The 243,793-nt window shown below is 52.2% G+C and overlaps 8 protein-coding genes and 1 non-coding gene across 13 annotated transcripts; 3 read left to right on the top strand and 6 right to left on the bottom strand.

Moving 5' to 3' along the window:
* Positions 1-28,124: 28,124 nt before the first annotated feature.
* C5AR1 (complement C5a receptor 1) lies at positions 28,125-42,563 on the top strand. Of its 2 annotated transcripts, XR_008200906.1 has the most exons (3): positions 28,125-28,156; positions 39,799-41,049; positions 42,134-42,563. XR_008200906.1 is itself a non-coding variant. In XM_052656376.1 (2 exons), exons 1-2 carry the CDS (start codon positions 28,154-28,156, stop codon positions 40,852-40,854), a joined length of 1,059 nt encoding a protein of 352 aa, XP_052512336.1. In that variant the 5' UTR covers positions 28,125-28,153; the 3' UTR covers positions 40,855-42,563. The 2 variants fall into 2 exon arrangements, 1 of the variants encoding a protein (XP_052512336.1); XM_052656376.1 differs by having other exon boundaries at positions 39,799-42,563.
* Positions 42,564-45,987: 3,424 nt separating this feature from the next.
* C5AR2 (complement C5a receptor 2) lies at positions 45,988-55,722 on the top strand. 3 transcript variants are annotated; one of them, XM_052656473.1, is made up of 2 exons: positions 45,988-46,016; positions 53,522-55,722. In XM_052656473.1, the coding sequence occupies exon 2, from the start codon at positions 53,537-53,539 to the stop codon at positions 54,548-54,550; it is 1,014 nt and encodes a 337-aa protein (XP_052512433.1). In that variant the 5' UTR covers positions 45,988-46,016; positions 53,522-53,536; the 3' UTR covers positions 54,551-55,722. The 3 variants fall into 3 exon arrangements, with proteins under 3 accessions (XP_052512433.1, XP_052512432.1, XP_052512434.1); XM_052656472.1 differs by lacking the exon at positions 45,988-46,016 and adding an exon at positions 49,601-49,709; XM_052656474.1 differs by lacking the exon at positions 45,988-46,016 and adding an exon at positions 50,698-50,765.
* Positions 55,723-58,078: 2,356 nt separating this feature from the next.
* Positions 58,079-89,103, top strand: DHX34 (DExH-box helicase 34). Of its 2 annotated transcripts, XR_008200895.1 has the most exons (19): positions 58,079-58,121; positions 61,057-62,046; positions 63,003-63,314; positions 64,987-65,241; positions 67,642-67,744; positions 69,217-69,434; positions 73,035-73,209; positions 74,527-74,720; positions 75,380-75,481; positions 77,873-78,115; positions 78,310-78,483; positions 78,823-78,940; positions 81,117-81,223; positions 82,040-82,327; positions 83,364-83,540; positions 83,753-83,891; positions 84,578-85,510; positions 88,562-88,690; positions 89,024-89,103. XR_008200895.1 is itself a non-coding variant. In XM_052656029.1 (17 exons), the coding sequence occupies exons 2-17, from the start codon at positions 61,342-61,344 to the stop codon at positions 84,709-84,711; spliced, it is 3,444 nt and encodes a 1,147-aa protein (XP_052511989.1). In that variant the 5' UTR covers positions 58,079-58,121; positions 61,057-61,341; the 3' UTR covers positions 84,712-86,096. The 2 variants fall into 2 exon arrangements, 1 of the variants encoding a protein (XP_052511989.1); XM_052656029.1 differs by lacking the exons at positions 88,562-88,690; positions 89,024-89,103 and having other exon boundaries at positions 84,578-86,096.
* On the bottom strand, positions 77,599-77,670 carry TRNAE-UUC (transfer RNA glutamic acid (anticodon UUC)). Its single transcript has one exon. It is a non-coding gene; the product is annotated as a tRNA-Glu (tRNA).
* Positions 89,104-100,165: 11,062 nt separating the features above from the next.
* Positions 100,166-110,663, bottom strand: MEIS3 (Meis homeobox 3). The gene is made up of 13 exons (XM_052655925.1): positions 110,652-110,663; positions 108,828-109,003; positions 108,459-108,618; positions 108,305-108,355; positions 107,046-107,096; positions 106,717-106,866; positions 103,776-103,887; positions 103,441-103,589; positions 102,426-102,502; positions 102,140-102,198; positions 101,958-102,041; positions 101,319-101,388; positions 100,166-100,260 (listed from the first exon to the last, which is right to left on the bottom strand). Exons 1-12 carry the CDS (start codon positions 110,661-110,663, stop codon positions 101,339-101,341), a joined length of 1,131 nt encoding a protein of 376 aa, XP_052511885.1. The 3' UTR covers positions 100,166-100,260; positions 101,319-101,338.
* Positions 110,664-126,871: 16,208 nt separating this feature from the next.
* On the bottom strand, positions 126,872-155,049 carry SLC8A2 (solute carrier family 8 member A2). The gene is made up of 9 exons (XM_052656136.1): positions 154,372-155,049; positions 149,256-149,920; positions 142,402-142,824; positions 136,261-136,364; positions 136,098-136,115; positions 134,566-134,690; positions 134,161-134,260; positions 129,508-129,786; positions 126,872-127,248 (listed from the first exon to the last, which is right to left on the bottom strand). Exons 1-9 carry the CDS (start codon positions 155,047-155,049, stop codon positions 126,872-126,874), a joined length of 2,769 nt encoding a protein of 922 aa, XP_052512096.1.
* Positions 155,050-162,597: 7,548 nt separating this feature from the next.
* KPTN (kaptin, actin binding protein) lies at positions 162,598-171,390 on the bottom strand. The gene is made up of 12 exons (XM_052656147.1): positions 171,113-171,390; positions 170,652-170,734; positions 170,463-170,547; positions 170,317-170,371; positions 168,513-168,588; positions 168,305-168,378; positions 167,975-168,084; positions 167,670-167,747; positions 166,437-166,512; positions 165,353-165,488; positions 164,790-164,972; positions 162,598-162,991 (listed from the first exon to the last, which is right to left on the bottom strand). The coding sequence occupies exons 1-12, from the start codon at positions 171,336-171,338 to the stop codon at positions 162,863-162,865; spliced, it is 1,311 nt and encodes a 436-aa protein (XP_052512107.1). The 5' UTR covers positions 171,339-171,390; the 3' UTR covers positions 162,598-162,862.
* A 3,755-nt stretch (positions 171,391-175,145) lies between these two features.
* Positions 175,146-201,387, bottom strand: NAPA (NSF attachment protein alpha). The gene is made up of 11 exons (XM_052655524.1): positions 201,160-201,387; positions 189,668-189,747; positions 185,985-186,101; positions 181,341-181,387; positions 180,101-180,178; positions 179,884-179,939; positions 179,709-179,793; positions 178,815-178,919; positions 177,392-177,460; positions 176,931-176,981; positions 175,146-175,906 (listed from the first exon to the last, which is right to left on the bottom strand). The coding sequence occupies exons 1-11, from the start codon at positions 201,255-201,257 to the stop codon at positions 175,805-175,807; spliced, it is 888 nt and encodes a 295-aa protein (XP_052511484.1). The 5' UTR covers positions 201,258-201,387; the 3' UTR covers positions 175,146-175,804.
* Positions 201,388-206,987: 5,600 nt separating this feature from the next.
* On the bottom strand, positions 206,988-222,453 carry ZNF541 (zinc finger protein 541). The gene is made up of 15 exons (XM_052656704.1): positions 222,147-222,453; positions 221,818-222,061; positions 218,223-220,038; positions 215,972-216,030; positions 215,565-215,724; positions 215,239-215,412; positions 214,197-214,521; positions 211,326-211,389; positions 210,575-210,717; positions 210,089-210,192; positions 209,869-209,944; positions 209,286-209,374; positions 207,657-207,797; positions 207,271-207,452; positions 206,988-207,153 (listed from the first exon to the last, which is right to left on the bottom strand). The coding sequence occupies exons 1-15, from the start codon at positions 222,451-222,453 to the stop codon at positions 206,988-206,990; spliced, it is 4,050 nt and encodes a 1,349-aa protein (XP_052512664.1).
* Positions 222,454-243,793: the final 21,340 nt, after the last annotated feature.

Below are 243,793 nucleotides of genomic sequence, written 5' to 3' on the forward strand. Positions count from 1 at the left end.
TAATTCAGCTTCCCTCACTCCCCTATCTCCTCCCCGCCCCCTCCCTGTTTGGTCTCTCTTCTCTCTTCCTGTTCCTCTCAGGCTCTGTTTTGGTCCCTATCTTTTAATCTTTCATTTAACAAATATTTATGCAGCATTTACCATGTGCCAGGCTCTATTTTAAGCATTGGGGAAACAGCAAACAAAACAGGGAGACATTTATACTCAGTGGAGCCAGTGTATCGGTGGGGAGACAGACAAGAAATAGAGATGAATAACTTATGTATGTGTTATGTCAGGTAATAATAAACACAAAGGAGAAAACTAATCAGGGGATAGGGAGTGATGAAGTTGCTGGTTACTGGCTAGAAGCCTCAGAGAAGTGAGGGCAGGACCTGCAGGTCTTGGGGGAATAGTGGTCTAGGGATCCCGAAGAGCAAGTGCAAAGGCCCTGAGGCTGGAAGTGCTCGGTTTGTCCAAGGAACGGCAACGATGTCAGTGTGGGCAGAGCAGAGTGAATGAGGGGGCTAGTGGGAGAAAAGAGAATGGAGATAGTTTGTACAGAACCCCATGGGCTGGGGTGAGGAGTTTGGCTTTTAGTGAGGTGGAGGCTTAACCTCTGTTAAGAGATCCTCTTAACGGGACCCTCTTACTGCCACGTGGGGAATGAAATGTAGGGGGTGGGGGTGCAAGCTGGGAGCCCAGAAAGGAGATCACTGCGGTGAGTGAGATGAGGGACGACGGTGGCTAGACAAGGGTGGTGATGGAGAGGAAAGGAGGAGTGGGTGGTCAAAATGTGTGCATGTGAAATACATACGGTATAAAAGTTACTATTTTCACCAGTCTGAACTGTACAATTCAGTATATGAAGTACAGTTACAATGTGTGCAACCGTGACCCATCAGTCTGACAGTTGTGAAAGGACAGAGGGAGGGGCTTCCCGGGTGGTCCAGTGGCTAAGACTCTGCACTCCCAAAGCAGGGTTCCTGGGTTCGATTCCTGGCGGGGAACTCGATCTCTTAGGAGACTGCATGCCGCAAGTAAAGATCCTGAAGATCCCACCTGCCGCAACTAAGGCCCGATGCAGCCAAATAAATAAATATTAAAAAAAAAAAAAAAAAAGGAGGGAATGGGTCAGGGGAGCCTCTGGCTGTACCTCTCTGGGTGCCATGGGGTTTATGTGTCTATGGAGCTGTCCTTGAGCAAGAATTGCCCATCAGAAGACTCCTGGATGGGGCTGCAATGGACTGGTGTAAGTACCCACTGTGTGATCCCAGGGAAGGCATGGTCATGGCACGAATGTGGTAGCGCTGTCAGACGGCAGTGCTGTCAGCAGCAGAATCTCTTAAAGGGAGAGCTGCTCAGCGCCATTCAATGGCCACCACAGGGATCTAAACTGTTCCCGGTTCTTTCTGGCCTCATCCCCAAGCGGCTTCACCTGGTGCCCACAGATCCAGGTACCTAAGAGCTCCTCATTACCGTCCTTCAGAGATAACGGAGGCCAGGTGCCTCCTAGGAGTCAAAGGGCTTTCCTTCAATCTGATTGGATCAGCTTGGGTCACATGACAACCCCAGAGCCGATGCTTGTGCCAACGACCTGTCCCTATCGGTTAAAATGTGGGTCCCTGAGCCACTCACTGTTAAGTGAAGGCGGGATTACGCTGAAGATTTAGACCAATCAGGACCTACCGCGGTATCTGGCCCAAGCCGGTAGACAGGCCAACTCCTCAGCCAAACTGCAAGGACTGGGGCTGCCAGGAAGGGGCGCTAAAGAGCCGCCGTCCCCCAGGCTCCTGGCGTCTTCCCTCACGTCCAAGTTGAAGTCGAAGATTCACGAGAGTATACATAAATGATGTGTGAAGGGCCTGCGGATAGAATCCGCTATTCCTTATTTGAAATTCCGAATTTCAAAAATCCCTAAAAACCAAAAAAAGTAAAAAAATTTTTTTCTTCTTCTGGGGGTTATTTTGGCCCAGACTCACATGGTGGCAAACCAGCTAATATGCATTCTTAACAGTCTTTATTTATCTCCGTTGGCGTGAATTTTCACACGTTTTGCTGCAAATATATTAACATGTTTGATGGAGAGGGGTCGGCTTCAAGCCCCTGGGAGTGTTACATAATATACGGCATTCGCTCAGAATTGCCCTTCTAAAATTAGAACATTTCTGAGTTCTGAAATGCGTCTGTCCCCAAGGACTTCAGCTAAGGGATTGTGGGCCTCTAATTGGGCGCGCTGCCAAACCTAGATTCATCTTAATTATTTGTTCAACATTTATTTAATGGCTTTGGGAAGAAACTCATTTTCCATTACAATCTTTTTTTAAAAATAGAGGATGATGTTCATTTACTTGGTCCCCTTTATTAACGATGCGATATTTTTAGTGTGTGTGTGTGCATGTGAAAGTGTGTCTGTGTGTATGACTATATGAGTGTGTCTGTGTGTGAAGCTGTGTCCTTTGTGTGTGTGATAGTATTTCTGTGTGTATATATGGGGGTCCGTGTGAGAGATTGTGTGTAAATGAGTACGTTTGATCTTGTCTGTGTGTCTGTGTGACTGTGAACATCTGCTTATGTCTCTGTGTAATTTTGTGTGCGTGAATGTGACTGTGGGTTTCTGAATGAATATGTGTGTGTGTGTTTGTGTGTGTGTGTGAATGTGCAGGATAGGAGGCATAGTTCAGAGTTTAAAATTAAAATGCTGAAATAAAGTCCTCATTTCATGAGACCATCTCTGCCTCCCTTTTAGAGTTTCAGCCAACTCTACAAATGACTCAGAAATTTTGCGTTGCCAAGCAATACCTTATACTTCCACCAGAGGGCGTGTCTACTTGCGCCAGAATAAACTTTAATTTCTAGGAGTTTGCAGATTCTTGCAAAGAAGTGCCAGGGGCAGCTAGCTCAGGCTCGCCTCAGTTGTACGTGGAACAGCAGTTCTCACACTTGTTGGTCTCAGGATTCATTTTACACCCTTAAAAATTCTTGAGGACCGAGGAGTTTTTTTTCTTTTTTGTATATGTGTTACATCTATCAATAATAAGTTAAGTATTAAGATTGAGAAGTTACAAAATTTAGTAATTCATTTAAAAATAACCAAGGTAAGTCCATTGGATTTCTGCATTGATTTTATTGTGGTAAGAGATACACAAAAACTTTGTTGTTGTTTAGTTGCTAAGTCCTGTCTGACTCTTGGGACCACACAGACTGTTGTTACTCACCAGGCTCCTCTGTCCATGGGATTCTCCAGGCAAAAATACTGGAGTGGGTTGCAATTTCTTTCTCCAGGGGATCTTCCCCACCCAGGGAGGGAACCCACGTCTCCCGCATTGCAGGTGGATTCTTTACTGCTGAGCCACCAGGAAAGGTGGTATAAATGGTTAAAATGGTACATTTTTATTTATTTATTTTTTTAAAACGGTACATTTTTAAAGTATATAAGTTCAGAGGCATCAAGTAAACTCACACTGTTGTGCAATCATCACTACTATTCATTTCCAGATCTTTTTATCTTCCCAAATTAAAATTCTGTACCCATCAAACAATAATTCCTCATCTTCCCAATCCCAGGTCACTTCTATTCTACTCCAGGTCTCTGAGAATTTGCCTATTCTACTATCTAATGTATAGGAAATCATGCAACATTTGTTCTTTCGTATCTGTCTCCTTTCACTTAGCATCATGTTTTCAAAGTTTCTTCATGTTGTAGGTGTCTCAGGCTTTCCTTCAAGATTGAGTTATATGTCATTGATGCCACATTCACAGATACCACATTTTATTCACCTATTTGTCTGTTGATAGACATTCAGAAACCGGATTTTGACATAACACTTTAAATGAGAAATGTTGTATTTTCTAAAATAAAAAAATTAATGAGAAGAGTGACATTGCTATACATTCCTGAGAGTGTGTAATGTCCGGCTCAAGAGAAAACAACTGGATTTTCAGAGTCGCTTCTGCATTTGATCTGTTGCAATATCACAAGTCATCCAGCCTCTGGAAAAATCTGGGTGAAGTCCAGTCAAGTCATGGGAAATCCTGAGCGTGGGCTTTTCCAGCCTGTTAACCCCTAACCACACGACCCTGAAACTTCTGTGGTTGCAAAACCGCCTTTAGCCTTCCTTGTCTTCCACATTTACCATCTGGTCTGGGTAATTAATTACGATTTTGCCAGTGCCATCTTGCTATGTGGTCCATGGATCATAAATAAAATAAAAATAATAAGGAGGTCATGAGGTCACACTGTAGCTATGTAATGATGATAAGTCTGTGGATATATAAGTCTGGTAACACATCAGATGGGCTTCTCCTCTGGCTCAGTGGTAAAGAATCTGCCTGCAAAGCAGGAGACTTGGGTTCAACCCCTGGGTCAGGAAGATCCCCTGGAGAACGAAATGGCTACCCGCTCCAGTATTCTTACTTGGGAAATCTCATGGACAGAGGAGCCTGGTAGGCTACAGTCTATGGGGTCACAAAGAGTCAGACACGACTTAGTGACTAAAACAACAACAGTATATCAAATATATTAAAAAAACTATTTAGTAGTAATTGAGTAATTAACTATAGTTGGATAACAACCAAAACCTGTGTATTGATGTACACACATTGCATGTAACTGAAAGTGAATGGGGTCTGGCTGCTTGCCATTCAGAAGCCAACAAAGAGGCAAGGTTGGTGGATAGGAACGTTTGCTTTATTTTGGATGCCAGCAACCCGGGGTGGGGAGGAGGGGAGACTGCTTGTCCCCCTCCACTGACATTCATAGACAGAGGGAGGGGGCTCCATACAGAAACAGCACACTCAGCTCTGACAGTCACCTTGAAATGGGTCATCGATGGCCTGCTTAGCGTCATCCTAAGTGCAGTTAGCCTTCAGGTCCAGTTCCCATTTCCTTAAGGTGAATTCTCAGAATTGTGGCAGCTTGTCTCAGGGCTACAGTTTGGTCATTGTGTAGTTAACTTCTTCCACCTGGTGGGGGTTTCAGTATCTACCAGACAGCTCACGGGACATGGCTCAGAATATTATCCATAGCCCTTGAGGAGAAAGGTCCTTGACAATGCTTAATGACCCAACTATTATTATTTAGTCTCATGGGGCTGTTTCCCTCTGCTTCTGCATTTTCTCACTTCTCTGATTAAACTGATTCTTTGGCTAAAGTTTTTCCACGGACAAAAGGCAGGTGGAGGACACGGCGGGGAAGGACCGTAGTGTCCTGATTCATTTCGATACGAACATGTATTGAGCTCACGCTGAGAGTCAGCTGATTGTGGCTGCAGGCTCTGCTGATCTTGGCTGGGCTCTCCCGTGCATCTGAGGTCATCTGGGGCTGGAGGTGACTGCCTGCCTTGCTGATCTTGACTGGGCTGCCCCAGGTATTTGTGGATGGGCTGATCTTGGCTGGCCTTTGCCGGTACACCAATGCTTGGCACTCGCGGTCTGTTTCAGGAATGTTCCTCTTACTGTGATGGCAGAAGTGTGAGCTTAGCTATACAGGTACACGTCAAGCCTCTGTGTTCTGTGTACCATCATGCTGTTGGCCAAACAAGTCACACGGCCAAGCCCAGTACAGAGTGGCAGAAGTACGTTCCTTCCGAGGTGATGAGGTGGATGGAGTGAAGGTTTCCAAAGAGGAACCTAATCTGCTGTGTGCTAAGTCGCGTCAGTTGAGTCCAGCTCTTTGCTCCCCATGGACTGTGGGCCCGACAGTCTCCTCTGTCCATGGGAATTCTCTAGGCAAGAATACTGGAGTGGGTCGCCTTGCCCTCCTCCAAGGGATCTTCCCCACCCAGGGACCGAACCCTCATCTCTTACGTCTCCTGCAGGTTCTTTACCAGGAGCACCACCTGGGGAGCCCCAATCTAATCTGCCACAGGTGGTCATGGCCCGGCCTAGGCCACATGGAGGACAGTAGGGGTCTGGAAAGGACCTGGATATTGTGCTGAAACTTGAAATTGAGAACCAAAGTGTGAGCATCCAGTAGGGATGATATGAACGGCATTCGCATCAATATTGTGCCTCAGAGGGGTTAAATAGCAATTTGCAGAGCAGTAAGTGTGTGTGTTGGGGTGGTGGGTGGGTGGGAGGATGAAAACCCAGGCCATCTGACTCTGAACGGTTTCATTTCACTGTTCATTTTGCTTCTTAGCCCAAACCATATGGAGAGCCCACATGCAGGCACTCTGGTTAAAAATCCCTGCTGTGCTCCCAGTTGACAGACAGAACTGACTGCCAGCTGGGTGAGCAAGCCCCCTGCGACCTCCAGTCAGTCGAACCTTCAGATGAGTGCTGTCCCAGCCAACATGTGACGGGCCAAAGGGAAATTCAAAAGATGGTCAGGCGTGTGCATGCCAACACACGCTCAGCATTGTTTGCCTCTTTGTGACCGCACAGACTGTAGCCCACCAGGCTCCTCTCTCCATGGGGTTCTTCAGGCAAGAATCCTGGAACTCTTCAGGGTTGCCATTTCCTCCTCCAGGAGATCTTCCCCACCCGGAGACTGAACCTGCATCCTCTGCGTTTCCTGCATCAGCAGGCAGATTCTTTATTCCTTCTTCTCACGTTTCATTGGGCAGGGAAAGCCACATGGCCCTGCGAAACCTCCAATAGGCAGAAGTGTGGAACCCTACACACGTCTAGAAGGCTTAGAAGGTGTGCCCTGGAGGGCTGGGATGTTTGAGATCATCTTTAATGACTGTTGCAATGGGTTGTTTCTTGCTCTGAAATACCAGTCACACCCTCTGCAGATCCTCCTGTGAAAGGCACACTTTTTGACTAGTAGTTGGGCTTGTTTTATCTTTATTGTTGTTCAGTTGCTTAGTCGTGTCCCACTTTTTGCGACCCCATGGACTGCAGCATGCCAGGCTTCATTTATATATTTTTGTAAAAGAATAGAATCATCATCGTCCGTTAGTGTCACAAGTAAAAAGTGGCCAAAAATCCCCTCACTTACGCCCTTTGCATTGTGAGTCTGCAGGCCCTCCTTTCAAGGGTAGGGTCAGTTTCCCCTCTCCTTGAACCTGAGCTGACCTTGACCAGTAGAATATGGCAGGCGTGATGCTTCGTCAGCTCTGAGTCTACGTCCTGAGAGTCTTCGTGCCTTCCGTTTGCTTCCCTGGAAAGTTGTCACTGCCATGGCAATAAGACTCGGCTAGGCCTGTCGCGCTATAGTCCATGGGGTCACAAAGAGCCGGACTCGACTGAACGACTTTCACTCACTCACAACCTGCTGCAGGAGGGCTTCCCATGTGGCGCTAGAGTTTGTAAGGAACCCACCTGCCAGTGCAGGGGCAATAAGAGATTCGGGCTCCATCCCTGGGTTGGGATGATCCCCTGGAGCAGGGTATGGCAACCCACTCCAGTATTCTTGCCTGGAGAATCCCATGGACAGAGGAGCCTGGCGGGCTACAGTCCGTGGGGTTGCAAAGAGTCAGACACAGCTGAAGTGACTGAGCATCCCCACAACCTACTGGAGGATGAGTGCCTGCACTGGATAGACCACAAGCACCCATTCAGCTACCAGAACAGAGCTGCCCACCCAGCCCTCAGTTGACTGCAGATGCAAGGATGAGCTCACTCAAGACAAAAAGCCATCCAGCTGACTCATGGACTTGTAAGCAACAAAAATGGTTATCAAGGCTTACCTGGTGGCTCCAGTGGTTAAGACTGTGATTCCACTGCAAGGGGCATGAGTTCAATTCCTGACTGGGGAACTAAGATCCCCCTTGCATGCAGAGCAGCCAAAAAAACCCCACCCCATAATAGTTATTGTTTTCAACCATTATTATTTGGGGATATTTGTTACACAGCTGTTCGGGTCTGTTTGGACTCCTGTAACAAATGATCATAGACTGGGTAGCTTAAACAACAAATATTTCTCATAGCTCCTAAGGCCGGCAAGTCTAGGATCAAGGTGCCAACAGATTCCGAGTCTGATGAGGGGTCACGTCCTGGTTTGTGGACACCTGTGTTCTCGCTGTGTCCTCATATGGCAGATAGAGACAGAGAGCTCTCTGGGATCTCCTTTATAAAGGCACCAGCCCCATTCATCAGGCTTTCCTGGCGGCTCAGTGGTAAAGAATCAGCCCGAAAGGCAGGAGACTTGGGAAGGAAATGGCAACCACCCCCGTATTCTTGCCTGGGAAATCCCACGGACAGAGGAGACTGGTGGGCTATAGTCAGTGGGGTCACAAAAGAGTCAAACACAACTGAGCGACTAAACAGCAATCCCATTCGTGAGGAATTCCTCGTGACTTAGTCACCCCAAAGGCCCTACCTCCTGGTTCTATCACGTGTGAGATTAGGTTTCCTCATATGAATTTTGAGGTGGGGGACACAAATATTCAGTCTGTAGCAATAGCCACAGTTAACTGATACGCTATGGGCTCTTCATTTCTTCTCTTGCTGCAACAATAAAGGTCTTGGAATGTTTTAATCCTCTGTCATCCTGTCCTCTTTCAGGACAGGAGAAGGAAAACGTGCAGACCATGAGAAATCTCTTCGTTGTCGGTCCCCACCGCCTAGGAACCCTGGGGCTTGGGGCTGTGGACGATTGAAGAGTCTGCTCACTGGCAGACGACGGGAGCATGAAGGGCAACATCTAGGGATGCTTGGCACTGAGTTTGATAGGGAGCCAGGGAAGAGTGTTTCTTGTTATCTACTCTCTGTTTTCTGATGTTCTAAAATCCCCACTTTGTTGTATTATTATGAAAAGAATCAAAGTAAGGGGCTTCCCTGGCAGTCCATTGGTGTGGACTCCACACTTCCAATGCAGGGGACGCGCGTTTGATCCTTAGTCTAAGATTCCACATGCTGCAGGACCAAATAAAGAAATGAATATTAAAAAAAAAAATCAGTGTGTGGTTTACATCAAGAGAGAAGAGGTGGCTGTAATTCTGGCCGTCAGATCAACAGAAAGAGCAGACGTTGTGAGGAAATGGAGAAGAGGGAGAGATAGAAAAAATGAAACATGGAAAGACCTGGGAGATGGGTTTGGGAAATGGAAATAGAGATGGAGACTGAGACCAAACCGAAATGAAGTCCCTGGCATTCTGAGAGGTATAAACTGAGACACGTCTAGACACGTGTGTTGGGGGTCCCCAAGACGACTGTCAGGTTCGGAGACTCACAGAAGTCTGAAAGGCTGTCATAATCACCTTTATGGTATATTGCCACGAAAAGCTAGAGATTAAAATCCGCAAAGGTGAAAGGTGCACGGGATAGAGTCCAGGAGAGAGCAGGCACAAGCTCCCCCAGGGGTCTCCCCCAGTGGAGTCGTAGGTCGGTGCTTCTTTCTTTCAGGCATATCATGTGATGACCTGTACAGAGTATTGCCAGCCAGAGATGCTCCCCTGAGCCCCTGGGTCCAGGATTTTCACTGGCGCTCAGTCACGTAGGCATGAAGAACCCAGGGACCATTATTCTGTCTACCACACTACCATGGAAAGCTAGAAAGAACAACGGTATAAACTCCTGGTACTTGCAATGACATGATGAACGCCCCCAGAGCATTATACTGAGTGATAGAAGCAGGTCAAAAGAAATCCATCCACATACTGTATGCTTCCACCAATATGAAATTCTAGAAGAGGCAAACTGATCTATAGTGACACCACTGAGGGACTGAGCTGAGCTGAACTGAATCTATAGTGACAGGAAGCAGATCGGTGGCTTCCTGAAAATGAGGGTGGAGGGAGTGAGGGATAGCTTACATAAGGCCACAGAGGAGCTTCTAGGTACCATGGAAATGTTCGTTAAATCGATCGTGGTGATGGTTTCCCATGCATATTTCATTGTAAATATATGCTGTTTATGGGACCTCAATTATACTGCAATAAAGCTGCAAAAAAAATAGTGTCTTGTAACTGCATTATTATACGCTTACTGTATTTACCAAGAGACTAATTAAATATCGTACTTCAGTTTCAAATCCTCAGCTTTTAGCCAATTGCCACGGTCACCCTACAGTCATTAAAACAACATGCTGCTGCTGCTGCTGCTAAGTCGCTTCAGTCGTGTCTGACTCTTAGCGACCCCATGGACTGTAGCCCACCAGGCTCCTCCATCCATGGGATTTTCCAGGCAAGAGTACTGGAGTGGGGTGCCATTGCCTTCTCCCATTTGACCATGACCTTCTGACAATAACTCTAGGCGGTAAATGTTCTTCCTCTCACTTTACGAATGAGGACTAGGGCTTACAGGGAGTCAGAAGCCTGTCTAGAGTCATATTCGTTGTTGTTTGGTCACTGAGTCGTGTCCGACTCTTTGTGACCCCGCCAGGCTCCTCTGTCCATGGGATTCTCCAGGCAAGAATACTGGAGTGGGTTGCCATTTCCTTCTCCAAGGGATCTTCCCAACCCAGGGATCAAACTGGCATCTCCTGCAAAGGCAGGCGATTCTTTACCACTGAGCTACCAGGGAAGCCCCCGTAGAATCATATATCAAAGTTTATTCATCTGACTCCAAAGACCTCTGTGAATTCTGAGTTCTTTAAAAATATTGATATATAAATGATATAACATTATATTAGTTTCAGGGGCACAGCATGAGTCAACATTTGTATATATTGTGAAATGATCGCCGCAATAAACCTAGCTGACATCTATCGCGATACATAGTTATGACCTGTTTTCCTGTGATGAGCACTTTCCAGATATGACCCTGTGAGCTCATATCTCGCTCTGGTTTTGCTTTGCATTTCCCTGATAATTAGTCAAGTTGAGCATATTCTCTTGGCCCTGTTGGCCATGTGTTACGTCTTCTCTGGGAAAACGTCTGCTCAGATTGTCTGCCCATTTAAAAATTAGACTGTTTGAATGAACTTACTTAACAAAACAGAAGCAGACTTTGAGAACGAGCTTACAGTTGCTGGTGGTGGGGAGGAGAAAGGATGGAGGAAGGGATAGGTAGAGAGTTTGGGATGGACATGCACTCACTGGTATACTTCTGTATTATTTTTTAAAATATGTACTCTTTGTGGCTGTGCTGGGTCTCCATTGCTGCGTGGGGTTTTCTCTAGTTGCGGCGAGCAGGGGCTGCTCTCTAGGTGCGGTTCATGGCCTTCTTGCCCTGGCTCCTCCTGTGGTGGAGCGCGGGCTCTAGGGTGTGTGGACTCAGTATGTTTCGGCTCTCGGGCTCTAGAGCACAGGCCTGATAGTTGCGGCGCACGGGCTTAGTTGCTCCGAGGCATGTGGCATCTTCCTGTTTCAGGGATCGAACCTGTGTCTCCTGCACTGGCTGAGGGATTCTTTACCACTGTGCCACCAGGGAAGCCCCCTCACTGGTGTATGTAAGAGGGATCACCAACAAGGACCTACTGCAGAGTACGTGGAACTCTGTGCAGCGTTATGTGGCAGCCTGGATGGGAGAGGAGTTTGGGGGAGAATGGATGCGGGTACATGCACGGCTGAGGCCCTTTGCTGTTCACCTGAAATTATCACAGCATTGTCTGTTAATCGGCTATACCCCAACACAAAATAAAAAAGTTAAAAAAAATCATTTGCTCTTTTGCTATTGAGTGGTGTGATTTCTTTATGTATTTTGGGTGCTAATCGCTTATCAGATATGAGGTTTGCAGATGTCTCCTCCCATTCGGGACGTTGCATTTTAACTTTGTCGATAGTTTCCTTTGTTGTGCAGAAGCTTTTTAGTTTGATGCAGTCCCATGTGTTTATTCTTCCTTTTGTCGTCTTTGCTTTTGTGTCCACACCAGGCTCTCTGATTGTTTTTTTACTCTCATGTTTCCACTGAGTATATCAGTTATATTCCTGCTACTGCTTTGAAAATTTTTTTAAAAATTCACTTTATTTTTAAAAAGTTCTTGGCTGCATTGTGTGGCATGTGATGTCAGGGATCAACCTCTCGCCCCCTGCAATGGAAGCTCAGAGTCTTAATGACTGGGCTGCCAGGGAAGTCTCTGAAAGTTTTAATATCATCCATTAGTGATTCCCCTTATTGAGAGGCAATACTGAATTCTTATTTTTTTCTTGTTAGTGTTTGAATCATCGGGCTTCCCTGGTAGCTCAGCTGGTAAAGAATCCTCCTGCAATGCAGGAGACCTGGGTTTGATCCCTGGGTTGGGAAGATCCCCTGGAGAAGGGAAAGGCTACCCACTCCAGTATTCTGGCCTGGAGAATTTTGCGGACTGTATAATGACATCAGTATCTATGTTCCCCCCCCAAACAAGACAAAATCTAAGCATCCTTTCATCTTCTCCTCCACACTGTCCACCTACATCATGCAACTTCCATTTGTATATCATCTTGAGTTTTACATGTAAATTTACATGGACAAGAATTTCTTTTTCTGAGCGTCTCGGATGGTAAAGAATCTGCCTGCAATGTGGGAAACTCGGGTTTGATCCCTGGGTCAGGAAGATCCCCTGCAGAAGGGAATGGCTGCCCACTCCAGTATTTTTGCCTGAAGAATCCCATGGACAGAGGAGCCTGGTGGGCTACAGTCCAGGGGGTCGCAAAGGGTTGGACACAACTGAGCAACTAACGCATTTTATATGGATAAACATTTATTTTTCTGATAATTACCTTTAAAAAAAATTCACCTTATGTCCAACAACTTGTCATTTCCTTCTGAATTAATTTCTGCTCTTGTTTGTTTTAAGTTTTTCAAAAAGTGTCTATGGGAGGCAAGCTTTCTGAATTATCAAATATGACCTTGCAGGTAAATGACCATTCATCTGGTTGTACCATTCTACACTGAGACAGCAGTTTAGCATTGCGTGGAGGATGTCACTTCTTTATCTCTTTGCATCTAGATTTGCTACGGGAAGTTAGATGCTCTTTTTGGTGTTCTGAGACTCACTCCCAGTGTGGAGGAGAGGTTTCCTACACTTCCAACAAACAGTTCTCAGAACATCAGCTGGGTGTCTGAGAATTCACCTCAATTCTGACACTACCTACAGGAAGATAGGGTTGAGAGCTGAGTCCTACAAGAATTCACTCCCACCTTCTCCCACTTCCCCCACTTCATTTATTTTATTTTATATTTTTTGGCTGCACCATGCCGCAGGATGTGGGATCTTATCTCAGTGAGTGACTCCCTGCACTGGAAGCACATTGGACTGCCGGGGAAGCTCTCCCACTTCAGTATCAGTTGCAAGCCTGTGTCTCTGATCCCCCCGCTGCAGATGGAGGTTCTTATGACCTTCTCCGTGGACTTCAGACACCAGTCACAAATCTAGGTTGTTACCTGAGCTTCTGATCAACTGGGCATAAACCAGAGGTTCCCAGGATCCTCTTCCTTGGGTTTAATTAATTTACTAGAGCAGCTCACAGAACTCAGAGAAACATTTTACTTACTAGATCAACAGTTTATGATAAAAGGATATAACTGAGGGACAGCCAGAAAGAAGAGATGCATGGGGCAAGGAACAGGCAAAGGGGGAGGGAAGGGAGTGGAGCTTCCATGACAGGGCACCCCACTATCCTGGCATCTCCTGTGTTCACCAACCCAGAAGCTTTCTGAACTCCCTCCTTTTTGATTTGGTATTTTATAGAAGCTTCATTGGGCTTCCCTGATGGCTCAGCAGCGAAGAATCTGCCTGCAGTGCAGGAGATACAAGAGGTGCAGGTTTGATCCCTGGGTTGGGAAGATCCCCTGGAGGGGGGCATGACAACCCACTCCAGTATTCTTGCCTGGAGAATCCCATGGACAGAGGAGCCTGGCAGGCTACGGTCCACGGGGTCGTGAGTCAGACACGACTGAAGCAACTTAGCACACACACACACAGAGGCTTCACTACATAGACATGATTGATTAACTCATCAACCATTGGTGATCGTTTCAACCTCTCTCCTCCCTGGAAATCAAGGGCCGGACTAAAGGTTTCAACCCCCAGTCATGGTTGGTTCCCCTGGCAACTAACCCCTATCCTTGGGTGCTTTGCAGAAATCACCTTCATTAACAGAATCTCAGTTGTGATGGAAAGCAGCTTGTTATGAATAATAAGACACCCATTTCACCTTTAAGGCTCTGAAGCATTTTCAGAAACCAAGGACAAGGGACTTCCCTGGTGGTCCCATGGCTAAGACAGAACACTCCCAATGCAGGGGGCCTGGGTTCGACCCCTGGTCAGGGAACTAGATTCCACACATACAACCAAAGATGTAGCATGCCGAATGCTGCAACTGAGTCGTTGTGACCAAACCAGTTAATTAAATAAACAATAAATATTTAAAAAAAGAAAGAAAATGAGGATAGGAGATCAAGTATTTAAACAAGATGCTCCTTGCTCTCAGTACTCAAGAAATTCCAAGGGTTTTGGGAACTGTGAGCTAGGAACTATGAGCAAAGACCAAATACATCTGAGAAATACATTTTAGTCATTTGAATGATTAAATAGATATATTTCTTATAAATCACAACATTGCAGGTGACAATCTGATTTTTATCCTTTAATAAAGAATCTCCCCCCACCCCCTTGCTCGAGACTTCTGTGATTTTTCTCTAGTTCTTTGGTATATTTTTTAGAAACTTGAGAAAAGTATTTATTTTGGGGTGTGTCAGGCCTTAGTTGTGACATATGAGCTCTTCTGTGGTGGCCCATGGCCTTAGTCACCCTGTGGTGTGTGGGATCTTAGTTCCCCAACCGAGGATGGAACCCACATCCTCTGCACTGGAAGGAGGATTTATAACCACTGGACCACCAGGGAAGTCCCTCTAGTTCTTTGGTATTGAAAAATTCCACAAATATTTTCTTATTCCCTTCCTCTTCTCCACCACACTTATCTGGCTCACTGTACAATAAACATTTCAGCATGAAGTATGGTGCCTTGAGTTCTTGGTTCAGATTCTTAGGTATTGTCTATAACAATAATATTAGCTGTAAAATTCTTACTATTTTGCTCTGTTTTTCTTTTTTTCTCTTTTTAGTTTATTTTTTTCACATAGTGTTACCCTATCTCCCTTTTGTCTTCCTCAGAGAGATTCTATATGCTAGAAGTGAGAGTTTTTAACATATATCTTCTGCACGTCTTGAGTTTTGTTTCTTCGAGGGTTTCTCTCTGTCCTTTACAGTTGCCTTTCGGGAGAGTATTTTCAGCTCACTCATTTATTCTGTAGTTGAATGTGTTCTGCCATTTAACACACCTATTGAGTTCTTTATTTCAGTTATTATATTGTTTATATCCCTTATTACCAGTTAGGTTCTACTTCATAAGGCTTCTTCAGATTTTCGATACCCTGCCGTATGTCTCTAAGGATATTTATTATACTTGTTTCACATGCCTTATTAGCTTCACTTCATTTGGCATGGTTTCTTTCAAGCCTGACTGAGCTCTTTGAGCCTCCTGGGCATGCTGATAATTTTACACTTCAGAAAAGGGAACAATTCAGTGCTCCTTAAAGCTGATCGTTTTACGTTATTTTTCTCTGAGCATTGATGGAGAGGTGAAGGAGAGAAACTGTTTTTTATTCATAAAAAGTTACGAGGAGACGGGAAATGGTCGCTTCTGGCCACAGAGGAGACCCACTCTTCTGATAAAAATAAATCGTCAAGGATCATTCGTGTGTCCTGGAACTGTGGGTGTCCCTCCCCATCCCCCTTTGACCCACTTGCAGCTGGAGCTGACAGTTTCCAGCACACGGACAGCTTGTCGCCTCAGCACCTGTGTCACTCAGCACCCCTGTCCTTCCGAGCGACTTTTTCTCTGGCACCACTCAGTTTTCTTGTTAAGTTCCAGAGGAAGAACTTAATGTCTCCTGGGGCGACCTGTACCCAAAGGCAATAAGAGTGACCGCATTAATGCCCCAGCCTCTCCATCCTTCAGTAGCAACATCCCGAGGCGCGTTCTGCCTGGTTCCTCAGAGTCCCAACAGGATTGAGCCCAGTTGCCTATGGCTGCACCCCACAGATTAGCTTACTCTTTTATTTTTATTTTTTGGCTATGCTGGGTCTTTCTTTCTGAGCCCGGATTTTCTTTGGTTGTGGCAAGCCGGGGCCACTCTTCCTTGCAGTACGCAGGCTTCTCGTTGTGGTGGCTTTTTCCTCTTTTTCACTGTTGTGGACACAGGCTCTAGACACATGGGCTTAGTTGCTCCGCAGCGTGTGGAATCTTCCAGACCAGGGACCGAACCCGCGTCCCCTGCAGTAGCGGGCAGATTCCCATCCACTGCTCCACCAGGGAAGTCCTAGCTCACCCTTGATTGGCTCTTCTCCCTTCTCTGCCTCAGTTCTCCACGTCTCCAGTCCTCCACTCCACTCCTTGGGCCCTCCACTCCCAAAGTTACCTCCTAAATAGTTCAGTTCAGTTCAGTCACACAGTCGTGTCTGACTCTTTGTGACTCCATGAATCGCAGCACGCCAGGCCTCCCTGTTCATCACCAACTCCCAGAGTTCACCCAAACTCATGCCCATCGAGTTGGTGATGCCATCCAGCCATCTCATCCTCTGTCGTCCCCTTCTCCTCCTGCCCCCAATCCTTCCCAGCATCAGGGTCTTTTCCAGTGAGTCAACTCTTCGCATGAGGTGGCCAAAGTACTGGAGTTTCAGCTTCAACATCAGTCCTTCCAATGAACACCCAGGACTGATCTCCTTCAGAATGGACTGGTTGGATCTCCTTGCAGTCCAAGGGACTCTCAAGAGTCTTCTCCAACACCACAGTTCAAAAGCATCAATTCTTCGGCACTCAGCTTTCTTCACAGTCCAACTCTCACATCCATACCTGACTACTGGAAAAACCATAGCCCTGACTAGATGGACCTTTGTTGGCAAAGTAATGTCTCTGCTTTTGAATATGCTATCTAGGTTGGTCATAACTTTCCTTCCAAGGAGTAAGTGTCTTTTAATTTCATGGCTGCAGTCACCATCTGCAGTGATTTTGGAGCCCCCCAAAATAAAGTCTGACACTGTTTCCACTGTTTCCCCATCTATTTCCCATGAAGTGATGGGACCAGATGCCATGATCTTAGTTTTCTGAACGTTGAGCTTTAAGCCAACTTTTTCACTCTCCTCTTTCACTTTCATCAAGAGGCTTTTGAGTCCTCTTCACTTTCTGCCATAAGGGTGGTGTCATCTGCATATCTGAGGTTATTGATATTTCTCCCGGCAGTCTTGATTCGAGCTTGTGCTTCATCCAGCCCAGTCTTTCTCATGATGTATTCTGCATATAAGTTAAATCAGCAAGTGACAATATACAGCCTTGACGTACACCTTTTCCTATTTGGAACCAATCTGTTGTTCCATGTCCAGTTCTAACTGTTGCTTCCTGACCTGCATACAGATTTCTCAAGAGGCAGGGCAGGTGGTCTGGTATTCCCATCTCTTTCAGCATTTTCCACAGTTTATAGTGATCCACACAGTCAAAGGCTTTGGCATAGTCAACAAAGCAGAAATAGATGTTTTCCTGGAACTCTCTTGTTTTTTTCCATGAGCCACGGGATGTTGGCAATTTGATCTCTGGTTCCTCTGCCTTTTCTAAAACCAGCTTGAACATCTGGAAGTTCACGGTTCACGTATTGCTGAAGCCTGACTTGGAGAATTTTGAGTATTACTTTACTAGCGTGTGAGATGAGTGCAATTGTGCGGTAGTTTGAGCATTCTTTGGCATTGCCTTTCCTTGGGATTGGAATGAAAACTGACCTTTTCCAGTCCTGTGGCCACTGCCGAGTTTTCCAAATTTGCTGGCATATTGAGTGCAGCACTTTCACAGCAAGCATCATCTTTCAGGATTTGAAATAGCTCAACTGGAATTCCATCATCTCCACTAGCTTTGTTCATAGTGATGCTTTCTAAGGCCCACTTGACTTCACATTCCAGGATGTCTGGCTCTAGGTGAGTGATCACACCATCATGATTATCTGGGTCCTGAAGATCTTTTTTGTATAGTTCTTCTGTGTATTCTTGCCACCTCTTCTTAATATCTTCTGTTTCTGTTAGGTCCAGACCATTTCTGTCCTTTATCGAGCCCATCTTTGCATGAAATGTTCCCTTGGTATCTCTAATTTTCTTGAAGAGATCTCTAGTCTTTCCCATTCTGTTGTTTTCCTCTATTTCTTTGCATTGATCGCTGAGGACGGCTTTCTTATCTCTTCTTGCTATTCTTTGGAACTCTGCATTCAGATGCTTATATCTTTCCTTTTCTCCTTTACTTTTTGCTTCTCTTCTTTTCTCAGCTATTAGTAAGCCCTCCCCAGACAGCCATTTTGCTTTTTTGCATTTCTTTTCCATGGGGATGGTTTTGATCCCTGTCTCCTGTACAATGTCATGAACCTCCATCCATAGTTCATCAGGCACTCTATCAGATCTAGTCCCTTAAATCTATTTCTCACTTCCACTATATAATCATAAGGGATTTGATTTAGGTCATACCTGAATGGTCTAGTGGTTTTCCCCACTTTCTTCAATTTAAGTCTGATTTGGCAATAAGGAGTTCATGATCTGAGCCGCAGTCAGCTCCGAGTCTTGTTTTTGTTGACTGTATAGAGCTTCTCCATCTTTGGCTGCAAAGAATTTAATCAATCTGATTTTGGTGTTGATCATCTGGTGATGTCCATGTATAGAGTCTTCTCTTGTGTTGTTGGAAGAGGATGTTTGCTATGACCAATGCATTCTCTTGGCAAAACTCTATTAGCCTTTGCCCAGCTTCATTCTGTACTCCAAGGCCAAATTTGCCTGTTACTCCAGGTGTTTCCTGACTTCCTACTTTTGCATTCCAGTCTCCTATAATGAAAAGGATGTGTTTTTTTGGGTGTTAGTTCTAAAAGGTCTTGTCTCCCAAGTCATATTCTTGGAGTCTACTCTTGGGGAAACTCAAGTGAAACTCCACTTCTCTCTAGATCTTGTCTATCTTCATTCTTCTTATGTGTGTATCTGTGTGTGTGCTTTCAGACTTTGTCTTCTTCTTGGCAGAGCATATTAAACAGTTAAAAATTAGAGAGCAATATATATACTATTCATTTCCAAGAACACATCTCTGCCTTCATTTCAGATTTCCAGCAGATTGCAAACATATGTACCCACAGCCCAATACAGATAGACTCTGAAAAGGAGAGGGCTTTCTCGGTGGTGCAGCTGGTAAAGAACCTGCCTGCCATTGCAGAAGACGAAAGAGACATGGGTTCAAGCCCCGGGTCAGGAAGATCCCCTGGAGTAGGAAATGGCACCCCACTCCAGTATTCTTGCCTGGAATATTCCACGGACAGAGGAACCTGCTGGACTGCAGTTCACTGGGTCGCAAAGAATCAGACACGACTGAGCAGGAACACACACTCAGGATGAAAGGGAGAAGCCTGAGAGCAGCTCCACAGGAGGGCAGCATCTGCACAGTGAGGGCTGGACGGCACACTTGATCAGTTTCTCCCAGGCATGCTCTGGGCCAGCACCTCTTAGCCCTTAAGATGCCCAGGAACCACCTGGATCTCTTGTTAAAATGCAGGTTGTCATTTAATAGCACCGGGGCGGGGTCTGAGATTCACATTTCTTACAAAACCAGGAGATGCTGATGCTGGGGTTTGTGGTTGCCCCTTGATCAGTGAGGGGCTTAAAGACGAACTTAAAGATGGATAACCTAAGGAGGTACCATGTCACCCCACCTGACCTATTTTATCTGGTTTCCCCTGAACCCAGCTCTTTTTTAAAAGTGAAATCTTTGAAAAGGGATTGAACCCGACCCCCTTGCACTGGAAGCATGGAGTCTTAGCCACTGGACTGTCAGGGAATTCCCTCATATGGTCAATTTCTTATGAAATTAAACATGCACTCACCATATGACCCAGAAATCCCACTCCTAGAGACCTACCCTGAAGCTTCTCTGAGCCTCCATTAGCCTGTCTGCAAAACGGGAATCTCAGGTGGCTCAGTGGTAAAGAATCCACCTGCCAGTGCAGCAGGTGCAAGAGATGTGGATTTGACCCCTGGGTCGGGAAGGTCCCTGGGTTGGGAAGGTCCCTGGAGAAGGAAATGGAAACCGACTCCAGTTTTCTTGACTGGAAAATCCCATGGAGAGAGGAGCCTGGTGGGGTATAGTCCATGGGGTCACAAAGAGTCGGACACAACTTAGAGACCAAAACCAAAAACAACACAGGATCACAGAACACCCTGTGGAGAATATTTGCAGCAGCTTTTAAAGTAATTGTTCCAAACGGGAAACAACTCATCCTTCCATTGATAAATGGATACACAAACTGTGAAACACCCAGATGATGAAAAACTCCTCAGCTATTAAAAGGAACTTGTGGTCCATGCCACAACATGCATGAATTTTAAACATCTTATGCTACAGGAAAGAGCTGACATTCAGAAGCCTGCATACTGTTTGGTTCCATTTATAGGACATTCTGGAAACGACAGAACTTTGGTGATGGAGAATAGATCGGTGGTTGCCAGGGGTTACAGGTGGCAGTGGTGTTGACAGAGAGGAAGCCCCAAGGGGATTTTGGAAGGCAGTGTGTCTTGTTTGTGGTAAAGGCTACATGACTCAATGCCTTTGTTAAGACTCACAGACTGGGGACTTCCTGGCGGTCCAGTGCTTAGGATTCTGTGCTTTCACTGATGAGGGCTCAGGTTCAATCCCTGGTCTCCAAATTGAGATCCCACAAGTTATGTAACTGTAGCAGGAAAAAAAAAAAAAAAGATCCATAGACCTGCTCCCTCAAATGAGAGGAAATCATTTGTCTGTAAGTTAAAAATAAATTAATAGAAATTTAAAAAATGACAGAATCTTTCAGTTCAGTCAGTTCAGTCGCTCAGTCATGTCCGACTCTTTGCGACCCCATGAACCGCAGCATGCCAGGCCTTCCTGTCCATCACCAGCTCCTGGAGTCCACCCAAACCCATGTCCATTGAGTCAGTGATGCCATCCAACCATTTTATCCTCTGTTGTCCCCTTCTCCTCTTGCCCTCAATCTTTCCCAGCATCAGGGTCTTTTCAAATGAGTCAGCTCTTCGCATCAGGTGGCCAAAGTATTGGAGTTTCAACTTCAACATCAGTCCTTTCAATGAACACTCAGGACTGATGTCCTTTAGGATGGACTGGTTGGATCTCCTTGCAGTCCAAGGGACTCTCAAGAGTCTTTTCCAACACCACAGTTTAACAGCATCAATTCTTCAGCACTCAGCTTTCTTTATAGTCCACCTCTCGCATCCATACATGACTACCAGAAAAACCATAACCTTGACTAGACAGACCTTTATTGACAAAATAATGTCTCTGCTTTTTAATATGCTGTCTGCTGCTGCTAAGTCACTTCAGTCATGTCCAACTCTGTGCGACCCCAGAGACGGCAGCCCACCAGGCTCCCTCTGTCCCTGGGATTCTCCAGGCAAGAACACTGGAGTGGGTTGCCATTTCCTTCTCCAATGCATGAAAGTGAAAAGTGAAAGTGAAGTCGCTCAGTCGTGTCTGACTCTTAGCGACCCCATGGAGCCTACCAGGCTCCTCCGTCCATGGGATTTTTCCAGGCAAGAGTACTGGAGTGGGGTGCCATCGCCTTCTCCGAATATGCTGTCTAGGTTGATCATAACTTTCCTTCCAAGGATTAAGCGTCTTTTAATTTCATGGCTGCAATCACCATCTGCAGTGATTTTGGAGCTCAGAATAACAGAATCTTAGAACTGACATTTTATGGGAATTCCCTGGCAGTCTAGCGGTTAAGACTCGGCACTCTCACTGCTGTGGGCCTGGGTTCAATTCCTGGTCAGGGAACTGAGATTCAAAAAAAAAAAAGAAAAGAACTGGTAAGTTTTAAAGTCAGAGATGCTTTTGCTCTTCATACACTTAAACAATTTTAGAAATAGAAACTTCTAGAATTTTCAGAGTAGTAATAATAATAGCTCCCATTCTGAATTCCATCAGGGTTAGCACTCCTTATCTTTTTTGTCATTTTATAAATTGTATTTGTTTATTTTGGCCATCCCATGCAGCAGGTGGGATTAACTCCCCTGACCAGGAATTGAACCCATGCCCCTGCAGTGGAACTGTGGAGTCTTAACCACTGGGCCATAGGGAAGTCTCAGCACTTCTTCACTGTTTCTGTTATTGTGAGATGCTAGGAACAGCATGGTCACCAGGCAGTGGCTTAGGGAGCTTTGGCTATTATTATTCTTGCTGGTGGTGGTGTTTTCCGCCAGCCTTTGAGAGGCCCTCTCTTTGAGGCACCCTCCTCCCAGCCCTGCCCCTGGGGTTTATTGCCACCTCCTGGGTCTCAGTTTGCACAGTGTTGAAAGTTCTGGTGAACCAGTCTGGCCAGGGTCAGAGACTGTATGGACCCAAGCATTGCTGCCTATAGTGAAGGAAGAAACAGACAGAGCTGGACTCCATCTTAGGCCAGGCTGCAAACATCAGGCTACACGCATGGTCAGCCTCCCAGTGGACTCTGAACTTTGTGCCTGGTGTCTATAGAAATGGCATACCAATGGGAAACCAGACCTCCCGGCTGAAAGAGCCTCAGGACTCTCCGTAGCCTAAAAGAACATGCTGCTGCTGCTGCTAAGTCACTTCAGTCGTGTCCGACTCATGCGCTAATTATCTCTAAACAAATTCCATTATGTTTATCGGGGCATGACCACAGGCCTATTGATAAATATCCACTGTTTAACTACCTAGGCTTATGACACATGAATCACGGGTTAACTTTGATCAGATCTCTCATTTACCTTGCCCAGACTAGTTTCAAGGAATTTGGGAAAGTGGGTTTGAGCATGTGCACTTAGGGTTTTCACAAAAACTGGTCAGGGTCCTTGGCTAAGAGGAGACTCTGCCTTGGGCCCGCCAGTGTAATCAGCTGCACTCCCTTATCTGCATTGTCCTTCTGAGTGAGTTTGTTTCCCGGAAAGCGTGGCTGCAAACAATAGGTCCACCACATCCTGCCTTGGAAGCCACGGTGCCCACAGTTGAGAGCCTCTGCGTAGATTGCTGACATCTGACCAGCTCTGGGCTTCCTGCGGCCCCTGGCAGGCTGGTGGCTGGCCACGGCTGCCCTTGGGGTGTGGTGGCTTCGGCCATCTGCTCAGCCCTGCCCCTTCAGATGGGATCAGCTCTGCACGGCCCTAGAGACTTGGGGTCACAAAACCCTATGAGTCTGTATGCCACTTGGTCATAACCTTTTTTCTGCTCTTGTCTCTCCATTGTGTAGATTTTAATCCTCTCAACGCACAATGTGAGAGTTGCGAGTTAAATTTTATTTGAGGGCAAAATGAGTGCTTCCCAGGTGGCGCTAGTGGTAAAGAATCTGCCTGGCAATGCAGGAGACATTAGAGATGTGAGTTTGATCCCTGGGTCATGAAGATCTCCTGGAGGAGGGCATGGCAACCCACTCCAGTATTCTTGCCTGGAGAATCCCATGGACAGAGGAGCCTGGTGGGCTAAACTCCATGGGGTCAAAGAGTCAGACATGACTGAAGTGACTTAGCACGCATGCATGAGGGCTGCAGCCTGGGAGATAGCACCTCAGATAGCTCTGAGAGACTGCTCCAAAGAGGCAGTGGGGAAAGGTCAATATATAAGATTTTGGTGAAGGGAGAGTTCAGTGCAATCAAGCACTTACTCTACAAGAGGTTTTCTGCAAGTCACAAGGAGCTGATGTCATGATGAAGGGATTTAGTGCTTTTCTAGAGATGAGGAGTTGCAGGGGTTGGGATCATGAAATCAGTTCCTGAAAATATCTAACTATCTAAGGACCTGTTCCACCAGTTTCGCTGGAGGGCAGAGTGCCTCACTCTCCACCCTGAGTTCCCCTCAGGGCGTGTGGAGGGTCAACAGCTCAGCAGCACAGGGTTCAGTCTCCGCAGAGGCAGTGTAGTTGAGACGGTAAAGGCTCCGCCTGCAATGCAGGAGACCTGGGTTTGATCCTGGGTTGGGAAGATCTCCTGGAGGAAGGCCTGGCAATCCACTCCAGTATTCTTGCCTGGAGAATCCCCACGGCCAGAGGAGCCTGGCGGGCTGCAGTCCCTGGGGTCACAAAGAGTCGGAGATGACTGAACAACTAAGCACACAGCACCTACTTAAAAATTTTTTTTTACTGAAATAGTTTCTTTTCAATATAGTACCTATATTTTCATTTTACAGATTTGTAAATTAAGTGTGGGGAAAAGTTTGTGCTCAATTAGAGATCGCAATCTATGGAATCCAAAGAACTAAGGTTTGAGTCCTGATTCTATCCAAACTGTTTCTGCTTCCTGCCCTTGAGTGAGTCATTCATCGATTCCTTCGTTTCTGAGGCAGAGGGAGCAGTACTAGGATTTTCAGTCAGGCCAGGGCCCCATCACCCCTGCTTTGTTCAGGCATCAGCTGTAATTAACAATACACTTTGCAGGACTTCCCTGGTGGTAGGGAAGTAAGACTCTGTACTCCCAAGGCAGCGGGGGGCCTGGGTTCGATTCCGGGTTGGGGAACTAGATCCCGTATGCTGCAACAAAAGATCACACGTGCTGCAACTAAGACCTGGAGCAGCCAAAGAAATAAATAAAGAATAGTGCATTTCGCTTAACACGATTTTTCCAATTTTTCCATGATTATTATTTGAACATATAATACAATAAAAAATTGTTGAGGTGTTCTACAATCTTTTTTTTTTTTTTCAATAAGTCTTGGTGTGTTTTATACTCAGAGCACATCTCAATTTGGACTCACCACGTTTCTATAACTCAGTAGTTGAATATGGCTGGTGGCTGCTGTGTTGAACAGCCTGGGTCTGGGGCTTGAGGAGCAGAATGAGGGGACACCAGCATCAAGGTTGCACGGGCTGAGAGCGAAGCATGCCCTCTCTGCCCTGCGATTCCATTTTTAGAGAGTTGTCTGCAATAAATCCTCCTACACAGGCACCAGGATGCATGTGCTAGGGTGCTCCCTGTGATATGGACAAAAATATTGGAAATCACCTGAAGTTCCACCAACAGGGAAGCTTCAAACTAACAATGGACTTACGGCACTATTAAAACAACATGAGGTGCTTCAGCACATTTACAAAAACATCGTTCTGAAAAAAAGTGATCAAAGCACGTTATCGGAACAGTTGATGAAATGGGAACGAGGACGGCGGCTTACATCAGGTGACCTATTACACATTTCCTTATTGCTTTTATACTATCCTGGCCACTTCTTGTTACATTTGAATTCGCACCACCATAAAGTGGCTCAGACGGTAAAGAATCTGCCTGCAGTACACCTGGGTTCTATCCCTGGGTTGGGAAGAGCCGCTGGAGAAGGGAATGGCAACCCACTCCAGTCTTCTTGCTTGGAGAATTCCATGGACAGAGGAGCCTGGCTGTTTACAGTCCATGGGGTCACAAAGAGTCTGACATGACTGAGTGACTGACACTTTCACTTTTAAAAAGTTGTGAGAATTATTCTGAGAAGCAGTTAATAACTTCTCCAAGGGTCCAGGACATAGAAAATGTTAAGAACCTGTGATTTTAAGGCAATGCCCAGTGCAGTTCAGTTCCTCAGTTGTGTCAGATTCTTTGCGACCCTATGGATTGCAGCATGCCAGGCTTCCCTGTCTATCACCAACTCCCAGAGCTTGCTCAGACTCATGTCCGTGGAGTCAGTGATGCCATCCAACCATCTCATCCTCTGTCGTCCCCTTCTCCTCCTGCCTTCAATCTTTCCCAGCATCAAGGTCTTTTCCAATGAGTCAGTTCTTCGCATCAGGTGGCCAAAGTACTGGAACTTCAGCTTCAGCATCAGTCCTTCCAATGAATATTCTATATTCAGAACTGATTTTCTTTAGCAATGCCCAACTGTGGTCCAAAAATCTTAATATATCAAGAGGGTATGGCCTAGCCTTCTGACTCTCCTCCAGCTCATGCGCCCTCTTAAGGTCAGAGTTGGTATAACAACCATGCATTCCTATCAGCAAAGAATCCCCTCTGCAAAGACCTTAAAATCCTTGCTGAGTCAAGTCCACAACACATGGCTTCATCTAGTGGAACCAAACTTTGCCAAACATCGTGCACTCACACGTCCATTCCCAAACACAAGCATCACATTTGTAAAAGTCTAGGAGAGTACATTCCAAATTGCTAAAGGAGTTTCAGAAGGGTGAAGGTGAGGGGATTTTTCAACGCTTTATTGTGGGGAGGGGGGAAGGGGGGGAGTACATTTCTGGATTGTTCAAATGTTTACATGGATCATCTCTGCTGTGAAAAGAAAGCTAGATCTGCACAAATTGAAGTTTGCTGCAGAAGAATACTATTTGGGGAGGAAGGATGTGGGTGATCTATTGGAGCATTGCAGATGAGCGTGGGAAAAATGAACCTGTTTCTACACTCACGCTCCAGTCATGCTCCACTGCTATAGACCGAAAAATCGTTCCCAGGGATGTTCGCCTCCTAATGACTGAAACCTGCAGGGTGACTTCATGTGGGAAAAGGGATGTGGCAGATAAACTAATGATCTTGACATGGAAGGTTATCCTGGATTATTTAGGGGGTTCTTTTTGGGGGGCTGCACTGGGTCTTTGCAGGTGGCTCAGTGGTAAAGAATCCACCTGCCAGTGCAGGAGGTGATGCAGGAGACTCAAGTTTGATCCCTGGGTCGGGAAGATCCTCTGGAGGAGGAAATGGCAACACTCCAGTATTCTTGCTTGGTGAACCTCGTGGACAGAGGAGCCTGGCGGGCTACAGTCCGTGGAGTCGTAAAGAGTGGGACACGGCTGAGTGACTGAGCTGCACACACGGGTCTCCGTTGCTTTGTGTGGGCTTTCTCTAGTTGCAGTAAGGGGAGGCTACTCTTCGTTGTGGGTCTCAGGTTTCTCATTGTGGCGGCTTCTCTTGTTGCGGAGCACAGGCTGTAGGCGCCTGGACTTCAGTCATTGCACCATGCAGGTTCAGGAGTTGCGGCTCTCAGACCTAGTCACTCCACAGCGTGTGGAGTCTTCCCCGGCCGGGGATCAAACCCGTGCCCCCTGCATTGGCAGGCAGATTCTTATCCACTGCACCTCCAAGGAAGTCCCCTAGAGGGTTCTTAAATGTAATCACAAGGGTGCTTATACCAGGGAGGCGGAGGGAGACTTGTGACGCGCGGTTGGAGGGAAGGCGATGTCTCTGTCCTTAGAGGCAGGTATTGGAACGATGTGGCCACAAGTCAAGGAGTGCTGCCAGTCAGTGGAAACGGAAGAGGCAGGAACACACTCTCCTCTGGAACCTACAGAGGGAATATAGCCCTGTTGACTTCTGGCCTCTAGAACTGTAAGAGGATACATTTCTATTGTTTTAAGTCACTCAGTTTATGGCCATTTATTCCAGCAGCAATAAGAAACTAATAACATAGTTTCTTCCCCACCCCAGACTCCAGCATGTTTCAGCAAGAACCCAGAAAGGGACTGGAAAAGATGGTGATGGCTCTTGCCTGGAAAATCCCATGGATGGAGGAGCCTGGTGGGCTGCAGTCCCTGGGGTCGCTGAGAGTTGGACACGACTCAGTGACTTCACTTTCACTTTTCACTTTCATGCATTGGAGAAGGAAATGGCAACCCACTCCAATGTTCTTGCCTGGAGAATCCCAGGGACAGCGGAGCCTGGTGGGCTGCCATCTATGGAGTCACACAGAGTCGGACACGACTGAAGCGACTTAGCAGCAGCAGCAGCAGACGGGAAGACTGAATAGTCCTCAAGTACTGGGCCATCTTCACAGACTTGCTTTTCCTCTCTGGGTCTCAGTGGAACCCAGTTGGGAGGCTGGGGCTCACAATCAATTCCCAGTTCCCAGGTTGAAGCCAACTGAACCCCTGAGCTTTTTCAGGGCTACCTGGGGCCATAGAAGGAAAGAGTGAGTGTGTGTGTGTGAAGTCGCTCAGTCGTGTCCGACTCTTTGCAACCCCATGGACAGCAGCCCACCACGCTCCTCTGTCCATGGGATTCTCCAAGCAATAGTAATGGAGTGGATTGCCATTTCCTTCTCCAGAAGGAAAGAGACAGCCTCTCAAATGGGGAACTCAAGGCAGGGAGAGGGGTCAGGTCTCGACAAGGTGGGAGTCTCTAACGTCTGGCTTCCTTCCTCCTGGGACCTGGAACTTCCTCCTGGCCCCTTCCATGGAGCGGCTGGAGGAGGTGTTCAGGGTTCACTGGGTGTGTGCCTTGCGGAAGAAACCCCAAGCCCCAGACCAATGAGAACCCCAGAGGGGTAAGACGGGTCATTTCCTCTCTGGTTATCTAAACCCTCCCTTGGGGCTTGCAAGCTACAGCCCTTGGGAGCCTTTGATCAGAGGAGAATCTGGGAGAGACCTGAAGATGGTGAGTCTAGAGGGGAACGGGGGGCAGACACCCCCTATGTGTGTGCTCTCCCTTCTTGGCGCCATCTGCTCCCTTTTTCCTTCCTCCTCCTCCCCGTCCTTGACCTCTCCCCTTCTCTCCTCACCTTCCTCTCCTCCTCCAGGGCTGGGAAGCAGCTAAGGAGTAAGACTGTCAAGGGGTTATAGGGCCCGTGATTAGCTTTGACTTTTCCTCTCTGTTAAATAATCCCAAATAGTTTGAAAATTTTGTTTCTACACATTTTATTATTCACTCATGATTTTTTAAAATTGAAATGTTTTAATTCCTTTCTCTGCTCAGTTGATGCTGAGATCCATATTTAGTTTTATAAGCTAATCCCTGCATTTTTTTTGCTCATGAGATTTTTTTTTTTTTGCCATGGAAATGTAGGAGTGGAATATTAATACATTTCACTTTAGTTCTGTAATGTCAGAAATTTTTTTTAAATTAAAAGATGGACTAGAGCTTTTTCTTTCTGAATACTAATAATTAAAAAAAAAAAAAAGTCCCAAATCCTTAAAGGGTATTCAGTGAAAGGACCGTCCCTGACCAGAGACTCAGATTCCTCATAGCTCTGGTTTCTTGTAACCAGAAACGTGGGGGGGTGGGGGGTGGAATCAGGGCAACAGTTTGTGGCTAACACTTCTGGAAACAGTCCATGACAGTGTAGGGAGTAAGGAGTATTTTGACATGGAGATCATACGGAAACTAGGTTCAAATCCTGCCTATCTTGTGTAGGAGCTGAAGAGACTCGTCTGTCTGAGCCTCCTTCTCCTTGTCACTAAAATGGGGATAGTCACCCTACAAAGCGCAATCTGTATCACAGGGTCATGGAGAGAGTTCATTGAGATAATACATGGGAAGCGCTTTCAGCAGTGGCTGGCATACAGCTGGCACTCAATGCCTGTGATGTGTCTATCCTTTCTACCCTACAAAGAGAAGTCTTTTTCACACAATATCCTACATCTCGCTTTTTTTCTTACGTGAATAACTTATAATATTATTGACAACCTTCACCTGCATGCCAGGCATTGTGCTAGGCACTTGACGTTTACAAACTTCAGCTTAATCTGTGAGAAACATACTGGTATATCCTGGTGTGTTTCAGGGAAATTCCCTTTATCTTTTCATCAGCTGTGTGATATGCAAGTCAGAGTTTCCATTGCTTATCAGTGGAAATTTAGCTGTTTGTAATTAGAAAATTCCCTGGTGGTCCAGTGATTAAGATTCAGCACTGTCACTGTCAGGGGTCTGGGTCCGATCGTTGGTCAGGGAGATAAGATCCCACAGGCTGGGCAGCCAAAAAAAAAACAAAAACAAAAACGCAAACCCTGAAACACCAGAATTATATCTTTGGCTTCATGTCTGGGTTTTCAGAACTGCAAATGCTGAATATAAGACACAGACAATTTTTATTTTAACAGATATTGCCAAAACCTGTACCAATTTATATTCCTCATCTTCAGAGCAGGAAAGTATTTACTTGTCTAGACACCCATCTGCATGTTCAGATGGGACTATTTTTGCTTTTTGCCAGCCTGAAAGGTAGTTCATCGCATCCTGAAAGGATCCGGAGGTTTGTCTTTTTCACATCGTTTTTAAAATGCAAATGCCTGTGTTTCTTCGTGCTCAGGGATGTTGAGTCTCAAAGACTGTGCAGATTCAAGAGGATGAGTCGAGATGCTCACCCCCACCCTTGTATCCCAGTTTCCGAGGATGCCTTAGTGGTTTTATGTGGTTCTGTGGGTGGACTGTTTAAAGACATTGTGTCCATATAGAAATGGGGAGAGGGATGTTCCGGAAAAAAAAGCAGCCCGTGCCTTCTGTGTATTTCCTAGGCCTGACAGCATCTCTGAGTCTATTATTTCCGCCATAAAGAAGGGGACAGTTGGCAGGACGTTCCCTGCCCTGAAGATGGCAAGACGGAAGCCCTGCGAGGGAGGGAAGGGGCGTGTGGCCCCTCTTAACGCTCCTAATTTTCTTCCTCCTCTGGGGATCACTCCCATCTTTGCTGGCCTGAGTCCCGGCCCCAGCCTCCTCTCTGGTCCTCTTGCCTCTAATCTCACCTCCCCACAGCAGCCAGAGGAACCTTTCTGAACAAGAACTCTCATCTAGTCCCTCTGTGACTCAAAGACCATCTGTGGCTCCCCATGACCCCAGGATAAAACACATCTCCTTTAACATGACATCTGTGGCTCCTCCAACCTCATCCCAGCTACCTGCCAGCCTCGCTGGTGTTCTTTCACCTTCTGGTGTGTGACATTCTCCCTGTTACCGTGTGACCCTTTGCCTTGAAGGCATGGGGTCCCCTCACTCCCACCACGCCTGAGGCCTGGTAACCTCTCAGAGAAGGTTCTAGGGCTGGACTCTCTGAAGGTCTCTCCTACCTCTGTCACTTGCCAACAGTGAGGACCTGGAAAGGTCTCTTAAGCTGTCTGTAGCCTCAGTTTTCTCATCTGCAAAGTGGGTGTTGCAATGGCAAAAAAAGAAGAGCTGATACATGAAAAGGACTTAGAACTTGGTGATTCTGATTGCTTTTCTCCTAAGCATCTTCTCCTTAGCCCTCGCCTCCTCTGATCCATTCATGAGTCCTCACACTCACCACCCCAGTGCAAACCACCATCATCCCTCACCACAGCTGGACAATTCCAATCACCTCTCCTTCTCAGCTTCTGATCTGGCCCTTTCTCCACACAGTAGGCAAGGGCTCTTAAAAATGAGCTGTGATCTTAGGAAAAAAAGAGTACCCGCCTTTGGGCTTGTTGTACCGTAAGCACTGTGGTTAGAGAATTAACAAACTAACACCTAGGAAGCACTTAGGAATCGCTTAGGAGCCCCAGACCGCTGGAGTCTGAGATGCAGCCACCAGCCACATGGGGCTGGTGAAACTTAATTAAAATGACAGCAAAGTACAAGTTCAGTTCCCAGACACGCCTGCCGCATGTCACAAACTCCACGGCCACAGGTGACTGGTGGCTACCATCCTGGATGGCACACCTCTGGGACATTCCCATCAGTGCAGAAATTTCATTTGGACCATGTTGCAGTGTTTTGTTTTGTTTTGTTTTTCATTTCTGCTTAGTTCTTTGTTGTTGCTTAGTGGCTAAGTCATGTCTGACTTTTTTTGCGACCCCATGGACTGTAGCCCTCCAGGCTCCTCAGTCCATAGGATTTCCCAGGCAAGGATACTGGAGTGGATCGCGCGGGGTTGTGGCTTGATTTTTCCAACACCCTTCTCCTGATCCCCCAGCAGGCTGGATTCTCTGTAGAACACACTCTGTTCCCATCCCTGGTGATTAATTTCCCTCTCGCGGGAGACCATAACCTCTCCAAGGACAGGTGCCAGGTATGTCAGGAGCTGATCTCTAGTCTGGTAACATTTATGAGATGAAGAAATATGCTTAGACTCTTTCCTAGACTCCTAGAACGGCACTTGCGTGTGCTCGGGTGCCAAGTCGTGTCCCACTCTTTGAGACCCTGTGGACTGTAGCCCCACAGGCTCCTCTAGTCCGTGGGATTCCCCAGGCAAGAATACTGGAGTGGGTTGCCATTTCCTTCTCCAGGGGATCTTTCTGACCCTTGGAGCAAATGTGCAACTCCAGCTTGGCAGGTGGATTCTTTACTGCTGAGCCACCTGGGAAGCCCCTTCTAGAATGGTAGAACCACAAATTCTTTAGTAGAGGCTGTATAATATCCATTTCTGGGGAGAGGGGAATGGGTGGTATATTCACTGATGTGGCTTACATACCGGAAGAAAAGCATATATGGTGAGGGGCTTCCCTGGCAGTCCAGTGGTTAAGATTCTGGGCTTCCAAAGCAGCGGATGCAGGTTCGATGCCTGGTCGGGGAACTAGGATCCCACAGGGCTCTTAGCAGGGACCAACCCCACCCCCTCTCCCCCCAGAAAGTATACCAACCTCCTACTTCCCTTCCCCTGGGGCAACCACTCTTCCAGATTTCCTCTGCCTGCTTCTGGAGCTAGCCTGTGCAGACACTTGGGAGAGAGAAATCGACAGAGGGGAAGTGGTGAGGAGGGGAGAGGGGGTTGGGAGGAGAGAGGGAAACAGGGAGGAAGAATGACTCTCTTTGGCAGGTAGTGTTGCTTCACACACTGTTCTTACTTGTCCTGTTTCACCCTAGATCTTGGAGTTCTTTCCACACCCACCCTTAGGTAAACTTCCTCATTCTTTTGCTGGTTGCATAGAATTGTTTTGCCTGAAAGTGTCATCATTATTGAGCCAGTCGCCTCTTGCCTGGACGCTTCAGCTGTTTCCCTTCTTTATAGAGATACAGCTGTGACTAAACTTTACAAGCCATTTACATCAGGAGGATCCTAAAAACCGCAGAGCGTTAGAATCAGCATCTTTTTCCTGCCCTTGTGAAGTCAGTGAGAGGGAAGGGCTGCGTGAGCTCATCCCAGGCGAGGATCTTTGTCAGCTGATGTGAGGGGTAACAGCGAGCGTGGGAGCAGGGGGTGGGGAGGCGTCCCCCTTCTGGGGCCTGGATTATTCTGCAGCATAGTCCAGAGCTTGTGAAACGAGCAGAGATTGAAGTTAGCTGCATGTTATCATGTCCGAGGTGGACACTTAAACCATTTAACCGCCTGCTACAGTGCAGGGTCCCCCTGGGCAGGATCTGGGGCCTCTTGCCATGCCCAGCTTTGACCCTTTAGTGATCTGAGCTTGGGGGTCCCAGAGTAGAAAAAGGGAGGTCAGGGTGCTGGGGGTGACTCAGGGCAGAGTCTCTTTATCAGTGGAAATAAAGCAACCATTTTAACTTTTTGGAAACGTCTTCACACTTACAGAAAAAAATTACAAGAATAATACAGGGAACTTCCATACTCTCTTGACACAGATTCTCCAGGTTTGCTCTATCTATCCGTCCCTTCTATTGATTAATCTATCATCTACCACCTTTTCTTTTTTTTCTGAACCAGTTGAGAGGAAGTTGCAGGCATCTTTTGCTCCTATATATCTCAGGGTCTCCTCCTCAAACACAAAGACGTTCATTTACACGAGTACAGTGATCACCATCAGGGAAGTTAGCATTTGATGTGATACTGTGATCTAGTCCATAGATCAGGTTAAAAGTTGCCCCGTGGTCCGAATAATGGCCTTCAGAGAGAATTTGTCTTTCCTGCTCCAGGCTGCGGTCCAGGATGTCACACCACATTTGGGTGTCCTGGTCTTTTAGTCCCGACTCATCTGGAACAGTCCTTTGGCCCTTCCCTATCTTTAGGACACTGGCATTTTAATTTTAATCGACCAAAATGCCACAAAATTTATACTTCCCCATTTTGAAGCGCACCATTCAGCGGCACTAAGTACGTTCCGTGTTGCCCCATCACCGCGTGCGTGCTAAGTTGCTTCAGTCGTGTCCAACTCTTTGTGACCCTATGGAGAATAGCCCACCAGGCTCCTCTGAGCATAGCATTCTCCAGGCAGGAATACGGGAGTGGGTTGCTATGCTCTCCTCTAGGGGATCTTCCTGACCCAGGGGTTGAACTCAAGTCTCCTGCCTTGCAGGAAGATTCTTTACCACGGAGCCACCGGGAAAGCTCTGTCTCCAACACTTCATCTATTTCCAGAAACTATTCATCACCCTCAAAAGGAACCCTGTACCCACTAAGCAGTCCCTCCCTGCTCCTGCTCCCCTAGCTCCAGGCTGTTACAAGCACATCTCCCATCTCTATGGATTTGCCTGTTTTAGACATTTTATATAAATGGAATCATATAGTATGATCTGACTTCTTTCACTCAGCATAATGTTTACAGGCTTCATCCACATTGTAGCTTATGTCAATATTTCATCCCTTTTTATGGCTGAATAATGTTCCGCTACATGGATATACCATGCCCAGTTCATCCACTCTTCGGATGAACTGGCCTTTCCCCTTTGGATAGTTTGATCTCCGCTATGGCCATACCAGCACGTATGCTGGACCATCAGCCTGGCTGACCTGGTTGACCTTAAGGAAACATAAAGGAACTAGAAATTAAAAAGTGGTTCAGAGAAAGATCTGAGCTCTCCAATAATTGTAAGATCAATGGGAAATAAGAGGATTGCCATTTCTTATCTCCCTACTGTGTACCGGGCACTTTGCCAGGTTCTTGAACATTTTTCATCTTTTTTAATCTATGAGCTGGGTGTTTAATGGGTCAAAACCTCAGCCTGCAGATTCAAGTACCCTAAAAATCCAGCTCTGAATATTTCTGTAACAATGATCTGTGTTTTTCTCTGCCTCCTTTCCCTGGGCTGGTGACAAAATCACCTTCAGGGATGGGCTCCAGGGGCCACAGAGTTTGCCCCTTGGGTGTCCTTGGAGGCCCCCTTCCAACCTCTGGAACTGCCCAACGGCAGCCTCTCTGGGTTTGCATACCAATCTAAAGAAAGTGGAATTCCCATCTCCATGACTGGAACAGGCTACTTCATCTTCCGGTGCCTCTGTCTCCTTGTCAATAAAATGGGCATATTCATAGGACCTACTTGTAGGGTTGTGGCCAGGACTGAAAGAGCTAATGCTGTACTTAAACATAGTAGATGCTCGATAAACACTGGCTGCCTTAGCGCCGTCACTCCCCGTCCTGCATGGGGATTTTTCTTCTGCCTGTGTCTAGTGCTTCCGGGTTATTGTTTTGTGTCCAAGGCTGTTTCTCATTCACCTGCTGCTCCTTCTCTCTTTGGAGGGGGATAGGACACTTCCTGGCAAGAAAGTTCTTTATTTTATTATGGAGAATATCAAACACATGAAAGCAGAGAGAATGAAGTTGTGAATGTCCAGTGTACTCATGACCCAGCTCCCACAGTTATCAGCCCTTTATCATTCTTAGTCATCCTTGGTCCTCCCTCCTTCCCTCCTCTTCCTTTTCTTTTTTTTTTTCTGGAATTTTAAAAGCAAACCCAAAACATCCTATTTCACCTGCTATGTGAAATCTCTATCAGAAACTGTCTTCTACCACTTTTTGAAAACATAAAACAATATCCCATCACCCTCAATAGAATAAGCAATGGTTCCTTACTATTGTTGGATATCCAGTCTATTTTAAAATCTCCCAGATGTCTCCAAAATATCTTCTTTTCCATACGACTATTCCAATCAGGATCCAGCCTTGGTCTCCGTATTATCTTTGGTATATCTATGTCCTAAATCTCTCTCTCCTTTTAACATTTTTCCTACAGTGTAGTGGGCTTCCCAGGTGGCCCAGTGGTAAAGAATCCACAGGCCAAAGCAGGAGACACAAGAGATGTGGGTTCGATTGCTGGGTCGGGAAGATCCCTAGAAGGAGAAAATGGCAACCCACTCCAGTATTCTTTTTTTTTCTGTATGTGATTAACAGGTCTTTTACTGGTAGTAAACTAGAGCAAACAATCAGAACAGAACACGTGCAGTATTCAGTACACACAATAAAAGCTGCTGCTGCTGCTGCTAAGTCGCTTCAGTCGTGTCCAACTCTGCGCGACCCCATAGACGGCAGCCCACCAGGCTCCCCCATCCCTGGGATTCTCCAGGCAAGAACACTGGAGTGGGTTGCCATTTCCTTCTCCAATGCAAGAAAGTGAAAAGTGAAAGTGAAGTCAATCAGTCGTGTCCAACTCTTCGCGACCCCATGGACTGCAGCCCACCAGGCTCCTCCATCCATGGGATTTTCCAGGCCAGAGTACTGGAGTGTGGTGCCATTGCCTTCTCTGACTAAAGTTAAAGGAATTCAAAACCTATATAAAACAAGACACTGGAGGAAAAAAAAATTGTACAGCTTAAGAGAGACAGTGGGAAATGTCCTCTCCATCTTGTGATTGCAACTTGTACTCTGTACCCAACAGACCAAAATAATACAGACTTTTTAGTACTGATTGTATTTAAGAGGATTAAACACATTTTCTAAGAATCTTGCAATGACAAATAAGGGACCCTTTCTCTAGTAAAGCAAACCTTTAAGGGCGGAAAGTGGGGATTATGGAACTGACCACTATTTTGTAACCGTTTAAAATAATTTCTCATTTTCCAAACACTGCTTTCACAACAGAAGTGTTTTACACTTGCACAATATTAATTACTTTGTTATATATGGAAGCCTGTGGTAGGCTGATTACACAATAAGGCTGCAAACAACCAGCGGTACTTTTCTGATGTCACAAGAGTACATAAAACTGAAACATCACCAAGAGTACATAAAAAAACTCATCAACATAAACAGCGAAGGACATTAAAAATATAATCAGGAAAAAAATACAATTGCTAAAAAGTGTTTTAGGGCAGAGCCACTGTCTACCCAGTGGCTTCAAATGGCGTTCAAAGCAAGTCTGGATGACTTTACAGGACCCTTCTGCAATACTGACTAATGCACCCTTTTAACGTGCATTACACAGGCTGCAACTTCACAAAGAGACGCTGATGTCGTGACTAAATGAAACACTCTTAACCCTCACATCGGCTTTGTCCCCAGCTGGAATTATCACCTTACCACTCCAGTAATCTTGCCTGAAGAACTCCAGGGACGGAGGAACCTGGCGGGCTACAGTCCATGGGGTTGCAAAGGAGCCCAATACGACTTAGCAACCAAACAACAATAAATAGCTGATTTACAATGCTGTGTTAGTTTCTGCTGTATGGCAAAGTATATCAGTTATATGCTCATATATTTCACTCCTGTTTAGATTCTTTTCCCAAATAGGTCATTACAGAATATTGAGAAGCGTTCCCTGTGCTCTACAGTAGGTCCTTATTAGTTATCTATAAATCTCTTCTAATCCACGACACTTTCAATTCCATTGTTTTTCCTCTTCCTATTTTAAAAATGCCATTTACTTGTGAGAGAAACAATACCATTTGTCCTGCAGAGTTTCCTGAGCTCTGATTGGGCTGGTTTTCTCCCTGTGGTGTTATTTATCATATTCCTCTCTCAACTGCTTTTCCTGTAAACTGGTAGTTTTAGATCTAAGACCTTGATTAGAGTCCCATTGTTTTTTTTTTTTTTTGCAAAAATTACTCCATGGATGGTGGTGGTTTAGTTGCTAAGTCGTGTCTGACTCTTGCGACACCATGGGCTGTAGCCCACCAGGCTCCTCTGTCCATGGGATTCTCCAGGCAAGAATACTGGAGTGCATTGCCATTTCCTTCTCCATGGGATCTTCCTGACCCAGGGATCGAACCCGAGTCTGCCATATAGCAGGCAGATTCTTTACTGAATGAACTGTGAGGGAAGCCCTGGTGCTGTATCGTCATTTTTCCGCGGCACATCCGAACAGATATCCACTCGTCTCTCTTCTCCGAGTGCTGAGGTTGATAGGAGGGCCTGCGGTGCCAGCACCAATTCATTGCAAGGTTCCTGCCTGTTTTTTACATGATGGTTTTATTAGATGTTTTTGTTCATCATCCAGATCCATATTTCCTTCAGTCTATCATTCCTTCTGCAGGAATTATTTTTAGAGTCTTCTCTAAAGAAGGACCTCCCACAATGACTCTCTATTTCTCTGTAATAATACTCTGTACAGAAATGGCAGGATAAGTGCTTGATTCATGCCCTTTTCAGAATAAAAATGTGACCACTGACTTACTTGATTTTATTATCATTATGAACTCATAGATCTTTATTATTGATATATATTTTATTCCATCAGTTATTATCATTATTATTAAATACTCAAATTGTCCTGTCTTCTGGCTAGTGTGGCTTTGAGTGGCTCTGACGGGCAAGCTCCTTGCTACCTCATAGCTCAGTTGGTAAAGAATCCGCCTGCAATGCGGGAGACCAGGGTTCGATCCCTGGATTGGGAAGATCCCCTGGAGAAGGGAAAGGCTACCCACTCCAGTATTCTGGCCTGGAAAATTCCATGGACTATATAGAGTCGGACATGACTGAGTGACTTTCACTTTCACTTTCTGGCTAGTGTGGGCTCTTTCAGGTTCTCTCTTTTTTTTTTTTTTTGCCACACCATGTGACATGTGGGATCTTAATTCCCTGAACAGGGATCAGCCCTGCACCAACTGCATTGGAAGGTCGAATCTCAACCACTGGACCATTGGGGAAGTCCTTCTGATATGTCCCTATTGTTACTTAAACTTTTTCTTACTTTCTAGTGTGAGATGTTCTGGCCTCATCTTGGATATTTTCTGTCCCAGGACAGGAACCAACTTTTCTCCAAGGTGCCCCAGTTCTTCTGACTTGTTGTTGTTCAGTTGCTAAGTCCTGTCTGACCCCATGGACTGGAGCATGCCAGGCTTCCCTCTCCTTCACTATCTCCTTGAGTTGCTCAAACTCATGTCCATTGAGTCGGTGATGCCATCCAACCATCTCATCCTCTGTTGCCCCCTTCTCCTTCTGCCCTCAATCCTTCCCAGCATCAGGGTCTTTTCCAATGAGCCAGCTCTTCACATCAGGTGGCCAAAGTATAGAGCTTCAGCTTCAGCATCGGTTCTTCCAGTGAACATTCAGGGTTGATTTCCTTTAGGCTTGACTGGTTGGATCTCCTTGCTGTCCAAGGACTCTCAAGTCTTCTCCAGCACCATAGTTTGAAAGCATCAGTTCTTCGGCATTCAGCCTTTCCTATGGTCCAATTCTTGACTATACTTAAAATCCTGCATTGCCTGATATGTTTGCATGACAGTGTCAACCTGCAAACCACCCCCAGCTGGGAATGAAAATGGTGGGCTCATCTGAAGATCCCTCTTGCGTAACAAGGCAGGGTCATAAACCAAACAAACGACTGCAGCAGATTGCCTTTATTTTTTTCCACCGTGGAATTTTTTTGGAGAGGCATTAATTTTGATTCTTTAAAATATTGCCTTAAGATATTATGTATCTTCACTGCTGTACACCTGAAATTAACACATGGTAAATCAACTATAAAGTGAAAGTGAAGTCACTCAGTCGTGTCTGACTCTTTGTGATCCCATGGACTGTAGCCTAGCAGGCTCCTCCCTCCATGGGATTCTCCAGGCAAGAGTACTGGAGTGTGTTGCCATTTCTTTCTCCAGGGGATCTTCCTGACCCAGGGATTGAACCCGGGTCTCCTGCATTCCAGGCAGATGCTTTAACCTTTGAGCCAGTAAAAATTAAAAAAAAAAAAAAATTTAAGTAATAGTTCAAGATTTGGGCTATCAATTTTGGAACTACCTGCATGTGACTATTAGTTCATTCTCCTCGAAGTATTTTTTAAATTACTTATTTATTTTTGGCGGCGCTGGGTCTTCACTGCTGCCTATGGTTTTTCTCTAATTGGGGCGAGCAGGGGCTACTCTCTTAATTGCGGTGGGCGGGCTTCTCACTGCCGTGGCTTCTCTTACTGCGGGGCGGGGGCTCTAGAGCACACAAGCTTCAGTAGCTGTGGCTCTCGGGCTAAGCTGCTCCATGGCACGTGAGATCTTCCTGGACCAGGGATCGAACCCACGTCCTCTGCATTGGCAGGCGAATTCTTAACCACGGGACCACCAGGGAAGTCCGATGGTCAACATTTGAATCAGGGGTGTGACACACCCCAGCTGGCTGTCAGCCCTCAGCATCCCTGTTTCCCCGGGAGAAACCTGAGGCTTAAAGAAATGGCGTGATGGGCTTTGAGTGGCTCTGATGGGCAAGCTCCTTGCTACCTGCCACTCACACTCTCCCCGCCTCTCTGATTCCACCCAGGACTCCATGGCTCTCAGCACTCCTGATTACTCTGATTATGACAAATGGACCTCGAACCCCGACGACCGGGTGGATGACTCTTCCTACACCCACAGACTGCGAGCCCCAGATGTGATTGCCCTGGTGATCTTCGCAGCCGTCTTCCTGATCGGGGTGCCTGGCAATGCCATGGTGGTCTGGGTGACAGGGTCCGAGGTCAAGCGGACCGTCAACGCCATCTGGTTTCTCAACCTAGCGGTGGCCGACTTCCTCTCCTGCCTGGCGCTGCCCATCTTGTTTACATCCATTATCCAGCAGAACCACTGGTCCTTTGGTGACGCTGCCTGTCGAATCCTGCCCTCTCTCATCCTTCTCAACATGTACGCCAGCATCTTACTCCTGGCCACCATCAGCGCCGACCGCTTCCTGCTGGTGTTCAATCCCGTCTGGTGCCAGAACTACCGAGGGGCCCGTGTGGCCTGGCTGGCCTGCACCGTGGCCTGGAGCTTGGCTCTGCTGCTGACCATACCTTCCTTTGTGTTCCGTCAGGTCTACGTAGAGCACTACCCGCCCAAGACGATGTGTGTCGTCGCATACGGTAGGGGCCATGAATATGCGGAGAAAGCCGTGGCCATCGTCCGGCTGGCTGTGGGCTTCCTGGGGCCGCTGGTCACGCTTGCAATCTGTTACACCTTCCTCCTGCTTCGGGCATGGAGCCGCACTGCCACGCGCTCCGCCAAGACGCTCAAGGTGGTGGTGGCCGTGGTGACCAGCTTCTTTGTCTTCTGGCTGCCCTACCAGGTGACGGGGATGATGCTGGCCTTTTTCGAGCCGCAATGGGACAGCTTCAAACTCGTGTCCAGTCTAGATGCCCTGTGCGTCTCCCTAGCTTATATCAACTGCTGCATTAACCCCATCATTTATGTGTTCGCTGCCCAGGGCTTTCACGCCCGGTTCCTGAAGACCCTCCCCGCCAGGGTCCGAGGCGTGTTGACTGAAGAGTCGGTACGCAGGGAGAGCAAGTCCCAGACGCTCTCCACGGTGGACACCCCGGCCCTGAAGAGCCAGGCGGTGTAAGGGGAGGCCTCTCTGAGCGCCAGCTTTCCAGTGCTCCGCCAAACTTCTGGTCCATTCACTTTGCTTTTTGAAACTCAGCCCGGGACAAGGTGGGCGGTGTTGGTTGAACGAATTCGCCACCTTTTCCTTCCATCTTTCCTGGACTAGTCCTGCTTCTTCTAGGCGAACCCATCTTACCGTTCTTCATTTTCCAAGGTTGGTAAGTTCTTCCAGGACCCCTCCCCGCCCCAACCTTTCCATTCAAGGACTTTGGAAAACAAACAACAACCAACATACCTGGAACCCTCCCATAGAATAAGACGTTCCTGTGCAGAGCATGTGAAGATATCAGAGAGCAAAACAAACAGAAACACTCCAACTTTGAACAACAACGAAAAAAGAGTTCTGTATTTATTTTATGGAGAGTTGACCAAAAAAAAAAAAAATCTAGGTATATAAAACTGGAATCTCAAAAGTTGTTCTTGTTTAGGACAAAGCAAAAATCCATGGACTGGGCCTCACTGGTGGCTCAGTGGTAAAGAATCTGCCTGCCAGTGCAGGGGACAGGAGTTTGATTCCTGGTTGGGGGCGGGGCGGCGGGCAGATCCCACGAGCCTTGGGACATCTAAACCCACGTGCCACAACTATTGAGCCGGAGAGCCCATGCTCCACAGCAAGAGAAGCCTCCACACCATAAATAGAGAGTAGCCCCTGCTCGCCGCACCTGGAGAAAGTCCACGCAGCAGGGAAGACCCAGCACAGCCATACATAACAAAATAAATAAATAAATAAAATTTTTTTAAATTCATGGACCAATCTCAGCTTTGGAGAGTGAGTTGGTTTAAAGAGAAACAGTAAGGGCCTTCCCTGATGGTCTTGTGGTTAAGACTCCATGTTTTCACTGCAGGGGGTGTGGGTTCCATCGGGGTCAGGGAACTAACATCCCACATGCTGTGTGATGTGGCAAAAAAAAAAAAGAGAGAAGCAGTAAGTTAGTACATTACTTCACTAGGTTAAAAAAAAAAGAGAGAGCGAGTATTAAGTAAAAAGATGTGATGTGGTTATGGAGAAAAGCAACCAGTGCGGAAGGTACCTAGGGTTGGGAAACACTGATTGGGTCCCTCCAGGGGGTGGAGTCCCAGGGGAATTTGCTCTTTGGGGCTGTCAATTGATGTTTTGTCTGCCCTGAAAAAGAAAACTAACCGTTTCATTTTGACCTCGTTTAGCGTCTCATGAGGTTGGGTTGTAAGTGATAATATGAAAGTGATTCTGCTTGTCTTTGACCTGTTTCCTGTAACAGGAACATCTTTCAAAATGGCACTGAAGTATCACAACCGAGATGTTGACATGGACATGGCCAAGGTGCCGGATGTTTTTGTAGCGGCCAAATCCCTTGTGACATCCTTTCCTAGCCACTTCCACTGCCCTCTACCCTCCCCAGCTTTGTCCCCAGGCCCTGGCAACCACGAATCTGCTCTCCATCTCTGTCATTTGATACTTTCGAGAATATTGTATCGATGGACTCATATAGCATGTAACCTGTGGACTTTTAGATCGCTGGTATGCACCAGTTGAAAAATGAAAATAAAGAATAAGTGTAGAAATGTGTTGTTTATAATTGGCCTGGAAATATTCCTGCTTAGTGGTTTTGTGTGTGTGTGTGTCTTGCATTGGCTAGGAATAGTGTACAGACAGCAGACAGCACTGTCCAGCAGAAATGCGACATGAGCCACCGAAGTGTAGAATGTTCCAGTAGATGCATGGAAACGTTTAAAAATAATAAAATAAATAAAAATAAAAGACAATAGCAATATATTTAATGTTGTTGTTCAGTAGCTAAGTCGTGTCTGACTCTTTGCAACCACATGAACTGCAGCACGCCAGGCCTCCCTGTCTGTCCATCACCAACTCCCGGAGGTTACTCAAACTCACGTCCGTTGAGTCGATGATGCCATCCAACCATCTCATCCTCTGTCACCCCCTTCTCCTCCTGGGTCTATTCTGATGAGTTGGCTCTTTGCGTCAGGTGGCCAAAGTATTGGAGCTTCAACTTCAGCATCAGTCCTTCCAATGACTATTCCGAGTTGATTTCCTTTAGGATTGACTGGCTTGATCTCCTTGCTCTCCAATGATGTAATGCAATTATGTTATACTAACAACAAGGATATGAATGCTATATTAATTATATTATAATAATTTATTACATATCACATGATATATGAATATAAACATACTGTGTAAATGTATTATATAATCATGTTTACAACTACATGATATATAATTATATAACATAAACCATATAATACTATATTAATGTATATATGTATCAATATATCATAGTAACAATAATAAATATATAGTAATAATAATTTATGTTGCTATAGAAAAATATATATAATATAAATAATAATTATAATATAGTTAAAATATATTTTGTTTAACTCAGTATTTTTATTTCAGCATGTAATCAGTGTGAAAAATTATTACTAAGATCTTTTACATTTTACATTCTTTTTTACACTGAAGTATAGCTAATTTACAATGTTATGTTAGCTTAAAGTGAACAGCAAAGTGATTCAGTTATACATATATATATATACACACACATATTCTTTTTCAGGTTCATTCCATTATAGGTTATTACACGGTGATGAGTGTCATTTCCTGTGTTATACAGTAGGCCCTCGATGTTTACCTAGTTTATGTGTAGTAGGGACGGGGGGGAGCCTGGCAGGCTGCCGTCTATGGGGTCGCACAGAATCGGACACGACTGAAGTGACTTAGCAGCAGCAGCAGTGTGCATATTGGAGAAGGCAATGGCTCATATGTTAAGAGCTTCCCACGTGGCGCAGTGGTAAAGAATCTACCTGCCAATTCAGGAGACACAGATGTGGGTTTGATCCCTGGGTTGGGAAGATCCCTTGGAGTAGGAAAATGGCAAGCTGCTTCAGTATTCCTGCCCGGAAAACTCCATGGACGGAAGAGCCTGGTGAGCTATAGTCCGTGGGGGTGGCAAAGAGTTGGACACGACTACGCATGCACTCATGCGTATGTGTTAATCCCAGACTCCTAATTTATCTCTCTCCTCTGCACCCTGCTATCCTTTCTGGTAACCATAAATCTGTTTTCTATGCCTGCAAGTCTACTTTTGCTTTGTAAATAAGCTCATTCGTGTGACTTTTGTTGGTTCCACCCGTGAGTGCAGTCATATGATACTTGTATTTCTCTCCCTGATTTACTTCACTTAGTAGGGTCATCTCTAGACTCATCCATGTTGCTGCAGATGGCTTCATTTCATTTTAGTTTATGATTGAGTAATATCCCAGTGTATGTATTTATATACCACATATTCTTCATCCATTCATCTGTCAGTGGACCTTTAGGTAGCTTCCATGTCTTGCTTTTGTGAACACTTCTGTTATGAACATTAGGGTGCGTGTGTCTTTTCAAATTAGAGATTTCTCCAGACATATGCCTGGAAGCAGGATTGCTGGGTCATATGGCAATTCTAATTTCAGGTTTCTTTCTTTCTTTTTTTTTAAAGAAACTCCATACTGTTCTTCATAGTGGCTGTACCAATTTACTTTTTTTGGGGGGGGTAGGGTGGGTACTAAGTCTTCAAAATCCTGGGTGTGAGTTACACTCACAGTACATCTCCATTCAGACTGGCATATTTCAAGTGCCCAGGGAGCCACACAGAGGTGGTGGCCCCTGAATACGACAGTCACGTAGATATCAGCTCCTTCTTTCTATTTGCAAGAGCTGGCTGAGTCTAGGGAGCAGCCTCAGCATGGGGCACTGGGCGTGGATGTTATCTGATTCTGATGGGAACTGCCGCTGAATCCTGCTATTACCATGTTGTCGTGTCTGCCCTGGGGACGATTTTATTAGAAGATGCTGTGTGAGCACCTAGAGTGCTGGGTGCTCGGCAGGACTTCCAGAAAAGGTTGTGCGTGCATTTTGATAGTAAATGTTGGTACCCATACAGACCCTCTGGCAGCAAGGTCATTGGGGGAAGAAATGAGCCCCAGCGACCTTCTGCTCTGGTACCCCCATGAAGATGCTTGTGACCTTAGAGGTCCCTTCTACCTGGACAACCCACTTGCCTCCTTCCGCCTTCCTCCCAGCCACTTGGGCCCCTCCCTGGCTTGTTCCAGGTGGGCTGGTTAACCTCTCACTTTCAGCATGATCTTTCTCCGCTTCTTCTACAGACTTTCTTCTGCCCTTAAATGTTGGCTTTCTAGAGTTCTCTTGAACACGTGTCTCACTTTTGTGATGTCATCCAGTACCTTCCCAGCTCTCTCGCTCTCTTTAGGGTCTGGCCTCTACACCTACCTCACTCAAAATGATCTCAGTGTCTTCTCCCAAACTTCCCCTTCCCTTCTCATACCCTACTCAAGGGCTTGCCCCCACAGTCCATATAGCCACCCAAGCCTCAGTTGGGACCCACTCTGGAAGCCACCCTCTTCCCATTCCACATCTTTTCTGGTTCAAGCCCTCCATCCTCTCCCACTTGGGTCCTTGCCTTTTCTCCTGCCTGGTTTCTCGCTGCCTGGTCTGTTTTTAAAAGACCACCCCTGTTGCTGTTCTACCTTCCTTCAGGGTGCAGCCTCCTCCAGGAAGCCCTCCCTGACTTCTTCCTCCCATCTCCCCATCCCTGTACTCCATCCCTGTTCCTGGCCACCCTCAAGCTTTCCTAGGTTGGGGGAATAAGCTGTAGGCAGTGGGGTCTTTTCCTTCACCCTGATTTGGAAAGGAGTTGCTTCCCAGAACCTGGGCCTCACAGTGGTCTTCTAGAAACACTTGGATACCAACATGTGGGATCCAAGTGGCTTTTCTAAGGCCTGGTGTTGATCAGCGCTGCCCAGAAGGGAAGTGGATTGATGGGCTAGGCGATTGCGAAATCGGGAGCTCAAGGAATCTGCTGGGTCAACAAGTACCAAAGAGGAAGTGGTGGGGAAAGGAAGTGGATGATGGGTTTGGCCGAGCTGGGAGGGCAGAGCTCCCAAATCCTCTGCATCTGGGCCATATGACCTTCTCAATTACCCCATCTCCAACCTCCAGGATGGTATTACTTCAGATTCGTGTTGTCTGAAAGGAATATGATGTGAACCACACACATAATTTTAGATTTTTTTCAGCAGCCAAGCAAGAGACAAGCAAAGAGAAGCAAAACAAATCAGGTAAAATAATTGAATGTTATATTTTACTGAACCGAATATATTTCAAGTACTGTCATTTCAAAATATGATTAGTACAAAAAGTTATTGAGAGAGTTCACATTCTTGATTTTTCTTCACACCAAGTCTTTGAAATCTGGTATGTAGCTTTCACTCACAGCAGCTCTCATTTCAGATCCACCTCATTTAAAATGCTCAGCAGTCTCATGCAGCCAGTGGCTACCATATCGGACAGCTCAGGGCTATATAATTCCTTGATTAATGTTCAGATCATCTACAAAAATTTAACATCTAACTGCTGGAGTTTGTACTTCTAACATGCGAAGATTCTGGTGTGGCATTCTAGAATCCTGTGATTCAAATAGTGTGTGGCTAACATTGTAGGATCCCTTGGGTCAAGTAGCCTGTGATTCCAATGTTCTGAGAGTCTGTGATTTCAACAATTTAGGCTTCAGATTATTTGACCTAGCTCAGCCATCAGCAAACTCCAGCCTGTGGACCAAATCCTGCCCGTTGCTTGTTTTTGTGAATAAAGTTTTATTGGAACACAGCCATGCCATTCAGTCTGTGGCCACCTTCATTCTGCCAGAGAGTATGAATGGCCTCTTGACCAGCAAAAGCTAACATACTTACTCTCAGTTCCCTCACCAAAAATTTACTCTTGAGCTAGAAATTCAGATTCTAAGCTGGATGGTGATTTTTACAGCTGCTTGTTTTGTGGTACTTTTCACTTCACACGTTACAGACACTCTTTTTCATGCATCAGATATCTTGTAATAATATATATTATTCAAAAGAGACTGGTTTCCCTGTCTGGGCCACTCACCCTCTTGGGCTTCTGGAATTCTATTAGCCCCTGGTGTGGTGGTTTAGTCGCCAAGTTATGTCTGATTCTTGTGACTCTATGGACTGTAGCCCACCGGGCTCCTCTGTCCCTGGGATTCTCCAGGCAAGAATACTGCAGTGGGTTTCCATTTCCTTCTCCAGGGGATCTAACGGGCCTGGGGATTGAACCCTGGCCTCTGCATTTTACATATGGATTCTTTACCGACTGAACCACTAGAGAAGTCCCATTAGGCTGAACTTTATGAAATTACCAGACTTCATCCTGTTTTGGGGTGAGGGGGTATAACAGCTTATTATTTTTAAAAAATTGTATGATATGCATAATGTAAAACTCACCATTAGTAACATTTAGTACATCCACAATGTTGTGCAACTCTGACGACTATTTCTAACTAGTACTATTTATAACAGACTATTATATGTAACTAGTTCCAGAACACTTTCTTTAAAAAAAAAACACATTTTATTTTTAAAATTTAATATTTTATATATATATATATATATATATATATATATATGCCATACTGTGCAACATGTGGGATCTTGTTCCCTGACCAGGGATTGAACTAGCGACCCCTGCATGGGGAGCATGGAGTCTAAATCCCTGGACCACCAGGGAAGTCCGTCTAGAACATTTTCATCACCCCCAAAGGAAGAACCTATTAAGCAGTAACTTTCCATTCACATCCCCCACTTCCCCTCAGGTTCTGGCCATCACTAATCTGCTTTCCGTTGCCACAGATTTGCCAGACTTCAACCTATTATGACTCACAAAAAATGACAAATTTCATATGGGTGAATTGAGCAAACTTCTCGAGGGCTTCCCAGGTGGTGCTAATGGTAAAGAATCTGCCGTACAACGCAGGAGACTTAAGAGATGAGGGTTCCAACCCTGGGTCAGGAAGATCCCCTTGGAGGAGGGCATGGCAACCCACTGCAGTATTCGCGCCTGGAAAATTCCATGGGCAGATGAGCCTGGCAAGCTACAGTCCATGGGGCCCCAAATAATCGGACTTCTAAGATGTTCTCTTTGTATCCAGTGTTGAGGGGCCGATACTCAGCATCTCATAGGGCGTCTATAAAAGGAACCCCACTCCCTAAATGACCCCCCAACTTTTCATAACATCTGTGTCCCTGTCTCCATTCACAGCATCCCCCCGCTCCCCAGATAAGAACCTCCAGCTCCAGAGACAGTGGCAAACCTTAGCTTCCTAGAATCCGAGAAACAGTTGCCTGGGACTCGGTGATCAAGCAGTTTAAGTGATCTGACAAATACATTCTGTAACCTCAAGATCAGAGGAGGTTTGAGCTCATAAAGGACAGTGTCCTCTCCCATACCTGCCCCCACCCTCTGGGACTTCTCCCATGTTACTTTTCCCACGGGGAGCTTAGGGCTGGTGGGATGTGGGGGACGAAGGTGGTGAGAGGGAGTGGTCTAGGTCAGGCTTAGCCAAGACTAGGTCGCCCAGAGACACCCCCGCTCACACTGAGAGTTACTGTCTCTTGACCCCAAACAACTTCAGCTACCAACGAGAGTTTCTTCTCCAAACAACAACAAAAGAAATGTATAAATATATCCCTTCAACCTCTGAAGCACGCACACAGTGGCACAAACACCAAAACCACTGAATAAAGGATTCTGAGTCTGGAATAAGGGTCACTTCCTCTTGCTAAGCCTTTGTCCCTAAAATGTAGCATTTAAGAATTGATAACATATGCTTTTTATTGTTCCTAATTTAACAAATGTGTACACAGCATCTCCTGTGTGCCGGGTGCTATTGTGCATGTATATTTTAAATCTCTTCATCCATTTAATGTTCATAGCTAAAATGTCCATTTCACAGATGAGGAAGTTGAGGCTCAGAAGGGTTGAGGCCCAAGCAGCTTGTCAATGGGGAACCTAGAATATGTATCCTATTGCTCTGGCTCTCAAATCCATGTTCTCAGACTCTACGCTAGGCTGGGAGAGAGGTTAGGAACCACTATGCTCAAAATCTTCCCATTTTATTTATTATTATTTTTTGTTAAGCTTTTGGCCAAGTTGTGCAGCTTGCAGGATCTTAGACTCCTGACCCAGGATCGAACCTCGAGCCTCGGAAGCGAAAGCGCAGTATTCTAACCATTGAACCACCAGGGACGTCCCCCAAATCTTCCCATTTTAAAGAGGGAAAACCGAGGCCCACAGAGCAGATAGGACTTGTTTGTGTTTTGTCTGCCTCTGACACCTCGGGCCCTGTGCTGGGCACCCTTGGCCTTTTACTGGAGGCTGTGACCTTGAGCTGTCTCCCTCAGAACGTGGGAGGCGGGAGGTATACTGGTCTTTAAGGCTCTGCAAAGGGCAGAGGGGAGGGGAGGGGCTGGGTTGGAGTCCGAGAGTGGGTGGGGGTAGTGGGCTGTGGGGACTTGGTGGGGAAGACCTCAGAGGGCCCTGCTGGGACAGCGAGTCTAGGCCAAGACCCCCAGACCCCAAAGGTCAAGCCACATGTAGATCTGGCTTCCAGGAAGCTGGTGATATGGAGATTGGTGCTGGGGACACAGGGTCAGCTCCCACCCACTTTTGCCCGCTGCCCGGTAATTTTGGGATGTGTGAGTCATGGGGAGAATCCGGGACAGACGCTAGCGGCAGTAGGAAAAGGCCGATCCTAGTTTTCCCTGCTTAAGAGCGTCGGCTGGGACCTGTGAGGTGACAGTGCCTGGCGGAGTCCCCTAGGAGCTCCGGGAACCAGCTTGCAGAAATTCACTAGCTGCCAGACGCGGGGGGGAGAGACTTCAGAAGGTCTTGGCTGTCAGCCTGGATCTTGCCCCCTGCCGTGGCATCTGGCCCAACTGGGGACCGTTCCTCAAGAGACGGTAAGGATGGAGGGAAGAAGGGAGGGGGGCATTTCCCCAGTCCTGGTTATATAGACTCATTATTTTCAGCATCTGGGAATCAGAACTAGAATTTCAGGAGTGGAGTCTTAATGCCATCGCAGTGGAATCCGCATCAGAATCCCAGACTCTTGGAATTTGCTCGAGCAGGTCCACAGAAAGCTTCTGTTGAGGGATCCCCATATATTAATATTATCACACTCAGGTGAGCTTCCTGAGCTCAGGAACATTGTCATACTCAGGTAGCTCATTTGGTAAAAAAAAATCCTCCTGCAATGCAGGAGACCGCAGTTCGATTTCTGGGCTGGGAGGATCCCCTGGAGAAGAGTTAGGCTACCCACTCCAGTGTTCTTGGGCTTCCCTGCTGGCTCAGTGGGTAAAGAATCTGCCTGCCATGCAGGAGACCTGGGTTCAATCCCTCAATTGGGAAGATCTCTTGGAGGAGGGCTTGGCAACCCACTCTAGTATTCTTGTCTGGAGAATCGCCATGGACAGAGGAGCCTGGCAGCTGCGGTCCATGGGGTCGCACAGAAATGCACGTGACTGCGTGACTAAGCACACAAGCACACGCATAGGTATAAGTATAGAAATATAATTTTTTTGGTGTATAAAATCACAAGATAATAATACCATCCACGATGCTCCTTAAATGTCCTTTAGTCTGTGGCTGGTTAATAAGCATGACACGCCCAGACTGGGGATTGATTTTGACCTTATTATGAAGAAGTGAGTTGATTTGTGTCCAGATAGGGAAAGTAAATCTGAGACACATTAAACAGAAAAAATTAAGCAATGGCACAGGGAGTGTTTGGATTTCTGTTTAATGTGTTAAAAGGGAAATAGCATTGACTGAGTTGCTTACATAGGCAAAACTCAGATTTGAACCAGGAAGACCTGGGAAGGGTGGAGTCTCAGGGTGTCGGGAGAGGGTACACGTGGATCTGGGGCTAAGCGGCCAACACACGTCTAACGCTCATGGTGGAAGCGCTCAGCTCTTCATGCCTATTAAGTTGATGAACTCTCCTAACACCCTCTAAGGTGAGTCTATTGTTCTCATTTTTGAAGACTGCAACAAAGAGAGGTTTGGTGGTTTGCCCAAAGCCACACAGCTGGTGAGGGCTTGAATTTTCATTCTGTCGAAATGCAGATTCCGATTTGGTAGGTCTGGGGATGGGCCTGAGATTCTACACTTCTTCTTTTTTTGGGCCACGCTGTATACCATGTGTGGGATCTTAGTTCCCCAACCAGGGATTGAACTCTTGCCCCCTGCTGAAGAAGTGTGGAGTCTTAACCACTGGACCACACAGGGAAGTCCTGAGGGTTTGAATTTTTAAAGCCTGCACATAGCTTCATGATAGAGATGAAAATAATATGAAAGCGAGGTGCTAAACTTCACACACACACACACACACAATGGCTTGCCCTTTTAGTAGCTACTTGGCATGGAAGAGGGGGAAGGGAGGGGGAAGGGGAGTGCCCCAACTTCCCTTCTGCCCTTTCTGTTGTGTCAACTCCAGCTGATGCCCTGCGGAGGGCCAGTCAGCCCAAAAGAGTCAGCAGAGAGCCGCAGGGTCAGGTTATTATGACATCATGCGGACGAGTCTATTTTCTACCTGAGCCCTCGATCCGTGCCACAAGCTTTACACATATTGACTCTTCAAAGCCTCCCCAAACTGGTGAGGTAGGCTCATCTCCGTGACTAGCTTCTCAGATGAGGAAACCCAGAGAGAGAGCCGGCTGAAACTGTGCACTCAGAGTCACAGAGGCCGGGTCTGCTCAGGGTCACTGGCTGTCCGGCCTTCCAACTCTCCTGAACCTAAGACTTTTGGATGATGATGTTCTAGGGCCTGGAGTTTCAGAGTGGGACTAACTAACACAGTTTGAAATTCAGCTCTGTTACTTGCTTAGCTGTGCCGCCTTCGGTAAGTTCCTTCTCTATGGCCTCAGTTTTCTTGTCTGCAGAATGGGTCTAACAATGATGTGAAAACCGGAGGGTTGTTGTAAGGACTAAATGATATAATATGTAAAGGGGCTTGGAGCAATGCCTGGCACAGAACACAAAGTACTCACTAGATGGTGCTTAATAATGATAATAATGAAAGGGGATTTCCTGATGGCTCAGATGGTAAAGAGTCTGCCTGCAACACGGGAGACCTGGGTTGTAGTAGTAGTTATGATTCGCATTCTATGGTAGACAATGTCATTTCTCTGCTCAGCACCTTCCCATGGCTCCCGTCCCATGCAGAATAAAAGATGAAGAGCTTACAGTACCTACATAGGCACTGATACCTCTGTTTCTACTTCCCATCTATTCCACAGGAGATGGAGTTCTAATGTGTACCATCCTGTCCCCGCCTTAGGGCACCTGCACTGGCTCTTTCCTCTGCCTGGGATTCACTTCTCCCAGATCACGGCACAGCTCCCTCCCCACCTCCTTTCTTGTTGTCCAGTTCCTGTTTGACTCTTTTCGACCCCACGGACTGCAGCCCACCAGGCTTTCTTGTCCTTCATTATCTCCCAGAGTCTGTTCAAACTCATGTCCATTGAGTCGATGATGTCATCCAACCATTTCATCCTCTGTTCCCCCACCCCCTACCTTCTCCTCCTGCCCTCCATCCCCTCCTTTCTGGTTTTGCTCAAATGTCACCTTTTCAGAGAGGCCTTCCTTGACCCCTCATTTAAAGTTCCACTATAAGGAATTAAAAATTCCTTGTAATGCAGGAGACCTGGGTTCGATCCCTGGGTTGAGAAGATCCCCTGGAGAAGGGAAGGGCAGCCCATTCCAGTATTCTTGCCTGGAGAATTCCATGGACAGAGGAGCCTGGCGGGCTACATGCCATCCATGGGGTCACACTGAGTCGGACACGACTGAATGATTAACACTTTCACATTCGTCTTGATGAATATTCAAGTTCCAATAGTTTAGATTCTAGAGTTCCAGTTTGCTAACTGGCTAGTGGTCAATGCTCTGGAGCTTCATTAGAGCCACCAGTCACGTGTAGCTATTTAAATCAATGAAAATGAAATAAGATAAAAAGGTTAGTTTCTCAGTCACCCTGGCTCCCATTTCAAACACTCGGTAGCCACATGTGGCTGGCAGTTACTGTACTGGACCACAGATATGGACTATTTCCATCAACACTGAAAATTCGATTGGACGGGGCTGGTCTAGAATGCCAAGCAATAAATGGCTAGCTAGCTACTAAATTCTAAGAACTTAGTATTTTGGAATTCTAAGATTTTTAGCATGTTAGAATTCTAACATGGCAATATTCTAGAATTCCAAGACATTAATAAGCTGGGGCTCTTACACTGTAACATTTTAGAATTCCAAGATTCTAATGTGCCGGAGTTCTTTTTTTCTTATAGCTTTATTTATTTATTTTGACTGTGTTCAGTCTTTGTTGCTATGCAGGTTTTTCTCTAGTTGCTGTGAGCGGGGACTACTTTTCCGTTCCGGAGCCCCAGCTTCTCATTGCAGTGGCTTCTCTTGTTGCAGATCACAGGCTCAGTTAATTGTGGCTTCTGGGCTTTAGAGCACAGACAGGCTCAGTAGTTGTGGAGCACGGGATTAGTGGCATGTGAGACCTTCCCGGACCAGGGATCGAACCCGTGTCTCCTGCATTGGCAGGTGGATTCGTTACCACTGGACCACCAGGGAGGCCCTGCACTGGAGTTCTAACGTCCTGTCCTGGTTTCCGAGATGCTAATGGGCTGAGGTTCCTATCCACTAGGATTCCGAGGGCCTGACAGTTTTCGTCTCTGAGTTTTCACACCATTGCTCGCCTTCCCAGGTGTCTGCAGCCTGGATGGAGAACACTTCTCTTGGCAACGAGTATGGGGACTACGGCGACCTTCCGGATCTCCCGGTGGACTGCGCTGACGGCTCCTGCATCTCCATTGACCTCCTCCACGCGACCCCACTCCTGCTGTATGCCGCCGTCTTCCTGGTGGGGGTGCCGGGCAATGCCATGATGGCCTGGGTGACCTGGAAAGAGGCCCGCCAGAGGGTCAGTGCCATCTGGTTCCTCCAACTGGCCGTAGCAGACCTGCTCTGCTGTTTGTCTCTCCCCATCCTGGCGGTGTCGGTCGCCCACAAGGGCCATTGGCTGTACGGGGCAGTGGGCTGCCGGACTCTGCCCTCTCTCATCCTGCTCTCCATGTATGCCAGCGTCCTCCTCCTGGCCACTCTCAGCATGGACCTTTGCCTGCTGGCCCTCAGGCCCATCTGGTGGGGGGCAGCCGGGCGGGCGTGCAGGGTGCGGGCAGTCTGTGGGACATGCTGGGGGCTGGCCCTGCTGCTCACTGTGCCCTCAGCCATCTACCGCCGGCTGCATCAGGAGCATTTCCCACACCGGCTGGAGTGTGTGGTGGACTACGGTGGCTCGACCGTGGCTGAAAACTCAGTGACGGCCACCCGGTTTATTTTTGGCTTTCTGGCGCCGCTGGTGGTCGTGGTCGTCTGCCACGGTGCCCTCCTGTGTCATGCTACCCGACGCCGCTGGCCACTGGGCCTGGCCGTCGTGGTGGGGTTTTTTGTCTGCTGGGCCCCCTACCACGCGCTGGGATTGATACTCACCTTGGCGGCCCCACACTCCACCCTCCTGGCCAAGGCCCTGCGGGCTGAACCCTTGGTGGTGGGCCTGGCCCTTGCTCACAGCTGCCTCAATCCCATGCTTTTCCTCTATTTTGGGCAGGCTCAACTGCGCCAGTCTCTGCCAGCTGCATGTCGCTGGGCCCTGAAGGAGCCACAGAGCGAGGATGAAAGTATGGTCAGCAAGAAATCGACTAGCCACGACCTGGTCTCAGAGATGGAAGTGTAGGCTAGGGGGAAATCGGTTTCTATCCTCCTATCCCATTTTGCAAGATAGGCTTCAGGCATAGCTGGATCGAGGAGCTTAATGATAATGTCATTTGTTTTTATTCATTCAACAAACATTTGTTATGCCCCTGCCATGTGCCGTGCAGATATAAAACATTTCCATCATTGCAGGAAGTTCTACTGGACAAGGTTGCTCTAGAATATCACTTGTTCAGATCTTTGAAATCACATAGTAGTGATACCTTCTTAACTCCAGGACAGCACTTTACACACAGTTTCTCCTTTAAGGTAATTCTTACAACAACCCAGAGGTCATTTGCCCAAGATCACACACACAAGGAAATTATAGAGCTGAGATTGGATCCCATGTTTACCTGACTCTAGTATCCATGCTCTTGATCACTGAAAATTTCCTTCAATGCCTTCTTCAAATAGTACTCCCTCCAGGGAGGTCTCCCTGATTCAGTCCCCTCCCTGGGGAACAGAACATTCCGTTCTCCAAGTTTCTGGAACAAACGTTCCCAGCTAACCTGTAAAATTTCCAAGGACAACATCTGGGCTAGTTTAACTTCTGTCTCGCCTCCACCCTTCCCAAACTTTAAAAAGAGCCAAACTACGTTTGTGTACAGAGTTTTCTTCCAACTAGATTGTGAGCTACCCCAATGATGGAGATCTTTTTCTTGCTTAAAAAAAAAAAATCTGATACAGGGACACGTCTTAGGTCAACAACACATATTTTATTTTTTGATATTTTATTCAGCATTCTCATGGAGAAGGGAATGGCAACCCACTCCAGTATTCTTACCTGGGAAATCCCATGGACAGAGGACAGAGGAGCCTGGTAGGCTACAGTTCATGGGGTCACAAGAGTTGGACATAATTTAAGAGACTAAACCACCAGAATTCTCATGCATGATCCAAAATTGCCTTATCAAGTGAATCCTGTCCTGGGACAAAAAGTTGGAAGAAATCTTGCTGTTAATCCATTGGGGCCAGGTGCCATTTAGGAGAGTTCTTTGTACATTTGTAAATAGTCTTTTGTATTTTTTGAGATTTGTTTTCCTTTCTTAGTGCATCAGTGTTACTTCTTGTTAAAAAGAATCAATTTCATGAAACCTTTTAGAGTCTTTCTGAGCAACTGTCCATAGAAGTCCTTTGATCATGAAAAATAGCCTTGCTTTTGGTTTGTTGTAACTTCCTCCTTTTGCTCTCAAGTTTGTTCTTTGGTTTTTGTTTATTTTTAGCATGAATGTATCAAGTTCTTTAGGGTTCCAATTAGAAGGTTTCCCAAGAACTAGTTTCACGTTTTCTACTCAATCCTTAGCATTGGTAGTTGGTTATTTTCTTCCTAACTTCATATTTGTTGTTTGTTTTCTCCCATTTTCATTAAAAAAAAAATTGTAGTTCTCTTTTGTACATTTTAAGCAGATGTTAGTTAATTTCTTCCCCTTCTTCTTTTGATAATGACACAAGAATTGGCCCCTCAATGTTCTAATTGCTTCCTAAGGATTCAATAGTTACATACATCTTACCCCTTGGCATCCCAACTCATTGTAGAATAAATAACTTAATATGCTCAAAAGAGAAGTATGGATTTTCTCTTTCAGCCATCCTCCTGCATCTTTTCTGTCCCAGTTGATGGCAACTCTATTTCCAGGCACTCAGGCCAAGAACCTTGGGCCACCTCCATTTCTCTCATATTCACAGTCCATGACCAATTTATCAGCCAATCCTTACAGATTCTATCTTAAAGCATCAATCTTCTCCACCATCATCCTGGTCCAGCCATCTATTGTGGCAGCCTCTCCCTTGGGCCCCTCTTCTTATCTTGAATCCCTGTAGGCTGTTCCCCACATGGGAGCCAGAGGACTCTGTTAAAATCTAAGTCACATGGAACTCTGCCCATGGATTCCACCTCATTCAGATCGGAAGCCAAAGTCCACACTTCTATCCTCCTCCTCTCTCCCACCTCATTCCCTACCGTTTTCCAACCTTCATCCAACTACACAAGCCTGCTTGCTGACCCTTGAACCCTCCAAGTTATGTGGTCATCTCAGTCTTTGTCTCTGTTTCTTCCTCTGCCTTGAATGCTCTGGCCAAGGGATCCCCATGGCTTGCAACACTATTTTTAGCTCTTTGCCTAAATGTTACTTTCTGGGAGATGTCTTCTCTTGACTATCACTGGACCAAATAGCAGCACTCCTTGTCCCTTCCCTGCTTTGTTTTACTCCATAGAAAATGCAGTTCTGCTTGACATTCTATATATTTATTTTAATCTATGTGTCTGTCTTCCTCACCAAGATATAAACTCCTTTGTTTTGTTCATTTCTGTACCCTCAGTACCTAGAACTGATTCTAGAAATGAAAGCTGCACCTTCTTAACCAAGACGCTATCCAAAGGAAAAAGGAGAATGATGGGAAGGATATAAAAAATGAAAGATTTGGTTGGGAAGATCCCCTGGAGAAGGAAATGGCAACCCACTCCAGTATTCTTGCCTGGAGAATCCCATGGAGGGAGGAGCCTGGTAGGCTACAATTCACCTGTCGCAAAGAGTTGGACACGACTGAGCTACTTAACTAACATTTATCAAGTGCCTATTATGTATAATAGTGAAAAAAGTTTAGCTACCTTATGTATGTATACTTTTGCATTTGTTTTTCTCAACAGTCTTGAAAAGTAGGCATTATCTTTGTTTTACAAATAGGGAAACTGAGGCTCAGTGCTGCAATGACTGACCCATCTAGAACTAAAGAGGAGTCACTTTTCTCCTTCAAGTTGTCATTCATTCAACATTCACCGACTATCTAATCCCTGTGTTTGTCTCTGGAGAACCTAGGACCTTCAAAACAGAAAGCTTGGAAGTTGAATTGTATTATTCATTAATGAGTTATAGGGTGAATTATACATGAATAGATTACATTAATGATTGTGAATTGTAATACATAATGTAAAGACCCTGATGCTGGGAAAGATTGAAGGCAGAAGGGAACGACAGAGGACGAGATGGTTGGCTGGCATCACTGACTCGATGGACATGAGTTTGAGCAAGCTCCGGGAGTTGGTGATGGACAGGGAAGACTGGCGTGCTGCAGTCCATGGGTCGCAAAGAGTAGGACACGACTGAGCGACTGAACGGAACTGAACACATCAATGTATTAATAATTAATACATTAATAATATGAATTATAATAACTAAAGCACGGGGGGGTGTTTTGATAGCGTCTGGGCTCAGGCCAGCGTCCTATTTTGGCTAAATCTCGGCGTCCGGGCGACCCACGGATACAATTAGCTGTTCAGAGACAGGATAGACCAATTCTCCACCGTCAAGCCTCCACTGGCCCCCAGAGGGCGCAGCGTCTCCCGAAGCTCCGCCCAAAGCGAGGCGGGGCCTGCTCATTCTGCACGCAGGCGCATAGTGAGCCTTGGGCTCTCGCAGCTGCTCATTGGTTCCTCTGTCCGCCGTGGGGGCGGGGCGGGGCCGTGAGAATGGCGTGCGCAGGCGCAGAACAGGCTTCGGGCGCGTGAGCGGTCCTGGGGACCGGAAGTTGAGGTGATCGCGGCGGTTAGCGAGGTGAGGGGGGTGGGGCGGCTGCGTGGGGCGGTGGTGGCGGCGACTGGAGTCCGATCGGGATCCGGGACAGCTTGGGAGCGGGCTGACGGGAACGGGGAGACCCCGAGATGAGGCAAGGTGTTGGAGGAAGCCGAGCAGCCGGGAGAAGCAGATGGAGATGGAGCTTGAGCGTTGCTAAGAGAACTGAGGGTCAGAGAGGTTGAAAGAAATGGAGGCACAAAAAGGAGTTTCGAGAAACTGAGGGACTGAGAGACGGGGAGGTTGAGAGAGGAGAGAAGGTGAAAACTGGAGAGATCGAGGGCGAGAGACTAATGGATCCGATGGAGAGAGGCTCGCAGGGTCCATGTGAGAAGTGTGATCGCACCGTGAACTTGGGAGATGTAAAGAAAGTAGAACGATGAGAGTGGAAACTAGGGTTTTGAGAAAAGTGTACATATGTGTGTGTACGGTGTATACGTATGCATATAAATATATATGAGTGATGTAGAGTAGTGCCTGATATGTGTCAGCCCTAGGTAAATGTTGGCTATTATTAGAGCTTCAAACTAGGAGACAAATTTTAGATGGAGAAATGAAGAGTCAGTGATGGAGAGAGAAGAAAACGGAGAGTCACCAAAAAAAAATTCAAACAAAATGAGAGATGAAAAACTGAAGAGGAGGAGTGGAATCAAATGGAGAAAGACAGTTGGAGAGAAAATCAGAGTGAAAAAAGAATCAGGGTGGGAGAGTATCAGAGCAATGAAAACAGTTGGGACCAGTCAAGGAGAGGGAAGAGAGGTAAGGGTGGCGAGCAAGATGGACCAGAAAGAAAGACAAGAGACCTGAAGATGGAGAGCCAGAGAGGAGAGAGAGGGAAGTAGAGAAAAATCTCTAAAAGCCTTGAGCCTAGGAAATACAGGCCAAGAGATGGTCAGAGGCACAGTAAGAGAGAAACTAGTCAAGCCAGGAAATCCAAAAGATAGCCTACGACTAGACTCCTTGAGAGCCTTAAGGATGCCCCCATTCTGGCCCACATACATACGTAAGGCAGTTAGCAGCCTGGGAGGAATGCTCCCCTCCATTTCATTGTCCCTGTCTTTTTCTGAGACTCACCGGCCCAGCATGGCAACAGACTTTCAAGGCCTTTTCCTTTTTGTTCCCTCCTAGACAGGAATTCCCTCTGAAGGTGCTATGGCATCGCCCAGCCCAGGTGTTTACCAGGAAGTGGTAGGCACTCCCCACAAGACTACTCTTTTATGGGTACAGCTCTGCCAGTCCACAGGTTCTTCAACTGGCTCTTACCTGGCTCTGATAATGCCCAGGGTTGGTCTGGGTCCCTCCGAGACTGCAGAGATAGAACCTCTGAACTCTGTTCTGTGGTGCCCCTTAGAGACTGACAGCTGGGTAGAAGAAAGCATTGCTAATAAACCAAGGCGAACTGTGGCCTTTTGAGTGTAAAATTCTTTCCAGGTTGTATGCCTGCGGTTCCTCTCACTGTTTTCTCTGTCAGTCATCGTGGAGAGAAAGCACTGGGCTTGTATGTCAGTTGCTGCTTAGCTTCTCAGTGTCGGGCTAGGTAATAAACATTGCAGTGTTTTGAGATGGGGATTGTTCCCATTTTACAGATGAAGAAACCCTCAAAGGAGTTAACTTGCACGTGGACACATATCTGGTAAATGATAAAGCTGAGGCTGAAATTCAGATCTACCTGACTGTGAAGTCTTTTACCATGGAAGGCTCAGGACCCTTTTGTCAATTTTTTTTTCACTAAAATTTTTTTTCTGTTTTGGCCATGCTACATGGCATGTGGGATTTTTAGTTCCCGGGTCAGGAATCTAACCTGTGCTCCCTGCATTGGAAGCGTGGAGGCTCAACCACTTGACTGCCAGGAAAGTCCCTTAGGACCCTTTGAAGATCATAAACTCCTTTAAGAATCTGAATGGTGGGCTTCGCTCCAGAAAATAGCATATACAAGGGGATGTGCTTCATTAGTTAGGAGTTACGCAGCTAAGAGAAACCAGGCCTTAAGCAAAAAGACATTTTCTTTTGTAGCAGTGAAATGGCCTTTTGGAAGGAACTCAAGCACTGAATGGTGTTGCCAAGCTTCTCCCCTGTCCCTCTTCCACTTCCCTCCTTGTGGCTGCTTGGTGACCATCCTTGTGTGTGCCTCCTTGTGCCCACATGCAGTCTTTTTAGGAAAGATTTCTAGGAAAAGACTAAGACCTGCTACAAACAGCTCCCTGCTTATATCATCCTTGCTTTGCCAACAGTAGATAAGCTTTTCTGTCTTAGCAGCCTAGTGTAAATTCCCGGGAAAGGCCCTGACTGTCTCTCCTTGGGTCGTGTGTCTACTCCTCAGACCAGTCACTGGTTAAAGGGGGAGTAGGGTACCATGATTGGCCAGGCCTTTGTCACTTGCCCAACCAATAGAAGCTCTCAGACTTATAGGCAGTGGAAACCATGTGGATTTCCAAGAAGGGCTACTCTCCCAAGGAAGGTGCATTTGTTTTTCAAAAAGAAAAAAAGCGGGTAGTGCCAGGCAGGCAAGAACAAACCATGCAACACTTGCAAAATCAAGCACTGAATTCCAAAGGGTTTCCGGGGATCCTGAAACTCAGCAGACCACACCTCTCTCGTGTTATGGTGTCTCATGACCAAGTTCTGCTGTTGACTGGCCATGTGACCTACATTTCTTCAGGTCCAAAATCCCCTTCCTGGGGATCCTTCCCTGACTCCCAAGCATGGTCAAGGAAGGCTCCTGCAGCCCCAGGCTTCCTTTCTTGCTGCCCCCATCTCTGGGTTGTCAGAGTCTGGTGGCAGGACCCCCTGTGGGCACTCAGTGTGGTCTTACCCATTGCTGTCCCTTCCCCTAGTCCAGTGCTTGCAGAACAGCAGGCTGTCAGTCAATGTGTCTAATAAATGACTGTCTTCTGGTTTTTTCCCCGCAAACATCCAGCGCCTGCAGCCCCAGGATGAACTTGTGTCCATCCCAGAGGTCACCGCAGGAGTCGTGAGGTGCCCTGTGCGTCACCAGCCTGACCCATGCCGCAGGCCATTTGCTCTGCCAACACCTGTGTCGACCCTGTAGCACCACTGAAGAGGAGATTAGCTCTTATAGAAGAAAGTGCTGCCTTGCAGGCACGGGCCTCTCACTGCAGGAAGTGGGGAATGTCCGAGAATATTTGGTCCAGGGGCTCAGAACTGAGGCCAGTTTTGTGACAGCCCTGGGATTGGCCACGGCATGCCGCCTCCCAGAACAAGGGAGGGCAGGGGTCCCCGGGACCGACCCCGGGCTCCCAGTCCTGAAGCGGCCCCGGAGACATGGGACTGGAACCGTCCCGAGACACGGTGCCTCTTCGAGGATGCCTTCTTCGGCGATGAGGATTATATCCAGCAGGGTTCCGAGGAGTGTCAGAAGTTTTGGACGTTCTTTGAACGCTTGCAGAGGTTCCAGAATCTCAAGACCACCAGGAAGGAGGAGAAGAATGCCAGGCAACCCAAGCACAGCCACCCAGCACTGGCTGACCTGCCTCGCACCTACGACCCTCGAGACCGCATCAACCTCTCCGTCCTCCGCCCGGCCCCTCGGGACTCTCGGGGGCTGGGCAGGCGCCTGCCCCCGGAGAGAGTGTCCGAGTTCCGCCGAGCCCTGTCGCACTACCTGGACTTCTGCCAGAAGCAGGCGTTTGGGCGACTGGCCAAACTGCAGCGGGAGCGGGCGGCGCTGCCCATTGCCCAGTACGGGCACCGCATCCTGCAGATGCTGAAGGAGCACCAGGTGGTGGTGGTGGCGGGGGACACAGGCTGCGGCAAGTCCACCCAGGTGCCCCAGTACCTGCTTGCCGCCGGCTGCAGCCACGTGGCCTGCACCCAGCCCCGGCGAATCGCCTGCATCTCGCTGGCCAAGCGCGTTGGCTTCGAGAGCCTCAGTCAGTACGGCTCGCAGGTAAGTGGGGCGGAACAGGCTTCCAGGTTTTCTTGCGTAACCTTGTGGGATAAGTTAGTATCGATAAGTTACGAAAACACTACCCTTTTACCTAGCAATACTTCTCCTAGAAATGTCTTTATAGATTGGCCTGGATATGGTCCAGATGACAAAGGCGCTAGCAATAGCCACTTTAGTACTGTAGAAAAATTGGAAATGCCTAAATGTTTATCAGTAAAGTCTTTCTCTAGGCAGTCAGAAAAAAGAGAATGGGGATGTTTCTTACTAATGATGTCTAGGGTTCTAATCCTGGCTCAACCACTTAAAAATTTTTATTGAGACTTCCCTGGCAGTCCAGTGGTTCAGAATCCACATTCCAACACAGGGAACTTGGGTTCTATCCCTGTTTGGGGAACTAAGATCCCACATGCTATGGTGCAACTAAGCCTAAGTGCCCTGACGAGAGAAACACATCTGAAATCGATGTGTGTACGATATAAGGTAGGGGTTAAGATATGTTTCCTCTCAATAACATTTTTTAGCCTGTTTACTTTGGATGACTGGCTGTGAGATGAGGGTAATAATAGTGCTTACGTTGTGTAGTAGTTGTGAGGATGAAATGAGTTGATATACATAAAGATTTAAAGTAGTTCCTGGTCCATAGAAGGGACTCGGAGAAAGGTTAATCATTACTGTTGTAATTAATTAGTATCATACATCAGGCTCCGTGCCAAGTACTTTATGTGCATTAGCACATGCAATTCTCAGGCCATCTAGAAGGAAAAAATATGTCTCCGGGATGGAATTGTCCAAAGTCGGCAGCACTAAGTGGCAGAGGTGACATTCGAACCCAAGCATGTTGGTCTCCAGGCTCTAACGTGGGACACTTACTCAGGTTTTCGATATGGGGAGGGTCAGGGGCTACGGGACAGGCCCAGGGTCCTCTCTGACCACCCCCTCCCACCCCCCACCCCCAGGTTGGCTACCAGATCCGTTTCGAGAGCACGCGCTCGGCGGCCACGAAGATCGTGTTCCTGACGGTGGGGCTGCTCCTCCGGCAGATGCAGCGGGAGCCCAGCCTGCCCCAGTACCAGGTGCTGATCGTGGACGAGGTGCACGAGCGGCACCTCCACAACGACTTCCTCCTGGGGGTCCTCCGGCGCCTGCTGCCCCAGCGGCCCGACCTCAAGGTCGTCCTCATGTCGGCCACCATCAACATCTCGCTCTTCTCCAGCTACTTCGGCAACGCCCCCGTGGTGCAGGTGCCGGGCCGGCTCTTCCCCATCACGGTCAGTGCAGCCCACGCCTCCCGCCGCCCCCCACCCCACCCCCCAACCCCCAGACTCCCCACCCGGTCCCTGGCCAACCTGGACTTGTTGCTTCTCTTCTCTCCTCTGTTCCCCATCCCTTTAATGACCTTCTCTGTCTCTCTTTGAAGTTTGTCTGTACTTATTGTTTGGCTGCTGCACTGTTGCAGGATTGCATGAGCTTCTCATTGCGGGGCTTCTCTTGTTGCAGAGCACAGGCTCTGCAGCTCGGACTCAGTAGCTCGGCGCATGGACTTAGTGGCTCCGTGGCACGCGGGATCATCCCAGACCAGGGACTGAACCCACGTCCCCTGCATTGGCAGGCAGGTTTTATCCACTGTGCCACCAGGGAAGTCCTCTCTCTCTCTTTTTTAAAGCTGCTGTTTTCTGGGCATTTGCAGTGTCCTGGGGAGAGTGCTAAGTTCTTATTAGAGGAGAGCCCCAAATTTAAAGGCACAAGTAACACAGACATTTTTCTTATCTAACAGAATAGAACCAGCTAGTCCAGGCTGGTCCAGGTTGATGGGCAATTCTGTTGCACGTGGTCATTCAGGGACCCAAGCTCCTCCTTTCTCATCGCTTTACCGTCTCACGGGGCAGGGTTTCTCGGACTCAGCACAGTTGATATTTTGGGCTGGATAATTCTTGGTTGTGCCCTACAGGGTGTTTATCAGCATCCCTCAGAACTGGCAGGGCCAGGACTTAAATCCTGCTCACAGATAGACATGGCACCGAGCCGGGTAGCTTCTGTTTGCCCTTCCAGATCTCCTGTGCCGTTCCCTACCTTCCTGTCTGCCCCGGCAGGCACTAACGGACCCCGCTTCCCGCGGCTTCTCCTTGGCCAGTGGGAAAGGAGAGGCCGCCCCCTCCCTCGAGGTCTGCAGTGGTCTGGGCCTCACACCCCCTTCCAGGACGCCTCTCCGCGCAGCCCTCTCCTTTATGGTTTCATAACCGCTCCCTCCTCTTGTTCTTTGGGGCCAAGGCTTGCTAACAGCTCTGAGGCTCCTAGCGGCAGGAAATGCAGTGTTCCTTGTGGTTTCTGGATCTCAGTGCCCATCAATCTTCTAAGTAGTCATTAAAAACAGCGAGGGCGCTTTCAGAGAAGTGATTGTGAGGGTTTTAATTCTGACTCCACCCCTTAAAATTTTGTTATTGTTGGAGTTATACTCGAACTACAAAAGATTTATGTGTATCACAAGTGTACAGCTCAATTAATTTTCACAAATTAAATATCTCAGCGGGGACGTTCCTGGCGGCCCAGTGGCTAAGACTCCGAGCTCCCAATGCTGGGGAGGCGTGTTTGATCCCTGATCAGGGAACTAGATCTCACATGCTGCAACTAAGACCTGGCACAGGCCAAATAAATTTAAAAAAAGTTTAGTTTTTAATCACAAGAAAAAAATTTTTTAAGTACTTGAATGGAGTCAGTATCTAGGTTAAAAGGCATGAAACATTACCAGCACCCCAGAAACCTCCTAGTTACCTTGATACTTTGTCCTTTTCTCACATCCTCTTCAAGCTGAATATTTGAGACAGTCTGTCCTCTTTCTGCTGCCTGGCTGGTCTGCGTCCTCTCCATCAGCCTGTAGCCCTCCCGCCCCCTTGTCACCTGGAGTGACCAGGTCTGCTCCTGCCTGGGGCCGTCTCCTTGCAGGTCGTGTACCAGCCGCAGGAGGCCGAGCCGACCACGTCCAAGTCCGAGAAGCTGGACCCGAGACCCTTCCTCAGGGTGCTGGAGGCCATCGACAATAAGTACCCACCCGAGGAGCGGGGCGACCTCCTGGTGTTCCTCAGCGGCATGGCGGAGATCAGCGCTGTGCTCGAGCCCGCCCAGACCTATGCCAGCCACACCCAGCGCTGGGTGGTGCTGCCGCTGCACAGCGCCCTCTCTGTGGCCGACCAGGACAAGGTGTGGAGTGCAGCCGGGCGGAGTTGGGCAGGGGGCGTCTCGCTGTGTAGCCCAGGAGGAGGGGCTGGGGCAGCTGACAGGACTGAGGCCACCCTGCGATCCCAGGCTGTGGGCTGCAGAGAGGGGCCGCTCACATCGTTTAGCTGGGGGAGGATGCGTCAGGGCGAGCTTCCTGATGAGGTGGGGGGCACTGGAGCTGGGCTTTGGCAGACAGGAGAATTTTGAGTAGAAGAGGAAGGAACGCAATCCAGGTTGGGGGAATTAGCTTGAGCAAAGGCCTGGATGGGGGAATCTGGGAGTTAGGTGCGGGGAAAGGTGAAGAGACTGCCTGCTTGGAATGGAAGGGTGCTGGGGGACAGGCCTCTGGGTCACTCTCGGTCTAACAAAGTACCCCAAGACCTGGCAGCATGGTCCCTGTTGCATTCACTGCCTCACATGGTTTCTGTCGCTCAGGAATCTGGGAGGAGCTTAGCTGGATGGTTCTGGCTCAGGGTCTCTCAGGAGGTCGTGGTCAGGTGTCAGCTGGGGCTGCTGTCATCTGAAGGCTTGACTGGGGCTGGAGGATTCTCTTCTGAGATGGAGCACTCACTCACATGGCTGGCTGTTGGTTGGGGGGCCTTTCTAGGGGGCTACTTGGGAGTTCTCACAGTGTGGTGGCCAGCTCTTCCCAAGAGACCAAAGTAGAAGCCACAGCATCTTTTATGACGTAGCTGTGGAAATCACAAACCATCACCTCTGCCCTGTTCAGAGGAACAGTACCAGGTGAGGCTGTGAATCCCATGAGGTGAGACTGCCCTGGCCATCCTGGAGGCTGACTGCCATAATCACCTCCAGGAGAGTCCCTTCAGGTCACATGTCATTTAGTGATTAAAGAAATAACCTTTGAGGGACCTCCCTGGTGGTCAGGTCCTGTGGTTAAGGCTCCATGCTTCCACTGCAGGGGACCCAGGTTCCACCCCTGGCTGGGGAACTAAGAGCTCACATGCTATGGGGTGCAGCCATAAAGTTAAAAAACAAAACAAAACACAGCCAAAAAGTAAAAAAAAAAAAAAGAAAGAAAAGGAAGAAACGACGTTTGAGCACCTCCTAGTGCTTCTCTTGCACCAGGGGGCCCCTTTGGGACACAGTGGGGGCTTCCCCTCAAGCTGCTGGTCTGCTGGGGGCTGGATGGGCATGTAATCAACGATTCTACAAGTAGTAGAGGAAAGCCTCGGATACTCTGACAGCAGAGTCTTGGTGGATTCAGGAAAGGCTTCCTGGGGGAAGGGACTTTGCAGATGGAGACCTGAGAAAGCCCCATTCTGGGACGGGGGCCAGGGAAACTCATGTTCCAACTACAGTGTGCAGAGCACTTGTTTTGTGCTGGGTGGTGTCTGAGCCACCCTGTCTGCCGGGTCCTGTGTCCCCATTCGACAGCTGCAGAAACTGAGGCGTAGGCACTCAGACAGTCACATGATTGGCAGGGCCAGGCTGTAGAACTCGGTAATCTGGTATCAGAGCCCACGCTCTGAACCAGCTGTTGGCAGACTTTCTGTGGAGAGGGCGGAACCTTCAGGTTTTATGGGCATATGGTCTTTGTCGCAGCTACCCTGCTGTTACAGCTAGAAAGCAGCCGTAGACTCCCCAGGTGAGGCTGTGCTCCATTAAATCTGATCCACAGAAACAGGTCACAGGGTGGATTTGGCGCACAGGCTGTAGTTGCTGACTGCCACTCAACCGCTGTGTCTGACTGTCTCTTGGGTCCATGAGAAGGGCTTGTGCAAAGGGCCTGGGGTGAGAGAAAGACAGGGCAGCTGGGAAACTACGCGCAGAGTGGCTGGGTCCAGATTGTGAGGGGGGAGGCCTGGGACCAGGGAGGTGGACAGGGTAGACCACCAGGGGCTTAGAAGACCCATGTAGGCCTGGACTTTGTCCTGAGGGCACGGGGGGATCTTGGGAGGGTTCTGAGCAAGGTGGCGGGCAGTTCTGTTTGCTTTAGCAGATCCCTCGGTTGGATGTGAAGGGTGGACGGCAGGGGTAAGAGCAGAGACCAGGGAGGAAGCTGGAGCAGGATCTGGCTGGGAAAGGATAGGCATGGACCAGGGCAGGGGCTGTGGGTTTGGGGATATTCAAGGGGATCGGCTGTGGCTGGATGGGTGAGGAGAGATGAACACCCAAGACGGCCCAGGTTCTGACCCCAGTGATGCAGTGCATGAGATGGGGGCCCAGGGAGGAAAGGGTTTGGTAGAAGGTGCTTAGGCTGTTTGAGATGTACGACTGTGAGGTCCCATGGGAGGTCCAGGAGGCATCCAGGAGGCCCCTGGACACGGGGGTCAGTGAGTGCCATGTTAGTTGTGCAAAGAGCCTGGGTGGGGTAGGACAAAGACAAGGCCCCAAGGCCACTTCTTGGCCGTCCCCCAGGTATTCGACATGGCCCCCCCTGGAGTCCGGAAATGCATCCTCTCCACCAACATCGCTGAGACCTCGGTCACCATTGATGGGATCCGCTTTGTGGTGGATTCTGGTAAGGGCGCCCCCTGGCTTCCCCCAGGACCTGGCGCGGTGTGGGCTTGGAGATGTGCACGTGTGGTGAGGGAGCTCCACTCAGAGGCAGGGGGTGGTAGCGTTTAGGGCTGTGGAGAGTGGTGGCGTCTCAGTCTCGTCCAGGCCGGCCAAGCTTGCCCCTGCCTCAGGGCCTTTGCACTTACTGTTGTCTCTGCTGAGAGCTGTCTTTCCCCCAGATATCCACACGGCTCACTCCCTCACCTCGTTTCAGGACGTGTGCAAATGTCTCCCCAGTAGAGAAGCCCCCCTTGTCCACGTTATCCCAGTGATCTCCTTTCACTGCCACCTCCCTCATGAGGCTTTATTTTTCTTCATAGTGTGGGACATTATATTTTATATCCCAGCTAGACTCTTTTCTGAAAAGTCAGCATAGCTTAGTGGTGAGGAGACACTGGAACCAGCCTGGCCAGGTACCTTGCTGGCTGTGTGACCAAGGTCTGACACTCTCAGTGGGTCATTTTGTTCATTTGTAAATAATAATAATAAATAATAAAGTAAGAACACCTCCTTCAGGTTGTGAGGATTAGAAGAGTTAATGTATTTGGGGGCTGAGGCCAGCACCTGGCACAGGGTGAACAAATGCTCAGTAAATGTTAGCAGTTACCTTACTGTTTGAATCTGGTACCATCGATGAGAAAAGACAAGGAAATGGCAAACCACTCTAGTATCCTTGCCTGGAAAAGGCCACAGACAGAGGACCCTGGTGGGCTTCAGTCCATGGCGTTGCGAAGAACTGGGCTTGAGTGAGCGACTAACGCAGACATCATTTTATGTACTGTTAGAAAATGCTGTCTGTTAATCAGTGACATGTCACTAATTTTAAGGTGCCTTCCATTTTGAGAGACAAAAAGTGTGAAAAAAGCGTGGTCTTCAGTTGATGAAATCTGGTGTTCTGTTCAGCCCGTGAGTGAAGGGACTTTGTTTTGCCCACAGCCGTGTCCCTAGTTCACGGTACAGTGCCCGGCACCTGTGCATGTGTGCTTAGTACCTCAGTCGTGTCCGACCCTTTGCGACCCCGTGGACCGTAGCCCGCCAGGCTCCTCTGTCCGTGGGGATTCTCCAGGCAAGAATACTGGAGTGGGTTGCCATGCCCTCCTCCAGCGGATCTTCCCAGCCCAGGTCTCCTGCATTGCAGGTGGATTCTTTACCATCTGAGCCATCAGGGAAGCCTGGCACCTAGTAGGTGTTCATAAACTTTGTTGGATGACTGAATCTCTGAATAAAGAAGGGCTTGAAGAAGTACATGAAAAGATGCAAGAATGAAGAAACTGAAGAATACATTAACAGGATGGGAGAGGGGGGCCCAAACTAAGCTTGGGATAGTGTTACTGGAACAGTTCTAAGTGAGGTGGAGGGCCAGGCACGTGGAGGGCCCACGTGGGTCCTGCACACACCTTCCCTTCCCTTCCTGCTCCCCTGCTGCCCGCCCAGGGAAGGTGAAGGAGATGAGCTACGACCCACAGGCCAAACTGCAGCGGCTGCAGGAGTTCTGGATCAGTCAGGCCAGTGCTGAGCAGCGTAAGGGCCGGGCGGGCCGCACGGGCCCCGGCGTCTGCTTCCGCCTCTATGCTGAATCGGACTATGATGCCTTCGCCCCCTACCCTGTCCCGGAGATTCGGAGGGTCGCCTTGGATGCATTGGTGCTTCAGGTAAGGCAGGGGGTGCGGAGAGGAGACTGGATCCTGAGCGCTGGTGCCAGAGAGGGATCCAGGAGATATTCAGACAGGGCTTCAGGGCCAGGAAGGGGAGGGTGGGCCCGGCCACAGAGGAGAACTCACTCCTTCCAAATGTCAGATCCCGCATTGGGGTGGGAACTGTTCCCCCTAGTCCACAGGGTCATGGGAAGAAACTGGTGACTCAAGCAGAGTGTTTTCAGCTGAAACAGAAAACCCATCAGGAAGTGGCTTTTTCCTTTTTTTTAGGAAGTGGCTTTTAAAACGGGGGTTTCTCAATGTGCTTTATGTCATGGCTTGTATCTCAGTACTTAGTTTTGCTTAGACTAGGCTGCTGTGATGAACAGACCCACTTACATAACCGCCAACACAGCAGAATGCTAGTCCTTGGATTGGTGGGTAGTTTCCTTTATTCAGGTGTTTAGTCACTAAGTCATGTCTGACTCTTCTGCTGCCCTATGGACTGTAGCCCGCCCGGCCTCTCTGTCCATGGGATTCTTGAGGCAAGAATACTGGAGAGGGCTCCCATTTCCTTCTCCAGGGGATCTTCCCAACCCAGGGATTGAACCCGCGTCTCCTGCATTGGCAGGTGGATGCTTTACAGCTGAGCCGCCGGGGAAACCCTTATTCAGAAACCCAGGCCTTTTCCCTCTCGTGGCTCCATCATCTCCCCAGGGCCTTCGTCATTTGTGTCAGCCCGTGAGGGGGACAGAGCGTGGGACTTGGGTTTGGGAGGGGGAGGGTGGATGCACAAGTGATGTGCCTCCCTTCCACTCACCCCGGTGAGAGCTTACGGCCATGTCTCGCTGCAGGGGAGGCTGGGAAGTGTAGTCCCGTGCTCAGGAAGAAGCAGAGAAGGACAGTGGGCGGCACGTGCCACGGGCTCACACGTGCCCAGGCTGGGGAGTGACTTGAACCAGCCCCCTTCCTGCACACCGATAGTCTGTATTTGTTTGATTTCCTTTGGAAAAAGTGCCAGTTCTGACCCCCTTCTTGGAGTTCCTGACTCATATAACCTGCTGTTTGGAAAATATTGGCTTGAACAAAATTTCACATAATGAGAAGCCTTAAGATAAGGAGGTTACAGCCTTGGTTGTTTAAATAGATTGGTGATGTCATACAGGACCATTTTTTTTAAATTTATGTATTTATTCATAATTTTTATTTTAGGGCTGTGCCTCATGGCATGTGGAATCTTAGCTCCCCGACCAGGGAGTGGACTTGTACCCCTTGCAGTGGAGGCTTCCCTGGTGGCTCAGCTGGTAAAGAACCCACTTGCAACGGAGGAGACCCTGGTTCGATTCCTGGGCCAGGAAGATCCCCTGGAGAAGGGATACTCACTCCAGTATTTTTGGGCTTCCCTGGTGGTTGAGACAGTAAAGAATCCACCTGCAATGTGGGACACCTGAGTTTGATCCCTGGGTTGGGAAGATCCCCTGGAGGAGGGCATGGCAACCCACTCCAGTATTCTTGCCTGGAGAATCCCCACAGACAGAGGAGCCTGGCGGGCTACAGTCCATGGGTTCACAGAAAGTTGGACATGGCTGAGCAACCAAACACAGCACAGCCCCTGCAGTGGAAGCTCAGAGTCTTAACCACTGAACCGCCAGGGTTTTTTCTAGCTTTCCAACCTCAGCTTAGCAGCAGCTCTCCTAATAACAGTAATGATGATGATGACGATGATAGAAAATAATTTTACCTAGTATTTCTCACGTGCTGGGCTCTGTTCTAAGTTACATATATAACTGTTTTGATCCTCACACAACCTCTGTGCAGTAAGTGAGCTCCTTCCAGTTTGTGGATGAGAGAAAAGATGCACAGAGAGGTAAAATACCTTGATCCATGTGGCACTGCTGGCCAGGGGCAGAGCCTGGACTCATTGGAGGCTCTCAGGCTCCAGAGCCTGCCTCGTGGATGCCCCTTCACTTCGGTAGCCACAGGCAGCACCTCCTCCTCCTCTACCTGTTTGGCAGCAGAAGCGATGAACTGCCCTTCTTTGTGGGTCTCATTTTTTTAAAGTAGTTTTATTTCTAGTTTTGGCTGCGCTGGGTCTTTGTTGCAGCATGGGGCTTGTCTCTCGTTGTGGCGCTGGGGCTTCTTGCGGTGGCCTCTCTTGTTGCAGAGCAAGGGCTGCAGGGCTCTCGGCGTCAGTAGCTGTGGCTCCCCGGCTCTACAGCGCAGGCTCAGTAGTCGTGGCTTAGTTGCTCTGGGGCAGGTGGGATCTTCCCGCACCAGGGATCGAGCCAGTGTCTCCTGCATTGGCAGGCAGGTTCTTTACCTCTGAGCCACCAGGGAGGCCCCTGTGGGTCTTGTTTTTTTAAGGCCATGGGAACTTTTCCAGACGCCCTGGCCAGTCTCCCATCCTGCCTTACTGGTGGAACTGGGTCACGTGTCTACCCTGTGACCTGTAATTGACCTGTAATTGTCCAGGAGGAAGGGAGGGCATTGCCTGACTGGATCAGAGCAATGATTCGAGTCCCAGTTGCATGTTGGAATCATTGGAGTGCCTAAAAAGTCAAAATCATCCATGCTTTATCCTCCCACCCAGAATTCCTAATTTGAAGGTCGTTTAACAAGTGTTAGCGGTCTGCCAGACAGCACCAGGGCTTGGTAACCAGGGAGGATGGTGGGATGGCTTGAGGGCTGGATGGCCTAGAACTTCTGGTGGCCTCCAGATCAGGGCCAGGGGAGAAGTCACTTCACCCAGAGACCTTGGCTGAGCCCCCGGCTCTGAGCTTTGTCCTTTCTCAGAGTCACGTGAGCCGCCACGCCAGCCTTACCTTCATCCCCTCTCCAGAGGGGTGCTGTTTCCCCTGAGCCGTGCCAGGTCTGGTGATGCGTACAGACTTCACCTCTTCCTCCCCACGAGTCCCTCTGTGCCACTGAACTAATCAGGATGCTCTTGTTGAAAGCAAAAGAAACCTGACTCAAGCTGTTGTATTCAGAAAAGGGGATTTTATGGATTTGTGAGTCCATGTTGGGAGAGGTCAGGCTTAGGAAAAATAAAGGATTTCTCCATCGGCTGTGGATTGGCTGATACCCAGGCAGTGGGAAAAATAACCTTAGCTGCTCGAGGCTTCCACCCTGGCCCCTCAGAACCAGAGTGGGTGCAGGAGCTCCTCTCTCTCTCAGCTCCAGGTTGCAAAGTCCCAGGGAAGGATTCTGATTGGCCCAGCTCAGGTCACATGCTCATCCCTTTGTCAGTTGCTGTGACCAGGGGCTGAGAAACCTCAGATGGTCCAGCTTAGATCGTGTGCTTGCCCTGTGGCCAGGGTCTGGGAGAAGAGCTGCTTGGTGGACAGACAGATAATGGCCCGCCTTGTCCATTTCTGTACAGTGAGCCTTGGCATTGGATGTATTTTAAAAATTTATTTATTTGTTTTTAATTGGAGGATAATTGCTTCAAAATATTGTGTTGGTTTCTGCCATATGCCAACATGAATCAGTCATAGGTACACACATGTTCCCTCCCTCTGGGCATTTTGAAGTGTCACAGGTTTGTGATCCCTGAGTCCCCCAGTATCCCCAGTGGCTCCTGTGTTGCCCATTCCTGAGGGGGTGTGACTGTCATTCCAGATGAAGAGCATGAGTGTGGGGGACCCCCGAACCTTCCCGTTCATCGAGCCCCCACCACCAACCAGCTTGGAGACGGCCATCCTCTACCTCCGGGACCAGGGGGCGCTGGACAGCTCAGAGGCCCTCACCCCCATCGGGTCCCTGCTGGCGCAGCTGCCAGTGGACGTCGTGATTGGTAAGGACCACTGCCCCCCGGGGGTGATCACTGAGGGTCCTGAAAATGGGTGTGGGACGACGCTCACTCTCTGACCTGGAGGCAGGGTGTCCTGTCTCTGGGCCCCGTCCATTTATTCACAAGTCCTCTGTGCCACACACAGTTCTAGCACCAGGGTTACAGCAGTAAACAAAACAGATGCTTCTTTCCTGTGCCCAGCCCAGCCCCAGCGTCACCCTGGTACCCGCTTTCCTGTGGTTATAAGGATGTCAAAACTGCCAGCCTCTTCCTCTTACTCATCCCTGAGTCATCCCAGCCCCTCCCAAGGAGCTTGCTAACTGAGGCATATTCATCTTCATCTTGCCCAATTTTCCTGACTCAGGACATTCTGCACCTACCAGTTAACTATCCACGGCCCAGAGAATAGTCCCAGCTGAGCTTTGCCACCTGGGGCATCATTTCCCAAGTGTGGTGCTCAAGGGAGCTTGCTGCCTTTGTCAGCGTTAAAGTCCCCATCCTTGTGACACGCTAGACCAGCAATATGGGCGTCAGGCTGGGTACCACCCACCCCGAGGGCCACCCACAGCCATGCAAGTGGTTATTTCTGTTTGTGTTAGAAGAGGACAGGGCTAGTGCGAGAGTCGGATCTGAGAGGAAAGAGAATGTTCTGTGAGCCTTTGCTGTATGCCAGTGTGGGAGACTCCGTGGCCCGTATTTCATCTTCATCTGGTGAGGGTAGGCCCTCCAGGCGTCCCTGTTGTACAGATGAGGAAAACAAGGCTCAGAGAAAGTGCATCACTAGCTCGCCAGGGAGGCACGCCCCAGCCAGGCTGGCACCGTCGGTCCCCGGGCTCTGCTGGAAGGGAGGCACAGATGACGCGATGCTGGGCCCAGGTGGCTCATCACCAGTCTTCCTCCGTGCCAGTAAGCTCCCAGTGCTTCACAGGTGAAACAGTTCATGCTCACAGCACGTAGACCCTGCTGTTAGCCCGTTTCACAGATGGAGACACAGGCACCGAGAGGTGGAGGGACTTGCCCGAGGTGACAGAGCTAAGCTGGACAGCCTTGTTTTTCTGCCCATCTTTATCTTACGAGGCTAGCTGTGTAACAGGAACTTTTTGGAAAGGTGGGCAGGGGAACAGTGAGGATGAGTCAGGTTACTGACCTCTGGGCAGGTGGAAGCAGTCTTTCATCACACTGGGAGCTGATTCTGGGTGTGATTCTGTCCCCCTGGCTCCTGAGGCCCTCTGGGGGTGAGCTGGAGGGTGGGTCAGGGGTCCCCGAGGAGTGAGGAATGCCGTCGGGCGCCCAGGAAGCTCAGCGCTGGTCCACCCCCAGGAAAGATGCTGATCCTGGGCTCCATGTTCCACCTGGCTGAGCCCGTGCTCACCATCGCCGCCGCCCTCAGTGTCCAGACGCCCTTCACCCGCAGTGCCCAGAGCAACCCCGAGTGTGCGGCGGCGCGGCGGCCCCTGGAGAGTGACCAGGGCGACCCCTTCACGCTCTTCAACGTCTTCAACACCTGGGTGCAGGTGAGCGTGGCAGCACCCTTCCTCCGGCCCAGCCGCCTGGCTGTCATTCTCACGGAGTCAGGGCTTTGTGCCCCACCTTCACCCCAGGGAGGACCCCTGAGGCCCCTGCAGACCGGGCTTGCCTGGGGAGAACCCCAAATCCACTTTTCATGGGACGAGCACGTGCTGAGGGGAGCCTGGAGTCTCTAAGCACTGACTAAAGCCAGTGCTGTCTGGCTTTTCAGATGCCTTAGGGGGTGTCTGTGTGTTGAACACATGTTCCCTGACCAGGCCTGGTCCTGTCCTGAGCTGTGCTAGGGACCCGGTGGTGACTAAACTTACTTGGCCCTGCCCTCTTGCAATTCCCAGTCCAGCACAGAGAGGCAGACCGTCCCTGGACAGTGACCATCCAGAATGGGCTGCAGTGGGGAGTCCAGGGGGCTCAGAGAGCCCCAGAGGGCTGTCTGACCCTGTGTAGTCTGGGAGGACTTCCTGTAGGAGGAGGCATTGGGGCTGAGACCTGGAAGAAGGAGGGCAGGTGTTGCTGAGGGAGGGCTCCCGCCAGCCTCACATCTTCCCAGCGGCTGGTATTGTGGCTCCTCTGGGTGCTGGGTCAGCACCCGCACCCCTTTGCTCAGCTGGTCAGGCGCTGACCTCCTGGGGTCTGGACCTCCACTCAGGTGAAATCTGAACGGGGCAGAAACTCACGCAAGTGGTGCCGCCACCGGGGCATCGAGGAGCACCGGCTGTACGAGATGGCCAACCTGCGGCGCCAGTTCAAGGTGAGGCCTGGGAGGAGGGGTGGGGGCCGGCCCCCCTGCGGAAGGCAGCCAGGAGCAAACTTGGGGCATGGGTGTGGGGAGGAGAGGGAGAGTATGCGTGAACACCCTCCATAGCGTGGCATCGCTTCTTTGACAGCATCATCAGAGCCCCTCCCCACACCCACCTCCCCCACCATCACATGGCTAGGTGTGGGGTGGGGTCAGGGCACAGGGGTGAAAATCCAGGAGGGCTTCCTGGAGGGGTGGACAAGGTCTGCCGTCACGAGTCACATCCTCGCGAAGAGCCTCGTTCTCGAGCTGGGGTGCTGAGGTGGCCGCGCAGGCCACGTGCTGGGAGGTGTGGAGCACGGGCTCTAGGGCGGGTGGGCTTCCGTAGTGGTGGTTGGAGGCACCATCAGGAGCGGGACACCTCAGCCGTGAGTCTGAGCTCCGCTGCTTGCTGGCAGTTCAACCACGGGCAAGTTACTGGGCCTCTCAGGGCCTCAGCTTCTCCCTCAGCAAATGGGGAAGCAAAAAATAGCCCTGCCTCCAGCATTCCCGTGAGGACTGAATGAGTTATACATTGCAGTTTTTTTTATATCTGCTTTATTCGTTCGTTTGGGCTGTGCTAGGGCTTCACTGCTGAGTGCAGTCTTTCTCTAGCTGCTGCGAGCGGGGCCACTCTCTGGTTGCAGTGCCCAGGCCTCTCACTGCCGCGGCTTCCCTTGTTGTGGAGCGCAGGCGCTAGGGCGGGTGGGCCTCAGGAGTTGTGGCTCTGGGCCTAGTTACTCTGCAGCATGTGGGATCTTCCCGGACCAGGGAGCGAACTGACGTCCCCTGCATCGCATGGTGGATTTGTAACCACTGGACCACCAGGGAAGCCCTGCAATTTTTATTGTTATTATTAAGATGTGGTTCTACAGGTCGTTTGTGTCCTTAATATTCCACAGGCATCTTTCCCTTCGAGCACAAAAAAGCTCTGGTGCTGGGGAATTCTAGCCCCGGGTTGTGTGGCATGCCATGGAATGAAAGTAAAACAGCCTCTGAGGTAGCCATTCCCCTTGGCTGCAGACCTCGGAGTGTGCGTTACCACCAAGGCCTCCCATGCGTTAGTGGGTCCCCACGTTCAGACATCCCCGTTGTGCTTGACATCATCTCTCAACATCTCTGACTTTCTAAAGAGTGGTGGTTCAGCCTTCGTTGGGCCCAGATGCTGAGAAACAGAAGGAAAGTGGGGGTGCTTTTCCTTCTCTCACTCTCTGTGTCCCATCAGATAACCTGCCTATTCTCACTGGTTGGGGCTCGATGAGAAACAGGGCCAATCCAGTAGGGTCCCTGGGACGCCCTTTCTGGAGGCGTGGGCAGGAGGCCTCTCAGGGGTGTTGGAATCACGGGGAGGGTCCATGATGTCTAGATCCCACACCCCACTGCCCGCCCCCCGGCCCTGGAGGTTCTGATTCAGCCGTTCTGGGTGGGGCGCAGGTCTTGGCGTTTGTTCATTTATTTGCTTTTGACTGTGCAGGGTCTTCGCTGCTGCGTGGGCTTTGCTCTGGTTGCAGCGAGCGGGGGCTGCTCTCGGGTTGCGGCGCGCAGCCTTCTCGTTGCAGTGGCCTCTCGCTGCAGAGCACGGGCTCTAGGGTGTGTGGGCTCAGTGACTGCGGCTCCCGGGCTCTAGAGCGCAGGCTCAGCAGTTGTGGAGCAGAGGCTTAGTTGCTCCGAGGCATGTGGGACCTTCCCGGACCGGGGATCGAACCTGAGTCTCCTGCACTGGCAGGCGGGTTCTTTACCACTGAGCCACCAGGGAGGCCCCGGTATTTGTGACAACTTTCCGGATGATCCCAGATGCTGCTGCCGCGACTGGCCAAAGCGCCACGCTCCGAGAAGCATTTTAGTGTAGGAACCTCATGGGGCTGGTGCAGGCCTGGAGGGGCAGGTGGGCATGTAACCAGAGCCCGGGGACAGCTGGGTGGAGAGGGCGTGTGACCTGAGCCCCCAGAGAGGACCCTGAATGGTAACGATCGCCCAGCCTCCTCCCTCCTGTCCCCCGGCCTGGGTGTTCCGTTGGCCAGCGATGAAGACAGTTCTCTTTTCTAGAACAGTCACATGCCCAGCAACATGTAAAGAGTTGTTGTCTTTAGTTCCCTGACCAGGGATGGAACTTGGGCCCTGGCAGTGAAAGTGCCAAGTCCTAACCACTGGACCACCAGGGAATTCCCAGAGAGTGGTTCTCATATAGCCCCTTTCAGTCCCAGCTGGGAGTTCCCAGGAGGGTCCCCGTTTGTCATTTGAGCACAAGGGTGGTTCTAAGGGTGAGGTCACGTGCCAGCCAGCTGCAGGCCCCCAACTGGAAAGTGCATCTGGGCCCAGAGTGCACCTGACTGTGTCCCTCACTCGGGCTCCATCCTCCCCCAGGAGCTGTTGGAGGACCACGGGCTGCTGGCCGGGGCCCGGGCCCCGCAGCCGGGGGACAGCTATAGTCGGCTGCAGCAGCGGCGGGAGCGCCAGGCGCTCTACCAGCTGAAGCGCCGGCACGAGGAGGGTGCGGGGCGCAAGCGAAAAGTGCTGCGAGTCCAGGACAACCAGGACGGCTGGTCCAGCGACGAGGACCGGGGTGACTCAGCCTCCCAGGGGGCCAGCGACAGCGTGGACATCCAGGTGGGGCACCATGGGGTGGTCTGGGGCCTGGGGCGGTGGGGATGGCATTTATCAGAGCGGGGACTCCTCATCTCAGGAGGTAGGTTTCCGTGGACAGGTGTCTACCAGACCCCTGGGATCCCCAGACTCCAGTAGCAACCCCTTGGGCGGTGGGGAGGGCCTCAGGAACCCACCTTCCCCTGTGTTCCACCCAGGATGTGAAGTTTAAGCTCCGGCACAATCTGGAGCAGCTGCAGGCGGCCGCTAGCTCGGCCCAGGCCCTGACTCGGGACCAGATGGCCCTGCTCAAGCTAGTGCTCGGCCGGGGCCTCTACCCGCAGCTCGCCGTCCCTGACCCGTTCAACAGCGGCCGCAAGGACTCAGACCAGGTGTGTCTCCTTCCCATCTGTGTCTTGTCATCTGTCATCCCTTCCCAGTGCCTGCTCTGTGCTGGGGTTACAGCAGTGACCGAGGCAGCCCTGGCCCTGTCCTTGTGGGGTGCAGTCTAATGATGGGGGCAGGGGAGAGACTCATGCCCAGACAGTGACCCAGAGTGGGATGGGGACCCAGGGGCTGAGAGAACAGGGGGACCTGATCAGCATGGGAGGGAATCAGGGAGAGCTTCCTGGAGGAGGGAGTTTTGAGTTGAGATGAGGAGGCGGGAACCTGGCAACGGAAAGAGCAGGTCTGAGCCTCGGTCCCCTGGCATCCGCCTTCCACTCCTCTAGATCTTCCACACCCAGACCAAGCAGGGCGTCATGCTGCACCCCACCTGCGTCTTCGCCAACAGCCCCGAGGTGCTGCACACGCAGGAGCAAGCCGCCAAGGGCAGCGATGGGAGCCGAGGTACTGGGAGCCCCGGCGGGGGTGGGGGAAGCCTTCTGTTGGGGGTGTGAGGGGGCACAGTGATCTTGGGGTGCCGCTCGCCGTCGGGGGTTAGCCCTCCATCAGGGGTGTGGGGGCACAGTGATCTTGGGGTGCCGCTTGCCGTCGGGGGTTACCCCCTCACACCTCCCACACTCCGCCTTCCCTGGGGCTGCTGACCTGGGACTTGCAGGTCCCTGGAGCCACACCTGGCTGGGTGGCCTTGGGGGGTCCACCCCTCTCTCTGCCGAGCCTCGCCCTCCCCATGCAGTGCTGGCTGCCCGGCGCCTGTCCCAAGGCCTGAGGTTTGCGCCGTTAGAGCAGCGCCTGAGGAGCTCAAGGGAGCTCCGTGAACCTCAGGGCTTGGTCCTTCTCAGGGCGAGTGGTCCCCCAGCCTGCGTTCAGGCAGTTGCGTTCTGTCTACCTTCTAGTGGGATCCAGGCCAAGAGGTGGCCTCTGCTGAGGCTGCACTCAGGCCAGGCCGGTCTGCAGGGGGCGCCCTTGCCCAGGTGCAGGCCCTGCAGTCAGGTGAGGGTTTCACGCCTTCCGTGTTGTGTGCTTTGTCTGAGCACTGAAACACAACTCATCCTTCTCTTGTTTGTAAAGGGAGTAACACACTGCGTTAAAATGGCAAATACTAACCCCACAAGATGAAGTTCATGATTTTAAACACCAAAGATAGAATTTGAAATTTTCTCGCTCATCTTTTTCTTTGTAAAAAAATTTATTTATTCGTTATGAAGGAGAATTGCTTTACAGTGTCGTGTTAGTTTCTGCCATACATCAACACGACATTTTTTTTTAATGTTTATTTATTTGTTTGACTGCACTGGGTTTTAGTTGAGGCATTTGAACTCTTAGTTGGGCCGTGTGGGATCCATTTCCCTGACCAGGGATTGAACCCGGGCCCCCTGCATTGGGAGCTCAGACTTTTAGCCACTGGACCACCAGGGAAGTCCCTCTAATCTTTAAGTTGCATAAATTCCTAGTCAATTTATCCTCTTCCTATTACAGTAAGTCCCCTGCATAGGAACAAGTTCCGTTCCAAGAACATGTTCATAAGTCCTATTTGTTTACAGGTCTTAACACAGCTAGGACCCATCTAACAGTCAGTTATGCAATACTGTAATAGGTTTATAATATGTTCGCATCTTTGAAAGTTTGCAGCCTGGAGGTTTGTATGTAGAGGGCTTACTGTACATTGTTTTTCTCCTTTTTAAAAACTGGTTTTATTTGCTTATTTTATTTTGGCTGTGCTGGGTCTTTGTTGCTGCACAGGCTTTTCTCTAGTGGTGCGCAGGCTTCTCGTTGCGGCTCCCAGCCTCCAGAGCACAGGCTCAGTAGTTGTGGTGCATGGGCTTAGCAGCTCTGCAGACATGTGGGGTCTTAGTGGATCAGAGATCAAACCCATGTCTCCTGCCTTGGCAGGTGGATTGTTTACCCCTGAGCCACCAGAAAATCCCGTTTTTCTCCTTTTTGAAAACATTTGGAGAGTTCCGGGCATCTCTTAAGTAGAGAGACTGTGATGAACCCTCTGTGACCTTACCCAGCTGCAGCTGTCAGCATTTTCCATCCTTGTTTATTCTGTCCCCTTGATTTTTTTCCCCTGTCTTTGCTGGAGCGTGTTAAAGCAGGTCCCAGACATCTTCCCAGTTAGTAATAATAAAAATCCTATTCATAAGGACTGTTATTTTGTATCACCACAGTGCTGTCATCCATCAGCCCTAACAAAATTAGCAACAATTCTTAATATCACTGAATAGCCGAAATCACATTCAGCTTGGCAGAGTGTTTAAGAACATGCCACAGACATTTTATCCTTATGCATGTTCTTTGTGTGGGTGTTTGAATGGGGCTTCCCTGGTGGCTCAGACGGTAAAGAATCTGCCTGCAGTGCAGGAGACCTGGGTTTGATCCCTGGGTCGGGAAGATCCCCTGGAGAAGGGCATGGCTACCCACTCCAGTATTCTTGCCTGGGAAATCCCACAGACAGAGGAGCCTGGCGGGCAACAGTCCATGGGGTCGCAAAGAGTCAGACAGAACTGTAGTGACTAACACTTCACTTGAATAGCGGGGGCGGGACAGACCGCCCCTGGGGGGAATGACGGGTGTGTGTAGGGGGGGAGAGGATGCTGAGCTGTCCCCTTGACCCTCTCAGATGACAGGGACAAGATGAGCAGCAAGCACCAGCTTGTCACCTTCGTCTCCCTCCTGGAGACCAACAAACCGTACCTGGTGAACTGTGTCCGCGTCCCCGCTCTACAGGTGGGTCCCGTGCCAGCCGCCCCGCCTCCCTCCCAACTGCTGGCTGCCATGGCTACGTTCCTCTGGGCAAGAGCCCTGGGGGCGTTGGGGGGGGGCCTGGAGGAGCACCTTCCCTCAGGCTGGCTGCCGGCTCCTCCTCCTGGTATCCATTCATTATTGGCCGAGCGCCTGCCCGGTGCCAGCGCTTGGGGAAGACACACGAGGCGAGGCGGGACCCAGTCCCTGCCCCCCGGAGCTCACATCTAGCCGGGAAGGGTGGGCAGGAGCAATAGACACAGTGCAGCTCTGACTGAAGGAGCAGAGCGCGGAAAGGACCGGGCCAAGGGACTGGGGTGGGGAGGGGAGGGGAGAGGCCCTAGTATGGAATGAGGCCATCTGGGTGGGCCTCACTGAGAAGGTGCAGTCAGCAAAGGCCTGAAGGTGGGAGGGCTGTAGGGATCTCTGGGGGAAGAGCGACCTAGGCAGAGGGAAGAGCAAGTGCAAAGGCCCTGGGGCACCACATGCAGGGTGTGAACAGGGAACAGCTGGAGCAGAGCCAGGGTGGGGGAGAGTGGCTGAGGTGAGGTCAGGGAGGCAGATGAGACCAGATCTCCTCCTCCCCACCACCAGAGGGTTCTGAGCAGAGCTGGATCAGGGACTGACACGGGGCAGAGTCCGCAAGCCCAGTGAGGAGGCGACTGCAATCACAGGACAGGAGGGGATGGTGGCGGGGACCGAGGATGGGGCTGAATGGGGGGCGGGCAGGAGCCCAGTCAGGCGGGCGCCCCTCTAAGATGCCTATCCGCTGCTTCCTGTCTGCTGCCCCCTCTCTTCCAGTCTCTCCTGCTGTTCAGCCGATCCCTGGACACCAATGGTGACTGCTCCCGCCTGGTGGCTGATGGCTGGCTGGAGCTCCAGCTCGCAGACACTGAGAGTGCTGTCCGGCTCCTGGCGGCTTCCCTGCGGCTCCGGGCCCATTGGGAAAGTGCCCTGGACCGGCAGCTGGCCCACCAGGCCCGGCGGCGGCTGGAGGACGAAGGGGAGGAGGAAGAGGAGGAAGCCCCTGTCAACCACAAGGAGGTGGTGGCCCTGAGCAGGGAGCTGCTGCAGTTCATGGCATCCAAGGTACCTGCCTCCTGGGCACCTGCGCCCTTGGCTGGAGGGGCCGTCAGCCACAGGGATGAAGGCTCCGGAGGGCCCTGGCTTCCAGCTCATCAAGACGCCCACATTTGGGGGTTTTCAAACCAGAGAGGTTGATGACAGGCTCAGGGTTACACAGCTCGTAAGGGTGAACCCAAGATTTACTCCAGGAGCCACCCCCTTAACCCCTGCAGCCCTCATTCAACAGATGTGTATTAATACCTGCTGCATCTGGGGTGCTGCTGCTGCTGCTAAGTCACTTCAGTTGTGTCCGACTCTGTGCAACCCCAGATGGAAGCCCGTCAGGCTCCCCTGTCCCTGGGATTCTCTAGGCAAGAACACTGGAGTGGGTTGCCATTTCCTTCTCCAATGCATGAAAGTGAAAAGTGAAAGTGAAGTCGCTCAGTCGTGTCCGACTCTTTGCGACCCCATGGACTGCAGCCTAGCAGGCTCCTCTGTCCATGGGATTTCCCAGGCAAGAGTACTGGAGTGGGGTGCCATTGCTTTCTCTGCATCTGGGGTACAGGTTACCCCTTAGTAGCAGTTAAGGGTGTGTGAGATATGATAGAGAAGCTGTGAGGTGCATGGAAGACAGATGGGAAGAATTGGACAGAGCATGCTTGAAACCGAACCCCCACTTCTTTATGTGGTACGCGGGTTGAGAATTGCTTCTGATTCTACTACGCGTGGATGCACTGGGACCCGGAGGACTGGAGAAGGGGGAATGGGCTGACATGCCAGAGAAGGGGCAAGGTGGCCACACTTGAGGTCTGAATGTGTTCCCACAAGGGATGAGGAGGGAAGGGGCCTGGGGAGAGCAGGTAAGGGAGCGTTCTAGACAAGCCTTTGGTCATGAGTGTCTGAAACCAGGCTCTGAGTGGCTTAAGCAATTGGCCCCTTAACTGAGAAGTCCAGGGGTGGACTTCAGGCACAGCTGGATCCAGGCCCTCCCACTGTGTCTGCCTATCTCCTGTCTGCTGATAGAGTCTGTCTGCTCTGTCTCCCGTCTCTCTTTGCTCAGGTTTCCTACAGCCTCCGGCGGCTCACAGGGCTGGAAGCCCAGAACCTCTACGTGGGACCCCAGACCATCACGGCTGCCCCCAGTCTCCCTGGCCTCTTTGGCAACTCTGCCCTGTCCCCCCACCCCACCAAAGGGGGCTACGCAGTCACTGACTTCCTTACCTACAACTGCCTCACGGTGAGCACGGATGCGCACCTTGGCCCCTCATCCTCCTGCCCCTGAGAGTGGGATTTTAGAGATTCCCCCCAGCACCCCCAAACACATTCCAGCTTAGTCCAGGGATGCAGTTTCAGAAAGGGCCTGCAGCCCCGAGGACTTCTGGGAAGGTCCCAGGCTGGCGGTGGGGAGCGGGGCAGGGAGCCAAGCCCTGACACAGCCTGCTGTCACAGAGCGACGCGGACCTGTACAGCGACTGTCTCCGCACTTTCTGGACCTGCCCGCACTGCAGCCTGCACATGCCCCTGACGCCCCTGGAGCGCATCGCCCATGAGAACACCTGCCCCGAGGCCCCACAGGACGGCCCCCCAGGTGAGGCTGGGGCGGGGCCCAGACGCCTGTGTCCGCCCCGCTGTCCGTCCAGCCTGGGGTTCTTTCCGTGCACCTGGGGGTTCATGCCACACTCCGGGGATCCACAACCTCAACCCTCTGCCTGGCTGGTGCCACGATGGGCTTTGTCCCTGAGACCCAGAGCCTGGGACATGGGGGCCTGGAGCCACCTCATTCCCGCGCCTCTGCCTGTCTCTCTCTGGAATCCGCCGCCATCTCTCTGATCTCTGCCTCTGCTCTTCTGCTCTCTTTTTCTCTGTTGTCTGCGAGGCGTCTCTGCCGCGGCCACACCCATCCTCTTGTCACCCGGAGGACGCCGCAGTGGGCAGACCTGGGCAGAGTCTGCTGTGGTGCGTCCCACGCCACACTGGCGCTCACGGGGAGATGGCTGCGAGGCCATGTGGTCCCACCCCAGGGTGCTCTCTGTCTCTTTCAGTGTCTGTGTCTCCACTTGTGTTTTTTCTCTGTCTCTCTCACCCCATGGGGACACAGAGTAAAGACTTGCCTCTGTGTGTGTGTATTAATCAAGGAAGGCTTCCTGGAGGAGGCAGAGCTGGAGTTCCCCAGAGGCCAGGAGAGAGCCTGAGCCACAGAGGTTCCTGGTATTTGGGTGGGGGTGAGAGCACGCGGTGGAGCACCCCCCTCAACCCCCTTCTCCTCTCCCCTAGGGGCTGAGGAAGCTGCCCCCGAACCCCCCCAGAAGGCATCTGCCCTGCAGAAGCCCTACCACTGCGAGGCCTGCCAGAAGGACTTCCTGTTCACGCCCACGGAAATCCTGCGGCACCGGAGGCAGCACGTGTGAACCCAGCCCATCCCGGGCCAGGGCCAAGGCCAGACTGCTGCCCTCGCTCCCAGCCTAGGCTCGGAACTGTGGTCTGAGCCCAGCCCCGAGGTGGAGGGAGCATAAATACGTGAATAAACTCTCACAGATGGACTCGGGTCTGTAAGCCTGCCCATCCATAAAGTGCGCTTCCCAGGTGGCGCAGTGGTAAAGAACCCGCCTGCCAATGCAAGAGACGCAGGAGAAGCAGGTTGGATCCCTGGGTCAGGAAGATCCCCTGGAGAAGGAAATGGCAACCCTCTCCAGTATATTTGCTGGAGAATCCCCATGGACAGAGGAGGCTGCCAGGCTGTGGTCCGTGGGGTCGCATAGACGTGACTGAGCACGTGTGTACACACATCCAGAAATCACAACCGTCTCTGCTGGTCCTCCCCGTGGCCTGACTCTTATCCCTCCTGTTGCAGCAGCCGCCTGATGTGTCCTGGGGTAGATCCCGGGAGTTGAGGCTGAACAGGGACCTCAGACTCCAGGTCCAGGGTCTGAGGCGACTGCTCTCTCTGAGTCTGTCTCACGGCCTCTGCTTTCCCTCGAACTCAGAGACCCCGGCCTGGCCCATTCACGTGTGTGGCTTTAGGAGCTGGGTGGGGTGGGGTCAGTGCTCTGCGGCCCATGGGCTGCCTGGTCACGGGGTCCATTCTGCTGTGCTGTCCGTGGGCAGGTCTCAGCCATCCCCTCGGGACTCCTCGACCATGTCTCCCCGACGGATGTGAAAGGAGAGGGAATGCTGTAAACAACGATGGAAGTAAATTCTGCAACTCAGGTTTGAAATCTGGGTGAGGCAGGATGGATGTGGTCAAGACAGAGACCATCGTGGGGTAGAGGAAAGAACGAGACCCAGCAAGAAGGAAACAGAGACACAAACTACCTGAGCCCAAGAAGAAATAGATAAACGGCACAATGCTGTGTATCTGTTGGGTTGGCAAAGAAATTCATTTGGGTTTTTCATAGCAGCCTACGGAAAAACTCGAATGAACTTTTTGGCCAACTTAATACTAAGGCAATTTAATTCGTAGTTAGAGACGCAGAGGACAGGCTTGGATGGGTTTACTGGTGACCTCCAGCAGACGGGGACTGAAGGCATGACACTCAACAGCGGCTCATTCACAGTGTGGAAGAGGACGCCTCTGGGCCAGCACTGCCCTGATGCCAGAACCAGACCCAGAACCCCTTCCTCGAGGTTACAATTCACAGTCAGCCACAGATAAAGAACAGTAGTACATCGTGGCCAGGTGGCATTTACTCTAGTGAAACAAAGTCGATTCAACATTTGAAAGTCAATTAATGTGATTCACCCTATTAAAAACAGAAAAGGCATTTGACAGATTTCAATACCTTGTGGCCTTGGATAAAGCCCCTTAACTTCTCTGCTCTAGCGTTTTTTTTCTCTGACAAGTGAATGCAGCTGAACTATTTTTCTCAGAAGGTTCATTTTGATACAGAAGTCCTGGACTTAAGTTTAATAATTAAATAAATATAAAAATAAAATTAATAAACAATTAGAATCAATAATAAAACAAAAGTACAAGTAATAAAATGATAATTAAATTAAACCAAATTAGAAAACTGCCCTACAAAAGATACTAAGAAAAATAACAAAAAATGCAAAGGCAAGTGTAGACTTGGAGAAAAAATATATATGGCAAATATGTCATATAATTAACTGTACCTATTACATAAATACAGAAACTATGTTATACAAAAAATTCAAATCAATAAGGTTTGAATTTGCTTTATAAGTGGCAAATACTGAATATAAACCCCCAAAATAGAAAAACATGGTTAATAAGCCCATGAAAAAATACTTGTCATCATTACCTGTCAGGGAAATGCTATTAAAACTGCAATAAATATCACAATAACGCTCATTAGAACGGCTAGCATAAAAAACCCAATGCTAAGTCAGTATGTGGCGCAAGCAGAGTTCCCATACGTTGCTGGTGGGAGTGTTAATTGATAAAATGACTGGGGAAATAATTCAAGAATCTCCTAAAAATTGAGCCTGGGCGCGTCCTCTATGACCTGGCAGTTCCACTTGTAAACGCACACTCTGCAGAAATGCACAAGTGTGTTGTGTGTTGGCAATAACATTATTTGTAACTAGAACCCCACCAAATGCCTATCGACAAAAGAATAGTTAAGTAAATCGTGATCAATTCTTACAACAGAAGGGCCTAAACCACAGCTCCATGCAACCTAGTGGGGGTCGCGGCAGCACCAACCAGGTTGCTGGAGGGGGCGCTCACGGTTTGTTTCTTATCTGGATGCTGGTGGCGCAGGTAGGTTTCATTTTCTGGGAAAATTCAGCAAGCCAAAGATGCATGCACTTTTCTGTATATCATGCTTCAAGAGCAAATTTTTAAAGGTTGGTGAATGAATGCCTATCAACTTTGCATTTTGAGAGATCCTGCTACACTGAAGTGGTACAAATTCCCCTCAAAGAAGATGAAAGCACCCATTTCCCCAAGAGCCTCACCAGCACTTAATCCGGGTCAGTCTGGGCCACCTATCAGAATAGACATGTTTCTTTGGGGAACTAATGGATAGTAAGAGCTTCTGGAACTGTTAAGGAAGGCCATAGAAATCACCGTTAAGGAGCTGGGACCCGATTCTGATAGATGCTCTTCCGGCCATCTCTGGGCATTTAGAGTTTTCTCCCTTCTTTCACATATTTTAAAATCTTGTAAAATTTATTTTATCTTAATTTTTGGTTGAACCGGGTCTTCCTTGCTGTGTGCAGTCTCTAGTAGGAGCGGGGGCTACTCTTCATCACAATGCGCCTGCTTCTCATTGCCACGGCTTCTCTTATTGCAGAGAACGGACTCTAGAGCTCAGGCTCAGTGGTTGTGACCCACAGGTTTAGTTTCTCCACGGCAGGTGGAATCTTCCCAGATCAGGGATCAACACATGTCTCCTGCATTGGCAGGCAGATTCTTACCTGCTGCGGCACCAGGGAAATCCCTATTTCTCTAGTTTCAGTACCTTGAGTTGGGAAGTCATTTTCAGGGGCCATAACAGAAAAGGGATAGAGACAATAAAAGAAATGTTTTGAGGGAGTAAAGTCATCATAAACAAAGCCAAAAGACAAGCAGCAGACTGGGAGAGGTGTTTGTAACATCTATGATGAAGCTTAAGGTCTAGAATATATAAAGAGCTGCTACAAACCAATGAGAAAATGACAAAGAGCCTAGGAAGGACAGAGTCAAAAGATCTGAGTCCACACAGAAGAGGAAATAGAAATGGCCCAGAACAGTGTACAAAGATGCTAAGATTCACTTGCAATTAGGGGAAATAAGAATGATTAATTCAGTACAGCCTGTTTGGTAGGACATTCGAGAGAATCTATCAAATGACCTGGTAAAAATGCCCCTTCCCTTGGACTAGTGATTCCACCTCCAGGAAGTTATCCTATAGATACACATATGTCTGAAAATGACATATGGTCAAGGATATTCATGCCGGCTTGCTTTGTAGGAGCAAAAGATGGGAAACAGCTTAAATGTCTCTCCATATGAAACTGCTTAAATATTAATAAACCCCACCCAATATAAGGGACCACTATGCAGACATGCCAAACAAAAGCAGGCTTTGTACTGACACAAAAAATATCTCCAGATTATACTAAGTGAAAGGGAGCAAGTTACAGAACCATGTGTCAGATGATCCCATTTTTTTTAAAATGGAAACATTTTGTGTGCGTGCGTGCGTGCTTAGTCATGTCCAACTGTTTGTGACCCCATGGCCTGCCAGGCTCTGCTGTTCATGGGATTCTCCAAACAAGAATACTGGAGCAGGTTGTCATTTCTTCCTCCAGGGGATCTTCTCAACCCAGGCATCGGACCCACATTTATTTTGTCTCCTACCCTGGAAGGCGGATTCTTTACCCCGAGCCACCCACCTGGGACGCCCTCTGCGTATGCGGATGCCCTTTGCATATACTCAGGTACCTGAATAGCGTTACACACCAGCTGAAACAGATTCACCGCAAACTTAACTAATGGTCGTCTCTGCAAAGGGGAGGGAGGGAGAGGAGGGGAGGGGAGGCAGGAAAGAGAGATTTTCTTTTTAACTGTATTGAGGTCCAGTTTACATACAATAAAACGTCCGTGCATTTTGGCAAACACAGCTGTGTAACCACCATTCCAATCAAGACAGAACATTTTCTAAACTCCAGAAAGTTCCATGGTTCCTGCCTCTCATGGTCAGTGTCTCACGGCAGCCTCAGCCCCAGGCTGATCTTTTCTCTGTCACCATTTATTAGATTTCTCTTTTCTAGCTGCTGCTGCTGCTGCTAACTCACTTCAGTCGTGTCCGACTCTGTGTGACCCCATAGATGGCAGCCCACCAGGCTCCCCCATCCCTGGGATTTTCCAGGCAAGAACACTGGAGTGGGTTGCCATTTCCTTCTCCAGTGCATGAAAGTGAAAAGTGAAAGGGAAGTCGCTCAGTCGTGTCCGACTCTTCGAGACCCCATGCACCGCAGCCCACCAGGCTCCTCCGTCCATGGGATTTTCCAGGCAAGAACACTGGAGTGGGGTGCCATCGCCTTCTCCGTCTCTTTTCTAGAATTTCACATAAATGGAGTCATACAGCATGTTCTTTTTGTGGTATTCCATTGTCTGAATATGCCACAGCCTCTTCATTCTCTAAATGTTTGGGTTATTTCCAGTGGGGAGGTACTATCTATGAAATAAAGTTGCTATGAATGTTCATATGTAAGGTTTCATGTGGACCTGTTTTCATTTCTCTTGGGTAAACACTTAATGAGCGGAATCGCTGCCTTAGGTAATTGCTACACTTCAGGTGAGTGTATGTTTATGTTTAAAAGAAACTGCTAAACAGTTTTCAAAGTGGTTCATCCATTTACCTTCCCTCTCACGGTACAAGTGTTCCAGTAGATCCACTTTGTGGTTTTTAATTTGCGTTTCTCTGTTCCCTGATGACAAATGATGACGTGGGGCATCTCTTCATGTGCTTATTGGATATTTGGACCGTCTCTTTTGTGCAGCACCCATTTATGTGTTAGATCTATTTTCTGTTGGGTTGTCTTTTTTCCCCACTCGTTTGCAGAGGTTCTTTAGATAGTCTGGATACAAATACGTGTTGAATGCCTGTACTACCAGTGTCTTTTTATTTGTGGTTTGCCTTTCTATTTTAACGATGTCTGTTGAAGAGCAGAAGTTATTAGTCTTAATATACTTCAGTTTGTCCAATCTTCCTGTACAGTTAGTTTTTCTGTGTCCTGTTAAATATATCCCACAACTATTTATTGAGCATGTATTATATCCCAGGCTGGAGAAGGAAATGGCAACCCGCTCCAGTATTCTTGCCTGGAGAACCCCGTGGACAGGGGAGCCTGGTGGGCTGCTGTCCATGGGGTAGCACAGAGTCGGACAGGACTGAAGTGACTTAGCATGCATGCATGTATTGGAGAGGGAAATGGCAACCCACTCCTGTGTGTTCTTGCCTGGAGAATCCCAGGGACGGAGGAGCCTGGTTGGCTGCCATCTATGGGGTCGCACAGCGTTGGACACGACTGAAGCTACTTAGCAGCAGCAGCAGCAACTGCTCTAGGAATCTGGATGGGAAGTCTAAACTTGGCTTTTAGGAAGCTTTCCACCTCAAACACTTGCACACATGTGCAGACCGTGTGACGTGCTTCTGTGCTTCTACTTGCTTCGGCTGTTTCTCTAGAGGGGAATTTACTGTGATGCTGGTGCCATCGAGGCCTCAGGACCCTTAGTTGTTCGGACCTTTTTGAAGATCCTGCACCTTATGCTTTGGTAGTTCTATATTTTTCCAAAATAGGGCACCCCAAATCGTATGAACCTCAGGCCCCATAAAACCTGAATCTACCTCATTATAACAGAAAATTCGAAGCCACAAAGACTCTCATCAGTTGAGTAATGGCTGAGTAAATTTGGCCCTGGAGCTCTCCTTGGTTGTAGAAAAAGCAAAGTCTCCACTCAGGGTAGAATCATGGACTCAGCATGGACTAGGGGACTCACCTAGTGAGTCCAGTAAGACTCAGAGCTCCCAATGCAGGGGCCATGGGTTCGATCCCTGGTCAGGGAACTAGGTCCCACATGCCACAAACAACTATGAGTTTGCATACCACAACTAAAGATCCCACGTGCCACAACTAATACTTGGTGCAGCCAAAGTAAAAAATAAAAATAAATATTAAAAAAAGAAAATGGACTCAGGAGCCAGACGATCTAGATTCAAATCCTAACCTTGCTACCTACTTGCTGTGCAACCTTGGACAGGTTACCCAAACTCTCTGGGCATCACCTGCTCCATCTGCAAAATGGAGGGTAATGAGAATATCTTTCTTGCTGGATTGTTTCAAAGATTAAGTTCATCCGAAAAGATTAAGTGAATCCATATATGTTATATAAAATGCTTAGAACAGGGCCTGACACATAGTAAGCATTATTTGGGTGTTTGCAATTACACCAAAGTGCGTGCAACTTCACTTGGAAATTGGAGAGAAGTAGAGATGGTTCAAAGAGCTTCCCAGGTGTCACCAGTGGTAAAGAACCCACCTGCCAGTGCAGGAGATGTAAGAGACACTGACTTGATCCCTGGGTTGGGAAGATTTCTGGAGGAGGGCATGGCCACCCACTCCAGCGTTCTTGCCTGGAGAATCCCATGGACAGAGGAGCCTGGAGGGCTACAGTCCATGGGGTCACAAAGATTTGGACATGACTGAAACAACTTAGCATGCATGCTTGGGCACAGATGGTTCAAAGGAGAGGAAATTCTGCAATCGGTGCTCAAGACTTCTGACAAATGCTCTTAACTTTTGACCCACTGCTTGTACAAGATCTTGGGAATGTATCCTAAGGAAATGGCCAGGAGTTTGGGGAAAAGTATAAGGAAGAGACAAGTGTAAGGCAGGTCCATCAGAGCGCTGTATAGGACAGAAGGAATCATCGTCATGGTTGTGGGGGAGGGAGGCCTCTGTCTGCTAACCCAGGGGTCAGATGCTCCTGTAATAACAGGAGTGTGTCTATGTTTGGATGCTTTGTGCAGAAAGCATATGGGCTCTGCCTTCATTCACAATGGGATTCATTGAACTAACCTCATGCTCAAAGCCTCTTGGGTGTGGCATTCCAGAGGACTTTTTTCCCCCTTATTACTTTTTCCAGCTTTTCTAAATTGTATATAATGGAGAAAACTTTAAAAAAAAAGAATTTCCACAAAAAAAGAATATGCAACGGTGTTTGCTATTATGCTATTGGAAGAAAAAAAGACCAGAAACAGCCCAGAAGTGGAATAGGAAGTAGGTTTTTTACAATCATTAGAATGGCACACCAAACAAAGCGATATTGCACAGCTTCCGGCAAATTTAATTTAGAAAGAATTTAGAATGACCTGGAGAAATACTCATGATTAGCTACAGAGAAGAATTAAATGAAGAGGACACACGATGACACCCAGTAAAACCCTTGGGCTCATATAGAAGACTCACGACATGTCCTCTTCTCCCAGGGTTCCCCCTACACACACACACACGCGCACACGCACACACACACACACTCACAACTGCTTTGGTCAAGGTCAGTGGTGGCCTCAGTGATTAGTCTTTGGTGTCCATCTTGGTCGTCCTCATCTTAATAATAATCAGCAGCCAACGGCTCACTCCATTTTTCCCAGGACTAACCTCCTTTTTGGAGAAGGCAGTGGCACCCCACTCCAGTACTCTTGCCTGGAAAATCCCATGGACGGAGGAGCCTGGTAGGCTCCAGTCCATGGGGTCGCGAACAGTCAGACGCGACGGAGCGACTTCCCTTTCACTTTTCATTTTCATGCACTAGAGAAGGAAATGGCAACCCACTCCAGTGTTCTTGCCTGGAGAATCCCAGGGATGGGGGAGCCTGGTGGGCTGCCCTCTATGGGGTCGCACAGAGTCAGACACGACTGAACCGACTTAGCAGCAGCAGTAGCAGCAACTTCCTTTTCCCACTCCCAATGCCAAAGTAACCATCTTCTTTGGGAGCAAGTGCGTTCTGCCATTTCCCCACCTGCCACGAGCCAAGGGTTCAGCACTTTATCTTCAGGTGCCATGTAGAAATTGGGTGGCGCTCTCACTTCTAAAAAGTCTGGCTCTGGGACTTCCCTGGTGGTGCAGTGGTGAACACGCCACACTCCCAGCACAGGGGGCCTGGGCTCAGTCCCTGATTGGGGAGCTGGATCGCACACGCTGCAACTAGAGCTGGCTGTGCACCGCAAAGACAGACTGGCCCTATTTCCCCACGTCCCTGCCCTGGCCTGCTGCTGCTGCTGCTGCTGAGTCGCTTCAGTCATGTCCGACTCTGTGCGACCCCATAGACGGCAGCCCACCAGGCTCCCCTGTCCTGAAACCCACAGGAGAAGCATTCCCTGTCTCGCCCAGCTTCTGGTGATTTGCTGGCGATCTTTGGCATTCCTTGGCTTGTATCTACACTACTCCAGTCCTCCATCTTCATGTGACTGTCTTTTCCTTCTGGAGTGTCTGTCTGTGTCCAAATGTTCCCTTTTAATAAGCAACATTTTTATAAGGAACATATTAAGTCATGCTGGATTAAGGCCCACCCCCCCATGACCTCCTCTGAACTTGACCATCTGCTAAGACTCTCTTTCTAAACGAGGTCACGTTCACAGGTGAGGATTTCAGTATATCTCTTTGGGGGACAGAATTCCACTCATAACACCCCCCAGTCCACTTTTCCACGTGGCAGCCTGAGGGGCAAAGTGCAAACCCAACTCTGTCCTTTCTCTGCTCTACATTCTTCCAAGACAATGGAATATTATCAGCCACGAGCCGGACCTTGAAAATACTATGCTGAGTGAAAGAAGGCAGACACAAAAGACTTCATGTAGAATGATTTCATGTATAATCAGAAGATTCACATTTATTATATTTTGCTTAATAAGAAATGTCCAGAACAGGCAAATCCATAGAGTCAGAGAAGGGATGGGTGGTTGACTGGGACTGGGCCTTGGGATGGGGAATCCAAAGCGAGTGCTAAGGGGTTGAGAGTTTATTTAGGGAGTGATGAAAATGTTCTAGAATCGACTGTGGTGAGGGAAAGCACAACTCTGTGAACACACCGAAGACACTGAACTATACACTTTCAATCGGTGAATTTTATAGTATGTGAATTATATCCCAATAAAGCCACCCAGGTGGCGCTAGTGGTAACGAACACGCCTGCCAATGCAGGAGACATAAGAAACGTGGGTTCGAGCCCTGGGTCGTAGATATCCCCTGGAAAAGGGCATGGAAATCCACTCTGGTATTCTTGCCTGGAGAATCCCATGGACAGAGGAGCCTGGTGGGCTACAGTCCATAGGGTCGCAAAGAGTCGGACACGATTGAAGCGACCTAGCAGGCACAAGCCTGCTATCTTTCTGGCGCCCCAGCGCCCTCTGGAGGAAGCCCGAGCTCATTGCCTGGTCCTACGTTCTAGCGCGTCCGCTCACGACGACCCCACACTGCTGTGGACACGAAACTCACAAGAGGCTACAAAGCCACGCACACAGAGAGACTGCTGTGTACAAGGAGGTCCCCAGTTATAAAGACTCTCTTGGCCACAGGATCCCACCCAGACACATCCCCAGACACAGCTATGGGCCATACCAGGTAGCCCCGTGGCCTCGTCCACCATCCCAGTCAGACACCAAGGTGGGCATTCTGCCAGCTGTTGAGAATGTGTACCTCAATTGTGCATTCCAGAATCGGGCAAGTTATCACACGATGGATTCGGGGATGCCCTGGGCCATGGTGAGACGCGTCTGAGCAGAATAAAAACTAATCACCTGAAATCCACGAGGTCCCTCTGACTGATGGCCACGGTGACATTTGAGGTCTTCAGAAATCAGCGTTAGCTCAGATACCAGTGTCTGGAAGTCCCTGAAAGTCTGATTATTTCTTTTCCCCCAGTGCACAGTGACCCTGGTCAAAGGCTCTAAGTCCCTTTGGGGAAGACTGGTAAAACGATGAACAGTGTGAATATGGGTCAGAGTACTGGGGGCCTTAATTGAGGGGTCCTGGTCTCCCCTCATTCGAGGAGTCCTGGATCTGTGACCTGGGGATGATGGAGGAGCCGTGATTATCCGGTTTTAGGATTCGGGTTTGACTTTTCACTAGACCCGGAACTCTCCCTTGCATTCAGACCAAGTAAGAACTTAGTGAACAGGGTATCTATTTTCCCCTTAGGAGTGTCAAAATCAACTACCAGGGCCTCTTCTGATCGCCGTTTACCGGGCTGTCCCTCGTGGTGGCCACGCCCACACGCGGTGGTCACGCCCATCGAGTGGTGGTCACGCCCACCCGGCCTTTGGCTACTCGGTGCCACGTCTTGGTCCCAGCCGCCCGGATCCGATGATTCTCCACTGCGTTTAAGTTGCCCAGTTCAGGGGCGGCCACCATGAGGTCTGGTCTGCAGAGAAGAGCTGCGGTGGGGACACAGCCAAGGCTATGGACACACGCAAGGTGGTCCCCAGTTACAAAGACCCACCGTGCCCCACAGTCCCACCCAGAGGCTCGTAGTCATGGACACACGCTCACACGGAGGCATACAACCTATATCGAGGGACAGCGTGACAGCCACAGCCACCATGCAGCCCTTCGCCAATGACATACATCCCTTTCAGGAACAGGCTCAGCGGCGGACGCAGTCCTGGTGGCGGCCACTACACCAGCAGCCACACACACACACACACACACACACCCTCCCCCCCCCACGCACACCACCCGGACCCACTACCACCCAGCATGCAGGCCACGCCGCAGACCCGTTAGAGTCCCCACCTCCCTGGGCCCGCCCCACTCAGCAACACCCACCCGCTGCACAGGCTGCCCCAGAAAGCAGGGTTCAGCTGTTTCCTCACCTCAGGAAGTGGGGGAGGTATTTTTAGTTACAATTAACCTTCCGTCCAATTTCTCTTCTCCCCCATGGCACATTCAATTGGTTTAATTAGAAAGGATTAAATGAAAGGTATTTCCTTTCGGCGCTGGAGAAGGTGGGGGAGGGGGAGAGAGGAGCTTCCCCTCCCCCACTTGCCAACCTCCCAAGCTGCCCCCTCGCCAGCCAGGCCAGGTCACACTAATGTGAGAGCTTCCTCTCGGAGTGGCTCTCAGGTCTTGGCCCAGCCCTGTCCCCTCCCTCTAATCCTCCCCTGTGTGTGTGTGTGTGTTCAGACACGACTTCTCAGACTCTTGGTCATCCTATGGGCCAGGCTCCTCTGTCCATGAGATTCTTCAGGCAATACTACTGGAGTGTGTAGCCATTCCCTTCTCCAGGGGATCTTCCCGACCCAGAGATCAAACCCAAGTCTCCTGCATTGCAGGCAGAGTCTTTACTATCTGATCCACCAGGGAAGCCACTGGAAGTCCTTGCTGTCTAGTTCTCATCCATCCCATTTCAGTCCCGGAAAGTTTGGGGAGAGACAAACTCTAATCACAGTCACTAGAACGATATCTGACTCAGAAAGCAGTTTGTGGTAGGATTCTTAGAATTAGTATTATTTTTTTAATGAGAGGCTGTGAAGCAAGTGGTTAGTGCACAGGCTTCTGAGCTGCCAGACTACGCAGGTTAGAACTGCAACCTCCACTCTCCAGCTCTGTGACCCTGAGTGAAAGATTTCACCTCTCTGAGCCTCAGTTTCCTCATCTGGGAAACTGGGTCAGTGATCACACCTCCTCCTGGGGTTTAGTATAAGAGTTTACTGGGTTGGTAGACATAAAGCTTCTAGAACAGTCTTTGGTTGTTTTAGTCGCTCAGTCATGTCCAATTCTTCGTGACCTCATGAACTGTAGCCCATCAGGTCCACTATCCATGGGATTTCCCAGGCAAGAATACTGGAGTGGGTTGCCATTTCCTTCTCCAAGGGGTCTTCCCAACCCAGGGATCAAACCCGCATCTCCTGCTTTGCAAGCAGTTTCAGGTAAATAAATGTATGAAAGAAGCGTTGGCACTCCACATCCCTACCCTGCTCTGCTTCTTAAGACACCATCAACTTCTAACAGACTAAATGACGTGTTCATCATGGTCTTCCCCACTAGGATGTCGATCCCCGCCCCAGGGTAGGGTCGGTCTCTGTCTTGTTCACTGATGAGCAGAGGGTGAGTGCCCAGGATATGCCTGCAGCCAAGAAGGAATGAATGATGAGGAAAAGCAGCTGAGTCTCAGAATTGCTTTCTCTGCTCTCCACCTGTTTCCCAGGCACCTGCTGGGTGTAAGGTGCTGTCTGATGCCCCTGGTCACTGCAGTGACAGAGAAAAACAAGTTCCTGCCTTCCGGAAGGGCTGAGATTCCAGCCAATAAATGTTAGTCACGCAGTTGTGTCCGACTCTTTGCGACACCATAGACTGTAGCTGGCCAGGTTCTTCTGTCCATGGGATTCTCCAGGCAAGAATACTGGGGTGGGTTGCCATTCCCTTCTCCAGGGGATCTTCCTGACCCAGGGATTGAACCCAGGTCTCCTGCATTGCAAGCAGATTCTTTACCACCTGCGCCACCAGGGAAGCCCCCAAGGAGATGGGCAAATAGGTGATGGAGAGTTCCAGGGAGGGGCTGACAGCGGGCAGGGAAGGAGGTGGTGAGAGAGCGGTGAATGGAAGGGGGTCCTTTGCTTTGGCTGTTCCTGTGTCTTCACAGAGGTGACCTGTGAGCCAGGAGGCTGTCCCAGGCACAGGGAAGAGCTAGGACAGATGCCCCGAAGGGGGACAGAGTTGGTCATTTACCACAAACAAGGTCCAGACCTAAGCATCTTAGAATCTACACTGGTGTCTTGGGAACAAACGCAGGACCATCAGACCCCAGAGTCAATAGCAACTGATCGTCAGATGAGGGGGGCTCCCAGGTGGCGCTAGCGGAAGAACCCGCCTGCCAATCCAGGAGGTATAAGAGATGCAGGTTTGATCCCTGGGTCAGGAAGATCCCCTGGAGCAGGGCATGGTAACCCATTCCAGTATTCTTGCCTGGAGAATCCCATGGACAAAGAGCCTGGAGGGCTACAGTCTATAGCATCGCAAAAGAGTCAGACACGACTGAAGCAGGTTTGGATGAGGCACATGTGACCCATGACCACCTCATCCGGGGCCGAGTGGCTCTCCCTGGAGCTGGGCAGCGAGTGGGCAGCAGACATCTGCTGAGCAAATGAATGAATGAATGAACAAAATCTCCTTTTACAGTCTTAGGATTTGGGTCTCCTGAGTCATGAAACCAGGCCCGGGAACTCTGCCAGGCCCCTTCACACCAGTCATCTCAGGCCTAATGCAGCCTTGAACAGAGAAGACCTGAGGCCCCAAGCCTCAGTTTCCTTGTTGCACGGTGCAGCTTGTTAGATGTGTGTGTGTGTGTGGGGGGGGGGGGTGGTGCTTGAAGGAGGCTGTGAGGGTCTCCATATGTCTCCAAGCATGTCTGAGACCTCCGAGTGTGTTTTGCATGGCTGGTAAGTATCCGAGTGGGGATTTGAACCCAGAAATGGTGGGCTGGAGTCTGGATTCGTGACCTCCCTGCTGTCTGGCTGTTTCCGAGGAGAGTTCTGGGCAACTCTGTTTCTGGAACTTTGCCTGGGTCACCAGCAAAGCCACCTGCTTGACTGTGTGTGTGTCAGCCTCTGCCACAGTCCTGTGGGCACCCTTCACACGGGTGTGACATGCTGGGAGTCTGGGAGAGTGCGAACACTGGTGTGTGTGAGCACAAGTGTGAATGAACTTGCGTGTGTGTGAGTGGGAGTGTTGTGGTGTGACTGTGTGTGTAAAAACCCATATGTAGGTGGCTGATCTGTGGCTGTTCCTCGAGTTCCCCAGCACACGTGTGTGTGTGTTTCCACATCTCTCTGCACGTTTCCGAATGGACTCGACCCCCCAGGGGGTGGGTGAGCAGGCAGATGCCCCTCCTCCTAGGGAGACAGGTCATCGAAACCCAGAAAGAAAGGAGGCGGAGAGTTCAGAGCAGGGGCTTGAGGTGGGGAGACAGAAACTGAAAAAGGTGGAAAGAGAGTGAAACAGTGGGAGGAACAGAGCTAGCGTGGCGCCCGCCTCATCTGTCTTCTCTGGGGAGGCAGCTCTGGTAAGCCGAGAGCCCCAGCTGGCTCAGTCTGCCCATCAGCAGGCAGACTGAGTCTCTTCAGTGACAAATAACAGCTTCTGCCTTTGGTGAGCATAGATGACCTGCCAGGTGCCCTTCTGAGCACTTCCCTCGGGAAACCTCCATGAACCAGCACAGCCATCCTATCAGGTAGATCACTGCACACCCACTCTCCGGATATGGACACTGAGACCCAGCAAGGTGAAGCCACTTGTTCAATGCACCAGAGCCGTTATGTCGCAGAGGCGGGATCTGAACCCACACTGGTCAGCACTGCTCTCAATGGGCAAGGCTCCTCACCTCCCAGGCTGTTCGTCTCCCAAGGGGCAGGTGGAGAAAGCCATCTGTGAGCCACCATGTGGGAGGTGGAGGCAATAGTCCTTTGTCCCTCCCTCTATCCACATCTCTTTCGATTTGAGCTTGCAGCTCCCCACACACCCCCCGTAAAGGGCGGACTGTATTTTTCTTCCTTTGAATCTGGGCTGGCTCTTCATATTTCTGGGGGTCAAGAGAAGATAGTGGAGATGGACCAGATCTGAGCCAGGGCCTCAGGAGGCCACGGGCCCCTCTGTTCTCTCTTAGGGTCCAACCAAGCCTGTATTCTAACTGAACAAACCAAACAGCCTGCTGGTCTGTCACCATGCAGCCCAGTCACTCCTGTTGTCCCCACTGCCTACCAGCAGAGCTTCCTTGCTGACCCGTGACTGGGCACATATACACAAGAGAGCCCTGTTGAAGCCACCAGAACTGCCCAGCGGAGCCTAGGACACTAACCCATAGAAAAATGAGCTAAAAGTTAATTGGCCTTTTGAATCATGAAGCTTTGGTGTGGTCTGTTACACGGTGAGAGCTGACTGATACACGCGGAGGGCCTGGGGAGACAGCAGGGGACAGACTATCAATTATTGCTATAATTAGCAACTCATGAGCTTCACACTATGAGCATTTGAATCCTGGAAGAGACCCACGAACTCAGATTGGTGGCTTTTTAAGACTTTATCATTAAAAAAAAGAGAAGACAACAGAAGAGGGAGGTAGGGGGAGAGGGGAAAGAGGGTGGCGGGCTGGGAGGATGAAGGGAACCTCCCCAAATGTCAGATCCAGGTGACCTTCCTTCCCTGATGGCCCCAGCCCACCCCCAATCCCTTCTCTGTCCTGGGGGTCCCCAGCCAGCATCTTCTGAAGACCCAGGCCTGAGATCTCAGCTTGGGTTTTGAGCAGAGGTGACGGCACAGTGGGGTGCAGGGCTGGGAGGCCTTGTCTTTGTCCGTGAGAGACCCTCGAGTGGGCACTCAGGCCCCTCATGTCACAGCAGGGTCCCAGGGAGGTAGGCGTTGAGTTGGGGGTGGGGGGGCGTAGGAGGTGGGCCAGGTGGTAACCGGAAGCAGGTAAGAGCCGGAAGCGGTCACAGTCCAGAGGGTGGGGTCTGTGAGGAGGAGAGGAGAAGCCAAGTCAGGAGGCAGCGAGGGGTGTGGACCTCGATCAGGCCTTCTGTGCCATCAGCCCTAGAGGGAGAGGGACACAGAGAGAGACAGAGGCAGAGAATCGGGGCAGACATGGGAGAGGGAGAGAGACAGAGAGGAAAAATGAAAAGACAGGGAGGCAGTCAAGATAAAGCGATAGAGACAGGCGAGAGGGACAGACAGAGCAGGACAGAGAAGAGACACAGAGATAATCAGAGCTGCAGATGTGGAAAGAGAAAGAGTGAGAGAAACAGAAAGACAAAGGAAAAGGCAAGGTTTGGGGAGAGAGAGAAAAGAGTGGAGAGAGAGGAGAAAAGGCAGCTTCCTGGGGCAGCAGGAGGAGATGCTCCCTCCACCACTGCTGTCCCAGAGGTCCCCTGGGACCAGGGCCTGCCTGTCCATGGTTGGTCAGGGCAGAGCTGTGATGCCCATGGACCCGCCAGGCCCTGAACAAACCTGTCCATCTCTCTTTCCAGGCTCAAGCTTCCAGAGTCCTCCATATGTCAGCCCTCGCGGGTCTCCACTCTCATCTCCCAGCCTTTCTACGGGCCCTGAGTTTATTACTTACCCATTTGACTTACCAACCTCAGGCCGGCCTGAGGGGTTGTGGGGGGAAGAGGGGTGTGGCCCAAAGGACTGTCTCATAGCCTTTGCATATACTGTTCCTTCCTTTCCTGTTTCACTCCTCTTATTCTCCTGGTCTCAGCTCCAAAGTCCCCTCCTCCAGGAAGCCCTCCCTGAACTTCCCAGCCTGGGTCCAGTGCCCATTCTGGGCTCTTCCAGTTCCCGGGTTCCCTCCTTCCAGCCCTGCTTACTGTAGGTCATTACCGTCTAGGGGCAGGCCTGTCTGGACTGTGAGTTGCACATGGGCAGAGCTGAGATGGCATAGTCACTGCTGTGTCCCCAGCACAGGGCTGGGCACCCTGCTATGGGTGGGCTCACTACGGGAGTCTGAAGGTCTTACAAAGGGTTGGGAGTAGCATAACCCCCAACCCAATGTCCCTAGACCTAGGACACTCACATTTCTCCTGACTTCAGCCTCTATAGATAATGCCACTCTCCTTCTAAGTTCAAACTCATCCCCATTGATCCTGGAAGACAAAAGTAGGATATTAGTGGGTGTTTACCAGACACCTCCATATGCCCCTCCCACTTCTTTCCTGAAGAGAATCCTCTATCAGGACAAGCTGAGTCATCATTTGAGAGGCTGGTGGTGGTTTAGTTGCTAAGTTGTATCTGACTCTTGCGACCCCGTGAACTGTAGCCTGCCAAGCTTCTCTGTCTGTGGGATTTCCCAGGCAAGAATACTGGAGTGGGTTGCCATTTCCTTCTCCAGGGGATCTTCCCGACACAGCGATCGAACCCGTGTCTCCTGCTTTGGCAGGTGGATTCTTTACTGCTGAGCCACCAGGAAAGCGTGTTTAAGAGGGTGCTGGTCCTTTAAGCGAATATGGAGCTTTCCGCTGGATGGGTGAAGTCTGGAAGAAGCAAACTCTGGGAGGAAAACACGGAGCAGGAAACCTGTGTTTGCATCTCCAACTCCCCTCTTATGCAAATGAAGCATTTCAACACCGTAATCCCAGAAGGAGGGGCATCATCTTGTTCAGGGGCGGGGCGTGGTGCCCTGGGGTGCGGCTTAGTTAAGGGGGCGGGGCCTTACCTGGAGGCCTGCTGGTCACGTGTGACTGAGTTTCGGTGTAGCCCGCCATGGGCTGGCCCTCTGGGCTGAAGGCCGCACCCTGCCCTGTTGAGGGATGCAGGCTGAGCCCCAGGATGCCTGGTCCAGGCTTCGGCACTCCCCTAGAAACACGAGGCCCCCCTGTCCCCACCTTCTCTCTGTACCTGTGCGGTTGGATTGATCGATCATCGGTTGCACGATGCGACGCCGGGCGTTAATGAACCTGCGGGGGGGTCATGGAAACGGAGGAGGGTGCAAAGAGTGAGTAGAAGAGGCCGAAATGAACACTGAGAGGCAGAGAGCGAGTGGGCTAGAGAGGACACATAACAGGGGCCGCCGGAAGAAGAGAGGCTCTGAGGGGCTGCGGGGCCTCCTTCAGCACCGCGGACAGCGCCCGGCCTCCCACCCCGGGCAGGCCCACGGACCGCCCAAGCCTCCTGTGTCACTCACCAGTTGTTGACTTGCAGGATGGTGAGCCCCGTGTCCTGCGCCAGCTGTTTCTTCTGCTCCTCTGAGGGGTACGGGTGCTGTAGCCACCAGCGAGAGTTACCCGGCTTGCCAGGCTGCCCTTTGATCCCCAAGGCCTGGCCTGCCCAGATTCCCCAGAGGGATTGGCGAGCCCAGGTGGGGGCAGGGCTGGGAGAGCCTTCATGTCTAAGCTTCTATGCTCCCCGGAGCCCAACGGAGGGAGGCAGAGCCAAGCTTTGGGCAATTACCCTTGCATCACCTCCCCCCACCCCACCCCACAACCTCTTCCAGCAATTAGAGGCTAATTGGCCAACTCTCATTAGGGAGGTGGAGCTGGGGTTGGGTGGGACTCCACCACCCCCGGGAAGGGAGGCAAAGCCCAGCACCAGCCCTTGCTGAGTCCATTAGGTCCTTGTGTATGTCTCTCCCTGTCCCAGTCTCTATCCTTCCTTGTGTCTGGCTGGCTGGCTGGCTCTCCCCCTCTGTGACTCAATCTCCCCTTGTGTCTCTCTTGCTCTGATTCAGTGCTCCCTAAATCTCCCCATCCCCATCTTCTTTTCAGCCTCCCCTTGTCTATCTTCCTGTCTGTATTTTACCATCCCTGTCCCAGAGGCAGAGGGGTACAGCGATTAAGGCCGAACTGCTGGCATTTGAACCCACTTCGGGCGTGAGACCACGATCTCCTCATCTGCAAAATGCAGCTAATAACATCCCTGCCCTCAGAAGGATATGTTTGGCTGGATGGTGGATGATTGACAGGTGGGTGAATGGGTGGGTGGGTTGGAGGGGAGGACTGAACGAGTCAGGAGTCCTTGGTGGCACCCGGCACACAGCTGGCATCCACGGATGTTTGCTCTTGTCAGTTCCCATCTGCTTGAGAGTTTCTCTCAATTTCCCCCTGCCTCAGCCTCCCATCTCCAGATCACAGTCTCTAGGCAGTCATCCTGCCCCATCTCTCTCTCTGCCCATCGCGTGCCCAGGGCCCCAGCACTCTCACCGAGAGGTGCTGGAACAACCAGGCTCTCATGATGTTGGTGGCCACCTTGGGGAAGATCCCTCTCTTCTTGTTCCGCCGCCGCTCCTGGTCCAGCTCCTCATCCTCTCCCCCAGAGCTGGGAGAGGCCACACTGGTGTCCAGTCCGTCTCCTGAGTGGGGAGAGGGATGCTGTGCTTGTGGACAGGGAAGTAGGGGGCCAGAAGGACCCAGAACCCTCCTCTGAGGCGCCACACCACACCCCAGTGACACTTGCCCCTCTGGAAGTCCTACCTGCTGCCTAACTGCAATCCGCAGCCTGACCCCTGCCTTTCCCCTCTGCTTCTCAAGTTTCTTACCTTGGTCACTGGAGTTGTCCCCACTCTGAGAGGCCAGGCCCCCGCTGGATGGACCTGGGGTCCCCAAATGCACAGACCCGCTGTCTTCATGGTCTCTAATCCATGTAGTATTCTGGAAAGTAGGGGTTGGAAGTCAGTGTCAAAGCTTGGGATGCAATATACAACAGTGACTAAGACCACAGGCTCTGGAGCTAGGACTCTTGAGTGTGAAGCCTATCTCTGTCTCTTTGCTGGCTGTGTGACCTTGGGCAAGTCACTGCACCTCTCTGTGCCTCAACTGGAAAAATGGAAAACAATAACCGTCCAACCTACCCCCTCCCAGAGTGGTATTCAATGAGTTAATTTACATAAAGGCACATAGCAACTGTTCAGTAAAGATGAGCTTGTACAGATCTCCCGAACCTTATCTGAAATCCTTGGAAACCAGCACTGTTGCAAAATTCTAAACTTTCCACATCTTTCAGCAGTAAAACCAGTGCCCATGCCCATGCCGTGTATTTCCTAACACCCACAGCAGGGAATGGGGCATAACCTCGTCATCAAACTCATTAACATTTCTGCAGCAAAATGGATGAATACTTAACTAAGTGGAATAAATAAAGGCTATAAATAGCCTCTCATTAGTTCAGGTCAGATTTTGCTGCCAAATGAGTTTGCACTAAACTTAAACGGGGAAAAAAAAACCCCACCAACTTTCAGTTTTCAGAGATTTGGGGGGCTCCAAATTACAAATCAGAGAGTCCAGAGCTATATTTTCTTTATCCAAACTCCTACAGGTTTTGAGGAATTTGACGATGCATTGAATTCACCTCTGTCCCAGCTTTGTGTCCCAGGAGGCCTACCGACCCGGATAGATACATCAAAATCATCAAGACTATCGTTCAACTGTTGGGAGGCAGCTTGGGCGAAAATGGGGGTGGAAACAGCCACAGGCAGTTGTTGAGCCCCAGGGTGAGCCCTTCCCCTGCTGAATGTCTTAGACCCTGCTCACTGCGTTGTAATCAGTCCCCCAGCCCTGCAAATAACCCAGAGTGGATGTATCATCTGCCAGGGCTCAGCCTGAAACACTTGGTGGCTTAGAGAAGTTTCCTCTGCGCTCAGAACATCTGTGTGGAATTTAGAGTGTGTGAGCCTTGGGGATGGGCTGTGTGCAGACGGTAGGATCATCAGGTCGGAAGGCTTTTGAGCATCGTTCGAACTGTCACCCGCCCCTTCTGGCTCTGGATCCATTCGGATGCTGTGGGTGCATGCGTGTAAAGTCGCTTCAGTCATGTCCGACTCTTTGTGACTCTATGGACTGCAGTCCACCAGGCTCGTCTGTCCGTGGGATTCTCCAGGCAAGAACACTGGTGTGGGTTGCCATGCCCGACCCAGGAATCAAACCCGTGTCTCTTATATCTCCTGCATGGGCAGGCGGGTTCTTTACCACCAGCACATCAGTGTGCCCGATGCTGTCCCGAGTCTGCCGTGAGGCACGTAAGTGTAAACGTGCTTACGTCCCTGCCCATCATGGCAAGGGCGACCCTGGAGAGGAGGCATCTGTGACATGGTCGTCACCTGGGCAGAGCTGAGACACGCAGCGGTGTTTGAGCATGGTTGTGTCACTCTCGGAACTGGCCAAGTGGCTGTATCTGATGAGGGCAAGGCTACGTTTAGTTTTCTAAGCTGGTGGCTTTAGTTAGAAGGGCCGGGAGTGTGTGTGGTTATCCTGATTCCTGCATGAGCTGCCCGGCGACTCCATGATTCTGTGTGTCTGGAGGGAGGTGTCATGGCCACGGGAGTGTGCTGGTGGCTGAGTGAAGATATGGAATGTGACTGTGCCTCCGAGGGAGCTGCAACGGGTCAGCACACGCACAGGGTGTGCCACTGAGAGGGTGCGTATTATGGGTTGTTGAGCTTCCCTCGTGGCTCAGCTGGTAAAGACTCCAGCAGCAATGCAGGAGACATACAAGAGATGTGGGCTTGATCCCTGGGTCGAGAATAGCCCCTGCAGAAGGGAAAGGCTACACACTCCAGTATTCTTGCCTGGAGAATCCCATGGACAGAGGAGCCTGGTGGGCTACAGTCCACAGGGTCGCAAAGAGTCGGACACGACTGAGCGACTTAGAACACGCACTCGTGGGCAGAGGCTCACCTGTGACTTCTGTCTGCGCATGCTCAAGTCTACGCAGTTGTGGTGAGGCTATCCGCCTGTATCTGGGGGCGGGTGTCGTGTTGTAGAATTGTGGAGTGTGTTGATAGCGTGACTGCCTTGTGGGCGTGGGCCTCCTTGGGATCTGCATGGCTGTTGTGTGACTATTACCTGGGTGCTCAAGTCTATGAAACCGCTGTCTGATGGCATCCGAGACTGAATGGATCTGGAGCCACGTGGTCACTGACTGGCAAGGTGTGTGCCCACGCCAGCTGAAGTCCGACTGTTAGGGGACTGGGGTGACATGTGTGTGCCTGTGGGCAGGCACCGTGGTTGCTCTGGGTCTAAGTGTGACTGCAGCTGAGTTTGTATGGCAGGAGCTAGGGCCGTGTGGGTGGCTATTTTGTGCCTGGGGTCTGTGCACCGTGCGCACGCACACACACACACTCTAGAACGGCAGTGTCTCGGGCAGGCTGTGAGATCTATGGCCCTGTTATGCCGCTGGGCTGTGTGTGTTTAAGAGTGCATGCATGTTATCAACTGGCTGTGAGATGTGGCTGTGTGTGAACCTGTGTGGGTGTAGCCCAGTTCACAGGGGGTACCTGCAGCTGTTTGGGTGTACACGTGAGTGGTCCCATCCAGCTGTACCGCAGTCTGCACAGCTGTGGCCCCGTCGGCGCCTATCCCATGGTCAGGCTGTGCCTGGCTGTGCCTGCCTGAGGCTGTGTCACGGTGAGCATGACCCACCCCCGGCTCTCTGGGCATGCCTTTGGTGGCAGGGCAGTGCCTGCTGCCCCATGCCGAGCCCACCTGGTCTGGGAGGCTGGGGCAGGAGGCTGGGCAGTCGTCGAGGTCCTCTCTGCAGCTGCTGTCCCGATCCTCGATGACCAGGTCGATGGGCATCTTCCCCTTGAGGCAGGTGATGTAGCGGTGACAGAAGTTGTCGCACAGGTCGTGGACCTGAGGGGGCACCGGGGTTCTGGGGGGGCCACCCGGGGGCCAGGGCTGGGGTGCGCGGGGTGGGGGTGGCCGCCTGCTCCAACTCTGGTAGGGAGAGAGCCTGAAGGAGGGGCGGAGGGGGCAAGGAGGGGAGGGATGGGGGGCAGGGGAGGCTGTGCGGGGAAGTGAGAAGCACTTACCTTCTCCAGCTCCAGCAGGTGGAAGCGGAGCACTTGAATGGCCTGTATCATCTGAAAACAGACAGAGGAGGGGGGAGAGGGAGGGAAGAAGGGAGGGAGACAGACAGGAGGAGGAAGAGGCGGAGGTGAAAGAAAGAAGGCGAGGAGGAGGAGGAGGAACAGAGACAGAGAGACAGAAAAAGTGCATTGGATGACAGAGAGAGAGTACAAAGAGCAAAAACCAGTCGACAGAGGCAGAGAGAAATTGACCACAGAGACGGAGGCCCAGGAGTAAGGAAAAGGCAGTGTGAGGTTGAGATCAGAAATAAAGAAATGAAGCAAGAGGTGCCAGAGGCAGAAGAGGACTCATCACAAGAGGCGTGAGCTAAGGTCAGCTCTAATAAAAACACCCCATCCTTTGCCTGCGTGGCCTCTGATCTAGGTCCCACCCTTCACCTGAAAACTACATTTCCCAGAGTCCTTTGCCAAAGGGTTCAGCCAATAGGAAGCCCTGGTGGGAGCTGGACCAGGAAAGGAAGGTACAAGCTGGGGTATTTATCCCTCTCTGCTTCTCCTCTCCTCTCTTCTCTTTCTCTCCGTTCTCTCTCCTCTCCTCTCTCCTTTGCAGCCAAGTGGTTTCATTTATTTAGGTGTGGACTTTGTTCTGCTGACTGATAGAACTAGCTAACTTAATGAGTCCCCAATCTGTGCCAGGCATTGACTCAGTATATACCCAGAATGGGGCTTCCCAGGTGGCGCTAGTGGTAAAGAACCCTCCTGCCAATGCAGGAGATGAAAAGAGAGGTGGGTTCGATCTCTGGGTCAGGAAGATCCCCTGGAGGAGGAAATCCTACCCACTTCAGTATTCTTGCCTGGAGAATCCCATGGACAGAGAGGAGCCTGGCAGACTCCAGTCCATAGGGTCGCAAAGAGTTGGACATGACTGAAGCGACTTAGCACACACATACTCACAATAGCCTTACACGATAGAAATTATTACTAGCTACACTTTACAGATGAGGAAAAAGGGCCCAAGGAGGTTGACCTGCTTGCCCTGGATCTTAGAACTAGTAAGTGTAGTTGAGATTTGAACTGAGGCCATCGAATCCCTGTTCACAAACTCTAAGCTACACTGCACTGCACATGGCAAAAATTATCACTATTTGAGGATGTGGGTCAGGTGGTCTCCTCTCTGCTCCCACAATCAACCCCAGGGCTACGGAGGGTGGAACAGGAGACCCTCTTGGAGGAGGGGGTGTTGGGGAGGGCCCAGGTCTCACCAGATTGTCCAGCTCTGGGTTGGAGGAGAAGAGGGGCCTCTCGGAGCGGACCTGGGAGAAAGAGAGAGGCAGGGGAGGGCACATCCCATCTCCTGCCCACGCCCCCCGCCACTTCACTGGCTCTCCTGGGACACCACGGATGGTGCGTGCCCACCTGCTTGGCAAAGGCTGCAATGTCTTCGTTGAAGGAATCGGAGGAGCAGACGTCACCGCCCGGGGGTGTGCCCAGCCCAGTCCCAGCCCCATCACGGGGAGAACACGTGGCCAATTCACATTTCTCAAAGACCAGGGCTAGCAGCGGGAAGAGCGGGTGGCTGGGGGAAACAGGAGGAGAGAGGGTTCATGAGGGGTGGGCGGGGGTGGGGGTGGGGCTGGGAGGTATGGTGCAACCGGGAGGTGGACAGGAGACCCAGAGGAAAGAGGTGGAGAGACAGACGCAGAAGGAGAGAAACACATCCAGAGAGACAAAGAAACGGGGTGGCGGGGGGTGCATCCCGAGAGCCCTCAGCCTTGTCCCACTCACCCATAGATCTCATCTTTCTCCCTTCTCAGGCCGTCACTGTCCAAGCCCGGGGGCTGGGGAGGCCGATGGGGGCCATAGGGCCCGGGGGCTCTCGGTGCCGAGGACACTGCCTCCGAGAAGCCAGCCAGGGCTGCGGTGCTGTCCACGATGCCGGGGTAGTGGGGCAGCTCATCGTACTGGGGGGGAGGTGAGAGGGGAAGCCCCAGGGAGGTGTCGACACAACAAGAAACCTCCCTACCCTCTCACCCAGGAGATGCCCCCGCCCTGCCCAGCCACCTGCCCTCCTGTCTGCATAGAGCTGTCCGGGTGGGACTGAAGGCTCCATCCTCAAGCTTTCACTCGGACCCAAGGACTGTGAAAAATGTCCCATCAGAGATTCCCGATGTATGGGCAGGAGGGTCCAAGGGAGAGAGACTGACCCAGGTCTCAGATCTGAGGGTCGGGGCATCAGGGATTGGCTAGTTGGTAACTGTCAGCTTCTCCCAGAGTGAGGAGGGGAGAGATATTCAGAGAGAAGGGGAGAGAAGAGAGAGACTGGGAGGGAAATGAGAGAGAGAGAGAAAGCTTAGAGGGAGGGAGACAGAGAGAGAAATGTTGGGAGAGGGTAAAAAAATTAGGCAAAGAGAGAAAGAGGCAAGAGATAAGGAGAGATGCAGAGACAGAGGGAGGAGTAGAGAGGGAGAGGGACACAGAGAGAAGATACAGGAGGAACAGGCAGAGGGAGATGGAGACCGAGAGGCAGAGGAGGGGAGAGAGGGGAGCAGGAGGGAGAGATTGATTTTTGCTCATGGACACTGCCTATCAAAGCAGTGCACTGTTTGTACACAAATGTACGCATACCATCTCCCCGACTTCAATTTCATTTCACAGACCAGTATGCACATCTGAGTGCATCTTAACAACTTGTCACACTCCACTCCCCATGTGAACCCACACACACACACACACACACACACACACACAGAGCCAAAAGCCAGGCTCAGGAATGAATGAAGGAAGGAAGGAAGGCATCAGACATTTAGCACCGTGCCTGGCACACATTCAATACACACTTGTTGAAACCAAGTATAACCCAGCACAACCACACAAACCCACTTGTGCGGACCACCCCAAAGAGAAGCCAAGCTTGAGATTTCTCTCTCCTATCATCACAGAAGCAAACGCACCGGGGAAGCCAGGGAAATCTGAAGGCACCCGGGTCCCACCCTTTCCTTTGAGGGAGAAACTGAGGTTCGAAGAGGCAGAGAGACTGAACAGGGGGGAGTTTCAGCGTTCCTGCCATCGCGGAGGGCTCTGAGTGTGTCTCTGCCCTCTTCTCCTAACTTCTCCTGAGTCCTGAAGTTGAATCCAACCGCCCCCCACCGCTCATCGCGGCACATCTTAGGACGGCCTGGAATCCTGTGGTGTTCCTGTCCCCTCCACCCCCCACCTCCACTTCCAAAGATGCATGCTCACCTCTTCGCTGACCTCTCATCCCCCAGGACCAGGAGAGAGAGAATCCCTTGGCTCTGCCTGGCCAGATCCACCTCCCCAGCCCTGTCCCCACCCCTAACCCTCCGAGAGGACTTGGAACAAAAGTAGACGTGGGAGAAGGATGGGGGAGGGCAGGAAGAGAAAGGGGGTGGGATAAAGGGCCTGGGATGGAGGGGGAGACCGGGGCAGAGAAGGGGAGACTGAGGGGCAGGGAGAGGGGACGAGAGAAAGGGAGCGAGCGCGCGGGGCTGAAGGGGGCCACAGCTCCCCAGGGAGGCGACGGAAGGATGCGAAGGGGGGTGGGGGTGCGACGACCGACCGGGGCGCAAGATCGCCCGCCCTCACACCTACCCTCCGGGCCATGGGCTGATGCCGGCGGCAGCTCCCGGGTCCCTCCAGGGCCTGGCCGGCGGGGAGGGCGCAGCCGGGGGCAGCGGCCCCAGATGGCCCGCGGTGCCGACGCCAGGGGGTGGGGCAGGAGGCTGGGTGCCCGGCCCCCCCACCCCCACCGCTGTCAGCGGCAGGCGCCCGGCAGTGCGGAGGCTCCGAGCATGGACCCCCAGCCTCCTGCCCCCGCGGGGGTCACGGCGAGGGAAGGGGCGAGCAGGCGAGGGAGGGCCGCCCGAGGCCCCCTCCCCGGGGCCCCCAGCCCCTCCCCCGGGTCCTGGGAGGAGGGAACCAGCCCGAGACCCGGGGACCGCGAGGCGGGGGACAGAGGCGCGCGGGGGGCCCGGGCCCGGGCGGCGGGGGGCGGCGGGGGGCGCGCGGCGGCTCCCAGCGCGGTGCGGGGTCCCGGCGTTGGCGGGCCGGAGGGATGCTGGCGGCTCCGTCTCGCTCTCTCCCCCTCTCCCGGTCTCTCCCTCTCTCTGTGGTCACATCCGGAAGTTCCACAGCGGAGATGCTTAACCCGCTGTCCGCCGGCGGCTCGGCCGCGGGCCGGGCGGGGCGGGGCGGCGGCGTCCGGGGCCCTGCCCCGCTCCCCCTCGGCGCCCCCCGGGGCTGCGGCCGCTTTCGGGGCGCCTTTTTGTACCGGAGCCTCCGCGCGTCTGGTCCGCCCGGGTCCCCACCCCTCCGGCCTCCCTCTCTCCGCGGCGCCCCCTCTCCCCCCACCGCGCTCGGGTCTCCGCCGTCTCCCCCTCCCGGCCGCCCCGGGTCCTTGTCTGTCTGTCTCTCTCCCCCTTTTCCACCCTTCCCGGTCTCTCTCTCCATCTCCCTGCTTCACTGTTTTCCTCTAGATCTTCAAGTCTGTCTTCCTGTCTCTCTCTTTGTGTCTCTGTCTCTCGCTGTGTCTCTCCTTTTCTCTCTCTCATCTCTGCCCCCTCGCCATATATCTATGCCTCTCTCCAGACCCCCCAGACTCCCCACAGCCCCCTTCCCGCCTCACCTTTTCCTTGCTCTCTCTTTCTCCCTGTCTGTCTGTCTCTGACTGTGAGACAGATCAGAGGAGAACCAGAGGCTGGACGTCACCAAACCCCTTTTCCTACTTTCTCTTGTTGCTCCAGACCACCCCTCCCCACCCTGCAACTTCCCACCTCTGGGAGACAGGGACACTTATGTGCTTCCCTGAAGCCATCTGTGTGTGTGTGTGTGTGTGTGTCTATGGCTGTGTCTGTGTGCCCGATGGTTGGTTCATGCCTGTTACGGGTGTGTTGTTTCTGTGTATGAATATGGTGAGTTTGGGGTGTTGAAGTGTGTGCCTAGATACCTCACTCTGTCCCTCTGCCCACTTTTGACCTCTGCCTTTTGCAAGTTTCTTAGCCTGTATCCCCCTCAGCGGTTCTCAGGAGTTTGTGGTGGAATCTCCGAAACTGAAGGTTAAGATGTGGCTGGTTACACATCTGCTGGAGATCAAAGGATTCCCGGAGGAGCCTGGGGCCCAGGCAGCCTTTGAAACTGGTGTTCTAGTGAAATAAAGAAGGTATCTGCAACAGAAGTTTATTGAGCACCTACTGTGTGCTGGGTGATGTTCTGGAGATGTCACAGGGAGCGAAGAACAACCTTTCCTGGCCTCCTGGCCCTCACATGCTCCTGGGGATGGTGTGGGGGAGAGAGGAGAGTCAGGTAAATAAATGCGTAAGTATAAAATCACATTTGGAGGTGATAAGTGCTCTGAGATGAAGCAGAATAAAGACAGGGAGATGACAAAAGCTGGACAGGCAAGCCCTCAGGGGAGGTGTCATCTGAGGGGAAACCTGGAGAAGGGGATGGAGGGAGCTCTGCAGGTGTCTGCCTATCATGCCAGGCAGAGGGATGGCAGGTGCAAAGGGCCTGGGGCAGGAATGTTTTCCAGGCCAGCAAGGGCAGGAGGGGGCATGGGGAGGGAGAGCAAGACTTGGGATTCATTCTCTCACTGGCTTTTTCTACAGTAGGGTCTTTGAGGAAAAAAAAAAACACGGCATGTATTTTAAAAATTTATTTATTTTTGCCTGTGCTGGGTCTTCATTGCAGTGTGCAGGCTTCTCTTGTGGAATGCGGGCCCAGTACTTACAGCACGCCGGCTCAGTGGCTTAGGTGCTCTGCAACACGTGGAGTCTTCCTGGACCAGGGACTGAACTGCGCTGGGAGGCAGATTCTTTGCCACTAGGCCACCGGGGAAGTCCTTACATGTGTTTCTTCTTAATTTTTTTTTTCATTTTATTTCTGGCTGTGCTGCATCTTCACTGCTGCATGCAGGCTTTCTCTAGTTGCGGCGAGCAGGGCTGAGTCTCCAGTTGGGGGTCAAGGGCTTCTGGCTGCAGTGACCTCTCTGGTTGCGGAGTACGGGCTCTAGAGCACAGGCCCACGAGCTGTGGTGCATGGACTTAGCCGCTCCTTGCCATGTGGGATCTTCCCGGACCAGGGATCAAACCAGCATCCCCTACATTGCAAGGCGGATTCTTAACCCCTGGACCACTAGGGAAGCCCTTCAGGAGGGTCTTTATCCTCTGGTGACCTCAGATTCTCAAGGGGATGTGTAAGTGGGCATCAGGAGGCCTGTGAACTCCCTCAAGTCTTCCTGGCAAAGTATGGACCTGGTGCCTATGTGATTTTACAGGGAGATGGCCCATAGTTTTCATCCTATGACCAAAAAGGATGTTTGACCCCAACAGCTAGAAACCATCACCCCAGAGGAAGAACTCTAAAAAAGAAATGAGGCAGAGATCCAGAGAGAAGGGGACAGAAGTTGGAGGAGACGAAGACCCAGGGAAAGGAGGGGCAGAGGTGGGCAGATGGAGTCTGAGAGAGAGAAGGGGGCTGAGAGGGCTGGCTGGAGACCATACCCCCACCCCTGCTGGGCTCTCTAAGGATATTTTTATGACCCTCATAAACAGCTCCATCTCTGCCACACCCTGCTGCTCCCTCCTCCTCCTGTCTTGTGGAAATTAAAGGAAACCACCCAGGCCCCGGGGAAGAGGGTGAGACCGTTGGAGTTACAGCAAGAAGGACTGAGGTCAGGACAGCAGCAGCACTTCCCGGAGCGGGAGGGCGAGGGTGATGGCCTGGCCCCCCAGCCTCCCAGGAAGGCCCCTCTCATCCACCCAGGGCTCAGCTTCACATCCACACGACCCACCCCCTTGCCTCTGTCTCATCCAGGAGGACTGTCCCTGTCTTTCTCTGTGTCCCTGACTCTTGTCCTCTGACACCGCCCCCCCGCCTCGGCACACCATCAGCCTTCCTCCCTGGCCATCTCCAAGGATCTGGGGTCCACACCCACCTCAGATCAGCTCTTTCTTTTCTAAGCCTCAATTTCCCTGTCAGCTGAATGAGACAGGGGCCCGAGGGAGTGAGTGATGGCTAAATGGTTAAACTGGAAGGTGCCGGGACACCCAGACTCCAGCCTCCTTGACTGAGTCTGGGGTCCTCATCCCAATGGATGCTCCCCTTGAAACTCTCCCAGGCCTTGTTCCTCGGTGACACTGGCCCTTTAAGGAAGGCAGAGGGGTCGAGAAGAGCCTTTAATCACTGCCACACGCACCCCGCCCCCCAGATAGGGGTTTTGGAGCAGAAAATTAATTTAAATCACTTTTTAATTAAAGATGCAAAGCTCTTCTGGGTGCGCCCCCCTCTCCCCTCCCCCTACAGCCCTCAGTCGAGGCTTAGGGTGGGGGAGTCTGGGATCTAGGCCCCCAGCTTTGCTTTGGATCTGGAGGGGCGTGCTGAGGTCCCCAGGCCCAAGCTGGTCCTGAAGACAAGAAGGATGGCCCATCTGATTGTGATGGGGGTCGGGGTTGGGGGGAGTGGATGGAAGGAAGGAAGCAGTTGTGTCTTAACTGGGTGGGGGTCTGGGTGAGGCCAATTTGAGGGGCTGAGTGGCTCGAGGAGAGGTGAAAACAGAGCAGCGGAAAGAGAGAAAGAAGGAAAGGGGGTCAGCCCGAGTCCCAGAGCGATGCGGAGACAGGAGAGAGGAGGGGGAGAGACGGGGGAGAGACCGAGGAGAGAGAGGAAGGGAGGGACGCACAGAGAGACAGAGACCAGAGTTATTCCTCTCGTTGCTCTGAGCTCAGCCCCTAAACAAGGAGGAGGGGCTCGGACTCTGGAGCATAAATCTTTTTAATTAAAGAGAAGAGCAGGGGAAATAGGAATGTCTGGGAGAGAAACTGATGGGAAAGGCCAAAGGCTGGAGAGGGGACGAGAAGGGAGGCTGGCTCTCTCACTCCCTCTGCCCCAGTCTGTCTCACCCGGACACACACACACACACACACACACACACACACACACACACACCAGCCCAACTCTCTGCAGAGCTGTCTCCCTTCAATGGTTCTTGGCTGGACCCTTGGGCCCTTAGTCCCAGGCAGGGGAGGGTGCCAGTGTCTGCTGGCTGTCTGCATCTGTGAGGTGCTGTGTGGGCCCCGGTGTGCAGGTATCTGGAAGCCTCTTACCTGCTCTCATGCCTTTCTCTCTGGATGTGCGTTTGGGCTTCCCTCGTGGCCCAAATGGTAAAAGAATCTGCCTGCAATAAGGGAGACCTGGGTTCAGTTCCTGGGTGGGGAAGAACCCTTGGAGGAGGGCATGGCAACCCGCTCTAGTATTCTTGCCTGAAGAACCCCCATGGACACAGGAGGCTGGTGGGCTACAGTCCACGGGGCCGCAAAGAGTCGGACACGACTAAGCGAGTAACACACTCTCTGGAGGTGTGTCTGGATGTGTCTCTTCATCTGTATGTGTGTGCGTGTGAGTGCATCTCAGCAGAGGCACAGACTCCCACGTGAACACCAGCCTTAGGAGGGGTCTCAACCCCTAACCTCATCCCAGGCCTCAGACCCCCCCTGTTGATCCGGGGGACCTCCCAGGTCTCCCCAACCCCGGTTCCTCCAGCGTGGCATCCAAGCTGTCGGTGGTGGGGAGGAACCCTGCCAGGAGCCGCTCAGCACTCCCGCATCTTCTCTCTTGAGCCTGCCCGCTCCCTGCCTCAGTTTCCCCCTTTTGTCATCAGCTATGTCCCCCTTGCCCCTCTCCCCCACTCCTGGTCTCTCTCCAAGGGTCTGTATCTCAGAGGTAGGGGAAGACAGGGTCCTGAGTCAGGGGCCCCCTGTGGCTGTGTGTCTGTCTTGGGTGTCTGTCTTTCCAGCCGCCTGCCTCACGTGTCTCTCGCTCTACTTTTCTATCTCTGTCTCTCTTTCTCTGGACAATCTCTCCGTGTCTCCATCTCTCTCTCCTGCTCCCAATCTCTCCCCTTGTCTCTTTCTCTCCCGCCGCCGCCCCAACTCCGTCATCTCTGGGGACCCGTGTCTCTGGCCTTTGTCTCTGCACCTCTCTGTGCCCCCACCCCGGTCCCCGAGTTTCTGCCTTCCTGCACCTCGCTGCCCAGGCCTCTCGTAGACTCCTCGCCAGTTCCTCCCCCTGTGCCTGGCCCGGCTCCAGGAGAAGGAAACATTTATCTTGATGGGCGCCCCCCGCCCCAGCCCACGCCCGCCCCTCCTGCCCGCCGCCAGGCCATCCATCACCAGAGCTGGTGACTCCGGCGGCTCATTTGTCACCCGCTGCCTGCCGCCCCGCCAAGCAATCATACCATTAGCCATGGCTCGGCAGAGGCCACGGGGCGGACCGGGCCTGACCCGGGCGGGGGAGGGGCACAGGCCGCGACTCCCCCCGCCCCAGCCCCCTTCCCATCTCTCCGGCCTTTTTCTCTGAATCTGCCTCCTGTCTCCTTTCTGAGTCTCCCGCTTCACTCCTTTATCCTCGTCCCCCTCCTCTTCCCTTCCTCTTTCACTGTGTGCTTGGCTGTGTGTCTGTCTGTCCGTCTGCCCATCTGTCTCTGCATCTTTTTCTCTGTGTGCGTGTCTCTATCTCCGTTTCTCTCACACATTCTCTCTTTCACTTTCCATCTCTTTTTCTGTCTCCCCACCCCCACCCCCAGCTCCGTCTCTGTCTCTGGGGACCTCTGTCTCTCCATCTCGTTCTCTCTCCCTGTCTCCACCTCTATGCCCCAACCCTGGGTCCCTGGGGACTGTTTGTCTGTCTCTGCCCCTGGGTCTCTCTGTAACTCTCTGCCTCCGTTTCTCTCTATCTCCCTCTGTCTGTATCTCTCCATTTCTCCCTTTCCCCGCCTTGCCCTGCTCAGGTCCGGTCTCTCCATCTCTCAGTCTCTGGTTTTCTTCTGTGCATCTCCAAGTGGTGGCCTCTCTTTGGCTTTGTGTGCTGGGTAAGAGGCCGGAGGATTACATTCAACCTGGGGCCATCTCTGCCGGAATCTCTCAGCCTCTCCCGTCGTCCTCAGCGCTGCGTGTTAGGGCTCTGGTTTCCCTCTCCTCGTCCTCGTTCTCTGTCTCCTCGTCTTTCTCTGTTACCCTCCCCACGCCCGATGATGTTTTGTTCTGAGCCCTCTCCCTTCCCTGCTCCCTCCCCCCTGCCTCTTGTGTGTTCCCCTTCCCCTCCACCCTTCGGTCCCTCCTCTCCTGACCCCAGCTGCCCCCTTTCAATCCATCATCCTTGACATTTCCTTCCCTCCACCTTAGGGAGAGAAAATTGCAGGGAGAAGGCAAGCGGGGAGGAGCTAGTTGGCAGGCGCCCTGGGAGCCCCTGGAGGCCTTCTCCCCCTGCCCCGCTCCGGCCCCCTAGTCTTGAGTTGTCTGGAAGTCCTCCTGAGAGTCTGACTTCAGTCCTCAGGGGGATGGGAGGACACAGAGGAGATGCTGGGAGCAAGCCCATCCCTGTTGCTGGGATTGCAGAAGCTGAGTGCTGAGGAGGGAGCTGGGGTGTGGGGCCAGGGGAGGGAGGAGACCTGGGCACAATTGTGCCCCCCTCATTCCTTGGTGCCTAAGGAACTTCCATGGTGGCTCAGATGGTAAAATATCTGCCTGCAGCGCGGGAGACACAGGTTCGATCCCTGGGTTGGGAAGATCCCCTGGAGAAGGGAATGGCAACCCACTCCAGTTTTCCTGCCTGGAGACTCCCTTGGATAGAGGAACCTGGCCGGCAACAGTCCATAGGATCACAGAGTGGGACACAACTGAGCAACTAACATGCATTTTCCTGGGGGAAGAGGGAAGCCCCATTCACACCCCTCTGACCCAACAGCAGCCCCCAACGCTGGCACCTGTGACTCCCCACTGAATGAAACAGCCCTCCCTTTCATCAGCCGGAAGTTAATAAAGACCCCAACTTCTTTGCTCCAGGTTGGGCTCCCAAAGAGGGTTCTAGAATCCCCAGTGGACCTCACTGCCCATAGGAAGTGGGTGACCCGTTCATCAACACACCCTTTAATGCCTTCCTTCCCTGTCTCTCCTCCAGTATTTCCTGGGATCACCTTACAAACAAGCCTGGGACAGTGGCCAGCCAGGGACATGGTGGATGAGCAGAAAGGGGGTAAAAGGAGAAGGGAATCCCCACCCTCGGCTGTGATGGTTAACTGTATACGTTCATTCGACTAAGCTATCGTGCCCAGAGTTAAGGATATTACCCTCCATAATGTGGATGGGCCTCACCCAATCCGTTGAATGCCTTAAAGAAAACCAGACTGAGGTTCCCCAAGCAAAGGGGAATTCTGCTTCCAGACTGTCTTCAGATTTGAGCTGCAACCTCGGTGCTTCCCCGAGTTCCACTGATTTTGGACTTTTCAGCCTTTACAATCACATAAGCCAATGATTTAAAATAAATCTTTTATTACCTATTTACCCATGCATCCTGTCAGTTCAGTTTCTCATGCTACTACGTGGATGGACCTCGAAAACGTTACTCATGCTGAGTGAAAGAAGTCAGTCGCAAAAGACCACGTATTGGACTTCCCTGGTGGTTCAGTGGCTGAGAGTCCGCCTGCTAATGCAGGGGCCGCAGGTTCGATCCCCGGTGCGGGAAGATCCCACGAGCCGTGGAGCAAGTAAGCCCAGGTGCCACAACTACTGCAGCCTGTGCCCTGCAACAGGAGAAGTCACCGCCGTGAAAAGACTGTGCACCCCAGCTAGAGGGTAGCCACCACTTGCAGCAACGAAGACCCAGCACAGGCAAAGATGCATACACGAAGAAAATTCAAACATTGAAACAAAACCCCACATATCGCAGGATGCCATTTACATGGAATATCCAGAATAGGCAAATCCATAGAGACAGGAGGAAGATTAGTGGCTGCCTGGGGCAGGGGTGGAGGGGCGAATCGGGAGTGGCTGGGTCTGGGGGTTTGCTCGAGGGTGGGGTGTGATGAGAAAGATCTGGAACTAGACAGTGATAGCGGCTCCACAACGTGCCCTTGAAAACGGCTAGAACAGTACATTTTATGTGAAGTGTTCTTGTCATTTAGTCACTGAGTCGTGTTCCAGCTGTTTGTAAACCCATGGATGAGAGCCCACCAGGCTCCTCTGTCTGTGGGATTCTCCAGGCAAGAATACTGGAGTGGGTTGCCATTTCCTCCTCCAGGGGATCTTCCCAACCCAGGTCTCCTGCATTGCTGGCAGATTCTTTACCACCTGAGCTACCCAGGGAAGCCTCAATTATAAGCGTGTGAAGTGTATTTCATCATAATTTTTTTAAAAAGAGTTCAAGATATAGAGATCTATAGAAACTCACAGACAAGTGGCAGTGGTGAATTAACTCCAGACACGGCGTAGTTGCTGCTGTAACAAACCAGCCCAACGTCAATGGCTTAGAACAGCACAGCTTTATTCTCTCACAGTTCCAGAACCTGAAAGTCCAAAATCAGTCCCCATGGGCCAAAGTCAAGCAGGGCTACAACCCCTCTGGAGGTTCCAGGGGACAACCAGTTCCTTGCCTCTTCCAGCTTCTGGGGGCTGCAGCATTCCCTGGCTTGTGGCCACATTGCTCCAATCTTCAAGGCCAGCATCTTCAAATCTCTGCCCCATCTCCACACGGCCTCCTCCTCTGTGCGTGGCACTGTCTCCTGTCTGTCTCCCCCTTCTGAGGATCCACACTGATCCAGGCTGATCCCGGATCATCTTCCCATCTCAAGATCCTTAACGTAATCACACCTGCAAAATCCTGTTTTGTCACATGAGTGAACACATTCACAGTCTCCAGAAATCAGGACGTGGATATCTTCTTGCAGGGTTGGGGGGGGGGGGGGGCGTCTATCATTCAGCCTACCACGGATGGTCTCCAACAACTCCTCCCCTTCTTCCAGGCACCCTCTCCACCCACTGAGAGGTGGTGTCTATTACCCCGCCCCTTGAATCCTGTGACTTGCTTTGACCCAGGGGATATGGCAGACATGGGCTTACAGCTTACAAAGCAGCTCTCTTGGAATCCAGACACCATGCCCTGAAGAGTTCACTTAGCCAAGGGGGCTCCAGGGAGAGCTGAAGTGGCCCAGCCCACGCACAGTACCCACTGCCAGCCACAGATGAAGGCACCTTGCACGTTCGAACCCCAGCCAAGCTCCAAGATGAACGCAGCCACACGGTGACCTCAGCCACCACCAGCAGCAACACACAGAATTGTGAGGATCATTGTTTTAAGCCACCAAGTTTCAGGATGGTTTGCTGCTCAGTCATAGATAACTGTTACACACAGAAAGACACAGACACGGGGGAGGTGGGAGGGAGGGGGGAGACTGACACTTGGAAAGAGAGAGAGAAAGAGGGAAGGCATGAAGACACAATCGAGAAAGCAAAGCAGAGACACACAGAGGGGAAATTAAGGAGATGGAGGAGACAGCATCAAAGAGAGACAGAGACCTCTGGAAAGAGACAGACAGGGTGGTGCGGAGGGAGACAGCAGTGCACAGACAAGATACAAAAGAAAGGGAAACAGAAATTGTCAAGAAAGACACGGGCTCCGGTCAACAGCCCCAGCTCAGCTTTCAGCTGACAGTCAGCATCAACTGTCAGCCACGCGAGGAAGTTATCTTAGGAGTTAGTGGGTTGCCTTCATAACTGTAGTCTCATCTGACAGCTGATCACAATTGTGAGACCCCAAGTCCACCCAGAGAGGCTAAGTGAACTGGGGCCAACCACAAGACCACAAGAGATAATAACTTGTCATTTTTAAGTCGCTAAGTTTGGGGTGGTTGTTAGGTAACAACACGTACCCAGGATGAGATGCTTGGAGTGTCACAGAAAGGTGGGTGAGGAAATTGAGGGATTAAGGGGAGGTTTTAGGCTGAAGATTTATTTGGATGAAATAGATTAAGGACTCGGGGAACTGTTAAGACAGATGAAGCAGAGGAAATGCGCATTTCAGAGTCTGGGAACGTTAGAGGATCAGGACTGGATCCAGATGAAGACCTTAATCTCAGAACAGGTGATGCACAGACTTAGACAACAAGCTGATGGGTGCCAGAGTGGGGGAAGGATCGGGGAAAGGATAGTTAAGAGAGTTTGGGATGGACATGTACACATGGCTATATTTACAATGCATAACCAACAAGGACCTACTGTATAGCATGTGGAACTCAGCTCAGTGTTGTGTGGCAGCCTGGATGGGAGGGGAGTTTGGGGGAGAATGGATACACGTATATGTATGGCTGAGTTCCTTCGCTGTTCACCTGAAACTATCACAACATTGTTAATCGGCCATACCCCAATACAAAATGAGAAGGTTTAAAGAGCGGGCGATACAAAGAATCTGGGGCTCTTTGGCATTAACTTCAGTGGTGATTTCATACCTAGAATCTGATTGCTTTTCAGAGCATCAGCTCTATGAGTTTCTGCAAAGCTTTCTGCAGAAGAGACTGTCCCTTGCTCCTCAACATCCAATCTCTCGTCTTTCTTTAAAAATCCTCTATGACTTTTAGCAAGATGACTCAGAACTAAAACGATATTTTCCCTAGCTCCTCTTCCAGCTCAGTGAAGCCAGATGGTTGAGACCTGGACACTAAGATGTCGAAGCAAGCGATACGTGGAACTCCCGGGTCAAAGCCTTGCAGAGGATGGTGGATCCGGGACCTCGCCTCCCCTCTCCCTCCTTCTGGCGGCACGATGACGTCACGGAGGTGCGCCATCTTGGACCACATAGCTGAGGGTCATAGACCAGCTCTGTCAGAGTGACTAGTAGAGCAGCTGCTTTGCTGCTTCCCTGGCAGCTCAGACAGGAAGGACTCCGCCTGCAGTGCAGGAGACCTGGGTTCGATCCCTGGGTCAGGAAGATCCCCTGAAAAAGGGAATGGCAACCCACTCCAGTATTCTTGCCTGGGAAATCCCATGGACAGAGGAGCTACAGTCCCTGGGGCTGCAAAGAGTCGGACAGGACTGAGAGACCAACACGCTCAGTTTCCTGAAATAGAGCTGCAGACCCAGCTGTAACTGTCACACGAGAGAGAAGTAAATTCTAATTTTATTTAAACCGCTACTATTTTGGAGCCCTGCTAGTCACATCTAAACTCATACCTAATTGCTATTAATAAAAATAGGAATAAGGAGCTCTTACGGGGCTCCCCTGGTGGCTCAAAGGGTAAAGAATCTGCCTGCAAATGCGGGAGACCTAGGTTTGATCCCTGGGTTGGGAAGATCCCCTGGAGAAGGAAATGGGAACCCATTCCAGTATTCTTGCCTGGAGGATTCCATGGATAGAGGAACATGGTGGGCTACAGTCCATGGGGTCGCAGAGTTGGACACGACTGAGTGACTAACATTTTACGCTTAAGAGGGCTTACATAGAGCACCTCTCCAGATTCCAGAAACCAGCCCGGCAGGATAGGAGTGGGAACATCTTAGCTTCTAACCCCAGACTGCCCACCATCCCTTGTCTGTTTCCCTATACTGTGCACAGCCTTGTTAATATCTCCTTTTTTAACCCTTGCCTAAATCACCCAGTTCGGTGACATGGGCGTCCTGCGGTGTCTTACTACAGAGTCCTTGCCCTCTTGTGGCACCCTGGCAAGTCCCTCTGGCACCCTGTTGGGCATCTGTTCCCTCCACCACACTGTCAGCCTGGGAAGAACAGGGTCCAGCGACATTTTGGTCACTGCAGTGTCCCATGCACAGTGCCAGACACAGGCAGGCACCCACTGGACAAGAGGATGAAAGAATCCCAGGGTCTGCAGGGAGAGGAAGGCATACTCCCCCTGTCTATTTCCTGTCCCCTGGGCTCGATGATTGAACAACTGGGACTCAGGTGACAAAGCAGGTCATGGGAAGTCTTGCATTTCTCTGTCCTTTTGAGGCTAGTTGTTCCTGGATGGGGTGTATGTGTGTAAATGAGCAAATAAACTGGAAAGTATAACCATTCCCACCTCCTAAGCTCTTGCTTTGCTGTTCACTCACCAAGTCGTATCCGAGTCTCTGGGACCCCATGAACTGCAGCACACCAGGCTTCCCTGTCCTTTACTATCTCCCAGAGTTTGCTCAAACTTAATGTCCATTGAGCCAGTGATGCCATCCAACCATCTCATCTTCTGTAGCCCCTTTACCCTCTTGCCTAAGCTCTTACTGTTGTTAGGTATTAGTCTAAAAATGTATGTATGTATATTTAATACAATAATCATACAATTAAATACAATACAATAATCCTGTGAAACAGGGACGTCTTCTTATTAGTTCTTCTTATTATTAGGCACTATTAGTTCCTATCATTATTGAAAGTGAAACTGTTAAAGTCGCTCAGTCGTCTCCAACTCTGTGACCCCGTGGACTATAGCCCGCCAGGCTCCTCTGTCCATGGGATTTCCCAGGCGAGAATACCAGAGTGGGTAGCCATTCCCTTCTTCAGGAGATCTTCCTGACCCAGGGACTGAATCCAAGTCTCCCCCACTGCATGTAGATTCTTTACCATCTGAGCCACCAGGGAAGCCCCATCTTATTATTCTATTATCCCCATTTTCCAGATGAAGGAACTGAGACAGTAAAGCATTATGCTCTGTCATTTCCTATGACAAAGAATTCAAACTGCTCCCAAGCTGCCCCTGGGAACCCCTTGTATCCAGGCAAGGAACATGGCGTTGCTGGTGGGGTGAACTGGCATCTGTGATGCTTTGTGTCCACATCCCAAGCCCCGGAAACGCCCCTGTTTGAAGCAGAGACCTCACTCCTTTTCCTGTCCCCAGGCTCACACCTTTCCCTGCCTCTGTCCCCACTGTCCTGGTTCACATCTGGTAGAATTAGAGGTGTCCTGCTCCCGCTCTGCACCCTGGACGTCATCTCTGCCCTTCCTCGCTGTGGGGCTGTGGGCAAGTTGCTTCCTCTCTCTGAGCCTCAGTTGCCTCAGTAGAAGGAATTGACTCAGGACTGATGGCAGACCACGTAAGGCGGAGCCCAGCACAGTGCCAGCATCATGGCCCTCCTTAGTGCCCGCCACTGTTGGCACTGTTCTCACCAGCTTCAGACCCCTTGCCTTCAGGGCCCTCTTGCCCCACTCCTCTCCCCACCTTGCAGGAAAAGCCCTCTCAGGCCCATAACTCCCTCTAGAAACTCTCTCTCAAGATTCTCCCAACTCTGATCTACTTGCTCTGAGTCAGCTTCCCCACCGTCTACCCACTCCTCACTCTACTTCAGTCTGACTTCTGCTCCCACATTCTCCCCTCAACTGCTTACATCAAGATCTAAACCCAAGGGGAGCCTCTAAGCTCTCATCTTCCTCCACTTCTTCACAGCCTTGGGTCCTGCTGACCATGCCCTCATTCTAGAAACTTCTCTTGGCATCACCCAAGCGCTTCCCTGGCCACGGCCCCATGCCACCCAGGAACTTGGTTTCCCATCAACTTCTCTGGCTTCTTCTCCTCGACAGGTCTCCCACCTTCCATGTGGCCCTTAGATGTTAGGGGTCCTCAAGGCCACTGCTTTCTTCTCCTGCTACCCAGGCCCCAGGGCAGCCCCACCCCCTCCGGTGGCTTGGTGACACCTCCTTGCCAACAAATCCTGAATCTCTCTCAAGTGCAGCTCCCTGGGCTGAGCTCAAGGTGTCCCCCGCCCCCCCCCCCATGTCTCTTCACACTCTAGATGTCTCACAGGCATCTCACGTTCGGCATGAACTCACCTGAATCCTCTAAGCCTGTCCTTTGTACTTATCCCCACTTGGCTCTCCAAGCCCTCACTCTCTGGGCTGGAAATTCTTCACACTGTCCAGTCCCTCCCTCCCAGATCCACTCCCCACGTGTCGACACTCCATTCTTGCCTGTAGGATCCAACCACTTGCAAGACAACCAGTCATTAACTCACAAGGCTGGACACTTTTAAACAGGCCGTGCCCTTAATCAGGACACACACACACACACACACACACACACACACACACACGCACACACACGCACACACACAAATTCTCTGAGAAAGTTACCTGATTTCTTTAGGAAACCCATCAACCCCAGCTCTCTTCCTCAGGCAACGCAGGATCCTCTTTTGTGTTCCCAGGATACCCGATGACATAGAAGTTTGTGGCGGAGGGAATGGGGGCATGGCTACGGAAAGTATCTGGGTGGCGTGGGGCCGTGGCCAGGGAAGCGCTTGGGTGATGGGTGGGGGCGTGGCCAGGGAAGCTCCTGTGTGGAGGGGGCGTGGCCAGGGAAGCTCTTGGGTGACGGATGGGGGCGTGGCTAGTGAAGCTCCCGGGTAATAAGTGGGGGCGTGGCGAAGGGAAGCTCTGGGCGGACCTTCAGAGTGGCTGGTGCAAGCGGGCGTGTCCTGCAGAGGATGCTGGGAACATGGAAAAACCCAGGTTACTTCGTGTATTTTCCAGTTGCCCAAATCTTAAAGACTTCATTAGCTCTCTCGTCGTGAATTCCAACCTCCCACGGGGAGGCCGTTTTTCCAGGCAAAATTTCAGTTTTATGGCAACTTTTACAGAAATCACAGAGACAGCGACTAGTGCTGATGAGCTGGGTGTAGAGAAGGGAGTTGGCAACAGGTCTGGAATGTTGGGGGTGATGCACAACAGGAGGATAGGACGCTAAAAACCGGTGGGAAGCAGGGTGTTACGGGGGTTGCAGGGTCATCCTCAGGGTCCCAAGAAGTAGACAGCACTCCTCACACCCCAAGTATGTCCTTTGGGCAGGAAGCATCAACAGTAAGAAAATGTACATGGCCAGCCAACAGATAGGTGGCCTCCAAAGTTAAAAACGCCCACCCAGACCCCCCCGACCCCCGTCCCTCCCTCCCACCCACCCCTGCTCCGCATCAGGCAGAGATGTGGCAGCATTTGCTGGCTAGTAGCATTGGTCCTCTGGGACCCTCGGTCTCCTCTTCGAGGGTCCTGCCCGAATTGGCTGGCACTGAGGGCAAATTGAGCCTTCTAGATTGTCGGGGGAGATTGGCTATACTCCCGTGGATCCCCGGCCTCCTCCCCAAAGCCGCTTCTCACGGCTGGGGGTGTCTGCTGCCCTCTCAAAAGAAAAGTCTGTCATCCCCCCCTTTCCCCAAGTCATGCACCCTCCCGCATCCCCCCTCCCCCAAACACACTATATACACACACAGGCCCCCTCCCCTCCAAGGCATGGCTGGGCTCTCAGAGGTAGTGGAGACAAGTGGGGACTCTGGAATGTGAGAAGTGACAGGTCCAAAGTGTGCCTCCTCCAGCGCTGAAACCCCAAACGTCTCCCCTTCCCTCCCTTCTCCAAGCCTCGAGAATTAGAGAATTAGCGTCCTCCCAAGGGCCTGAGTGGAGAAATCGGAGGTGGGGGAGGAGGGAGGTGTGTCCCCTCCCCCATGCACGCACCCACCTGTCCCCCTACCACCCAGGCCAACGAAGCTCCCTGAGGGTTGGGGGAAGGCCTGAGATCCGTGACATCCTAGGATGGATAGGCCTCCGTCAAGGGCCCCTCAGGGAGGGCTAAGTTCTGAGGTCCTGGGGCACAGGTTCCTGGAAGGAGGTGGGGGTGTTCCTCTTGAGGCCCGGGGACTTATGGGATAGAGCAAGGCTGGCAGTCTCAAGCGAGAGATGGAGAGGGTCACAGATGGGGGAGGGTTCTCGGGGGAGGGGCCTCCAGGAACATAGCCAGTAACTAACAGGGATGGGCAGGAGCTGCAGGTAACTGGAGGAGCTGTTCTTTGCAGGAGGACCTGGGGAGGCTCCGCAGGGGAAGAGTGAAGGCTGTTAGTGGGGACGGAGGACGGGGTGCGGGCGGTGGCGGGCGGGGGGCGGCGATCGCGTCCCTGGGGGACGGCGGGGCCGAGTCCCCGGAGAGGAGGTTGCGTCTCCGGAGGACCAGGGAGATGCAGCCCAGCACGGATGCAGCGGTCTCGAGGCTGGAGGCCGAGTCCCTGCGGAGGCCCCTAGAAGCCCCGGATGTGGCAGTAAGCCTCGAGGCTGGCGAAGAGGATGTAGAGGAACCAGAGGCCCAGGAAGAGCGCGGTGGTGGCGAGCTTGGGGCCCCGCGGGCCGCCCAGCTCGCCGCCGATGTGCGGCCGGCGGCGGTAGAGCAGCACGGCGATGCCCACGAAGGCGAAGACGGTGAAGAGCGTGACGGAGAAGGCCAGCGTGCCAGTGCGCACCTCGAAGGGGCGGCCCTGCACCGCCCAGTACACGGCGGCCACCGACCAGGCCACGCCCAGGCCCAGGAACACGTTCACGGCGTTGGAGCCCGTCACGTTGCCGATGGACGCGTCGGCGCACTGGTCCTGCAGCGCCGCCACCTTGCTGGCGAACGTGTCTGCGGGGCGGGGACACCGAGGGTCAGAGGGGGCTCAGCGGGGGACACCCTCCCCCCATCGCAAGCATCGGTCAGTCACCTGGTTCCCAGATAGGCCCACCAGCACCCTGCTGACCCCGAGGATCCAGCGTGGTCAGAGCTCCAGCAGAGCGCCCCATGGATTCAATGTGTATGAATCCTTGCCCCCAGAGCCACCAATGGGATGTCCCATAGAACTAACGCGGTGGGGAAATGGTAGAAACCAGACGATTTCCCCTTCTGGAGGTCTGGGCCCTTGATCCCACCCAGGGGGCAAAGCGAAAGTGTTAGTCACTCAGTCGTGTGGGACTGCCTCTTTGCAACCCCCATGGACTGTAGCCCGCCAGGCTCCTCTTGCCCGTGGGATTCTCCAGGTAAGAAAACTGGAGTAGATTGCCATTTCCTTCTCCAGGGGATCTTCTCCACCCAGGGATTGAACGTGGGTCTCCCGCACTGAGGGCAGATTGTTTACCATCTGAGCCACCAGGGAAAGCCAAGGTCAGTCGCTAGACCTGTGCCTGCTGGCCACAGGCCCGGCTGCCTGCTTTGTTATGGAAGGTGTCTACATCCGGTGGGATACACTACCTGCTCTCTGGGACTCAGCGCCTGTCTCTAGGGGCTCCCCTGTCTACTTTCTATTATTCCCCGCCGCAGTCTCCATTGCTATGGGCTCTGCTGCTCTCTCTATATGGGGCTTGCTGCCTGCCTTCTGTGGGATTTGTTGCCTGCCTTCTGTGGGATTTGCTGCCTGCCTTCTGTGGGATTTGTTGCCTGCCTTCTGTGGGATTTGCTGCCTGCCTTCTGTGGGATTTGCTGCCTGCCTTCTGTGGGATTTGCTGCCTGCTTTCTGTGGGATTTGCTGCCTGCCTTCTGTAGAACTCAGTCTACTTCGAGTGGGACACACTTCTATGTTGTTGTGGAAACCACTCTATTCTATGGGGCCCGCTGCCTACCTTCTCTGGGACTCGCTGCCTGCTTTCGATGGGAATCACTACCTGTTTCCCAGGAACCTCCTCCTGCCTGTTTCCCCAGGCCCGGTCACCCCATTGCCCCCTGCCTGGACAAATGTCAGGCCCCACCCACATGGCACCTCTTGCCCATCAGTTCCCTGCTTGGCTTCTGTCGAGCCTACAGCTTCGCTGCTCTGGCCTCCATCCATTTCTAGGTATCTTGCTAAGTTCGCAGGTCTCTAGAGTGGAGGGCAGGCCTCAGAACTGTTCACCTTGGTGGCTTTCTGCAGGCCCCATCACCTGCTTTCTGGGCCTACAGCGCCACCACCTGGCTGGTGAATGCCTTTGATGAGGAGGAAAAGAAAGGTGTCAGGCTCCAAGCTTAGTCTTCTCTCTCCTGTAGGAATTTCTGTCTGCGCCGCCTGGTTTCTCAGGGACCCTGCCTCAGACTTGGGGAAAAGAAGAGATTCCTGGCCATGGTGATTCAGTAGAATATATGCTGCCATCTCTGAGTCTTCTTTCTATGGCATTTCCTCCAATATCTGGTTTCTGCTCTGCCCCTTATCTTAGTTGAAGCTTTGATGGCTTTAACTGGTGGGGTTAAAGCCGGTGGCCTGGTTCAGATCATGCCCAGGAACAGAGGTCCATGGACTCTCCCATCTGGTTCCTTGGCAGGGGGAGGGGAGGTGAATATTAATATCTTGTTTCTTTGGAACTCACTGCATGGTTTCTACAAAGTCCCCACCTTCTTTCTATGCCCCTCCCCTTCCAACACCGTCTCTTCAGTGTTCTGCCACTTTCTTCTGATAAAATCCATCATCTGGTTTCTACCATTTCCTATCACCTTACTTCTATGGGACATTCCACCTGGTTGCTTTCAGGGAGAATTCATGTCACATGGCTCAGGGGTTAAAAAAAAAAAAAATCCACCTGCCAGTGCATGAGATGTGGATTCAATGGGCCAGGAAGATCCCTTGGAGAAGGTGATGGCAACCCACTCCAGTATTCTTGCCTGGGAAATCCCATAGACAGAGGAGCCTGGCAGGCTACAGTCCATGGGTTCACAAAAAGTGAGACTCAACTTAGTGCCTAAATAACAACAACAAATTGAATCCATGGGCTCCCCCTGCCTAGATTCCATTATACCCAGCTTCCTATTTCTAAGGGACCCACCGGACTTGGTTCTGTGTGATTTTACCACCTTATTTCTGCAGGGCCTTTCTCCAAGGCTCCTCCACCTGCCCAGCTTCTCTGAGACCCTCCCCCAACAAGTGGTCTCCCAAGAGGTTACCGGGGATGGAGGTGCCCAGGGCCACGAAGACAACAGCGTTGACAGAGTCCTTGAGGCCAACGGTGCAGCCGAAGTGGGAAGCGAGGTCCCCGATGAGGGCGGTGAGCAGCCCGATGACCAGGATGCAGACACCGAAGCAGGCCCAGCCATGGCAGTACTCGGTGGGGGGCACGCAGGCAAACAGAACCTTCCAGAACACCGTCAGGAAGTGCATGACGTAGTCAAAGCACGACGGCAGCCGCTCCTCCCGGGACCCGTCCTCCTCCTCCTCCTCGTCCCCTGTGGGCACACAACCCAGCTGGGGCACACGCCCGTGCCTCCTTCCTCGCCTACATAGCCCCCCTTCTGTTCAACTTCCAGACAGTCTCACTCCCAGACGAATTACTTTCCCAGAATCCCTTTCAGCTAGGAGACTGTCTGGGCCCAGGTAAAAATATTCACTTTCCCAGAATCATCTGAAGCTAGAGGAGGCCGCACGTCCAGCTAAAAATATCCAGTTTCCCAGGATCCCTTCTGCTAGGGGTGGCCAGATCCCTAGCTAAAGATATGGCTTTTCCCAGAAGCTTTTATGGTCACTGGCAGTCATGTCTGCACCTGGAAATATTCACTTCCTCTGATTCATCGCAGCTGATGGTAGCCACATGCTCAGTTAAACATGTTCACTTTCCCAGAATCCTCTGCACCTAGAGAGAACCCCTTACCCAGCTAACATTAGTCACTGCCCCAGAATCCCTTGAGGCTATCAACAGTGCTGTCCTCGGCTATAAATATTCACGTTCCCAGAATTCCATGCAGCCAGCAGCAATCATGTCCTCAGCTAAACACTTGCTTCCCAGAATCCCTTGCAGCAGGGGCCATGTGACCCAGTCTGGCCAAGAGACATAAACAGAGGGTTTTGGAAAGCTCTAGCTTTCCCGATACGGGTACTGTTATCATGGGTGTGTTTTCTGAGTTTTGTAAAGGATGCCTCATCCTTAGAGTTGTTTGTGTCACCTATGGTGACCCGAATTTAACCCACTTTTGACCTGCAGTGATTTGTGTAATGGGAAAGTGCAAATGAAATGTTTTCCTACCCTCACCCGAAACAGATAAGCAGAAAGCAATGAATGAGAAGCAATGAACACACTTGAGTGTGCCAAGAATTACATCTGGAGGGGTACTGATAAGAAACACTGTAACCCCTGACCAGCAGCTCAGAGCAAGGGAATAAAAGACCAGCCACCAAATGATGAAGCCACTTTCCATGGTCTCACTCACTGGCTCCTTGGACTGTCAAGGAGCAGAGGACAGCTGGTGGCCATGGAGACAGAGAGAGACTGGTAGATTTGCCTCACACATCCCTTTCCTACTTTTCCAGCTCACATAGCCACTTGGCTTAAATAAAATAAGTAAAATGGAATTGGGAATTAAAACTGCAAACGCAAATGCAACAGGCACTCTGCTCCTTTCTGTTTCCTTGCCCTTTTTTTTTTTTTTCTTTCCCTGTCTGGAATATGGACTTGTGACCTGGAGGTACAGCAGCCATCTTGCAAGCATGAGGGCAACAGCTGAGAATGGGAAAGAGAAATAAAGAAGGAGCCTGGGCCTTGAATGAACATTGCTAGGCTGCTGCTAACTTTTTATTGCCTCCTACAGATTTTTTTTTGTTCCATGTGAGAGATAAACTAGTGTGCTTAAGCCACTTATGGTCAACTTTTCTGTTGCCTGTCACTGAATGAATCCCTAACTGACCACATGGCTCAGGCTGGAGCAGGAAGGACACACTCTTAGGAAGGAGGGGGCTGCTATCATTGCATCTCTTGGGGCTTCCCTCTTCCCTGTTCCAAATCCTGCCTTAGCTCTCCATTGCTCTCAGACCCAGGCCCACAGTCCCACACCTCCAGTACCCACAGGCTCTGGCCTCTGCTTACTTCTCCAGCACCCCTCATCTAGAGGGAGCTTTATGAGTATGCTGTGGTTCTGGATCTGACGTTTTGGTATCAAATGCTGGATCTGCTGTGTGATCTTGAATCAGTGTCTTAACCTCCCTGAGCCTCCAAATAGCTATTCGAGAAATGGAAGCAATAATTGGACCTGCCTCGAGAAGGCTGTGATGATTGCATGAGTCAGGCCCTGTGATGCGGTCTCCCTGGGACCTGGCACACCTCCACTGCGATTGCTATTGTTCTGGCCATTGCTGTTGAAGGCCTTGTCCAGTGCCTGGGGGGATTCAGAGATGCTCAAAACCAAGTCCAGCCTGCAAAGAACATTCCACCGAGAATGGGAGGTAAAGGAAATACAAAAGCTCCTCTACGCGCAAGGTGGGACACAATTCATCCCCTAAGGAAGCGAGAACCAGAAGGCTTTGTGTTCACATGGGGAACCAAAAGCCATTTGCAGAACAAAGTACAAAAGGCTCAATCCCCAACCCGGATACTCTGAGGACACTCATTAAATGAGTTCCTACAGGAAATGGACTTCAAAGCTGCCTGACACTCAACCCATCTTCATCATTATCATCATCATAGTGATTATTGTTACTGTTATTATTATCACTATTTCCTCTAATCACCTGCTTTCTATAGACCTGTGGCCTCTATGACCACCATCTCATGTCCACAGTTTCAGTTTTATGAACCTTCTTAGGTTCACTACGTCCCTACAGACATTGTTCTGGCTTCCCACTGTTCTTGAAGCTCAAATTGCTTGCCACATCCTCTGAAACCTTGCCTGACCCACCTCCTGCCAGTTTTTTATTTCCTTATTTATTTGATCGTGCTGCATATGGGATCTTAGTTCCCCAACCAGGGATGGAACCCGTGCCCCCTGCATTGGGAGCCCGGAGTCTTAACCACTGGACCGCCAGGGAAGTCTCTCCTGCCAGTTTTGACAGCCTCAGCTCATAACCCCTCCCACCCTCTCCCACTTCCTTCTATAGGCTCTCTCTCTCCAGAAGCTTCCCTCATTTAAAACATTCCATGGCTCCCCACTGCATCTAAGATGACACCCCAGCCCCCTCCTGTGGCCTCTAAGGCCTTTGGGGTCTGGACCCTGCTACCTCCAACCTCATCCCAGTTCTCTTCTTCATGCCTGAAACCAATCACCGTCCCCAAATGTGCCATAATCTCCGACATTTCCATACGCATCACTTCCCTCCACCTGGCACTCTTTTCCTGGCCAACTCCTATTCCTATCTGAAAACTCAGATCAGACGCCTCCTCCTCCAGGAAGCCCTCCTTGACCTTCAAGCTGGGTCAGACACCTGGTCTGGGCTCCCCCAACCCAGGCCTGCACACTCTGGCTCATCATTCTCTTGTGACAGGTCTGTGTCCCCCACTGGACAGTGAGCTCTGTGAGAACAGGGCCCAAGCTGTCATGAGCATTTCTTTGTCTCCAGCAATGTCCCTACATCAGACTGGGGTCAGAGAATCCCTTCACAGGTGGTGCTAGTAAAAAGCCTGCCTGCCGATGCAGGAGACCTAAGAGACATGGGTTCAGTCCCTGAGTCGGGAAGATCCCCTGGAGAAGGAAATGGCAACCCACTCCAGTATTCTTGCCTGGAAAACCCAATGGATAGAGGAGCCTGGCGGGCTACAGTCCATGGGGTTGCAAAGAGCCGGACATGACTTAGCAACTGAACAGCAACGACAAAAACACGTGTACTATTTAGGTACTCAAAGCTGATTGATTCTAATGCAAATAAATGTACAATAAAATAAACGCATGGATGATACATATATATAAAAGAAGTAGATGTTGAAAGAAGAATGTGGCTCCAGAGGGGATGCCCCTTCCCTTCTATTAGGTTTCCAATCTGGTGTCTCTGGGCCCACTACCTGGTCCTTTTCCATCCCTGATACCTGGCTTCCTCTGATCCCATCAACCAGTTTCTTTCTAACCACAGTTCCTTGTGTGTGTTTATTTTCCACCAGGGTTGGCCTCCCTGAAGAAAACCTGATGCTTGCAAGGGACAGAAGTACTGAGTTCCACCCTGGCCCTTTCTCGATTCCCTGTGGGACTTCAGGCCAGTCCCTCCTATGTCTCTGGGCCTCAGTTTCCCCAATCTCTATCAAAAAGGGTCTCCAAGATAGCCTGTGAATCCATGTCATCATACATCTGGCCACAGGGGGGCAGTGTGGGCCTTCTGAGGCCTAAGGGGTGAGAACCACTGGGGTGGGAGAGTTGGGTGCCCTGGTGACTGTCTCCATGGTAACAGAGGAGCCCAGGCCCAGCAGGGGAGGCCGCATCATTTCACCTGTTTCCACCCTCCAATTGCCTGAATGCCAGGAGAAAGCCCAGGCTGGGACCCCTCCTTCCCACAGCGCTCCACCTCTGATCCTGTGTCCACCAACTTTCTGCCTCTCTCTGGCCTTCTGCCTCCTCATTCTCTACATCTTTCATGTATCTGAAAGATGTCTCTGCATCTCTGTCCTTCCTCGGGATTCTGTGTGCTTTTCCGTGTGTCTGTCTGTCCTATTTGTCTGTCTCTCCTATTTGCATTCGTTCCCTGTCTTCTCCTTTGTCTCTCTGTGTCTTGGTCTTTCTCTTTGCATTTCCCTGTGTCTCTCGTCTTCTCTCTGATCTTTTCTCCTTGTCCCTCTTCCCTTCTCCTTTTTATGTCTCTCTCTGTCTCTTCATCCCTCTCTTCTTCCTCTCTCCTCCCTCCCCACTTACCTGCGCTCACCGTAATTGCCTCTAAAAACTGCTCTCTCCACGAATGAGTCCCAATCACCAAAGCCAAGTTCGTTTTCTTGATGAGTTTATCCACCGTATTCTGGGGATGAGAGGGTAGGGAGAGACCATGGTCCATGACCACCTTTGGGCAGCTCCATGAGGGGTCCTGGGGATGGAGGCTCACACCCCATGCTCAGGGGTCCCCAACTTTCCATAGCTGGGTTCTACTAGCAAGAAGGGACAAGGGAGGTGTGTGCTGTCCATGGTGCTAACAGAGGGCCGTGGATGGTGCCCTCAGACCTTGGGTGCCCCTCCCTGTGACCCTCATAGTTGATCCCCTCTTGGACTATCCCCAAAGAAATGATCCAGGTAAGACTCCAGAAAAGTGGGCCCCCAGAAAATCACCTTAAAATCATATGACTCCTCAATGATGACTTCCAGTCGACAGTTTTCCCCGAGAACCGGCTTGCCCATTTCTGCTATCCTCCGAGCCTCTTCCTCCTCAGCCGTCAGTTTCCTGTCCCCGTCCCCTGCAGCATGAGGGGCGGGAGTTAGACTCCAGGGCACCTGCGATGCCTTCACTACCTCTTCCCGTCCATAAAGAAAACACCGCTCTTCTCTGGGATGCCTCTTTGGTAAGGCTTCCTCAGCCTGTCCCTACCTCCCATCTTGACCACCACTTTCCCAAACCAGAGGCCCAGCTCCCACACGCTGGTCCATGAAGTTCGGTTGGTGGACTCTGAGGTTCATATAGTAGAGGGGCTGTGTGACCATGGGCAGTGCCTTAGTCTCACTGTGCCTCAGTGTTCATACTACAAAATGGGTACAATAACTACCGATCTGATAAGGTGGTTATGAGAGTTAAAGAAGTTAATTCATGTGAAGGGCTTAGAACAATGCCTGGCACACAATAATTTAAAAACGTTAGTTTATTATGATCACTGCCATCACCATTACCACCCTGTGGAAGAGGTTTTATATAATTATATATAATAGAAAATATATTATCTATCTATATAAATTTATATTGATATATAAAATAGATTTATATTGATTACATAGATTAAATAGCTTATATATATATATAAATAGATTATACTGATCCTTTGTTCCAAGCCCAGCACTGACCCAATCCTAGGTCTCAAAAGAAAGCCACCCACCAACCAAGAACATTCTCAAAACTATGCTTGAGTGAGAAGTGACTTTGATTGTGTTAAGCTATTGGGATTTGTGGGCTTACTTCTTACAGCAGCTTGTATTACTCACCCTAAATAATACAATCTTCAGCCTATCCCTAATCTTAACCCCCAACCTCAATTCTGATCTCAACTCCAAAACTACTCGGTCACTATCTCCAAGCCCCTGACCCTAGTCCCAACTCTCACCTCAAATTTCTGACCTTGGCCTCAGCTCTACCTTCAAATCCTTCAAACTCACCTCAAATTCCATACTTAGCTTTGACCTCAGTCTGGCCCCAGTTCTAATCAGATCCCATCACAAACTCAGAAGCCAATATCCGTTTTAATTTTAGCTTTGCTGCTGCTGCTAAGTCGCTTCAGTCTTGTCCGACTCTGTGCGACTCCATAGATGGCAGCCCACCAGGCTCCCCCGTCCCTGGGATTTGACCCGCTCCTAATACTGATCCCAGATCCCAACCCCAACCCAGTTCTATTCGATCCCAAACCTGATTCCCTCTGATGCCACCACAAACCCACATCAGATTCTATGACGGACTTTCTTCCCCATCTTAACTACAAACAAAACATGATCTTGGCCTTTAAGCCTCTGTCACTCCAATTTCACACTGGTCCCACCAAATTGATCGCACCTGCAATCTGCCTCAAACCTGATCTGGAGGGGAGCTTGAGGCCTGACCCACCCCCAAGACCCTCCCTCCAGTGACCCCCCTCCCAAAGCCCAGAAGTAAGTCCACTCACCTTGGTTGAGTAGCAGAGCTGGGGAGAGACAGAGACAGGGAGAAGGTGAGATCTTCTCTGGGAAGCTCAGATCCATGAACTTGAAGGGGCCACAACTGAATCTCCAAAGGTCCCCCAACCCTGGACCCCTTACCTCTCCCACAGCCCACCCATCACCCCTCACCTGAAATCCCTCGTTTAAGCCACTGTGGCTGGCCCAGCTCGATGAAGAAATTATCCTTTTTCTCATATTCCTCGTCATCAACTATCTTCACCTGAAGAGTTTTCCTGAAGGGAGAGGCAGAATCCCCAGCATAAGGCCCCCTCCCCATGACTCACCAATAACTCTCCCATTAGCCAATTGGTTTCTCGGGCACTCGCTCCATCTCAGGCTCTGTAATCTCATTTCATCCTCACAGCCACCCTGGGGGGAAGGTTCTCTGCTTATCCCTATTTGACAGAGACAAGCTCAGAAACATCTGAAGAAGCTGCTATTATTGTCCAGTTGCTCAGTTGAGTCCGACTCTGTGACCCATGGACTGCAGCATGCCAGCTTCCCTGTCCTTCACCATCTCCCAGAGTTTGCTCAAACTCATGTCCATCGAGTCAATGATGCCATCCAATCATCTCATCCTCTGTCGCCCCCTTCTCTTGTCCTCAATCTTTCCAGCAAAAGGGTCTTTTCCAATGAGTCGTATCTTTGCCGAGTTTGTATTGGATATTGATCTGAGGACCTCCCTCATGGTCCAGTGGTTGAGATTCTGCACTTCCAATGCAGGGGCATGGGTTCAATCCCTGGTTGGGAACTAAGATCCCACATGTGGTGTGGTGTGGCCAAAACAAAAAGAGCAAATTAAAAAACTCAAAATAAGTATCAACCTGAGGGATCCTGATAAAACCAAAGTTAGACTGGGTGCTTCCTCTGCTCAAAACATTCACACAGACTTCCCTGGTGGTCCAATGGTTAAGAGTCTGCCTGCCAATGCAGGGAACATGGGCTTGGCCCCTGACCTGAGAGGATTCCACATGCCACGGGGAACTGAGCCTTTGTGCAACAACGATGACCCAGCACCACCAAAACAAACAAACAAAAAAAACCAACAGCAAGAAAACCCCCCTAAAAGAAAACAACATTCGCATGGTCCCCATCTCACAGAGAATAAAAGCTGAAGTCCCGAGAATGGCTCACAAGGCCCCCTGAAATCTGGCCCTCATTCCCTTCCTGGCCTCTCATCCCTCTCCCCTCACACACTTATCCCAGTAACATTGGCCTCCTCAGTGTTCTGAGAACGTAATAACAAGCCTGCTCATGCCTCAGGGTCTTTGCACTGGCTGTTCCTTCCACTGAGAACACTGTTCCCCCATGCTCATTCCCTCAATTCCTCCAGTTCCCTGTTCAAACTTTACCTTCTTTCTCAATGAGACCCACTCCCTCCACCTTCTTTAATACTGAAATTCATGCCTGGACCTACCCCAGCACCCCTGGCCCCGTTCCCATGCTCCATGTCTTTGTTGTTTCAAATCATCCTCTATCGCACCACCAGATGGGTTTATCTTGTTTGATGTTTGCCATTTGCCTCTTCAGATTAAGACGCACATTCCTCCAAGGCAGCAATCTTTGTTCATTTATGTTCTTTGCTGTATCCCCAATGCCCAGAATAGTGCCAGGCATATAGTGTGACCTCTATAGACAGCTGTTAACTCAAATTCTTCAGCCTGGAAGACCCTCAGCTTCCTGCCCCTTGTCTTCATTTGCAGGGGTAACTGAGCACTAACTGATTTTCTCAGCATCCTGGCTGCCATAGTAACCAGGGAATGGGAGGGGAGAAACAGCCAGAAGTTATCCATCCCCTTCAGGTACACCAAGGCCCCCCCTCAAGTATGAAGACCCACAACCCCACAATAACCCACAGCTCTGCCACTAGCAGCTATCTCAGCTGTAGGAACCACAAGGCTTGGCCCCAGAACCCAGAAACACAAACACCCAGCCCACACAGTCACCTACCAGAGGAAGCACAGCCAATCACACCGCCCACACCCACACACCATCATACCCGCAGCCATTCCCCATGCAGCGGCAAAATCACACGGAACCAGATGCCAATTAGCACAACACCCCCACCACAGCCTGGGCAACAATGCCAACCTGTAAGACCCCTGCTGTGATTCCACGTAGAGTCTCCTTGCTTATACCTCACTCTTTATGCCTCCTGGCGTCTCTGTTTATTCAGTCTCTCCCCAGCTCTCTGCCTTTCTCTCCGTGTTCTCCCCTCCCCATCTCCATCTCTCAGTGTCGGAGAGACTGAATGGAACAGCCAAACTTGACACAATCTAAGCAAAAGGGTCTCAACCATGCAGACATATCTAAACACATGAACGCCCAGGACACAGTGACACCCAAAGATGGACACACAAGACAGTCACGAGGGGGCATACGCGCACCTCCACCTTCACCCACTCTCGGTTTCAAGACATTTAAAAGTTTCTGTTGGTTGAAAGAATGGCAGGCCCCCGCGCCCAACTTAGGAGTGGGTTGGGAGCTGTCCATGGTACTGAAACACTGCAGCCAGGTGGAGTCGTCTCCTGACACATGCTCCTCACAGACTCTGACACACGTAGACAGCTGCTGACACACTGACACACTGACAAGGTGATACACACACCTCTGACACTCATTTGCTTACAGACATGCCGTGGTCCCCTGACACCCAGTGACAATGCGCACCAGTTGGCACTCTGACAAGTGTGTCCTCACGGGACCCAAAAGGAGGAGAAACCCAATTGGCAGGAGACAGCAAGGGGAACTGGAGCTAGATGAGGGTGGGGCTTCCTGAGGTCAAAGGAAGCAGCTTTAGGAGTATGGAATTAACAGATACACACCATTATATAGAAAATAGACAAGCAACAAGGATTTACTGTATGGCACAGGGAACTATATTCAATATCTCATAATAACCTATAATGGAAAAGAACCTGGAAAAGAATATATATATGCTGCTGCTGCTGCTAAGTCGCTTCAGTCGTGTCCGACTCTGTGCAACCCCATAGACGGCAGCCCAGCAGGCTCCCCCGTCCCTGGGATTCTCTAGGGAAGAACACTGGAGTAGGTTGCCATTTCCTTCTCCAATGTATGAAAGTGAAAAGTGAAAGTGAAGTCGCTCAGTCGTGTCTGACTCTTCACGACCCCATGGACTGCAGCCTAGCAGGCTCCTCCGTCCATGGGATTTTCCAGGCAAGAGTACTGGAGTGGGTTGCCATTGCCTCCTCCGATACATATATATATATATATGGCTGAACCACTTAGCTCTACATCTGAAATGATCACAATATTGTAAATCAACTATAGTTCAGTTAAAATTGATCATTTTTTAAAAAGGAAACAGCCTTCCTCCCCAGCCTGACATTCTGCCATCCTCACGGCCTCCTTGTTCACTGGAAACTCCACTTTCCCACCCCTCACAGGCTCTGATTTCACACCCAGTCTCTTTCTCATCCTATCTCCCATTCTCTCGTGCTGACCTGAACTCCTCTCTCTGTAGCATCAGCAGGACTTTTCCTCCCCTGAATCCGCCTGGGTTCCTCTCAGAGAGAAGAATGTCTCTCTTTACCTCCCCGCACTTCTATTCCTTTCAGTCTTCTTCCATCTCAGTCTCCAATCCCTATTTCCCTCTTTGTTCTGGCCTCACCAGGTGACAGGAGGGATCTTAGTTCCCCCACCAGTGATTGAACCTGTGGCCCCTGCATTGGGAGGGCAGAGTTTTAGCCACTGGACCACCGGGGAAATCCCTCTTTCCCCCTCTCAGCTTACATCTCTCGTGGCACCTGTCTCTAGGTCTGCGTCTTTCTGTCTCGCTCCTGCCCTCTCTCTTTCTCACTCTCCACGACGCTGGCTCTCTTTCACTGGGTCTCTCCCGTCTCCCTGTCTTTCACCCATCTGGTTGCCTCTCTCTCTCTCTTGCATCTCTCCCTTCTACCCCATATCTCTGGGCGTCTCTCTTCCATCTCCGTGTTGATCCTGCCTGGGGTCAGCCCTCCAGCCTGGCTGTTTCTCGAAGCATCTCTAATTAGCGCTTGCCCATCAGAGAAAGGATGTGTTTCCCTGAACGCTAATTAGCCTCCTGCTCTCTGTCTCCTGAAACCACAGCTGGAAGCCTGGGCGGGGGCGGAGGGCAGAGGGTGTCCCAGCCTGGGGAAGCCGTGGGGGCGGGGGGGAGGAGAAGCCCTGTGGAAGCCCGCGGCCGCAGGCGAAAAGTTGATCAGACTACAAGCAGGACTGGGGCGAGCAGAAAGACAACTCCCTCCACGCCCTCTGCCTCCTGGGTGTGAGAGATGGGGCCTGGAATGGTGCTCTGGGCCCTCAACCCAAGTCAGAACAGAGAGAGATGGAAAGGTGTGGAGAGTCTGTGAGTAAATCCTGGGGACAGAAATCCAGAGATGGACGCAAACTCTCCCGAGAGCGAGAGACGCAGAGACGCACAGCGAGAAGAGGCAGGGTGAGCACTGAGCAGCTGCGCTGGGAGGCCGAGCCACAGAGGCTGGGATGGGGAGAGGGAGGGGGCGCGGTGGGGACTCTGCTCGGTGGGGTGAGCGTGGGCGGCGGGAGGAGGGAGACAGACGGGCTTGCGGGGGCGGCAGGGAGCGGGCGGGAGCCGGGATGTGAGGCTGCCGGCACACGCACCGGGGGACTCGGGCATCTGCGCAAGGGGGTGGCCGGGTGTCTGGGCTTGAGAACAGTCCTGACTCTGTGTCCGTGACTTTGCGTGTCTGCATGTGCCCGGTGCGCCTGTTGGTTCTGTCTGCCTGTCTACATACGCACTTAGCCAGCTCCTCTCCGGAGACTCGGTCTCCCACATCCCAGCCCTCCTTTCCCGTGTCTCTTCCTAGGCCCCCATATTCCTACTCCGGCTTTCCCCAAAGCCTCGCCCACATTCCCCCTACCCAAGAGCTCCACTCCTTCCCCCTGCCCACCTCCTTTAGCGCACTCCCTCTTCCGTTGTCCTCAGCCTTTGTCTTGCGTCCTAGCCATGAAATTAAAAGACGATTGCTACTCAGAAGAAAAGCTATGACAAAGCTAGACAGCATATTAAAAATCAGAGACATTACTTTGGCTGACAAATGTCTGTATAGTCAAAGCTATGGTTTTTCCAATAGTCATGTACACGATGTGAGATTTGGACCATAAAGAAGGCTGAGCGCTGAAGAACTGATGCTTTTGAACTGTGGCGTTGGAGAAGACTCTTGAGACTCTCCTGCACTGCAAAGAGATCCAACCAGTCAATCCTAAAGGAAATCAGTCCTGAATATTCATTGGAAGGACTGATGCTGAAGCTCCAATATGCTGGCCACCTGATGCGAAGAGTCAACTTATTGGAAAAGATCCTGATGCTGGGAAAGATTGAGGGCAGGAGGAGAAGAGGGTGACAGAGGATGAGATGGCTGGATGGCATCATCGACTCAATGGACACGACTTCGACCAAACTCCGGGAGACAGTGAAGGACAGGAAGCCTGGCAAGCTGCAGTCCATGGGGTCGCAGAGTCAGACACGACTGAGCGACTGAACAACCACCACTCAGACCCCACCTAGGTCCTTGGGCCCTGCCCCTTGTCTGTTCCACAGAATCGAAAGGGACCTCAGGGCACACTCCTCCATCCTACCGGTTAAGCTCGCCATATCCCTCTGCGCAGGCCCCTCCCTAATTCCTCTCCTCTCTCCTCATTTGGCCATTCTTCCCGGTGTCACACTCTCTTCTCCCCAAACCAGCACAGTTCGCGCAGGACCCGCCCACATCTCGTCCCAACATCTTGACCCCACTCCTCACTCCAGTCACCTCCCTTCTCTCCTTCGTCCCATCCCTTTTCTGGACTCTACCGCCTCCCCAGGCCTCCCCATTTCCAGGGCTCCATCAAATCTCCACCCTGTTCCAAGACTGAGTGTGTGTTAGTCGCTCAGTCGTGTCCGACTCTTCGCGACCATGAACTCCAGCCCTCCAGGCTCCTCTCGCCATGGGATTCTCCAGGCAAGAATACTGGAGTGGGTTGCCATTCCCTTCTCCAGGGCATCTTCCCGACTCAGAGATCGAACCCCGGTATCCCGCATCGCGGGCAGATTCTTTACCGTCTGAGCCACCAGGGAAGCCCTTTCCAAAACTACGCCTCTCCGAGAGCCTCCCACTCGGAGGCCTCCCCCGCGTTCGGGCCACGCCAACTCTCGACCGCGCCCACTTCCACGCCCCGCCCCCGTTCGGACCGCGTCCCGGCCTGGCCCCGCCCCGCTCGCGGGCGCCTTGTCTCCCCCGCGAGGGGCCGGCGGGCTCGCGCGCTCACATGGTCTCGTCGTCGCCGAACTCGAGCTCGCCGCACGCGTCCTCGTAGTGCACGCCGCCGCCGCGCGCCGTGCCGTCCACCGTGCGGTAGGGGAGGCGCACCGTGCCGCGCGCGCCCGAGCTGCGCACGACGCGCACGTCCACGGTGCCCATGCACTCGCTCACGTGCAGCAGGCGGTCCTGGAAGGAGAAGATGCCCGCGTGGTCGTCGTCCAGGATGGTGACGGTGGCCAGCAGCGGCGACACCAGCCGCCCCTTGGGCCGCCCGCCGCCGTCGGGCTCGAACATGCCCTGCGCGTCGCCCACGCGCAGGTTCAGCAGCCGCACGAAGAAGTGCTCGTCCTCCTCGAAGATGTCGTCGTCGATGATGCCGATCCGCAGCTCCTTCTGCGTCTCGCCGGGCTTGAACACCAGCGTGCCCTCGCTGCGGTGGAGGAGCGGGGAGAGAAAGGGGTGAAGTCGCTCTCAGGGCTGTGGGCCGGGGAGGTGGTGGGGGGAGGGTTCAGGGTGGGCTTCCTGGAGGAGGGGGCCGCACCACCCGAAGAACTTACAAGTATAATGGTGGACAGACATGAAACAGTACCGAGGGTGAATAAAGGCGGGCTTTTCCCGAGCAGGAGATGCAGAGGGAGAACAAGAATCATGGAGGGGTTCCCTCCCACCATGGAACTCATCAGGAGTAGTGGCAGGGGAGGGGCATTAAACAGGTGATGAAGGTGAGATCAAGGCAGGCTTCATGGGAGAAGATTTAGTGGGCAGACCTCCCGGCAGAGGGGACAGTACATGCAATATCTTAGGGTGGAGAGGGAGGTTGGAGTGTTTCACAGCCATGCTTCTTGACTCTCAGTGTCCACAGAAATTCCCTGGGACATCTTGTGAAAATGCAGACTCTGGTTCAGTAGCTCCGGGGCTTCAAGGCTGTGTATTTCTACTTAGCGCCCAAAGGACCCTAATGATTCTGCAACATGGACCATACTTGGAGTAACAGGGACATAGGGCCCACAACTGACATTGTCATACTTCCCATAAAAACCATTCTGTGCTCCCAGATATCCCCAGGAGAAAATCCATGGTCTTTAACTTGACATCATTCAGTCATTCGACACATGCTTTCAGTGTGGGAACATGGGAACAGCGGTGCTGGGAACAATGGAAGAGCCCCATGGCACAGCCACATCACAGTGGCACTTATACATCTCAGGGCTTAATTACAGTCCATTCACTCAAGAGACAGGTAGTGAGCATCTGCTGTGTGCCAGGCACTGTTTGTAGTGTTGGGGAAACAGCAGCAAAACCAGATCAGGGAAGAATCTCTGCCCTGGTGGAGCTTCTGTTCCAGGGCGGGAGACGAGTAATAAAACATATAAAGTCAGATGGTGATGACGCTATGTGGAGAAAATAAAGGAACAAGGGTAGAGAGTGCAGAGAAGGAGCTGTGTGAAAGTGGTCAGGGAAAGCTTGTCTGGGGGCGGGGGTGCCATCTGAGCAGAGGCCTGAGGCAGGTAGCCACGTGGAGGAGATCTGGGGAAGACTGTTCCTGTAAAGGGAATAGCCAGTGCAAATGTCCTGAGGCAGCAGTGGGCAGGAGTGCTTGAGAAAGATCAGGGATGCCAGTGTGGCCGCATCCAAGGGAGCAGAGAGGGAGAGGGTGGGAGATGGGGTAACTGAGGGACGAGGGGGAGATGTCATGGGGTCTTGGTGAGCCACGGTGAAGACTTTGGCTTTTACTCCAGTGAGAGGAGAGCCATGGAGGCCTCCGAGGAGAGGAAGGGCATCAACTGGCTTAGGTTTAAAAGAGTGTTGGCTTTGTAAGCTGCTAAAGCACAAGCGAGATGCTCTATAATGGGCCGGAGGGGGAATGAGGCCAAGACATTCATCAGGGTGAAACTTGGGCGGGACAGTAATGACTCTGGGGTGTTAGCGAATGTCAAAAATCTGTCATTTACCCCTCCCTTCCTCTGTGGGGGAGGTAGAGAGACCCCAGGGTTCTGGCAGGGGTAGAACTGTATGACAAGACCTGGATGGAGGCAATAAGAGCTTCCTGTGGCTGCAGCCCTCAGCTCAGAGGGCGCCGTCCATGGTGGCTAAGGCAGGCCAACCTCCTCCGAGCTGCCTGAGCCAGCTGTGTGGTCTTGGGCAGTTAGGACTCAGCAGCCCTCGGAGCCTCGGTTTCCTCATCTGTAAAATGGAGTTAGTAACCCTGTCTTCCTCGTGGTAGTGTTATAAGGATTGAGTTAGTACAGGGGAACTGGACATTGTCCGTAAAGGGGCACACGGGCATCATGTGCCTTCTGGCTTGATGCCCTGAGGACATTTGGATTCCTGCCAACGTGCATCACCTGAATCTAATCATGAGGAAATATCAGACAAAGCCACACTGAAGATCGTTCGAGTAAGTGGCCTATTGTTTGCCAAAGTATCAGAGTGGGACTTCCCTGGCGGTCCAATAGTTAAGACTCGATGCTTCCAGTGCAGGGGGCGTGGGTTCGATCCCTGGTTGGGGAACTAAGATCCCACATGCCATGTGGCACAGCCAAAAGAAAAATTCAGACCAAAGTGCTGGCGTCACCAAAGTCACGGAAAGACCGAGGGAGTGATCCAGATTGAAGAAGGCGAGAGAGACATGACAACCAAATATGCCAAGTGGTTTCCGGATCAGATGGGAAGAGAGGGAGGGAGTGAAAACACAGCTATAAAGGGTTAGACAAGGGCAACTGGGGACGTGCAAGCGTGGACTGTAGACTGGGTCATGATACAGACTCAGTCTTAAACGTCCTGTGTGTGATCACTGTGTTGGGATGACGTGGGAGTATGTCATTATTCTTAGGAGATGCATGCTTCTGTTGATGGGTGAATGGTCATGCTGTCTGCACCTTACCCTAATAAAGTGCCACCATTTTTTTTTTCAAAAACAAATTTATGCTTACCAAAGGAGAAAGGTGGGGGGTGGGTGGAGGGATAAATTAGGAATTTGGGATCAATGTAGACACACTACTATATATAAAAGAGATAATCAACAAGGACCTACTGTATAGCCCAGGGAACTCAATATTCTGTAATCACTTACATGGGAAAAGAATCTGAAAGAGAATGGATATATGCATATGTATAACTGAATCACTTTGCTGTACAGCCACAACTAACACAACACTGTAAATCAACTATACTCAAAAAAATTTAAAAAGTAAAGTAGCACCTCAAAAAATCTATTATTATATATTGAAAAGCGTGAATGCCCACAGGACAAAATAGGCACAATTGGTGAATATCTGTGTGGCGGTCATATAAGGGTTCTCCAGGCTATATATTTGCAGCCCTTCTGCTGGTGTGAAATTTTTCAAAATACAAAGCTGGGGAGAAAAAGAACATGGGGATTTTAGAAACCAGGTATCAGAATCATAGAAGGCTAGGTTCCCAGGACTTATTTTGTGGATGCACAAAATCTGAGAAGATGAAAAATCTTAGAACCATCAGATCAGAGATGGGCTGGGGTACAGATTAGAATACTAAAACCTTGGAATCCTGGAATCTTAAAACCTTTGACCCTTAGTGTGTTAGGATTATAGAGGCTTAAATCTCAGAATCTTGGAAGAGCTGTGCCATTTGGGGGTCATAGAGGTCATTATTAATTTGGAGAAACTAAAACCCCACAGAACCACCCTAGCCTAGTGATCCCTGCGGGCAAGTTAGAAAAAGGTATCCCTTCTTCAAGACACTCTTTCCATGAATCTGGAACTGTCGCCATAGACACAGAACTCTACAGTGTCCACTATGTGAATAGCACTTCCTTAGACATGTTGCTCTTTTGCAGTGCACAACCTCAACAACTGTACGTGACAGCCTTACCTGCCCAGACTGAGGCAGGAACTTACCCCAGGAACAGGGGGCAGGGCTAAGCTGGGGCTGGAACTTACGTGTCTTCCCTCCCAGCTCTAGACCTAAGCTGCCTTGATAAGTGATGCCAGGCCTGTGACTATCAGCTGGGTTTGGGAGAGCAGAGACATAGGGAAAGGTGTCAACTCTTCCTAGCTCTGGCTCCGCCACTGAGCAGCATTTACTCCTTCACTTCAAACATCTCCTTCCCGAGGTCATTTGCAGGTGAGAAGGCAGCCTCTGATCCCAGCAAGTGATACCTGTACTCACTTCCTTTTGCAAAGGCTTGGGGTTTTGACGAGGGCAGTGCGGACCAGAGGTGTGGGTTGGAGTGGAAGGATGAAGAGGCGGACTGACGGCAGGCCCTCACATGGTGAACGCCTTCTCTTCAGTCGAAGGAGGCTAGAGATGTGGGATGAGGGGAAAGGATGGAGGGAGGAGGTCATGGGTGGCCAAAGGGGTCCCATGCTAGGGGATGACAGAACAAAGATGTGAACAGTTCAGTTTCAACTTAGTAAGTGAAACTTATGAAAAGATCAGCCATCAGCGCTCTCTCCTGTATCCTGCTGTATTTTTCTTTACTCTTCACACCACTGATATTTTAATACACTGAAGGTGCACTTTCTAATGACCTGTCTTTCCTAAGAGAGTGTCAGCTGTGTTAGAACAGGCAGGGATTTCTACGTCTTTCATTTATTGCTGGTCTCCATTGCCCAGGTTCGTTGCTGGCACAGAAAAGACACATGGTACATGTTATTATTATAGGAAACCACAAGAGCTGGGCTGGATGAAGCACAAGCTGGAATCAAGATTGCTGGGAGAAATATCAATAACCTCAGATATGCAGATGACACCACCCTTATGGCAGAAAGTGAAGAACTAAAGAGCCTATTGATGAAAGTGGAAGAGGAGAGTGAAAAAGTTGGCTTCAAACTCAACATTCAGAAAACGAAGATCATGGCATCTGGTCCCATCACTTCATGGCAAACAGATGGGGAAACAATGGAAACAGTGAGAAACTTTATTTTGGGGGGCTCCAAAATCACTGCAGATGGTGACTGCAGCCATGAAATTAAAAGATGCTTGCTCCCTGGAAGAAAAGTTATGGCCAACCTAGACAGCATATTAAAAAGCAGAGAAATTACTTGGCCAACAAAGGTCTGTCTAGTCAAATGTATTGTTTTTCCAGTAGTCATGTGTGGATGTGAGAGAGTTGGACTATAAAGAAATCTGAGCACCAAAGAACTGATGCTTTTGAACTGTGGTGTTGGAGAAGACTCTTGAGAATCCCTTGACTGCAAGGAGATCAAACCAGTCAGTCCTAAAGGAAATCAACCCTGAATATTCATTGGAAGGACTGATGCTGAAGCTGAAGCTCTAATACTTTGGCCACCTGATGGGAAGAACTGACTTATTTGAAAAGGCCCTGATGCTGGGGAAGATTGAGGGCAGAAGGAGAAGGGGACAACAGAGGATGAGATGGTTGGATGGCATCACTGACTCAATGGACATGAGTTTGAGTAAACTCCGGGGGTTGGTGATGGACAGGGAGGCCTGGAGTGCTATAGTCCATGGAGTCTCAAAGAGTTGGACGTGACTGAGTGACTGAACTGAACTGAACTGCATGGGAGACCTGCACATCAGTTAACAAAACATACTGTAAACCTATAATTCTTGAAAGAGTGTGGTATAGACAGATCTATTGCACAAATACATAAAGAATTTTGTGGTCCCATGAGGACACAGAAGTTATTACCTTGTTTACTTGTCTATGTTGAACCCTTAAGAAAAATCTGAATGGCTGAATAAAAAACAAGGTCCTACTGTATAGCATAGGGAACTATATTCAATGTCCTGTGATAACCATAATGGAAAGCATATGAAAAAAGAATATATATATGGATAACTGAGTCACTTTGCTATACAGTGGAAATGAACACAATATTGTAAGTCTACATTTCAACCAAAAATTTTAAAAAACCTCTGGCACCTAGTAGGTGCACAGTAGGAATAGCTGGCTAAGGTCACAGTTCTGCTCAAAGAGGGGTGAGGAGAGGGACTGGCAGGGAGACACAGGAGGGCTCAGAAGGCGGGTGGGTTTATGGTGGAACCAAAGACCCAGAGGCAGTGTGGACACCGTCTCTCCTCTTGACCCCACTTCGTTTTCCCCCACAGCACTTGCCATCACCTGATGGCTTTGTATGTTTCATAGTTTATAACTTTATTGCAACTTGAAGGTAGGGACCTTAGCCATCTTGTTCACAGAGGTATACCCCTGGCACATGTAGTAGGTGATTGATAAACTTTTTTAGGACTTCCCTGGTGGCGCAGTGGGTAAGAATGCACCTGCCAAGGCCGGGGACATGAGTTTCATCCCTCCAAGAAGATTCCACACGCCCCAGAGCAACCAAGCCTATGTGCCACAACCACTGAGCCTTCGAGCTGCAGCTACTGAACCCTGAGCGCCTAGAGCCTGTGCTCCACAAGAAGAGAAGCCACCGCAAGGAGAAGCCCGTACACCGCATCCAGGAGTAGCTCCTGCAAGCCGCAACTAGAGAAAGTGCCTGCAAAAGCAACAAAGGCCAAGCGCAGCCAAAAAAAAAAACCTCATTAAAAAAAAATATTTTTTTTACTGTAATAGTGGCGTGGTATGGAGCTATAATAAGGAAAGCAGAGCAGCGTCAAGCACAGGACGGCACAGATGTATCATGGACCTGGGAGCAGCAGCCCACGGTGGTCAGTGGACAGCCACGCTGTCCGTCTTGTTCAGCAGCCTGTGCCAAATGTCTAGAATAGTACCTGGTTCAAAGTAGACTCTCAGCAATGAATGAATGAATGGATCCAACAAGTCGGCCCATCGCAAAGTAAGGATGGGCGCCAGACGCAGCCAGGAGACGGAGGAGCCTGGAGGCTGCAGGACGGCGGAGCCTGTGACCCGCGGACCGCCAGCCCTCCCTGCCCACCCGCCCCCAGGCGACCCACCTGTACTCATAGTCCGAGCCGGCCTTGGCGGAGCCGTCCTCCGTGCGGTAGTCCACGTAGAAGGTGCTGTTGCCCTCGCCGCCCTGGCAGGTGACCGACAGCAGCACGGAGCCGCAGTTCTCCAGGCAGTGGTAGAGGCTGGGCTCGAAGAAGATGCGGCTGGCGCCGTCGTCCTCGTCCTCGCCGGGGCCGTCGGCCGGCGTGGCCCTGCGCGAGGCGTCCACCGCGTGTCGCCGCAGCACGTTGCCCGCGCCGGTCATCAGCCGCGTGGCCTGGATGCGGTAGAAGGCGCGGCTCTTCTGCTGGTGCAGCAGCGCGTAGTAGTTGGCGATGCCCACCAGCTGCTCCAGCTCCTTGTCCGGGTGCTTCTGCTTCAAGTCCTTGAGGATCTGGATGACCTCGCGGCGGCTGGCGTCCAGCTCGCGGGCCTCGGCGGGGCCCGGGCCCAGGCCGCCCACCTCGCCCGGCGCCTCGGCGCCCACGAACGTGCCGTCCAGCTCGATGCTCTTGGGGGGGTCGCCCTCGGCGCCGATGATGATGCCGCTGCGCGGGTCGGTGCGGTAGCGCTTGTACACGTACTTGTAGAAGAGCAGCCGCTTGTCGGCCATCCAGGCGAACACCACGCACACCGGGAAGAAGACGAGGGTCAGCAGCGCCTCCCACACCTGCGGGCGGCCGCGCGGGTCAGGATCGCCGCGCCGGCAGGGGGCGCGCTCGCGGCCCGCCCGCCGCCAACCTCCCCAGCGCCGGGTCCCTGCCCTCACCCGAGCTCCTCTTCGGAATCTCTCCCCATCCGGCCTTCTTGCTGTCTCTGCCTCCTCCCTCTGTCTCGCTCCTGTCTCTCTTCATCTCAGCCTCTCCGCGTTTCTCTGTGTCTCTGTCTCTCCCTCCATCTGTGTCTCTCCCTCTCTCTGGCTCTCGTCTCTGCTTCTCCCTGCCTTTCCCCATCTTTCTGGCTAGGTTGGTCCTTATCTTTTTTTCTCTCGCCTCCAGTCTCATTCTCTAGGTCAGCTGGCTTGTTGTTTGTTTGTTTGTTTGTTTAAGCTGTAAAGGTATTTATTTATTTATAACTAATGTTTATTTCTTTATTTGGCTGCACCGGGTCTTAGTCAGCATGCGGGATCTAGTTCCCTGACAGGGGTCAAACCCACGCCACCGGCACCGCAGCGCTCCGCGTCTTAGCCATTGGACCGCCGGAGAAGTCCTTATGTCAGTTGGTTGTCTATCTTTCCTCCTCTGTTTCTTCCTTTCTGGTGGCCCCTGTCTCCTTGTCTCCGTTGTCTTTTAAATCTTTTTTAGATACCTACCTCTCTCTCCTATGAGATTCTTCCCTGTACCCCCGGCTTCTCTCTTTATGTCTTTATGTCTCTCCTGCCCTCACCCTTTTTGTCTCTCCCTTGATTCCATCCATCCATCCATCCACCGTGTGTCACGCTGCTCAAGTGCAAAGAACACAGACATCCTCAGCCACCACCAAGTCAGGGACACGCCCCACCCTGTGGTCCCAGCCCCTGTCCAGGGGCAGTGCTGGTCTCTCTCTCCATCTTTTTCTCCCACCTCATTGCCCGTCCGCCCCTCCTCACCCGAGATGCCTCCACTTCTCCAAATTCCACCCATCACCCAGGGTCTGCCCTCTTCCTTTCCTCCAACTCCTCCCCCCTCCCCCAGTGAATACAGCCTTTGCCAGATTCTCCTTCCTTAGGATTTGTTTGGCCCTTAGGGATTGGACTCTGACTCTAAAAGAGGCACAAGTTTGGCTCATCGTCTGACAGCCTCATAAAGCAAGTTCTCATGTTTACATGCTACCTCCCCAGAGAGACAGGGCAAGGCTGAGTTTAGACCCGGGTTCTAGAAGAGGGATGCCTGGCCCAGGCTCTTATGTGTAAAATGAGGACGTTCCAAGACTGAATGAGCTCACTCACTCCTAGCACTCAGCCTTGTCAGTTACTGATACGTGGAAGATAGACAAAATGTGAAATTAATGTGATCGGTATTACTAGTGGGCTTCCCGGGTGACTCGGTGGTAAAGAATCCGCCTGCCAATGCAGGAGACCTGGGTTCGATCCCTAGCTCAGGAAGATCCCCTGGAGGAGGCCATGGCAACCCACCCCAGTATTCTTGCCTGGAGAGTCCCATGGACAGAGGAGCCTGGCCGGCTACAAGCCATAGGGCCACGAAGACTCAGACACGGCTAAGCCCACATGCACTATCTCCACTTTTATAGAACCGTCACTATATTACTATTATCTTGAGCTCTTTGCACTCTGCGGCTCAGGCTGTCCATGGTCTGGCAGAAGGTACTCACAGGAAACATCCACCAATACCTGACAGTTCTCCTTGAAATATTCATGTAAAGATGCATATGTCACCTTTCTCATTAAAGATAAGGAAGAGAAGATTAGAGAGCATTTACAAATCGGATGGCCCCAGAGGTATCTTTAAAATGATCCTGGTAGGGAAAATATCTTTAAGCTCTCATTGCACAGGCCCTTGTTGCTGTGTTTACTGGTTCAGAAAAAAATTGGACTTGGAAATAGTACAACCACACAAAGCCACCGGCAGGTTTGTGAAAAGAAACTGAATTTTCCACGCAAGCTGTAAAATGAGCTCTTGCCTTGCGCTAATTGAACTGGCCAGTGTCTACGCTGTGGGTGATTCTCTCTTAATCAGAAGCGAGATCTCCAACACCTGAGATCTGCTTTCTTCCCTGCAGGTAAACAAAAGGTGATTCTAATAGATTCATATCTGCCTGTGAGGGCACCCACTGGTGGTCCAGGGGCTAAGACTGCACTCCCAATGCAGAGGGGTCTGGGTTCAATTCCAGTTCAAGGAACTAGAGCCCATATACCACAACTAAGAGTTCGCATGCTGCGACTAAAGATCCCGAGTGCTGCAGTCAAATTAATGGATTGAAAAAAAAAAGAGAGCCTCGCTAAAATCAGAAATGAAAAAAGAGGACCTCATGTAAAGAAGAAGGGCTTCCCTGATGCCTCTGTGGTAAAGAATCTGCCTGCCAATGCAGGAGACATGGGTTCGATCCCTGGTCCGGGAAGACCCCACACGCCTCGCAGCGACTAGGCCCATGCACCACAGCTGTTGAAGCTGTGCTCTGCAGGTTGTGCTTTGCAACAAGAGGGGCCGCTGCATTGAGAAGCCCAACTAGAGAGGAGCCCCCATTTCTGTGCAGTTAAAGAAAAGCCCTCGCAGCAAAGAAGGCCCAGTGCAGCCAACACATAAAACTGTTTAAAAGAAGAAGAACCAATGGTCTAGTCCAACCCCTTCTATGGTTCAGAAGTGTAAACCGAGGCCCAGAGGGTATGGGCTTTGCCTGAGGTCACACAGCACTTCCGGAGAAAACCCTAAGCCAGACCCATCTCCTCCCTGCCCCCGTTCAAAGCATCTAGGAGGGACTGGCATCATCTTGATCTCATGCCCATTCTTTCGGTTATTTCGTGAAAGCATTCCAGAAGTCTGGTCTCCGTGTTACTCCAGAAGGGATCCTCCAGAACCACTTCTGCACCCAGACCTGCGGCATTTCACACTGTCTTCCCTGTGATGGAGCCAGCTCCTTCTCAGGAGAAACCTCCTCCCTCCCGATCCCACCTCCTCCCCACAGTGTCTAAAATCCATTTCACAGTTTTGGTGTAAATCCTTGTCACGGATCACTTGGGACAACCCGAGTCAGGATAGCATCCTTTTTAAAATAGTGCCTGAGACCGTGGGAAGCATCGTCTGTACTTTTCACCTTGGCAGCCAGGAAACTCAGCACCACAGTCAGGAGTCAGTCACAGTAACCGTCTCCCTTCCTCCCTCATCCCTGTCTTCTGGTGCTCCACCTCCCTCTTTTCCTCACTGTGGTTTCTTCCTTCCTCCTGCCTAGATAACATCTGCAAAGAATATTTATACCTCTAACTTTAGATCTTTCCTGGAAAGAAACTATAGCTGGCAAAACTTGACAGATACGTCTGAGTAGATTATACACTTGGATAAAGGAATCCTGGGTAGCCTCAAATAAATTATGCATGTGTGTGAGAGAATTAAGCCAGGCCCATGAATAAATTAGGCAAATGTAGGTGGCAATCGTGGGGCTGTGGGAAATAAATTAGGCGAACGTTTTAAAGGAGACTAAGCAATAGGCCCGTTAAGACACTGGATAAATGAGAGGCAAGTGATTATGTGAATGCGGGTGTGAATTATGCAGCTGTGGTTCTAAATTTTTTCCCACTATTGGAATAAATTATGCAAAGTGGTCTTTTCAGTGGGCTGGGTTTATGCCTAGGTTGGACTCGATATGGGTATGAATTACAGTGAAGTGGTATAAATTATCTCAACGTCAGCAATCAATTATTAATAATGAATGAACTATGCAAACCACGACTGCATATCTGGCAAACACAAAGCTAGATTATGCAGATACAAAGTCCATGGGCAAACTATGCAAATTGCACCAAGTTACTCAAATCAATTAGCACTGTCAGAAAACACAGGGCTGGATTTTGCAACTGTAAAATGAATTATGCAAATGTGGGATGTCTAATTGCAAAAGTGGAAATAAATTATGCAAAAGGCAGGGAGTATAGGAAAACACGTGACCATACCTGGCAAATACCTGACTAGACTGTCACATGCCTTACACGGATCACTAGGGCTCTGTTAGCACACATGGCACCCTTGTGAGAGTTCAAAGATGCCATTTCCAGATGGGCATATTACAAAATGGCATCTGGTTCTGCATGGATGAGCTCTTTCCAGAGTTTGCAATGCCATCCAGACCTGGCTTAGGGAATACCCACCAGACTCCAGCCCCAATTTGCCCTCTCTGGCCCAATGCCTTTGTGCAATGCACGACCTGGACAACCGTACCCGGTGGCCCTCTCAGATGTGAGCATATGCTATGCTAAGTCACTTCAGTCGTGTCCGACTCTGTGCAACCCCACAGACAGAAGCCCACCAGGCTCCCCCATCCCTGGGATTCTCCAGGCAAGAACACTGGAGTGGGTGATGTGAGCATGCGTTTCTGCAAACAGAGGCATTGACTCTCCAAGCCCAGGAGGCCACCCCTCTGGACTGTGCAGACACACATGCACCCAGGAGATGTCCGTGCATCCTTGCTCACCTGGACCACACCCGGGGAGAAGACGGCCAGGATGAGATAAAGCCAGACGTAGGCGAAGATGCTCCAAGAGGCGGTGACAAAGAAGACCCTCAGGTGCTTGATCTTGCGGCTCTCGCCGGCCGGGATGACATAGATGCACACGGCGATGACCACAAACATGTTGAAGGCAGCGCTGCCCACGATGGTGCCCGGGCCCAGCTCGCCCGCCTGGAAGTTGTGGCCGCAGACCTCAATGACGGACAGCAGGATCTCTGGGGCTGAGGAGCCGAGGGCCATGAGGGTGAGGTTGGACACTGTCTCGTTCCAGATGCGGACGGTGCCCACGCTGGTCTCGCCGTTGGCCTTGGTGATGGTGATCTCCTTCTCCTTGGACGTGATGACCTCGATGGAGGCCATGAAGCGGTCGGCGATGATGGACACACCCAGGAACATGTAGACCATGGCCACAAAGTAGACCACGGCCCGGGCTGCCTTGTCCCCCAGCGACGGGTCATCGGGCTCCCAGACGGGCAGCAGGACCCCTGGCTGGCAGCGGTTGGAGCCCTGGCAGCCCCCTGTACTGCTGGCATCGCTGTCATTGGCCGGGGGAGGTGGCAGGGAGGGGGTCGGGGTGGCCGCCCCTGAGCATGGCGGAGTCCCCAGGAGGAGTGCAAACCCCACCAAGGCCAGGGGAGCCATGGAGGGGGGCAGGGTCCTGTGGGGGAGGAGGAGGAAGTCTGGGTGAGGGGAGCAAACCCCTCCTCCCTCTTGCTCAGGAGTCAGGGCTTGTTGCAGGCGGAGAATGGGGGAGAAGCTGGGGACTAACAGAGGGAGGAGAGAGACCAGGAGAGACAGAGAGACAGAGATTCAGAGGCAGGGACACAAAGAGACACTCTCTCTGTGCTAGGCAGAGGCCAAGAAAGACATAGAAAGATAAAGGCACCACGCGCTGCTGATGGACATGTAGCCTCTATGAGAAACTACAGTTGACATCACGTATCCCAGGACTCAGCAATTCCACTCCCAGGAATGTACCCAGGGAAATAAGTCAAGGGTTCAACGAAAGACCCAAACACAAGTGTTTACAGCAGCTTCATTGATAATAAAGCTTGAAACAAGCTGGATGCCTATTGGTAAGAACACAGAGAGGTACAGGGCAGAAGAGGCACACGGTGGAATGTTATACAGCACCGAAAAGGGGGTGCACAACTGATACAGCCAACATCGCAGATGCATCTCACAGACATATCACGGAAGGGGGAAGCTAGGCACAGAAGGACGCAGAATGAATAAGTCTGTGGGTGAGGCAAGGCGCTGCGGGGGGCCCTCAACTCATTCGGTGATTCCTGTGCTTCCCAATTTGGTGCTCGGAGGGCTCCTGCTTGGGATTTGGGCTGTATAGGTGCTTCTTTGTTCTTCCTGTCTCAGGTAGGGCTGGGGAGGGGCTGCTGGCGGGCCTCTCACTCACATTCTGCCCCGCAATGCTAGCACGTGTCCCTCTCCAGTATACCTGGGCCTCTGGGAAGTGAGAGATTCCTTAGAAGCCGTGACATTGTGACCCCCAGGTTGGTTTTTTGCCCCATTTGTGGGTGTGGGGTCAGTCCTTATCTTCCTGCCTCTGGTCCTGGGCTTGAGTGGCTATGTCTGTGTGTCTAGGTGTCCTTTAAAAATGCAAATCATTTCACATCTTTCTATCCGATCAGAACCACGACCGCCACACGCCCCCCATGGCTCCGGTCTCTCTCCAAACACTGAAGTCCAAGGTCTCGCACAATCTGGTCCCCTCATTCTCTTTCCGGTCTCATTTCTCTCCCTCTCTCCCTCCCTCACTTGGCCTCAGCCACACTGCCTCTTCCCTACTCTTTGGACAAGTTCTTGCCTCAGGGCCTTTGCACCTGCTGTTCCTCCTTCCTGGGACACGCTTCCCAGCATATCCTCTCCCTCTCCTCCTTCAGCTCTCCACTAAGAGGTCACCTTCCCTGACCACACTGTTTGGAATGACACCTCCCAACTTTGGGGAGTCCCCAGCCATCTCACAGATGAGCCGACCAAGGCTCAGCTAGGCTTAGTAACTTGTCCAGTGACCCCCAGCAGCCATTCTGTGGCTCCCAGTGTCTCTCTCCAAGAGTGGTCCTGACTTCCAACTCCCCCGCCCCAAACTTGTGTTGCTGTGGTAACCCAGTAGCCTATAAAACAGGCCTCAGAAAGGAAGGGAGGGGTCCTCAGGGCCGCCTGCTCCCTGACCCCTCTCCTGGCCACCAGCCTCATTTCTCCCATAACATCCATTTCTGTCTGAGAAAGTTCTTCTCAGAGTCTAGCCCACAGCCTGCCCCCAACGCACACTGGTGTCCTCACGACTGAGAGCCGGGGGAGGGAGGCAGAATGTTGGCAGAACTTCCCTGAGAAGGAGTGAGTGTGTGTGTGTGTGTGTGTGTGTGTGTGTGTGTGTGTGTGTGTAGGCGGGGTAGAGGGGTGATTCTTAAAGGGCCACCGCACAATTACCCCCTCAGCAAGGCCCCTAATGATACGTCTAATTAGCAGCCCCTTAATTAGCAACGACTTAGGCATAATTACAGACCCACCAGGATCCAAAGCAAAGACTCACTCTCTCTCCTCCCTCCCTCCTCATCAGCCCCTAGCTTTCAGGAGAACCCAGGGCCACCTGGGAGTCAAGAATTCATCCATAGCCTCTCACCCCCTCACTCAGGGAAGGGCCTCGGCCTGGGAAGTTCTGCCTCGCATCCAACCACCTGTCCTTTCCGCCTCGGTCCTCAGGGGAAACCAGGGTCAGCCAGTGGGTGTTCTGACACCCGCCCTCCTTGCCCTGAAGCTGGGCAAAGCAGCCTGGTTCAATGGCTTTTTCTCCTGTAACACCTGGTTTCCTCTCCCTGCAGCCTTAGGAGAAGAGCAGTCAGGGAGAGAAAGCACTGGATAAACACTTGTGTGATGAGCCACCAAGAGGTCGGAGCCCTGTCACTGGGGACAGCTGGGCTGTTTCTGCTTGAGACTCCTGCCTCTGCCTTTCTCGTTTCCCCAGCTGCCCTGAAACCTAAGCTGGGTATCCAGGGGCAAAAGGATCAGGTGGAGGCCAGGGTGGGACTCCGGAGGGCAGATGGCGGGCATCATCTGTCCCTGGGGCTGTCTCTCCCCACCCTCCTGGGCCGGTAGCCAGCTGGGTCAGTGGGGAGTGCCCTAGTTCTGCCTCGCCCCCATCTGGGGGCCTCAGACACCTCATCTGTAGGATGGGGACTGCAAGCTTGAGCAGGGTGGGGAGGTCAGGCTGGCAGGCCAGGTAGGACCCCCTCTTGTCGGTAAGCAGCGGGTGGTGGTCCTGAACTGCGCTCAGGGCAGGGGCAGGCGGTGCCTGCTGCCTGCCCCTCGGTGGGGACACAGCCTTCTAAACACGCCCGCTTCCTGCCCCTGAGCGAGCCAGGTCCCCCCGCCCCCCTAGCCCTGCACATGGTGTCCCGGCCGGGGATCCCACACAGACACACGCAGTCTTGGTGTTCAGGCTGTGATACATCCATCGGTAAACTGACACCGGGAGGGGCAAAGGGCTTGGTCAAGTCGAGAAGCTTCAAGTCATGGGCAGGACAGAGGCCCGGGGCTCCTAACCTGTGCTCGATTTAACCCACCCAGAGCCCCTCATGGGCACTCACTCGAGGGCCTCACCCCATCAGTGTGGGCTACAGGCTCAGCCCCACACCTCTCATCTCGCCCACCTCCTCTGGGGCCCACCTTCCCAACAGGAAAGAGGGACCTCAAGACTCAGAAGGGCCCTTCCCAGAGCCCCCAAGGGGCAGCGGAGAAGCTTCTGAGCTCCACTCCCTCTGGAAGACAGGTCTGGGGCTGGCACACTAGGAGAGGGATGGAGGCAAGACTGCAGGAAGGACTGGCCTGGCCCGACCCAGGACCTATTATTGCTCTGCCTGGAGCAGTGAAAGGGGCTCAGTAATTGTCCAAAGAATGAATGAGTCACGAAGAGGTACAGGAGTGAGACGGCAAGAGGGATGGGGTCCAGTCAATAGGAAGAGGAATGGGAGGGCAGACTGAAGACAGGACCAGTTCGGTCTCCACTACAGAGGGCACGGTTAGGCTGCGAGAATGCCTCGGGATGCCAGAAACCAGGCAGGGGCGAGCAGAGGAGCTCTGAGCTCAGGGGAGGGATGGGCGGGTGCCAACTGGGAGGATGGGGTGGGGGAGCTCGGCGGAGGAAGGGAGCGGAGTTTGGGGGACTCCGTGCCTCCCGGGCGAGCCCACTCTGAGGCGGTGGTGGGGGGGGGGAGGTGGGGGATCTTCTTCCTCCAGGTCTCCCCTGGCCAGGGGCGGAGACAAAGGTGTGTAGGAGGCAGAGTTAACCAGGGAGAGGAAGAGGGGAGGAAAGAGAGAGGAACAGGGAGCAGGTGCCTGGAGACAGAGATGGAGATGAGAGAGGAAGGGGAGCGACAGGAAGACCCATGCGGAGATGGAGAGAGACAGAGAGGGAGGCTGAGAGCGTAGAGACCAGAGACCCAGGGAAACACGCAGAGATGGCGAAAGAGGAAGGCAGGGAGAGAGACCCAGGACTGACACAGAAAGCTGGACCAGACCCAGGCATGGAGAGTGAGACGGAGGGAGTCAGGGACTCAGAGAGACAGGCAGACTCGGCAGGACCGAGAACCCTGAGAGGCGTGGAGGCACAGACAGGCGAGACCCAGACACAGGAGGGCGGGGGCGGAGGCGGAGAACGCGAGGAGGGGGGCTGCCCCAGACGGGGCGGGGGTGTTCGCACCCCCTCAGTGCCCAGGAGGCACCCCTCCCCGGCCCGCCACGCTCCCCGAAGCGCAGGAGGGGCTGAGGATGTTGGCTGCTGGTGGTGGCCCCCGACTCCGCGTTCGGGCCCTGGTGCCCGCCATCCAGGATATGCAGCCCCCTACTCTCCATAACGGAGCCCAGGGAAAAGCGGCTCCTCGAACGCCCCCCTCCACCCACCTGGGGTAGCTCATCCTTCCCCCCAGCCCTCCCTCCTTTCACTGGGGGTCTCTTACCTGCGGCTACAGCCTAGAGCAGGTTCCCCCAGCACTGGGTTGGCAGCGGTGGGCGACTCCGCCCGATAGAGAGAGACAGAGGGAGAGAGAGTGAAAGCAAGAGGGAGAGGAGCTGGAGACTGAGAGGGAGAGCCAGGGAGGCGGGGAGGGAGCGGGGATAGAAGGAGGAGGGGCGAGGAGGAGGGGGAGTCGGCTGGAGAGGAGGCGGGGGCCGGGGGAGAGCCGGGAGGGCGGAGGCGGAGCCGGGGAGAGAGGGGAGGAGGAGGAGGCGGGGAGAGGGAGGCCGGCGCGGGAGGCAGGGGAGGGGCCTACAGAGAGGAGGGGTGGGGAAGGGGGGGTGAGGCCGCCCAAGCCTCCCACCCACCCTCTGCGTTCAGCACCACAGGCAATGGACAGCGGCGGAGGGCGTGTGTGTGTGTGTGTGTGTGTGCGTGTGTGTGTGTGCGTGTGTGTGTGTGTGCGTGTGTGTGTGTGCGTGTGTGTGTGCGTCTGTGTGTCTGGGGGGGCGGGGTTCTGGGGGTCATTCAGCAGCATCGTCCACGATGCCCCCGCCCCCCACCAACACAGTCTCTGATCCATACAAGGACCAAAGAGGCGAAAGAGCTACAAATAGTTCCAGGCTCCCAGAACTGGAGGGGGAGGGCAAAAATGTTTTTAGCCAGAGTCAAGATCCAAATTCACATGCCGGGCCCGCAGACAGGGCCTCACAGAGCCAGCCAGAAACAACCACAAAGGCAGCCATTAATAATAATAACAGTGCAGTCCTTATCGCGTGCCAGACATTGTTACAACATGTTTAGTAAGTGCTTGACACGTGTTGACATAACGGACCCGCCTGAAGACCCTGTGAAAGAAATGCTACTCGTCCCATTCTACAGATAGGGAAACTGAGGCACAAAATGGTAAAGTGCTCCTTCAGTTTCTACCCTTCACTGCTACACCACACGTGGTCCCAGACTCAGGGGCTGGCAAGAAGTCAGGAAGTGAGTTGCAAAGGATCGGGAACACAGTTGCAGCACCGGGAACCCAAACTCACAAATCCTGAAATGGAGAACAGACACACACACATGCACACGTGCACACCCATGCACAGGCTTCACGAACCCACAACATCACTAGTTAAAAGCCCCCAATCCCACCTTAGGGTCCACTCCTACCCAGGACAGGAGGTGATAGAGGATTTCTCCTCTGCAGACAGGCACCAGGAGGAAGACCCTGCTCTGGCCAGTGGCCCATGCCCACCGCCACCCGTCCTGGCTGGACACCCTCAGGCTCGCTGCCAGGAGGGAGAGAGACGACCCAGCTCCAGCTGCGTGCGATTTCCCACGCTTGGGCTTGGGCTCCAGGAGGTGAGGAGGTCTGGGGTAGCCAAGAATTGGTGGGCTCCAGCCTCCTGAAGACCCACTGCGGGGCACTGGTAGACAGCCTGGTCTTCACTGGCGGTGCAGATGGTCAGACTGACGTGTGGACTTCCACGGCAGGAGGTGGACAGATGGCCAGAATGACCGTAGTGCCTGCCCCTCCCCACCAGGAAGCAAGAGTCTCCCCTCCCCTCCCCAACTGCCAGGGAGGAAGCAGCGCCCCATCCCCAACCAACCTGGATTCCCCTCTCCCCTCCCCTGCTCGGGAATGGGTCCCCAACCCTCTGGACAGGGTTCTATTCCTGGCAATATTTCTCCTGTCACCCCTGCCCTCCTCTGGTCCCTGTGATGGAGGCCTGGATTCCTTCTCTGGTGCCATGGAAGTGGCCACAGAAAGGACAATTCCTACAGCCACGGGGTCCCGTAATCCCCTGGGCTTTTCTTTGTTATATGTTTTTGGCTATGCTGAGTCTTCATTGCGGTGCACAAACTCTCGTTGCCAAGCATGGGCTCGAGTACATAAGCTCAGTAGTTGTGGCATCTTAGTCCCTGGACCAGGGATCGAACCCATGTCCCCTGGCAGGCAGATTCTTAACCACTGGGCCACCAGGCGAGGTGCCCCCTCCTATTCTCGGGCTTTTCAATTAGGACTACCGTTAGTCCTTTCCAGCACAGTATAGCCTGGGTCCTGTCTTCCTGGGGCTCGTCTCAGCACTCCCCTGTGGGGAGCTAAATTCAATCACTTTCTGTAGGGTGTTAACTTTGACCCCTGGTGTAAGGTACGAAAGTAGTGAAAGTGTTAGTTACTCAGTCGTGTCTAACTCTCGTGACCCTATGGACTGTAACTCACCAGGCTTCTCTGCCCATGGGATTCTCCAGGCAAGAATACTGGAGTGGGCAACCATTCCCTTCTCCAGGGGAATCTTCCTGACCCAGGGATCGAACCTGTATCTCCTGCATTGCAGGCAGATTCCTACTGTCTGAGCCACCAGGGAAGGTGTGAGGTCTAACCACAGTAAATTGCTAGTGTCCAACTCCAGCATTATTCACAGGGCGTCTGACCGCAGGCCCTCTGTTACAACTTGTGGCTTCCCCATGAGTCTTTTCTTTTTTAAAATATTTATTTATTCATTTGGCTGAGCTGTCTTAGTTGCAGCATACGAGATCTTTTTAGTTACAGAATGCCAGATCTAGTTCCCTGACCAGGGATTGAACATGGGTTCCCCGGTGGCTCAGACAGTAAAACGTCTGCCTACAATGCGGGAGACCCAGTTTCAATCCCTGGGTGGGGAAGATCCCCTGGAGAAGGAACTGGCACCCCACTCCAGTATTCTTGCCTGGGAAATCCCATGGACGGAGGAGCCTGGTAGGCTACAGTCCACGGGGTCGCAAAGAGTCGGACACGACTGAGCGACTTCACTCTCACTTTCCCCCCTGCATCAGAAGCATGGAGTCTTAGCCACTGGACCACCAGGGAAGTCTCCCACGACAGTCCTTTCCAGCCACCTCCTTTCCTCTGAGGCTCAATTTCCTTATCATCCCACTGAGCCCTCACCCAAGATCCAGAGTTTCCCACTGGGGTCTAACCTGAGCTTACGTGCAAACATCTAACCCCGAAGTCTTCCCTTGGAGGATGAACTTCAGTCTTCCTTGGAGGGCCTAACTTCCTTTCTTTTCTCTGAAATCTACACTGCGATTCCACTTCAGTCCCACTCCTGGGTCTGACTTTGGATCCCCAGTCCCCAGAGTCCCCTCCCTCAGTTCTTCCGGGGAAATCCGGCTCCCGACATTCAGCCTGGCACATCGTGAGCCCTTGTCAAACGCTTGCCAAACAAAACGATGGAGACGAGTGTGAGTTTGGTTCCTTTGGATATAGAAATCATCGCCACTGACCAATTCTCATGGAGGGTGAGATCATCCCATTTTCAGATGGGAACACTGAGGCACAGAGAGGGGAGTGCGGGTCACGGGCACGCGGGGGCAGGGTCAGAGCAGGACCCACGGCTCCATCACCCCGAGGGTGGGTCTCGGGGGACCAGCCCCTCCTTCAGGATGTTTCCCCCACCATGAAGGCGAGTGCCCCAAGGCACTACCGCAGACCTGGGGTGGGCAGCGAGTGGGTACTCAGGAAGCCAGGGTCTCAGCAGGCCCGGAACCCACCCTGTCCCCCAGCTTCTGTAGCTGACGTCTCCTCTGCTCCACTTGACGCCGAAGCCGGGTCAGCACTAGCTCCGAGGCCTGGATCAGGCTGTGCTGTGGGGAACGAGAGGAGGAGGAAGGAGGCGGGCAGAGCTGGGATGGAGCTGGAGGGGTGAGGGTTACACCGCCCCCCTCAAAGCTGGAAGCTTAGCCACGACCGGAGGTTGGAGAGAGGACCACCACACGGGCGGAGGGAACGGGTCTCTGTGATGCGGTGAAGCTCAGACTCAGGGCCATGGCCTTCTGTGAATTTCTAGCGGGAGGAACAAAGCCCAGCCCCAGATGTGCGGGTTTGAGGTTAGAACTTGGGACGGAGGGGAAGGGGAAGAATCAAGATGAAGGGGAGCTCGAGGTACACGGGAGCAAGGACTGACCACTGAACAGAGGCTGAGGTTAGACCACGGCAGACGCGGACAAAGGTGAGACCCTGGCAGCAAAGGTTAGGCCCACAGGCCCGAGAAGGAGCAAACCACAGTGGACAAGAGAGGAATATGTCACCACACAAGGGACGGAGCCAGACCCGGGCTGGAGGGTCAGAGTGGGGAGGTCACTGCGCAACAGCTTGACAGAGCACGGCAAGAGATGCTAGTGCGTGAGAGCGAGGTGGAGGGGAAGCCCCTCCCACTCTGGCCCAGCCTCAGACCCCTCCTCATCCTGGTCTACCCGGGGGCCCACCCTTCATCCCATGCACCGTGATTCAACCTCACGCCTTTTCCCTGGGGCCCAGCCTTTATCTCTATGTGGTCTAATCTGGACCATTCCCCTGATGGCTAGGCTGAAGGAAGAGGCCCCAGGAGAACCTTCAGAGGAGGCAGTTCAAGCGCTCAGGTGAGACCACGTGGGGAAGGAGCCTGGAGTCAGGCCAGAGGCAGGGGGAAGGCAAACAGCAGATAAGGAGACAGAGATACCTCATAGCTGAAGGGTGGGTATCAGGCCACAGGGAGCAGGTCAGAGGTTATACTACAGTGTGCTTAGTAGCTCAGTTGTGTCCAACTCTTTGCAACCCCCTGGACTGTAGCCTGCTAGGCTATTCTGTCGATAGGATTTTTAGGCAAGGATACTGGAGTGGGTAGCCATTTCCTCCTCCAGGGGATCTTCCCAGGCCAGGGATCAAGCCTGGGTCTCCTGAGCTGCAGACGAATTCTTTACCTGCTGAGCCACTGGGGAAATCTCGTCTATGTTCATTGGAGGTTAAGTAGAAAGGGATGGTTGTAGGCTGGACCTTGGACCTCGGGAATGGGTTGGATGTTAAACCATAAGGGCAGTGAAGCTGATGTGGGAGGGTGAGAGGTCAAAGTTCAGGAGAAGGCTGGCCATTTGACAGCAGGTCAAGGGCATGACCGCAGTGGAAAGTTCAGAGGTTAGACCAGAGTGGAAGGGCTTGAGGTTAGACTGTGGCAGAAAGCTGGAGACAGGCTGGAAGTGAGATCCCCGGGCAGGGTGAAGCGGGTCACACATGAGGAGGAGGGGGTGGCTGCAGGGGGAGGGCCGAGGTCAGTCAGGGGGCAGTGGGAGGGTGCAAATAGCTCACAGACGGATCCAGGCTGGGGAAGGGGCAGAGTCAGACAGAGCGGGGGGACGGAAGGACAGAAGCGCGGGGGGCTGAGGGAGGCCCGGGGGACGGGGGTGACGGATGGCGCAGCCAAGCCCCCTTCGCCCCTCGCTATGAGGCCGCAGCCCCTTCTCCTGGGCCAACAGGAGTCACACCCCGCCCTCCACACCCAGGAGGAGGCCTGCAGCCAAGACTGCCCCCCTTGCCTGAAGGTGGGCTCAGGCCCCAGAGCTCCCTCTCCCCTGAGGACACGCCCTCACTAAGGTGGATGAGAAGTCCCGCCTCAGGGCCCCTGGCTACCTGCAGGATGTGCACGCCCTTCAGGGAGACCACGGCCAGCTCGCGCAGCCCGTCCCCGGTCAGGTCCACATGCGCCATGGCCAGCAGGGGGCTGGAGAAGCCCCGCCGCCACAGCAAGCGGAAGCCACACTGGGCCCCGGGGAGCCCACGCCCGGGGCCGCAGTACTTGTAACAGAGCAGCTCCTGCAGGGGTGGGGGGTCAGGGTCACACGGTGGGCGTGGGGTCATGGGGGTGGGAACCAGGGTCACACAGGGGGACTGGAGTCACATGGGGGGATCGGAGTCACACGGGGGATCAGAGTCACAAGGGGGATCAGAGTCACACGGGGTTGAGGTCACATGGGGTGGTGAGGGTCACACCGTGGGCATTGGGGTCACTAGGGGATCAGGGTCACACAGGGGGATGGGGTCACATGGGGGTCAAGGTCACACAGGGGGGTCAGGGTCACATAGGGCTCAAGGTCACATGGAGGGGTTGGGGTCACATGGCGGGGTTGGGGTCCCACGGGGGAAGGCAAGCGGCACAGGGCATGGGCTGTGACAGTCCCACCCCTTGGCCCCACCTGTCCATAGGTGGCCACCAGTACTTCTGGCCGCCCATCCAGATCGATGTCGGTGACCAGGCCACAGAGGACACTGTCAAACTGGTCACTGCCCGGCAGGAGAAGCTGGTCTTCGAGCCCCCGGCTCAGCAGGTCGCTGGGGGTCAGAACACAGCGGGAAGACTGGGGTCAAGTGCAGTGCCCGCCACCCCGAGCACCAGATCCTCACGTGTCAGGTCTGGAGGCTCTGTTCCTGCTGAAGCCTGGACACCCTCGTCTCCAAGCTGGCCATCCTCCTATCCACCCAGAGGTGCTCAAGGCATCTCTGATCCGGACACTCACACGGTCCCCTGAAAGTGGGATCATCTCAGTCCCATGTGGAAACCCACACCATTCCTTCTGGGGACCCTGTCGCCTCCAGTCTGGACACATGCGTAGTCCTCTGGAGCCTGGACCCAATACTGGACACATTCACGGCCCACCAGGTGTGCACAGCTGGCTTGCACTGGCTCACAGGAGCTGACTAGGACATTTTCAGAAACCCTGAGAGCGTGCTGGCATTGTGTCAGTGACTCGAAATCCCACCGTGGTGAGAGCACTGACGTGGGCAGACGTTACAAACCAGGGCTTTCTCCCACACAGAGCCGGTGGTTAACTACCTGCAACATGTTCTGCACCCCAAGGAGCTTTCCAGGTGGTGGCAGAGGCAAAAGAACCCACCTGCCAATGCAGGTTCGACCCCTGGGGTGGTAAGATCCCCTGAAAGAGGGCATGGCAACCCATTCCAATTCTGTTGCCTGGAGAATCCCATGGACAGAGGAGCCTGGCAGGCTGCGGTCCATGGGGATCGCAAAGAGTCGGACCAAATAACCTAGCACACACCCATCCCAGCGGGGCTGGACATCTCAGTTCCCACCCCGAGGTCTCAGCACATCTCCTACAAGTTCTAGATTAAAACACTCGGTGCTTCTCTCCCTGGGACATGGACACCTTTACCCACCCAGCCCTGAACCACCACACCCAAAACTTTACTTTCTGTGGAGAATGAACAGGTTAGGCCGTGGTGCAAAGGCACAGGGCCCGCCCGCCTCCACGTGCCCCTCACCGGTACACCACCGCCGGCTCCAACATGCTGGCCACCAGCACACTGTACTCCTCCTGCTGTGGCCTGTCCTCCATCTCTGGAGAAGGAACACAGGTGGGGGAGGTATGAGCGGACAGGTCCCAGGTCCCTCCTCCCCACCCCTCCATACCTGAGAGGAACACAGGTTAGACTCCTAGAGTCGGACACGACTGAAGCGACTTAGCAGCAGCAGCAGAAAGGCTTGACGATGGGTTGGTTACAGGTGGAGGGTTAGAGGTTAGACCACGAGAGGAGGATGGAGGTCAGAGGTCAGGAGGAGGAATAGGTGTTGGATAACAGTTTAAAAAGCCCAAGGTTAGGGGACTTCCCTGGTGGCCCAGGAATTAAGACTGTGCTTCCAGTGCAGCGGATGCAGGTTTGATCCCTGGTTGGGGAACTAAGAACTAAGATCCCACATGCCATGAGGTGCAAAGTCAAGACAAAATTCAAGGTTAGACCACCAGGTTAGATGAGAACATGGTTAGATGAGAATATGAAAGTCCTCAGATCACTGTAGGGGTATCAGGGGTAAACCACAGGAGGAGGGATGGAAGACAGACCACAGAGGTCAGACCAAGAGAAACACCAAGGACTTCTCTGGTGGCCCTGTGGTTAAGGATCTGACTTGCAATAAAAGAGACGCAAGTTGGGGAACTGAGATCCCACACGCCACAGAGCAGTCAAGTCCGAGCGCCGCAACTAGAGGGGTTTGTGCGTAGCAAGGAAAGATCCCGCATGCCACAACTAAGACCCAACGCAGCCAAATAAAGAAAGAAAAAGAAAAACACGAGAGAAGGACAGACCAGAATAAGAGGAACAGATCAACACGTTGGGGGAAAGGAGAGACCACGAGTCCGGGGCCAGTGCTGAGTCCATGAGAAGAATTTGGGTCTGAATGGCAGCAAGACACAGAATGACAAGTCCTGAGGCCGAGACGGGGGTCAGGGGAAGTGGCACAGTGAGGGGTGAAGGTTAGAGACACCAAGGGGAAGGCGGAAGTTCAACTCCAGGGTAAAAGGTAAAGGTTAGACCACCAACCGGGCCAAGTAGCTGGGAGTGAAATTCAGGAGCGTGGGGGGAGAGATGGGGCAGGGTAAGTCCTGGGCCGGAGTGGAGCACCCAGGAGGACGGGAGGAAGGAACGATGGGAGCAGGACGTTTAGGGAGAGGGGTACAAACGTGGGTGGGGGGAGCCGAGCCCACGCCCGGAACTCACCCTCGGGGGCCGAAAGGCTGAACACGATCACTCGGGAAATGGGGCCGTCCTGAAGGATGGTCCACGTCTGCAGGACCTCTGTGTGGAGGGCGAGGACTCAGGGCCCAGCCTTCAGCACTGAGTGCGAGCCCCCGTCCCGGGACCCACCCCCAGCCCTGAGCGCCCCGGGCCCCGCCCAAGCCTCGCCCAAGCCCCGCCCAAACCCGCCCCCAGCCTGCACTGCCAGCCCCGCCCCAAGCCCGGAGCGCCCGCCCCGCCCCCAAGGCCCCGCCCCTAACCATGTCCGAGCCCCGCCCCGTGATCACCTCGACTCTGCTGGTCCACGTGGGCGACGCGAACGTAACCGCTCTGACAGCCCAGAGCTGAGAGTCGCCGGGATGTGCCGGGCAGGTTGTGCACGTCAAGCCACAAGACGCTGGGGGTGGACAGGTGGACAGAGGGGCCCTCGGGCCGTCACCAGGTCCCAGCCCCCACCCTCTATCTCCGCCTCCCTACAAGCATCCACCCCACCCCTCCCCCTAGAAGAGCCTTGGGCCTCCGCTGGGCTTGATTTCCCTAGGGCTCAATTCCCACCACCCAGATTTCTCGGAGCCCGCCTGCCCCGGTCCCTGCTGGCCTGTCGGGGGCTCGCCTACCTACTGGTCAGGTTTGTGAGCTCTGGGAAGAGGTTTTCCACAGGCTGTTCTTCAAACTGATGCAGTCCCTCGTTCTGGGGGAACCGAGACCCGCCACCCGCTTGGAGTCAGCGGCTGGTCTCACACACCGCCCTCCACCCCCGACCCCCCGACCCCAGTCCACGGTGGCCCCAGCAGGGCTCTGCTCACCACGCCTCCTCCACCTCACCTCCTTGTACAGATGAATGGCTGGGTCATTCCCACTCAGGAGAAACACGGTCTCCAGTTGATCCCCGACCTGGACCCTGAAAGCAAAAAACTCTAGAACACCAGTATGGTGGACCTTGAGTGTGGTAGAGTTCGTCAGTTTTAAAACTCTCCTCTTGAAAAAACTCTTGCTTGCGAGAACCCTGTCATTCTAGGCTTCAGACACTGGATCCACAGTGAAGATGCAGAACTGTAGAAACTGACCCTTGAAGAATCACAGGATTGTACAGCTTTCCAATCTCAGAAACTCAGCATGTTAGAACCTTCTGTTTCTAGAGCCCTCACCTGCTAGAATCTTCATTCTGGATGTGGGTTCAGGAATGAACATGGAGCTCTGAGAATGGGCTGCAGAACCTCAGAACACTAGTACCTCTTTACCCTAGAACCCCAGTGTTCTAGAAGTTCTGTTTTCTGTCTCCTTCAAGACACTAGAACTTTTGGAAATTGCCATCATGGTATTCAGACTCAGAATTGGTAGACTATCCAGATCATAGAACCCAGAATATTAGTGGGTTAGAAACTTCAGTTTCTCAAACTCTCATCTGATAGACCTGAGGTTGGCCAATTATGACCTGCAGGCTAAATCTCACTTACTGTTTTGTTTGGCCATGCCACATGCACGGTCTTAGCTCCCTGACCAGGGATCGAACCCATGCCCCCGGCTGTGGGAGTGCAATCTTAACCAAGGGACCACCAGGGGAGTCTCTCCCCTGTTTTTGTAAATAAAGTTTTATTGGAACACAGCCACACATATTCATTCATACAGTGTCCATGACTGCCTTCTTGTTACAGTGGCCAACCTGAGCGGCTGTGAGACAGACTAAATAGAAAATGTTTGGCAACTCCTGTGCTAGAACACGGGTGTTCCAGAATGGAATTCTTATACTTTGGGATCCTAGCACATCAATACTCTTCATGGTCTGTATTCTGTCTCCTTGAGATATGATAATATTCAGTTCAGTTCAGTTCAGTCGCTCAGTCGTGTCCGACTCTTTGCGACCCCATGAATCACAGCACGCCAGGCCTCCCTGTCCATCACCGTCTCCCGGAGTTCACTCAGACTCACGTCCGTCGAGTCCGTGATGCCATCCAGCCATCTCAACCTCTGTTGTCCCCTTCTCCTCCTGCCCCCAATCCAGGACCTTAATATTACAGTATCTCAGAATCATCAAACTGTAGATCTTTCAGATCGTGGAATCTCAGAGCTAATGACTCAAGGAAAAAAAAAGCATTTCTGGATCTTGGAATGCCCTAATCTAGAATATCAAAACTTGAGAGTTCTACAGGTCTGGAAATGAAGCACTCAATTAACTCTCAAATTATCTATTTCAGGGGGTTCCCTGGTGGCTCAGACAGTAAAGAATCTGCTTGCAATGCAGGAGATGCAGGTTCGATCCCTGAGTCAGGAAGGTCCCCTGGAGAAGAGAATGGCTACCTACTCCAGTATTCTTGTCTGGAGAATTCCATGAACAGAGGAGCCCGGAGGGCTACAGTCCATGGGGTCGCAAAGAGTTGGACACGACTTAGTGACTAACACCATCTAGTTCAGGGATTGCAAAATGGTAGCCCATTAGCTGAGTATGGCCCATGGCTACCTTAAATGCATTATGCTCTAAAAAACAAACGAGTCTGATTGTTTATAGGTGGGTTTGTGGTCTTCAGTATGCTACAGCCTCTGATCTCTCAACATACACACACACACACACACACACACACACACGTGCACACATATACTCCCTAATGTATCAAGCCTGTGATTTACTTACTCTGCGTGGCATAGTTGGAAAGGAGTGAACTGGAGCTCCAGGTTCAGGCAGCTCTCTGCAGGGGGAGCGGAGGCAGTTAGGTACCGGGGATGGGACTGCATCCCCCACCCTTTCCTCATCCCTCTTTCCCTCCAGGCCACACTTACGAGCAATGGAGTCGAGGTTGTACTCAGAGCCAGGCTCGTAGTCACAGTAAATGTTAAGGAAGGGGCTGCCCTTGTCCCCAGAATCCTGGGAGAGGAGACTGGCCTCAGGGGAAGGCAGAAGCAGCAAGAGGGATTTGGGGAAGACTCAGTAAGGAGGAGAAAATGGATAGATGGATGGGCTCTGGGTACCTTAATGAACGTGATCCCCACAACCAGACCCCGCTTTGGGGGTGACTTGTTGAAGGTGTCAATGGAGACAATCTCTGCATCCACTGGGAGAGGAGAGTTCAAAGTTCACATTTCAGGCAGGCCCGTGACCCCAATATTTCCAACCACGGTGACCCTTGACCTCTACAGCTCAGTCATCTCTCACCACCACAAATTATGACTGTTGGGTCCCAGTGGGTCCTGTTCACCATCACCAGGGTAGGAGTAATCCTGGTTTCTGAGTCATCCTGAACCCGAACTACTTCAGGCCCCTATTCATCCCTGTCTTCTGACCCCAGTGCCTCCAGATTACCAGCTTTGACCCCCTTCAATCACCATCACCCTGATCCCGTTCGCCCATCATGGTGACCTGGCCCAAGACAGAGCCTCGGAAACCTTCTCAACACTCCGATCCGAGCCCCCAGCCCGACGGCGCCACGCACCGGGAATGTAATTGAACTGCAGCTCCTTGGCCACGGGCCGGATTTTCTGTCGGAGGTCTTGGTACCGGAAGCCTAGCACCTTGCCTTTAAGGGTGGCGGCCAGCAGCTCCCCGCGCCCGCCCGCGCCGCCTGCTAGCCCATACACATTGCTCTGCGACGAGAAGCGTGTGAAGCTGTCCTCGCGCAGCGGGCAAGGCCCTGCGGCCATGGCCGCCTCCCCCATCATGTCCCTCAACCACTCATTCCCAGAGCCCCCACAGCGGCCCGCTCTACCCGTGGATCGCCGGGCGTCCGCGGGGCGCGCAGACCGATTACGTGAAGAAGCTGCGGTCGCTGCCCTTTACAAAGATGGCCGCCAGCCGGGCTGCCCTCCAGACTTTGCTTCAACGCGCTTGCGCGCTCCTGCTTGGTCCTTTTCAGGGCCGAGGCGACTGCGATTTGCAAATTAAGCGGTCCATGGGGTCGCGAAGAGTCGGACACGACTGAGCGACTTCCCTTTCACTTTTCACTTTCATGCATTGGAGAAGGAAATGGCAACCCACTCCAGTGTTCTTGCCTGGAGAATCCCAGGGACGGGGGAGCCTGGTGGGCTGCTGTCTATGAGGTCACACAGAGTCGGACACGACTGAAGTGACTTAGCAGCAACAGCAGCAGACAGAGGTACATAGTATGTTTGACCAATCAAGAAAATGAGGCACAAAGTAATTTGTCTAAGATCAGTTAGAAGCCGCAGTGTTGGAACCCAAACAAGATAGCGCCATAGTTTATTATTTTAATCACATCACTTAATACTTTTTTTTTTTTTTTTGCCTCGTAGTGCTGCTCATGGGATCTTAGTTCCCCCATCAGGCATTGAACCAGACCCTAGGCAGTGAAAGTGCTAGTCCTAACCACTGGACCACCAGGGGATTCTCTCCCATCACCTTTAAAGTGGTGAAATGCATTCTGCTTACCCCAAGAAAACAGTTCTAGCTATCTGTCCTGGCAAATAACCTTCACCTTATCTAGGCTTCACCTAAAAAGGCTTGGTGGCTCAGATGGTAAAGAATTTGTCTACAATGCCAGAGACCCGGGTTTGACCTCTTGGTCAAGAAGATCCCCTGGAGAAAGGAATGGCTACCCACTCCAGTATTCTTGCCTGGAGAATTCCATGGACAGAGGAACCTGGCGGGCTACAGTCCATTGGGTCCCAGAGAATCAGACAGGACTGAGTGACTAACATTTCACTTTTTCTTTCTTTACTGAAAGCTGACTTTATGCCAGTCATGTTGGCTGATGATCTCATTGAATACTCACAGCTACCCTATTCTTGTTTCCCTGCCTTCATTTATTCAACATGTATTGAGCACTTACTCTGTGCCAAGATATTCTTTATGAATTTATCTCAATAAACTCTTGCAACAACCCTGGAAAGAAGTTTATTACCCCAATTTATAGAAAACGAAACGGAGGCTGGGGGAGAATAAATTCCTTGACTGATGTGATAGTAAGTGCTGGAGAAAGGATGATGTCTTCTGGGATTCATGTATATACATGTTTGTCCTTAGAAGAGCATCAAGGGTGTGGGGACTCTGTGTATGTTATTTCCAGAAGACATGAATTGGCCAGCTGTCCTGGCCACCTTGAATAATATTCTGTCACCTGCTTCCAGGCAGAAAGAGGACATACACACATGCACGTGCAGACTGCAAAACTCATGAAGGCAGTGACTGGATCTCCTTTGTTCACAGTCAAATTGCCAATACCTGCACCACAAGGTTTTTCATGAAGTGAGCATTTAGTAAATATGTTAAGATCCCCAAGCTATGCACCAGACCCTTTGCCAAGCACCTGGGACACTGTTGCCTAAGAAGCATGAGAAGAGTTCTCCAAGGCAGATTCGATCTGGAAGGTGATGAAAAGAAAGGAGTTTGTGTGAAACACAGGTCTAGCTATGTTGGTTAATGCTGTAACCCCAGGGACTGCACCAGGGCATGGCACACAGTAGGTGCTTAACAGATACCTGGGGATTAGATGGAAGGAGGGGTGTCTTCTTCCACTTCTAAAGAATGTGTTCTTCAGGCTTTAAAAAATTAATTTATTTGGCTGTGCCAGGTCTTAATTGCAGCATGTGGGATCTAGTTCCCCCACCAGGGTTCTAAGCTGTGTCTCCTGCTTTGGAAGGCAGAGTGTTAACCACTGCACCAAGGAAGTCCCTTGAGCACTTATAATATGATTTTAAAGCACACCCAGGGTTGAAAATCACTACACTACTTAGCCTTCTGCAAGTGCCATGGCAGACATTGGTAATCAATCTGAGGTCTCAGGAGTCTTAACTGAGCTCGAGGCAGCCATCATCAATGGATTAGAGCTGTGGGAGAAGCCGAAGCAGGCAATGGCACCCCACTCCAGTACTCTTGCCTGGAAAATCCCATGGACGGAGGAGCCTGGTAGGCTGCAGTCCATGGGGTTGCTAACAGTTGGACACAACTGGGCGACTTCACTTTCACATTTCCCTTTCATGCATTGGAGAAGGAAATGGCAACACACTCCAGTGTTCTCGCCTGGAGAATCCCAGGGATGGGGGAGCCTGGTGTGCTGCCATCTATGGGGTCGAAAAGAGTCAGACACGACTGAAGCGACTTAGCAGCAGCAGCAGTGGGAGAAGCGGAGGGGGACAGAGGAGCAGGGCAGAGTGTCACACAGAGGCCACTCTCGACACAGGGTGAGCCTGAACCTCTCCCGAGCTCCTTCTAGGCTCGTAGCTGGAGCAGCTCTCCAGGGAGCCTGCCCTGGTTTTCCAGGCAGCCCTGGTTCACATTCTGATGTCATGCCAGTGACACTGAGTCCGCCTTCTGGCACTGGCCCTCCTCCGGCTGTCCTCCCACCCCCAGTGGGGACCGGCCTGGCCCAGGGCCGGCTGGAAGCACACGTACACCAGACCGCCCACTGACAGAGGTCCACGTGCTGGATCAGGAGGAGGAGGTGGCTGGGCCCTGCCCTCCTTTCCTGGGCAAAGGGTTCCTGCTGTTTGCGCTCCCCCTCCCCACACCCACCTGTCCTTGTGCTCCACCTGCCAAGGCCGCTCCCTCCCCTGCCTCTGACAGATGGAACAGTGCCTCTGGGGCTTCTGGCCTTCCCTCGAGGGAAGCGTGGACGTGGGCCGTGAGGCTGGGAGACTTGGTGTGCCTCCTCCACCATTTATTTTTTGGCCTTGGCTTCCCTGGTGGCTCAGGTGGTAAAGAATCTGTCTGCAATACGGGAGACTAGGGTTCGATCCCTGGGTTGGGAAGATCCCCTGGAGAAGGAAATGGCAGCCCACTCCAGTATTTTTGCCTGGGAAATCCCATGGACAGAGGAGCCTGGGGGCTACAGCCCATGGGGTCGCAGAGAGGCCCCGGTAGCGACTGAGTGACTCACATACACACCTACATACCTCATAGACTACAGGATCTTAGTTCCCCAACCAGGGACTGAATCCATGTTCTCTGCAATGAAAGCATGAATTCTTAACCAACGGACCACCTGGGAAGACCCCTCCACTTCTTGTTTCTAAAGAACACATGGCTGCATCAGGTCTTAGTCATGCCACGCGTGATCTTTATTACAGCTCCTGGGCTTAGCTGCCCCATAGCCTGTGTGATCTCTTCGCCGATCAGGGATTGAACCGGTGGCCCCTGCATTGAAAAGTGGATTCTAACCACTGGACCACGATGGGCAGAAGTCCCTCCACCCCTCTCTATGTTGCACACATCCTCCTGCCAGCTCTGGGTTGGAGGGGGGCACTGCCACCCATCACCCCAGCTGAAGAAGCCAGGGTCCATAGGGCCCGGGGCTCAAGACCACAAGCCCGTGGCCCCTCCCCAGACGCACCATGCTGGGCCTCCCCTCTGGGAGGCTCTGACCCAGCGCATCCTGCCAGGCAAGCCTGCCCTCTTGTTGCCTGCAAAGGGTGCCCAGAGCCCAAGAGGGCTGACGAGGGGGTGGTCAGGAGGGCCAGAAAGACGGGACACAGGACTGAGGGCGAGGGGAAGAAAGGTGAGGAGAAGGAAACTCGAGCACAAGTGTTGTCTTTTATTTCCTTCCTCGGGCAGCTGTGGCTTCCCACCAACACCTGGAAGCGCGGGGAGGAGACAGAGGGGTGGGCATGGGGACGACCCTTGCAGCTCCAGGGCTGGGTCCATCCTGAGAGGCCAGGACTGCAGGAGGCAGGGGGCTCCTGGTGTGGGGCGGGGGAAAGGAGCCACCAGCCACCCCCTCCTCAGCGGTGAGAGCGAATCACGGTGGCTAAGTGGGCCCAGAGCTCAGCCAGGGAAGAAGGTGGAGACGAGACATGACACTGACTCCACCATTCAGCTGGCTGGGAGAGGGGGGGGCCGGATGCCGACTCCAACCCCCGGCAGCACCCACAGCGAACAGGCCTGCGCCAGAGAGCCTGTGTGTCGGGTGGAGAAGGGCAGCTCTGGGGGCTTAAATAAAGGGCAGGGGGCGAGGGATGCAGCGAGAACAGAGGGTGACCGTCTGGCCAGCGGGCCCCCGAAGCAGTGCTGAGCCCGCGGGGATGCTGCAGAGTCCTCGGTGGGAGGAGGGAAGGTCTCGCAGCCAGGGTCTCAGGACCCCCCCGGCTCTGGGCTCACACGGCGATCCTCGCTGGAGGGCCTGGCCGGGGGAGAGCGGGCAGGGCGGGGAGACGGGCGCCGGGGCCCGCGGGGCTTAGCGCAGGTCCTCCTCGTCACCCTGGATGGTCTTCTTGATGCGCAGCAGCATGGTGGTGAGCCACTGGTCCAGCCGGGAGATGGAGTCGTACTCTTTCACCTGCGCGCCGGGCGACGGGCTGGGGGTGAGCGGCCGCCCTGAGCCCCGCCTCGCCTCCCACCCTGTCCCCGCTCCCAGCCCAACGGGCTCTGCTCAGGATCCTCTAGATGGCCCTGTCAGCACCCCCTCCCTGAACAGGGGCGAGGAGATGCGTAGCCCTGACCCTGGCCAGAGCCTCTCCCTCCGATCTTTACTGGCTCACACATGAGGGCTCCCGCGGGGGGAAAAAAGATTTTACAGGTGGAAATACAGAAGGTCCAGCTTTCTTGTTTTAAGGATGGGAAACTGAGGCCTGGAAACGTGGCACAGGCCTGTTCTGAGCGCTGCGGGCAGGTGGGAGGGGGGTGGGCAGAGAGAACCCCCGCCTGGCGGGCTCCCCCCTCTCCCATCTTCTGTGCTCTGCTGCGGAGCTTCCTGCCATCCGCCCCCAGGCAGCTGTCTGGGGAGAGATGGACCGGCCGAGCTTGGTCCCTGGCATCATTCAGGGGCCCATGATTCGTGAGGGGCGCCCAGGGAGAGTCACACTGGACAGATCCAGATCCACCCGGGCTGCGTTACCAATTCCAGAATGCCTCGCAACAAGGTAAGGACAGGGAGAGCATCTCTGTGGGGAGACTGTTATCAGAGAAGCCGCTGGAAGGGGGCCTCCCACGGCCACCTCTCCCGCACCCCAGGGCCACCTGCCTCCAGCTTTCCGGGAGGCGAGGGAAGGGGCACGACATGACTCCCTCCCTGCACTCCCAGGGTCACCCAGAGTGCCCGCTGTGAGACTCCCTGCAATGCTCATCCAGGGGACTCTGAGGGGTGCAGAGGCCTTGGCCTTCAGGAGCAGACAGATACGGGTTTGAATCCCAGCTCATCTCTAAGACGGGGAGACCACTCCCTGCACCTCTTGGGGCTACTTGGGAGGATTCTGGGGTGACGGGAGGAAAGAATCCACAGCCAGGGGCTAGGCCCAGAGACAAAAAGGAGGAAATTCACAGGACCACGTCTGACGAGGGCCGCCAGCCCCGCGGCCACTCACCGCCTCGGTGTAGCTGTCCACGTTCTGCTCCTCGTGGGCTTCTAACAGCTTCTGCGAAACAACAGGGGGTTGGGCTCAGGAGCCAGGCAGGCCTCGGCCTGACCCAGAGGAGCTCCATACACAGTATCTGCGTGGGTGAGAGGCAGGGGTACCCAGGCTGAGCGGGAGGAAGGGGCTGTGCTCCAACCTGCCCTCAGCTTGGAAAGTCACTGACATGGAGCAGCACCCACGCATGGGTGCCCGTGTGTGCGTGAGAACCCACAGCCTCCCCACTCTGCCCCAGCTCCATCAACGCTTGAGTCTTGTCTCATCCAGAAAATGGGGACCCAGATGGCAGATGAGATTGGGGGGGGGGATAAGCCCCCTGAGAAACACTGTACAGATCTATGACTGTGCTAACTGGAGCCGAAGCCCCCGACATGGGAGAGGAGTGGCTCAAAGCCCCCGCAACACACACTCACTTTCATCAGCTTGCACTCCCGAGAGTCAGAGAACGCGGGGAACAGCTCCTCATACTTCTGAACGGCGAGCTGAGGGTCAGCGAGGACGCAGGGAAGGAAAAAGGGGAACAAGCTGATGAAGATCCCCTGGCAGCGGCAGGGACCTGGGGCTGCTCCAGCCCTAAGTCAGCTGTCTGCATGCCCACCCCAGCCTCCAGAGACACGGGGCTCTGTGCCTGGTGGAGAGGCTCCCCAGAGCTGAGATCAGCGCCAGCCTGGCTGCAGACAGCTGTGGTGGAGGGTGGCAGGCAGCAGACAGGGGCCCGGGGAGGGAGGCGGCTTCCCCAGGCCGGTGCTCAGGGCCTCCCCCTGCACCCACCCCCTCCGGGGTAGGTGCACACACTTCATGCCATGCCTGACGCCTCATGTCTAACCCTCATGAGGACCCAAGGAGGGTCAAACGACAGTGACTCCATTCTGCAAGTGGGAAACAGACCCAGAGATGGCAGTGACCTGCACAGGGCTCAGGACATGTGTTGGGGATCTGAACCGGCCTGACTCCAAAGCCCAAGCTATCACCTGCCCCAGCAGGGGCCCGCAGAGTGAGTGAGGGTGGGGCTCAGGCACACCATGTAGGTGAGGGCAGGCAGCTAGAGACCCCAGGAAACCCTGACCTGGCTCGTGCTGAGAGGCCCTGAGGACGGGTCGGGCAGGGAGGCAGGCTCTGGTTCAAACGTCAGAAGTCAGAAAGGTCTGGACTCTTGGGGCAATTTACTAGCCACATGGCCTTGAACGAGAGACTCTGTGTCTCAGCCTCAGTATCTTCCTCTGTGAAGTGGGATGACCATGGTGCCAACCTCGTGGGTTACAGTAAGGACTCCAAAAATGCTCCCACAAAAGAAAATGCCTGGCACCAAGCAAGCCGGGAGTTGGAAACGCAAAGGATGGAAACGCGGTGAGAACAAGCATTTCCTGCCCAAAGGCGCTGCCAGGGCCCGAGGGGAGCGAGGGACCTGCCCCCCGAGAGGCAGAGAGGTGACTTGGCGTAGCGACAGACACAATGCTCCAGGAGTGGTCACCCCGTGTGGGTAACTCTGGGGGGCCCGGGGCCTGCCGTTCACCGTGTGTATGTGGGTAACTCTAGGGGGCCCGGGGCCTGCCGTTCACCGTGTGTATGTGGGCAACTCTGGGGGGCCCCGGGGCCTGGGCTCACCTTGGCGTTTCACCCCGTGTGGGGATAACTTGGGGGGTCCAAGGACCTGGGCTCACCTTGGCGTTTCACCCCGTGTGGGGATAACTCTGGGAGCCCCCGGGGCCTGCTGTTCACCCTGTGTGTATGTGGGGTAACTCTGGGGGCCCCCGGGGCCTGCCGTTCACCCTGTGTGCATGTAACTCTGTGTGCATGCAACTCTGTGTGCATGTAACTCTGGGGGCCTGGGCTCACCTTGGCGTTCAGCATGTCGATGCAGAAGTGGCAGAGGGCAGCCTTGAAAAAGTAGTCCTTGGCACTGTACTTGAGGAGCGGGCTGTCCATGGCATTGGTCCCCACCTGCAGGCACAAGGCGGTGGGCAGCCAGAGGGCTGGATCACTGCCAGGCACTTGGTGGATGGGAACTAGGTCCATGCCCAGTGACGCCCTGTGAACCCAGGACCTTGAGGGCAAGGAAGCCAGAGACCAGCCCCGGGAAAGTGTGCGTCCGGTCTGAGAGACCCAGGACCGGGGCGTGCCGGGGGTGGGCGTGTGGCCCCAGGGCCGAGGCCAGCTGTCCGTGGGCTCCCAGAGGCACCCAAGCGGGTGATGGGGGTGGTGGCCCCGCTGTTGGGCTGACAGGAGGCTGGCACGCTGGTGGGCAGAGGGGCGGCAGGCTGCGGAACATGAGAGGCGGCGCCCGCCCCGCACTCCTCCGAGGCCGCCTGCCTGCCTGTCTCCCGGCCAGACTGAGCCCACCAGGGGGCCGGGCCCCGCCCAGGAGGGAGCATGCATACCCAAGGGACGCTCCCTCCTGCCCTCTCTGGAGGCTCCTCAGCTGCTACCAGCCATCCTGGGCCTCGGGATTCTTTCCGCTCTCTCCCCATTTGGGAGTCGGCCTCGCTCTGCCCGGGAGGCCCTGGTGAGCAGTGTGGGAAGGACTGGTCTAGGGAGAGCGCGATGACGCCACACGGGGTCATGCGTGGAGGGTGCTCAGCCAGGCCGAGTCCAAGCTGAGGGTGTGGGGATGACCGAGGGTGCTGCACAGAAGTCGGGGGAGGGTGGGAGGTGGGGAGAAGGGGCGCCGGCCAGCAGGGTGGGGTGCAGTGCCTGACCCAGAGAGCGGGGCTCAGGCCCTGCTGTCCCCACCTGCTCGTAGATGTCGATGGCCTTCTGGTACTGCTCCAGCTGCGCCGCATAGCCGGCCACCTTCAGCAGACACTTGTTGGCCGAGCTGAGAGGGGCAAAGAGGGGCGGGGGGTCAGTGGTGGCGGGGCCCGGGGCCCTCGCCAGGGACGGGAGCGGGCAGGGGGCGCCCGGGTACCTGTTGGACTCCTCGCCTTTGTAGTAGTCTGCAGACTGCTCGTAGTGGGCGATGGCCTGGGGCACATGGGGTGGGGGAGAGGGCGAGGGGCTCAGGCGGCCTTCGTTGCCTGAGGGCCCGGCAGCTCTGCCACGCCCCAGGCCCCCAGACTGGTCCCAGAGGACTGGCAGCAGCGGCCCTCCCCGCCACTGGCCAGGCTGGGCCCCCTGCCGCCCACCTTCTCAATGTCCACCAGCTCCGTCTCGTAGATCTCGGCGATGGAGATGTGGTGCTTGGCCGCGATGGTGAAGCGGCCCTGGGTGAGACATGAGAAGGGGCCGTCAGCGATGAGGGGGTCCCGAGTGCTCTGCCCAGCTCAACCACATGCCCCCCGCCTCAGCCCCTGGTCCCCTGAAACTGGATTCTCAGCCCTCGGCTACTCATGGGAGGGGGGTCCGCCAAGGAGGGTCCCAAGAGGCACGAAGCTTGCGAGGGAAGCTCTTGCCTGACAGGCCTGGGTCTGAGTGCTGCCCCGACTGGGTGGCCGCGGGCATGCCCCCCCACACCCAGCCTCCATGGGGGCACAGCAGATGGGGCGACATGGGAAATACAGGCACTGGGACTGGCCAGAGGCCCTGGCCCGGCGGCACATGCGACTGGTCCAGAGAGGCGGGAGGAACAGCCCTGGACTCTGGGCCAAATGCCAAGAGTCCCCGCTGCCCCAGAGACAGCCTGCCTCCCGACCTCCCCTCCCGTGTGGTCAAATGGCCCTTCTCCCCACCCGCACTACAGCTTCCCCCGCAGGTGCCCAGGGCCTTCCCCAAGGCACCCGGCTCCCAGAGCGGCTGAGCACCTCCTGCCTGCCTCCACCCAGCGGCAGTCAGCGTGCCTGCCGCTCCGGAGACCGAACCACCCAGCGCAGTGTCTCCTGCAGCACCCGGCGGGGACAGCGACACGGTCACAGCATCGCAGGACCCACCGGGGCAGGACGAGCGATCGGCCCTCGTGGACGTGACGTGGATGGGGCCTGGCTTGGCACCTCAGGCTGGCTCTCCGGGCTCGGACCAGCAGCCGGGCCTCATCTGTTGATGAGGACGCTCCCCGGGGCCAGCGGGGGCCGAGCTTACTCTGGGCCAGGGGAGGCTGGGGAAGGGGAAACTCCATGGACACGTGAGGGCCCCAACAGCGGTAATGCCTTCAAGTGAGGACAATAATGGCCTATGGGAGGCTGGAGACAGGACCTCCGCCCCTCTCATGTGCTGGGAGCTGCCACCAGGAGCCAGGCTGGCACGGAGCTGTGTGAGGACCCAGCCAGCCCAGCCCGGCGCCGGTGACAGTCCCCTGCCCCCCTCTGCCTCCCCTCCCGTCTCTCGTCTCTCGCCTGCTCTGAGGCCAGGGGATGCGAGGGAAGGGGGGCAAGCAATAGGCAGGCTTGAAGGGGGTAAGGGGAAGGAGCCAGGACACATGGCGGCCCTTACCATGTCTGTGTAGATCTCAATTGCTCGCATCAAGCAGTTGATGGCCTCTGGAGAGAGAACAAGGGCGGTGAGGAGGAGGAATGAGAAGGTGAAGTCGTTTCAGCAGAGGCCGAGGAGAGAAGCGAGGCGCGGGGCCGCCGTGGAGGGCTCAGTGCGCACGGCAGGCAGGGGGACCCCGAGCCCTGGGAAACTTGACCTGACTCATTCATGCTGCTGGCTGTGACCTGCTGGGCACGTGCTTTCAGGGGAGCCCTGTCCATACGGCTGCCCTCTGCCCCAGGGTCACCACAATGTCACCACCTTCCCAGTGACCGTGGGAAAGAGGGTAGCCGCAGCCAAGGTCCTTCCGTCACCCTTCCATGGTGGGACCCTGAAGCAGCCGTGTGCCCTGTCCCTGCCTGGCCTCCACCGTGGCAGGAGGCGGCGGGGCGCCATGCCCTGAGGCCCTCGCCGTGGGGTCTCCGCCGTATCCGCGGCACTGCTGCCTGCCAGCTCCTCAGACCACAGGTGTCGCCGACAACACACACAGTGGGTGGCGCTCGGGAGGAAGTGCCGGGGCGCCTCTGTCGTACCCTCTCACGCGGCGTTAATTTGGAACTTTGAGAAAGGTGCTCTTTTTTTTGACAAGTTATTTGGAGGAGAGAGAAGCATGAGTGGGAGGCATCTTCTAGCAGAGTGAGATGAGCTCTCGGTGGATGTTTTTTAAACGTCATTTTAATGCATCTCGGGAGGACAGGGCGTTGGGGGAGGTGGGAGGAGGACAGAGAGCCTGGACAGACCATGGTGGGTGGGCTCTGAGCTGGGGCACGGCTGAGCGTTCATGCAGCCCGGGGCATCGAGAAGGCTCCTGGCCTGCCGCTAGGGCTTCAACGTCAGCAGGGCCCACTGGGCTGAGATGCCACCAGGAAGGCCCAGGCCCGGTGCCTGGTTTCAGACGGGCTCAAGGTCTCACTGCCCAGGGAGATGCATCAGCAGGGGCTCTTAGCCTCAGACCTGTGGCTGGTCCTTCAGAGAGTCCACAAGTCCCACCCTCCAACTCACAGGCCAAAAGGGGGTGTCTGAGAGCTATGCTGAGGGACTATCTGGGGGATGGAGGCTTGGGAGGTTGGGTGCAAGGCCTCGGGGGACCCCCAAAAGATTCAGAGAATGTACACCACAGGGTGAAGGTCGTGGGGCCGACAGGTGGAAGCCTGGGGCAGTAGGGAAGAGAAAAAAGGGGCAGGAGAGCAGGAGAAAAAGGAGAGAACGCCGCAGACAAATACAGCTGGAGGAAGCAGTGTTACTGTCTCTCACACACATACACTCTCACACGCTCTGTGACAGAGCATTTCCCGAAGCAACTGATGAGCTAACAGCGCAGTGGTGAGGACGCTAAAAGCCAGGCGGCAGGGCTGCAGCGCACGGGGTCTGCACACCACATCCTGCCTCGTCCCCCACCCCGGGGGGCTGGATGCGACAGGGGGCTTCCGCTCCCAGAATGCTGGGGCGCACAGCTTGGTCTCCGCAGGCCGAGGGGGCAAAGGCTGCCCCTGCCGAGGTCAGAGCCCTGGACGCAGAGAGGCTGGAAGCTCCCAGGCAAGACAGGAACCCCCGCCCCGCCGCCACCACCACAGCGGCCGCCCAGGGCCCGCTGGCGCTGGCCTGAGTGCTGTCGGCCCAAAGGCCCCTGCCGTGGGGGAGGATGGCTTAGGCGCAGCCAGCAGCGTGGCTTCACACAGGGTTGAGGCCCCTCGCTCCAGGACAGCTGTCTCTGGAAGCACAGGCTGCCAGCTGACACCCCAGCTGGCGCGCTAGCGGACAAGCTGCTGACACCCGGCTACAACCAGCTTATCTCCAGTCTCTGGGACCCCAGCCGTGGACAGCCCCACACAGCCCTGGACAAGCATGGCAAACCCCAGCAACCTGACCCCCACCATCCACCTGCGGAAACCTGGAGCCCGGGAGGCAGGTGGGGTGAGGGCGGTGCTCAGGCCCAGACAGGGGAAGGCACTGGCCTTAGGGAGATGGGACTTCTTAGTAAAAGAGGGGCAAATCGCAGAACCCCATGAAGCAGCGGAATGGGTGAAAGAAGATGCCACCTGCCTGCTACACAGCAGACACCAGGGAGTGGCAGGGAGCTGAGGGGAGCAGACAGGAGAGGGCGAGTGGTGTGCACACCCCTGCGCCTGGCTACCAGCGGGCGGCCAAGGGGCCTCCCCGGCCCGAGTCTACTCACAGCGGCCGCCGGAACCGGCTGGGCAACTCGGGGACCAGTGACAGCTACGGCGGCACCTCCCCACCCCAGCCACCACGGGGGTGGCAGGCCACCCCGGCCCACGCTGAGGGCGGACTCCAGAGGGAGAGCAAAGGCAGGCGCCGAATCCCGCTGTCGGCCCTGGCGGCCCTGAGGCACAGGCTCAGCTGCCTGTCCGGGGGCGGGTGGGGGGCTTCCAGGACCCCTGCAGAAGCACTGACACAGGTGGAGGTGTCTGAGGCAGGTGAGGCCAGCAAGGCCCCAGAGAGCCGGCTGCCTGCGTGGGGAAGCCCGGCAGGGATCCACATGGGCCCTCTGGCTCTGATTCCCAAGACAAGCAGCCAGGCCAGACCCCCACCTGACAAGGGCCGGGGCCACCCCTTCCAGACATTTATCTCATGCTGGTGTAGGGCTCGGCCCATCTGTGCTTTAGCTCACACGTGGTCTCTGCTTTCCCTGACTAGGGAGTGGAGACCCAAAAGACGTTGCTGATGGCCCCAGGTCACAGGGGAACAGGCTCCCATGGGCCTTGGAGACCAGTGAGTCCCACCCTCCTTGAGTGGGGGGGGTGGTCAGTTATGACGCAGAGGTGCTGGGAGCCCCTTCAACATCGCCCCCTGCTCAGCGAAAAGAACCTCCGACCCCGGCCCTGCCCATGAGGCTCTCCCCTGCGCCATGGGGCCTTCCGTTCCCTGAGAGCCGCCCCTAGTGCCAATCCTGGCCCCGGCCTCAGCATCCAGGGCAGAGAAGCAGGCTGGCTGACGCTGAGACAAACCAAGTTGCCCTCTGTGCCCCACGACGGGCATGTCACACGCAACCACTGCCGCCTGCCTACTAGACACCTCAGCCATCCTCTGTGCTTCTGGAGGCCAGGCACGAGTCACACCCCAACCTGGGCCCTAGTGCCCCCCACACACGCTGCAGAGCCTGCTGTTAGCTGAAAAGCCTCAGCTCAAAAGCTGGGAAAGGATGCCACGTGCTAGTACCCGCTGGGGCTTGTTTAAACAGCAAATCTGCCCTATGCACTTGCTGAAAGCCCGGCCTCAGCTTCCAACCCAGGAACCTGTCCTTCCAGTCACTCGGGTGCGGTGGCCCAACGTCTGTCACGGGTACCTGGGCAGCATTTCCAGGTCGACCAGTTCCCCAGAAAGAAGGCAGACTGGGGCAGGGGCGGGACCCTCTGAGAGGGATGCACAGACTTTATGGGGTGATTCAAGCTGAAAACAAACCTACGGTCATCACCGTGTGACCTGAACCCTGGCTCATCGCCACATCACCACATGGCCTGCTGCAGCTCAGCACTAACCAGCCAGGTGCGCTGAGCTTTGGGCAGAGTCAGCAGGACACACCTGGTCATGAGGTTTCCCCTCCGTTCAAGCTGGGCTGAGCGCGCCACGTGACCATCGAGGCCAACATCTGAGAGACACCCGGCTACAGAGGAGTGGCCCAGCAAGACTGGGGACAGAGAACAGGGACTTGGCCCTCACAGACACCAAACCCTCGACTGGGAACCAAAACGTCGCGGTGGCGATGACAAATTCGCCACCAATGTCCCCCGAGCTGGCATGTGAACTGGGGCTCACAGATCCTTGGAGAGACCCCGGGCACTGGTGCAAACTGCCCTCTCTTTGGAAGGACAAGCCTTTCTTCCAAGATGATGCATCTCCCTATTTTTTTTTTAATTAATATTCACCTATTTCCCATTCTCTTGTGAGTGGACAGTGACAATAGATGGTCATTTTAAAAAAAAAAAGCCTTTTGCTTGTTAAAATTAAAAGTTGGCAACCCATGTCTGGCCCCAAAATTAAAAAGAAAAAACTAAAATTCCAGCCCCCCAGATTCAACAGTCTGGTACCCGCTGGGCCATGCATCTACTTTAAATGAGCCCAGTGGGGGACAAACATGGTTTCCTCACAGTGAGTCAGCCCCGAACTGGGCTTCGGTCCCCAACACGCTCTCATCTGAAGGAACTTACTCTCTGGCAACCGCATCTCCGCTTGGTTCTCTCCGATCCCCCCACCCTGGGGGTAAGGGAAGCCAGGTCAGGATAATTTCCGCTCCTTTTTTGGCAGAGACTCCTACCTGGCTGGTCTCAGAACCCCCTCCCGCCCCCTCCGCGTGTTAATTCTGACAGCAGAACAGATTTTCCTCTCTCCTGGGCACGCAGTGGGCCTGAGATCTAACTCCCACTCCCACATGCTCCCGGACTCCGGGAGGGGCGCCACCAGCTGCAGGCACAGAGCGGGAGGGGGAGGCGGAGGCTGGGAGCCAGAGAGAGGCCGACGGACGCCAGGCGGAAGGCAGCCAGCGCTCGAGTTACAGTGTGAGTGCCGCCCGGCGTGGTGCGGCGGAAACCTGAGGCCTTCTCTGGAGGGGCTCAGCTGGTGCTCGGGGTCCACAGAGGCCCTCACCTTGGGGGTCGGCTTTCTTGAACGCGTTGCCGGCGTCCACGAAGCAGGTGGCCGCGTCGTGCTTGCTCTGCAGTTGCAGGTGCAGCTGGGCCGCCTGGCAGAAGGCGCTTCCGGCAGCTGGAACAGAAGAGGGTGGGCCCTGCCTCAGAGCAGGGCTCCAGGCTCTGGAAGCCACTCAGATGACGCCTGCGGAGGGGGCTGAGCTCTCGTGAGCCCGAGAGAGGGGACTGACCTGGGGGAACCGAGGTGCAGGTCTGGACCTCAGGCCACCTGATCCCAGCGGTGCCCCCCACCTCCACCCGGAAGCTGTCGCCCAGCCCCGGGAGCTTGGAACCAGCATTCCAGACTGCATCATGGGCTGGGGCCAGGTGGGGGTGCTGGGGAAGAGAGGGGCAATCAAGACCCAGCTGCACCATACCCCCACCATCTCCCCTTTCCAAGTCTGACTTCACCTCCCATCACGGCTCCCAGCTCTTCTGGTCTAACTCCCTAGCTCCTCTGTCCACATTCCAGTCTTCCCTGGGGAGAACTCACAGGGTCCCGGCCCCCAGGAGGTTCACATCTAGAAAGGGAAAGGGGATGTGGACGCCATGAACTTGAGTGTGTACATGGGTTCTCAGCTCCTCAGTCTGACTCTTTGCCACCCCATGGCCGGTCGCCCACCGGGTTTCTCTGTCCATGGGATTCTCCAGGCAAGAATGCTGGAGTGGGTTGCCACGTCCTTCTCCAGGAGGATCTTCCCGACCCAGAGATCGAACCCATGTGTCCTGTGTCTCCTGCACTGGCAGGTGGATTCTTAACCCCTGAGCCGGCTGGGAAGCCCCTATGAACTTGAGTGCGTGGGGACAATGCCCACGGGTGGAAGGCAGCTGCGGCGACCACACCTGAAGCCCGGGCTGTCCTGTACTCAGCCACCCTGTCACCTTCCACAGGTCTGTTCCCGCGTCTCCATCTCCTAATGTGACTCGAGGGCGACAGAGGGAGCCCTCCTCTTCCAGGGGTGGGACCTGTGCTAAGTGGGAGCTCCAATGGCCACGTCCAGCTCCGTCCTGAAGCCCTTGCCCTTCCTCTTCCTCCAGGTGAGCCCGAATCATGGAATTCCTGACTTGGAGGAGGACAAGAGGGCCCGGCCCTATACTCTACCTTTAGAGCAGGAAACTAAACTCAGCCACCCAGGTTTTCACTGTCTGATTTCTTTCCTATTTTTAAGTGCTCCAAACTTGAGTGCAGAATTTCCAGAAAGGTAGTATCATTACGGGGAAGAAATGGCTTAAGATTTTTGTTTGACTATTTGGGGGAGGGAGAGAGGTGACAAATTTTAGAAGTAAAGCAACATCCACGTGATTGAAAAAGAAATCTTCTAACGGCATTTTGTTTTTGGGGTGAGCATAAAAATACACACAGAATCTGGCTCCAGGCGCAGTGTATGCTCTGAAAGCTCAGGAGAAACTCTTCTGATTTTCAGGAAACCAAAAATACTCTCAGAGGAGGAGAGTCCATTTTGCCCACTGCCTCCACACCCGCCTCTGTAGCCCCGTCCCAGGTTTCCTTTGCAGTCTGAAGTCAGAAGTTCCTCCCTGGGTTTCAGCACTGTCTTTGCTTGATTTTCTTGACCCAATCTTGCTGTTTCTTTTTAAATTGGAGTATAGTTGACTTACGATGTTGTGATGTTATGTTTGTTTCAGGTATACAACAAAGTGGATCAGTGATACATATTACGCATACATATTATTGTTTTTCAGGCGCTCAGTTGTGTCCGACTCTTTGCCACCCCGTGGACTTCAGCACGCAAAGCTTCCCTGTCCTTCACTATCTCCCGAAGTCTGTTCAAATTCACATCCATTGAATTGATGATGCTACCTAACCATCTCATTCTCTGTCGCCCCCTTCTCCTCCTGCCCACAATCTTTCCCAGCATCAGGGTCTTTTCCAATGAGTTGGCTCTTCACATCAGGTGGCCAAAGTATCGGAGCTTCAGTGCACACACACACACCACACACACACACACACCCCCGACACACCACCCACACACACACACACCCCACACACACACACACACACTTTTCTTAGATCCTTTTCCCATACAGACCATTAGAGTGCTGTGTATCGGAGCTTCAGTGCGCGCACACACACACACACACGCACACACACCCTTTTCTTAGATCCTTTTCCCATACAGACCATTAGAGTGCTGTGTAGAGTTCCCTGTGCTGCACGGTAGGTCCTTACTGGTTACGATCTTGCCGACGTCTGAAGCCTTGTTATGACACTAGCCCCGGAAGGGCTCAAGTACTGGCTTTCCGAACCTCTCCTCCAGACCCTCAGGTAGTTCCCAAACAGATCTCTGGCCCCTCAGACCTCAAGGAGCCCCTCCCCGCCTCTCCTCGGGGGACATGGCTCAAGCCGCAGCCTTGCCAGGGTCTGACCACAATCTTCCTGGCTGAATCAGAAGGGCTACTCCACCCACCAACATGGGCCTGAGAGTCTCTGGAGCCGCGGGGGCCTGGGATGCCCTCTTCCGGGCAGAGGCCCTTATGACGCTGTCCGAGTGTGCGGGCGTCCTGCTCCAGCTGGAGTGAGTGCACAGATGGCCGGGGACCGGTCAGCGCTCCTGCAGTTTGCCAATCTGCTGACCGGAGTCCTCAAAGGGCTTTCCCTCCCCCTCCAGAGGGAGGGGTGCTGCTGCCACGAGTGAGGAGTGGAGCTGCTGCCGTGCCGGGCTGGCTGCCCTGTGTGGGGACAGCTGAGCCCACACCACGGCCCCGCGGGGTCAGGACTGTTACCTTCCCTGCTGCCCTCCGAGGAGAGTCCAGTAACTTCCCCAGGGTCACATGGCCCCAGTCTGAGTTGGGACACAAATGCCAGTCACTTGGGACGCCAAAGGTCAGGAAGCCACAGGGAGCTGTTCAGGCTCCAGAGCCGGAGTTCTGGCTTCTGAATTACTTCAGCCATTCACTCGTGTTGGTGTGCTGGGCAAAGGGCTGGGCCGAGCCTCAGTTTTCTAGTCTGTGAAATGGGGATGGTACTGACCCTCATGGTGCTCCTGTGACAGTTGAATTAAACAACGCCTGCTTGGTGCTCAGGGGAGTGCTCAGTAAATGAAGCCGTGGTTAATGTTATTGCTGGACCACCTGAATGTCCCTCAGCCCAGAATTCAGACTCTGATGGAAGAATTAGAGAACTGCTTCCGGGGAAACCTGAAATTCTTTTCTATTTTTTAAGTAGATGTGTTTGTGATTTATAATACTGTCTTAGTTTCAGGTGTACAGCCAAGTGGCTCACTTATATATGTATGCCTTTTCTGATTCTTTTCCATTATATGCTATTATGAAATCGTGAGTATAGATCCCTGTGCTGCCCAGTCAATCCTTGTTGGAAAACTGACATTCTGAATTTAAGGAGAAACCCCTTAAAGAGTTCACCAATCCACATGGATCTATCTGAATTCAATAATCTATTATTGATCTTTATCATCTAAGTCCGCTCTCCCAGGCCCTGGGACCCAAGCTATAAAATAACCCAGCTCAAAACGACCAGACAGCAGGCTAGCGGGTCTGTAGAGCTGGCGACGGCGTTAGAGAACGGGGCCTGCAAGGCTGACCCCTCAGACAGGCCTTTGGGATAGGGAGCCGAGGGGAAGGAGGAGACAGAGCCATGCAGGGGCTCTAGCAGGGATCACGTACCACTCCAGTTTTTGGCCATTTTGAACATGTTCGCTGCTCTGGCGTAGATTTCGCATGCTTCCTCTATTTTGGATGAGCCTCTGGGAAAAAGGAAAGGAAAAAAACATAAGGAAAAGATCTTATCTGGAAGGTGGCCCCCACTTCCCTGTGAAGCCAGCTTTGCGAGTCCAGCTGCAGGTCGGGCCTCCGCGTGGGCTCAAGGGAGACAGAGCTGACAGCCCCTACCCCATCTCTGTTTGTCTAGGCCCTCCACGGGCCAGGCCGGGCTGCACCCTCATGGCGGGGACCCTTCCTGACCACCTCCCGAAGCCCCTCCTCCGACAATCTCCTCCACTTTCTGCTCAGATGCTCAGGGGCTCCCGCGCTTTCTGCAAATCCTTTTCCCCATGAGACTGCAAAGCATTCTGAGAGAGGAGTCCAGCCGTGGATGCTGGGTCCCTTCCTCAGTCTTAACCCTGCGCCTTGCACCCTGCAGCTTTTCAGTGAAGGCCTCTCAACCCTAAAAGCACGTCACCGCCCATTCATTACTTGGCAGGTATGTAATAATACACACACATAAAGAAATATTGTTTTTAAGTAAGTACACTGAAAATTCCCACTTGTGTTAAAACAAAAAAGTGAGACCAGAAATATACATGTAAACACCATATTACTGGAAAAACACACACAGAACACATTTACCATATTTTTCCCTCAGGTCGGGTCTGTAGAACTGGGTACCAGGTGTAGGGGACAAACTTATATTCCTTTTTAGTACTGTCTGAATTTTGAAAGCATCTACATATTTTACCTATTTGAGAAAAAAAAGTGCATGTATTTAAGTATTAAGGTTTGCACTGGGTCCCGTGGTCCGGGAGTGAATTGCACTCCTAGCAATTTATCCCAAGAAACTAAGGTACAAGGATGCTCAAAACAAGACTGTTGAAAGTGGCAAAACCATGGGGATTCCCTGGCAGCCCAGTGGCCAGGACTCGGTGCTCCGCTGCCGTGGCTGGGATTCAGTTTCTAGTTGGGGAGCTAAGATCCTGCATGCCGTGTGGCGAGGTCATAAGTAAATAAATAAAATGGGAAAGTAATAACCTTCAAACAACTTACTGTGAAATAGTAGTAACCTGGAAGGTTCAGCGGAGGTACATTTTTGAAAAAAAATAAAGCTCCCTGTATGGGCAGTTTTTACCCAGCTTTCTGACCTCCAAGCAGTACAGACGAACCTCTTCCTGAACTGGAGGGCCCTTTGTTAGTACTTCACCCGCAAGGCCCCGCCCTGTCCTTCTGTTGTTTCAGCTTCCATAATCCAGCCAGGCTGAGCCCACGAGGTGTGAGTGTCCGTGTTCCAACGCCCACCGCCCATGTAACTCAGGAGAATGAAACGCACGGGCTCAGGAGTCCCAACAAATGGATTTTACATTCGCTCCTCCTTGACATCAAGCAGTGTTGCGTTTTGAAGAGAACAGGTGGTATTTTCTGATGAGACGACACAAAATCGTCTTCACTCTCCCACCCCTCATCTGTTGTCAGCTGGCCCTGGAACCTTGCTGACTCCAGCCACAGACGGCAAAGGTGTCTGGGGTAATCCCGGGTGCTGTGCGGGGAGCATCATTGCGAGTGCAGTGGGGCCAGCCCGCCCATACTTTGGACTCATGTCAGATGTCCGCTGCAATAATCAAGCCGGAGCCACCCTACCTGGAGACTCCACTCAGGAGGCCTGGGCTGGGGCCTGGACTCAGGATTTGCAGGGATGACCCCAGATGACTCAGCCGATCAGGCTAGTGTGGGAAGAAAGAAGCTGACCCAGACTGACCACTTGGGAAGCAGTCACTAGTGACCTGTCCCGTCAGGTGATGTCAGAAGGCGACAGCTCCAGGGTGGGCTGGCCGGGACCGGTATCCTGGCCTCCTGGATCCAAGTCGCACCAGCTAAGGGTCTTCTTTAGCTGAAATGTCTCCCCTCTGCCCTCTGGGGCTGGACAGACACTGCATCCACCCTATGCGGTCCCCAGGACGTGCTCCCCCACACTCGCCCTGCTGGGTCCCACTGTCTTCCCCCCTCAGCTGCACAACACACTGGGGGCCTGGGGCCCGTGTGGAGTGACTTCCTCAGAACCCACTTCTGGCCTTGGAAAGGCGATGAACTCTGACCAGCTTCGGGCAGAAGAGATTTCAGAAGGGTCTCCTGGGGGACCGTCCCTGGAAGGTTCTCTTGGAAGAACCAGGTGCACTCCCTGACCGTGCTCTCAGGCCTGCCCCCTCCCACGGATCCCTGAGGGCACCCTTCCTTTCTCAGTGGGTGCAGTGAAGTCCTGTCCAGACCCCACTGTCCTCGGAGAAACCTCAGGCTCCCGGATGAGTAGGAATGGCCCATCCCACCCCAGCGAGGCTTGAAGCCGGATGATCAGCCACGAGCAGAGTCAGCCCCGGGCGGCTCCCCGCGGCTCAGTGGGACGGAGCAGACTCAGACACAGAGTCTGTTGGCTGCTGGGCTGAAATTCTATGATCCCAGGCTGAGCTGGGCCGACTCCATGCTGGGTCAGTCATTCTAACCGTGCGGTGGGAGAGCCAGAGGGATTAACATCTGTTCAGGCCTCCGGGCCAGCCTCCTCTGCGCTTGGGCCCTGGCCAGGTTCCTGGCTAGGCAATGACAGGAGGCTCTCTGGAGCGCCAGCCTCGTGGAAGTGGAGACACAGAAGGCAAAGGTCGTTTTGCCTTGGGTCCCTGGCAGACTCCGGAGGAGAGGCCGTTTGTTCACCGGGGGGACACACATCTCTGCGCTGAGGATGTGCCAGGTACTGCGGGGACAGCAGCACACGAAGGGGAAGGCCCTGACCTTGGTAAACAGGACAGCAGCAAGACCCTGCCAGAGGGGACGGGGTGAGGGCTTCTTGAATGGGCAGGTCAGACAAAGGCTCTGTGACCGTTCAGATTTTCAGCTTAGTCCTCAAAGATGACTCAGGAGCACCCATGTGAAGAGGGAAGGGCACGGCAGGCAGAAGTCACAGCATGTGCAAAGGCCCCGAGACATGAACAACTCCAGCCAGGTCAAGGAAGAGAAGGGGGCCGGGCCGCCTGAGCTGCAGGCTGTGGCGGGCCACAAGGCTGAAAAGGCAGGCGGGGGACCCCAGGCTGGCAGCCAGGAGAAGGGTCCGGGCCCTGTAACAAGGAGGGTTCTGGAAAGGAAAGGAGGGGCAGAAGACGACCCCAGCTCCTCTGCTTCTCCAAGCTGTCTTCCCTCGTGACAAATCTGTGTGACTCACTATAGGACTCCTCTCCTGAGGAGCTAGGCTGTCAAGAGTCAGGTCAGGCCACTTCATGTCACTTATCCAAGAGCGGCCTCTCCGACAAAACCCGCCAATTCCCTGAGGGAAGGAAAGCAGGCCTCCCTCGGACCCCTGCCCAACTGCCAGAGCAGCTGGCCGGTCCTGCGTCACTGACGAGCCCAGGGGGCGGCGCCTGTGGCAGCTGGCTGTCTCTCCCCCTACAACCCCCAAGCTGCCTGTGCTCCGTGCCTCCCATCCCACGGCTCCTCTGAGCCACGCCGGGAATAGACAGAACCGGTTTGGGCCGGCCTGGAGCAGGGCGGTCTATAATTACCCCCACTCAGCTTTGCCTTCTCCCCTCTCCCAAGGCGGAGGAAGCGGTCTCAGGTCTCCCAGGCACGGCCACCAGCCTCCGCGACCGCCATATGGAGGGAGGGAACCATGCCAGGAATGCACAGACGGCCCGGTGGGACCCGGGCCAGGGGGTCCGCAGGGCAATATCTCAGCCTCCCTCCTTCCTTCCTCGGTCCCCTGGGCACTTCCTGGAGCCCAGAAACGGGTCACACGTCACAACCCCCCCACCCGCAGTCTCTGGGGGTCCTCAGAAGGCAATGCAGATGGAGTCACTCCCACTTGAAGTCCTCGCTCAGTCACGTCCGACTCTGTGATTCCATGGACTGACTATACAGTCCGTGGAATTCTCCAGGGCAGAATACTGGAGTGGGTAGCCGTTCCCTTCTCCAGGGGATCTTTCTAACCCAGGGATCAAACCCAGGTCTCCCGCACTGCAGAAGGAATCTTTACCAGCTGAGCCACCAAGGAAGACCTGTCCTTTTGTGGTGCCCAAGCCACCTTCCCTGGGTCCTTTCCTCAGCCTGGAGGTCCCACCTTGATTCTCAGCCACTGCCCGGGTGGGTCAGTCCAGCCCTCCCCTCCTTCTCCACTGTCCATCCTCACAACTCCGTACAGCGGCCAGCTGGGCACTGCCTGAAACAGCACAGTGATCCCCACAGTCACCCTCCAGGTCTGAGCCTGGAGATAGAGGCGGCAGGGGCTCACAGAAGCTCGGGGGCTGGCCCAAGGCCCAAGCCTCTCGCTCACTCGGCGATGCAGGGGCCTCCTTTCCATGACTGAGTCTTTCGAAAGAGCAGGGGGCAAGGCCCCTACCTGCTCTGGCCTCGCCTCTTGATTAAACAGCCAGCACTGCTCAGGTCCCCCTCACCTGAGGAGTAGATGCTGCTGTTGCCTGGGGTTGGTCAGTTGCTCAGTCATGTTCAACTCTTTGCAACCCCACAGACGGCAGCACGCCAGGCTTTCCTGTCTACCACCAACTCCTAGAGCTTGCTCAAACTCATGTCCATTGAATCGGTGATGCCATCCAGCCAGCTCATCCTGCTGCCCCCTTCTCCTCCCACCTTCAGTCTTTCCCAGCATCAGGGGCTTTTCCAGGGAGCCAGCTCTTCACATCAGGTTGCCAAAGTATTGGGGCTTCAGCATCAGTTCTTCCAATGAATATTCAGGGTTGATTTCCTTTATGATTGACTGGTTTGATCTCTCTGCTGTCCAAGGGACTCTCAGGAGTCTTCTCCAGCACCACAGTTCAAAAGCATCAATTCTTTGGCCTTCTTGTGGTCCAACTCTCACATCCATACATGACTACTAGAAAAACAGTTTTGACTATATGGACCTTTGTCAGCAAAGTGGTATCTCTGCTTTTTAATGGGAAGGGATTCACTAAGTCAATCCCCTCCCCACGCCCCAGAGCCCGAGCCCTCCCTGCAGTGCAGCAGGTGAAGAAACATCAGACAACAGAGAAGGCACCCCCTGGCCAAGAAGCAGCAGGCGGTCCCAGCCTTGCCCCACTGCTGACTGCATAGGGCTGTCCAGAGCCTGAGCCACAGAGTCTCTGGTCATCCCTCAGCATCTCCGCCCATGCGCCCTAAGCCCCTCGCTGGCTCTGCAGTGTGCCAAGATCCCGCAGAGCAGGGCCTGGCCCCACTGTGACTGCACAGGCCCCAGGGGGAGGGAAAAAGCCAGTGTCTCACGCTAACTGCCCAGCTCTGAAATGCCTGGCTGGGCAAGGGGGAGAGAGAGAATGGACTTGGGGGCCCAGAGACCTGGGCTGAAATCAGCCCCGGGCACTCTGCAAGCTGCGTGACTTGGGCGAGCGAGCCCTGTGCCTCAGTTTCTTTATCTGTAAAATGAAGACAATGAGCCCGACCTGGGAGGTGTCTCTGTGAGGCTCAGAGACGACAGAGACGCAATACCTGGTGCACAGCACAGAGCGGGGCTCGGAGCATGTGCACGACTGGACGCTGTTATAGGAAGGAGGAGAGAGACGCTCCAAGGGCTGCCGGCGGCAGCAGGAAGTCTAGAGTCGCTTGGGGTCGGTAGAAAATCTGGGGAGCGCAGTCAGGCAGGCCTGGATTCCAGGGCCGGCTTGTGGTGCCCCAGCCCCTGCTTCCTTCTGCTTCCTCATCGGGAAGCGGGGAGAAGACTCCACCCCTGCAGGCCTGCTGGGAGGCACGAGGAACCCCACAGGAGGCACCCAGGAGAGTGCCCACGACACAGCAGGTGCTGAGCCAACGAGAGCGTCACCCTCACCAGGCTGGGGGAGAGAGCAGATTCCTACTGTTCACTTTCTACTGCATCTTGGCATGGGTTTCATCTCCCCACCCCCAGCTTAGCCAAGGGGCACCCGTCCCCCACTTTCCAGAGAGCCCGGGGCCTCCCACCTACCCCACCCCCAGCACATCCCAGCACCCTCCTGACCATGAGCTCAAAGGCAGGGGCCAGGTGCCTTCCTGCGGTTCTTACGCTGATCCCCTCTGCACCCCAACAGGTTTCCTTCATCCCAGCCAGAGAGCCCAATGGTTCTCGTTCTTAAAAGATGTTTCTGGGGCTTCCCTGGGGCCTCAGTGGTAAAGAGTCCACCTGCCAATGCAGGAGATTCGGATTTGACCCCTGATCCAGGAAGATCCCACATGCCGCAGAGCAACTTGGCCATGGGTCAGGCCAAGACAATTAAGCCTGTGCTCTAGAGCCCAGGAGCCACACCCACTGAGAGCTCGCGCCCTACAACAGGCAAGTAGTCCCTGCTCGCTGCAACTAGAGAAAACCCCACACAGCAAGGAAGAAACCAGAACTAATATTTACTTAAAAAAAACAACAAACTGTTCATGAAAGAGCCTTGCCGCTTAGTGAAGTGAAAGTCACTCAGTCATGTCCAGCCCTTCGCGACCCCATGGACTATACAGTCCATGGAATTCTCCAGGCAAGACTACTGGAGTGGGTAGCCTTTGCCTCCTCCAGGGGATCTTCCCAACCGAGAGATCGAACCCAGGTCTCCTGCACTGCAGGTGGATTCTTTACCAGCTGAGCCACGAGGGAAGCCCTTGCCTCTTAGTAGCCCCAGCCTAAACAAGAGCATCCATACCTCTGTGTGACCACCTCCAACAAGAGAGGCAGAACCCCCAGACTGCAAAGACATAAGGGCCGGGTTCCTCGGAAACCTTGGGTCCCTTCAGGAAAGCCTCCACTCTGAACCTGGGCAAGAGCCGCCGAATGCTGAGTCGGGGATCCTGGCAGCTGGCAGGGATCGGTGAGTCAGTGCCCAATTCACCGGCATCAGAGGTTCTGCGTGCTCTACAGGTGGAGAACGGTCTGGAAGCCATCATTCCCAACCCAGGCGCACCAAGGGCCCGGGGGACACCCACCCAGACCTTGGCCCGTCTCTGGTCAGGCAGGTCTCAGGGAAGCCAGCCTCCAGGGCTCCTGAGGGTTGCTGGTGCCCAAGGACAGTTCAAGCAGGAACTGTGCCACCATGATCTCCTGGCTGCTGTCCGTACACACAACATGGCACCCTGTTATCTCTAGCTCTCCAAGATTCAGGCTAAACTTCTAAACACAATACCTAATATTAATATTAATAACAGCAGCAAGCACTTAATAAGCACCCACCAGGATTGCAGCACTTTACATACATAACCTCAGTCTCTTACAGCAACCCGAGAGAATGTGTATCTCTCCGACTTTCATTTCACACATGAAGAAACTTGCTAAACACACTGGTATCTGAGTGGAAGGAAGTTTTTATTTTGGATGTGGGAGCAGGAGTCAGGGGGAGATGTCAGGGAGGGGAAAGCCCGGGGGAACAGAAGCACTGTCTGAAATCTCCAAGGGGCAGAGCAAGGAAGTCTGGGTCCACCGGGAGCTGGAAGGAAGAAAAAGCGCATCTTGCTTTTTCCCTGTCCTCTCTCCTTTTCCACACTTACACTGTGTTTGGGAAATCACCACCTTTCTGCTTCCACGGCAGAAGTTGGGGCTGCTTGCCCATCTCCTGAGCCCTGTCTGGGAGCTAAGGGAGGGGAAGGCAGCAGGAAGGAAGGAACAGAAGCAGCTTGGATCTGAGAGCCGGCTGGTACCGCCTCCCCTCCAGGCTGCTGGTGCGCCAAAGCCCGCTAGTGTCTGGCAGCCCTGAAACAACAAAGGGCAAAGGGCTTAACATCCCAGGCAACCAGGCTGCCCCGGATCCCAGGCAGACGCGACCCTGCCTGGCCCTTTTGATCTGAGCAGAGACCTTTCAAACTGGAATGCTGCCATCACTGAGGTTCCTGAAAAGGGCAGTGGGTGCTGGAGGGATGAGCTGAGCCCTGACACTCCCTCCTGCATTCCCGGAAAGGGGGCTTGTGAAACGCGGAAGCCAAGCAACCCCAGCTCCAGAGGCCAAGTGTCAGAAGCGGTTCCTGCCCGCAAGGCACGTCCTCCTGGGCTGGCCTTTCGGGCAGACAGGCTCCGGCATGCTGGTCTCAGTCTCCGTCTGCAACCCTGCACCACTGTGAGTGCTCTTGGAGCTGAAGGCTCTGGGGTGAACACTCCTGCACTTCTTTCTTTCAGACATTTGGAGAAAACTGCCATGTGGGTGGGGAGGACGGGGAAATCAGGGGAAAGAAACTCCCTGAGACGCCTAGTTTGCCAGCATCCTCCTAAACGGAGTGCCCAGAAATGGGCCTGAGCCTCAAAGAAAAACTCTGGATGGCAGCAAGAGGGCTTTGGGATGAGACAGGCCTGGGTATGAACACCAATGCCCACTCAGTGGAAGACTGGGCACAAGGATCCACAACTCTAACCCCTACACATCCACCTCCAGAAGGGCGTTGTGAGGACCACATGAGAGGATGCACATCAAGTGCCTGGCCCAGGCCTGAGTCAGAGTCAGAGTGAGCCCTTAATAAATGTTATCAGATATTATTCCCGTCACTGCTTTCACTCTCCCCCATACTGGCTGCTGGAGTCCTTTCTAAACAGGAGGTCTTCAGCACTGGCCCTCCAGTGAACTGAATTCTTGTGTCCCCTGCCAAAACTTGTGTGTGGAAATCCTAAGCTCCAGGGTGATGATATGAGGAGGTGGGTGGGGCCTTTGGGAGGTGACTAGGTCATGAGGGTGGGGCCCTCGTGACTGGGATTAGTGCCCTTACAAAAGACACCAGGACACAGTGAAACAACAGCCGTCTGGGAGGCAGCAGGCCCTCGCCAGGAACCAGACCTGTCAGCACCACAACCTTGAACTTCTGGCATCCAAAAATGTGAGAAATATGTTTCTGATGGTTATAAGGTACTGAGCTGATGGTATTTTGTTACAGCAGTCTGAACAGCCTAAAAAGGCCACTAAAATCCTCAGAGCTCTCCAGCACCTCCGCAAATTCAAGCCTTTTCTCAAAAAGCCCTCTGGGATGGGGCCTGGTTCTTGTTTAGTCTCATCCCCTTCTGCCTGTTCTACCTTTACGGGCTGACACAGAACCCCCTGCAGTAAACCTTCAGATGCTGACCTTCACACATCTGGGCCTTGCTCAAGCTGCCTCCTCTGTTGGGAGCTGTGCTCTCCCACCAGAGAGCACCCCCGGAACTCCTGCTCATCCTCCCAGGTGGAGGCTTCTGCCCACAGGGAGCCAGCCCTGGTCTCTCTGGATCTCAGTTCCCCATCATTTCTGGACAAACCTCCCCTCACCCGAGACCTCTGTTCAGACAATTCCCACTGCCTGGAACACCCTCTCCAGTCCCCACTCCTGTGGCATGTCCCAGGGTTCCCAGGGGCCCAGCTCATTCCTCACCAAGGAGTTCCTTAAGCTCATGCAGCTTCTTCTCAGGTCAGGAACCTCCCACCAATGATAAAATGCAGCCCTTAATCACATGTGACAATTCTGCTTTACTAGTGTGTTAGCAAATCTTCATCTTGCCTTCCCAGCCAGGTGACAAAGTGTTTCAGGCCCTGACTTGGCTGCTCCTTCCAAGCATGGCCCAACAGTACACTAATCCCCAGGGACCAGACACCAAAAGCCACCCAGTAAAACCATGACCTGACTGAAAACTGAGCTCTTGGCCCCACCACAAAGCACTGCACTTGAGTTTCTCCCCTTGTGAAGGAAGCAGAAACACAGACACGCTCTCCCCACTCTCAGCCTCTGAAAGAAAACATTCCTCACCTAATCAATACAGTCCATCAGCCCCGGATGTTTTTCCACACTAGCGAGGTCTCAGCCAGGTTACTCAAGTTCTTGCGGTGGATAAGTAAACATTATCCACCACTTGTAACAATGAGCGGTTCCCATCTCCTCTCCGGGGAAGAACCCTCCTCCTCATTTCTTACCAACCTCCTAACACCGTCTCTCCTAAAGCCCCAGTCTTCCCCCGCAAACCCCTTCCCCAGCCTTGGCCTCTCTGCTGCCAGGTTCCATGGCCCCTCCTCACAGTTCCTCCTAACTCTCTACACACCCGCCTGTTCCCCTGCAGCTCTCCTCCCAGTTTCAAGAGCAACACAACGTTCCTCAGTCCTCCCTGGCTCTCTCTCCACCGGAGGTCTCAAGCCCCTTCCCCTAACCCTAAAAAGTCCCCATGGCCCGAATTCCTTCCCCAACCCCTTTCAACTCCTTACTCATCACACCGTCTCTCCCTGCTCTGACAGCCCCCACCCCACTTCTCCCATCAAACCCCCACCTTGATCCCCATCAGTCCCGAACAGGCTCCATACCTGTTTCTTTCCTGGAAATGACACTGATGGTAGCTAACACTTTCAGAGTGATAACCACGTCCCAGGCTCAATTCTACACCCTTTACACGTGGCCTACTTCAATACTAGTGGCAAATGCCTGAGACAGGTTTCTCTGAGACACCACTCCCCCATAATAAGGGAAGTTAAACAGCTTGCCCAAGGTCAAGAAATGGCAGAGCCTAGGCTTCTGACCTGAGCTTCTGATCCTCCTCAGCCACTAAAATTCCTCAAACGACAGTCATCAGAACAACTCTTATGAGCCAACATGAACTCATGTGAAATGTCTGCCACAAGCATTAGGTGTTGATTCTGTTTCCCAGCCCCCTTCAGCCCTAACCTGGGCATGCCAGTCTCATCCTGCTCACACTGCATGCCCCATCTTTACTCAAAGATCACACAGCAGGCCTCCGGCCCCTTAGGTTTTCTTATCTCCCTCATTTCTCGTTTTTATCCCACCAGTTCCTAAACCAAGCTTCACTCCCACTTAGTCTCCAGCCTCCCAGCCCTCTTCGGCCTTCACTCCATCACCCCAGAGCTTCCTCTGTTCAGATCTCACTTGGCAGTCAGGTCTCTTTACATTAGTCACCTGTGACCTGGGCCATATTCACCTGAGACACTTCACGCAACTCAGACTGGGTTCATCAATCGTAGGATCATCTTAGCCTTGACGCCCGGGCCAGAGTTCACATAAGTCCATCACCCCAGGTCTCGGAAAAGGGACGCCCTCAGGCATAAGTCCTCAGTCTCAGGCCCCAAGACTCCCGTCTGGGATCTTTCAAACAGGCTCTCCTTGAGCTCCAAAAGGCTTCCTAGCCTGGCTTCCCTCCAGGCTCCCTCGGTCCCCGCAGGCCACATTCCCTTCAAGGCCTGAGGCTGTATTCCCCTGGCCCTTTGGCCCGTCTCCAGCCTGGGGCCCCTTTCTGCCTCCAGATGGTTTCGCCTCGGCCCAGGTGTCCTCAGCCCACGGCCCTGCCACAGTCTCGGACAGTCTTTCCTCGAATCACGCTGTCAGCGCCACAGTCCGGCGTCCTGGCCATGGCTTGTACCCTCTGCTGCCTCAGACCATGTCCGTAAGCCCGCAAACCCCCGCGTCCTCTAGGCTCGAGCCCTTCGCCTCTACCGCCGCCCCAGAGCATGACTCCTCCGTCCTCTCAGCCGAGGGCCCGGCCGACCCCTGCGCGCGGTTCTTACCCAAAGAGGCCCGAGAAGAAAGACTGCGAGTTCTTCACTTTGCGCTCCGCCTCGGCCAGCAGCGCCATCGCCTCCGCCTCCTTCCCGGAGTTGTCCATAGCGGCCGCAAAAGTATTCAGCAAACCGCCGGAGCCCTGCCCTCGGAGAACTCAGATACGACCGGGTCGCAGGAGACAGGTCGGGGGAGCTTAGTGGGCTGCGTTGACGTCGCACCGGCGCGCGCCTCCTGCGGCCAGGAACCACGTGATTCGAGCTGGCCAACCAACGGCCTCGTAGCGCGGCGTGCGCACCGCAGACCACGCCCTCTCCACCGAGGCACGCCGCCCCGTGATTCACGGCCTCCAATCAGCGATCCAATTTTTAACGCATGCGCATGTATCTGTCTTAGGGTACCTGGTGCGCTGGTTGATAACCCACGTGATTCCGCACAAGCCAATCGTAGCCCTCACCGCCAAGGACCCGCCTCCTGGGCTTGTTCCCGCTCCACCAATCAACTTCAGCCTTTGGCACCGTCTGACTTCCCTGCGGAATTTAGACCCTAGTCAGCTGATCCCTAATCGTCACGTGATAGCTCCATGCCGGAAGACTGGGTTTGACAGCTCTTTTGCGCAGAGCTTAGTCCCCGCCTCCTCTCATTACCTCCTGAAGGTCTCTTTCACTTGCAAAGGCGTCAGTGGGTAAGAAGGAAAGCGGTCTCCGTTTTGTTGCGCCCTCTGTCGACCTATGCTGAAATTGGTTTGGGAAGACCAGAGAAGGCTGTATATCTCATTTTATTGTGCTTTGCTTTCTTGCCCTTCCAAGATACACTTAAAAAAAAACCAAATTGAAGGTTTGTGGCAATCCTGCATTAAGCAGTTCTCTCAGAGCTGTGCGGTTTCCCAAACAGCATTGGCTCATTTAGTGTCTCAATGCCACGTTTAATAATTCTCACAATATTTTAAAGTTTTTTGTTACCCTTGCTAGGATGACCTGTGATTGGTGACCTTTGATGTTATTATTAAGACTGGCTCAGATAAAGATTAGCATTTTTTTGCAATAAAATATTTTTAAATTATACATTTCTAAAATAATGCTGCTGCACCCTTAATAGACTGAAGTAGTCTTTCCTGGTGAGTTACATGGACAGAGGAGCCTGGCCGGCTAAAGTTCATGCGGTCTCAAAGAGTCGGATGCAACTGAGCGACTGACACACATACACACATAGTGTAAACATAACTTACATGCACTGGGAAACAAAGGGAAAGTCATGTGACTGGCTTTATTTATGAACTGAACCTGCAATGTCTTAGAGGTATGCAGAGGGGAGCAGAGGTTGTCTAACGCTGGTTTCATTAAAAAAAAAAAAAAGCTAGTGAAACTGTTAAAAATTTAGGTTCAATTATATCTAGCGCCCAGATCTTAGTTTTTAATACTCTTTGTTCTCCAACAAAAGGAACGAGAGCTCCTTGGATAAAAGGGTGGTTCTAGGACATTGCACAGGATGAGCCTGGAACGTCTTGTAGTTCCAGAAGGGAAGTCTCCTGGCCTCCATCTCTTTGTTTCTCTGCCTCCACCCTCCCACACACACCCCCACACCCCCACACACACCATGAATCTCCTTCTCCCTCCCTCCCTTCCTCCCTCTCTCTCTCTCTCTCTCTCTCTCTCTCACACACACACACACACACACACACGATGAGGTATATCAAAGAGACAAGAGCCAACCGAAAGAGCTCCCAATGTCAAAGATGGAACAATCTGAGCAACAAGCAGCCCTGGATTATAACCCAGTCTATAAAATCTCCATGAGCTCAGAGTTCCCAATAGTCAAAGCTGCAACAATTTGAACAACAAAGTAGCACCTGATTATAACCCAGTCTATAAAATCTCCATGAGCTCCTGCTGATATAAATGACTGAAAAATAAATGGTGGAGAATAAGCAAATATTCTCTGCATAATTCCAAATAATTTATGTGGATATTCCATTCTCAAGATGGAACATGACTCCACTCCTTCATGTAGACTGTGCACAGAGACTTTCTTCTGCAGAGGATGGTGTTGGGGGCGGAGGCGCTACATTTACAGTGTAGAAGCCTGACAAACGTTCTCAACCAGGTGATGGAGGTTAACAGTAACAGTGACAAGTCACACTGATGCTATGTACTCTTAATAACGTGTGATGACAGTGGTGCTTCACCTCTGCTGTCTCCCTCACTCTCTGATCAGGAGAAAAGCATCAGACTAACTCTAGTTGAGGCACACTCTCCAAAATACCTGACTACAACTCCTCATAACTGTCATCAAAAACAAAGCAAGTCTGAGAAGCTGTCACAACCGAGAGGAACCTAAATGTGGTGTCCTGTCTAGGGAGCATCCTTGCACAGAAGAGGGACCTTGGGTAAAAACTAATGAAATCTGAATAAAGAATAGATTTTAGTTAATAAAAACATAGCAATACTGGCTCATTAACTGTAACAAACATGCCATACTCTAATGTCAGATAAATGTAAGGGAGGACTCCTCTGCTGGTCCAGTGGTTAAGAACCTGCCTGCCAGTGAAGGGACCCGAGTTCAATCCCTGGTCTGGGAAAATTCCACATGCTGAGAGGCAACAAAGCCCTTGCACTGCAACTAAAGAAAGCCGTTGCAGCAATGAAGACCCAGCACAGCCAAAGATAAATTAATAAAAAATTTAAATAAGAGGGGAAATTGGTTGTGGGGTATATGATAATTCTCTGTAGCATTTTCCCAATGTTCATGTAAATCTAAAAACTGCTCTGCTAAGAAAGCATCTTTAAAAATTTTTTAAGTCCCAGGGCCCTACTGCCAATGATTCAGATTATGAAAGTCTGTGGTAGGGCATAAGAATGTGCATTTTTTCCAGGACCCCCAAATGATCAGGATGGAGATAATTCAGGGTTGAGAAGACCCTCTTTTCTGAGGGTGGAGTTTGGCTGAGGGGAGGTAACACACAGGAAACCTTGCCCAGCTCTCTCCTGAAGTTCAGAGTCTCTTTGGGACCACCACTTGCGGTTGCCACTGCATTCTGACCACAGATAAGATTTGGGGGGGGGGGCGAATCTGGATAACCACAAGCAGTTTGGGTTACCTGTCCCTCTAAGCAGTGCAACTATAAAAGTTTCCATTTGTTTTAAGCCATTAAGTTTCAGCTTAATTTGTTACGCAGCAATAGATACCTAACATACCACCAGACCACGAAGCCAGCCACTTTCATTTCCAGTCAGTGGGCCGCACTTGAGAAGGTGGGACCCACACAAGGACAGCGACAGCACCTGCGCTCGATGGGTGGCAGCTGCTCAGGTCACCCCGGGCACCTGCCAATACCTGATTTCCAATTTCTCATCCACAGATACTTGGGGGTGGGCATTTCCCAGTTACGGAAGGAGATGACTGAGACCCAAACAGGGGAGGTGAAATTTGCCCAAGGTGGCAAAGAGGCACAGGGAGCCAGGCTGTCAATCCCGGATCACCTGATGCCGGGGTCCTTGCCCTTAACTGCAGTATCCACACTGCTTCAAACTCAGCTTCCTCCTCTGCTCTCCCTCCCCCCCTTTGCAGATTTACTGAGCTGTGAAGTCTCCTTGTGTGTGTGTTAGTCAGTCATGTCCGACTCTTTGTGATCCCACGGACTGTAGCCCGCCAGACTCTGTCCGTGAAACTCTCCAGGCAAGAATACTGGAATGGGTTGTCATTTCCTACTCCAGAGGATCTTCCCTATCCAGGGACTGAACCTGGGTGTCCTGAACTGGGGGCAGATTCTTTACCATCTGAGCCAAGAAGTCTCCTGACACTACCCTTTACCCTGTTCCCCCAGCTAGTCCGTCAGAAGGCAGCAGATAGTCATGCCTGAAGCCGTCCATCCTCTGATGGGCCCCTCTTCCCCATCTCAGTTGACAGCGTCTACTCAGCCGCTCAACCCCCAAACCTGTCGTGCCAGCCTTGGTCTGTCCTTTTCCTTACCAGCTGTCCATGTGATGTGTGACCCGTCACCAAGTCTGAGTCTGCTTCTAACCCGATCCTTAATGCCTGTGTTCCTGGCTCTCTTCACTGCTACCCCAGTCCAGGCCATCATCTCACCCTAGAGCTTTCTGGCTTCCCGACTTGCCCACCACAACCTCCACATAGCAGCTGGAGCTCTGAACCACCTCCCCCGGTTCCTGGGGCAGTCTGTGCTTCACGCTCTGGCCCGGAAGCCAGGTCTCAGCCTCAGTGGTGTCCTCTGCGCACCCCACCTCCCCATCCACTCGCCAGCGCCTGCCACACCCTGCCACTCCCTCGGACTTGGCCCCTTTCCTTGTGTCACTTTGAGGTGGACACAAGGTCTGACTCCACAGGAGCCATTCCTGCTTCCTCTTCTTTTCCTGGCAAACAGCATTCCAGTCTTGATTGGGTGACAACGAACTTGAGGCAAACACTGTTTTTTCTGCAGGCCTGGAGACAGATCCCGTGTCCAGGATAACTGGCCATTTCCTTTCCTGCTGCCAGGGATCAGTTTAGAAAGAACACAGGCTACAGTCCTGGCCAAGGGGGTATGAGGCGAGTTCTGCTGGGCGCTGCTACAAGGGGCTTCTGTGTGTGTGTGTGTTTTCAGTCATGTCTGACTCTTTGTGACCCCATGGACTGTACCCCATGGACCCGCCAGGCTCCTCTGTCCATGGATTTCCCAGGTAAGAATACTGGAGTGGGTTGCCATTTCCTTCTCCAGGGATCTTCCCAACTCAAGGATCAAAGTCACCTCTCCCGCGTCTTCTGCACTGGCAGGTGGGTTCTTTACCACTAGCGCCACCTGAGAATGTCCTAATGTCCCTGGGAAGCCCCACCACAAGCTTTCCTCCCTCTAAAGAAGGGAAGCAAGGCAGGGAGGGACGTGCGGTCTGCCCTGTGCCCTCTGAAGGTTGGGGTGCTGGTGGAGGAGGAGGGGGTCCTTGCTCTTGCCAATGCTGGTCACCGCTGGCAGGCCTGAACTTCACAAGAGAGCTGCTCACACCACTACCACATGTCCTGAGAGCTTAAACCTAGGCCGACTCCTCTGTTACTATGGCCAGAGCCACATCCGCGATCGATATCTAAACTGGCCTCTTTGCTGACTTATCACTGCTACCTTCCGCTCCTAAACTGTGAGCTCTGTGAGGAGAGGGGCCCTGTCCCTCCGTGTCACCATGTCCCCATTATATGGCCTGGGCACTGTCTGGCCTAACAACAGCAGGTGCTTAATAAATGCTGGCAGGGACTCAGCTTACTCGTCTCTGTGGTTCCTGGAGGGGCAGGGACTCAAGCCTTCACGGGATTAACAGGCGAGGAAGCCAGAAGAGAGCTGCTTAAGAACCCAATTTAATAAGAGTTACAAGTCGACACGTACAAAAAAAGAAAAACCAAACCTAACAATGTACAAGTCACGTCAAGACTAGGGGCAGAATCTAGAATGCAGAGAGACCCTCCGCGAGGGGCCCTGGTGCGGTGGAGATCTGATGGTAATTCCCACTGATTCTCTACATCTTGGCCTACTGAATAAATGTAACCAAAGCCTGAAACGGAGGCTAAGACTGAAGAGTTACCCAGACCTAACCTGTTCCCTCCCCAAGCCTCACTGCTCCAGAAAGAGGCGAACTGACAGAAGGGGAGAGACTATGAACCTAAGAGAATGGAGCCTCCGATACAGCGGCAGGGCCTTCACGGCGGTCAGATGACCGTGTGTCCCCGGCTCGTGACCCAGTGCCCGCCGTGTCTGCAAGCTGGGCTGGCCCCTGGCAACAGGGACGGGCTGGGGAGGCAGAGGGGCACCTTGGGGAGACTTGCTGCTTCGCCCCCGCTGCCACCCCACCCTGAATCACCACTGCAGGGGCCCGATGTCAGCCCCCAGCTCCTCCTCCTCCTCCTCTTCCTCCTTCAGCTGGAAGGGCTTCACCGGCCACTTGACCCTGACGGGCTCCACGTGGTCCTGCAGCCGGTGCCGCTTCATGTGGGCATTTCGACTCTTGATCTTATCGAACACCCTGCAGAGGCACCAGAGAACAGGGGGATCAGAGCAGGGGGAGGTGGGCGGGGTGACCCTGAGAGGATGGAGTGGGGCTGAGGGCAGGCGGTGCAGGCGCTTCCAGGGAGCCAAGTACCTCTCACACTCCCGGCAGGGAAAGGCGCCCTGGCCCTCCACGCTCCCGGGTGCCTCGGGGCTCCGCTTGGTGCCAGCGCTCGGGCTGGAGTTGAGGATGGACTCCCTCCTGTAACTCTTGGTCTTTATCTTTAGTTCGGGGGTTGGACGGTGGCTGGGTCTCTCCCGAGGACTGCAAGTGACCTGCAGGGGTGGGCAGAGATGACAAAAGGGTGCTGAGCCACGCCCTCACCCTGCTAAGGGACCAGCACGGACCCAGAGCCCACAGGAACATCGCCCATGGAAAGCCCCTCCCGCTGGGAGCACCCCCACCCCTGCCCAGCACGGATAGGCACCAGGCCTCCGGATCGGGCTGAACTCCAGACCCCCTGCCCCGAGACCCCCTACCTTGGCTTCTGCCCTGTCTATTTCATCTGGCTCCTTCCTGACTCTCTTTTCTGGCCCTGGGGCTCGGCCGCAATCAAACTTGATCATTTTTTTCCAGATGTAGTAATACTCGACACACTGGGCTACGGTCTTTGTCTGGATCTGATCGGGGAAGACAGAAGGCGGTTATGGACAGCGCCTCAGGAGCAGTAGTGAGTGGGGCCTTGATGCCCTAGAGCCCCTCCCCATCAGCAGGCCAGCTGCCACTTTTTGAAAGCCCTCCTGAACTCTCTCCTGCTATGGCCTGGCGGGCCCCTTTGCTAAAGGGGCAGAGAATCACAGACTCCTTCCGAGGGGTGAGGGGCTCAGAGAGGAAACCACCAGAGCCCACACCAGCTAAGCTCTGCACACTCTGAGCAACACGGCCGGCCCAGGAACCCTTCCCTCCAGGGATATGCACACGGAGGTACGCATTCGCTGTGACACCATGTGGAGCCGTGTGTCTATGTATCAGGACTAATTAAAGCAGAGCAACCCTCATGCAGTGGGTACCTCATGGCCTCTGCGACAGCTGGGCAGGGCCCTACAGTAAGTACTGAGGGAAGAGGCCCACAAGAGGACACACGATAGGACCTCCTTAGTGATCCAGTGGTTAAGAATCTGCCTGCCAACGCAGGGGATACAGGTTTGATCCCTGGTCTGGGAAGATTCCACATGCTGGGGAGCAGCTAAGCCCTCACACCCTAGAGCCCTAGCTCTACAACGAGAGAAACCCCTCTGAGAAGCCCACAGACTGCACCTGGAGAAAGCCCCCACACAAGGAAGACCCCGTGCAGCCCGGAATGAAAAAGAGAAGGGGACACGCAATGGAATACTCCTCAGCACACTGATGAATTACTGGCACACGCGACAGCGTGGATGAAGCGCAAAACTGTCATGCAGACTGGAAGAAGCCAAAGCAGAGCACGTGCTGCGTGATCACTCCATTTCTGTAATGCTCTAGAAAATGCAAACTAACTCACAGTGGCAGGAAGCAGACAGGAGTTGATGGCAGGAAGGAGAGGTTACAAAGGCGCAGGAGGGAACTTTTGACCCCATGGCCTGTAGCCCGCCAGGCTTCTCTGTCCATGGGATTTTTCAGGTGAGTATACTGGAGTGGCTGCCATTCCCTTCTCCACGGGATCTTCCCGACCCAGGAATCAAACCTGCGTTTCCTGTGTCTCCTGCACCGGCAGACAGGTTCTTTACCTGCTGAGCCACCGGGGATAGGTACGTCCAAACACTGAATCTTATACTTCGATTATGTGCAGTTTTGTGGACCAGTTTTTTAAAAAAGAGCAAGATAATCAGCAGGATATCAAATATACACGCTCATCATTTTTTGAGAACGTGTACATATGTGTGTAAACTGTACAGCCAGTAAATGCCTGTCAGGTTACAGTCAGTGGACAGTGGGCTGGGGCCTGGAGGGCTTTGTTTTGAACACAGGCTTCTTTTCTGTACTGTTTGGGGCTATTCTCAGTGATGGCTTTTTAAAGTTGTCAGTTGTTCACAGCAGGAGCGGAGAGTCACTCCCAATAGGCCCTGCGGCTCTAGCCCCTCGGCTCGGTGAGGGAACCTCCTCTATGCCAGCCTGCCGCGTGCACTTACCGTCTTGTGTATCAAGTTAAAGTCCTTCTTGTGGGCACAGAATGCCTTCTTAAAGAGCCTCTTCTCCATGGGGGTCCAGATGTCTGAACCTAGCAAGAAACAGCTGGGGGGCATTTCTTCCTCTGGGACCACAGTCACGGCCCCTCCTTCTTCAGGCTGCCGTGACCCGGTACCGATCAGATGCCAGGGTCTCTGCTAAGCCCCTTTCTTGCTTGGTCTCCTACAATCCTCACGAAACCTTAGCAGGTAGGGGCTACTACCATCCCCACTTGACAGATGCCACAACTGAGGCATCCACTGGTTAAGTGACTCGCCCAAGGGCAGGCGGACTCCGGGGCTGGAGTGCCTGCGCCCAGCCCTCCCTGGCACCCTCTTCCCGGCCAGGCAGAGCCCAGGAGGAAATGAGTGGACAGCAGGTAGGAACCAGCTAGAGAACGGCGCCCATGGAGTCCCCCGGAGAGAGGACAGGCCCTCCTGGGGAGGCAGGTGAGACCCTGAGACAACACCGCTCTGCCGTGGACACTGACTGGCCCTCGGGGGCTCAGCCAGGCCCCCACCACGCCAGCAGTCGTGCTCCACTCACCTGTGTAGCGGTAGCTGGCGAGAGGGTGAGTTCGCGGCTTCTGGGGTCCTCTGAGTAAGAGGGTCTCCAGGGCAACCTGGAACAGGGGGCACAGGAGGTGGAGGCCTGCCTTCATCCCTTCATTCATTTGGAAACCCAGGCAGCCTGCCCTAAAGCCACGCCAACCCCAGGGCCACGCCGAGCCAGCCCACCTGCTCACCGCCCCGCGCCTGCGCCTCACCTGGACATCGCCCTGGGCTTCGTGCAGGCAGTGCAGCGCCAGCTCCAGGTTAGTGCCCCCGCCGGGCATCACGCTGGAGCAGGCCACGTTGCAAAGCTCTGTTACTGTTTCCAGGAGGGGAGGGGGCGGAGACACAGAGGGTCAGGGCGAGCCAGGGAAGAGGCCTCCCTGAGGGCACCGTTAGGGTGGGAGAGGCTCCTTGTCGTCCCCTCCCTCTAGTAAAGGCAGGCTGAGGGAGGGAGGGACCTGGAAGAAGGCTCAACTCTGCTCCTGGCACCTGCTCTGTGCAGCCTGCCGGCTACCAGGAGAGAGGGGACGTGGGCCAGGGGCCGCAGGCGGGAGCAGCACTGTGCTGAAGGCCGCCTCTGTCCACCCTCCAACCCCCCACCCCCGCACACTGCTTCTTGGTCAGGGTGGGAACCGGGAGGAGAAATCTCTGGAGATAGAGGAAGGCCCTTGGGACCCTGGCCCCAGGGTCTCGGCCACCTCTGTCCTGCGTTTCCGGGTTGCTCATCACATCTCCCCATGGCTTCCAGACCAGAGAAGCAACGTGCTCATCAATCCCAGCCAAAGAGCTGTCCTGGAGCTCTGGAATTTCAGCCTGAAACCGGCTTCCTATGTTGATGTGTCTGAAACGAGGACACGCCCACAGGTGTACAAGACTTACACACAAGACTTACGTACAGTGCGTGACCAAGGTGGGAAGTAAAGCAGAGACGCTCTGTGAGCCCTGCTCTTGGGCCACGGCCCTGCTCTGTGGATGCCCTCTGCCGTCTTTCAGACACACAGAGTGTCCATTACCCCGACAGACACACACAGGCGTTCCAGAAGCCTCCTGAGGGAGGCTCAATTCCTTCCTCCGATTTCATCGCCAGGTTTCTAGCCTCAGCTGTCTGGGGTCTAGGACAGGGGAGGTGTGTGCTGATACCTGGCCTGCTCCTACACCCAAGGCCCCCTTCATCTAGCCACAGTCCACGGCTCTGCACGCGTGTCTCACTGTGCCACTGGCAGTTCTACCCAGAACCCCATGCTCTGGGCCTTCTGTCCTCAGGGAGCCGACTATGGTATGTCTGGACAGACGGAATGCTGCGGGGACAGCCGGAGAAGCCCAGCACTTCTCTCCTAGACCTGGTTTCCCCGGGATGAAGGTGCTGACAGAGCCACACAGGAATGTGCAGAGGGTAAGAGCGTCCCCATTTTGGAAGGACCCTCAGGTTCTAAGTCTGTCCCAACTCACGGTTCAATGCTGATCCTGGTGTTGTCCTTTACCACACAGATGCCGAAAGAGCCATCCAGGGGATCTGGAAAACACGTAAAGAAGAGCCTCAAAAAGGCTGGCTACAACTGACCCGTGAGGCCCTTTCTGACTGCCTTTCTGGAGCAGCTAAAAGCAGGTTCTTTAAGATTTCATAGTATAGACGCACTACTGTATATAAAATAGATAATCAACAAGGACCTACTGGACTTCCCTGGTGACCCAGTGGTTAAGAATCCACCTTGCAATGCAGCAGACACGGGTTCAATCCCTGATCTGGGAAGATCCCACATGCCACGTGTGCCACAACTACTGAGCCAGCGTGTTGCAACTTCTGAAGTGCACGCGCCCCGGGGCCGCGCTCCGCAACGAGAGAAACCACCGCAGTGAGAAGCCTGCACACCACAACAATAGAGCAGACCCTGCGCGCCTCTAGAGAAAGCCCGCACGCGGCAAGGAAGGCCCAGGGCAGCCCAACAAACAGAACAGAACCAAAGAAAGCCAAGGACCAACTGGACAGCACAGAGAACCATCCTCAATGAGCTTCTCTATGGGAGAAGAATCTGAAAAAGAACAGATAAGTGGATAACCAAACCACTTTTGCTGAACACCTGAAACTAAAACAACATGGTAAATAATTATGCTCCAATCTATCAATCACCTCAGATATGCAGATGACACCACCCCGATGGCAGAAAGTGAAGAGAAGCTCAAAAGCCTCTTGATGAAAGTGAAAGAGGAGAGTGAAAAAGTTGGCTTAAAGCTCAACATTCAGAAAACGAAGATCATGGCATCCGGTCCCATCACTTCATGGGAAATAGATGGGCAAACAGTGGAAACAGTGTCAGACTTTATTTTTTTAGGCGCCAAAATTACTGCAGATGGTGATTGCAGCCATGAAATTAAAAGACGCTTACTCCTTGGAAGGAAAGTTATGACCAACCTAGATGGCGTATTCAAAAGCAGAGACATCATTTTGCCAACAAAGGTCCGTCTAGTCAAGGCTATGGTTTTTCCAGTAGTCATGTGTGGATGTGAGAGTTGGGCTATAAAGAACACTAAATGCCAAAGAATTGATGCGTTTGAACTGTGGTGTTGGAGAAGACTCTTGAGAGTCCCTTGGACTGCAAGGAGATCCAACCAGTCCATTCTAAAGGAGATCAGCCCTGGGATTTCTTTGGAAGGAATGATGCTGAAGCTGAAACTCTAATACTTTGGCCACCTCATGCGAAGAGTTGACTCATTGGAAAAGACTCTGATGCTGGGAGGGATTGGGGGCAGGAGGAGATGGGGATGACAGACGATGAGATGGCTGGATGGCATCACTGCCTCGATGGACATGAGTCTGAGTGAGCTCCAGGAGTTGGTGATGGACAGGGAAGCCTGGCGTGCTGCAATTCATGGGGTCTCAAAGAGTTGGACATGACTGAGCGACTGAATTGAACTGAACTGAATATATACTCCAATTAAAAAAAAACAATACTCCAATATAAAATAAAAAATTAGAAAAAAAAAGACTACACGGTATGGAATTATCTCAAAAAGCAGAACTATCATGTGGTCCAGCAATCCCACTTCTGGGTATTCATCCCAAAGAATTGCAGTCAAGATCTCAAAAAGACACCTGAACTCCCATGTCCACTCCAGCCCTATGCACAGTAGCCACGATGTGGAGACAACCACAGTGTCCCGACGGGCACCTACACGCATGCAGGAAGCAGGTGTGTGCCTGCAATGGGGCACTGTTCAGCCTTCACGGAGGAAATTCTGCGGTACGCAACAGCACAAGGAACTCTCATACAGAGCTCGTGGAAGTGTCAAATGACAGTTTGGGAAACAGTCTGGCGGTTCCTTAAACAGTTACCCTATGGACCAGCAATTCCACTCTGAGGCATACACCCAAGAGAAATCAGAACTTAGGTACAACAAAAACTGATGCCTAAGGGTTCTTAACCAGTGCTCTTTGCAATAGCCAAGGGACAAAAACAGACCAAATGCTCATCAACTGACCAATGGATAAATAAAAGGTAACCTGTCCAGACAATGGAGTGTCATTCATCCACAAAAAGAATGGAGCCCTGATGCATACTACAACAGGGGTGAACCCTGCAGACATTACTCCAAGTGAATAAACCAGACACAGACGGTCACACGTCACAGGACACCAATTCTACGAAACGTCTAGAGAAGGCAGACCCATAGAGAGAGAAAGTAGCCTGGTAGGTGAGCCGTGCCCAGGGCTGAGGAGCTGGGGGGCGGTGGGGCCTGTGTGTAACTGCTCATGGATATAGCCCATCTCCTGGGGAGATGAACGTGCTTAGGATCAGACTGTGTGACGAGTGCACAACCCGACGAATATTCTCACAAACACTGTGCACTTTAAACGGGTGTCTCCTGTGATCTGTGAATTACATCTCAGTAAAGAGGCGGACATGACTGAGCAGCTTCCCTTTCACTTTTCACTTCCATGCCTTGGAGAAGGAAATGGCAACCCACTCCAGTGTTCTTGCCTGGAAAATCCCAGGGACTGGGGACCCTGGTGGGCTTCCATCTATGGGGTCACACAGAGTTGGACACGACTGAAGTGACTTAGTAGCAGCAGCAAAGCTGTTTAAAAATTACTCAAAAGACCAGGCAGAGGAAGGGTGGCTAGGTTAAATGGCCTCTGTTTTCTTTCTGCCTACAAAATTATAAGCACCTAGAAGGCTGCTGGACCCAGATGGTCCTGGGATAGTTCTGAACAGCAACGGGACCACCAGACCGATGCGGCCATAGGCCTGGACCGCATGCTACCGGAGGGGTGGGTCTGGCCTGCCGCGACCGCTGGAGGGGGTGGGGATCAGCCTCACTCACTGAGCACGGTGCTGATGAGCCTGTCCGGGCTGGCCTGAGCAGATGTGGAACAGAGCGTGTTGAAATAGAGCCCCGAGCCCTCCCGGATGGGGCTGAGCATGGGCGGCGGCGTGTAGGGTGAGCACTGGAACAGCCCCTTCAGGAGGCGGTCCACCAGGAACACGGGGGAGCGCAGGCGGCTCTGGTGACCCCGCCCCGGGCCTGGCTGCCCGAACGTGGGGGGCGGAGGAGGGACAAACAGTGCCTTGGGCTGGGGGCGCTTCTTCCGCTTTCGGTGCTGGCTGTTCTCCTTGCTGTTTCTCTCGTCCCCGCCCTTCTCCTGTCCCTGGACAAGAAGAGGCTTCAGAACCCCGAGGGGTCACCTGAGGCCACCTGCCTCAAGCTCAGTCCTCAAGAGCGCCAGGAGAGCGAGACAGGTAGTGACCACAGAGACGCATGCCCGGCCTGACAGTGCCCACAGCCCTCAGCAGAGGCCGGGCAGGGCCACCACACCTGCGCCAGACCCCAGACCCTGAGCTGGGCAGTGTGCGAAGCTGGAGCCTTCTCGTGCATCCACACCCGCAAGGAAAGGCCCTCCCTCAGACCATTTTGGAAACTCACTGATCGCGCAACTCAGTATGCTCTTTCACCTCCATGCAATCTGCCCCTCCACCCCTATCTTACTCCTTCTCGTCTTCCAGATCTCAGCTCTAACAACCCCTCCTCCAGGAAGTCCTCCCTGGCCTGCTCAAGCTGGTCTCTGGTGCCCCCTTGGGGCTCCCACAGCTCCCTCGGCTCCCCTCCCAGCCCAGCCCAGCCCACTCTGGGTGTCACTGTCTGGGGATGGGGGCTCTCCACTCCACTGGGCCGGGAGCCCCAGGAGACAGGCTGCTGTGGTTGCTGCAGTGTCCCCAGCGCAGGGTCAGACACAGAGACAGTCCAGCGCAGGGTGAGTGAATGAATGGATTTGAAACTAAGCTCTTCCAGAGTCAGGAGTTTGGGGCTTTTCCCACAGCTCCCACTGGCAGGTGGAAAGTGGCGGGATGGAGGTGGACTGATCAGCACCCACCTTGCTCCCTGGGGGACGGTTTGCTGGGGCCACAGGCACCGACACAGGGACCCCCAAAGAGGCTGTGGTTGGGTTGTCCAGGCACTTTCTGGCTCCCAGGGGACTCTGCCCATCCCCTTCTGGCCTCAGCACCTGTCTTGAGGGCTTGCAAAACTCCATGCCAAACACCTGCACACAGAAAAGAGACAGCCCTTTAAGGGAAAGAGCAGGTTGGGAGCAAGGGCCCCTCCAGAGGAGCACCGCCCTGGCTCCCAGCCTCCAGCCAGGCCCCCACCTCCCCCCAACTCCGGCAAGCTGAACGCAGCCTCACGCCCCTTCACCTGTGGATCTTGCTTCCCTCGAGGTGACGGCCACTGGTCGCTGTGAAAACACATGTGGCTGTTCAGCCCCTTCTCTGTATAGAACATCTGGCTGCAGTTCTTGCAAACGTACGTGCTCCTTGGCTCTGCCCAGTCTGTGGGGCCCCTGTTGTGCTGGTGACTGTGGGGAGACGTGTCAGGAGGCAGGAGAGGGAGAACGGGGCTCCATCCCCAAGCCTGGATACCCTGACAGCTCCAGGAGAACTGAAGGAATGGAGACGATGCCCCAATCCCCCACGGCCTGGTGCTCGCCCCTTCAGGAGGGCAGCACCCACAGCTCGCCCCCTGGGCGGTAGGTCAAAGCCAGCAGGGGACTCCCGGGGGTGCTGAGCTCCCCAGGCCGGGCAGGGAGGGGCTCCAGCACTTACCAGCCAGCGGCCACGTTCTCCTCCTTCACCCGGTGGGGGAGCCGGTAGATATTTCCACCCTGGAGATGAAAGCGCACCTGAGCCAGCAGCTCAGAAATGAGGTGCAGGAGTGAAAGCTGTGAGGTGCTTAGTGGAAACACGGGTGTGATTCTTAGCGACCCTGAAGCAGGCCGCAGTCTCTTGGTGACTCAAAACCAAAGACAGAACAAATCAGCAAAACGTAAACCTTCTTTAAAAAAAAAAAAACTTAAACCTTCTGTGCTTCACAGGATAGCATCAAGAAGTGAAAAGTCACAGGCTTCAAAAACAAACTTATGGTTACCAAAGGGGAAAGGTGGGGAGAGGGCGTTTGGGATTAACAGAAACACACGACTATACACAAGACAGGTAACCAACAAGGACCTGCTGTACAGCACAGAGAACTCTACTCAGCATCCTGCAATAACCTACACGGGAAAGAATCTGAAAAGTAATGGATATGTGTACATGTGTGACTGAATCACTTTGCTGTACACTTGAAACCAACACTGTGTTGTATATCAATTATAATATAAACTAAAATTTTTTTTAAGTGAAAAGACAGAATGGGAGAGAAAGAGTTGCAAATCATGTATCTGGTAAGGGTCTCGTATCTGTAATACATAAGGAATTCTCACAGCTCCAGAGTCATAACACAAACCAACTTAAAAATGGGCAAAGTCTCTGAGCAGACACTTAACCAAAGAGGATGTATCAATAGCCAATAAGCACATAAAAATGTGCTCAAGACTGTTAGCCATCTGGGAAATGCAAATCACACCATCATCAGGTTATCGCTTCCCACCCACTACGTTGGCTGCATTAGAAGCAAACAGCTGGACAATAACAAGTGTTGGTGAGAAGCTGGGGGCCTCAGACTCTGAGTGGGAAGGTAAGACGGCTTTTGGAGAAGTCTGGCAGTTTCTGAAACAGAGAGGATTACCCTATAATCCAGCAATTCTGGTGTTACCTCCCAAGAGAAATGAAAAAATATGTCTAAACAATAACAAATGTTAACGGCAGCACTATCACAATGGCCAAGAAGTGAACACAACCCAGATGCCCATCAGCTGATAAATGGACAAACACCACACGGTGTATGCGTACAACGGACGATTACTGAGCAATACAAAGGAAAAGTTCTGATCCACGCTACAATACGGATGGACTCTGAAAACATCGTACTAAGTGGAAGAAGCAAATGACACAAAAGGCCACACAGTGTATGATTCCAACCACAGGAAGTGTCCAAGACAGGCAAATCCATGGCAACAGAAGGTGGACTCCTGGTCGCCAGGGGCTGGGAGGGACGGAGAGACTGCAGCAGACAGCTAAGGGTATGGGGTGTCTTTCGGGGGTGAGCAAAGTATTTAGGCAAAGAGCAGTGAAATACAGGGTGCACAGCCTTGTAAACATGCTCAAAAGCCAATGGATGGCACATTTTTAAATGGTGAGTCAGAGACTTGCTAGTGGTCCAGAGGTTAAGACTGCATGCTTCCAATGTAGGGGGCATGGATGCAACCCCTGGTCGGGAGCTAACATCCCACATGCCTCGTGGCCAGAATAAAATAACCAAATATAAAACTGAAAACTTAATCTCAAAAAATAAACAAAATGGTGAGACAGCATGTAAATATTAAAGCTGTCAAGAATAATAAAAAAAGAAGCGGATGAGATAGCTGTGGCCTGACAGGAAGGACGCTGGACCTCAGAACGCCGGCAGGAGGTGAGGCTGAGCCCTCTACTCTGGGACCTCGTGGGCGCCACGCGGGAGGACCTGAGCGCTCCACGAGGGCGGACCAGCACACCGCCAGCAGCGGGGGGCCAAGTCAGACCCGTGATCCGTGACCCACGACCAGACACGGCATTCCACACAGCAACGTCGAGGGCTGAGGAGCTCTACCTTCACATCCTCTGAAGACGCGAAGGAGGCAAATCCAAAAGGAAGCGAGAGGGAGGGAGGAAGCAAACAGAAAGCGGGCAGTGAAGCAACGCGGCACCAAGTGTCTCTCCCAGCTCGAAAGCCCTGCTTCACGTGCGCGCGCGGTGGGGTCGGGGTGGGGGATGATGGGAGGGGCCCCCTCTTCTCTGAATCCTCCCTCCCCCTCTCTGTACAACTGCATCTGAAGAATTGCTGAGGTTAAACAAGGTGCCTGGCCAAGTCAGAAACCCAGAAATGGGTAAGGACCAGACTGCCTCCGGTATGGTTAGGTCCGTGAGATGGCCCTGGTACCTGGATCCTGTTGAATGTCGTCAGTTTGGACTTGGAGTCCCTGGCGGGGTCTGCTGGAGGCCCGGCCGACGAGAAGGAGGCCATGGCCACCTGGCTCGGGGAAGCCGCACAGCACATATCCATTTTCACCTTCTCCTTCCGGAAGCCTGAAAAGCGCTGCGCTCTGGAGTTGCCAGAGAAGAGCCTGTAGCCTCCACCCCGGGAGCAGGCCGGGCCCTTTTCGGCTTTCGTGGCCCCGGAGGCCATGCCATTCTCGGCCTGGGCCTGCTTCCCTGGGAGGTGGGTTCCAGATGGCTCATCCCCTCCTAACTGGGTCTGACGCAGGCCCCCGGGAGAGAAGATATCGCCCAGGTCCAAGGTCCCTTTTGAGGATCTCAACTGCTTGGCCAGAGAAGAGATGTCTGGGTTCCCGGGAGGGTCCAGGGACGATGCTGTGAGGGCTGGTGGAGCGGCAGCCACTTTTGGCCCGCCCTTTGCATCCCGGCTTATGCTGCCAGGTGAAGCCTCCCTAGGGAAAGTGGATGTGGATTTTCTCCGGCGGGCTGGGGAGCCCTCTGGCTCAGGGTTCACGGGGCCAGCGTGGAGAGAGTCAACAGCGGGCGTCAGAGACGGGGGCTGCTGTGGCCATGGCCCCTGCAGCGGCTTCAGGGGGCCCTGCTTGCCATCGGGAGTGGGGAGCTGGGAGGAAGCGGAGGCCACCTGGGCATGGGAGAAGATCCGCTGGGACTTGGTGATCATCTGGAACACCTGCATCTGCTCATGGCTCACCAGGGACTCCTGTGACTTCAGAAAGAGCTGCCGGAAGAGCGGCGTGGTGTCCGACGAGAGGCTGCTGGGCTTCGAGCCAGGGTCCTGCGAGCCCGGGTCCCCGGGCCACCGGAAGGAGTCGCAGTCAAACTTGCCCTTCTTGGGAGCCCAGCAGTCATCATCCCCGCTGGCACTGGCAAATCTGGGGTCCCCTGAGGCCTCCCCAGGAGCCTTCAGGAGCACGGGAGGGAAGGGTGGCACGTCCTCTGGGCCAGGCCCCAGGCCGGCGGAGGGCTCCCCCACTGGGGAGGCGCTGCTGAGCCCAGGGCCAGGCTCAGAGCCCTCCCGGGATGGCGGCTTATGGACGACAAACACACTGTTTCCTTTGCTCTTGGGGCAGCCTGACAGGTTCTGGAGCCACTGGAAACTGTGGCCTGATGGCTGGGAACCAGTGGTGGGGACTGTCTGGCCACGGAACAGAGGCAGGCAGGAGGGCAGAGGGGCGCCCTCGGGCCAGCCCTCCAGGGAGGACGAGAGCTGGAGTGGCTCGAGCTCGGCCGGGTCGGGGCTGCTGCTCTCCGCCGCCCGTGAGTGGATGGCCGTGAACACGTCAGCGGCGGGCTCCTTCTGTGGGGGCCTCGGCTCCTCGAGAACATCAGGGCCCAGGGTCCCCAGGGCACCAGCTGGACCGCAGCAGGAGGACACGGACGAGGACGGGCAGGAGCAGGCCACATTCCTCCCCTCGCCGCTGTCCGCAGGCCCAGCCGGCCCCGGGGACGGGATCTTGTGGTGGACGATGCTGTTTACAAGGCAGCGCAGAAGGTCTCGGTTGGGCAGGAGGGGACCGGGCGACCTCAGGCCGGATGGCGCGGGCTGGCCTGCCACCTCGTGCATGTGGGGCGAGTCCCCACAGGCCTCCTCCTCCGGGGGCACCTCCTTGAGGATGCACAGGCCGTGCTGGACCTCGTAGTGCCGGCGCAGCGAGCGGTAGTCGCAGTAGCTCTTGCTGCAGCCCTGCTCGATGCACACGAAGGGCTTGGTCTTCTGGTGGGTGAGCATGTGTCCGGTCCTGGAAGCACACAAGGACTGGGTCATGGGGGGTCTTGGCACAGGTCGCCCGTCACAGGAACCCAAGCACGTCCCCCGGGGCCAGCAGGGCAGAAAATGGGCTCAGACCCCACGAGGAAAGACTCCCCCTGACTCAAAGTCATCTGGAACGGGGGCTCTTTCCCTCACCCTTAAGCAAACTCCTAATCAGAGAAAAAATCATGGGAGCCAAGTCAGAGTTCCCCAAAGCAACACCAGTCTCCAAGGTTGCTCCCTGAGGACTTGGGCTCAGCTGGCAAGTGAGTTTTAAAAAATCACTGTTTACTTCTTGGATGTTCATAGTAGCAAAGTGAAAAGCCATAGAGTAGATAAAGCGAACCTGTTTAACTTTCCATGTCTCTCCAAGTTATTTGCCCACAGAATCACTTTTTTTCAAAGAGCCCCTTTTAGCATCCCTGAGAACCAGAGTTCGGAGAATGCACGCGAGGAAATGTTAACTTGGGGGTGCTCCTTCTTTGAACAAAGGAATCTCTGCCTTCCCATAGGATGCCTCTAGAGAACCACCTGTGACCCCCATTGCAAAACAGAAAGAAAAAAATTACAGATGCCCAGTCAGCAAAGACTCTCTAGAAAACAGCCAAATTTGCCTATAATTTCTGCAAATATGAATGAATACAAATGTCTTATGTCACACTTGTATCTACATTAATTTATTATAGAAATCAGCAAATGGGTACATCACCCTCTGGGTTCCCAGCAGCCCTACTCTGGATGGTTCTAATAAATGTGGCACAATAAATAAAAAAATTCTCCCCCCAAAGGTGGACCCTTAGCTTCCATCTGACGGAAGCAGCAGAGAAGGGGTCAAGAGGCCCACTGCCTAGCCCTAACTGTTACCTTCCTGTGACATGAGCAAATTGCTTCCCATCCCTGGCAGGGGGCAGGGGGTTAGGCAGTGAGGACAGAATGAAAGTGGGATTCACTGATACTCTGTGCAGGCTGTGCTCCTCAGCCACTTAGTCGTGTCCGACCATTTGTGACCCCATGGACTGCAGCCCACCAGGCTCCTCTGTCCATAGGATCTTCCCAGCAAGAATGCTGGAGTGGGTAGCCATTCCCTCCTCCAGGGGATCTTCCTGACCCAGGGACTGAACCTATGTCTCTTGCATTGGCAGGTGTATTCTTTACCACTGTCTCTCCTGGTAAGCCTGGGCATGCTACCAAAGGTGATGGATCATCCTTCTCACTTACAAGTCTTTCTGTTTCAAAGTCTGTCTTTCCTTCCTCAGTAGCAAGAAAACCTTATCATTTCAAAGGTATGAAGAACAAAGGTAATTCTGCTCTTACCCTGGGCTTGCTTTTTAAAATCAAGAATTTTTTTAAAAAAAGGGGGAGAGTGAACATTCCAAGCATTTCATAGCCTCTCACAGCCTCTTATCCCAAGGCATATCCCTCACAGAGCACAGATCTGTTCTCTTCAGGCACCTGCTCCAAATCTTTCTGCACAGAGTTAGCCCAATTCCCTCCAGGACAGAACTGCCCCTGGGGTGTGTCTTTAAACCACAAGGGTCCTGTCTGCCAGTCGCAGCAGCACTCTCCTCTCTGGAGTGGATTTGGGGGCTGGGGCCATGTGGGTCTGGCCCCAGGAACCCTGGCAGCTCAAGACCAGTCTGCGTCTGAGCACAGGCTGCACACCCCTGGGGGCCTCCACAGGGCGGGGTGTGGGCTGATGGGAGGGGTGCTGAGGCCCAGGCGCGCCCCCAGCCCCCTGAGTAGACGTCCTGACCCGGCCCCTACGCACAGGTGGTCCTGTCGCTTGAAGGCCTTGCTGCAGATCTTGCACACGTGCTTCCTCTCCTGGCTGTGCGTCAGGTAGTGCTTGCTCAGGGAGCTGGCGCTGCTGAACACCTTCCCGCAGAGGCTGCAGTCCAGGAGCGTGTTCTGCGGGGAGCTGTGCTGCCGCTTGCCTTTCCGCGCGCTCCCCGACGTGGCCCGGCCTCCTTCCTCCGCCTCTTTGGGCACCTTGAGGGCGCCCAGCCCCAGGTCTAGATGGAGGGAAAAGGCACCGGCTCTAGACCTCCAGGGACCTCCACAGCCCACCAGGCCCGGGCCCCGGGGGCACGACCTCACCTTGTAAGGAAGTCTGAGACTCGGGATCTACATACTCCTCCAACAGCTTCGTGGAGTCACTGTCCTTCCCTGAGTACAGGGACAGGGTGTCCAGGTTGTCCTCCAGTGGCTCGCTGGGTGTGTCGGGTGCCGGGAAGCTGGGGTCCAGCTCCAGACCTCTCAGGCCACCGTAGAGCAGGTCCCGTGTGCCAGGCCCCAGGTCCCGGTTGACGGCGTCGCTGCAGGTGAGCGCCTGGTCCTCGGGATACGAAGAGAGGTGCATCTCGGAGGGAAGGGCACCCTCATCCTCCAGGCTGTACTGGTCCATGGCTCTCCACCACCAGGGCTCAGCCAAGGGCGACTCTCCAGACAAGCAGGGCTGTGTGCAGAGTCAGGGAGGAGACAGCAGGCCTTGATGGTATCTAATTCCTGAGAACGAACGAGGAAGAATCACAGTTACGAGGAGCCAACGTGCACGGTGGACAGAGTGTGGACTTGGAATTCACACAGATGCGTCCTGCAGTCTGTTCTCTGCCACTCAGCAGCCATGTGACCTTGGGCAGTCACTCAAGCACCACGAGCCCTAGCCGCCTCATCTCCAAATTCAGCATAAGCACATCTCTATCATGAGACTGTTGTAAGGAATAAATTAAAAAGGTTTTGGCGACATGGTGGACTGAACTGATCTCTTTCTCCAACCATAAACTCATGAGATACAAGACAATTTTTAGTAGAGAGCCAGGCTCAAGAGACAGGTAAGACCCCAGGTGCCAGCAACAATGAAGAAACCCAAAGCCAGAGGTGTGAGTTGGCCCACGAGTGGGCCCAAGGTGAAGTCAGTCTCCTGTATGGGGCCTGGAGCTATCCTCCAATATGACGTCCACCAGTGAGTGACAGGTGGTGATGAAGCACTTGAAAATGTGGCCGCAAACTGAGACCTGTGGTGAGTGTAATTTACATACTGGATTTGGAAGACTCAGTACCAAAAATAACTCATCTTCATATTGATTACACATTGAAATGAAAGCATTTTGGATCTACTGGCTTAAATATGATATTAAAACTAATTTCACCTACCTATTTTTATTTCCTAACATGGTTATGAGATTGCTTTGAATTACATTATCTGGCTCATATTATATTTCTATTAGAGAGCACTATCCTGGAGGCTGTAACAGACAGATGGAAGGGGAAACAGGTCCTTGAGTTCACAGGGAAGAGCTGAGGCCCTGGAAGAGTCAAGCCACTCGCAGGAAAAATAAATAAATTAAAAGAAAAAAACCCGACGCACTAGTCTAGAGAGGCATTCCAAGAACTAGTTAACAACAGGATGAGAGACAACAAAACCCAGTAGAGAAAAGAAAAAGACACAAGGGGCAGGGGTGCTTTTAAAAAGGAAGAAATGAAACTTCTAGAAATGCAAGGTTCTAACTCAGAACTCGCTCAGAGAAGAGTGGAAACGGAGAAGGCGTCTGTCAACAACACTCAAGGTAAGGAACCAGACACTGCAGCCGGGGGCACAGGATATTCAACCGAGACTGACTGCAGACACTACTGAGACCAGGAGGAAAGGAGAGTGAGATGCTTTGGGGGAAAAGGGCTTCGAAAGACTTCTGCACTGGCGTGTGTGCTAAGTTACCGCAGTCACGTCTGACTCTTTGTGACCCCATGGACTGTAGCCCACCAGGCTCCTCTGTCCATGGGATTCTCCAGGCAAGAACACTGGAGAGGGTTGCCATGCTCTTCTCCAGGGGATCTTCCTGACCCCGGGATCGAGCCCACGTCTCCTGCGGCTCCTGTGCTGCAGGTGGACTCTTTACCGCTGAGCCACCAGGAAAGTCCTTCTGCACCGGTAGTTTCTTAGAAAGCTAAACATAAAACATGGTCTCACCATACGATCCAGCCATCCCACTCCTAGATATCCATTCCAATGACCCAAAAACTTAGAGCATCTTTATTCATGACTGCCCCAAACAGGAAGTAACCAAGATGTCTCTCAATAGGGGAGTGGATACACTGTGGTTAGTCATATAATGGGATGTCATCCACCAATAAAAAGCCAGGAGCGAGTAAGCTACAAAAAGACATGGAAGAAAGCAGCTTAAATGCGTATCGCTAAGTGAAGGAAGCCAGTCTGAAAAGACAGTACATTCTCTGATTCCAACTACATGATATTCTGGAAAAGGCAAAACTATAAAGAGACGTTACAATGATCTGTGGTGGCCAGGGTTCGGGGGCAGAAGAGAGGGAAGAAGAGATGAAGCAGGGGAGGGATTTTCAGAGTGAAAATGAAAGTGAAGTCGCTCAGTCGTGTCTGACTCTTTGGGACCCGTGGACTGTAGCCCACCAGGCTCCTCCGTCCATGGGATTCTCCAGGCAAGAACACTGGAGTGGGCTGCCATTTCCTTCTCCGGGGGACTGTAACAGGAGATACACGACATCACATGTCAGTCAGAACCTGCAGAGCTACACAACACAAGCAGTGGACAAACCGGGCACTTCTGCTGATTTAAGAAAACAAAACAAAACCATTCACACAGTCCACGTTCCAGGGAATCTCGAAGGCTGCATGCCCAGGGCGGGCCAGCGCTCAGCAAAGGCCTGAGAAGGCTCTAGCTGTCACTGCCGGCTGACCTGGGTTCTGTGCAAGCAGGAAGTTAACATGGGGAGCAGAGTTGTGAACTGCCTGCGGAACGTCAAAGGCCCGTCTCAACTCTCACCCAGAGCCCAGCTGCAAAGGCTACGAGCTGCCTGAGGTGGGGTTTGTTTGGTTGTATTCCCTTTGGACAACTGAAGGGAATCTCTGTCAACTCTCAACTAACAGAAGAGAGACTTCACTGACCACACACAACCAAAAGTACAGTCCTTATAAAAATAGCCTAGAAAAGCCACTAAACAATTATAACACACAGTGGGCATCAGCAAAGCCTGGAATGGGGGGATCTGATTACCAGAGTCACCACATACATTATAATGATCAAAATGTCCAGTTTTTCAACAAAAAAATTAGGACACATGCCAACAAAGTATGGAGAAGGGCATCTATTGCCTATAAATGGCATCAAATAATATGCAGCCTTTTCTTCCTGGCTTCTTTCACTAAGCAGAGCATTTTTTAATTTGATCCCCCCTGGGGCATGAATCATCACTTTATTCCCGTTTATGGATGAACACTATTCCACTGTCCGGATTTTCTCCATCCGTTCATCTGTGGGTGGGTATTTGGGTTGTTCTGAGCTATCAAGAGTAATTCTGTCCATAGTGAGACATTTAATAAACACTTGATGACTCACTGATGACAAATGGACCGGATCCTAGAAAAACTGGAGTTTGGGTCTAGTTTCCTAGGCCGTGTCTGTTTTTAAACTTTTCATGATGCAATGTAACAACGGTTGCACCCTCAGCATCTGAGTGTCACACTACGTGTCCACCTGTGTGTCTGTGTAAGTAGCCTACTGAGGACCCTCGAATTAAGGCTCAGTGCAGGTCAGAAATCCTGCACCAGAACTCAGGGGCCCAAGTGAGTCTCAGAATTCAGAATCTGGGGTGGGGGAGGTTAGAAAGGTAAAGCAATGCATACGCCACAGGGGTGAGCAACCCCTGGGGGCCCCGGGGAGCACCTGGTGACCACATCACTCTTTCCTCATTGATGCCTTGACCACCGGGCTTCCCTTGTAGCTCAGTTGGTAAAGAAACTGCCTGCAATGCAGGAGACCCGGGTTCGATCCCTGGAGAAGGAAATGGCAACCCACTCCAGTATTCTTGCCTGGAGAATCCCAGGGACAGAGGAGCCTGGCGGGCTACAGTCCAGGGGGTCGCAAGAGTCCGATCTGACTTAGTGACTAAACTACCACCCCTACTCCCTGACCACTCAGAGTAAATGAAATAAAGACAGAGAAGAGCAATGTGTGAGTTCAGGTACGGCCACCAAATGAGGGTGCAGCCACCTCAGCGTTCTCAGAGCTTTTGGGGATTCTAAATTGCAGACAAGAGAATGTGGATTACAGAGGTTTATATTCCAGGACAAAGGGGATTTCTCTATCAGTTCCAAAGTTGCTTCTGCAGGGCTGCTATAAAGTATTCTCAGCACAACAAGGGGGAAAAACAACCATTGCTTTCACCTCCCATCAATAAAAAATGAGCAAATAATACAAAACATAAACCATTATTTCAAAGAAACAGAAAGCAATATCTTACAAAGTCAAATCGTGTTTTCTCCTTGTTAGACATCACACTAAGTGTTCTACGTTTACGAATTCACTCTCCACAACATCCCGGAGGTCGGTTCTATTATTACTCCCCCGACTCCTTTTTTTTCCACCTCCATTTAACAGAGAGGAAAAGGGACTCTAAGCAAGTAACTCATTTGTCAAAAGTCACACACCTAACTGGGAGTTGAACCAGATCTTAAACCCAGATGTTTGGACTTTAGAGCTTGTGTTCTTACCTGCTACACAATACTGATTCCCTGTAAGCTAAACTCTAGATGGCACTGCACCAATTATACTTGAAAACACGAAAGGCGCAGGGTGTGGGCGGGGCGGGAGACAGGCTGCATCTGACTTCCCCAGTGCCCAGTCACCTGCCTTCCAACATACTGGTACACTTCATGCCACAAACTGGTCTGGCTGCAACCTTGGGCAGGCATGCCAGAAGTCCAAAGGCCATGCTTTGATATCTACATCCTTTTCCAGAGAGTAAAGCAAACCCCCACTCAACCAATATTGAACTTGCTCTTGCTCTGTCAACAGATAATTCAATTCAACAAGTTTTAGCACCTGCTAGGCAGAGAGCTCCCTCCTAGGCCCTGTAGGGCAGTGTGTCTTGTCCCTTGGAGACATTCCCAAACGTCCAACTACTCTCTCCAAGAGTTCTGATATTGTGTGCTTTCGTTTTGAGAACCTAAAAGAAGAGCATCTTTATACATGGATTACTGGGTTACTACTTTATCACCTAGGGTGTGCCAAGAGTGTGCTCAGTCATGTCCAACTCTTTGCAACCCCATGGACTGAAGCCTGCCAGGCACCTCTGTCCATGGGATTTTCCAGGCAAGAATACTGGTTGCCATTTCCTCCTCCAGGGGATCTTCCCAACCCAGGGATGGAACCTGCATCTCCTGCACTGACAGACGGCTTCTTTATCACTGTGCCACTGCGGAAGCCCCTGATCACCTGTACTACTACCATTTGGTTTCAATGCCCCAGGGTAGGTTTATAATTGCACCAACACCAGTAATGCCCAATGGGACAACTTTAATTGCTGCAGGCTAATGAGAAGAGGACAGAGGTGGATTTGGCTCATGATAACGCTTGTGGGCTCAACTAAAGCCAACAGACATCATGGTACAAGTGGAGGTTTTGCTGCTGTTGAAACTGAGAAAAGGGATAGGGGATCTGAGACACCACAGGGTGTGCTAAACCCCAAAGGGCCCCGTGTGGTAGTCTGCAAAAGTCTTTGTCTCAAGGAAGCAGTTAAGTTTTGGCAAAATAGCATCCCTCTCATTAAATTAACATTTGTAATATGAGTTACCCTAGTTTGGTTGCTTTGTTTGTATTTAATTTGCAAGCTGACTTTGGCTCTACAGGGGCATAAGAGCTGCAAGCTTTAGGAACTTGTACACTTTATCATCACTTAAGCTTTGTTCATTAGTTAAACAACAACAACAACAATTTAAAACAACACTGGGGATCCAAGGCAATTTTAAGTTTTGCCTTTTAAAAAGACCCATCATTCCACAACTGGTGGGGGTAAAAAGACAAAGGGAGTCTCCTGTGAAATACGACCACCTCTGGGGAAAGTAACCCACTATCAGACTGCAGACAGCAGCCATAAACCCACAGCTCACTAGGTAAATAAAATCCACAGCAGCTCTGTCTGGCAGGGAGGCAGGGAACAATCTGAATATCTACTTGTCTACAAAGATGTTTTATTTAGTCCACAGTCAATTTCATTATTTTCCAATTAGTTATCAGGTTGAAAAATCTGTCGGCGTTCTTTCGGACAGAGTGGAAATGAAATGTGAAATGTGCTGGTGCTCAGTCCTGTCTGACTCCGCGACCCCGTGGACTGTAGCCCGACCAGGCTCCTCTGTCCATGGGATTTCCCCCAGGCAAGAATACTGGAGGGGGTTGCCATTTCCTTCTCCAGGGGATCTTCCTGACCCAGGGATCGAACCTGCGTCACTTGCGTCTCCTGCATTGACAGGCGGGTTCTTTACCTCTGCGTCACCTAGGTTTCTCTTTGGGGCAGATAATCACGGTCTGAAAGAACTGTCTGCGCTGGTAGCAACGTTCTAAATCTGCACTGTCCAGTGACAAGCCCTGGGTACATGTAGCTCACAAGCAGCTAGAAATGTAGCTGGTGCAACTGACAGATTTACTTAATTTTAATTAAGTTAGCTGCAAGTGACTGGAGAAGGCGATGGCACCCCACTCCAGTACTCTTGCCTGGAAAATCCCATGGACAGAGGAGCCTGGTGGGCTGCAGTCCATGGGGTCACGAAGAGTTGGACACGACTGAGCGACTTCACTTTCACTTTTCACTTTCATGCATTGGAGAAGGAAATGGCAACCCACTCCAGTGTTCTTGCCTGGAGAATCCCAGGGACGGGGGAGCCTGGTGGGCTGCTGTCAATGGGGTCACACAGAGTCGGACACGACTGAAGTGACTTAGCAGCAGCAGCAGCAAGTGGCTAGCGGCTGTCACACGGGACACTGCATTAAGAGAATGTTTCCAACTTCTACCTAAAAACCTGGGGGAAAAAATCTGATGCTCTGTCAACGCTGAGTCTACAAAGCAACAACTGGCTGGAGCTGCGTTTCTTTATCTATTTATTTTCTATTTTTTTCGCTGTGCCGTGCAGCATATGAGATTTTAGTTTCCCCGACCAGGGGTCGAACCCACGCCCCCTGCAGGGGGAGTGCGGTCTTAACCACTGGACCACCAGGGAAGTTCTCACAGCTGCCTTTAGACACAGTACACTCGCCAGTCTGCCAGTCCCCTCCACTCCCTGGTCGCTCACAGCCTCCCACCCCACTCATTTACCTGCCTGCCAGGCTCCTCTAAAGAGGGCCTGGCAAGACATCTGCATTTTAAAAAATATTTATGTTTGGCTGTGCTGAGTCTTAGTTGCAGCACACAGGATCTTTTGAACTCCTAGTTAGGGCATGTGGAATCTAGTTCCCTGACCAGGGGCTGAACCTGGGCCCCCTGCACTGGGAGCACAGAGTCTTAGCCACTGGACCACCAGGCACTGGACCAGTCAGGTGTCCCAAGACACTTGAGTTTATAATGGTTGACTTGTGCAGTTTCCCTTGACCACTTTCTCTCCACTCGGCTTTACCAAATGAAACCCTTCAAAATCAGACCGAAACGGCCCCTCCACTTTGAAGAATCCTCCCAACATAAGTAAGTCAGAGATTACTTCTCCCTCATCAGAACTCTGATAAGCAATTGTCTGACAATCCAGTTAACATTTAACTCAAAAGACCTTAGAGTTCAATTCTCTCTGTTTCTCCAGCATGACTTCCAACTCTGCCTCATGTATCGATACTTCTCACAGCATCTTGCCAGGCACAGAACGCTGATCAAAGGAGCTCTCAGCATCCCTTTCCTTGATGAGTGACAGGATTCCATTGTGCCACCTCCTGCCTCCTTTGAAAAGTCCTAACCTGCTAGTGTGTCGGCTTTCCCTCTCTCCCCCTGCCCCACCCAAGCGGCACTTCCTCTTTCTCTCTCTGCGTCAGGGTCACCAGGGAGAGAGTGAGCATGTCTGGGTAACATCAGGTTGTTGGGAGCTGGAAGATAGGAGAAACTTCCAGCTTTTACCCTACCTACACCAATTCTTTTTTATTTTTCCACACCAAACACTGCTGTAAACTCTAGGCCTATTCTATTCGACCTACACAGTGTTTTTAAAAATTAGATTAGCAACATTTTTTTTTATGTTTCATCAGGAATATCTCAACTAGATATGTGAATTTCTGGCTTCTCTTAAAGATGGTTAGATTTGATATTCCCTGCTAGTTAACAATAGGATAGAGTGAGGGACAAGAGGCTTCCCAGGTGACTCAGTGGTAAAGAATCCACCTGCCCACGCAGGAGACACAAGAGACATGGGTTAGATCCCTGGGTCAGGAAGATCCCCTGGACTAGGAAATGGCAACCCACTCCACTATTCTTGCCTGGAGAATCCCATGCACAGAGGAGCCTGGCGGGCTACAGTCCATGGGGTGGCAAGAGTTGGACACGACTGAATGACTGTGTGTGCACACACGAGGGGCAATGGCCATCTCTGGACTGGGTGATGGCCTCCAGTTGCCGTGGTCCTCACTTATCTTCCTGCCTGGCCCCCATAATCATCAGCGTTATAATAATAATAACAGTAGCACACATTTACTGAAGATTTATCATGTTCCAGGCTCTACTGCAATCACGTATATATCACTTAATTCCCACAGCGACCCTAGAGGCATAAACTATATTATTAACCCTATTTTATGGATGAGGTAAATAAAAGTGCGGAGAAGTTAAGTAACTTGTACCAAATCAAAGTTAGGATTCAACCCCGGGATGTCTGACTCCAAAGCCCTTCAAAGCCCACTTCACCATTCCACTGTGCTGTGATTCCACCCTCGATGCTGGGACTCCTGCCCTATATTTTGCACTTACATTCTTAAGGTGAACAATCAAGGAAGAATCTTCCTCTAGCCATGTAACCAATATAATTTTAACTATAAAGTTAACTCATTTCCACTGATCACTTGTTGGAAAAGAGAAAGACACTGAGGAATCGGAAGGCTATGACTGCACTTGCCAGAGTGAATTCTCACACAGAATTAACTAAATGAAGAAAAGAGATGTCAAAGTTTCTCACTCCACAAGCTGATCCTAGCAGAAAATGCAGATAATCATTAAAATCTAGAACATTTTCACAGTGAGGACAATGAGAGGACCCCTAGGGTCCTCAAGCGTCTTTCAGGGAGTCTGTGAGGTCAAAACTATTTTCATAATATTTACATGTTATCTGCTTTTCTTACACTCAGTGAAACTTTAGAGGATTTATCTCAAGAGGCTGCATGCAGAAGTAGATATAAGACACCAGATGACTCTAAAAATGGAAAACAATGCCACTTTTCTCACTAAATGTTGTTTTTTGAAATAAAAGTGCCAATTAGGTTAACATATAATGGGTTTACTATTGCTATTTTTAAATGAATTCATATTTTAAAAATTTATTAAACTCCTAATACAGCAAATATCAGCAGATATAAATTCTTCAGCCACCTGCCGCAAAAAGCCGACTCATTGGAAAAGACTGTGATGCTGGAAAAATTGAAGGCAAAGAAAGGGGTGGCAGAGGATGAGATGGTTGGATGGCATCAATGACTCAATGGACATGCATTTGAGCAAACTCCGGGAGATAGTGTAAGGACACAAAAGCCCGGTGTGCTGCAGTCCATAGGGTCACAAAACGCTGGACACAATTTAGCAACAAACCAGCCACAGTTCACATGCACAGAAACACCCTGCGTGGGGTCTTCAATAATTTTTAAGTCTAAAGGGCTCTGAAGACAAAAAAGTTTGAGAACTGCTGCTCTGAAGGGAAAAAGTCCAGCACATATGCATGGCCCAAACAGATATATATCTGTGTATCTAACCTAAACCCCAAATTCCAAACTGGTGGCCAGCAAACACGTTTCGCAAGGGCCCCACACTGAATTTAAAAACTTGTTAAATTGGTTCTCAACATTTATCGATCAAAGATTTCACATAAAGACAGCATTATGGTTTCTTCTCAAAAACAAAAACTTCTGGCAACACTGTTGTGACATTTCTACTTGGCCATTTCCACCGGCTGGCATCACTAGACGGGGAACACAATCTTTGTTTCACCACACTCTGGACCTTTACCTGCCCATCCCTGGTAGGCATCTACATTGCTGAGCTAAAGAAGAAAGATTCCTTTGCAGTAAATAATGAAACCTACATCAATCTAATAAATGTCTGCAACCCTCCAGATCAGTCAAAATGTACAGTAAGTGATCCCTTTCCTTATCTGATCTCCGAAAGCAGCAACTTCCGTAATGGTTTCACCAGTGATACAGAGACCCTTGGACCGATCAGAAACCCTTCTGAGAAAAAGGAGTCCATCTGAAAACGGAGACATTCTCCAACAAGTGCAAAGGAAGGAAACTCACCAGGAGAAGAAGGAGTGAGTGAATCAATCCCCAGGAAACAGGGGGCCCAGTTTAGGCCCCACAGAGAAAGGGGTTCCGGTGACAGTCAGATCATTGGCTATTTCTTCCTGGAACGCTGGATAGTAAATTCAGGACCCTTATTCAACTTCTTCTGCCCTGAAAGCGGGTTGTGGAAAGGAAGGGGCTGTCAGAAGCTGTGTCCCCAAAGAAGCAAGGGCACAGGTGTGAAACTGGGGGCGACTGGTAATTTTTGGAAAAAAGAAGAAAGCAATACTAAACTGGGGAGATCTAGGTAAGACAACGGATTTTGATGTTCAAGGAGTTATTTTTTCTTTCCTTCCTTATTTTCCTCCCCTGGGAAAGGAACCTGGCCAGCTTTGCTGGGAGAAGGCTAACTGAGGTGGAACAGGTGATGAAAAGGGGTTTGTGTTGGGATGGCTGGGGAAGAGTTGGGAAGAAAAATATTAGACAAGAGAGAAAACGGAAGGACTGAGTTGGTTTGTTATCAGTGGAAAGATATTCCAAACAGGGGGACTCATGGTGGGAAGAAAGAATTTTTGCTGGAAAGTGATCCTCAATGGAGAAAAAAAATTTTTTTTTTTGCTAGAGGAAGTTCCTAAGAGGAGGGGGAGGGGCGAATTCAAGGCGTCTAGGCGGGCTTCTTGGTTTTGCTGGAAGATCCTAAATAGAAACAAATCTGGGTCCTCTAAAGTGGGGATTTTGGGGAGGAACGCGGATTTTTAGCACCAGGGCCTGGAAAAGCGGAAGGCAAATGCAAGGCCGAGATGCAGAAAGTGCGGAGGTCGGGTAGGGCCCGCGGCGCGAGCTGGGGAGCTGCGAGGGGGCAGTTGGGGCCTGGGGGGCGGGGTAGGAAAGAAAAGGGGGTGCAGCGAGCCAGGGGCCTCTGAGGAGAGTCTTCTCCAAGGGGGAAGGGGCTGCGGGGATGCAGCGGGGCCCGGAGCTGTTGGGGTGCAGAAGGTGCGTGCGTGACGCGGGGTAGGGGGCGCTCGCCGCGCCTGCTGCGCCTCTCGAAAGGGAGCTGGGCCCCCCTAAAAAAGAAACATAAAAACGAATTAGATTTTAAAAGGGGGAGGGGTTGATGAATGAGGAAGGGGCGGGAAAGGGCGGGGTAGGAAGGAAGGGGAGGGGGCAGGGGCAGCAGCAACCGGGTTTTACCCGCCCCCGGGGGCTCGCGCGCCGGGCCTCGCGCCTCTCGGGCATCCCAGCGGCCCCCTGTCTGGCCCCGCGCCGCCCGCAAGCCGGGCGCGCACGCGCAGCCGGGCCCGCCCCTGGAGAGCCCCGCGTACGTGGCCGCGGGCCGCCTCGCGCCGCCCAGAGCGGCCTCGCGCGCGCCTCGCGCCGCCCGGGCTCCCAGCGCGTGCCGCCCGGCCGCGCAGTCTCGGCGGCTATTCGGCCGTCGCCAAGGGGGCGGGGCCACGCGGGGCGTGGCCAGGCGCGGTCAGGTGACCTGCGGCAGGCGGGAAAGGAGGCAGTTGGTCGCCATTTTGGGAGGAGGGCGGTTGAAGGCGGGAGAGTGTGAAGGCGCTCAGGGAAGGAGACCGCGGGGGGAGGGGCCGGCGCCCCACGACCCACACACAGAGGCGGGGAGGCGGGCGTCTCCGGCCATTGTTCCTGGAGAGCGGCGTTAGAACGCAGTATGGGGAACTCTGGCTCCCCGCGGGCCGCTCTAAGCTGCAGCCTCAGAGGGTGTGTGTTTGAGGGGCGTCGGTGTGAGAGTAAGGGCCCCTCGCAGCGTCGTGGGACCCTCGAGGCAGCCCCTGTGCTCCCTTGGGGCCACCGAGCTCTTCCTGCCAGGGGGTTGGGAAGACGTGGGGCTGGAGAAGCACGAAGCGGGACACGATCTCCTCTGCCTTTTTAAAGCCAAGTCCTGAGCCGTCTGTAGATCGGGCTCTGAGCTGAGCTGTGTTTCCGGACCGGGAAAGAGAAGGAAATCGGCAGCAGCAGTGGCTTGGGAGTTGGGGTGGTTGATGATCGGTCAAGAATTTTGAACCCTGGAACGACTTAGACAGGGATTTAATTCCTTAGAAATTGTGCGCTGAAAACCTAGGGAGACATCAGATTCGTGGTTGCCGGCGTGGGGGGGGCGGGGAGGGGATGGGGATGGAGACTAAGTTTCGAAACTCTAAGAGGATCTGCTTGGGATGATGGAAGTATTTTGAAAGTAGGTTATAGGGGGTAACTGCACAACGTGATGACTTTATTAAAAATCCTTGTGTTGTACACTTTACATGGGTGACTTTCATGTAAATTATAGTAAAGTTTTGATGTTTTAAAAAATGTGATCCCTGGGGTAGGTAGAACAGAGAGGAGAGGAAAAGGACTAACATTCCACCTTTGGATTCCTTCATTCAGCAAATATTTATTGAGCTTCTCTTCTGATATACTGCAGTGTATGAGTCAAACAGCCCTGCTCTGGCTTATGTTCCTGAGAAGCACCGTCTGATAGAAATATAATATGAGCACTAAGTTCCAGCCACATAACTTTCTGTTTTCTAGTGGCCATAGTTTTCAAAGTTAGGAAAAAGTGGGAAATTAATAATACAATTTAACCCTAAATGTTATTTCAACATGTAATCAGTACAAAAAGTTTTAAAAGATAATTTACCTTGGGGGTGACTTTAAAATCTGGCGTATATTTTACATTGACGGGACATCTCAAGACTAGCCACGTTTCAAGGGTTCCATATAGCCAAACGTGTGGCTTAGGTACCGAACAGCAGGCATATCTTTAGTGGGGGCAGGCAAAGACATTTAGAATACAATGTAGTTACAGGGTTTTTTTTTTTTTTTTTTTTTTTAATGTAAGGAAGGACACTACAGTGTGTCAGAAGATGCTGTTTTATACAGGTCAGTAAAAGCCTCTCTGGCAAAGTTACACTGAGCAGAAACTGGAAGGCGGTAAGGAAGGGAGCTATAAAAATATGGACAGGAGCCGGGGAGCGGGGAGCGGGGGGCGGGGGGGGGGGGGGGGGGTGGCGCGGGCCGGAGTACACACCTTCCCTGGCGGTCCAGCGGTTAAGATTCTGAGCTTCCCTGGCAGGGGGGCCCAGGTTCAATCACTGGTCGGGAACCAAAATCCAGGATGCTGCATGGTGCAGACAAACTAGCTGCGGGCGAGGAGCAAGTGCAAAGGCCCTGAGGTAGGAAGATGTGGGATCCATCTTCAGAGACCACTGTGGTTTGAACCATGTACGCAAAGAGTAAACTCGGGGCAGGTCATGTAGAACCGTGTAGGTTATGCAAAGACAGGCATTAAGCATCTGCCTTTAATTTAAGAGGGTTTCTTTGTTTACTTAGCAAACATTAAAAGATACTGAGTTTCAGCAGTATGATCTCTCCTCCTGATGGAAGAAAACGAGTACCCTGGTCGATGAGTAGATGCGAGTTTTAAGAACAAGCCTTAAGGTCCTGAATGAAAGTGATATTTTTCTGTCCTTTGACAAATACCAAGCAATTTATGGCCAGAGAAGATCCTTGCAACACACAACACCAAAAAGAGCATTCAGAAATTATTTTAAAAGACTGCAAATTAATGTGACAACCCAATAAATAAAGGTATGTGGAGGCATTTCATACAAGAGAAAAAATAGGAAAAATGACCTAACAATAGCAAGATTTTAATGCAAATTAAAGCCACAGATATTAGGTCACACCCACCAGTTCGGCAAAATTAAACATTTTTTTCTGTCAGGCATAGCAAGGGGAACTTGCACAGTACTGGTCATGGGTAAAATTGGTAGACACATTGGATAACAAGTTGGAGATACTGAATAAAATTTAAAACATAGGGCTTTCCTTGTGCTCCAGTGGTTAAGAATCTCTCCTTGCAATGCAGAGGACACAGGTGTGATTCTTGGTCCAGGAAACTCCCATGTGCTGCAGGGCAACTGAGCCTGTGCATTGCAACTACTGAAGCCCTTCTACCGAAAGCTGGTGCTCTGCAATGAGACGTCCACACACTGCAGCTAGAGAGTAGCCCCCACGCACCCCAACTACAGAAAACCCACATGCAGTAACGAAGACCCAACACAGCCAAAAAAATGTTAAAGATGTGCTGTGTCCCATGCCCCAGCAATGCAGGGATTGACGGTAGAGAAACTTGTTCATATGCATTCGAGATGGACATAAGAATAGTCATATGCAGTAATGTCTGTAATAACCAAAAAATCAGGTTGGATTGGATGATTTCTGGAACAGAAAAAGGACATTAATAGAAAAGCTAGTGAAATCTCAGAAACTGAAATTCAGTTAATAGTAGTGGATTAGGGTTGATTTCATGTTTCTGACAAATGTACTCTGGTAATGTCAGAGCTGACAGAGAAATCTGGGTGAGGGGTCTATGGAGGTGTATGTCTTTCCAACATTTTGTAAATCTAAAAATCTTTTCAATCTAAAATTACTCCAAAATCAAAAGTTTGGGAAAAAGAAAAAATGTTCTTCTGAATAACTTGTGGTATAGAATAGTGATTCAATGGAATATTTTATAGCAGTGACAGTTTCAATTACTACAATACAGATGTGCTTCCATTTACTTATAAAGTTTCAAAACAGAGACCAAAATACACAATATACAGTTTAGGGACACAAATAAAGTGAAATTGGGCTTTTTAAAAGCAAAGGAAAGAGAAACACAAAATTTAACAAAGTAGTTACTCCTGAGAGGTGAGGGAAATGAATTGAGATGGAGAAGGGCCCGTAAGGGAAGTGCAGAGGAAATGGATTTTTTTCCCTTATGGTGGGCCCACTCATTTTATTCTTTATAATATAGATATATTTGATTTTTAAACTATATTAAAATGTTTAAGCATTTGTAGCTCAACATTTTTTTTAGATTTGGGGGTGCAGCTGTGGAAGCAAGATTTTGGGCTCTGGAACAATTCAAGTAATTCCTTTTATTTCCTCTCAATCCTTGACAGTCTTTTGGGTGCTGTGCTTTGAAAGAGGTACCAAAATAAGGGAAGAGATGGATTAAGAAATAAATAACAAGTGAATTCCAAAGGGAGATGAGAGCTGTGAAAGAAATGAACACAATGATGTGACGGAGAGGATCTGGGTGCTTGAGAAGCTGGATTTTCAAAGCACGGTCCCCAGACCAGCAGCACCACAAGTTCGTTAGAAATGCAGATGACCAGGCCCTATCCCAGTCCTCCTAAGGCAGGAGGTCTTTAATTTAATAGCAAAATTCCCATGGGATTCATGTACACCTTGAATTTTGAGAAGCACTGCCTTAGCATGATCCAGGAAGACTTCTAGGAGGAGGTGGCATTTGAATTGAGACCTCAAAGTTAAGAGTCAGATGGTCAAGGAGAGGTCTAGAGCAAAACTTGCAGGCAAAGGGAATGTCAGGTACAAAAGTCATGATACCAAGTAGAGTTCTGAGGAGCTCAAAAAGGACTAGAGGACTTCCTGGCAGTCCAGTGGTTACGACTTGGTGCTTCCACTGCAGAGGGCACTGGTTCCATCCCCAGTCTGGGAACAAAGATCCCATATGCTGCAAAACGCAGTCAAAAAAGAAACTGTCAGAGAGGACTAGTGTGGCCACAGCAAGCAACTCAGGGGTACTGATGAGGTTAAAGAAGCAGATGAGGTCCACGCAGAGCCTGAGGGACTCTGGGAAGAAGTTTGGGTGTTCTGTGAAATCGTTAGAATCCACTGCAGTGTTATTTGCAGGGAGAGGCACAGTCGGATGGACATTTACAAAAATGTCACTCTGGGCCTGCAACGGCTCCATATTGTGACACTTTAGCTAACCTGGAGCCACATTTCGCAGAATTCCCTTCCATATATGGTTCTGGGTTAGGCTTGGCTAGAGGAGAAATCCACAAAACATTGATTTGTTTAGCAGTTTTAATCTAATATATAGTCCATATTCAGATTTCCCAGTCATCCTTCAAATTCTCACCTTAGCAATATTATTATGAATAATATTCCAAGTAACAATTAGAGCTGTCCTAAGGTTGTCCTAAGGGCTTCCCTGGTGGCTCAGATGATAAAGAATCTTCCTGAAATGCAGCAGACCCAGGTTCGATCCCTGGGTCAGGAAGATTCCCTGGAGAAGGGAATGGCTACCCACTCTAGTATTCTTGCCTGGAAAATTCCATGGACAGAGGAGCCTGGTGGGCTCCAGTCCATGAGTTGCAAAGAGTCAGACAACTGAGTGACTAACAAGGTTGATCACACATAATTGCAAAGAATAAACCTTTTAGGGGTGGCAAACAGCATCTTCCAATAATTTCTCCCCTTGGTGTGACCCAGTTTTACACAGCCAGTTCCAAACATGATGGTAAGTGCAGTATCTCATGCCTGGAGATTATGAATTAATTGACAAGCCCATTATCCAGTCGTCGTTCGGTTTTAAAACTTCCCTAGGTGATCACAGTATGCAGCCAAGTTTGGGAATCACTACTGTGACTGTAGGAAAACCTGCCCATCTCAGAAGTCAAATCCTGGGACGTCCCTGGTGGTCCAGTGGCTGAGACTCTGTGTTCCCAATGCAGGGGGCCCAGGTTTGGTCGCCGGTCAGGGAACTAGATCCCACATGCAGAAGCTAAAAGTTGACATGCCACAACTACAGAGTCTGCATGCTACAACTAAGACCCAGGGCAGCCAAATATATTCAGTAAATAAATATGTTTTTTAAAAAAGTCAAGTCCTCATCACGTTCTTCCTTAGCCATTGATAGATAAAGCTGCCTCCGTGGTCCTCTCCACCTCCCACCACTGCCTGACTTGCATGAAGACCACCGACCTGATCCTTTCAACAGTTCTCAACAGTGCTTCTGATACTGGGATCAGAAATGTTAGCTGGTCACTGAACCTCTGGAAGGCGTGAAGATGCTTAGGAAGCCTGGGCAGAAAAGGAGGGTCAAGGTGGGGAAGGGGTGCCTAGATTTGCACTCAGAAAAGTACAGGCATTTGAGGAGAAGTTGATCAGTGAAGTTGCTGAAAAAAAGAGGAAGCAGAGAAGTGGAAGGAAAACCATGAAAAATCAAGCCCCAGTGAAGTGAAGGGAAAAGACGCTTTCCGAGGACTGCCCTGGTGGTCCAGTGACTAAGATTCCTTGCTCCCAAGACGGGGTGGGTGGAGGGGGGCAGCGGGCTTGATCCCTAGTCAGGGAACTGGATACTGCAACTAAAGATCCCACATGTTGCAAGGAAGATGGAAGATCCCACATGCCGAAACTAAGACCTGGCACACCCAAACAAAGAAATATTAAAAAACGAAAACAAGATGCTCTGCAGAAGGTGTGAGAGGTCCACCCTGGCCACACATCTCTCCTTCCTGCCTTCCTCACTTTTCTGTCCTCACATTCATCCCTTGAATTCACTTCCTTTGAGCATTCTCGAAGCCCTTGCCCCTCTCATCCTCTGATGTGCGCACCTGGCCAAACTCCAGGCATCTGCCTTCTCCAAGCCAGCTGAACAACGTAGCAGGAGGAAACTGCCCAGCCAGCCCAGCAGGGTTAACCTGAACCAGAGAAATCACAGACCTCAAGGGGGCGCAGGATGTTCTCTCTGTGTCTCTGGCAAGCTGGCTTTCTGTCCCATTGCAATTCCACCTGTTCCCTTTCAGGCCTCCCACACACCTAGCCCTCTAAAAGTTGACATGCCACAACTACAGATTCTGCGTGCTACAACTAAGACCAGCTGGTGGCCACGTCCCTCACTTCGCTGTGCAGACTGAAGCCATCATTTGGGAACCTCTTCATTGCCCAGTACCAGAGCACAAGCCCCTGCAACTTCCCATTCATTACCAGTCCCCCAACCCCTGGGTTCCATCCTGTTCTTCATCATTCCGCTTCTGTTACTTCTACTGCTCCTCCTTCCAATTCTTCTCCCCCTCCTTCTCCCTCTTCCTGCACAATCTCATCCCACACCAGCTGCTGCAATCCTTCCTAAAAGGAAAATGGGACCCCTCCACTCTTCGTGGGAAGAAGGGTGCGGACAGATTTAGCTACTACTCTCTTGCCTAAAGGTGTTTAGCTGGTGACTGTTAGTAAACTGAAGAATCTGTAGTAAAGGCAACTTCTTTGCAGCCAGCAGTCTGAGAGGTGATGCTTTGAGACCCTGTGAGCATCCTGCTTCCCACCAACCTTCCCCCAGGGATGCTGGTGTCTGATTCTGCCCTTCTCCTGGAAAAATGTTTCCCAGCAGTTGACCATGTCACAGATGACCACAGCCTGGACTCAAGTGGTCGGTATGGAGATGGTGAAAAATGATGACTCTGACTTTAATTGTAGTAAAATCCCTCACTGTGTAACTAATGACTACGTGTCCCCTCTGCTCATTCTGTGAGGATGGGGGCCATGCTGATTTTGGTCACTGGGTCTTCAGTACCTAACAGAACCTTCTAGTAATAATGTAAAGGCACCCGGGCTTCCCTGGTGGCTCAGTGGTAAAGAATCCACCTGCCAAGCAGGAGACACCAGTTCTATCCCTGAGTCGGGAAGATTCTGGAGAAGGAAATAGCAACCCACTCCAGTATTCTGGCCTGGCAAATTCCATGGACAGAGGAGCCTGGCGGGCTACAGTCCATGGGGCAGCAAACAGTCAGATACGACTTAAACAGACTTTCATTTTCCTTTTTTTCCACCAGTGTACTAGCCCCTTCACATTTACTCCCCAGGTGAGCGAGGGTTTGCTGCTGTGCCTACTGTACCCACGAGGAGCCTGAGGGACAGAGAGGAGACTGACTAACTTGCTCAAGACGCAGAGCCAGTAGGTGGCAGAGCTGGGGTATGAACCTGGAGGCCTCATTCCAGAGCCTGCTCTCCTCAATGTCATGTTCTCTGACTTCAGAGAGAAGCTGCAGTGCCACTATGGTGGAAAACGGTATGGAGGGTCCTCAAAAAACTGAAGCTAGAATTGCCGTATGACCTCTCCTGGGCATATATTTGGAGAAAGCCACAATTTAAAAAAGTGCACCCTAATGCTCATAGCAGCACTATTTACAATAGCTAAGACGAGTAAGCAATCTAAATATCCACTGACGAATGAATGGATAAAGGAGATGGGGTAGATACACACAAAGAGCTCGGCCATTAAAAAAAGAACAAAATAATTCCATTTGCAGCACCATGGATGGATCTAGGGAGTATCATAAAAAAGCGAAGTAAGTCAAACAAAGACGAATACCACATGATATCACTTTCATGTGGAATCTAAAATAGGGCGCAATGAACTTGTGAACCTGTCCATGAAACAGAAAAAGACTCGCAGACATGGAGAAAGACTTGTGGTTGCCGAGGGGAGGGGAGTGGGAAAGCGAAGGCTTGGGAGTTTGGGGTTAGCAGATGCAAACTATGGTATATAGACTGGATAAACAGCAAGGTCCTACTGGATAGCGCAGGGAACGGTATTCAATATCTTCAGATAACTCATGATGAAAAAGCAGTATAAAAAGAATGTATAAATGACGGAACCATTTTGCTGTATAGCAGAAACTAACATCGTGAATCAACTTACTCTTCAGTAAAAAAGAAGAAATCCTTTAAGACTATAATGACATTCTCCTAAAAAAAAAAAGAAGCTGCTGTTAAAATCTACTGAATGAGTTAAGACTGTGGGGTGGTGAGTTCAGGTGAGCAGGAAAGAGGGTGGGGGATTTAGGAATGTGTTACAGGTTATCTCAGCTCCCTCTACTTAAACTTCTTTAGGGGTGGATTTTTGTCTTTTTTTTTTTTCTTTCAAACATGAGAAGTGTCCAGCCTTCACAAGATGGGTTTTCTGAGCACAAGTAGCGCCAGCCCAGCCTGGCAGATGGGTCCATGCTCTGTCTCCCCACATCCGTTTGAGGCACAAGGCTCCAGGATTCCCAAGTGCAGCTTTTTCCATGAAGGAACTAAAATCCAAGTGTGTTCTATGTCTGAAGCCACCCAGGCACCCATTTTTCCTAACAGGAAAATCCAGGCTCACAAATACCATCCCTTCCTTACCTAAGTCCTTGCAGTTTCTCTGAGTGGAGTCCAGAAAGGAAGAAACGATGTAAAAAAAATAATTTGTCATCTTTGCACAGGTGATATGGGTGGCTTCTTCTCTCATTTCCACTAGAACTTCTCGCCTCATTTCCCGAGATTCAACAAGATCATAGTCCCTCTGAAATCCACGCCACTGTTCTTAACTTCAGTGATAAAAGTAGTTCTCAGCTAATACACCGCCTCAGTTCCAAAGCTGTTACTCTTTGGCCATGTCTTTCTTTCCTTCTTAAAATGTTAACATCGTATCCCTGGAAAAGACATGTTTTGTTGTTATTAGTAGCAAGCTGTGAGCTGGATTTGGAATAAGTTTCAAGGGGAATTGTTGAAGGAAAGATAAGAGAGAATTTTGGATTTCCTTTGTCTTTCGATGAATACTAGAATATTCATTGAGAATGCCCACATGTTTATCCTAGTGTTCAGCCTCTCCTCTGTATCAGCTAGCTACAGCTGTGTAAGAAATCATCTTGAAATTTAGTGGCTTAAAAGAACAACTTTTTTTTTTTCTTATATGTTATCTGGGTCATCTGGACCCAGTTCTGCTAATCTGGGCCAGGCTCCACTGACCTTGGCTGAGCTCATTCATGAATCCGCCATCATCCTCTGGCAGGTTAACCGGAGGCTGGCTGGTTTCAAATGACTTCAGCTAGGATGACTCACTTCTTCTTTACCTTTCCCTCGCATCCCTCCAGCAAGCTAGCCTAGGCATGTTCTCACAGCAAGGAGAGAGAAGAGAAATACTCAGAGCCTCTTAAGGCTTAATCTGCAATCTACTGATGAAAACAAGTTGTATGTTTCAGTTCAGGGGATAGGGAAAAAAACTCTGTCTCTTGATGGGAGGAGCTGCAAAAGCACACGACAAAGGGCCTGGATACAGGAGGGATGAAGAAGGGTAGCCTCAAAGTAGAGAAGCTGTTTGCTGTTTTTGTTCAATTACTCAGTCATATCTGACTGTTTGTGACCCCATGGACTGTAGCATGCCAGGCTTTCCCATCCTTCACTATACTTTGCTCAAACTCATGTCCGTTGAGTCAGTGAGGCCATCCAATCATCTCATCCTCTGTCACCTTCTCCTGCCCTCAATCTTTCCCAGCATTGTGGTCTTTTCCAATGAGTCAGTTCTATGCATCAAGTGGCCAAAGTATCGGAGTTTCAACATCAGTCCTTCCAATGAATATTCAGGGTTGATTTCCTTGAGGATTAACTAGTTTGATCCCCTTGCTGTCCAAGGGTCTCTCAAGAGTCTTCTCCAGCACCACAGTTCGAAAGCACCAATTCTTCGGTGCTCAGCCTTCTTTATGGTTCAACTCTCTCATCTCTTTGTGACCCCATGGATGGCAGCACACCAGGCTTCCCTGTCTTTCACTATCTCCTGTAATTTGCTCAAATTCATGTTCATCAAGTCAGTGATGCCACCTCATCATCTCACCTCAGGATGCCGTCTCATCCTCTGCCACCCACTTCTTTTGCCTTCAG

Source organism: Budorcas taxicolor, chromosome 18, assembly GCF_023091745.1.
Source record: "Budorcas taxicolor isolate Tak-1 chromosome 18, Takin1.1, whole genome shotgun sequence".
NCBI lineage: Eukaryota > Metazoa > Chordata > Mammalia > Artiodactyla > Bovidae > Budorcas > Budorcas taxicolor.

What these genes read in the sequence shown, in the direction of transcription:
- ZNF541 (XM_052656704.1), bottom strand. Translation starts at nt 222,453, where the DNA reads ATGGACCAGTACAGCCTGGAGGATGAGGGTGCCCTTCCCTCCGAGATG. An exon ending in AAGCCCAGGGCGATGTCCAG is followed by an intron (nt 209,945 to 210,088) that starts GTGAGGCGCAGG and finishes CCCCTGTTCCAG; the next exon opens with GTTGCCCTGGAGACCCTCTT. An exon ending in TAGACAGGGCAGAAGCCAAG is followed by an intron (nt 207,453 to 207,656) that starts GTAGGGGGTCTC and finishes CCACCCCTGCAG; the next exon opens with GTCACTTGCAGTCCTCGGGA.
- SLC8A2 (XM_052656136.1), bottom strand. Translation starts at nt 155,049, where the DNA reads ATGGCTCCCCTGGCCTTGGTGGGGTTTGCACTCCTCCTGGGGACTCCG. An exon ending in AGGAGTCATATGATTTTAAG is followed by an intron (nt 134,261 to 134,565) that starts GTGATTTTCTGG and finishes TCTCATCCCCAG; the next exon opens with AATACGGTGGATAAACTCAT. An exon ending in GGCAATTACGGTGAGCGCAG is followed by an intron (nt 129,787 to 134,160) that starts GTAAGTGGGGAG and finishes GTGTGCCCACAG; the next exon opens with GGGACGAGGAGGAGGAGGAG.
- MEIS3 (XM_052655925.1), bottom strand. An exon ending in GAGAAAGATGAGATCTATGG is followed by an intron (nt 108,619 to 108,827) that starts GTGAGTGGGACA and finishes TGTTTCCCCCAG; the next exon opens with CCACCCGCTCTTCCCGCTGC. An exon ending in GGACAACTCCAGTGACCAAG is followed by an intron (nt 103,590 to 103,775) that starts GTAAGAAACTTG and finishes CTCCCCACTCAG; the next exon opens with GAGACGGACTGGACACCAGT.
- DHX34 (XM_052656029.1), top strand. Translation starts at nt 61,342, where the DNA reads ATGCCGCCTCCCAGAACAAGGGAGGGCAGGGGTCCCCGGGACCGACCC. An exon ending in CTGTGGCCGACCAGGACAAG is followed by an intron (nt 65,242 to 67,641) that starts GTGTGGAGTGCA and finishes GCCGTCCCCCAG; the next exon opens with GTATTCGACATGGCCCCCCC. An exon ending in TTACCTACAACTGCCTCACG is followed by an intron (nt 83,541 to 83,752) that starts GTGAGCACGGAT and finishes CTGCTGTCACAG; the next exon opens with AGCGACGCGGACCTGTACAG.
- KPTN (XM_052656147.1), bottom strand. Translation starts at nt 171,338, where the DNA reads ATGATGGGGGAGGCGGCCATGGCCGCAGGGCCTTGCCCGCTGCGCGAG. An exon ending in CCATTCATCTGTACAAGGAG is followed by an intron (nt 168,379 to 168,512) that starts GTGAGGTGGAGG and finishes CGGTTCCCCCAG; the next exon opens with AACGAGGGACTGCATCAGTT. An exon ending in CAGCCTTTCGGCCCCCGAGG is followed by an intron (nt 166,513 to 167,669) that starts GTGAGTTCCGGG and finishes TTCCTTCTCCAG; the next exon opens with AGATGGAGGACAGGCCACAG.
- C5AR2 (XM_052656473.1), top strand. Translation starts at nt 53,537, where the DNA reads ATGGAGAACACTTCTCTTGGCAACGAGTATGGGGACTACGGCGACCTT.
- NAPA (XM_052655524.1), bottom strand. Translation starts at nt 201,257, where the DNA reads ATGGACAACTCCGGGAAGGAGGCGGAGGCGATGGCGCTGCTGGCCGAG. An exon ending in TTGAGATCTACACAGACATG is followed by an intron (nt 180,179 to 181,340) that starts GTAAGGGCCGCC and finishes TGTCTCACCCAG; the next exon opens with GGCCGCTTCACCATCGCGGC. An exon ending in TCGACATGCTGAACGCCAAG is followed by an intron (nt 177,461 to 178,814) that starts GTGAGCCCAGGC and finishes GCTGACCCTCAG; the next exon opens with CTCGCCGTTCAGAAGTATGA.